Source organism: Podarcis tiliguerta (genome assembly GCF_965153285.1).
Source record: "Podarcis tiliguerta genome assembly, chromosome: 5".
Lineage (NCBI taxonomy): Eukaryota > Metazoa > Chordata > Lepidosauria > Squamata > Lacertidae > Podarcis > Podarcis tiliguerta.
In genome coordinates this window covers 95,245,824-95,534,181 of record NC_139538.1, presented here as the reverse complement: position 1 = coordinate 95,534,181, position 288,358 = coordinate 95,245,824, and the positions used below count along the sequence as shown (strand labels likewise).

Genomic DNA, 288,358 nt, shown 5'->3' with positions numbered 1-288,358 from the left:
GGGGTTGGACTAGATGACTTTCAACTCTAGAATTATATGATTCTATGATTAAGTACTTCCTTTCATCTGTCCTCCTGAGTCTTCTAACATTGAGCTTCAATGTTTTGTAGAATTTAACACCTCTGTCAGGTCCCATCTTACATGACTTTTCTCTGAAAAGCCCCAAATACCCACAAAGGAGTTGCACAATCATTTTGGTTGTCCTTTTCTGAACCTCTCCCAGATTTGCAGTATTAGCTATCTGATTATTTATTAAATTTGTATACCGCCCTTCATCCCAAGATTCCAGGGCAGTATAGCGCAAAACATTTTTAAAAGTAGCAGCAGCAAAACAGGGAGTGGCACTTGAAAACACATGTTTTTGGCAGACAATTCTCATGTTATATTGTTAGGCGTACACCTAAGATTATTTCTTATGATTAGCAAGGAAGCAAATAAATAAAAAATAAAAAACCCATCAGTTTGGGGAAAAGCCAGTTTCACTACACAATCCTCTCATTTAGCATTACTAGTAAGATAAATAAGTAGTATACAGCCAATCAATGGAAATGACTATACAGTTAAGGCCACAAGAGAATGAACTTACTGTCTATTGCTCAGTTGGTTAGAGCATTGGTGCTGACAACATAAAGGTTGCAGGTTAGATGTCTGTATGGGGCAGCTGCATACAGTGGTACCTCGGGTTACATACGCTTCAGGTTACAGACTCCGCTAATCCAGAAATAGTACCTTGGGTTAAGAACTTTGCTTCAGGATGAGAACAGAAATCATGCTCCGGCAGCGGAGCTGCAGCAGGAGGCCCCATTAGCTAAAGTGGTGCTTCAGGTTAAGAACAGTTTCAGGTTAAGAACGGACCTCCAGAACAAATTAAGTTCTTAACCCGAGGTACCACTGTATTCCTGCATTGCAGCGGGTTGGACTAGATGACCCCCAGGGTCCCTTCCAATTCTACAATTCTATGATTCTATGAGTACAAAGCTTGAAATAACATTGTTGGCAACAGATGGCAACCTGGCTTACAATCCCAGTGAAGGATTTTATAAATAATCATAACTTTAGAATAAATTTCTTATGCTCCAGCTACCAAGTTTTAAATTGAACATTTTTGCTCAAATTATAAACCATTTGCCCCTGAACCAAAGTTTTCTATGAAAACTAATTTTTTGATTGCTGACAGCTGTACTTCTGGCACCAAAGCAACCTGTCATGAACTGCAAAATCTTCCACTCGGCTCTCACTCCATACCTGTTCAGTGTTAATTACTTTGCCCTTCTTACTCTGACTTCTTTCTGCTTAGGAAAATGGTCTGCTACTTTACCCAAGTACAGTGATTAATTCTAAACTCTATCACTTGCATAAAGATATATTGATTTTCCATTCTGTCTGCTTTATGAGGCATAAAGCTGAATCTCTTTTGTACAACTTGCATTTATATTGCATCATTTCCAACACAACCTGAAACCAATTGGCTTTATTGTAATATGCAGCAGTGCAAAGAATTAATGCTTGCTTCTAATGTAGTCAGCACAACCTTCAAAAGATGCCTCTTTTCACTGCTGGCTACCTTTGCTGGTGCATTAACAGTAATAAAGGATAGAGCTTCTTAAACAGCTTGGGTGAAATATTTGCTAGTTTCACTTTCCTGAAAAGTGACACTGCAAGTTTGGAACTTTTATCTGCAAATGTGCATTTTTATTATTATTATTATTTTACTTCCCCCTCACCACATCACCACCAAAGACAGATTTTCAGAATTTGTATTTTGTATATTGTTACAAAAGTTGGGCACTGCCCCCACACTCTGCCGAGAGGGACCAAGATTACAGGAGGTCCCAGGCACTCATCTAGGGTTTCTGCTCCTTTGGAGAATTGAAGACACAGTGGAGACTGTCTGTGCTGGGCCTGGGGGTAACCCAAGTAACGTGGTCCAGGTCCGGTCTTGAATCTAAGGGTTCCGCTAGGAGTCAGTCCGACAGGGCCAAGGCAGGACACGAGGCAGAAAACCAGGCAAGGTCAGACACAGGATCACAGGCAGGTTCTGGCAAACAGCAATGTTGCTCCCGCAACCAGAGGCAGGGTCCAGCAGCCTTTTCTCTCTGTCGGGGTAACGGCTGGTCCTGATCCCCCAGTGACTCACCTCCCTGTCTTGCCCGAAGGCGAGCACTCCTCCTGCGAGTACTCAGGTCTCTCCTTCTCTCAGACCTCTGCAGCTTAGGAGACGTTGGTGGGTTACTAGACCCAGAGGCCGCCTCAGCCTCTCCTGACCCAACTGGTACTGTAAGTGATTGCCCAGCTGGAGACAACAAGGTCATCCCCGCATCTGGAGCCAGTACAGGCTCAGGCCCCTGACTCAGCCCAGCTGGTGTTGCTGCAGAGGAACCTGTGCAGACTGGGGCTCTTCAGAATCAGGCCCCAGACTAGGTTCAGCTGCCACCTGAGGCAAAGGATCCAGTGTGGACTGAGACTCCTCTGGCTCCAAGTCCGAGCCTGAGTCCCAGGCCATCACCCTGTTGTAGCTTTACAAAATATGATTTATTCACCAATTTTCACCTTCAGTCTGTATGGAGGGAGTCCTGATCTTACAGCATGGTCATCTCAAGAGGGGCTTGTTCCCCACAGCAGTGCAGCCCTGGAATCCAAGCGTGCCCAAGAAGGACCTCATTCTTTGTTCTTCTACTTCTTCTTCCCAGCACACCTTGCTAAAGATGCTCTTTTCCTGTCCCCTCACTCCCAGTTACCCTGGCAACCTCTGTCTGCCCAGACCCAAGATTCCTCTTAGATGGGCCATCAACACCTTTTTGTTATGTTCATGCCTCTATCCAAGGTGAAGCCCTGGCTTGGAAAGAAAGCTTAGCCTGGTCTCTTCACTTCAATACTCCAAAGAATCAAAATCTGATCATTTCCCATTTTCTAGCATTTAGTGGGGACATCCCCTCAATTCCTTCATCCAAGTCGTTTATAAAGACATTGAACAACAACGGTTCCAGGACAGAGCCCTGTAGCACTCCGTGTGGCCCTTTCTTCCCAGGAGGATGAGGAACCAAGGCACCCACCTAGCCCTGTCCCTGCTGACCCCCTGCTCCAGCCCTGTCTCGGCAAACTGCCATGATGCCAAGGGCAGGGGGAGGGCAGTTCTGTGCCTCTGCCCTCACCGCACTGCAGTCACAGCCAGGGGAACAAAATTAATGTCAAGTAGCATTGGAACTGCAAATATTTGGTGGGCTGTGAATTCCTGTTGCTAATTTTTGGCGATTTTTCTGTGTGCTAAATGTCCTATTTCTGAAGTGAGTATTGAATATTCAATGCAGCCCAGCTGTCTGTTAGATCATACAAAGCTCATAGAAATGTATAGCACAACCTTCTCCTTCAGGAATAAGATGTCCACTCCAGGCTGGTGAACACTTAGAGGAATTCCTTATGTGGAGATATTTGCCCAGTTCCTATGTTATTCTGGCAGCATGTGACTGCTAATGAGACCTCAACCCATCTTGTGCATCCCAACCCATCAATGAATACCATAAATCCATGCTATCCAATCTGAGAGTCCTGTGAGGGAAGTGTTACGAAAAAATCTAGGTGTGGAGCTGCTCAGTCACCCAGATCATCGGGCAGAGCCTGCGGGTCCCTGCGGAATAAAGAAGGAGTCCAGCCACCAACTGGAGCAAATAGCTGTAGATCAGTTTATTGCGCAACAGGTTCAAAGAGGAATTTTGAACCCTGAGGATGGGGTGACAAAGACTTTTAAAACTTTCCCACCGTATCCCAGAATACAGTTCGTACAGCGTCATTGCTACATCATTGCTACATCACTGACATGTCACAAAAGGGGAGGGGTAGATAGGCGTTAACCTTGGCAAACATGTCCAGACAAGTCATTGGTACAAGATTAGCATAAGCAGACTCAGGTATAAGATTAGCATGGACAAATATGTCTTAAGTACCCACCACCCAAAAGTACAATAGAAGTTCCTTTGCATGTCTGGAGCCTGAGGCAAGTCAGGTAATGAGATTTGGCTTCCTTTGGCTAACAATGAGCCCAGCAACTGTCACCTCTGGGAACTTCCTGGAGTCCTTTTTCAAGGGGAAAATAGCTTTGGAATAGAGGAAACTGGCAAAGGGGTTGATTTTATATTATTTTTAAAGCTAGGTAACTTCCCTGAGCTGTCAAGTTGAAAGGATACATTCAGGCATAATATTTGTAACATTTAACTTTAAAGATGTGCCCCGCTCCCCATAATTTCCGTAACAGAAGTAATGGATAAATTATATGTAAAGGTTCATCCTGTGTTTCCGTTTATAGGGAATGCCTTAGTGAATCTAATTCACATCTGCGTGTCTTGTTATGTATATCACAAGCTGTTTGAAACTACCAGCGCTGTAGGTGGCTTTCAAAACTAATAGTATCTGTTAGGAGTGCTACATCATTAGTCATCTTGCATGTGCTGAGCTCTGGGACACATTCCAGGTCTATTTTGTTGGAAATAAATTTGCAAGTCATCTTTCCCATTCAGCTGTGTGTGTGTGTGTGACATAGAAATTAATGTGCATTAGGTTTGACTTAGAAAAGCTCTACTTAGATTTCACGGCAATATGACAATAGCATCAGCGTCTCCCCCATTTATTTCTGACAGAAATATTGCTGCAAAGAGAATTTGTCTAAGTGCAGATAATCCAAATGTAAATTTCAAAATGCTTTTCTCTCTGTAGCTTTAGAGTCAATCCAATTGTATGCACTATTGAGTCATGAATATTTTTCCATAACCGGCATGTTAATAGGCTGTGGCATGTTGTTTTCTGTTCTGTCCTGGTTTTATACATATATTAAGAGTTGGTACTGATTTTGTGGGCACTCCAAATCACAAGGCAAATTAGGATGAATCAGGGAAGGTTCTCCTGTTTCCAGGTCAGATTGTGTCATTCGAAAGTTGTCTCAAGGCTGATCAGGGACTTTTTCAGTTTCTGATTGCCTCTGTGCCTTTGATTCTGAAAAAACACCCCCCCCCCAACCTCGGAGAGAGGCCAATTTGGTTGGGGAAGAACCCAGAAGCTGAGATCTAGTTTTCAGTCACAGTGAATGATTTCTCCTCCACTCACAGTGATTTGGGGAGAAAGATCAAAAACTGTGTAAATTTTTCACATGGATCTATGCCTTCATCTTTGCAAGTTAATGGAGAGATCATCACTGTATGCGCAGAGGTCTGTGGGGGTGGGGCATAGGCCAACTCTCATCAACAGGATTTGGGGTTGGAGGGGTGGCTTTTCCCCACTTCAGCCTTTCCTGGGGATCTCCCCCATCACACCACCCACTACCCTTCTAGGACTTCTATGGTACCTGGGACTCTTGGGTGTACCTGCAGCCCTACTGGGTCTACTCACAGCTGCGACCTCCTCCCACCACATGACATGTGCGCCACCCCTACCCCCCGAACTTGGGCGGTACCCAGTGCCTATGCCTTCCCTAGCCTGGTGCTGGTCAAATGTTTTGGACCACAACTCCCATCATTCCTGACTCCTGGCTATGCTAGCTAGGGGTAATGGGAGTTATAGTTCAAAATACCAGGCCGGTGATTTTAAACTGCCCTTAACATACCCCAAAGAAGGTTAGCTTAGCCCAAAAAACAGTTCGGCTTTCTGTTAAAATAATTTTTGATATCCCCTTGCTGGACTTTTTCTCTGGTGGTTGTGTTGGGAAGCAGGCAGCAGAGCAAAGCTGGTGGGATCCGAGGCCTAACCTCTGCTGCCTGCAAACTCTTTTGCATCTGTCCAGATGTGCCATAAACACCTTCTACCTGTGACAGGCTGAGATATCTTGCATGCATTTTTAAAGCAAAGATTATGTAATTCTATTACCTTCTAGAGGAGCATCTTGTTTTCATTTCTTTTTTCTGCTTCTTTTTTGAACATGGGACATAGCAGGAGGTAATCAGGTGCTACTTGTCATGCAGGTTTCACATTTCCATGTTTGTCAGTTCAAAATGCCACACTGAAATATTTAAGGCTCAACTTAGCAATGTTAAGCTCTGAAAAGAAAAGAAAAATCTGACTCTCCAGTTTCTTTCAATGCATGGTGATTTTTTTTGTAGTGATGTCTATTATAAAGTATAGAAAATGCAGTTTTTTAAATTTTGTAGGGGGAACTTCCCATCACGCCTACAACTCATACTCTCAAAAATAAAATGTGCCTTTTGAGACAAGACAGCTGGCTCCCGGGAAGAGTTCTTGGGACTCCCTCGCTCAAACTGCTCATCTGGCATTAACTTAGTTATCATTCAGTCCCAGATATTTGCCCAAGCATTTGGCGGCAACTGACTGAAACATGCTGGCATGTGCTCCTTTGCTGTGCTAGCATGGTGTTTGTTGCATTTTGCTCATGATGATGATGATGGTGTTGCAGGTTAAATATTTTATGCTAGACACTGTACCAAAATCAAAAGCCCATTAAAAGCACTGCTTGCTTGAAAGCTTGCAATCCAGTGAAACATGCATTCAAGAAACAGGAATGGGGAGAGAGGTGGGCACTTGCCCAGGGCAGAGGGGCAGCTTTCCCCATTGCCAGGTTTGAGTTGGCCTTTGGCACAGCGCCACCTACAGGCCTCTGCCAACCCTGGCCTGCCCCCCCCCTCAGCATGGCCGCTAGCCATTGCCATCTGGGGCCAGTGAAAGCACGACAGCTGGCAGTCTCTCCCCTCCGACGGCCCTGCTTTTGTGTGGCAGTGTGCAATCCGAGTAGTTGGCATTGGGCATTGTATTTCCACCTCCACCCCCCTTGAAACGTGGGTACATTATACATCAGTTTCTGCTGTTTTCAACCGGAGACTCTCATAATTTTGATCAAAGCACCTTGAGTTATATATCCAGTGCATATGTCAGTCACTGTCAGTGCCAGATTTACGTATAAGCTAAGGGCTCCACTCTCTTGGGGCTCCCAAAAAAATTTAAAGGAAAAAAAATGGATGTATATTTCCAAAATATAAGATAAAAAACAAATAAAATAAAACCTACAGCAACAGTGTTTTGTGTTGTGTGGGCTCCTATGATGTAAGTAATGGGCCCCCGCCTGCTAGTCTGCTCCCTAAAATATCTCTGGTTTGCTAATTTCCATATAGCATATATTCAACACAAAAAACAGTGGCAATTTGTTGTTGACAAAGGACAGCTGGACATATAAAGGGCCCCATTACCTTCAGTAGCTTAGGGCCTCATCACACCTAAATCCGGCCCTGGTCACTGTAGTATTTAGTTCCACTCAGGAACAACTCTGTGATCCCTATTTGTTAATAAACCTTTTGCATTTGGCCTGACCGGGCATCACACTTTCTATTGCGTTTCTAGGTTAATAAAAAATAAAAGGTTGAGTGGTCGACAACAACTACTTGAGCAGAATGACTGGAGGTGGCATTGAGAAAGATCAGGCTTTGTTCGTCTGACAAGTGCGTCTTCTTCCTTAAGAGGGCCATTACGAAAGGGAGCACATTTTGATCCTCTTTCAGAAACCACCTGCAAATTGGAGAGCAGAAAATGCACATGCCTGCTATCGCTTCTTGAAGCAAGGGGGGGGGGCTTTTTCTTACCCTCTTTCTCTATGTCACATTGTGAGGTGGTAAACAGCAAAGCCCGTTGCCACAGCAACCGAGCCATGGTCAATGAAAAGCTTTCGTTCCTGTTCTAAGGAAGTAGCAATTATGGTCCTCAGGTAACGGCAAGTGAGGAGCTCATTATAGTCAGCCCTTTTGCATTTCGCTTGAAGGGTGCAGCACGAAGCCACAAAACTAAATACAGTAAGTAGAATTTTTGTTTCCACTTGGAGATAGGAAAATAAGCCCCACTTTCCATGATGTGAGAAAAGGAGAAATGAAATGACAGGTATTGACAAAAGAAGCAATGGTTCTAACATCCCGTTCAAATTAGGTTTCTTTTCAAAGGGAGAGTATTTCTCCCTCTCTTCAGCTTTTGCAGGGCTGCAGCCTGGATGCAGGTCTGGGCTGGCACAAGGCGTTTTGCTGCCTGAGGCAGAGGTCAAGATGACACCCTCTCTCATTTCCAGACTGAAGAGGGGACACGGTCTTCCACTGCACCTGAGGGAAGGCAGGCTCCGTCCTCGCAGCATCCTGCTGTTGTTCTCTGCCACTTGATGCAGCCACTTCAGGTTGCCTCGTGTTATGGAAGGCCCTGACACAGCATGAGGCCTTTTAACTGGCCTGTTCTATAGATAACAGGAGCAAAATTCAAGCAGTGAATGGGGGATTTGAGAGTGAATAAAAAAGTATCGGTCCATACAGCAGTCACAACAACCACACAAAAACCAGTAATGGGTGACAACCTCCCATCTTGATTTCAGAGATGCTGGGTCTTCTGAAGCTGTCTTCCTGCCCACAAGTCTGCAGCTTCTCCTGAGAGAACGCAACCCTTGGCGTGGGGGAAAGAGACTCCCTTTCCCTGGTGCAGGTGCCAGTCATCCTCAGTAAGATGTCCAGGGCCAGAGTAACTTAGAAGGTGCATTGGCTACCCTTCCAGATTGTCCCTCTGTTTCCTAAAACCTGGCAGAGGACTCTGCTTAGCTTATGATGGATCTCTCAACTGGGTTGAGTTTCCAGTATTTCTTTTTTCTTTCTAAAGGAAGCAGTTTGTATTTCAAAGCCCTGGAAGAAGCACTTTTAATACAAACCACTTTCTGCAAAATGCTCCGGTGTTAGGAGCCTTTCCCCCTCTGCAGAGACTTCAAAGGGGCTCCCTGTAGCTACCGATGAGCTGCTAAGCCTCTTTGAAGATGTGTTCCCAGTGTGTTCACCTGGCTAGCATGGAAAGTGCATCCTCAAAGGAGGTGACAGTAGGTGTCAAATCACCTGATGTCAGGAGACTGGCGGGGGTGGGGGTGGTCCCATTCCCGGCCCTTGGTCTATGCTTCATAAGGTTTTTCTAGGATCTGATTTCTATGGATGTTAACCTCTGCTGCTTTATATGGATCTGCAATCCCCTTTGTTGACAGTCTGATGGTGAGATACAAATGAAGGAATTCTGCACGCCTGCTCCTCTTTCCTAAATGCTATGATGAGCAGAGCATGGGTAGGCAAACTAAGGCCCGGTGGCCGGATCTGGCCCAATCGCCTTCTAAATCCGGCCCACGGATGGTCCAGGAATCAGCATGTTTTTGCATGAGTAGAATGTGTCCTTTTATTTAAAACGCATCTCTGGTTATTTGTGGGGCATAGGAATTCCTCCTCTTCCTCTTCCTCTTCCTCCTCCTCCTCCTCCTCCTCCTTCTTTCAAAATATAGTCTGGCCCACCATAAAGTCTGAGGGACAGTGGACCGGCCCCCTGCTGAAAAATTTGCTGACCCCTGGAGCAGAGAGCACTAAGTGCCCCACATGGAAACTTAGGAAGGAGGTGAGGAATTGCAGCAGGAAGAGGGCAGGGGCCACAGATGGCTTGTCCCAACTTTAGTAGGAGTTCTGAACGTCTTTGTAAGGGACACTTTTATCAAAAATGTGTTTGTCACCATATCATGCCGCGTGATTGGTTTGCTTTACTGAGCAACAGCCCTTGTTATATTTACTTTCAGGTTTATCTGTGCCTGGACACCAGTAAGATTTTGGCTTTATCTGGCTGTGTAGATAGACCATCAACACCACTTCTCAGCCGAATTCCCAGTCTATCTGTCTCCCCACCTTTGCAGACTTAGACCTCCTGTAAATGTTTTCACTACATTTCCTTCAGAAGTCTAATCCCATTATTTTGGGATGCCACAACCTCCAGTCCACTCTCATTCTACCTCCTCCCCAGCCCCTAGAGCTGACTGTCTACTTGCAACTTTCACAGTGTTTATACTGGTATAAACTGCTGGTATAAGGCAAAATGAATTACAGTCTATCTTGAGCCCTAGGACTGACATTATAACCACAGGCCTGTCTCTCCTCACCCCTTGAAAACAAGGCTAATGATGCCCAAGTCATATGTCAAGGACTGACTTTTTAAAGACCAACCTTGCTGGTGTTTCATAATGCATGGAAGCCGATTCGCTAATGATTTATCATTTATTTTGTCAAGAATGTGACGTTTACTTCACAGGATAAGAGAAAGATTCCTTCTGTTTGCACTTCTGTTCCCAGACATATAACCTTCTCGCCCTTCTACCTTCCTGAAAAAGGGACCAGGACTGACAGAGATTGTTTTAGTTATGGCTCCAGAGAGCAAGTCTTGCTTGAAGCATGCATTCAAAACAAAGGAGAGTTTTCTATTTTGGGGGTAAAGTCTGCAGAATCTTTTGGCATAAGTACTGTTTAACACAAAGTTTAATTTTCTTTTCCCTGAAACATTTCTGTGCATGTGTCATCAGCTTTGATAACCCTGCCCCTGCCCCCTCCACCAGCACTGACTCTGCGATGACCATCAGGAGGGAAGTGGAGCAGCTGGGACATTGCAGGCACAGAGATGCTGCACTTTCCCTGCTGAAAGAACATGGCATTGAGGACAAATGAGAGCAGCTGAAATGGATGGGCAAATGTAAAGATGGCAACTTTAGGCAGGCTCAGAAAAACCCTGAGCTGCTTCCCAAATTGGGGGAAGTAGTTCAGTTTATTTCCAAGCTGGGGGTTGCAAATCCATCACCGCGAACTCCTCTGTCACCTTCAACTCATTGGTGTGAAAGATGCAACCTGTTCTGTGACTCACAGCTCAGTTGGATAGAGCGTGCTGCTGATAATACCGAGGCTGCAGGTTCGAGCTCCATATGGGAGACCTGCCTATTCCTGCATTTCAGGGGGTTGGACTAGATGATCCTCAGGGTCCCTCCCAACTCTTGAATTCTATGATTTTATGATTCATTATGACCACAGCAAGAGTCAGTGATGTTATCAAAATAGATTTTATCACATTTCTATCAAAGTTTATACTACATTTTTTTAGATTTGCCTTGAGACAATCTTTAAACCTCTTTTGTTTGACCACCAGCATTATGCTTTCCATTTTTAAGTTCGGAATAGAGTAGCTGCTTTGGAAGACGAGCATCAGGCATCCGCACAACATGACCAGTCCAACAAAGTTGATGTTGAAGAATCATTGCTTCGACACTGGTGATCTTTGCTTCTTCCAGTACACTGATATTAGTTTGCCTGTCTTCGCAAGTGAATTGTAAAATTTTTCTGAGACACCTTTGATGGAATCTTTCAAGGAGTTGGAGGTGGCGTTTATAAGTGGTCCATGTTTCACAAGCATATAGTAAAGTTGATAGTACAATAGCTTTGTAAACAAGCAGTTTGGTTTCCCTGCAAATGTCCCGCTCCTCAAACACTCTGCACTTCAACTGGGAGAAAGCCGCACTCGCAGAGCTCAAGCGATGCTGGATTTCTGCCTAGGTAAAAGAAGTGATTGACATTTTCCAACATTGCACAATTGAGTTGGATTTGTGGTGCTGCAGAGGGGTTATTTTGTACTTGTTGGTGAAGCTTTGGTTGTTTGCTTGTTAAGTGATAGGCCAAGCTTTTCGTAAGCTTCTGCAAAGATATTTAGGATGGTTTGGAGGTCATCCTCTGAGTGTTCGCGCACTATGTTGTCGTCAGCATACTGAAGCTCTATGACGGAAGTTACAGTAACCTTACTCTTTGCTTTCAGCCTGCTCAGATTGAAGAGCTTTCCATCTGTTTGATATATGATTTCTACTCCAGTGGGGAGTTTCCCTTTGACAAAGTGTAGGATCATAGAACACTATATGGAGAATGCAAGGGGTCTACGTTCAGTATGGGAGACAGATAGAAGCAAAAAAAATTAACAGCACTAAGTGGGATGGCATATGGAGGACCCCATCCTTAAAAACTATTCTATCTCGCCTTTAAGAAGCTTCTCTGAAGGTCATTCTCAAGTGGCACTGGACTCCGGTTCCTCTAGCCAAAATCAATAAATCTCTAACCCCCCCTTTGTTGGAGGGGCTGCGGGAACCTTGGGGCATATTTTTATGCTTGGTGGGAATGCAAAATTGGACTGGGATCTTCGATACTATCTCCAAAATTGTTAAACAACTTCTCTCGGCAAACCTTGCTTTCACTAAACCGATATTCCAATCCAGCATAAGGATTTAATTCATTTTCTATGGGTAGCTACACATCTAGTGATAGTGTATCAGTGGAATTCCCAGGTGGAGCTACCTCTTGAGATATGGTTTAATAATATTTGGGATATAGCTAGTTCAGAACAACTAACTGGGCTTAAAAGAGTTGCAAATGAGGTTATAAAGGAAAATACTTTTGATGAAACCTTGTCTCCCTTCTTTTCATACCTAAGGGGAAAATAAAGTAAAGCTCTCCCACCAGCTTCACAAGCCTGACTGTGGAGAACCTGTATGCCAGTGTTCTAAGACCATGTAAAATAAAATGGTTCTTTTCTCTGTGGAGACTGCATTGTATAATACAAAACAGAATATATATATAAAATATATATATAAAAAATATAAAAAATATAAAATATAAAAAATAAAAAATATAAAAAATTACAGAACAAAAGTTTAAAGCATTTTAAACCTTTTCCCAGTTAAATTGATTTTCCTTCCAAGGCACACAACACAGCTGGATTCCACCACTTTTATCTACCCAAAGGCAGGGCTGGGCCAAGAGCTTGGGCTTCCTGAGCTGCTTTCACCCCGTTTCTTGTTGCTTGTTCTCATCGTTCCAAAGGGAAATGGGAATCAACAGTGGGCACGTCTGTAGCTGGCTGATCACCTTCTCCACAAAAGGGGAAGCCACGCCTTTGACACTATGCCCTCCTGTTGTTGTTTAGTCGATTAGTTGTGTCCAACTCTTCGTGACCCCATGGACCAGAGCCCGCCAGGCACTTCAGTCTTCCACTGCTTCCCGCAGTTTGGTCAAACTCATGCTGGTAGCATGGAGAACACTGTCCAACCATCTTGTCCTCTGTCGTCCCCTTCTCCTTGTGCCCTCCATCTTTCCCAACATCAGGGTCTTTTCCAGGGAGTCTTCTCTTCTCATGAGGTGGCCAAAGTCTTGGAGCCTCAGCTTCACGATCTGTCCTTCCAGTGAGCACTCAGGGCTGATTTCCTTCAGAATGAATAGGTTTGATCTTTTTGCAGTCCATGGGACTCTCAAGAGTCTCCTCCAGTACCAGAATTCAAAAGCATCAATTCTCCAGCCTTCTTTGTGGTCCAGCTCTCACTTCCATATATCACTACTGGGAAAACCATAGCTTTAACTATACGGATCTTTGTCGTCAAGGTAATGTGTCTGCCTTTTGAGATGCTGTCTAGATTGCCCTCATGTACAGAGCAATTAACTACTTCTTGGCCCCACCCAGCTAACAATTCAGAAGCTTGCTGAGACAAATCTGCAACAGGGCAAACCATTTGTCAGAGTGATACAGGAAAACTGTACAGATGACCATCTTGCTACAAATAACTGCACTTAGATGTGTGGTAAAATCTTTCTTACCAGTTGGCAGGATCAGCCAAGGCATCCCAGCATTTGAGAGCTCATCCTCTGGTGATTTGGTTATCTATGCAGGCCCAGTCCACCAAATGTCCCGTGGAGAACTTAATCTGGAGTAGTTTCTTAGGATTCATGTGCCCAGTTTACCAAGTGACATCATGGTGGACCATTGCAAACTAATGCTTGGTAAGCAGTCATTCTACTGCCTAATGGCAAAATACAATCTGGGCACCACAGTTCAAGAAGGACACTGACAAACTGGAACGTGTCCAGAGGAGGGCAACCAAAATGGTCAAAGGCCTGGAAACGATGCCTTATGAGGAACGGCTAAGGGAGCTGGGCATGTTTAGCCTGGAGAAGAGGAGGTTAAGGGGTGATATGATAGCCATGTTCAAATATATGAAGGGATGCCACATAGAGGAGGGAGATAGGTTGTTTTCTGCTGCTCCAGAGAAGCGGACACGGAGCAATGGATCCAAGCTACAAGAAAGAAGATTCCACCTAAACATTAGGAAGAACTTCCTGACAGTAAGAGCTGTTTGACAGTGGAATTTGCTGCCAAGGAGTGTGGTGGAGTCTCCTTCTTTGGAGGTCTTTAAGCAGAGGCTTGACAACCATATGTCAGGAGTGCTCTGATGGTGTTTCCTGCTTGGCAGGGGGTTGGACTCGATGGGCCTTGTGGTCTCTTCCAACTCTTTGATTCTATGATTCTATGAATTCTAGACCTTCCCTGGCTTGCAGAGGTCTTCCATATTGTGAAAGACCACAAGTGCCCATGTCTTTGTGCAGCCACAAATATTTTAGTCAAGTCAAGTACTTTATTATGGTCGTAGACCAGCATAAGCAAAACAGCTAAATAAATAGCATAATAATATGAATCTAAGTGAATAATTATTAAATAAATAGGAGCAAGAACCGAACGTAGATTTAAACATATACATAGAATACTTAATTAAGCATAGATAATGGGTGAGTAAAAATTTATAAGAAAAATTAAAAGATTGGTTAACACAGCTATATGGGATGGGCTTCAGAAGTGCGGATCTAACAATAAGGGCCTTCAGTTTAGGACTGAATTGTAGCATAGACCATTCTTCGTCAAATATCTATCATGGCAGCGCAAAATCTGGCGACTGAATATGTGACTTCTGGGTTCTCATCCTGTAATAATAGGGAGATGTTGTGTTGTTCTGAACGCCCAGCAAACTTATATAAGATGGGTTGGATAAACCTAATTTGAATGTCTATATAATACTGGCAATGAAGAAGGGCACGCTCCGTGGTTTCCTGCTGCCCAGAGCCACATGGGCAGTCCCTCTCCTCGTAAGGTATCTTCCTACAATGGCCTTCCTGAGTTGTTGAAGGGAGGACCTGACAACTGGCCAAAGTGAACCATGTACTTTTGGGTTGTTGGGATGTCAAGGAAACTTTGCACAGCTGTTAACGGAAGCAAAAACGTGCCTTGTTCGGAATTGGCTGGTTGTGAAGCTCAGAGGAAAAGCCGACGGCTTTGGAGACAGAGAAGCAACCCTATACTTGTTTGTCATCTGTCAGGGCCCTAATATCAGTTTATGTATAGAATATGGTAATTAGAACTGTAATTCAGCTACTAACTTGCAAACATATGGATACAGCTGGCTCAGAAGCACCCAGGGTGCTAATTAAATACAAGGTTTTAAGCAATTACCATCCAATTCAGATGTTTTGGCAGTTAAAGTGCATATTATTCTTCCATTTCCTCTCTTATGCTATGCCTTGGGCCTTGCTACCCTTTGCATTTTCATTATGCAGTGAATATATTCTTTAGTTCACATTTTGTTTTATATTTGCATATACGGGGTCTATCTGTAAATTGTTTCATACTCATAAGTATTTGCTAAACAGACATAAAATTATGCATTTACTAGAACAGCCTCATTAACGACAAACTCCAAAATTTGGGATCCCCTTCAAACTGGTGCCAAAGTTTTGCAGCATTTTGCAGAGAAAACCCCACATTCTGCAGTACCCCACAAACTGAGTAATTGATATATTAAACCAAGATTTGTATTTAACACCCCCAAATCCAACATTGTCCGATTTACTCCAAACCAGAACCCAAATTTGGCAAAAGTTTTGCAGTGTTTTGCAACCAAAGTTTGACAATAGTTTTGCAGAAAACACACCAAGGAATACATCAAGCTGGGCTTCTAAGTTAATGCCAAAGTTCAAAGTTGTGAAATGGATGACTGGGGTTTTGGGTGATACCCGTGTCAACTGCTCAGTTTGTGGGGCACTGAAAAACACAGGGCTTTCTCTGCAAAAACAGCTGCAAAACCTTGGCACCAGTTTGGAGGGGATCCCAAATTTTGGGGTTCATAATGAAGCTCACTAGAACAGCTAACCTGATGAACTGATGCTGCTCATTTGGGCAAAGGATGTACTTAATAGCAATCTGCCTACATTTTGGACTTGTGTTTCAGAAACAGTGTGAATTGTAAACTGTGACTCTGTAGTTGCTACTCAACCTTGTTTCTATTTTCAAAAAATGCCCAAGCCATCTAACACTTAATTTTTTTAGAAATAATCAAATAATCAAAAGACAGCACCCTAAGCTATACAAAAGCATTCCTGGTCACAGCCACTACCTGAAGATCCTAAATTCTGGTTTTCATTCTTTAAACTGAGTGCTACCCCAACAGAAACAGACTGAAAGGCCTTCGGATAGTGCCACTTCACGTAACATATTTTAAAGCAGCCATACCAAGCCCAACCACACCGCCACAGAAATACACACACACACACACAGATTCTTGTATATCATTATGGTAGAGTTGTTAGGGAACTGGATCTGGCTGTTGGGCTAGATTCCAAAACCACTCAGCCCCCGTGGGCCAACTTCAGTGGGTGGGCAGGACTACTCATCTGTCAGTCACCAGGTGGCATAATGATGCCAGGTGATGGACACCCATGGTAATTAAAAGAAGGTTGCTGTACACACTTAGCAGTTGACGGGCAGTTACAGCAAGCTCCTTTGAAGTTGTGCTTTCAGCGAATGATCCTCTTTAATATGTATCATGTGCCCCACAACTAATGTCATATATCACATCAGGTGGGAGGGAGCAGTTGGCATTTGTAGGAAATGGCCTGGCAGGCCAAACTGTGACCTGTACTGGGCTTAATTAGACCTCTGGGCAGAAGCATTTAACAACCCCTCTTTATATAACAACTCCTCTAGACACAAAATCACAGGAGCATGTTTGGATCAATCACTGTGGAAACATGAGATGATGAAGTTCTAGATTGTTCTTTAGGATCATTTGAGTTGTACCATTGCCCCCATTTTGCCAAGTCCCACAAGTCTTTCATAACACAGTAGTTGCTAGGGGTGTGTATGGGCCTGAAGATTACCCTTGCATTTCACAAAATTCCTGTCTGTTTCTGAGTTGCTGTGTGCCATCTTCACTCCAATCTCCATTTCAGGTTCTGGCCTGCTCTGTATAAAATGAAAGTAAGTTGGTACTAATTTACTATAATGGGAAACCCCAAAACAGCTGCCACTTCCCCACATTTGATCAAAGTAGAATGAAATTTACTGACGCCGGAGCCGCTGTGGAGTGGCTCGTGTCTTCCAAATGGCAGATAAATTGAGCCAAGGGCTTTTTGTGGGGGAAGTAAAAGCATACCTTCCAACATTTCTCAGATGAAAATTGTTAAATTGTGGGTGAACATATCAGACGACACAGCGATTACTTTCAATCCCTTATTTGCATATGTGGACCTGAGTGAAAACCGTATCACCCTGCTGGCCCAGGGTGAGAACGTCAGTACATAACAAAAATAGGGGCATTTCTTACTCCCGCACAAATGACCCTCCTCAAACCCCCCCCCCCATTTTTTGTGGGGGGCCCCCCACCTGCAGAGCATTTCTACCACCACAGCACCAACAGAGCACAGCACACACAGCCTCCACATCCTGAGAACACCCCTTTTGAAAAAAACAACAACAACTATTCTTGCGAAGAAGAGGAGTATGTCCCCCATAGCTTAGCTCTTTTGCCTTGTTATTGGGCCCACACACATAACGGATACCAGGAGAAGGTTACTGCACTGTCCTGGCAGGGAGAGGTGACTCCCCCCCCCCCCCAAAAAAAAAGTACAGTCACTGAGATAAAAATCCCTTTGAAATTTATGACCACAGGCTCAAATGCTTGAACCAAAGGACCAGGACTGAGATTATCTTCGCTGAAAACGATATTTGGTTTAATTGATTGCATCCACACAAAGTTCCATATGGCTAAACTAATTCTTCCAAAGAGAAAAACATTCTCCCTAGGGGTTGCCCGGAACGCTGCATGAACGCTGCAGGAGCGAAGCTTCCTTGCACATCAGCACAAATCATAGATCAGGTACCACCTGAGAAGAGAAATCCCTGCCTCTATGAGGAATGTCTGTTCAGAAATTTAGTTATTTATTTATCTTATTGACTGGCCTCCAGGGGACCCAAGGCAATATATTACGGTTATCCACCTCACTACTTTGTCCTCAGAACAATTTGGTGAGGCAGGCCAGGTTGTGAGAGGGTGACTGGCCCAAACTCACAGGGTGAGTGCCATGGTTGAGTGGGGATTTGAGCAGAGCCCTAGCCCAAACAGTCTAACCATAACCATGGACTACCCCCCTTGTCATACGTACCTTTAAAAAAAAAAAAAGACAATTCCTTTTTTTAAAAAAACCCCTACCGTTCAATTTATAATCAAAACCTTTGTAATCACCTTTGTAATCAAAATATTTTCAATAATTACTGTAAATAGATTAATCTTTGAAACATTTCAGCCCTACAAATAATTGCGTTAATGCAACCAGGTCATTCATTTCACACCTGTCACTGTTTAGGCATATGCCTTCCATAACACTGGTGCTGATCAATAGTTGACTTGTTGCCTTCCCTGCCATCTTCCAGAAATACCCATTAAAAACCTGTGGGTGACACTAAAATTCTATGAGTCAGTCATATCCTGCTATAGGCAGCCAACTGGAAAATATATTCATTTCTTTGGTCTATTGCTCTTTTCATTCCCTATGTGTTTTAAAATGCAGATGGTGAAATCCAAAAGAAATAAGGAGAAAATTAGGAGGTACAAAACAGAAACGACATCTGCTCATGAGACATAATGTTGTTGTTGTTTTTGGCTGCAGTGAATCCCACAGTTCTCTGGGTTTTATTTCGTTTTTGTTTTTTGTTTTGCTTAACTATAGCCTTTCCACAGAATCGCATGGTCTGGTGTGAAGTTCATAGAAGTATAATTAGACATTTCAAGTTCCTGCTTCCCTTCACAGGAAGAACTTGATTTTCAGATCCTAACGTTCAGGAACATAAGAAGAGTCTTCTGAATCAGGCCAATGGCCCATCTAGTCCAGCATCCCATACCCTCCAACATGATGTGGCCCTAAACCAAGACACCACCTTCTGTGGCTGCACTCCCATGTGAATCACGTGACCCACAATAGATCACAGTCCCAGGAAAAGTGCTTTTTCGGGGCAAGAGAACATGGCGCCCAAAATGGCTGCCATGCTCTCACGAGAAAAAACATGATGGGTTGGTATCCTATTTTCACAGTGGCCAACCAGCAGCCGGCATGCAGCCTCTGACAGTGAAGATAGAATTTGAAGGGGGGAAACTGCAGCTCAGGGACAGAGCACCTGCTGTGCTTGCAAAGGGTCCAGCATCTCTGGCTAGGGCTGGGAGAGACTCCAGTCTGAAGTCCTAGAGAGCCACTTCTCGTCAGTGTGGACCAGCCTTTCTCAGCCACGGATCTCCAGATGTTGTTGGACTACAACTCCTATCATCCCTGACCACTGGTCCTGCTAGCTAGGAATGATAGCAGTTGTAGTCCAACAATATCTGGGGATCCGAGGCTGAGAAAAGCTGCTGTCGACAAGACTGAATGAGATGGACCAATGGCCCAATATAATATATGGCAACTGCTTATGCTCCAAGCTGCTTTAAAGGTCTAGCAAAGCATCAGCATTAATCCAGAGAAAGTTAGGCCTAGTAAATTTACACATCACTTAAGCCATATGCAGACATTCTTTAAATGTTTTGGGGGAGTAAGTTCGTACTAGGGGTGGATGAATCTGACAGTTTTCTTGGTTTCTCATTTTTCCAATCACAAAGAAAAAGAAAGGGGAAAAAGAGTTGGCGTGAAAAACTGTATGCATTCTCACGAAGAGTTCTCCTAATAGATGCATATCCCAAAGCAATTCCCCCTCTCCATACATTTTGGGGGTTGACGACATGCATCAAAAAATTTGGGGACGTGTCAATTTCAAAAGATAGTCTTTTGATTATCAGTATTTTTATTGTTTTAAAGAGCTGCATCAGTGGTGTAGCAGGTAGACAGTCTTTAAAGAAGGTATAAAATGCTGATTAAAACAGAAAAAAATATTCGGCGCAACCCTTCCTCTCTTTACCATGCACCAAAGGCGATATGATTGGACCATTAACTATGTTTCTTTCCAGCTGGAAGCTTTTTGAAGACTTATTTCTAATACATTTAATTATGAAAATCGAGCCCCGTTCTCACAGAACCAGGTTTTTAAACATGCATATGTGACAGCATCTGGAACTGTTAATTGAAGTGAGCGGTTGACAGCACTGAAGGAATGTTGCTGCAAACTGAATTGGATGAAATTTGAATAAGCAGATGGATTTTTTGCTGGAAACTTCTGCTGTGGGTTGGGAAAAGAGATTTCTGCTCGTGGGCAGACCAATTAGGGTAGAACTGGGCAGTTTGCTTGACTTGCAGCAGCTGCTGCAAATGACTGCTTTGTCCTCCACCTGTAAAACTCAGTCTCACTTTCTGCATCACCAGAAGCTACCAATGAAATGGAATCAGGACAGAGAAATGTATGGTCTGACGCAGTCACAGCACAACTGTTTTGGGGAAAGGGGTAAGAATTTGAGAAAGAAAAGACAAGACAGCTCCGTGTTAAGCGTAACATCTATTTCTGCCTTGTCTTTCTGACTAAGCTATTCCTCACAAATTATTTGGGCCTCTCTCTAGAATTACTTGATCAAATTTTCAGTTCCAATACTGGCTTAGACCTGCTTGTAATTTTCCTTGTCTGTGCAATTGTACAAATGCAGAATATTTTGCGAACAATGAAGATTTCCAAAAACTAATAACCTCTCAGAGAAAAACTATTGTGGGCCAGCACTGCAAATGTAAATGAATATGTTGACTGCTTTGTGAAAATAAATAGCTTTTCATGTGAAAACTATTTCACAACAGAGCAACATGACGTTGGCAGGAAAGAGTCATGGTAATTATGTCCCTAAAGATTAATTTCATCACTTTGACTTTTTTTTCAAAAAAGTATTCAGGACAAAAATATTTATCAAAGACTCTGAACACAGAATATGGGTGATCTCATTTATGCAAGTTGCAGTTCTTATTTGTTTCATAGTTTCCTCCATTGGAGATTAAGATAAGAGCTGAAATTTCCCTGGAGGTTCTATTTCATAAATTTGCCGGTATTTTGTAGTCCGTGCTTATTGGTTTGATAGATGACCTTGTTTGTCTGCAAATTAGTTATTTTAAATACATGTAATCTTTTCCAAATAATTACTGTTCAGGAGCCAACCTACAGTAGCTGAGCTAAGAATGAAATCCAAATAAAGTATGCATTTCTTGACACTCTTTCAGATTATGTTTATCCTCATTTTTATGTATTGCAGGCACGCATCCTTTTCAGTTCCTAATATAGTGTGAAAAAATAAGAATGCCATTGTAGTTCTTCCATAAATTGTTTCTTTATATTGCAATACTTAATGCAACTGAGGCGACAGAACGCTACTGCACAGAGGGTGGCGTCAGATGTGAAATGATCTAGTCTAGAGGCATGAATGACTCATAAAATGCTTACTGTCACCATACTTCTCTGCCAGTTGTGGCAGAGACAATGAATCTCTCTAGTGGAGATGCATATTTCTCCAGTTTTCAGAAGAAGCACAGCAGCATTTTAGACAACCGCCTATGGTTCTTAAGTATGATGGACTGAGACCTCAGTGATTTGTCTAAAAATATTATTCATCGTGTTAAATTTCTGCTTTCAATTGTTCTCCAATCTGGAGAAAACCTGGTTGTGTGGGAAACAGAGGTGTTCATGAGGATTACAAACAAAACTGTCATGATGCAAGTTTTTACCCGTCTGCAATATTCACTTCATGACTGTACAGAAACTGAGAGGAGCAAGCAATCTATTGCTCAGTTGTGACATTTGAAGGAGAGGAGAGAAGTCTGGAAATATTACTAATTTATTTTTCCAATTTATTACCCACCCTTGACCATAAGGACTTGGGGTGGGCTACAATTTAAAATGGGACGCGGGTGGTGCTGTGGTCTAAACCACTGAGCCTTGGGCTTGCCGATCAGAAGATCGGCGGTGCGAATGCCTGCAACGGGGTGAGCTCCCGTTGCTGGGTCCCAGCTCCTGCCAACCTAGCAGTTCGAAAGCACATCAGTGCAAGTAGATAAATAGGTACCGCTCCGGCGGGAAAGTAAGTGGCGTTTCCGTGCACTGCTCTGGTTTCACCAGAAGCGGCTTAGTCATGCTGGCCAAATGACCCGGAAAAACTGTCTGCGGACAAATCCCAGCTCCCTCGGCCAGTAAAGCGAGATGAACGCCGCAACCCCAGAGTCATTCGCGACTGGCCTTATCTGTCAGGTATCCTTTACCTTTACCTTTACAATTTAAAATACAATAATAAAACAATCTAAAACAAACTACAGACACAAGAATCAGGTGGGCCCCCAAAACACACGTCTCAGGTGCCAAAAAGCATATGACAGAAACTGCATAATGTAGATGCCACACTCACCTCTCTGGGGCTGCAACAGAGAGTGCCGTCTCCTGGGCATTTTTTTAAGGCTCAGCAGCATAGTGCCGTTTGCCTGTGGCTGGGGGTCTGCACAGGGGAACGGAGGGTGAACGGAGCCCGCTGCACCAGCTCAGCCCTTGCCACCAGTGCTGCCTGCCCACCTGCGCTGCGGGGAGCCTGGCTAGCTGACACAGCCTTTGGCAGGCAAATCACCCCAACACCTGTGGAGAGGAGCACCAGGCCCTACCAAACGGGTCATCCCTTGCCTGCCTGCACGCAGGGCCACCCCCACCCCCTGTTATCTCATAAAAATATGCTGAGAAACCATCTAAGGTTTCCATTTTCTGGTCATCCCCAACTGCTGGAGAATTCCAGCCAGGCCCTCCCCTCCTTTCTACATGCTTATAGGTTATAGAGTTTTGAGCACAAATGTGAATCCAAGCCAATCTATTTTAATGTTGTTGAATGGAGCAATGGGCTTGCCCTCCACTTTCAGCTCCCCTGGCTTAGCTTCTCTTCATTCGCCAACATAAACTAACAACAGAATTTTCCATTTAACATTAAGTGAACCAATTTTTCCCCAGAGTTTTCTGAAATAGTGGAGTCAAGCTGGGCCAAGCGTTCAGGCAGTCTCTGGGTGGATCTACACACAGGGGAAAAAACACACTATAAATAAGTCAGAAAATAAATAGTTATAACAAAATATTAAAAAGCTATGGAAAATCACAAAGAATTTTTCTTTGCTCTCCAGCACCATCTAGGTGTTGCATGTTTATAACGCATTCAAAATGCTGTTTTTTGAGTAATGTAGCTGAGTCCTTTGTCTCTCTCCTGCTATACTTCCCACAGAACAGTTGATGGTAGATGACCCTGAGGGAGGGGGAAAGCCCTGCTGAGGCAAGCTCTAGGGTGGTTTTTCTCTTTGCTCCTCTCTCTCCTGGAACCACATGCTTTCTTATACTCCTTCCACTTATAATCTGCTAGCATGATTCTACCACAGATCCTCAGTGTCTACCAGGCTCTGCTTCTGACCTGGCTGGTTCTGCAATGGTCATGCCCAGGAGCCCAGTATTTCTGATATGAAATAGGTCAATCACAGCCAGACCGCATCTCATTGGTTGCTATGGGGATGCCTATGAAAATGTCCTCCCTGCAATAAATAATCTTTCCCACAGGACTCTAGACTTTTGTGGATGCAGCCTACAGTAGAATTTTCTTTTTTTTTTTGCTGCTGCATCATACTGTTGACTCATGGTCCACACTTGTGTGTGTGCCACTGAGTACCCACAATTTGGGGCCCAAGTCGGCACCTCTGCTGCCTAAGTGCACAACCTTATATTTGTCCCTGTTGAAATCAGTTTGATAGTTGGGGCCCAATTCTCCAATTTGTTATGGTCATTTTGAATTCTGATTGTATCTTCTGCATTAGCTATCCCTCCCAGTTTAGTGTAATCTGCAAATTTTATGAGCATCCCCTCAATGCCTTCATCCAAGTCATTCATAAAGATGTTGAAGAACAACGGGCCCAGGACAGAACCCTGTGGCACCCCACTGGTCACTTTTTTCCAGGATGACAAGGAACTCTTTGCGTTCGGTCAGTCAACCAGCTACAAATCCACCTAACCGTTACCTTGTTCAACTTCGTTATAAGCCATCTTGTAAGATTTGTATAGTGGTGCCTCGCAAGACGAAAAGAATCCGTTCCGTGAGTCTCTTCGTCTAGCGGTTTTTTCGTCTTGCGAAGCAAGCCCATTAGCGGATTAGCACTATTAGCGGTTTAGCGGCTATTAGCGGCTATCAAAGGCTTAAGGGATTAGCGGATTAGCTGCTAAAAGGCTATTAGCAGCTTAGTGCCTTAGAAAAAGGGGGTGGGGAGCGAAAAAAAATTGCAGCAACTCGCAAGACATTTTCATCTTGCGAAGCAAGCCCATAGCAAATTCGTTTTGCGAAGCACCTCCAAAACGGGAAACCCTTTCGTCTAGCAGGTTTTCTGTCTTGCGAGGCATTCGTCTTGCGGGGCACCACTGTATTCTGAAAGGTGAGATGTAAGTTCTCGGAATATTAAAAAAATAAGAAACAGGGAGGCACAATGCCAGTCTAACCAGCAAAGTCAATTGAACAAATAGTACCCAACACATTCTGAGAATCTTCGTCAGGGGAAATTGTTCAATACCTAGATAAACACAAACTTGTACTTCATTTATAGCGGAGCTGTGTCATGCTTGGGTTGTGCTCAAGGCCCATCAGAATCAGTGATTCAATTTCAGTAGAACAATTTCCCCTGACAAAGGTATTCAAACGTATTGGGAGCAATTTATTAAATTACAATTGCACCTCATTGCCTTTGCCTGCTGCAATTTTCAGGAGCGTGGCACGCTCTGAAGCTTATTGGGGGTTTTTAGCTTACCTGTCAGAACACTGTTTTACAGGTCTGATGCAGGGAGATTGGAAATACTATTTGTTTATTTCTTAAATTTGTTCCCTACCTTTCCACCCAACAGTGCTCATTGGGTCTGGCTTGTAGGCATCTTGTTTGCTGCTCTGGGGCAGAAAAAAATCACAATTTGATTGGCCAACCTTTCCATTCTGTTGCACACAAGCAGCTTCCAGTAGCAGCCAGTCGGGTGGCACCAGCAGGGAGAAGGAGAACGGCAAGGCAGCAGGGAACGTGGCACGGTGCCACTGGCCTCTGCTGGCAGCTTCCTGCCCATGACTCTCAGGCCCCAAAGACCATGTGACTATCTTCTAGTGGGTGTATGGCAAGAGTAGGGGCTTTCAGACTCAGGAGCCAAATGTGGCCCTCCCTGTCTGTCTATATGGCCCTTGGAACTGAGCCCTCTGGCTGAAAAAGGTTCCCCACCCTGGTGTATGGCAGCCAGTTCCAGTGGGAACTGTATCATTTATGAGTTTAAATCTCCACACATTTACAATTGTTCCACGTGCAAGAAAACATGAGTATCTGTCAAGGCCTCTGTTAAAGTGATTGATTAGAAATCAGATGCTGGCATTTAAAATAATTTATGGGAGTGCTGAGCTCATTCCTTTTTTCCTTTCTTTTTCAAGAATGCAGCCTGGAAATTTGGAAAGCTTTGAAAACTTTGAGTCACTTGGGTGAGAGAGTGCTCGGTCTTCATTTAAATAAACTTGTTCCGCAATTATTCTTGTGATAGATTCCCTCTCAAAATGTTATTTGATACAAGAATCAAAACATACAGACGTTAAAGCATGCACTCCATATAAAAGCTACCTTTCTGTAAGATAAAGTACATTTAGAAGAGGCAAAATCCTTATATGGGGTTTAACATTGGTCATCATCTAACTCTTTATAAAGAAGAGTTCTTTATAAAAAGTACTACTCAGCTCAGTATTTCATTATCAGGTGCAAATGCAAGTGAAGATCCTGTCATTTTGAGTAATAAAAAACCCCATGTGCTCTATGTGGGGCTACCTTTGAAGGTGACCCGGAAACTACAACTAATCCAGAATGCGGCAGCTAGACTGGTGACTGGGAGCGGCCGCCAAGACCACATAACACCAGTCTTGAAAGACCTACGTTGGCTCCCAGTACATTTCCGAGCACAATTCAAAGTGTTGGTGCTGACCTTTAAAGCCCTAAACAGCCCCGGTCCAGTATATCTGAAGGAGTGTCTCCACCCCCATTGTTCTACCCGGACATTGAGGTCCAGTGCCGAGGGCCTTCTGGTGGTTCCCTCACTGCAAGAAGCCAAGTTACAGGGAACCAGGCAGAGGGTCTTCTTGGTAGTGGCACCTGCCTTGTGGAATGCCCTCCCATCAGATGTCAAAGAGAAAAATAACTACCAGACTTTTAGAAGACATCTGAAGGCAGCCCTGTTTAGGGACGCTTTTAATGTTTGATGTATTACAGTATTTTGAAGCCACCCAGAGTGGCTGGGGAAACCCAGCTAGATGGACGGGTATATATAAATAATAATAATAATTATTACATTTACTTTTGTCAGTTAACCAACATGGGGAAAATTGACAGAGGACAATTTCAAGGTGCCTAGTGCTCCCTTTGCCGAATGATATTATGAAAAACTGAATGCATCTCAGCTGCCTGGAGTTCTCTCTCCCACAGCATTATGACTGACTGCCCTTTGAAAAGTCAGCTGCTTGACATTACATCTCATTTTCACATAACAACGAAGCCATTTTCGTCACAGTAGGCCATATAAGCTCATAGACATCCCACTGGTTAATTTTATTCTCTGGCTCTATTAATGAGTTCTCTGTTTGAAGTTTGAAATCTTAGGTTTCACACAATTTAATTGTTTGTAGCAGCAAAGCAAAACTATACCTCTGGTGTTTACTGTGACCATAATCCTTTACTCCACCAAGTACAGAGAGCTGAAGCCTGGCTGATTTAAAATGTGGTTTGGGTCGTTCAGAAAGCTGCTTTCTGACAGATTCTATATCTATTCCCTGGCCAAATTTGTCTCCTCTTGCTACATGGGAAGCAATCGAGACGCAATAGCAGAGGCCCTCTTCTCCGTTCATGTGTCTCCCCAAGGATGTCTAAACTCTGGTGGCAGGTGGAGTAGGGTGTCTGTTTATTTTTTATATATATAATATTTTATTAAAATTTTCACAAAATAACAAAAAAAGAAAAAAAGAAAAAATACAAAAAATAAAAAGCAATTAAAAACACTTCAATCTTTCAAAACATATCTTACGTTTGCTTGTTTCTCGGACCTCCCCACACCTCCCCTCTTAGTATTCCAATTCAGTTTGTTTGTTCAGCAAATCCTTTCCCTCTTTACCTTTATCTTAGTCTTGATCTTAATATATTTTAGCTTTAACTTTCCATCTGTTAACATTCCATTTTTACATATTCTCTCATAACATTATTGCTAAAAAACCCTTAACCCCAATCCAACATCATTCTATCATTCATTAATTTTGCAATGTTTCTGTAGATAATCTTTAAATTTCTTCCAATCTTCTTTCACCAGCTCTTCTCCCTGGTCTCGGATTCTGCCAGTCATTTCTGCTAATTCCATATAGTCCATCACCTTCATCTGCCATTCTTCCAGAGTGGGTAGTTCTTGTGTCTTCCAATACTTCGCGATGAGTATTCTTGCTGCTGTTGTAGCATACATAAAGAAAGTTCTGTCTTTCTTTAACACCAATTGGCCAACCATGCCCAGGAGAAAGGCCTCTGGTTTCTTCTGGAAGGTATATTTAAATACCTTTTTCATTTCATTATATATCATCTCCCAGAAAGCCTTAATCCTTGGGCACGTCCACCAAAGTTGAAATAATGTACCTTCAGTTTCTTTACATTTCCAACATTTGTGGTGTCTGTTTAATAATGGAAGTCAAAGGAGGTGGGGAAAGAGTGCCAAACCCTCCCCCACCAAGCATCTCTGTCATGCAGGGGGAGTCAGTGTGTCTTGTCTCCCCCAACCATTCCCTGGGCTGCCTAGGGGTGAGGTGAATGTAGTCCATCCATATCAAAAGGGATACCACTTCTGACTCAAATTCTTCCCTGCTCCAGCCCATCTCTGATCTTGGAGCTGAACTGGACTGTGAGAAACAACCGTGGAGCCATTGAGTACAGTGAGGTAAGAAGGAAGGGCTCAGCTCCCACTCCCCAAGTGTCCTTTTTGATATTCAAGTGAGACACACATCCCCTATCACCAGTGGCGTAGCGTGGGTTGTCAGCACCCGGGGCAAGGCAAGTAATTTGCGCCCCCTAACCCAGGGCAAGGGAAGTAATTTGCACCCCCCCCCGCTGCACTGTCCCTCCCCCAGATAGTCCCTCGCTCTCTCTCTGCACCGCACCGCATGCCTGGCACCCCCCCTCCACAGTGGGCGGCGACCCGGCGGCTCGGATCGGATTCGCACAGCCAGCACTGCAGTGAGAGAGAGTGAGTGAGCCAGGTAGGGGCAGAGAGCTGCGAGTGCGAGCGTGCCCCCCCCAGATGTTGCGCCCGGTGCAGCCGGCCCCCCCAGCACCCCCCACGCTACGCCACTGCCTACGCCACTAATTTCTAGGGTGCTTTTCAGATGGCCCTTGCAAACCAGTTTGCAAAGGATTTAAAAAGTAGTGTGAAAATGTTTGAATAAATATATATTTAAAAACATGTTACAAGACATTCAATTAAACACAACACCGTGTGTGTGTGTGTGTGTGTGTGTGTGTGTGTAATCAATTAAAACAGTGCTTCACAAATCAGCATAAGCATTAACAACATGTCTCTGCCCTGTGGAGCATCTCCAGAAGCCCCAGCAGAGATAAGGTAGACAGGGGAGCAGCTTCTCTTACCCAGAGGAAACATTGAATGAGCTGGTTGTTGGATAGGAAGGGAACTTGCTGAGAAGAGAATTGTGTAAACTACGGCATGAGTGGAGTGGAGACGAAGAAGCCCCTTGTAATTGAGTCAGGGCATTTTGCGACAGTGCAGAAAGCGCTCGCAAGATTGCAGGGCATTGAAAGGAGTTGGAGGAAACAGTAAGAGCAGGAGTGGTTCATCTGGTGGGGCAGAGCTGCAACAATAGCCCCCTGGGAGGAGGCAGTTAGACTGGGACTGTGCTAAGCCAATCTGGTGGCCCTGCTGCTCTCCCCTCACAGGCCCAACTGCATTTCTGCCTCTCCACTCACCCGCCCAGGAAGTGGCAGGGGTCCAAAAGCTGTTGGAAGGTAGTGGAAGAGGATAAGTTGATTATGTGGTCAAGAGAGTGGACAGTGGGGAGAAAGGTGGCCTTCAGGAGACTAGAGAGAACATTGTATTTTAAAGTAGCTCTAAAACCTTTATCTACTCCCAATTCTTCAAGTTCACATAAACTTTCCCTCCTGTTTTTAAACAGAATCCGGAAATATATCAGCTGCACACTGCTAAATACATACTCAGAGTTGTGTGTTTTGGAGAATGCAGTGGCAGCTTTCCATTTCTGTGTAGAGCACAGTCCTGTTTTATCAACACTCTCCAGGCTCCCTTCATTCTCTGCTTGGTAAAGATAACCAATGGAGAAAATTTGGAAGCCTCCAATACGAAAGTGGGACACACATGGAGGAAAGAGATTATCAAACGATAGTGTATCTGAATTAAACTTCCTGAAAGAGGTCATCTAGTCTAGGCAGTAGGCTTGCAATAAGCAATTGCAATAAGCTATTGCTCTTCTTCCAGTTGCTCACATCAGAGAAATATTTGCCTCATTCTTTGCCTCATTCTTTCCCCACTGGTAGATAGCGCAGGGTGCCTCAGTATGTATTAGCACCTGTTTGGGGAAGTGAGACTAGAAGGAAAGGACGGTGGAATCAATTGCCTTTTTCTTAACCTGAGATTATGGCTTTGGACAAATCTCTCGAACTTTCTGTGGATTTGTTTTCCATAATAACACTTGCCAGCAATAATAAGCCAGTTACTCAGTACATCCCGGATTCTATATAGATTTGGATAGTTGTGTTCTATAGCAGCCAACATGTATTAAAGCAGCAGGCGTGATCATAAAATGTTCTCTCTGCATTCAGTCCCAACAAACCTTTTACTCTCCAGGGCTAAACTCTTGAAAAAGTTTTTGTAAGCTGACTGTATATGGCGATTGTTGGCTCCTTCTTAACATGATATCGCCAAGACAAGAAAGTTCTTCCTTCCCTTCACAATCTATCAAGCACTTAGGTGATGGGGGAAGAACCTCTAAGGCTCAATTTAATGGATATATGTACCCACTGAAAACAACAAATTAAATCATTTTTTTAAAAAAATAAACAAGAAGGGGCATTAGCCCCCATTGAGCAAGACGTTTGCTACTAGGATATCCAATAAACCTTAAATGATTGGGGAAAGACCTTTTCTATATAATACTTCTAGTAGATGACAATTTTATTTTCTTTAAAATATTTATAAGTTGCCTTTCCCTCAAAAATTACCTGCAAGGTGGTTTGTGCAAATAACTATATTAATAATAATAAGACCCATGTTTGAGTTAAAATATGTCACTGTATGTAGCTTAGCTGTTCTGTTAACTTGAGGGGGGAAAGTGAGAGAATGCAAACCTTGCTGGATGTAATTTGTATTATAAGCGCAAATGACTAGTCAGTGAAGCAATTTGCATCGTTACATATCTATGTGGAATAAATTTCACCTCCAGACAGTTTTTTTACCCCATGAATTTCAAAGGTATTCAGAAAGTGCAATAATCAGTATGTCTACATCAATCTGAGGTTACACATAATGACCAAGCCAAGAATACATAATTAAGGCAAAAGGTTAGCGCTTAAAAAGCCAAAAGCAAGGAACCGCTGATCTGATTTTTAGTTGTCAGCATAATAGTTTTATCTCTATGCCGGGACTATAGTACAATACAATAAAATGTAGCAGTGTACAACTCATCCCATAGGCAATTATTTTACCAGCTGTTACTGCTATGAACTTCATATTGATTATACAATGTATGAAAGTACATAATGCCTTTTGAGTTGCCTTCACGAAGCATGAATTATATAGATTTTTAGCTACTTTTTGGTATTTCCGTATCTTAGTATCACATCCCCATAAGAGGGTGTTCTATCACTTGCTGTATGGATTTAAGTCTTCCATAATGAGGATAGGAGTGCTTTGTGCTTGCCCTGCTTCAATTGTCTCACATTTTAACTCTCTTCAACTAAGTTTTAATATATTTTCGTTATCCATCATAATGACAGGCCGGATTGAAAAAGTGCTTTTCTTTGGAGAGTTACATAAATGTCTGCTGCGTGGTCCCATCGCTGCCACATTCTTGTGAAGCCTTCCCAAACTGGTGGTGCCCACCTGACATTTTGTTCTACACACCCATCATCCACTGGGATGCTGACTGGGGCTGATGGTATTAAACCTCGGAGGGCACCAGCTTGGGGGTGGCTGCTCAAGTGTTCAAGATACAGGACTAGAATTGCTCACATGAATGAATGAATGTGTTCTTCAGCTGCCCCCCAGCAAAGTGCAATAGATGGGCCCTTGCTAGGTTGACACCCTGGCTTTGAATTCTCTCCCTGATATCATTTTTAATGTCATTCTGGCACCAAATATCTTTTCATTTTCCCAGTCATTTTAGCTTGTATTAGCATCAAATCAGTCCATCCCCCCACCATTTATGCTGCTTATATTTATTTTATATGTTAATACAGTGGTGCCTCACAAGACGAAATTAATTCGTTCTGCGAGTCTCTTCGCCTAGTGGTTTTTTCGTCTTGCGAAGCAACCCTATTAGCGGCTTAGCAGATTAGCGCTATTAGCGGTTTAGCGGCTATTAGCGACTATTAAAGGCTTAGCGGCTTAGCGGATTAGCTGCTAAAAGGCTATTAGCGGTTTAGCAGCTTAGAAAAAGGGGGTGGGGAGCGGAAAAAAATCTCAAGACTCGCAATACATTTTCGTCTTGCGAAGCAAGCCCATAGGTAAATTCGTCCTGCGAAGCGCATCAAAAAACGGAAAACCCTTTCGTCTATCGGGTTTTCCGTCTTGCGAGGCATTCGTCTTGCGGGGCACCACTGTATGTATTTTATTTTATGTAATGAGTGGTGGTTAAGGTGCAACATGTTCCAGGAAGGGGTGTGGGTGTCTGCATCTCAAGATGTGGCCTTATCTATGCCAAAAGATGGGCAAAGTCACACCAAAGTGAAGTTTCAGGCTTCCATCTTGATTCGCAATGGCAGCCAGCATCCAAATGTTGTGAAAGATCACTGCCTTCTCCCACTGGGAACCGTCATACCAAGTTTGGTGATGAAATCTCAAGAGGCAGCTGAACCCACTGAGAACAAATGGACAGACAGACAATTTCCCCAAATATATAGTTGACATATTCCTAGGGAAATGGTGGTCAACTGTAAATATTCTCATGGCTTTGAACTAAATGAAACAGTGCGAGCCAAACTCTCAGGTTGTCTATGAAAGATAAACAGCCAGCGAGGTTCAGCCTTTGATCCTCCCAGTTGTTTAGCATACTTTACCAATCATGCGATAACCTATTATTTTATACTGAACAAATGCTGCATGTAAAGGAAATATTAACTCGTTTAATGCTATGTTGAAGCCTGTTTAAGGCTCCATCCTGAGACATCAAGGAAATGGGGACCACACCATCTCCCTGTGATGCTGTTCTTTGCTGTGGTGTGAGGCTACAAATGGGCAGAGAAGTCCTATGGCTTTAAGGACTTAAAAGGAAATAGCAGTCTGAATGTGGAATTCACTGCAGTGTGTTTCAAATAAAGGAGAGAGGAAGAAAGTTGCAGTAGAGCAAAGAAGGAAATATCCAGATAAGATATTAGCGTTTTAACGATACATATTTAAAGTGTTCCTGATAGATATTTGAAGGAAGGATGCAGGGATAGAATAAATCTCTCCAGCTGGAGCAGAAAGTGCTGAGAAATGAAGTTTTGTCCAGTATTTCTGCCTTTTGGTCTTGAAGCAGCACCTGCTAAAGAACTGCAAAGCCAAATGTGAAAAAGAGAGAAAAGTAGGTTAATCAAGCTGCCCCCGTGGTCTGAAGGGTTTCAGAAGCAGCTTTGCTGGCTGACCTAAACTTCCCTAAGTTTTTCATTTTAGTTGCCACGTGACAGCTGTGGCTGAATGAGGGTAATGTCCCAAATTTGCACTGAGGCATAAGACTTTAGTCAGAGTTTAACAAGACGAGAAGTACAGCTAAGGTTCCCACAGGATGAGTGGAGAACATTACATTAGGAGTGAGAAAACCACCTCACCCCCTGCCTCCAATTACAAGACCAGAACCACTATGGCCGCATCTTCGTTGCTTCTCCATGGACACTGGAGAAGATGCTCTAAGCCAGATTGATTTGTCCACCACCCAAACAAGCTTCCTGTCCTGGATCCTCATTTGCAACAGTAAAATGCTAAAGAATCTTCATGACAATTTTTCCAAACTAAATTTGCTCACTGCTTCAGGAATGTGGCGAACTAAATTTAACACTGGGGAAACGGGAAACTAAGAGACCTGGAAGCGACAGGCCATTGTGTCCCCAGTCGGCACCCTAGTTGTCTTTTAAATGGGTGGTTGTGAAGCTGCCTTTTTGTGTGAGCCCACCCCTGTCTCAAAGGCTGCCTTAGCCCCATGTTCAAGAGAGCAAGAGAATGTCCAATTTGCTATGCATTTTCCAAAGCCTGCTTCCCTTTCAAGAACAGTAAAGGTGTTTGCTTTCAATTTTGGATAGTTAATCACAAGCAGGTGCTGGAAAAAAACATCTAGGCTGAACAAATGGAAAATAGATAAGGCTGACTAATTATCGTCCTTTGTGTTCTGTAACCAAGGGGATTTCTGCTTATTTGCTTTTGATGATTTCTGACATCCGGCACTCTTGATCTAATACTACCTTGTCAGAAAACCAGGGTAGGTGGGGTTTTTTAAGTGGCTTGCTCCAGCAATAAAATGCTTTCTAAATAAATAAGCTCCGAGTCCTATATAAAATTGCTAATCAGCAACAAAATTTGTGTGGGATTAAAATGAAATAAAACTCAACTTGTTTAACTCTTGTCTAATCTGCCAGGAGGTGAGTTCAGGGTTTTGTTCCACTTCAAAAAGTGCCAACACCAATACCTCCTCAGCCAAATGCTTTGCATTGCTGTGCATAGAAATCAGTGCAGCTGTTAATCCAATCACCAATCGAAAAGCATCCAAATGTTGGGAATCTGAGCTTCGCCTATGCAACAAACTACAGTGCATGCAAAGAAGAAGAAGAAAAGACTCTTCTTATTTGGCATGCCATAAAATAACTTCTTAACTACCGTACTTATAGAAATGTGAACCCAGTTTAATGTTTGTAGTAGCTTTAGTGGATGCACTAGTCAGCAAAGCTGTGCAATAATAAAAATAGACTACTTTCCAGAACATTAACCCTTCTTTCACCTGTTTAGTTTACTTGTTTAATAAACACAGAGATCTCCTAAGCTGGTTCACAACTATATAAATAGTTATACAGAACAAAATAAAACATTCAATCCATTTCAAATGTTGACCAGTATTAAAAATCAGCATAAAAAAAATACTAGGGCTGCATGTACACCATACTTTTAAAGCACATCCTTTACCTTAAATAATTCTGGGCACTTTAGTTTACCCCACGTAGAATTATGGCTCCCAGTGACCTTAAGAAACCATATTATCCAGAATTCTTTGAGGGGGAAAGTGCTTTGAATGTGACTGAAAGGTAGTGTTTACAACCATAGCCCAACAAATTCAAAACTAGCCTTCACCAAGCTGGTGGCCTCAAGGTGTTTGGAGCTACAACCTCCATCAGGCCCAGCATATTAGCTGTAGTGTCATCATTAGCACCCAGCAACTTGGTGAAAAGATGAGCATTTAAGCCCCATTTAGAAATCCAGAGGGAGGTTGCTTGCATCATATCCCTTGGAATTGAATTCCCTAATTGAAGCACCACCTCCTAGAACGGGCATCTCTCCAGATGTTTTGGACTACAATTCCCATCCTCCCTGACCACTGGTCCTGTTAGCTAGGGATCATGGGAGTTGTAGGCCAAAACATCTGGAGGGCTGCAGGTTGGGGATGCCTGACCTAGAACCTATCTGTACCTATCTCCATTTCTTAGGGCCCCTTCACACATTTACACTTCTTGGGGTTGTAGAGCAGAAACCTATGAATCTCCAGTCAGACACAATTCCCATTTATTTCAGTGGTGCTTACTCCCAGGTAAGTAGATATAGAATAACAGCCTCCAGCATATGCCTCAGGCACTTAAGTGCAAACACGTGTATCACACAGGTACATGTGTCAGGGAGCATGGTAGCCTGCAGCCCCCTATTGGACAAGTGTACATTTACTGCAAGCCTCAGTGTGATTTGTGAAATACCCACGGAAACACTCTAGAAGTTGACAGAATGGAAGGCTGTTGGGAATTGGCTGTGATATAAATAAATGACAAACACACATTAAACTGCCTTGGCTTAGGTCTCCTGTAAGTCTTTCAGGGTGCATCTTATTACCTAGAAATGGCATAGCAGCTCCTCAAGGCAATAAAGGCCAGAGGAGTGTGAAATAGCCTTTATATTGCATTTTGATCCATTCCAGAATGAATACGTGCCTATTACTCACCTACCAGAATCGTGATGTTTAAAGGCCACCCTGCAGTAATGTGCCATTCAAGCCTAACCTTTCAGCTTTAATAAAAACAAAAATTAAACATGTAACATTTTCTTTAATTGCCACCTGCTATTATTCCATTTCAGATGGAGAGTCTTGTTTATTTCTTCATTAACCTCTCTGTGGGGACGCGGGTGGCGCTGTGGGTTAAACCACAGAGCCTAGGACTTGCTGGTCAGAAGGTCTGCAGTTCGAATCCCTGCGATGGGGTGAGCTCCCGTTGCTCGGTCCCTGCTCCTGCCAACCTAGCAGTTTGAAAGCATGTCAAAGTGCAAGTAGATAAATAGGTACCGCTCCAGCGGGAAGGTAAACGGCGTTTCCGTGCGCTGCTCTGGTTCACCAGAAGCGGCTTAGTCATGCTGGCCACATGACCCGGAAGCTGTACGCCAGCTCCCTCGGCCAATAAAGCGAGATGAGCGCTGCAACCCCAGAGTCGGTCACGACTGGACCTAATGGTCAGGGGTCCCTTTACCTTTACCTTACCCTCTCTGTGGGGCAGGGCTCTTGGGCTGTCCATGAGGGACACCTGAAAGCAGGGATAGAGGAATGCAGTGGTTCAGCAGGCAGAGCCTTTTTCTTCCTCTTTAGCTGGCATTCCTGCCCTAGTAATATTTTCTTCCGAGATCTATCCTATCAGCACATACCTGCATTTAGGCTGTTATATACCCTGTTACTCCACTACCAAGGCAAAATTCCTAAGGAAAAATAGTTGTGGAGTTTTCATGTAGTAAAGGAGCAAGATATGCCTTGGAATACAATCTCAGCTAAAGCAACTTGATCTTCCCACATCCCCATTAAAAGAAATTAGTTAGGTGTTGAAGGAAAAATTTGGTGTGGTTTAACACAACAATTGCTTCTTCTTGTTGCTGGCATTGCTGAATGCATTCCTTCCCGTTGTTGGCATGATTGAAACTGGCCATTTACGGACTCTTTTTCACTTTGCAACTGTGCAATAAGAAGTCCACTTCTTATTCTGTTTTTTATTTGTGCTATTTTATTTGTGCTACTGAGCGGTTTTTTGGGGGGGAGGGAAATCAAAAATAAATAGAGTTGTGATGTTGTAATGTATTTGATGGAGTGTGATGGAAGAAAAACTGGAATGCAACAGTTTGGTGGCAGAGAGGTTGCCAGAAAAATGGAACCACTGCAGTCTGATTTTGTGCTGGGAAGTGGAGCCAATTCAGCATGTGGTAACTTTCCAGGATCCAATTCCACAGTCTTTTTCTTCTGACCAGCCTTGCCAAGACATGACACATGGTTATAGGAGATCACTCATTATGTCCTCCATTTGACTTCTTCCATAGGAAGGGCTTTATAGTGCTTAAAAGGTAAAGGACCCCTGACAATTAAGTCCAGTCACGAACGACTCTGCGGTTGTGGCACTCATCTCGCTTTACTGGCCGACGTTTGTCCACAGACAGTTTTTCCAGGTCATGTAGCCAGCATGACTAAGCCGCTTCTGGCAAAACCAGAGCAGCGCACGGAAACACTGTTTATCTTCCCGCTGGAGCGGTACCTATTTATCTACTTGCACTTTTTGGCGTGCTTTCAAACTGCTAGGTTGGCAGGAGCAGGGGCTGAGCAACAGGGGCGTCACGGGGATTTGAACCGCCGGCCTTCCGATTGGCAAGCCCTAGGCTCAGTTGTTTTGACCACAGCACCACCCGTGCCCCTGAATTATAGTGCTTACTGACCATATAGATAGCGGGTGGGTTGTTTGGTTTCCTGGCACATTCCATTGTGTCTGGGTAGTCTCCTGTGGTTTGATACAATTTGTCACGTCCTCTTCTTCCGGTTTCAGACTCCTTGTCACTGGTGTTCCTCTCACCTCACATTGGTGACTTCTGATTGTGATTGGCTGTGTCTGAGGTTTAGGTTTTGATTTATTTGTGGATTAGTCAATCCATAGCTGTGATGGCCTGGGAATCTGATTCAGAGGCTGAACCGGAGGAATTCCAGCCTGCACAGGAGTCCCCGCCTCCAGGGCCGGTTGAGCCGGGGCAGGGCCTTGATTCTGAAGCGCCTGCACCTGTGCCGGATCCTCAGGAGCAGACACCAGATGAATCCACTCTGGCTCCGGAGGTGATTGAGGACCCATTGCCTACAGGTGCGCCTCTCCCAGCCCTGTCAGGGGAAGGTGAGGCTGCCTCTGGGTCCAGTAACCCTCCAGCCTCTCCTGAGCTGGAGAGGCTCAGGGCAGAGAGGCGGAGGGAACTGGTTTCTCCCAGGAGGAGTGCTCGCCTTAAGGCCAGGAGAGGCGGGTCACCTGTGGGCCGAGACCGCCCCTGGACTCAGAGAAGATAAAGGCCAGTCAGCCCGGTCCCAGGTTGCGGGAGCAACGTCGTTGGAAACCTGTTTCTGCCAGCACCCAGACCTGTTCTTCCAGAGTTCCCGACCTTGCCCGGCTCCTCGCTTTGGACCCCGCTTCGCCCTTGGTGGACAGTCTCCAGACCCTCGACCCAGGACTCTGACCACGCCTCACGGTAACCCCCCCCCCCCGGGACCATCACACCGTAGCTCTCTGTCCCTACCAAGAAAACTGAGTTGAGATCTGATCTCCTTTCTAGAGGCAATCAGAGCGTGGAACCAATAGTTCATTTACTGAGGGCAAAGCAGAAAATTTGCTGGCTCACTTTAGCAACTGCATCCCCAATGGTCCATGGACCACCAAATTACATTTTGATGAAATTGACAGCAAGAATGAAGATCTAAAAGAGCATGACAAGGAGCAGGCATAGGGAAGCACTTGAAACTTACTGAGCTGGGATGGCAGATTTCATTCCTCCCCCCAACCAATGACAAATGTGTACTACCTTGATACACTGCCTGGACAGTGATAAAGAGAAGGAGGGAGAGAGAGAGAGATGTTGACAAGGTCTCCTATAACTGCCAGTGTCTGCAATCTGAGCGAGTTGAAGTGGAAAGCAGCCATAAATAGCAAGAAAGATTTGTTAGGCTCTGCAAGATCTGAGCATTGATTCAGCCTTGATTGGGCTCCCTACCAATGTACTTTCGTCATTTATCTCAGGTTAAGCCATCACTCTTGTTACAGCATCTGTTCCTCATCTATTCATTTCAGAGAACACAACAGCATTTTCCATTTTGTCAGCTGCTCTTCTCGCCTTTTTGATTGCTTGAGACCTGAAGTTTGAGAGGCTGCTCTCCTATAAATTATCCCTAATTTGAAATGAATGTGCTCGCTTTGAGATTTGACGTGAGATAGGGCCTTGTACATTTCCTAAACTAAGCTAGGCTAGAGATGAAAGACAGAGTGACCTTGCAACAAGGTACAGGCAGGGCTGGAGAGCAAAAATAAAAACCAGGACTCTGACTGCAACTGTTTGTTTAATATTGGGTAAAAAGCTTTTATAAGGCGTAACAATGATTTCATATCAGACTCTAACTTCCTTGTGATATTTTATGCACCAGATTTTTCTACATAGATACATGTAAATAAAATTGAGAAGATTTCCTCAGGCCATCAAAAAGATACCTTCACCTGAAAACTGGGCTCACATTCCTTGGTCTTCTGACTGTCACTGCACAATAAAACAAAACACCTGTTGTCTGTAATAAAATACAAAGTGGAAAATTCCCTTCAAAGTACTCCTATGGGGAGGGATTCAGAAATTGTTGTTGTTAAGTTGTGGGTGAACATATCAGACGACACAGCGATTCTTCCAAAGCAGCTCTTTATTTGTAAGCTGGAACAGAACTGAACTGAAGGCCTCAGTCAGCCTGCTTATATAGAGCGCCAGTACCTTGTTACTGTAACAACTTTCTAAAACTATCCAATCACTGAACGTCACTTTCGATCCTTCATTTGCATAACTATCTACAGTATCCCCCTGCTGGCCCAGGGTGAGAACTTCAGTACATAACAGTTGTTTAAAAAAAAGCATTAGGAATTGGTTTCAAAATAAATATACCAATATAATAATGCCGTTATACAAATCTATGTCATGACAACGGTTGGAATACCAGGTACAGTTCTGGTAGTCACACCTCATGAAGGATATGGTAGAGGTTGAATAGGTTCAGAAAAGGGCCACCAAATTTTCAAGGAAATAGAGCAACTCTGCTAGGAAGAGAAACTACAACATTTGGGCCTTTGGGGTTTAGAGGGAAGGTGAGAAGAGGAGGCATGATAGAAGTTTGTGAAATGATGCGCATTCTCAGTGGAGAATGTGGAGAGATGGACTTTGGATTTTCAGCAGCACCCTGTGTGAGCCCAAAAATCAGCGCGTGCCCCACCTCTCACCTTCCATTCTCCTCAGTTCCCTACATCACAGCTGCAATGCCCTGCAGCGCCCCCTAGGCTTGGTACCCAGTGCAGCAGAGCTGGTTGTGCTGCCCTAAATCTGTCTCTGGAGAGACATTTTTCTTCATCGTTCGTAGTACCAGAACCTGAGGTTATCCAATGAAGCTGAATGAGGGAAGATTCAGGACAGACAAGAGGAATTACAAAAGAAATTAATGGCAAGGTAAATTATGGAAGGGGGATTTCAAGCTTCACAAATCTGCAGTTTCATCTGGAATGCTCCAGCTAGGGGATACTTCAACTGAGCCCTACAAAAAAACCTAGTTCTAGTTGTATCCTTTAATTAGTTTATTTTGAGACAATTCCCTCTGTTATAGATTGTCTCAAAATAAACTGGGTACAACTGCTGTGCAGCTCAACTCTATTTTATTTGCTTGAAAATATTGCAGAGCCCCCTCCTTTGAAACATTTGCAATGTAAAAGTGACCTTTATGAAATGTGGGGTTTTCAGCCTCCAAGACCTGAAGTGTGGCTGCAGTTCTAAATCGCTTAACCCAGAAACACCTGGACTGTTGTTCCAAGGAAGCAAGCATAGGATGGTGGTGAGTGGCTGTTCTAGGGATTGTGGCTGTGTTCTGGAGCCAAGCTGCACTCCCCGTGGGCCCAATATTTCACTGCACTCTGGTCCATCTGCGCAAGAGTCAAATCGCCCCTCCCTACTGCCACCTCAGCCATCTGTCTACATATTATGAAAGCTGCTTGGAGCAGAATAATACCAGCAGTTAAATAAGAGTAAATAACTTCCTTAAGCCTCTTAAAACTAAGAAATAGACCCAACCCCTCACCTTGTCAAAATCTTTGGGAAGCTAAACATTGCTGCACTCCACCCCAATCTCCGAGTGGTGCGAGGTTCCAGAAGCTTTACCCAGGGTTTGTGTTTTGTTTGTTTAGGAAATGAGGCACAGTGGAGGCTGTGTTGTCTTTGTGATATATGGCTTATTTACACACAAATGCAACCTGAACCTACAGTGGAGGGGTTCACAGCATTGACACCCCAAAAAGGTCTTGCAGCTGTGGATTCAAATCAGAAATCAGGCATCGTGCCCTGACCCTCTACCCAGCTTGCCGCCTTTACCAGACTGCAACCTTTTCCCTCCAGGTCATAGTCCAGCTAACTCTAAAGACTCTATTTCAAACTCTGCCTTTGTCTTCTAAGTAAAGCAGAGCTGGAAGAGGGGCTTCACCCACTTGCCATCTGGCACAGAGACCTGTTCCTTTGTTTTCCTAATGGTTCATCTCCCAGGTGATTACCTCATGAGGAAACCTGGCCTGGCTTATATTTCAACCCTTGCAGAATCCAGGGGTTCAGGGGGTTTGATTTAATTCAAAGACTTTACTGGATCCAACCTGCCGTTCAGGTTTTGAATCTGCAATTTAGTTTTGAATGGCATTTTACATCAAAATTTGAAACGTAAGCTGTTTAAAAGGAATGTTATCAAATATTACCTCTCAAAAGCTGACTTTGTTGGTTACTCCATACAGTCAAATGCTAATACTACTACATGTCACCTACCTGCCAATTGCCATTGTATGCCAATGGTTAAAATACAGTAAAATCAGCAAATAAATGCTAAGTACTATTAAAGGTCAACTGTGTTACATATTAAATATTGTCAAAAGATTTAAAAGACTGAAATAAACTATCCAATACAAACTGCAAACTCAAGAGCCTCTCTGCTGACCTCCAGTGCGCAAGGTGATGAGGCATGTGGGTAGCATCCTGACCCTCCTTCCATGTGTCTGGCTATATACATTTTGTGATTAGCAGCATAACTATGATTTGATTTCAAGAACTGTTTCAGTCAAGACTTTGTTCAGAGCACTAAGCTAAAGAGCCTTTTTTCCTGGCATCAGAAGTGTATGTTTTGAAAGAAAAGGTTGAGTAGCAACAAACGAATGCATGAAAAGTTGCAAGAGAACGGCCTGCATCTGAACTTTTAAGAATTCTTACCCCCACTGCACTCTCGCTGAAGTTATTTGAATTCCCTTTTGAAATTCATTTTGTTAGTTTTGGCCCAGTTCTCCAATCTGTTAAGGTCATCTGGAATCCTGAATCTATCTTCTGCAGCATTAGCTACAGCTTTCAGTTTGGTGTCATCTGCAAATTGGACAAGGATCCCCTCAATACCTTCTTCCAAGTCATTTATAAAGACATTGAACAACAACAGGCCCAGGACAGAACCCCCGGTCACTTTTTTCTAGGATGATAAAGAATCGTTAATGAGTACTCTTTGGGTTGTGCCAGTCAACCAGCTACAAATCTGGCTCAGCCAGCCCACATTTTATCAGCTTCTATGCCATAATATCATGGGGGACTTTGTCAAAAGCCTTACTGAAACAAGATACACTACATCCATAGCATTCCCCTGATTCACTGTAACTCTGCCCAAAAAAAGAAGGGAGATTTTTCTGGCTTGACTCATTTTTGAGAAACCCATGCTAGGTCTTAATAATCACAGCATCCTTTTCTAAGTTCTCACAGACTGACCATTTAATCTGTTCTAGGACCTTTCCGAAGATGGGGATAATGTTTGCTTTCCTCCAGTCTACAGGAGCCTCACCTACTCGTCAAGAATCCTCAACAATTATAGACAGAGGCACTGAGATTACATCTGCAAGCTGTTTTAGTACTCTTGGGTGCAGCTCACCAGTTCCTGGAGATCTGAATTCATATAAAGTTCCCTTAGCACCTCTTTCTTTGTCTTGGGTTGCAGCTCCCTCCTTGCATCATTTATTCTGTTATCACCAGGTTGGGCACTGCTTTCCTTTGGGGTGAAGACAGAGGCAAAGTAGGTGTTGAGCAGTTCCGTCTTCCCTCTGTCACCCAATAGCAATAGCATCTTCTCCACACAGAGAACCTACTATTTGCTTGTTCTCCCTCTTGCTTCAGACATAGCCAAAGAAACCCTTTTATTATTTTTAACTTTTCTTGCAAGCGTGAGTTGATTCTGAGCTTTAGTCCATCTGACTTTCTCCCTGCAACCATTGGCTACTCATGTATACTCTTCCTTTGTCATGTAAGCATAAGCCATGGAAACCCAGGCAATCAATCTTAAGACTCCTGGTTTAATGAAAATCAACATGAAATAAACAGAGTTCCTAAACAAACAGCAGGCTGCTGTCTCTGAAGCAATTAGTTTTATCCTACCTGCCTTTCTTTTACAATATATCAATTAGCTCAGCTACATAAACTCACAAACACCCCAGGATTTTTTTTAAAAAAACCTGGAGAACTCCATTTGAGGTCGCAAGATCCACAGGGGCAGCAAATCCTAATGTAGATCTTTCCTTGCCCCTTGTTCCTGATGTAGTTCCTCCCTTGCCCCCTTTTTTCCTGGTGTGCAGGGGGGTTGGGGGTCTACCTCAGGTACCAAAATGTTTTGGGCCTGTCTTGTCTTCTTATGTTCTTAGAGCAGGGTGGGATTTATTTATTTATTTTATAATATTTTTATTAATTTTCCATCAAGAAAAAATACATATCACACCACATTACAACTTTCACAGGTTTTCTCTTTTTTGGACTTCCTTCAGCCTCTCTGACAATCATCCGAATTTAACTTTTTTAATTACACGTTTCCTAAATTTGCTATTGCCTTTTGGCATACCCTTCCACATTTGTTTTTCTTTTTTACAATACTTCTCAAACTTTTACAGAGCTTCTTGAAATGCCACTAGCGTTATTCTCTCATCACTTATACATTCCAAACACTCGACAAACTTTCTCCAGTCCTCGATGAACTTTTGATCTCGTAGATATCTAATCTTCCCTGTCAGTTTATCAAGTTCTGCATAGTCCATCAGCTTCATTCTCCACTCCTCCAATGTTGGTAATTGTTCCTGTTTCCATTTCTGGGATTTAAATGTGAAGCTGGATTCTAAGGAGAAGGTGGGTTTAAAAGACGGAGTGACACGCTGGAACTGCCTCAACAGGAAGGAGTTCATTTGTCAGAAGTGGGACTCTGGGAATTGGTTGAGGCTTTGCCCCCATCTTCCTTCTAATCTCATAACTTTGAAATAAACTACTTAATAAAGCCAGCTGGAGGGGAAAGTACTCGTTATAAATTCATTGAGTAAAAGTGCCACTTCACTGAATCTGTGTCATGCATCCTTAGTCACTACGCTGGGTTATCCATGTCAGAGGTGTGAAATTCAGCAGTCAGTAACACCCTAGCAGAAGGTCACCCGCAGAACAGCTTTATCCATTTTGGATTCATTTATTGAGTTGCTGGCAACAGTAGCATCCAGGGATGGGAGCGCTTCAGGAACAAGCAAACAAAATATACCTTTTGTTTGTCCAAGGGGATTTAAATGGAACCAGAGCTTTGAGACCAGTGGTGGGAATGTGACAAAATAAATCATTCAACTTATATGGATAGAAAGAATTAAATGTGAAAGTATTTCTTTGGGGAATTAACACCAGCCACATTCCAAACAGCCACCTGCTGAAATAGTCACCATCTGTCAGCTGTGGGACTATCTATTGGTTGCTAAATGCTGAATATGATAGAAGAAGGCTGCTCAGATGAGCCCTGGAGGCATTTTGCATTAAGAGATGAAAATAACAGCAGCAGCAGCAGCAACTACTACTACTAAACTGGGAAATTTAATAGCAACATCTTTTATGTTTAACACATTACGTTCAACTATACCCAGCTATAAGATATAAGGCAAGAGGTCTTGTGATGAACATGGTAGCTGTGATGAACTAAGCCAGGCGGAAACATTTTCCATTTGGTTCTACATATGTCAAGTTACATGAATGGGCAACTGACAAAAAGTATTCGGTTTATATTTTAGACTGCAACCTTAAGTAGTGCAGGTGGGAACCTGAAGGTGGTTAAACCGCCTTGCCCCATGTCCAGCTGCACCAGCAAGGTAGAAGTGAGAGAAGAAGAATGTTCTGCAATCTTCCAACCATTTCCCAGCTTCAAAAACACTTTAAAAGCTTTTCTCCCCCATTGTTTCCAGGCATGACTAATCCAACACCTCCCGCCCAATTTGCAGGAGTGACAAGTAATTGGGGGGGGGGGGGACTTTTCCAACACGGGCAGTTTGATGGTGCTTGGGTCAGGGCATTGAAGGAAGTGGTGCTGCTAAAGAGGGAGGCTCTGACATCAGAGCTCACTTTCTGACATCAGAGCTGTCTCCAGTACAGTCGTACCTTGGTTTGCACACGTCTTGGTTTACATACGTCTTGGTTTGCATAAGTTTTGGATTACAAACATGTCAAACCCGGAAGTCCGTGTCCCGGTTTGCAAACTTTTTTTGGATTACAACCCTTTTTTTTGGATTATGAACAAATTTTTTGGGGAGGCCCCATTGGCAAAAGCGCACCTTGGGTTACAACCTGTTTTGGTTTACAAACGGACCTCCGGAACGGATTATGGTTGTAAACCACAGTACCACTGTACTGGAAGTGTAGATCTGATCCATCCTGGAGCCCTGGGAAACCACTCCAGAGACCACAGGCCTGTACCCATAATCGTTTAATTACCCAGTTATTTTGATACCCAGCAGGCATCCCCACTGAGGCACAGATATTGCTGGGGAAAGTTTGAGTTACCTGAACTCCCTCCATTGCCAATTTTTTGTTGCTCCACAGTTTGACAAGGCGTTGCAATCATTTCTATCCTAAGGGACAGTTGCACTTAAAAGATGGTGTATATAAATCCTAACAACAAATAATGTATTTGTTGGATGAGTGCTGCACCATCTTTTTTATTTTTGGAAACTGACCAAGCAACATAACACATAATGATGTATTACACAATGAGGAATAGCAGTTGTACTGGGAACACATTGGGCCACTGTGTGCACACAAATAATTTCAGAGGACTTTTTGGTAGTCTTCTTGTCTTCAGGTCTCCTTCTTTAGGGGGTGGGGTATAAAGTTGCCACCAAAACTTTTATTTATTAAACAGCTTAATTATTATTATTTTTAAATCCCTAAGTAGTGTCCAGTAAAACTCAAATGCACAATAAATCTGGCAGTATAAACAACTGGAAGCAACATCAAAGGGGGTAATATAAAGCACAAAACAGCAGGTCCAGCTTTGGCAGTCAGGCAAAGCCAGAAAAAGATGCCCAGAGCAGGTACCTGATGCTGCTTCCTTGTCACCAGATCCATCCTAAATAAAAGATGAGCTAGGGTGTTTCTCCTGAGACAAACATTTAAGGAATTTTTAGAGGAAGCAAAAAATATTTTTAAAAATTATAAAAATCCAATAAAAGTAGCAACATTTCCCACAGGGACTTCACATATTTGGAAGCTGTCTCCTTTTCCTCTGACACCTCATGTTGACAATTAATTAAAAATAGGATTTATGGACCCTCTTGTCCAAATGCAGTGTGGCTAACAGGCTTTCAGGACCATCATATTTACATTTACACATAATGCATTTATAAGCTATTTCATTGGTTTTAGCACGGAATAACAATATCCTTGAAATAAGAGGCATGGATAGCATAGTCTTTGTCCTATTAGGATAATAGAATTGTTTTCCTGCTGCCTAAATATGAGGCGACTTTAATTGGCATGTTTCCAGGAATAGCTGCAGACCTTGGTGTATTTTCCCAAGAGCGCGATCCATTTACACTGCAGAAACCTTTTCGGCTTGTTTGATTTCACTGCAACTAATTCTACTGTAAATTCATTGTAATATAAATATTGGTTTTTACCCTAATGCAGAAGAAATGGATGTGTCATTAAGTATAACTGAAATCCTGCAGGCTCTTCTCTAACAAAGCGGAACGAAATTAAAATTGATCCCACTTCTTGGTTTAAGGAACGTAATATTTCTTTGGTAGTGCGGGGGTGGGGATAAATTGGGACAGGAATCAAGGCTACTTGGCTTCAAATCTGTTGATGTTTTGATTCAATTAATGAATTTAATTTCAATTATTTATAATACATATTCACTAAGGTATAGCTAAGGGACGCGGGTGGCGCTGTGGGTTAAAGCCTCAGCACCTAGGACTTGCCGATCGAAAGGTCGGTGGTTCAAATCCCCATGGCGGGGTGCGCTCCCGTTGCTTGGTCCCAGCGCCTGCCAACCTAGCAGTTCGAAAGCACCTCCAGGTGCAAGTAGATAAATAGGGACTTCTTACCAGCGGGAAGGTAAACGGCATTCCGTGTGCTGCGCTGGCTCGCCAGATGCAGCTTGTCACGCTGGCCACGTGACCCGGAAGTGTCTGCGGACAGCGCTGGCTCTAGCGTGAGATGAGCGCACAACCCTAGAGTCTGGCAAGACTGGCCCGTACGGGCAGGGGTACCTTTACCTTTTACCTTTAAAGGTATAGCTACTCTCTACTCTCTTTTGCTAATGTGACTAGTCTGTTTAGGTCCCATATAATTACCCAAAATTAAGTATTGTTCCCAATTAATGTAGATGCTCTAGACACTGTATTGTTATAGACTTAGAGTGGTGTTATACCAGTTGAATTTGCACCCATTCCTGCGTGCGCGCACGCACACACACACACACACACGAAAATCACACACGAAAATCACACACGAAAATCCTTGGCTTTTGCAGTATAGTGAGGGAGCTTAGAATCTGATAACATCTTCCGAGTCATTTCCTCTCTCCCTCCTTCTCTCTTTGAATGAAGATTTTCTTATTTTCCAGAGTGATGTTACACGGCAAACATAACAGAAGATAGAAATAGGAGCAAGCATCATACAAATTCAGAAGATGAGATTACTTCAGAATTGCTTTCTTTCCCCGTTTCCTTTTCTTCTCCTCCCCCCACTACAGCTCCTTCAATGACAGCAAATGTGCCGGCAGCCGGGCCATCCATCTGGGGCCTTGTAGGTCTGTGTTGGAGAGCAGATGCCACACAGAAAATGGTGGTGAGTATTGAAGTGGGAATCTGGCCAAGGCTCTCCTGGTGTTCTTCGGAGTCTCGCTTTGAGCTAGCTCCTCTGCCCGCCTGTCTTTCTGCTGTGCTAGTCCAGGACCGCTTCGACCCCACATCCCCCAACAAGAAGAGGAGCTGCCTTGGGGGAAACAGACTCGATGGCAAACACTCTTCATGACTTGTGGGGCACTGGTAGAATTTGTACCTGCATATGCACATATGGTCCTGCCAACCTAGCAGTTCGAAAGCACATCAAAGTGCAAGTAGATAAATAGGTACCGCTCCTGCGGGAAGGTAAATGGCATTTCCATGCACTGCTCTGGTTTGCCAGAAGCAGCTTAGTCATGCTGGCCACATGACCTGGAAGCTGTACGCCGGCTCCCTCGGCCAATAAAGCGAGATGAGCGCCGCAACCCCAGAGTCGGCCACGACTGGACCTAATGGTCAGGGGTCCCTTTACCTTTTATGCACATATGGACAAAGAAATCAGATAAATGTCTACTTTCATACATTCATTTTTTTCCAACAAATGTATAAAATCATTAAGACAGAATAACTTTCAAACATAATCTGGAAAAACAACAACAAGAAACCTCACCCCATTTCAACCATCACCCTTTTATCCAATATATTCTAGAACGATCATAACATTCTTAAGAAGCACCTCTGAATCTCATGATATTAATCCAAATATAAATGCAGATTTTGAAGGATGAATTTAACCTTTCCACAAAAGCTGAACTTTCAACAGGAATGAGCTGGGAAAAGGAGGGCTTTTTTTAACCTTCATGATTAAATCTGAGAATGATGGATATACTGCAGCTCTGTCCTGAGATCCTCTTAATTGCACTTCAAATAAAGCCTGGTCGGTCCAGATATAATCTGGAGGATGAACTCTCTTCTAAAGCACTGCTACTTTATCACTTAGGAAAAGAAGACTGTGCCTTGTCAGTTAGCTTAGAATATAAACGTGGCACCTCTTTTTTTGTTTAATTTCCATTATGGAGATTGCTGTGGTGACACTGCAATCTATAAGGGTGTTGAGATGCCATTGGGAAGACATTTGGGTCAGGTGCGACTAGAACATCAGAACTGTAACTACAACTTATTACTGTTAAATTTTAATTTTATTACAATAATTTATATCCCACCTTTCACGATACGCATATTTTCAACGTGACTTATAGGTAGTGTCAGCATTGCCCTTGAGCCAGTGTCACCAACTGGACTCATCCACCTCAGCCCCGACTGGGCTAGGCGAGCTGGATAGTACTTCCAGAGACCACCTTCCTCACAGGAACAGGTCTAAGTGCTGTGGACTCACAACTCAGAGCTGTGAGCACCGCAAATCACTCCAACAAGAAGACAGTCGTTGTACAGCAGAGTACAGCAGAGCATAAATCACTCGGACGACGGCCCTGAAGAATATCTTCGTTTATTCACTAACAGCTACTGTACTATACAAACTATATACAAATGGAGATGCTGGACTGCACTGAGTCTTACAGCTGCTCTCTGCAGCGACCTTATCTACACAGAGATAACACTCAGTCTTTTTTCTCCCTGACTGACTCACTCACTGACTCTCTCACTGACCGACTCACTCACTGACCGACTCTCTCTCTCTCTCTCTCTCTCTCTCTCTCTCTCTCTCTCTCTCTGATGTGGTGCTGGAGCAGAATAAGTAGATATAAGAACACGCCTCCTCTCTGCAGAATCAGCAGACTGCTCAGGAGATTCTTGGGTATGGGAGGCGTGAAATCTCCTCATGTAGCATTAAATTACAAATTCTAAAAATGCAATAAATAATATTTAAAAGTCATCAGGATCGTTCCCATAAAGTGATTGATGGCAGCTTATCCTGGGGGCAGCGAGGGGAAAGTCCAGTTGGCTATTATCTGTGATTCCGAGATGTACAGTTTAGCACAACACAGCAAAAGAAGACCAATTCCAGGGGGAATTTCTGAAAAAACAAAAAAACGTGAACCACAGTATAGGCTTCGTTGATGCTGTAGAACAGCCTTTCCTAATCTTGGCACCTGTAATGTTATTGGACTACAACTCCCATCATCCCTAGCCAGCAGTACCAGTGATTAGGGATTATGGGAACTGAAGTGCAACAATATCTGGGGAGCCAAGGCTGCTGGAGTCTTCATTTTCAGTATCTGATTAAGAAGCTATTAAAAAGGCACGACTTTTGTTTGCTTATAGTGAGGCCTGTGGTAAGAATATCACTGCACACAGTACTAAAGAACAAATTAGGGCTGAGCAGTCATTTCATGCAAATCTTAGGATCCTGCCATTGTGGAGGAGGAATCAGTGGCCCCTCAGTTTCTGAAGCAGCATGGCAATGTTCGAAAGTGTTCCTGCGCTTCCATGTCAGAGCAGCTGTTGGGTGTTGAAATGGGGGAGGCTAATAACCAAGGGGCAGTGACCCCCAAGAAAGAGCACTCCAGATAAGCACCTGGAACAAGGTGCTGATTGGATAGCAGGGAAGCATAAATTGGGAGCGAGCACAGGGGGGGCGTGCAGGGCACCACTGTGTGCAGGAAAGGTCACGGAAAGATCCCAAACAAAGCCATTCTGAAATGTATTTAACTAGAGGGACATCATCACAATGAGAAAGGGTGAGCAAGCTGAGGTTCCAGCAAGCATAGGATACGTCTGACGTCTGTAGCTTCTGCATCCAGACTTCAAGGCTTGTGATAAATGTAAGAAGAGGTCCTACTTACGGCAAAGTGTAGGAGCCATTCAATGTGGGCAACAGTTCCTGCTGCTAATTGGCTTTCCCTGTTAATACCTTGAACAACAATAGAGTAAGTCTACTGGGGCTTCCAGCTTCCTTGAAATTATCCCAAGCTTCCTGGTTTATTGGCCTGACAGCATCCGCAGATATCGTTGGATCACGTGCTTGTCAGGTAGCCAGATCACAAGTATCTGCATTCTGCATGAAGTTAAATGCTGTTTGATTGTGAACATTGTTGATTTGCACAAATCACGCAAGGAGATCAGGGGCAGGGGGTGGGATGATGAGCAAACTCTTGGCTTGCATGTCCTGCATCTTCCAGGTTGGAGGGCCTATTCCTAGAGGAAACATAGAACTGTAGAGTTTGAAGGGAACCCGAGGGTCCTCTAGTCCACCCCCCTGCAGTGCTTGAACCCACAATCTTGAGATTAAGAGTTTCATGCTCTACTAGAGCTGTGCCCAAAGACGCCCCCCCCCCCGAATCCACAGCCTTAGCTCAGTAGCAGAGCGCATGCTTTGGAAGCAAAGGATCCCTGGTTTAAGCGAAAATGTATAAGACATGTAATAAGTGCTGGAAATGTAAAGAAAAAGAAGGTTCATTCTATCACATGTGGTGGGAATGTAAGAAAGTGAAAGGCTTCTGGGAAATGATATATAATGAGTTGAAAAAGTTTCTAAAATATACTTTTACAAAGAAGCCAGAGGTCTTTCTGTTAGGTATTCTAGGAAAGGAGATTAAGAGAAAGGATAGTAAGTTTTTCCAATATGCAGTGACGGCTGCAAGGGTGCTACTGGCACAAAAATGGAAACAACAGGAAATACCGACAATAGAAGACTGGAGATTGAAGTTGTTAGACTATGCTGAATTGGATAAGATGACTGGGAAGATTAGATATTTAAGAGACCAAAAGTTCACAGAGGACTGGGGAAAATTTGTTGAATATCTGGAGAGTATAAGTGAGGGTCAAATAACGCTAGAGGGTTTTAAAAGAGCACTGTGAAAACGTGAGAGGTATTGTTAAAAGGGAATAGAGGAAAAAGATTCAAGTAATGACAATATAAATAAAGGAAATGCGTAAATTAATAATGACTACGAAAGATTTATGGAAAAGCTGAAGGAAGTTCAAAAAGAAAGATTTGGAAAAATTTGAATGTGAAAACAATGTATGTTTTGTTTTGTTTTTGTTGTAAATTAATAAAAAAAAATTTTTTTTTAAAGGATCCCTGGTTTAGTCCCTGACATCTCCAGTAGGACTGAAGAGCCTTTTCCAGTTACTGTATACACTATTGAGCTAGCTAGGCCAGTGCTATAACTGGTTTGAGACACTTTCCTATGTCCAGCCACTAAATGGAGCTGTAGCCATGGACGTCGCAGTGTTCAACCCCACCCCTTCTCTCCCCCTTTCCCTTTCTTAGATTTTGTTCTCCCCCTGCCGCTGCCTTCTTCTATTTTACCCATGGGCTGCCTCGCCTCTTCTTTTGGGAGATGCTGGTGGCTGCAAGGCCAGACTACCTTAACAGTTTGCAATAAATGCTTAATTGACCTCAGGATCTGCTCCCTTTCACCCTGGCATGCACCCAGCTCCAGCCACTGGCTGCAGGCACCCTGAGTTGGAAACCAAAGACCAGCTTGGCATCCTGCAGTGCCCCCACCCCCATGTCCAGACTCAACAGACTGGGGGGGGGGGGCGGCGGGGCGGCACAGGGCTGTTTTCTTTCAGTGGTGGGGATAGAAGAGCTTTCAAGCTGTTGTCTTTTGAAATTAAATATTGTCTGTTGAAGAAGACAGGGTTGGCGGGCAGGCATAACTCCTTGTGCTGTGCATAAACAGAGCATTTCCCTCCATTGTGCTGAACTCTTCTTGACCCAAGAGGAAAAGACTTACCCCACCATCATTTTCATTAAAAACCCGCAGGGAAGCTGAGAAGACTGTAAACATCCTCTGCAATATAAACAGCAGTGCAGTTGACATGAAGGTTTTGCGCAAAAATGTTAATGTGCATCTTGTCTTTTAACAAGAAAGCAATTTTTAAAAACCCCAATTTTTTTCAAAGATGGGAGGTCCCTCACCCTGTGGCCATGTTGTTTATTTAGCTAACTCAGTCTTCATAGTGTCTATTATATACTAAGTCTTAGTAACTAGCATATTTCGGGGGGGGGGGCAGGAGGCAGAAGACAAGGGGCAACATGGTGCCAAACACAGTGCCGGGGTCCTCCACAAGGTGTCACTGCCCTGTGTGGGAGGTAATCCACTGGAACAGTCGAGTACAGCATTCTTTGTTTCGCTAGAGTGGACATGCAAGGGAATGTTTGGTCCAGCCAGTCAAACTTCCTGTTACACCTTGCTGGAGCATCCTTCCTTTGCATATTACCAGTAGGTGGTACCTCCAGACTGGATTATTGTAACTCGCTCTACGTGGGGCTGCCCTTGAGACTGACCCAGAAACTCCAGCGGGTGCAGAATGCTGCAGCGAGACTCCTTACGGGGTCTTCACTGTGAGAGCACATTCACCCGGTGCTATACCAGCTACACTGGCTCCCGGTGGAGTACAGGATCAGGTTTAAGGTGCTGGTTTTAACCTTTAAAGCCCTATACGGCCTAGGACACCTTGTACCTACGGGACCGCCTCTCCTGGTATGCCCCACAGAGAAACCTATGGTCTGCAAATAAAAACATCCTGAAGGTCCCAGGCCACAGAGAGGTTAGGCTGGCCCCAACCAGAGCCAGGGCTTTTTTGGCTGCGGCTCCAACCTGGTGGAACGCTCTGTCACAAGAGACTAGGGCCCTGCGGGACTTGACATCTTTCCGCAGGGCCTGCAAGACAGAGCTGTTCCACCAGGCCTTTGGCCAGGGCACAGCCTGACTCCCTCCCTTGGCAATCTTCGCGGAGCTCTGGCCCAATGGTTGCCAGTGGCTTGATTTGAATTAATTTTATAATGAATGATTTTAGAGTGTTGTTTGTGTTGTACTTTTGTACTGTTTTATTGTTGTTAGCCGCCCTGAGCCCGGCTTCGACTGGGGAGGGCGGGATATAAATAAAATTTATTATTATTATTATTATTATTATTATTATTAGGTAGGCGTGAGCTTTCCAGACCTGGTAAAAGGCCAAGTCATGCAGCCACCTCTTATACCTCTCAGCCAGCAGTCCCTGGGTTATCTCCCATATGGGGTAAACCTATTTGTACTTATTTGTAACATTAAGCCTAAAGCATGCCTTCAGGGATCACACTGTGCTCTGCCTGATCGTGGGTAAAACTACTTTCTGTTACTTATGAATAAGACTGTTGTATCTTTATTCTTTTAGGAGGGAATTAAGGGGTTGTGTTTCCTTTGGGAAATGAGGCACAACAGCGACGGTGGTGTCTTTGTGATATATGGTTTATTTACACATATATACAACCTGGTGTCTTTGTGATATATGGTTTATTTACACATATATACAACCTGAGCCTGGAATGGAGGGGGTCACAGCATTAACACCCCAAAAGTGTCCTGGTTCTCCCATAGCTGAGTGTTGGATTCATCTCCTGGCTGCTAGAGACTCCCCAAGATCCCTGATCCCTGATCCCTGCTTCCAAGTCAGTCTCCAACAGTCTCTTCTCCCAGGGCCTACTCATTCGATGCCTTATGACGAACGGCTAAGGGAGCTGGGCATGTTTAGCCTGGAGAAGAGGAGGTTAAGGGGTGATATGATAGCCATGTTCAAATATATAAAAGGATGTCACATAGAGGAGGGAGAAAGGTTGTTTTCTGCTGCTCCAGAGAAGCGGACACGGAGCAATGGATCCAAACGACAAGAAAGAAGATTCCACCTCAACATTAGGAAGAACTTCCTGACAGTAAGAGCTGTTCGACAGTGGAATTTGCTGCCAAGGAGTGTGGTGGAGTCTCCTTCTTTGGAGGTCTTTAAGCAGAGGCTTGACAACCATATGTCAGGAGTGCTCTGATGGTGTTTCCTGCTTGGCAGGGGGTTGGGCTCGATGGCCTTGTGGTCTCTTCCAACTCTATGATTCTATGATTCATTCATATCCAGCCACCCCTCCTCAGTATCCTGCCAGTCTCAGACAACAAGAGACCAGGGATTTTCTCAGCTGGGTGCAACATAAGCCATAGAAGGCTTCCTACCATATCAACCTGACCTGCCTGTATGTGCGGGAGAAGTTCTACTCATGGTGCCACCACTACAGGGGATTTTAGCAGTGGGGAAAGGACATTCTCTGTGGTTGTCGCCCACCTCTGGCATAGTCTCCTCTCTGAGATGCCTCTTGTACCATGTCATTAGCTTATTGTTAGCAGGTGAAGATGCACCTCCTTGGGAAGGGATGAAGCTTACTGATATGAGCCGCTCTGTCAGAACTCATGCATCTCCCTGTTTTAATGGATTATTAGTGCTGATTCTCCCGCCCACCTAGCAGTTCGAAAGCATGTCAAGTGCAAGTAGATAAATAGGTACCGCTCCGGCGGGAAGGTAAACGGCGTTTCCGTGCGCTGCTCTGGTTCGCCAGAAGCAGCTTAGTCATGCTGGCCACGTGACCCAGAAGCTGTCTGCGGACAAATGCTGGCTCCCTCGGCCTATAGAGCGAGATGAGCGCCGCAACCCCAGGGTTGTCCGTGACTGGACCCAATGGTCAGGGGTACCTTTGCCTTTACTAGTGCTGATTGTTCTGTTATTGGTTTCAATGGTTTAGTCTGCATCTATTTGATTTTAAAGTCATTGATATTGATTTTAATGATGCATGCGCTCTCATTTTCATGACATATATTCTTCCTCATGGTGAAGGGCGGGATATAAATATCACAAATGAATAAATAATGCATACACTGGATGGGGAGCAATCATTACCGGGATCACAGAAGGCAGGGAGGCAATGATTATTGCAATCCCCTGCTGTAGAACTGAGGAAACTCCTCGGAGGTTGTTCTTTGCATTGTGAGGAAACCCCACATTCACACCAATGGCTGCTGCAGTTGCTGCTGCTGTTGTTCTGCTTGTTCATATAACACTTCAAACTGACGTACTTAAATGGTGCAAAGTAAAATCAATGCATATAATGCAAAATGGGTTGAAATACTGGTTGCAGTTACAACATGCAGTGATGAGGTAAAAATACAAATGCAGTTAAGCCTTGATCAGGAAAGGCTTGGGTCAAGAAGAAAGTTTTAGCAGGTGCTGAAACATGCACATTTGATGCTTGCAATATATAGCCAGGGATAGAGTTCCATAAAGTGGGAGCTAGGCTCATTGCTGTATAACAGCCAGCAGACCTCCTACTGCACGTGCACCTCCAGCAAAGGTCCCCCGGCTGAGAAAAGCAGCTGAGCTGGGCAGGAAGGGAGGGTTGCTCAGATAACCAGGCCCTGAGCTATCAAAATGTGAACAGATATTAATTGCCATTGCTCTTCGGCTATTTACTATGGTCAGTTATGAAAGAACCATGACATCCTGACTACACAAGTGTTGTCAAAATCAGATATTATTTAATTGAGTAGTCAGAGAAGACCTGGAGAATATTCAGTATCAAAATTCAGAGCAGAATTCTAGATTGCAAATCTGCTGAAGTTTTAATGTCCACTTTCAGATTTCTTGAGGGAGGACATGGGACTCAGCTATACAGCGGCAAATAAAATGTTTTAAGTATGTTTGTAAAGTGCAATATACAATTGTGACACTAGACGGCGACAGTGAGCTATGGCAAATTCAATATATTTTTTTCAAAACATTTTTCACATGTGTGTAGATTCCACCATGGTTACCTTCCATGTTAGCAGCTACAGCAAGACATGCTAGTCTTCCTTTCCTGCCATTACTCCTGCTTATTGTAACTCTTCCTGCAAATGCATTCCAGATTGTTTTGGCTGGAATAAGAAAGGCGCCCATAGCACCACCAGCCACCCCAGCACATTCTTGCAATCCTATTATTTCTGTTGTGGCTCTTGATCTTCAGCAGTTTTTTCAGCGAAGGAGACGAACAAGCAATGGATTCCGTACGCTTGGAACTTGATGCCAAAAAATTGGAGAAGTTACAGAATTAGGCAACATATTAGTAAAACCCAAGCAACACCGAGCATAATGTAGAAATGAGGGAAGTCAAAGACTTCTGAAAAGATTGCTGAAATTTCTCCACCATACAATTTTTTGTCTGAGGGGAAAAAACCCATATTCATTTTGCATTTGACTTAGAATCATAGAATCATAGAGTTGGAGGAGACCACAAGGGCCATCGAGTCCAACCCCCTGCCAAGCAGGAAACACCATCAGAGCACTCCTGACATATGGTTGTCAAGCCTCTGCTTAAAGACCTCCAAAGAAGGAGACTCCACCACACTCCTTGGCAGCAAATTCCACTGTCAAACAGCTCTTACTGTCAGGAAGTTCTTCCTCATGTTTAGGTGGAATCTTCTTTCTTGTAGTTTGGATCCATTGCTCCGTGTCCGCTTCTCTGGAGCAGCAGAAAACAACCTTTCTCCCTCCTCTATGTGACATCCTTTTATATATTTGAACATGGCTATCATATCACCCCTTAACCTCCTCTTCTCCAGGCTAAACATGCCCAGCTCCCTTAGCCGTTCCTCATAAGGCATCATTTCCAGGCCTTTGACCATTTTGGTTGCCCTCCTCTGGACACGTTCCAGTTTGTCAATGTCCTCCTTGAACTGTGGTGCCCAGAACTGGACACAGTACTCCAGGTGAGGTCTGACCAGAGCAGAATAGTCAACGTTTTGGTGGCAACTCTGCTTACTGTTTTTTTCTGGCCCCAGTATTATGTTTTAATCTACTCCCTGACACATAGAAGTGGAGCAAATGACACTTCCCCACCAAAAAATGTTATCTCTCTGCCAGGAAGGCTGAAGTACTAAACAGAAGCAATACTGTATTTTAAAAGTTTGGTGTGCTCAGAATGTGCCATGCTTTACTTGCACAGACTGAGCATGCACCTCAGACAGATGCTTACTCAACTGCTTTTGAAACCTCTGGGGAAATTCTGAAGCCTCTGAGGAAACCTCTGTTTTCAACATTGCCTGTTGCACAGCGCAACGTGACATAAAAATATCCCAGAACTGAATGCCTTCTTCGACCCAGTTTCTATTTAAATAAAGACAATACCACAAAGAATACAAGAAACCAAACAACTGGCAGCCGTCCATACTGCAAAGGGAAATAAAGACTCGTTATATACTCTGGAGGAGTCCTTTATTAGGACTTGACAAAAATGGGTTACTAGCCTTGATTGTGAAAACACAGAAGACCAGGAGAGTGTGGGATTAGCATCCATCTTGCTGGTTCTTCTCATGAGGAAAGGCTGGAGGGGGAAGAAGAGCATGACAAATAAAATATTCCCAAATGCTTTCAGCACTCACTGGACAGAAATAATTCACAACAGAGCTCAGTTCAGCTCTGCGCAAGGAAGGGGAATTTATATTCAACAATTTTGATGCTTTGAAAAAGGCTCTTTAAGTATCTGTCGAGTTCAAAAAGACCATGTGCTAAATATAAACCTTTCAAGCAACCTAAGAAAAGGAGCAGCCAGAGACCTTGTAGACTAGAAAAAGATGCGGATTGGTATACGGAGAGCAGATTGTCACAACTGCTCTGTGCTATGAGGTAAAACCTGCGCTGCTAAATCCCCACTTGCTTTTGAATCTAAAGGTGGGATCCCAGCTGCCTCAAAAGGTTTTGTGGCTTTCGATAAATTTCAACCTTCCACTGTTTGGTTGATGAGGTGAAAAATAACTACAGAATATTTCATCTAGAGCTGGCTATGAAAGAACTGGCATTCGGTGGACCTGAAACTAACCAGAGCTGCAGTTTCTGAGCATGCATCTCACCCTACATGAAGAAGATCAGTAGCAGGCAAGCAACTGGAGCTACGTTACCTGTCTCCTCAGACCCATGAGCGGCAACAACCACCCATCTAACAGGTATTGTGTTTTATACTCATTCCTGCCTCCCAAAACATTTTTTTCTGGTTTTCTTCAGAAGAGATGTTCCACTGAAATCATGTGTAGGCAAACTAAGGCCTGGGAGCCAGATGTGGCCCAATTGCCTTCTCAATCCAGCCCGTGGACGGTCCGGGAATCAGCATGTTTTTACATGAGTAGAATGTATGCTTTTATTTAAAATGCATCTCTGGGTTATTTGTGGGGCATAGAAATTCATTAATTCCCCCCACCAAAAAAATATAATCCGGCCCCCCACAAGGTCTGACGGACAGTGGACCGGCCCCCTGCTGAAAAAGTTTGCTGATCCCTGACTTAAATCCAGAGGCAATGCTTCCTTCAGTGCTAGAGATAGTGCGCAACTGGTGCAGAATTAACAAAGCACAATAATTATAGATGAACGAGGAAGAAATCCTGGAGTTTCCAGTCAGGAATTTGTACTTTTCCAAAACTCTAAATGACAAATGATGCTTAATCTGTTTCTGAAACAGGTCTGGGCCAAAAAAGTTGTGGCATTACATGTATGCATGCATGTATTCATTTATATTGATTGTTACCCTGGGGGGGGGGTGTGACTGATAATGAGGCTTAAGTCTACCTGTGGCAGAGCGGGTCATCATAAATCAATTTGAAATGGCAAACATCCAAATGAAAGTGGATTGTTAAGCATTCAGAGCTCTTCAATGTGTTAAATAATGCTAACAAAAGTGCAACATTCCAGTGTGTTTATGTTCATTGACCAGAATACTGGGAACAAGCTAGGAGCAGGTTTACTTTTTACTGCACAATTTTATATAGCTTGCACATCTCTCCGTACCTCTAAGTCAGGCTTCCTCAACCTCGGCCCTCCAGATGTTTTTGGCCTACAACTCCCATGATCCCTAGCTAGCAGGACCAGTGGTCAGGGATGATGGGAATTGTAGTCTCAAAACATCTGGAGGGCTGAGGTTGAGGAAGCCTGCTCTAAGTCAATGAAGAGGCTAGGGATATATATATGGCTATATACATATGTGTGTGTGTGTGTGTGTGTGTGTGTGTGTGTGGAGATATATACAGGAGAATACATACATATTAGACACACACACCTTTTTTTAAAAAAAGATGAAAACTAGCAGATCAAGGAAAGGAACTGGAATATCATTGAAGAAAGCAGGCCTCTACTTTTTTAAAAAAAACTCCTCCAGGTCTTTGATCCAAAGTACACCTTTAAATTTTATAAAAAGGTCAAACTAGACATGCATGTTTGCATTGGGGGATGGGGGGGGGTAAGAACAAAATTGCATCAGCTGGGAGGGGTAACAAGGAATGAGATCCAAGAAGACGGAGGGAATATAACTTTTCTTCCCTCCAATGCTGTTGAAGAAAATACCTCTTCTGAAGTTTGTATGAGCTTTTAGGGGAAATTCCTCATTAGCACCAAAGGGGATTTGCTCCAAATGCAAATACTAGCTTCAATCTGCAGGAGAGTAAAGGGTTGCATTCTTCTTAATGCCTGCTTTGATCCTGTTAATTGTCACCTGATGCAGTATGTATTTTAGGAAAAATCTACATTTTAGATGCAAAGACACCTTTTAACATCACATCTAATTTGGCTCTAAATCAACACTGCCAGATGTTTTGTCCTTTTCTTTTTCTTGTAAAGTTTTCCATTAATAAATCAAGATATTCTGCCCTGTTTTCTTTCTTCCACATAAGGTTTCCATGAAAGGCTAGCTCAGGATCTGACCATTTTCTTTAATCATGCTCTCCCTCTTTGGTGTAACATGCACGTATAAATACACATGGCTAAGGCTGTGTTTACATAGTAGTAACTGCTGTTGATTTTCTTACAGCAAGTTTTTCTATTGAACTGAACATATTGTTTGAAATAGCGGCTGCATATTGGACTGATGACTTAGTGGAATTAATGGATAGACTTATACCTGGGAGATGTATTCATAGGTTCTTCTGCTCATGGACTCATTGTGTTGACTTGGACAAGCCCTTATCTATAAGCCTCAGGCCCCCACTTGTCAAGTTAGAATAACTGTGGCTCTCAAATGGCTCAATAAACTTCCTGTTATTGCTGTTGTGATAGGAGATAATGTGATAGGAATTTTATGGTATTAGATATATGGTAATGTTCATAACTGCACATACATAGATCAACACAGGAAGACCAACCTGGAACCATTTTGATTCCTAAACTGACCAAATCCTTTCTCTGCAAGATTAAACTGGAAAAGCCTCCCCATTGTCTCTTTCCTCACAAATCCTGTCTCGAGGATATGTCTGTTTGAATAAGGTGTGAGCCTGTGACCTGGTCCTGGAAATAAGTATTTTACCACTACAAAAGAATGGCCAGGCTCCCCAGGAAATCCAATCAACTAACTTGCCAGACGGGAGATAAACTGTGACAGGAGAAAAACAACATTTAAATTTCTGGGATGTATCTGAGGGGTGGTCTTAGGTTACACCCCTTCTGTGATGTATGCATAATGTTTCTGGGGGTGGTCTTGATCTAGAGAATGGGAATTTCAAAAGTCTTTATAAGCCCTTGCACGGCAATTTTGGGGGTCCTCTTCCTCTCCTGCGTGTGAAGGGAGTACCCTGTTGCAACAGATCAATAAAGATCAAGTTTACTAGCTGCTTTGCTTCTCAATATTCTCTGGTTGGCCTCTGTTATTTTCTCCTACCAATAGGGAACCTATGTAAGGACTCTATATGGGCTCTTGGATACCCCATAAGGGAAAAGAGCATATTTTTATTTACAACACTGTCTACCTGGGGCTGCAAAACAGGCTGTGTGGGGCAGCTGACCTGACAGGCTGATGGTGGGATGTGTTCATTTTGGTGGGCCCTAGGTTGTGTAGCTCAATTTATATGGTGCATTTAAGTTCAAATGTAATGTCACATGGAAAGTGGGACTTGGCACTGGGGGGTAACTGGGGCTATTAAGTTGTGGGTGAACATATCAGACGACACAGAGATTCTTCAAACAGCTCTTGTTTATTCACAGGCCAGAACAGAACTGAACTGAAGGGTTCAGTCAGCCGGCTTATATAGAGCTCCAGTACAACGTTACTGTAACAACTATCTAAAAGTACCCAATCACTGAACGTCACTTTCGATCCCTTATTTGCATAACTATCTACAGGGTGGCCCAGGGTGAGAACTTCAGTACATAACAGGGGCAGTGGGAAGTATTAGTGGGAAATGAACATATGAAGGTGGGACCATCTCAATGCATTTTCAATTTCATTTTCAATCCTAGATCTACCCTGTTCAGCATTCTGCTTCAAAACATGATCATCCGTTGCCTCCAAGGGACAAATTTATTTATTTTCCACTATCTTCATCAATCAGAGGTATACAGTCTCTGTACATAGGAGTATCATTTGGCTAATATCAATTGATAGACCCACCTTTCAGACAAGACAGCCATCACAGGAGCCAACGCCTGGGGGCTGAGGGGTCTTCACCCACCCAATAAAATATTTGAGGTGGCATGGCCATTTTCTGTGAGGTTTTTAATTCTATCTCATTGCTGCAGTCTATCTTCACTCTTTTATATTACAACCATAATACAATAATCTCTAATTATTTCTGTTGCTCATAGTTCAAATCCTGCTTGCCAATTCATCATATATTTTGGGTGAGGTTCTTGAGGCTGCAGCATACATAGTATTTCCTTTTCTAGTTTTGAAAAGGGATCATATGTTGCTGAATGGGGGGGGGGGATTTGCATGAACTATGGATCACCATATTCTAATAGGAATGGTCTTGGCTGATACACTTAAAAAGACCCTGCATTTCTCTAATGCCCTCAGCATTAATTACTCCCTAAATGGATTCTTAATCTAACCTTTAGGGGGATTTTTTTTTTTTTTAAGCAAGGATTAGTTTTGATCCCAAATTCCCTGTGAAAGGGGAGATCAGATGACTAAAGCACTTACAGAATCTAGGATTATTTCTCCTCTTGAAATATGAATACTGAATGTGTATTCCCCCCTCTCCCCTCTTGCAATGGGCCTTCTATCGATGGATTATGGGATGGCTGCATGAATTAATTGTAATATTTTTTTCCTAAAGCAGCCCCCCCTCCAAATATATTCATTGTGCTGTGTATTCTTGTTGTTTGTCCTCACTCTTCTTCTTTGTCCTCACTGCCGCCAGGCTCAGTTGCTCTCCCTGCCAGTTAATCCTGTTAGCAATGGCAAACCCTATTTGGCTTTGTTCATTAGTGACCGTGATATCATAGTGTTAGACCTAACACTGCTACAGTTATACAGAAGGATGCAGGTCATGAGATTCAGTAAGATTTAAATACTAGCATGGTAAATAAGGTGAAGGCCAGAGAAGGAGAAGAGGAAGAAGAGTATAGAAACAATAGAAAGTGTTCGCAAGCACTTAAAAGCCCCAATCCAGGAGACTGTATTTATGACATGAAATGAGGTAACTTAGCTCTAACTTCTAGGGCGCATTGAACCACTCCATTCAATTTCCTTTGGTTATAAACTGATTCTTCAGACGCTGATTTTGAGATGAATCAATCAGGAATGTTTATGCTAATGGAGCCGCTCTTTAAAGTCTGGTGGTGAAACTGTGTTTTGTTGTTGATGTTTTATATTTGCAAGTAAACCTGATATGCATTCTAAATTGATGGCACAAGTTCCTTGCATCATTAAGCTTCGTTACATTCTCTGATGACAACTGGCAAGCAGCAGCAGTTGCCAAGGATTGAATGGCAAACATATCAAATTACTTCTTTTTATATAGATGGTTAGCTAGACAGCTAGCTAGACAGATGGGAGAGCAGAGGTGACCATCACTGAAGATGAGCCACTGTCGGGCCAATTATGGAATCAAGCAGTTCGAAATGACTACCAGGGAGTCTTCCAGTGGTGTGACATGAACTTGGGGTGGCAGGAGAATAGCAAATGGCCCAAGCCAGCCATGTTACTTGTTTGTTGAGAGCTTGGAACTGATGCAAAGTGGAAGTACGCATCACTCATATGTCCTGTGATCACTCTCCCACATTTTATATGAAGCGTAGAGACTTAAATATTTTCCCCAGAAAGATCTACACTCTCTCCCACACTTTGGGATGTATGAGAACAATGCATATCACCCCCAGGGGAACAGGCACATATTCAGATTTTATTTTATTTTTAGAATCATGGGACAAGAATTGTGAGTCACTTGTGCTTGCATGTCACATCACATATTCGGTCTTCTGCAGCAGGGTTCAGCCTTAGCATCTATCTTCAATGTCAAGAAACAGTCTGCAGGCATGCAAAGTAAGAATGAATGAATGAATGAATGAATGAATGTAATCACAGAATCATAGAGTTGGAAGGGACCCCAATGGTCATCTAGTCCAACTCCCTGCAATGCAGGAATTTTAGCTAAAGCATCCATGACAGATGGCCACCCAACCTCTGCTTAAAAACCTCCAAGGAAGGCAGTCTACATCCTTCCAAAGGAGTCTGGTCCTCTGTCAAGCAGCTCTTACTGTCAGAAAGTTCTTCCTGATGTTTAGTCAGAATCTTCTGTTTTGTAAGTTTGAATCCATTGGTTGATGTCCTACCCTACTGGAACAGAAAAAAATAAGCTTGTTCCCTCTTCCATGTGAAAGCTCTTGAGACATAAGAGCCAACTCCTAGGGCCTGAGGTCAATAAAATATTTGAGGGGTCCAGGCCTCTCCAATGTTGATGGGCATTGCCATTCAACTGGTGTGTGCATCCTGTGTTATGTGGTTGATCATGCAGGGTGGGAATGTGACAGCTGCTTCGTGAAGTACACAGCAGGGTGCATTTCAACTGTTCACAGGACTCTGTATTTTCCAACTTGTTGTGGGACGTCCTATACATAACCTTCATTTGAAACTATTCATCTGAAACCTTTTCAAACTGAAACATGCACACATCCCTTTAAAATAATTTTCAAAATATGCTTTGTTGGTTTTGCTAGTAGAAGAGAAATTAATTAGCACTTAATGACCATGCAGCCATATAATGGCAGCTGGCTTCTGCAGGGAGGCAACCCACAACTTTCTTTGCTTGTAAAGAATGAATAGCTAGACAATGGTGCTGATTTAATTTTCGCATTCAATAATTGGTTTTCCTGAATTTGGTCTGGTGTGGTTGCTAGAAGCAGGGGCCCTTTTCAAATTATACATCTATGATGACTTTCAGATGTTTTTCTTGTTCTTCAGGACAATGAAATATAGAAGGCTCTGTTTCACTAAGTGAAATTCTTTCTTTGCCTGCTTTGTGGCTAAAAAAGTGGGATTTTTTAAATCTTCATTTGGACAAAACTTTCACTGGGTTTTTTTTTCTTTAAAAGGGCTCCATTGGCTAGTCCCCATGAAGTTGTCAACATAGCTCCCATCCCAAAGCCTTACAGACAGAAGAACATAGGCAGCATACCAGATGAGAGGAAAAACTAAGAACGAACAAATAGGAAACAGTCAAGCAAATCAAGCAGGATTCAGGGCAAGAGCAAGACAGAGTAAAAATCTGCCCGGATGGCGATTTCACCCTTGAAATCCCGGGCATGTCCGGGGAAATCCAGACATATGGCAACCCTAGTATATATGAAGTATATATACTCTTTAGCAGCTCTGAGTCCCCTGGAATCAAAAGGCTATATAAAACCACATTCATTGCTGCAGGCTCCCACAACAGTCGTGGCAACAAAGGAGTTGGGTGAAGGACATTGTCATCTCCCAAGTGACTCTTGATCAGACCTACTTGGAATGGCACCTTCCTCCATGCCAGGGAAGAAGGGGTCAGGGAAGAGCTACAGGGAGGAGCGAGGTGGGAAGAAAGACTGACCTTGGGATCTGCTGCCCCAATGGACGCTGCCGCCTGAGGTGGTTGCCTCACCTTCCCTTACTGTTGGCCTCATCTTCAATCTGAAATAAGTGTGTCATTGTCACTTAGTGTGCTCCTGGCTGGGTTATAAACTAAAGCTGCAGACATCACACAAGGCAATTGCCTCTGGCAGTTTGTTAATTTAGCATGAGAGTCATTCGGCTGCTTCCCCCCTTTTCTCACCTCTGTATTAACTCATACTAAGAGAGCTGATTTGTCATGAAGGAGCTTTGGGGTTTGACTTCTTGTACTCAGTGCTGTTACTGTAGATCAGGCTTCCTCAACCTCAGCCCTCCAGATGTTTTGAGACACAATTCCCATCATCCCTGACCACTGGTCCTGCTAGCTAGGGATCATGGGAGTTGTAAGCCAAAAACATCTGAAGGACCAAAGTTAAGGAAGCCTGCTGTAGATTTTACCTAGTTCCAGGGGTGCCAGCACAATTTCCTGGGCCCAATGCTTTGAGCCCTCTGCCCCACCTGCCAAAGGGGGCACAAGTGTGTATTAATGGCTTTGTGGCATATGCAGATTTATGCCCCCCTTTGTGTGGACCTTGACAACTAAATACAGTGGTTGACAGACAGAAGGTATGTTCAGGTGTGAATGGGTGCTGGGGCACCCTCCCAAATTTTTAAGTGTCTGTATCAGAATATTCTTGACAGAGGGCTGTATCCAGTTCTACCTCTGTGATAAGTTCATGATAAACATGTATTACTTTCTTAGGTATACTAAATAAACATTAGAAATGTAGTTTAAACAATGTAATGCTTAGAAAAGCTTAGGGAGGAAGCAGGGCGAGTGTACACACCATAGGTACACACAACACCTTTATCAAACCACCTTCAACTCACCGAAGAGGAAAGGACTACCATCTTCCCCTAATGTGTTGTTAAAACATATGAATATAAAAACCCATGGGGGGGGGAATGAAAACAAAAACAAAAGGAGCAAACAAATGCCACTAGCTTCTTTTGCTGTGCATAAAGCAATTTGCGGGCACTAAGGAAAAAAGAAGCATTTTGCTCCTCTTGTATGTTGTAGTTATGCTGACCATCACTACAAAGGAGCAGGTGGAGGTGGGCGGGCTCTTTTGCAGACAGGCTATTCTCTCTCTCTTCCTATCTATTTCCTACCTGACACCTGAGCTGTATAATCAAAGGACATTAGATTTGCTCTAATTAATTCTTCTATTCTTTGCCGATTCAGAGGTAAGAGACCTGGTGAATAATTGCAGGTAATGAAACTCTGAGCTGAACTAAATGCTAAGCTTAAAGTAACGATAAAAAGTGAACTAAAAGAGGCTACAATTAAACATCTCGAAACACTGTTGAGTCATACTGGTTTCTGACCATTTTCTTTATTTAATCTCCAAGGCGCACAAAATCCGGAAAGACTGATGCCTCCAAAAACTGGATGTGCTGCAGTTCTCAAGTCCCTTGCCAACTAACCCACCCACCCACATAGCCCTGCCAGATTTGCTTTTCTCCTTCCACTTGTCCCACGCTGGCTTCTTCCATGAAAGCCCCTGTCAGGAATAATGGAACCTGCCAAGTAGGCTAAAATGCTAGAAGAATTGAGACATTCTATGTGTGGCAAAGAAAAGGGGTGGCCTGGCAGGAAGGAGGAGAACAATGTAATGTTCTTACCTGACAGTAAGAGCTGTTTGACAGTGAATTTGCTGCCAAGGAGTGTGGTGGAGTCTCCTTCTTTGGAGGTCTTTAAGCAGAGGCTTGACAACCATAAGTCAGGAGTGCTCTGATGGTGTTTCCTGCTTGGCAGGGGGTTGGACTCGGTGGCCCTTGTGGTCTCTTCCAACTCTTCTATGATTCTATGATTCTAGGTCCTTTGTGGTCGCTGAAGAGACTTCATCAGGTGCAACTTTTTTTTCCACTCCCCCCACCTGCAGCTCAGGGGACAGGGCTGTTCAGTAGATTTAACAATGTTCTACAGTATATCAAAGTCAGGTTCTGTTTGCTTGAAGAGAATGAAAGTGACCAAGAGTTAGTTTTAAAAGAGAGGGGGAGAGGCATTAAACAAATGGCAAAGATTGGGGGTTTATTTTTTTACAGAATGCTAAGGGAAAGTTTATGAATACCAACGAGAATACACCAAAATTGTAAGGAAGGAACAACACAGGAATCTCCAGGAATAATTTAGATGAGGGTTTCTCTGTAAAGGGATTACACCAACTCTGCCTTTTGAGATTTAAATGCCAGCATTTGGCACATGAGAATAGTTTTGAGATAAATTCGTAAAACCAGAATACATTTAAAATGTAAAACGGATAAAATAGGATTAAATGGAGATTGATAGATTGGGGAGGTAGGAAAGACAGAGACTGCTTTACTCCCCACCCCTCTGAATATAAACAAGATTATGACAATGGAGGTAGTCTATCAGTTTTCAAGCTCACAAGATGCATTTAGTTTCCACAGCCCACTTTCAGAATAATTTATTTAATACAAGCTGGGGACAAGGTTTCTGGCTCTTTCAGCCACACACCTGAATTCACATAACTGCTGCTGCACCCCACAAACACCTACCTGCATTCACCCGCCAAATAATACTCCTACTCCCTTGTGTGGTCCAATCCTTCCCTTGTTCATTTATCTTAAAGTAGTTCTATCCATTATATTTGCTGCCTGTTTGCTTCCTTTAATATCGGCTCCCTTTGAGGTCTGTCTGGCAATTGGGCCTGAAATGGGTGATAGTGATTATATAAAATCTCCATACAGGCTCTGACCTGAGCTGCTTCAACTGATCCAAAGCTGACCCAGCCTACTGACCCTTCTCTGGTCCTCCCAGTAGAGAAGAGGAAAAGCAAACTACTATTTTTTATTGTGTTTGTTCCTTCAATTTACTGTGCCTCCCTTTCCCTCCAAAGAGGAAGCCCAGAGCAGCTGTCAACCCACACCACACACACACACACACACACACACACACACACACTTAAAAGGCAAACAGTGTGAAAATTATCCCACAATAAAAATGGTACCATGAACCTATAAACTTTCGGTTCACTGCCTAAGAAAACACCAATTCAGTGAGCAATACATTCATACAGTAATTCCTGTTTCCTAGATCTCTGTTGTGCTGAGTTTTACTGACCTAGAATCAGATGCAAGTTGCATAGGGGTGGTTAGCCTGTAGCCCTCCAGATGTTGTCTGCTCTTTATCACCCCCAGCAACTTAGCAATGGTCAAGGATGATGGGTGTTGTAGTCAAACAACATTTGGCAGGTAACTGGTTCTCCATTCCACTATAAAACATTGACATGGCTCATATTCTATTGAGGGTGGACTAGAGGCTCTTAGTGTAACCCGGAACCCGTTTCGATAAATGAATATAGAAATGATTCCTGAAATACAGGGAATTCTAAAATATATTACTTCACTTTACTGAAAGCTGCTAGAAAAAACCCCAACATTTTACTTTATGTGATTGTTTAGAATATTAAATCTAAATATTGGAAGCAAAAAAAAAAAGAAAAAGATTTTCCAATACTCAAAAACTGGTTGGCAACACTTTGGGATTTAGCCACTAAACATAAATTAACAAGCGATATTTGGACTGTGGTAAACTTGCCCCCAGCCGCTCGCTCCTCCCTCACCTGTCTTTGCTCTCCGGCCAGATCAGGTTTCTTGAGCAGGGGTGGTAGGCACACCTACGTTTTACAGAAACAGGACCAAATAGAACCGGTAAAGCTGCCACCACTCCCTTTATCCTGGGGAACCCAGAGCCACAACCCAGGGAGAAGGCTGCGCCCCGTTGTTGCTGGTTACCCCCACTCCACAAGTTGTATCCACAGACTTGCAGACAGAAATTCTACGGTAGGGCACAACCAAGCGTAAGGCTAGGAATTAGCTTTCCCCCCGGAAAGGCACACAAACTAAAACAGTTTCTTTCTTAAAATTTATTTTTTAAAGAACATAAGAAAACATGCTAAAATAGCAGGCACATCTTTAGTAAGTTACAAGTAAGAAAACAAGAACATTGTGAAATCTAACTGACTTACATACTCACGACTAAGACACAGATAGAATAGTTAGAGTCCTTTCAATGTTTCGCATTCAGAGGCTTCCACAATTCTCCATCACAAAGGACGAAAGGACGGCTACTTAGTTGGAACATCAGCAGCCCGGCAATTTGCGGATTGCAGAGCACGCTTTCTCAGCCATTTCCAGGGTCTTTTATCCCCAATTTACACGTGGTGTCGGAACCCCCGAAACCAATCATAACTCTTGATTATTTTTAAATTCGCCAATGACCGGCTTGCGGGCTAATCAATCTAACTTCTGGCAGCTGGACCCATTAAGAGCCCAGAGCCTAAATCAAAGGAGTTTCCTCCCTTTCCGTGGAGCCTATGCAGATGCACATTCCCAGGCAATCAAGGACAGATAACATCACTGAGGGAACGCACATAACTTCGGACCCAGGTGTCAAACCTTCCATTAAATCAGGGGTTTCCTTTCCCATAATAAACCTTTCCCACCCTGGATGCCTGTTAGTCTGGGTTAAAGGGACAAAACTTATTTCCCATGGTTCTTGTGGCTTGTTGGTTACCCACAAGGCCTCACTCTCGTTGCTTGACCAAGGAACAGCTACTAAACAAACACTAACTTTACTACATGGACAAGGAATCAACAGCAAAGATCAATATTTTCAAAAGAAGATAGAAATCATTTTGGAAGTATTGGTATAAAAGACAATGGGTGGAATTCAAATCAGGGCGAAGTGTGCAGTTCTGGGAACATCCGCCCCACCCCCTAAGAGTGGAAGAGGGAACAGCTTTTGTATGCTGGTGGGATTCATTGCACAGGCTCCCCCCCCCCACCCAGTACAACTTTTTAGTTAAATATGGCCTATAGATTCCTGAAGTTAATGATTTCCATTTACTGCAATTATTAAGTATTTATTAGTATTGTAATACTTTGATTGTAATACTTTGTAATCTTTTAAACCTGGATTCTCTATTATTATTATTTGAGGATATATATATATATTTTCAATACAAATTTCAAATGACTTTCCATCACTGAGCTAACATTATTCTGTCTCTTTTTGCTGGTTTATTATCTGATGCACTTCTTGTCAGCTGCATATTTCTGGCTTTTAATTAAAAATGCAATGATTTTTTAAAAATGACCTTTACTTTTCAATAAATATGGCCCTATCAGAACACATTAACATTAAAATGGAATTAATTTTGAGGAACCTTTTGACAAGGACATTTCCCATTCCCACTTCCTGCATTCTTTCACTGCTTCAAAATTCACTGAGGATGATTCACAGTGTCGTAAGGAGCCTTTGAAGGTCAGCTTTCTGTACATGGTGAGATGAAATTTCTATACCAGCACCCAAAAAAAGTAAGATAGGCACTTTGTAAATGTCTGCCTGTCGTAAAATAGAGATTGGGTATCTAAGTCTGTAATTCTCCTATGAAACTATAGATCGTACAGACGAGCAGCTGTGGCTGCCCCCAAAATGAACACAAATCCAGAAGAGAATGTGAGGTAAAAGTATTTAATTATTTGTAGAGTTGTTGAATAATTCAACATGGGTGACCTGAATAGGAGTTTTAAGGACTTTGGCTTATCCATGAGCCGGAGCGGGAGTCCTAGGGAGCTTTTAGGTGACATTCTAGAAAGTAGAGAGGAAAAAGCTAGAGCTAGAATTCTACTTTCATTTACCAAATATCTACACATATTTGCCACTCGCGGTAACATTATCAGTGCTGGATTTACATATAAGCTAAACAAGCTATAGCTTTTTAAAGAAAAAAAAACCCCTGGATGTACATTTCCAAAATATAAGATAAAAAAACAAATAAAATAAAACCTACATACAGCAACAGTGACAAATGGCTTTAGATACCTATTAGGTCCATAAATTACCATATAGCATATCTTCAACACAAAAAACAGTGACAATTTGTTGTTGACAAAGGACAGCTGGACATATAAAGGCCCCATTACCTTCAGTAGCTTCGGGCCTCATCACACCTAAATCTGGCCCTCAACGCTATGTATGCAACATTGTACTAGACGGCTGTGCAGTGGCGTAGCGTGGGGGGTGCAGGGGGGGCCGGCCGCACCGGGCGCAACATCTGGGGGGGGCGCACTCGCACTCGCAGCTCTCTGCCCCTACCTGGCTCACTCTCTCTCTCTCACTGCAGTGCTGGCTGTGCGAATCCGATCCGAGCTGCTGGGTCGCCGGCCACTGTGGAGGGGAGGGTGCCAGGCATGCGGTGCGGTGCGGAGAGAGAGCGAGGGACTATCTGGGGGAGGGACAGTGCAGCGGGGGGGGGGCGCAAATTACTTGCCTTGTCCCGGGTTAGGGGGCGCAAATTACTTTGCCTTGCCCCGGGTGCTGACAACCCACGCTACGCCACTGCGGCTGTGTCCTTTCAAGATCTCCATCATCTACACTCTCCCTCTTGGATCTGGATGTCCTCTTTTGAAATTGTATTAGAATCATAGACTCATCGAATGATAGAGCTGGACGGCACCACAAGGGTCTTAGAGTTGAACCCCCAGCAATGCAGGAATCTTTTGCCCAATGTGGGGCTTGAACAGAGGACCCAGAGATTAAGAGTCTCGAGATCCACTGACTGAATTTATGTTGGATTGGAAGTAACACATTTCTAATAGATGTATTACTCACAGATACTTTTTATACATGTTATATTTTCACATGAGGAAATCACTCTGTGGGATGGATTTTTTCCTTTTCAGCCGATCCAGGTGAGGCTGTGGAAATGTTGAACCGGTGTCTGGGATCAGTAATAGGATGGAGTTTTTTAAGCTGCTGGTGCTAGAGTTTCATTATGCCCACTTTTTAGAGATAACCGATTTCTTTTCCTGAAGAAATCTTACCACTGTCAATGTATCTGAGTGAATGCCCCTGTTGCTGCCAATCTTTAGCAGATTAGCATACATGAATATTTCATTATATTATATTGTATATTATCACATGTTATGCATTTCTTATACAGAATTTCCAGCTCCCCAGCATTGTTAGCATTCTCTTGGGCTCTTTGAGATGTGCTATGCAAATTCAAATTCCAGTAACTTTAGGGCTATACTGCAACTTTTCTGTCATGGAAGAAACTGTTGTTGTCTTTGGCTTTTCAGTTTCTACGGCAGGCAAACCTTCCTATAGAATCAAGTTTGCTTCTTGGCAAGGTGAGGCTCACTCTCAGAGACAAGAGCAGTACTCACAGCCTTGGGGCATTTGAAAAGCTATGGATACATTTATTAATATTTGTTCATATAAACAAACAATGGCTTAATATCTTGGTTTATTTGGAAGCCATTAACCATGGTTTTCTGGTTCACACATAACAGGCAGCTATGTTTAACTGCAGTCTGCTGAGCTGTTTCCCCATTCATGTGAAAAGGAGGAGTGAAGTCGCCTTTAAGTAAAGACATGATCATCCACATGTGGTTGGTGTCTTACCCAGAGTCCCTTAGTCTAAGTTCTTCCCCAACGTATCATGTTAAATAATACAGGCACAGCATTTAGCTGAAATAATCTATCAAATGTATACCCTACCCTTAATCCAAGAAAGCTGGGGCAGGCTACATGGAGCCATCCCATTGTATCTTCACAAAACCCTGTGGAAAACCAAAAGTTGAGGGGAGAAATGAGGTTCAAAGCTGAACAGGGAATCACACTCAGGTTTTTCTGTCAAGGATGTACTGAATTGAAAGGCCATTCCACACATTATGTGGCATAGACTGTGACCTTGGGAGTGTTTTGATCATTGGCACATCTAATTTCTCACATAGAACTCAGAGAGAATCGCTGAGAACTACATCTCAGTGTAGACCCCTATTAAAACCCCTACTTTGGATTCAATTTCTTAATCACTGAGGAGTATCACAAAGAGACAAACCACTGGAACATTTCAATATATGATTACCGGTACATATGTTGGAGGTGCACATGACTTTTAAGGCCCCATCTACACAATTCCCAGTTCTCTTGGGAGAGGGATCTCCTATCAACTATCCTCAACACAACTCTCAGCACCCTTAACAAACTATGGTTCCTAGTATTAACTTGTGGAAGCCATGACTTTTTAAAGTGGTATGATGCAGTTTCAAATGTACAGTGAACATGGGGCCCAAGTCTCACCTGTTAAAAATGCCTTAAGCCAAGTGCACATCAGACATTTATGCTGAGAACAGTGCTAAGAGTTCTATATGATCCAGACCTGCTTGTTGGGTAAGGTTACTGTTCTATTCTGGTCAATGCAGAGCTAATTTTAAAAAGCCAAATAAGCAACCAACCACAATGTGACTGAAACATCACCACATAATAATAATAATAATAATAATAATAATAATAATAATAATAATAATTTATTATTTGTACCCCGCCCATCTGGCTGGGTTTCCCCGGCCACTCTGGGCAGCTTCCAACGAAGATGAAAAATACACTAAAATGTCACATATTAAAAACTTCCCTGATGTCTTCTGAATGTCTGGTAGTTGTTTATCGCTTTGACATCTGATGGGAGGGCGTTCCACAGGGCGGGTGCCATTACCGAGAAGGCCCTCTGCCTGGTTCCCTGTAACTTGGCCTCTCGCAATGAGGGAACCGCCAGAAGGCCCTCGGAGCTGGACCTCAGTGTCCGGGCAGAACGATGGGGGGTGAAGACGCTCCTTCAGATATACTGGACCGAGGCCGTTTAGGGCTTTAAAGGTCAGCACCAACACTTTGAATGCAATCCCAGTCTTCCCAGTCATGGATAAATTGAAAATACTGTTATAGATTTAGGGAGGAGGACTCCCCCAAACCCTAGAAATGAACAAATGATAGGATTTATGATGATTTGGGATGTGAAGGGAGAAATACAAACTGCAGAGGAATTCCTGGGCAAACCTGTGCAAATGACTTGGCCAAGCCTGGGCCATTGAGAAACAAGACAGGGCCATTGGCATGCAACAGAACTGTCCTCCCTGCTTGCCCTGAGGTGTGAACAGAGACTGCAGATTTGGAAGGTTGCCAGGGTAACTGGGTGTTTGAGGTGACAGGAAAAGGGAGTTTGGTAGCAAATGGTTCTGGGAAGGAGGAGGAGGAGGAAGGGCTGGGGTCCATGTTGGGCAGGCTAGCTGGAGGCTGGCTGGGAGAGATGCCTTGGAATCCAAAGCTGCTCTGCTGCAGCATACAAGCCCCTCTTGAAATGACAGAGGGCCATATTTCTTAAAGCTACGACAGTTTCCGCTGTGTCTCAATTCTCCAAAGGAGCGCAGCCATCGGGTGAGTGGCTGGAACCTCATGGGCTCTCGCCACTTCTTGGCAGAGAGAGAGGGAGGCACCCAACTTTTGTAACAAGACAATTATTCCAGATTCCTCATGAGAAGCAATGAATCCTAGTTTGCTGCCTTACAGGACTTAAGAGCTGCATCCTTCAGACATCAAACATTGATACTCCTAGAAGCCATATAATCCAGTAGTTATTTTAGGATCACTGCTCAATATTTTGTATTTTATTTTCTAAAAGTTAACTAACTACAATTTGAAGAATTATATTAATATGAAGGTGAAAAAGTCAGGTCTGTGTCTTTAGTAATCTACATTTATATAAGGTTTTTCTGTATGTTCCTACTGCTATCTAAAGAGCTACTTTCTCTTTAGGAGTTCATGGCAATCTTTTTTATGTCTCTGTAGTTTGCTGTTCCTCTAAGTAAGTGGCATTTCACAAACACAGATAAAATAACATGATGCAAATCACATAGTTTTAAATGGCAGCATTAGGATACTAATTAGGCAGAGTCAATGGAGGACTATCTTAGTTTTCTAAGGATGCAAGATTCATTTGGATATTTGTCAAAGCAAACAAACGATCCAATTTGATATGTGAACACATAAAACCACATAAAGGCACAGTCATTCATTCCATCTCTAGGACTGCAAAGGGCGGAAATTAATTGGCCACTTATTTTTCTTCTCCTTTTGCTATTTCAGTCCTATTCGCCTTCCTATTCGAGACAACTTTGTCTGCTTCAAATTAAGGGCCTTTGTTGTTGTTGTAATGATCTCTACTTACTAGGTCAACTGTGAGGTGGCTGCTTTTATTTTCATCTTCAAAGTTTTCATTGGGATAGTCCCTTCTTAATATGACTGGAATGTGAAGGATTGAAGGGGTGTTTTTGGTTTCCTGTTCACCTAACTGAAGATCTGGTAAATTTATGCATGTAAAATAAATGTCAAATGAGCTTGAATATCCTGGCAACACTAAAAGCCAGATCCCAACATTCCATCAAACTCTCCAACACCCTTGAATTCTGTGGGACAAAATAAACCAGACAGGCTAAATGTTTCTGGCTTGGAGGTGGTTAAAAATAGATATGCAGGCTTTTACCAGTGAATTAATCAAGTATGATTCATCTACTAGGTATAATTTTAATAGACTGAAGCTCCTTTTAATTGGGAGTGGTTTCAAAAAGTGAATATTTTGGTTCTGGTGTGTTATAGGGTATAAAAAAGAAAACATAAAAGATCAGATTTTCTTCTGAGAATTGGTTGTTGTTCATTTAATTGTAAGTAATTGAACATTCCCTACAATATATCATATATTGAAGTGGTTCACAATAAAACATTAAAAAACACAACAAATACAGGAAAATGAGTTTGTTTGGGTTTTTTTGCCAGATTTTGCCTAAAGCAGAATTTAAGCAGGCTTTAGGCAAAGTGGGGAAGAAGCAGATTTGATAACGACAATCATAAAAATAATACTTAGCCACTTGTAAAAAACACCTGCTGCTTCATCAGGTTTCCTGAGGAGCTGTAAAAATGTTCACCAATTTCAAGTAAGTGCAGCAAATGTTGCCCTCGCTTTGGGTTACTGATATTGTCACATAGTTAAATGTGATCAGTTATGTGATACTGTGTGATGGGTACCAGATGGGTATGGCATAAATACCATTATTATTATTATTATACCTACATTCTTCTCTGGGAAAAGACCTTATTCAAGAAAATAGTGCTGAATCCACAAATTAGTGAAAAAACAAAGTAGCTGTAAAAAGGTGGCAACGGCATTCAGAAGGGTAAGTAAGGCAGTTTCATCAAATCTCCTTCTACTAGATTTTACGTGCCATAAGAGGCAGGGACTGAGTGGGCACATAGTGAGCCTCACAGCTGCAAGGTCCTCAGGCTGCACCAACAGATACTGATCCCACAGGGTCTAACTAGTTAGATCTCATTTGTCTGAGATGGATGGAAACGTTCCAGATTTTGCAGAGTTCCTTTCTGATATTTTGGGCTGCACAAGCTACTTGTTTGGTGAGGATACCAAAAGTCTATCTAAGCCAATAAAGCACCTTTAATGTTCTTTCATAGGCTGATTTTGTTATATGTGATACTTTTGCTTCAGTTATATTTTTGGAGGCTGAAGTGTCTGAATTTCTGTTAAGTAGTTAAAACCTAACTATTTGGATTAGGCAGCATAGTCTGCTATAAGTTTGTTGTTCAGTTTCTGTGTGATTCACCTTGAGGCTCCAAGTGGTCAACATACTTGAATGCAAAACCTAAGGTTTGTCCTGTGTCAGAAAGAAGCCCCACCCCAAAGGAATTTCCATCCAGCAGCAACAGACACATCCTCAAGTTGAGTTGAAATGGAGCCCACAGCATGAGTGTGATCTGAATCTGGAATATATACTGGAAAAGAAAACAGAGAGCATCGTGCCAGATTTCTCCTCTATTTCTAAGGAGCTGATGGATGCCAGACACAAAGGAAGGTTTAACAGTTATGTTCCATGTCGACCCGCCCTTCTGGGTTAGAAAGTTGGGGCATAGAATACCTTCTTCGTGACTGAGAAACCACTTATTGGATGAATCCACTGGCATGTCTTGTTACATGAAACAGTGTCTATTTCTTTTATAAGGCAGTTAAAGTAAACTTTTTCCCCCTTTCAGCATTCATGGGTAGCCAAGATTTGAACTGGGAATCTTATGGTCTGCCTACTGACTCCCTTATGGTGAGCCACTTAAAGCTGTTGGGTAAGGAAAGAGTGCTTCAGGTCCCAGCATGGCTGCACCCTCAGAAAGCCCACGGATCCCTAACCTGACCTCATAGTAAGTGCCGCATCATCATGTTTGGGAAGCAGTCTGGTTGTAGGTCTGTTTGGCTCATAACTGCTTTTATTTACCTGTCCACCAGCTCACCTTCCTGCAGACTGTTGCCTTTGGAGTTTGAATCTAGTTAGCAGATGACTTTTCTCCCTACCTTCTATCTTTTCTCCTCCCTACTCCTTGATTCCTACAACCAGCTTCTTTCCCCCCACAATGTGGCAAGCCTATGCCTTCTGCCTGCTAATGCATCCTTCACTCTCTCATTCTCTCTCATTCTCTCTCATTCATTCTCATTCTCATTCTCTCTCTCTCTCTCTCTCCCTCCCTCCCTCTCTCTCACACACACACCTTTGTAGTGATTTAGCAGCAGCTGGTTTGCATCTTTCCATCTGTTTCCTATTCAGTCTGAGTGAGCCTGTTTGGTTTTTATGGAGAGAGGTTATTTCTGTTGCTGGCACTCCAAAGGTGGTAATCAGATAATCAAAATGCATTTGATTGCATTGCAAATGCACAAATCATTGTGTTGAAGAAAGAGTTTTGCATTTATTCAGTTGCTGCCTATCCATCGTTCTTCTCTGTGTCATATACTGTAGCCAAGTTAAAGCAACAGCTTATAAAATCCTTGACTTTCATTTTAAAAAGCACATTCCTCCCTTTAGTGCATTGGAGATTAGAAGCCAGACTCACAAGCTGTACGCTGGCTCCCATCACCACCACTATAACTGTCCATTATTTATTGGCATCAGCACAGAGTGCATAGCAAACAAAATGGCATACAAACATATGAAGCTACTTCAATATGTTCAACTGTTTTTGGACTACAATGCCCATCATCCCTGAAAACTGGTTCTGCTAGCTAGGGATGATGGGAATTGTCATCCAAAAACATCTGGAGACCTAAGTTTGAGAAAGCACAAGACAGAACATAGCCATTACATAAAGGTAAAGGTACCCCTGACTATTAGGTACAGTCATGGATGACTCTGGGGTTGCGGTGGTCATCTCGCTTTACTGGCCGAGGGAGCCGGCGTTTGTCCACAGACAGCTTCCAGGTCATGTGGCCAGCATGACTAAGAAACCAGAGCAGCACACAGAAACACTGTTTACCTTCCTGCCGGAGCAGTGCCTATTTATCTACTTGCACTTTGACGTGCTTTCTAACTGCTAGGTGGGCAGGAGCAGGGACTGAGCAACGGGAACTCACCCCGTTGCAGGGATTTAAACAGCTGACCTTCTGATCGGCAAGCCCTAGGCTCAGTGGTTTAGGCCACAGCACCACCTGCTTCCCTATTACATATAGTAGATCATTCTCCATGAATTGCTCTAAAACCCTTTTAGAGCCATCTGAGTTGGCATCCGTCACCATATATCAAGGCAGTGAAGTCCATCATTAGTTAGTCTGTTGATGGGCATTATCCTTCAACAGGCTGTCAACTAGCTATGCATTGTGTGAAGAAGATGGAGCAAGCTTGTTTTCTCCTGATACAGAGAGTAGGACCCAAACCAATGGAATCAAGTTACAAGAAAGGAGATTCAGACTACACAACTGGAAGAAGACCTTTCTGAGACCATGAGCTGTTCGGCAGTGGGACGGTCTCCCTTGGGAGGTGGTGTACTCTCCTTCCTTGGAGGGTTTTAAGCAGAGGTTGGACGGCCATCTGCCATGGATTCCTGCATTGCAGGGGGTTGAATCCTTAGGGTACCTTCCAACTCTGCAATTCTAAGATTCTAAGAATAACAACAATAATAATAAATATTTGCAGGAAAGCCATATGCTATTACAACAATGCATAAAACTATCAGCAATCAAATGTTGGTTAAATTTAAGACACCTGGGAAAATTTTAAAAAAGGAAAAGGTTTAAGATGTGACGCTGCACCATATTTAATTCTGAAAAAGAGGGAGATGGAAAAACTTCTGTGATGCAGAGAGAGCAGCGGTGGAGGAATGGAATATGTAAACTTTCCTATGTGGTTACAGATTTGAGGGGCATTACAGCAGCACAGGGACCATGCAGCATTGTTTTGTGCATTAACAAGATGAAGAAGAAAAAGAAGAATTGTTGGATAGATATAGTTGGCATTATTTTATTTCTACTTCACAACTTCGTTTTCAAGCTTTCATTTTTGCAGACTGTCAGATCTAATCATCGATGTATTTAATGGAATAAATTTGATTGATTGGTGTGTTTTACCTCCTTTATTAAGCTTTTTATGCTTCAGGGGAGCCATAAATTCAGCTTCACCAGCTAGTCAAGACAGATTTACAGCTGTGATTCAACCACTGCTAGAGTAGCAAAGATACCAAGACACACCTGTGCATTGAAATTGTATATATAGTACCATCAATCTTCAGGGCAATTCACAGAGTAACCATCAAAAGATTGCCCCTACCTTGAGGCGCTTACACTTTAAAATTTGCCCCAGGGAAGAAGATGAAGGGTGATTTGTGTGCAACTCAGTCTCAAAAGCTTAATTGCTGTAAGAGATAAGTAACCTCTAATCCAAAAGAATGGAAAAGCTGCATTTTGAGGAGACTTGAGATAATGAGAACCTGTATTAGTTGCAGCTTTCATAATGTTCAATAAAAATGAAATTCAAAGATAAATTCTCTCAGATATTACATGTACAGACTATAAAACAATCAGTTAAAGGGATGAATGAACCCATCAGTGTTGATATGAGCTTTTGGGATTGAAGATCGGACCATGTACTGTATGAGCTAATATTCAACAGTTATGGGAATGCAGCAGAACCCATGCTGAATGATACTGCTTTATACTGCGAAGAGAAATAACTTCTTCTTCTTCTTCTTCTTCTTCTTCTTCTTCTTCTTCTTCTGGCATTTAGACTGAATCTTCACCAAGCTAGAAACTGAGGGAATAAGACAAGTGTTGAGAAAGCAATACAAACAAACGAAAAACCTTTAAAGCCTGATATTAAGATGGTTGATTAGGACATGTTGAATTTTTCAACCTTCAAATTCCAGAAATGAGTGGTGCTAAAAAGTTGTAACATGACTTCGAAATTCGAAATATATTTTGGCTAATTTAATATTTTTGCTTGATAAGTAAAGCATGTGTAAAATTGCATAGAAATAATTAACAATGATTGCCAAGTACTTGCAGTTATATTATATACTAATATTATGATAATTATTTAGCATTACCTGACATTTTCCAAAGGTAAAATTAAAATTCTTTTGTTTTCCAAAAGCAGTTTATGTGCATCTTCATCAAATGCAAACAAGCTAAATATTGTCAAGTCACAAAAGTAATAGCAGATTTGAATTCCTCACACCCAAAAGACCCCTCACTGAAGAAATTTGCAAAAGTTAAGTTCCACCCCCTAGAATAGCACACCCTAATGGTTGATAGTTGCCAAAGTTAATGTGGCTGAATTGAGAAAGAGAGAAACCTCTCATTTGAAGATGTTCAAATAAGCCCTCCTGCACATTAAAAGTATATGTGAGCAGTGGCGTAGCGTGGGTTGTCAGCACCCGGGGCAAAGCAAGTAATTTGCGCCCTCTAACCCATGGATTTTAGCACTCAATTTTAGCATGCCTGGCACACACACCCCTTCACAGTGGGCGGCGACCCGGCGGCTCCGATCGGATTCGCACAGCCAGCACTGCAGTGAGAGGGAGTGAGTGAGCCAGGTAGGGACAGAGAGCTGCGAGTGCGCCCCCCAGATGTTGCGCCCGGTGTGGCTGCCCCCCCCCCGCACCCCCCACGCTACGCCACTGTATGTGAGGGATTCAAGGCGTTCAACAGAGTCACCTGCATTTGGGGACTCTTATTGGGAGCATGACTGTCAATCTTGAGCAATTCTTCAAAATTTACCACTCCACCACTAATTATTGTAACTCTGAAACTTGAAAGAAAGCTTCCAGCACGACATCCATTCATTTCAGTAATTCTTTTGCTGGTGGGATTGGAGGGGTGGCTGTGGAGTGTTGACGGGAAAATTACAGTTTAACAAGCAGGTCTTGAACTGCTCTTGAGTGGTTCTGCTGCTGTGCGGTTGGAAGATCCCAGAAGGTGGTACAGGTATATATATATTTTAAAAACAAATGGAAATCAATTATATTTAAATACAGCACAGTTTAAAATCGTAGCCAATGATAGCTTTAATCTGCTGCCTCACACCACCTCCTGTTCTGAAAAGAATACAAATCTATGTTTAATTCTGTGATTACAGAAGTTTGTTTAAAGGAGGAGTCTATTTAACTGTGAACAAAGTCAGCCCTTTCAAGCACAAGGAACTGTTGTTTACATTTTCCAGGTGCTTCACATATCAGAGTTCAGAATTAGTAGCCTAGAAAACCAAAGCATGTTCTGCAATTTCGACGGTTTTGAGGACGTAATGAAATGGAGGAAATTACAATGCTCTCTTTTAAGTTCCAGAAACTTTAATGGCTTTTTCCACTTGATAAAGCTGACATGTAAATGTGTATAATAACTGAGAAAAGCAAGTAGAAAAGAAAGATGCTTCATTTTCATAAAGCCATTAGCTATCTAAACTAGCAGTTTTGGTCCATAAGTTCACTTTCAGCAATAGCTAAACGTATTCCTCTATGTCGACTCAAACTTCAATATGTAAAGTACTGCTAGACTTGAATCCAGAGTCTCTAGGCTGCCTATAGCAGCTGCATAGCTTGCCAGATAAGGGAGAGATTTCTGGCCTGCTCTTTACTGTTCTTCAGCACCGTTACTACAGATGGGAAACAGGTGATATTGGAGCTACCAGCTCAGCAGAATTGAACTGGCTGAGGTCCAGCTGGTCATATAAAGCTGCTGTTTCTGGCTTTGTTCCTCAATCACAGCTTGAACTACTCCGGACACAACGAAGTGTTGAGGATTAACGCTGTGTGTCTATACATGTCCATTGACTGCCACTTTGTTTTGTGGGCCAGTTCAAGGTGCTCATGTTCAAAGTTCCACCACCCTCAGAGGATGGTGGCATTTTCTGTGGCAGCCCCTAAGGTGTGGAACTCCTTGTTATGATCTGCAGTTTCTGACTCACACTTGCATGCTTGAAAGGGTTAACCTGATCTCAAGTTACCAGTGTGGGTAGCAGCCCTTGCCCCCCACCCCACCCCCATTTTTCTTTTCTCTTTGTGCTTTTTGGAACAAGCAAAGAGGGAGCCTGTAGCTTGGCTCCCAACTCAGCAAATGCTGCATGTGCGTGGAGAATCTCTCTAAAAGGAGATTTTATAGCTTGCGTTTTTGCTAACCCAAAAATTGCATTATCCTTTTCGTAAGGAAACAAAGTACTTTCCGTTGTTTGGAACATTTCTCTTGTCTCCAGCAGAGATTTGTTTTTGGAACATTTCTCTTGTCTCCAGCAGATGGAGACTTGTTTGCTGTAACTTCTGGAAGCTCTGTGAGTAAAGCATTGGCAAAGCTAAGTGTGATTTGTTCTAGCCTAAGTATTTTTGTGGAGAATATTTGTTTAAAGGTGGATGAGGGCAGATGCAAAGTTTTAATATGCTTTGAGCAATCACCATTTTGCTTAACTCTGCTATTTAAGAGTAGGAATCTCTCTTCCAAACCTCTCTTCAACACTACCTCAACCACAGAGGTGTGTCTGGCAAGTTCATTATATACTTTTTAAAAAATCAGTGCTGAAAAGATACCTGTGATATATTTTCAAGACCCATCCTTTTTGTGATAGCATTTTTTTTGGTAATTGTTTTAGATTATTTTAACCTTTTATTTTAAATTGTTCTGACCCATCCTGGGACCTCAGGATGAGGGGCATTATCATTATGGAGATTTCTTATTTTCTTTCTAATAGTTGTTGTTAATGCTGCAAATTCCAGTTTCTTGCTGCCTAGACTCTACAGCAAATCAGTTCAGAAAACATGGTGTTAAACACACACACACACACACACACACACACAAACACTGTTGGCAGCTGTTGCTCCTCCTGCTGCCCAGTCAAAGGGAACCCTTTCTGCTGCCCAGGTTAACTGCCAACTTCTGGCTCTTTGGCTTCAGCTCTTGTGAAGGACTACTGCTGGAGTCTTCCTCACCCCTTGAAAATCTTTATAGTTTCTGCTTTCTGCGATTTGTGCTTCTGGGCACTGGCTCCTTACTACCTAAAAGCGGTGCCATTTTTTTTCCAGAAAAAGGGTGCTGCTACTCACCATAAAGTACCTTTCTTGGCTGGCACTTCAGCTGCTGCCGGGTGGACCACGCTGCAGTAGCAGCAGGCAAGTTCAGTGGCGGCCCAGCACTTTCCTGCGGCTGTGCTGCCACAGGAAAAGGATGGGGAGGAAGTGCTGCCACCTGGGCAAGAGAGAAAAGGTGTGCCCCCTCACACACTCACTTTAGATGCCAAAATGGGAGTGGGGAGGTACAGCATTCCATTGAGTACTGCCAAAAAAGAGAACTGCCTAAGGGATCCCTTTCCTCCACTTCTCAACTCCCTCCTGGCGCTTTGCTGCTTCGCCAGGCAGTGGCTACTCTCTGCTCCAGACTTGCATCTTCTTTCTTCTGAATTTCTTCTTAAGAAACCCTGCCCCCATATTCTCAATTCAGAATCCTCCTATGAATCACCCGGTTCTGACTGGAATCCCAAAAACACATTGACCTATAAACTATGGGCAGTAAGTGATGGCGTGGTGGGGCTGACATGCTCACCTGACCTCCCAACAGGCTGCTTACCGAGAGTGAGATGGGCGAGGTCAATGCGGTGCAAACACACCTGCTGAGCAAATGTGGCCTTCCTGCTGGTGCACTTTCACCTTGCTGCCCTCCCTGCCAACCCAAGCACCTCAGCCTTACCGCACAGTATGATCAATTACATTTGAACGGAAGGTCCACCGTACCGCTTTGAGGGTTGTTTTGTTGTTGGTTTTTTTGGTCTTTTTTTAACAAGCAGCATAGAGGTTTTATCTGTCATGGATGCTTTAGTGGGTTGGACTCACTGACCCTTGGTGCCTTCCAGTTCTACGATTCTATGCTTCTATGACCTTTCTGATTCTACCGGCTCATATAAAAGCTGATTTCTGCTGAAACCTCAAAAGTTACATAGCCACCTCCTTAGCAATGGTATCAGCACAATTGCGGACCCTTATTCGGGCTGCTTCAGTGAGTCAGCTTTTTCTATTTATTTCCTATCCCATTGACTCTGAAGTCAGATTGTGATCTAGCAAATTTGGGGAAGGACCCATCTGTCACCTTGAGTAACCCCAGGTCAGGTCTACTGGTTGGATTCCACCTATTTGCTGAAATCGGTTCTTATTTCACATTGTAAAATTGATATTTTGCACGGTTTAAAGTGGGGAATGCAATGAACATGAATGAATGCTTCCATTATAATGAGCTGCAGGTGGTGTTTGCTTGTCAAAGCTAAGTATGTCCTGCAAATGGGGAAGTGTGTGTTTAGAATTGTTGGCCTGATAAAACTGAAGCTGAAACGAGGCCATATATTATTTTCCGTTTGGCGCATGCAACTTTGGCTAAGGCTAAGGGAGATCCTGACACAGATTTGGGCACAATGTTTTAAGTGTTTCTGCAGTATTCCAAAAACTCCAACTTCTAAATTTATTCCACACAGAGAAATTCTGCACACAGGGCAGTGCTGTCATCCCATAAACAGTAAATCATTTTTATAGAGGGGGAAATGTCAGAGACTTTGAGTCTACAGCTACAGCTTTGGATGGATTTAGAACCAACTATCACCAAGCCAAGAGAAACATCTAGTGTCCTACTGCTTTCATTTTACAGAAGGGTTGTGTCAAAGCCGTAGGAACTACTTATATCACAAGAATCATAGAATCACAGAATTGTAGAGTCGAAAGGAACTCCAAGGATTGTCTACTCTAACCCTCTCCTAGAGAGCAATCTCAGCTAAAGTATCCATGACAGATGGCCATCTAACCTTGGCTTTAAAAGCTCTGATGAAGGGGAATCCACCACGTTTGGAGGGAGACCATTGCACTGTTGAATGGCTCTTAATATCAGGAAGTTCCGACTGATATTAAGTTAGAATCTCCTTTCTTGTAACTTGAAGCCACTGAGCAGAGAATACTTAAACTGAAGTCCAGTCACTGTAGTACATCCTGGTGGAGGTGTTTTCAGATGAAATGGGGGGGGGGGTTCCACATGTTTAAAGTGTTCCATTAATAAGTACCGGTACCTAACTGGTAAAGATCAAAGCGAAGAAGTGGGAGGTGCTGGGTGTGGCAGGGCTATGTGCATCCCCCAAGGTTGCCGACCTCTGTTTCTGGTTAGCAGCCAAGTGAATGGAGGCGCTTTAAAAACATGCTATTGTTTTTCTGCATTGTTGCAGACTGAAATATCGTGGTAAAAGTTTCTGTCCACTATCAAGTCACAAGCTGGCATTTCTTGAATTGCAGCTTGATCCTTCACTGTGGGACGTGGGTGGCGCTGTGGGTAAAACCTCAGCGCCTAGGACTTGCCGATCGCATGGTCGGTGGTTCGAATCCCCGCGGCGGGGTGCGCTCCCGTCGTTCGGTCCCAGCGCCTGCCAACCTAGCAGTTCGAAAGCACTCTTAAGTGCAAGTAGATAAATAGGGACCGCTTACCAGCGGGAAGGTAAACGGCGTTCCGTGTGCTGCGCTGGCTCGCCAGATGCAGCTTGTCACGCTGGCCACGTGACCCGGAAGTGTCTGCGGACAGCGCTGGCTCCCGGCCTATAGAGTGAGATGAGCGCACAACCCTAGAGTCTGGCAAGACTGGCCCGAACGGGCAGGGGTACCTTTACCTTTTACCTTCACTGTCTGTTGTTGCTTTTTGAGTTGGGGTGAAGTCTGGGTGTGACATGCCCCCAAACCTTACACTTTGCAAGTGAATGTAAGCTCCTCTCAGGCCAACCTACTTCGCAGGATGGCTATGAGGCTAAAATGCTGCTCTAAGACTCTCTGGCAGACACAAATGCTGCTAATATTCTGAGTAATCTGTTTGCTAGGAGAACTGCAGCTCATCAGATTATAGGACTGATCAGCAGAAGGCCCTTTAATGGCTTTTCCAAATAGCCTTTTGCTGAAACAAGACTTTTCTTTCTTAATTGGAAGGTTCATGCAAGTTGTGGGAGAAAGAAATCCCAAAATTAGTATTTTCCAGCAGTGCACTAATGAAGCCTCTGACATGCCTGATTTAAAACCAATCTACTTTTGCTTTATGCATTTGTTCATTCAGGTCAAAATTAAAGTACTTCTTTAAAGAAGACGTCTCTGTTTAAAACATGACGCAGCTGCTGTGTTTTGATAAACTGATAATATTATCTCTGCTTTTGACTTTGCTTCTAGCTCTTGGTAGCATCAGTGGCTGAATTGCAAGGTACCTTGTGTGTAAAGACTTTTGCAATGAATGTCCACATGGTCTCCTTGCATCTCAATGGCCAATGTTAACTATTTAAATCAGAGAGAGAGAGAGAGTTCTCTGAGTCATAGAAAGTTATTGGGCAGCCTTTTACTTGTTCCTTTTCCTTGTGTGGAGAAAGAATTGGAGACCTGTGAGGCCAGAGAGCTGAGCACAGAAGGAGCAGGCAGGGATGTGCATGTGCACAAAGACTCCTGCATTTCAGGGGCTTGGACTCGATAACCCTCTTGGTCCCTTTCCAACTCTACAATTTTATAATCGGTGCCGCAAAAGCAGCCACACAGCAGTGCAGTTGCCCAAGGCTGCATCTCAACAGACTCAGGCTTCTTTTTCTTTCTCTGGACAGATGAAAATACAGTGGTACCTCGGGTTACATACGCTTCAGGTTACATACACTTCAGGTTACAGACTCCGCTAACCCAGAAATAGTGCTTCAGGTTAAGAAGTTTGCTTCAGGATGAGAACAGAAATCGTGCAGTGGGAGCCCCATTAGCTAAAGTGATGCTTCAGGTTAAGAACAGTTTCAGGTTAGGAATTGACCTCTGGAACGAATTAAGTACTTAACCCGAGGTACTACTGTAGTCACATTGCTTCTTTCAGTCCTCCCTGATATTTCACCCAAATTCTCATGTCTGGTGCGATTGGAGAAAGGCTAGCAAGCATCTTCAGCTCCTGAGCTATACAAAAGTTCACAGTTAATGTTACTGAATAGTGCTATTACTGTCAATTAAATCTCTAGTCTCCTTCCTTCCTTCCTTCCTTCCTTCCTTCCTTCCTTCCTCCCTTCATCATTTCCAAAAATGCAGAACTCTCACTATTTATGAGATGCTGTCAGTGTTGGTCCTTTCGCAAGCCTGCAAAACTGTCTGATGGTCCCCTGCAATTAATTGTGACTTATTTTTCCTCAGAGCTCTTCCCATTGAAGTGCTTTGTTTTCTTTCAGCAGAGAGACTTAATGGCATTTATGAGCTTCTCCATTTGCAGCCTTTGTAATTGGTTTGTTTACCCATATTGGCAACCTAATATTTTTCATATAGTAGGCAGTTTAATTCAGATGTAGTCTTTGAGATTATGGGGTTTTTATCTAACAAGAGGTTTTAAGTGCCGCTTCTCTAATGAGCAGTGTACCTTCCTGTCATTACTTGGCATCTGAAGTAAGTGCAATTACTTTTCCATTTATGGTTCTTCAGATATCCTCTGACCTTTATTCCACCCCATCCCCCCTTAGTTGTGGATTGTCCTATTTTTCCTACTCTATGAAATCTTCGAAGCTAACAAGGGGGGCGGGGGTGCTTTGCATGTAGGTGTGAACCTATGTAATGTCCACGTGCTGAAACAATGCATAAACTGAACACACCACTATTCTTTGAAATTTGCACTTCTCTGGATTTGGAATTAAGTTCTCCAGCCGAAAGTTGTGTACAATAATGCAGGCCTTGGTCTGGCAAGTTCTTCTCTGCCTTTCATCTGTGGGAATGTTCAGGGATGCAGGAGAGGATATATTGACTGCTTATATCCTTATCCAACTTGTGCTAACAAGTTCCCAAAATATCAGCAGAGTAAGACATTCCGCTTTATTTAAGTTCGCAACGGTAATGTGTGCTCAGGTTCGCTAGAACCTCTATAATAATCAATCTACTGGTAATTTCCCCTTTGTTCCCTCTTAAAATAGAAGACACGACACAGTCCTTTACAAAACTATAAAAAGAGTTTACTCACATTCTGTTCACAATCGGATCCCAGAAGGCAGACAGCTTAATAAAGTAATATACATTTAGAATCTATCTTATAAGAAGATAGTCCCTTTGTCCTCTCTTGGCTGGGAGCCAAGAGGGCATCTTTAGCAGATGTTGCTTCTTCGAAGGAAGAGAAGAGAGAGAGAGATGGCTGCCCCTGCCTTGTGCTTTTGTCATTACCTGCACAGGTGAGGCCACACCCACCTCTAGTCACATGCAGAGGAAGTCTGTCCCAGGAAGTTTACCTGCTGGCTGGACAAACATCCCTCCCCATGTCTAAACATGTACACTCTAGGAATGTTGTAATTGACTGCTCCTGTGTTTCACATCCCACATCATCTTCACAACAACCCTGTGAGGTAGGTTAGGCTGAGCGACTGTGACTGGCCCGAGGCCACCCACTGAGCTCCATGGCTGGGTGGAGATTCGAACCCTGGTCTCCCAGGTTCTAGTCCAGCCTTCCAACCACTACACCACACTCTCAATTATTAGTGAAAATAACATAATACTTGGGAAGTTGTCTGCAATTATATTATGGAGAAAGAGTTTTATTTGTTTATTTTATTTAGCATTATCAGTGTACTTCTTCAGCATCAATGTCTCTAAGCAGTTAACAGAAAAACAGAAAACATATATTAAAAATACCAATGAAATTGGATGTTACAAACAAGTTGACGTAAAAAATATCAGAATATAAGTAAAACCAGCAGTTTTAAAACTATGAACAATGAAGGGTTATTACTTTTTAAAATGCATTACAGTTTTACACATAGGTTTGCCTAAACAAAAATGGTTTTAGGAGGTTCCAAATGCAACACAACGAAGGCACCTGCTTAATAGGAATGGGAAGGGAATTCCAGAGTCGGGGTGCTGCCACAGTGAAGGATCAATTCCTTGAATGTATGGAACAAATTTTATGTGGCACCTGGCAAAGCACCAGTTCTGCAGATTGAAGCCGTCAAGTGGGCTTATATGGGGTAAAATGATCCCAATTGCAAGCTATTAAGGGCTTTATATACTAATAGCAACTCCTTGAATTTGGTCTGGTAGCAAATCGGCAGCCAGTACAGAGCTCTGAGCAGGGGTGTCATATGCAAACAGGGTCTCACTCCTATCAGCTATACAGAAAATCTGTGCTAACTGCAGTTTCCAGACCAAGCACAAGGGAAGCCCTACATAGAGCTCCCTGTAGTAATCAAGTTGAGAAGTGACCAACAACAGAACTGCTGGTCCAGGAAGCTGTCAGACCAGTTCCTCTTATCTTTAAATTTGTGTATGACTAATTCTTGAGAAGGGATGCGGGTGGCGCTGTGGTCTAAATAACAGAGCCTAGGGCTTGCTGATCTGAAGGTCGCGGTTCGAATCCCCGCAATGGTGTGAGCTCCCTTTGCTCAGTCCCTGCTCCTGCCAACCTAGCAGTTCAAAAGCATGTCAAAGTGCAAGTAGATAAATAAGTACTGCTCCGGCGGGAAGGTAAACGGTGTTTCCGTGCACTGCTCTGGTTCATCAGAAGCGGCTTAGTCATGTTGGCCACATGACCCAGAAGCTGTCTGCAGACAAACACCGGCTCCCTCGGCCTATAGAGCAGCATGAGCGCGCAACCCCAGGGTTGAACGAGACTGGACCTAATGGTCAGGGGTACCTTTACCTTTAATGCTTGAGGAACCATATTGGTGAATATAAGATGTCAAAGAAAGCACAATTTTGCCTGTATGTTATGGCCATGGATAGGCAAACTAAGGCCCGGGGGCTGGATACGGCCCAATCGCCTTCTCAGTCCGGCCCACAGACGATCCAGGAATCAGCATGTAGAATGTGTCCATTCATTTAAAATGCATCTCTGGATTATTTATGGGGCCTGCCTGGTGTTTTTGCATGAGTAGAATGTGTGCTTTTATTTAAAACGCATCTCTGGATTATTTGTGAGGCATAGGAATCCGTTCTCCCCCCCCCCCCAATATAGATAGATAGATGGATAGATGGATAGATGGATAGATGGATAGATGGATAGATGGATAGATGGATAGATAGATAGATAGATAGATAGATAGATAGATGATAGAGATAGATGATAGATAGATAGAGATAGTAGATAGATACTAGATATAGATAGATAGATAGATAGATAGATAGATAGATAGATAGATAGATAGTCCGGACCCCCACAAGGTCTGAGGGACAGTGGACTGGCCCCCTGCTGAAAAAGTTTGCTGACCCCTGGTTATGGCTAATGTGGGGGGGGGGGGAGAGAGAGAGAAGAGACAGAGACAGGATTCTGCTTCCAGGATCTGCAGTTGATGTTACACACCTCGCTGATCCTGGCCCTGACACCCAATTGGTCAGCAAAGTCAGTCTGTCGGTGAGAGTCTCTACATGTTTAGCTGTGTGCTATATAAACTTCGATGTGATTGTGGACGCCAACAGCGCAGGCTTTCCAGTCATCTGGAGGTCTACCCACAAACAGATGAACATGTGGATTTGAGGACACAACAAGGAAGCACGTTCCTCCTGCCACTCTATGCTTCATCTTCAATAAATCCCCACAAACCAATGCGTGAGGAGAGTATGTGACATATAGCACGCACCATGTATGGTAGCAGTCATTGGAATAGACCTCCTGGGGAGATCCAGTCTAGACATGCAACATGTGTGTATTTTAAGCTTGGGTGCTGTGGGAATCCATCTGGTGAGCTCAAAGCTGAGGCGAAATTTTAACCAAGTCCTGCCAGGTCCAAGTTCAACACTCTTGCTCTGTTCGAGGGAACACTGAGTGAAGCCAAAGACAGCAGACCTGCTTCTCCAGCCCATTACAGGCATTTGGTTCTGTGGCTGCATGTGTGATTTCTGTAGCGTGTTCAGTGGAGAAACCATATCAAGTAATTCAGCATCAGAGAACTTAATTACTCTAACCAGCACTCCTGTAAATCAGCTACTTGATGGAGAAGGGGAATTAAACACTCTAGCCTGTCTTCCTGTCTACTAAATTAGGTTAGAGAATCATGTGAATATGTGATTGTTCACCTGGCTGGAGATAAGCATGCAAAAGCTGGCTTTCAGGTGCATCTGCCTCTGTTGTGGATTGCGGCATTAGATTTTACTACAGTGGTACCTCGGGTTACATACGCTTCAGGTTACAGACTCCGCTAATCCTGAAATAGTGCTTCAGGTTAAGAACTTTGCTTCAGGATGAGAACAGAAATTGTGCTCCGGCGGCGCAGCGGCAGCAGGAGGCCCCATTAGCTAAAGTACCTCAGGTTAAGAACAGTTTCAGATTAAGAACGGATCTCCAGAATGAATTAAGTACTGTTATGTACTGGAGTTCTCACCCTGGGCCAGCAGGGGGATACTACAGATAGTTATGCAAATAAGGGATCGAAAGTGACGTTCAGTGATTGGATAGTTTTAGAAAGTTGTAACAATTATGTGTACTGAAGCTCTATATAAGCAGGCTGACTGAGCCCTTCAGCTCAGTTCTGTTCTGGCCTCTGAATAAAGAAGAGCTGTTTGAAGAATCACCATGTCATCTGATATGTTCACCCACAACTTAACAAGTACTTAACCCGAGGTACCGCTGTAGTTTCAAATACCAGCTTCATTAACTAGGAACCACAAAATTTTGGATCCCCTCCAAACCTGCACCAAAGCTTTGTAGTCATTTTGTAGGGTTTTGTAGTGTGAACCTCACATTTTGTAGTGCCTCACAAACTGAGTATTTGATATATTAAAACCAGGGTTCATAGTTAATACCCAGAAATCCAACAACGTCCAATGCACTCCAATCTGGTCCCAAAGTTTTGTAGTCGTTTTGCAGGATTTGGTAGCACAGATATCACATTTTGTAGCGCCCCACAAACTGAGTAATTGTTACTCAAACCAGGGGTCATGGGTATCACTCAGAAATCCAACAGGAAGCTCACAGTGGGCCCACTGTAAAGCCTTCCCTGGGGCAATTGGTCAGCTGGCCACTGTTGGAAAGATCATAGAATCATAGAATCATAGAGTTGGAAGAGACCACAAGGGCCATCGAGTCCAACCCCCTGCCAAGCAGGAAACACCATCAGAGCACTCCTGACATATGGTTGTCAAGCCTCTGCTTAAAGACCTCCAAAGAAGGAGACTCCACCACACTCCTTGGCAGCAAATTCCACTGTCGGACAGCTCTTACTGTCAGGAAGTTCTTCCTAATGTTTAGGTGGAATCTTCTTTCTTGTAGTTTGGATGAGTGGGACTGGACTGTTGTTCCTGAATGTATGTTTATGGGTGTATTAAGTTCTTTTCTCATGACATTTTGTGTTTGGGAAATATCTTTCATTTAACTTTTATGCAAGTAATATCAGATATGTATTAAAAACCTATGTTAAAATTATAACTACAAACCAAAGATTAGTGCTCTCATATAAAAATGTTTGGGTGCATATCTTTGCTAGATATATAAACAGCAATATACCCTCTTGGGAGCATCTTGTATGGTTCTTTTTTTAAAAGATTTTATTTCAGAAAAAAGAAAAAAGATAGAAAGAGGCCATACAATGCATGCCATGAAACTGAAAGTTAAGGTTAGGTAAAATATTAGTTAACATAGGGCACATAAAAGCATAAATAAAAAAAAGTCCATATCCATATTAAATAATTGAGGCTGTAGCCCTGCACACACACACTTACCTGAGAGTAAGTACCATTGAATTCAATAGGGATTACTACTGAGTAGAGATCCATAAGACTGCACTGTTAAATAGCTTATATGAAATATAAAATCAGTTACAAATGTTATTAGTAAACTATATTAAGCAGTTTCAAGCAAAGGAAGAAACCATATACTGTAGAAATCAAATATAATCTCGGATTAGGGTTATATAATATTAAGTGTATGATAATTATATATATCTAAAATATATCTATTTATAAAATATGGAATTGGTTTCATGAGTACCTATACAATTTATAAGCTAAGTCCATATTGTAAATAAATAAATTAATACAAATTGTCAGGACTTCCCATATCTTTGGCTACTTGAATTTGATTCATTACTTTCCTAGTTGCAAATAAGTCCCAGATTTTCATACTGTTGGGATTTAGCAGGCAGTAGGGAACAATTCCAGTTGAAAACCAAAGCCATTTCTACATCTATGAGTAATTCCAGAGTAGTTCTTTAGGCATAACTTTTGCGAGAAGTAATGGAAATGTACCTTGAACTTTAGCAAAATAGTTTTATAAAAAGGTAATCATTTCAATCTATCACTAAGGAATGTACAGAGGAGCAAGAGAGTGTGCTGCGACGATCACCACTGAGGATGATATTATTTATACACTTGAAAGGTTGGTCTGAGTAAAGTATTATAGACATCGAGTTAAGAACTCTTAATAATACATAGTGAACCAGACTGGAAAAGGTCAAGTAAATAGTCATAACCGGCAGTACATAAAAACATTAAAACCAGATGTTTCCCTTGTGCTTAAGGACTGCTACTTTATTATGTGTTGTTGCCTTGTAATATTTTAGAAACAATTTGCTTTGGGTTTTATAGTTAATGCACTGCAGATGTGCTGAAACTGAGCGTGCAGACTAGGGGCTGGACCAGTCAGAGGCATTTATCTGTTTTCACTCTAGCATTTGTCATCTCATATGGAACAGTGGAGTGATTCTAGATATATTAAGCACCTATACATAGTGTGATCCAGAGGGATGCCATTTCAGATCTTGCTTGCGCACAGGAAGAGGCGATGAGCCTGTCAAGTATGTCCCACACAAGATTGCATGGCCATCATGACCACAGATAGAACCGGTTGTCTGTAGGGCAGGTTGCTTCAGCTCAGCCATGCATCACAAGGCAAACTCTACCATCAGTTTGATGTTTTGTTCATGTTGGGAAGGGAATGGCTTGAGAGGAGACAATATCGAGACTTCTCTTGTCAGATCGTTGCCTGGTGAGATCTGCAGAGCCAGCAGTTTGCATGAACTGGCTGAAGGACTCAGCGGCCATATGCCCTTGGGGCTTTTTCAGCTAGATCTGCCAGCCCATCTGTGAAACTCTGGTCTCCATGGGAAATTGTTACTCTGAGACATCCTTCCTTACTGAATAGACTCTGAATTGATCCGTAGTATAACTGGAAAATGTGTTCAAGGAAGCAGGAGGGATGACACCTAGAGTGTAATTGGAGACAAACTTGTGACAAATCTGACAGAACACAAGGTTGAGCTCATTTTAAAGCCTTTTCTGTGGTGACGGTGGCAAAGCATCCTTACTTTTTCACCATTGTGTGCACTGCATGTAATGACTGCTCAGTTCTGGGCACATTTGGACCTTTATCAATCCAGTCTCAAGCCCAGTTAGTTATGGGGCATAAATTGCATTGGTCGTATGAATGGATGACCTTCACTGGGAGAGGAAAGGGGAGACTATGGCTAAATTAGTGCTTGTGATGAGCAATATCAGTACAACAATCCTTCTACTGCACACAGAATAGGGGGTCCTGCTTTGCCTGGCATGGAGTTTGGTGGTGTTGGAGAATAACTGTTTTTCTCTTTGGTAGTTCGTCTGCTGGGTTCCTCAGGGATTAATCTTATCTCCCAAATGCTCTTTAACATCTACATGAAGTTACTGGTGGAGATCATGAAAGATTCAGATGTGACATGAATTCTGCTGTGGCACTTGTATCCTTTTCCTGAAGAATAAGGTTCTGGCTATCATGATATATAGCATCATAAGCTCAGTCTGGATTACTGTAATGCATTGCATGTAGGTTTACTTTTTAAAGCTGTTTGAAAAGTGGAGCAGGTGCAAAATTCAGCTTCAAGGCTCCTCCTATGAACTGCTCAAAAGGACCACAGAACATCAATTTTGAAAGATCCACACTGCCTGCTTGTTTTGGGGTACAATTTAAAGTAAGAGTTTTAAATGGTCTGGGACTAAGCTATCTAAAGGAATGTCTCCCCTGTAGCCCTTTGATGACTTCACAACACATGTAACTGTTGTGTCTAAGCGTTACAAGGGAGGATTTGGCATAGGAATGCGGCGAACAGACTTGCCAAAGGAATCTCCAGGGCTTTGCAGATAAGAAATTGAATCGATGTTTTCAGAATGCAGTGGCACTTCAAGAGAAAAGAAAAATATTATATTGGTTTTGTGCAGGCAGATCATATATTGAAATCTCCAGAGAGGTTTTGTTCCATTGCCCCTTATTTATATACACAGTGGCAGCTTAAATTATGTGTCTTGAGAAAATGATTTATGAGATGAGACTAGAGGAATGAAACTATTTTTGCTTTAACACAACATAATGTGAAGATGATGCTACTCAGCATATTGAGCCAAGGATGGGAAATATAGACATATTGGGGGGGGGGGTTCCTACTTAGTAGAACAGAGTTAATATTAAGAGAATAACCATGCACTCATGGAAAAAGGGCTTCATTTCATAATACTCACTGCCTCAAATACATTTGCAAAGGAGACACAAGTCACTGGCTTTATTTGACAAACACAGCCATTATGTCTAAATCATTTTCACATTAAATTCTAGCAAGCAAGTACTCTAATCCCAGCTTTATAATTCATTTGCTTTGCGGTGTGTCAATGCATCTAACAAAGGGATGAATGCATTGCTAATAGTTAGAGTACCCAGCAATCAGATCAGTGTATACTTCTTTTCTCCACAGTGGATACAGGGTAGTTGTTTCACAGTCATCACAGAGTGCTGTAAGCTAATGCCAGAAACAACAGTCCTTTCCCAATAAGTGCGAGCAGTTTTTGAACAACTAACTCCAGGCTATGAGACTCTCCCCACATGCATGTAGGTCACACTCTTTATATGAAGAATGGTGAACAATTCTCTTGGGTTGCTTATACATTACCAGCTTAAAATTCAGCGAGTTTGTTCATTTTCACCGCATTTCAAACTGCATTGCCACACTGTTGCACACATCAGCATGGTCTTTAAGTCACCCACTGTATTTCTACACAAGAGGCTCTAGCACAGGCAAGGATGTTTGGATGTTTTTATCCAGTGAACAGTCCTCAATTTGGATTGAAGCTGTTTTGGGGCAGAAACACATCAAAATTCAATGTTTCAGAAGAAAGTGCAGGGTAGCCGTGGATTACAGCTAACAATGTGTATCCTGCTTCCCAAAGAAGCAGTGGGAGCGTACTGAATGCAGAGTAAACAGGAGTGTGTACACAGCCTTTATTTAGAACAAACTCAAACACACACTGGGCATGAGAAAAGCCCACCAGAAATCTGGGTCCTCGGTTACCCTGGTAGCAGCCACAGCTACTGAGCTTTGTGTAAACCTGGACCAGAACTGCTCCAGACTCTGGCAAACTGGAGCATGCATAAAACATGAACTGAATCTCTAACACTGCAGTCACTTGATTCCCCCCCCCCCCCACCACCACCTTGGGCTGGCTTTTCCATTCAGCTTCATGATCAACAGCAACTGATCAAATGGTACTAGCTATTGCACAGAGTTCAACAGCATTATTAGCTGAGCCCATCAAAGGCTGGGCCTGAACCTGTGTGGTGTTTGGTACTTGGTTTACAATTGGTTCAGGGAAAGTAACTCCCAAGTTCATCCTTCTGAACTTATTGTGTGACTCATTGCTCACTTGGTGGATCATTATGATGTCAGGTGGTTGACTGCCTAACCCACATTTCACATTTAGCTGGCAATCGAGCCCACTGGGCTGAAAAGGAGCCCCATCCTTGGAGCAGGATGGACCAATGGTCTCCTTGAAGGCAATTTCCTCTGCTCCTGTTAACAGCTAAACATACATAGGAACATGATGCCCAAAGGTAGCTAAGGGAGAGATTGTTTTAGCACCAAAAAGTAACACAAAGCACAGCAAAACTAAGCATATATAGTAGATACAATATATTAGTGGTGGTATCACAGTAGGTAGTAATAACAGATTTCTTAAATCATTGCAAAGAGGAACAATGAGTCTTAAAATATATTATTACAAAGATGAGAAAAGGATTATAATTGCAGAGAGCATGTTTGAAAAGAAAAAAAAATGAATTCTGAAGATGATTATAGCAAAAGTAAACATAATTTCCATTATTATTCCACCACATCTCTGTATAATTTAGGGTAGAACCAGCATGGAGTTACTGTGTGGTAAAAGCACGAGTGTGTTATTACCTTTGGTATTTGAGAATGAGCTTAAAAATAGCACTGAAAGATTTAACAGGTGTGTGTATTTACTTTAGCAGAAATGGGTCTTGTGTTTAGGAACCCTATATAGAAATTATTATACAGCATTTTTATGTTAACATGGATTAACTGCAGCTTCTAGACAACTTCAAAGGCAGCCCCACATAGATTGCATTGCAGTAATCAGGCACTGAGATTACTGATGGCCAGATTATCCCTGTCCAGGAATAGCCATAGCTGGCATACCAGCTGAAATGGCAGAAGGCACAACTATGCAATGGCAGAGGTGGTTTTAGTGTAGCTTGACTGGTTTGCCCACACTGGGCACCACAGCAATGCTGTAGAATGGAGCATGAGAATCGGGGCACTGAATTATAGTGTTACACAGGGTGCTGCTGAAATTTGAGAGCCCAAAGTTGAGAGTGACTGGAGGGCCCAATGCAGCTCAATGCAGCTGCAGCAGGGAGGAGCCCTGGAGCGCCCTCTGAAAGGGCTGGCATGGCCTGCTGTGACGGCCTCTGTGGGGCCACTCTCCACCTTACATCTGGCACTTAGGCCCGGTCCAGTCACAGGCGGCAGCCGTGGCAGTGGAAGCAAGGGGCAGAGGCCGTGGCGCCGGAACACGCATGTCACGGCGTGATGACATCACATTGAGACATCATTATGGCACGGCACATGCCGACATTGGGCACCCACAGTTTGGGGCCGATGTCAGTGCCCTGAATGGGAGGGAAGGGGTTTGTCCTGAAATGCCGGCATGTTTAAAGGTGTGTTCAGTGTAGAAGAGCCCAAGCACAGGTGTCTGTGGGGATGTTTTTGGGATGGGTGGGCAAAGTAAAACACTGAAAGTGGGGAGCAGGCTAGTTTCTCACAAAAAAAGAGACAATGGTTGTGTGTACATTTTGCCCGATAAGCCAGGTTGTACAAATGCTAAAAATTCAATCTTTCTTTTTTTAAAAATGAAGGTGAGCAGTAGGGATTTCCGATTCATCTGCAGGGAGAGGCAGATTCTCATGCTCCTGCTGGTTCTTAATTATGAAGACATTGGGGCAAAAACTACGAGCAGCCTAACTGGTCCCAGTGTACGAATGAACGATGAGCACGAAGAGTTCATTTGTTTCTTCAGTTTAAAATTCATTTTTAGCTCAGATGAAGGCCCTTCTGCTTTTTGCTTAATCTGAAAATCCAAGGGGATGAAGGGGAGAATAGATCTCATTTGTTACTGCCATGATATGTCGTGTTCGGCATGAATTTTGCAGAGGACCCTGTAACCCTATCAGAACACTGTGTAGCTGCTTAGCCGAGAGTGCCAAGGTAACCGATCTTACTCTAATTTCTCACAAGTAGCTGTTTCTCAGGACCAAAGCAGACCACACACAGTCCCTACGTGTGGGTGTGTATTCAAATTCCCTGTGAAGCAAATAAAAAGCCAGGATGAAACAACTAGCAAAATAACAGTGACAAACATCATTATCTAGCCAGGTGCCTCAAAGAACTCCCAGAATGAAATGGTTTATGTAGGCTTTAAAAAGTCAGGAGGGATTGTCTACTTTTGACATATTTCTTATATCATATATCTTATACTGTGCTGGGGTGGAACTCAAAGTGGGTGTAGAGACACACCCCAATAATTTTGGCAGGCATAGGAGAGATGCTACAAAAAAATGTATATTTGCCTAAAGTACTTTTCTGAGTTTTCTGGAACTAGCCTGAAAGCAAAAATGGGCTATAGGTTTTGTTGTGGTAGACAATCCTGTTGACCTGTCAGGCCTCCATAGACAGAGAATGGCCCCACTACCAAACAAGTCATGTTCCTTGCAACTATCACCCTATTTTCAGACATGGCAGGTGCTTGGAACATGAAAATTCCTGAAGATCTCAGATTCTGAGGACTGCAGAAATTCATAGGGGGCCTTAGGGTTCTTACTTATAGCAGTGATCCCAGAGCCCCGTGTTCTTCAAGACCAGCAGAGTTAAGTCGTCGCTTGAGTAGCAGACAGACCTGACACTCCAGCAAGAGAACCTAACGATGTGTAGAAATAAGACACAATTTTAACAGAACAGACACAGCTGTCTACGAAGTCTGCCAGGGAGCCAGATGCCAGAGCTGCAAGAGAATTTTGCCCAGCCCTAGGGTGCCAGATTATTTCTCACGGGAGGAAAAGGGGCTGATAAAATGCTCTTGTGAAAAGGGAAATCTACCAAATGCAGGTCCTTAATTAACAGTGTAACAAGCTAAGCTCCATTTAGGCAACCTGCAGCATATCAACCAGAATGTAAAACAATTAATTATTAGCAGCCAGCTCAGCTACATGTATTTATCCACAGTGCTGCTAATTAAATAGCCAAAGTTCCTTTTGCAGCTCATTTAAATGTAATTATTGGTCATGACATCTCACATCAATTCAGGCAAAAATGGCCCAGAAATGAAACCACTGTTCTAATGTGCTTGATATTAGCACCAGAATGGTTGAAAATCTCTGGCTGCTGAGGACCAGATTCATGTAATGCCTATTTCGTACTCTCATAAGCATGTTGGCTGACAAGCATTTTCATTACTGTTATATCTGGGACCACTCTTAAAGGTGACCCAGAAGCTTCAGTTGCTGCAGAATTCAACAGCCAAAATTTTGATTGGTACAGCCAGGCATATTAATATTACATCAATTTTAAAAGTTATTTAAGTTATTATTATTATCAATTACATTTGTATTCCACCCTTCACCCATTGATCTCAGGGCAGTTCACATAAAAATACAAGATAAAAGCACAAAATACATAATAAAAACAAGAACAAGATGAAACCAATGACCCCCCCTGCTCCTACTCCCACACCGCCACAAACACATTTAAAAGGACACAGGATGCCAAAGGTCAGCCTAAGGTCTGGCTTTGCTTCTGGACCTTATTTGAGGGACTGGCATTTACCTTTGAGACCCTAGATGCATTGGGTCCTGAAAATCTGAGGCAACACCTCTTCTTCTACCAACCCACCTACACTTTAATTATTATGTGTTAAATTTATATTGTGTGCCTTCCCCCAAAGGAAGCAGCAAAGATGCCAAAACGAAAGCAATACAGTTAAAACTAGCGACCACCTACACTCTCAATAATAATTTCATACCCGTCAACTGTCCCAATTTGAGCAGGACATCCCACAATTACATAAGCCATCCCGACTTCTGGTTGGAACTCGGGGTGTATTGTTTTGGCTCCCCCAAGAGCACACCCCCAAATGCACGTTTTAGGGGGCCTTGCTCTCATATGAGTCATGTCACTCGCACTGGAGTATGGCCCCCATAAATGTGTGTCCTGATTTCCCTGTGTGCCATGTTGGAGGGTATGTAATTTCAGAGTCATAATCAGAAGTTCTGCACTTGTGGATCCTGCCCTGGCACACCTTGTGGGTGTCCCTGCACCTTCGGGCGCTGGGTTGGAGACCCCTGGGGTCTCTTATGCACCCTCTGCCACTTCTGGCATTCAGCCACCCAGTGGCTCTTAGCTGCAGGATACTCTCAAAGGCCTTTCCCCAGCCAATCATGTCAAATTTGGGTAGAATTCTCCCCTCTCATCAGGCCGCAACTATGGTCCAAGGGGATAAAGTCAGGATGTACTCAGACGACCAGTTAGAACGTGCCAGTTGACAGTCACCTGCGTCCGTCTATAACAAAAGCTCTTTTAGTAAAATTGCAATTAAATGGACCTGCAGCTGTCCCGCCGATGACGTGCCTCTCCACAGGTCTCAGCCGAAAGAGCAACATTTTACATACACAAATCCCTTTACACTGAACAGTGTGGATTCCCCTGCGCATTCCTTTGAAATAAAGATTTACCTGAGAAATAAAACAAAAATATACCTCTCCACAGTGCCTCAGAGATGCACTATTTAATAACAAAGGAAAGAGCTTTTTCAGCAGAGGGATAGTGGCTGTGGGGTGCCTACATCACAATCCTTTGGGAAACTGACAAAAATGTTCTTACTAATCCAGCATTTCAATTCATTGTGAAATCAAATTGGAAAAGGATTTCCTTCCCTGTGGTGTCATTGTATTTGTGCTGTGATACAACTGATTGCATACCTCTCAAACAGGGTGAGGGGGGTATATAAATGTTTTAAATAAATGTGTAAGTAGTGTTCACAGGTGAAAATCTACTTCTAGAGTATTATTATTTTATTATTAATTTGATTTATATTGTGTCTGCCAGGTATAATGTATACCAGGTATGATTCTGGCCTTCAGCAGCCAAAGATGGCAACTAATGTGGGGCTGCTGTACTCTGCAGTATCAACATTCTTCTCCCTCATTGGTCAACCAGAAACCTATGAAAGAGCACAGCCAGAATTCTGCTATTCCCAGTAAATGGTCTTCAGAGGTATTTCCATTTTCATTTGGGTAGTAGTAAAGCCATTGATACAGTGGCGTAGCGTGGGTTGTCAGCACCCGGGGCAAGGAAAGTGATTTGCGCCCCCCCCCCTGCACTGTCCCTCCCCCAGATAGTCCCTTGCTCTCTCTCCGCACCGCACCGCACGCCTGGCACCCTCCCCTCCACAGTGGGCAGCGACCCGGCGGCTCGGATCGGATTCGCACAGCCAGCACTGCAGTGAGAGAGAGTGAGTGAGCCAGGTAGGGGCAGAGAGCTGCAAGTGCGAGCGGCCCCCCCTGCACCCCCCACGCTACGCCACTGCATTGATATCCTCCATGAAATGGTTTGAGCCAAAAACTCAATCCAGACCCTGTAAGTGTCCCTGTATTCCAGGGTTGTCCCTGATTTAGAGAATCCGCCCTGGTTTCTGATTTGATCCTGGAATGTCCCACTTTTCCTTAGAAAATCGCTATTTTCATTGGAGAAATGTTGGGGGTATGGAGTTATCCAACCCCTTAGCCATCTGAAGGCAATCCTGTAAAGGGAATGAATTTTTTTGAAATGTTTAATGTTTTATTATGTTTTTATATATGTTGGAAGCTGCCCAGAGTGGCTGGGGCAATCCAGTAAGATGTGTGGGGTATAAACAGTAAAATTATCATTATGAAATGGGACGTCCCTATTTTCATTGGAGAAATGTTAGAGGGGATGTCAATCCTGTGTGCTCTGGCATTTTGAAGGCAAAATGACTAGGCCTAGGGAGGCTTGATTTCTAGAAAAAGAGATGTTTAATCCCAAATCTGTCTGGCAACAGCCTCTGATCTAGAAGTCCTTTTACAATGATGTCTAGGGACTCTCAGAAGCTAAGCAATTCTGAGGAAAATTACTCTGTCCTGACCAGCCTTATAGCTCAGTCATTTGAGCATGAGACCTTTAATCTCAGGGTTGTGGATTTGAGTCCCACATTGGGCAAAAGATTCCTGCATTGCAGTGGGCTGGACTAGATGACCCTTGTGGTCTCTTCCAACTCTACAATTCTCTGACTCTATGACTCAGGTATATGTTCATTGTTTCTTATTTTGGATTAAGGCTGGGTCCTGACACTGAGCCCTGGTAGAAATTAAATGCTGTAAGGGCATAGTAGCAGACGTGGAATTAGGGGAGCACCACAACAATGACAAACAACGGAAGGCAAAAGGAGGGGGGCACCAAATTTTGGCATCACACAGGGTGCCATTGAAATTTCAAAACCCACAGCCTACCACTGATAGTAGCTCTGGAAGAGGCTGACTCCTTTGCAAACATTCATATGGGCCAGGCTTCCTCAACCTTGGCCCTCCAGATGTTTTTGGCCTACAACTCCCATGATCCCTAGCTAGCATGACCCGTGGTCAGGGATGATGGGAATTGTAGTTTCAAAACATCTGGAGGGCTGGGGTTGAGGAAGCCTGATAATAGGCCTTTCATACATATTGAAGCTGTGCATGTGAATGCACAGCTGTGTTTGGCAATATCTACTAGAAATGGTTATCTGGCAAGGCCCCTTGTGCTGGTTCCTGTAATTTTGATTCTTGTTTTATTAACTTAGGTCTTCTCCACCATGTCTATGTGTGTTTCTAACACATTCTATGTCCACTTCTCACATCTAATGAACTGGCAGCTGATTATTAATGTTTGAGCCACAAAATATCCAAGTGTTTTGTTACATTCGAAGTTCACTTTAGTCACATAAAGTGATGAAACCCACTCAAATGAATGAAGTATGCCATGATATTCACATTATAACAGAAATATCTAAGTGTTCTGGACATTCAAAAATGCCTGTCCATAGACCATTAGTTCAGAAATGTACTCTTGGGTATTATTCTCCCTGGGAGGTGTTTGAATTTGTCCAATGACAAAAGTAGTCATCCATCTTTATGACATGAATAAGCAACTTCAGAATTTGTTATCAGAGTTCCAGAACAATGTTTCAGATGTCCTTATTTCTTAACCCGTATACTGATATTTAATTTACTACTGCATTCAGCAAAATTTTAATGACATTCAGGGATAGAGATTAATGTACTCCCCCCTTGATGCATAACCATCTAAACATTGTGCACATGCTCACTAATATTCAATTTTTCTGCAGCAGTACCATATGAGTTCCATTTGTTTGACTATGGAAAGCCTATTTAAAAATAAATTGCCATATTCTGCTTTAAAATAGCATCTATTGGTACATTTGGTTTGTTTGTTTTTCCATGGTGGAAGCATAACCAATCGGACCAGAAAACTACAAAGTTTTACCATCATCCAGAAACTTTCACCAGAGTCAAGTTGCCATACCTCTGGGATATAGCCAGCAATTGGCCATTGGAAACTGGAGGCCAGTCTCCCTTCAGTAGAAGTACGGACTTGGCAAAGAACTCTTGACTTCTGGCTCCATCTAAACTCACCCCCCCCCCCCAGTTTACTATCCCTAGTACTTCAAGACTCCCATAAAAGTGCCTGGCTTAAAACTGTCTATCAAAAACTCCACTCTTGTGGCCTATCCCCAGAACACCTACTCACTATGGGCCCCACTAAAGCAAACAGTCTAATTGTTCGACGTCTAAGAGATATCGAGCATCAGAACAACCTGGCCACTATAAGGAAATTCTTCCAAAAGATCCTATCTGAGAAATGTCTTTGCCCCTGTGGTGATGGTAGCACTGAAACAGCGGCACACGTCCTCCTGTCTTGCACTCTCTACAAAGACCTGAGGAATGAGATCATCACCCAACTCGTACTAACCATCCCAGGGCACTCAACCACTGCCACAATGTCCTTTCTTCTATCAGATCAAAATGAGCAGATAACAGCAAAGGGGCAATCAGAATAAGGGCCACTAACTGACGGCTGATTCAGGACTTTAAATTTTGCTCTTATATCAAATTTCCTTTTCTGCGTATACTGTAATGTTTTACTGTTGCTGTAGCCATTGGCTAATGCGAATAAAGTTTTATCTATCAACCCTGTGAGGTAGGGTGGCCTAAGAGGCTGTTACTGGCCCAAGGTCACCCAGTGAGCTTCATGGCCAAGTGGCAATTTGAACCCTGGTCTACTGGATCTTAGTCCAGCCTCTTGATCACTACCCCCTGCTGGCTCTCTTTTCCTCAAGCTTTTATTTATATGGCAATAAAGCACATGGGCTCGATCCTGGCAGCCAGGCCTGGACCTGGGCATCATAACAGTGTATAGCACCACAGAGGGAGGTTTCAAGAAAATGTTTTTGTCTGCCTCTGGAATGTCCTGATAAAGCTATGCTGCTCCTACTGCTTTAGGAGTAATCACTTCATCTTGTCCTCCTTGCGCACAATTAGTGACTGTATTTGCCAGCTCAGCTCTTACTGCCCCTTTAAATCATTTTCTTGGAGATTCTGCAAGCTATTGAATGAAGATGGGGACATTTATTCAGCCATGCCCGTCATGTAGCTGTTTAATAATCTGCTATCTTTATACCAAAGTGATAACAGTTCTGTTTTCCCTTCCACTATGAACGAGTGTATGTGTTCCTTTTTACATATTATGCTAAACAGATCATTGATAGCGGGATTCAATAACTGTAAGTATTTGTTCATGTTTTCTTATAATAGTTCGCTGAATGAATGTGGCTTATTAGGAGGGGATGTTTCTAGGCAGCGCTGAGGAAAGTTCAATTCAGTAATGGATAGAAATAAGCGAGTAACATCCCACACACAACATTATAATGGAATTTTACCCTGGTGTGCTTCTAAATTATTTCAGCAAAGATCTCAGATGATTCAATCAGTCCCGGCATGTCTGATCTTACCAACTCCAATGTTTTATATGCATACAGATGTCTATGTTGTTGTTGTTTAGTCATGTCCGACTCTTCGTGATCCCATGGACCAGAGCACACCAGGCCCTCCTGTCTTCCACTGCCTCCCGCAGTTTGGTCAAACTCATGTTTGTAGCTTCGAGAACACTGTCCCACCATCTCGTCCTCTGTCGTCCCCTTCTCCTTGTGCCCTCCATCTTTCCCAACATCAGGGTCTTTTCCAGGGAGTCTTCTCTTCTCATGAGGTGGCCAAAGTACTGGAGCCTCAGCTTCAGGATCTGTCCTTCCAGTGAGCACTCAGGGCTGATTTCCTTAAGAATGGATAGGTTTGATCTTCTTGCAGTCCATGGGACTCTCAAGAGTCTCCTCCAGCACCATAATTCAAAAGCATCAGTTCTTCGGCGATCAGCCTTCTTTATGGTCCAGCTCTCACTTCCATACATCCCTACTGGGAAAACCATGGCTTTAACTATACGGACCTTTGTTGGCAAGGTGCTGTCTCTGCTTTGGAGCAGGAACCAGCAAGCCACTCCAGTATCCCTGCCAAGAAAACTCCATGGACAAAGACAACAGATGTCTATAGTATTACTATTTATATTTGAAAATTGCCACAAGAAACCCTAAATATCTGCTAGACCGCCTTCTTCCCCATCACTCTGCCCAGCCACTGAGATCATCATCACCTTAGGGCCAAACGAGCGTTAGTCACTTCTTAAGTCCTCTCCTAAGCATGGCAGGAGGCAGGTCAGGCAGAGGATGACAGAGGCCTGAACCAGGTTGAGAGCCCAGTACAAAGTTTTCAACCCTTCTCCCTCCAACACACTGCAGGCTCAAAACAGATTGCCTCGCATGACATGGAGAAAGGATTCTCTTCCTCTCTCATAACACTAGCATTCACGTACATGCAACAAAGCTGAATGCTAGAAGATTCAGGACAGATAAAACAAATTACTTTCCCATGCAGTGCATAATTAAACTATGGCCCTCACACCCACAGGAGGCAGTGATGGTCGCCAGCTTGGATGGTTTTGAAAGAGGGGTGGACACGTTCATGGAGGAGAGGACTCTCAATGGCTCCCAGCCACAATGGCTCTGCTTTGCTTCCACGGTCAGAGACAGTGATGCTTCTGAATACCAGCTACTGGAGATCGCAGGAGCGCAGATCCTGCTTGTGAGTTTCCAACAGGCATCTGACTGGCCACTGTGGGAACAGGCTGTTGGATTAGATGGGCCATTGGCATGATCCAGGAGGCTCTTCCTATATTCTTACGATTAACCTAGGTGCATTAATTTCAATCAGTCTGCTCTGAGTAGGTCTTAGTTGGATACATCCCTTTATAGGCTCAGATTTATAAATGATGAAATGGAAAATACCGAAAATTGCCAGTTACTAGTAAAACATGCTCAAGTATGCTGTATAATATTTAATGACATGCTCTTTCTTAGGCTGATAGTGAATTTTATTACACAAATTCACTTGCTAAGAGCGAATTGGAGCTGTGAGTTATCTAGCTCTTGTTACTAGAGATGGTAACAACTTTCCTGGCTTCCTTCTCATCAATTGTTTCACAGGCATTGTCAGTGGCTCACATAATTTAAGGAGCAAATATGCTTACCAGCTGAGATTCATGTGGCAATAAATTTCCCATGCATTAATTCTGATTCACACTCAGCCAGGCAGGAAGTGATGAAAGTTAAGTAAGAGAGAAAGAGTTATCTTTCTTAGGAAATGTTAAGTGGATTTCATTGAACTGTACTGGAAATGTATGTCTGTTCTCATAAGGAAGCACTCTAAAAATATATTTAGCAGTAAATGAGTCATTGTCTCTCATGAGAATCAAACTGAAGGCCCTCTGGGGTCTCTAGCCCCAAAAGTATATTCAAAAGATCATCTGAAAGCCAGTGTGGAATATCAGCCAATCTTTGTCCTAGAAGACCTGGTCTCAATCCCAACTTTTTTCTGTACTTTGAAAAAGCGCAGTGCTTCTTGATCTCAGTTTCCCACCTGCAAAATGGAGGGCACACTGAACTATTTCAAAACGTTTTATTGCAATGATAAATAAGATACAGACTGATTTGCACATTTAAATGTAGTATAAAGTCCTAGTGAAGGCAGAATTTGATGTTGCAGGATACATGGCGCCTCTGTTGCTCTGCAACTTTCCCAGATCTCCTATTAATGTCTCGAGTAACATAACATGTGACATGAAGTCATCATGACAGCCACCTTCAAATATCTCAAGGGCTTTCACATGGAAGATGGAGCAAGCTTGTGTTCTCCTGCACCAGAGGGCAGGCCCAGAACCAATGGATCCAAGTTACAAGAAAGGAGATTCCGACTGAACCTCAGGAAGAACTTTCTGATGGTGAGAGCTGGTTGACGGTGGAATAGACTTCCCTTGGGAGGTGGTGGACTCTTCTTCCTTGGAGGTTTTGAAGCAGGGGCTGGATGGCCATCTGTCATGGCTGCTTAGCAGGGGGTTAGGCTAGATGACCCTCAGGATCCCTTCTACAGTTCTATGATTCTATGATTCCATGCTGTTGTTGCAGATACTAATATTGTGCAGTTTGAATTGACTGGATGCATAAAAACTGACTCCTTTTGGAATGAAGCGTTGTCCAGACCAGTTAGATGGTTTAAAGCTTTATTTGCAGAACTTCCTTCAAAACAGAACAAAAAAATTCACAGATTCCATATAAGATATTGTGCTGTCCAGCACAGGCTCAGCATCTTAGAAATAAAAGATAATTCCAAATAGACCTAGAAGCAGAGGTCTCTGTCTCCTTAGAGCCTCCATTTTGCCTGGAACTGTTGTCGCCTTCAGAAGACTCTTTTACATGTCTTTACTTCAACAGAGCCTGAGAAGGAAGACTCAGCCACCACCCTTCCAAGATGGCAAATTTGTAATTCAATACCTTTCATGTAATTCAATACCTCTCATGTAATTCAATACCTCTCATTGGGACGCGGGTGGCGCTGTGGGTAAAACCTCAGCGCCTAGGACTTGCTGATGGCATGATCAGCGGTTCAAATCCCCGTGACGGGGTGCGCTCCTGTCGTTCGGTCCCAGCGCCTGCCAACCTAGCAGTTCGAAAGCACCCCCGGGTGCAAGTAGATAAATAGGGACCGCTTACTAGCGGGAAGGTAAACGGCGTTCCGTGTGCTGCGCTGGCTCTCCAGATGCAGCTTGTCACGCTGGCCACATGACCCGGAAGTGTCTGCGGACAGCGCTGGCTCCCAGCCTATAGAGTGAGATGAGCGCACAACCCTAGAGTCTGGCAAGACTGGCCCGTACGGGCAGGGGTACCTTTACCTTTACCTCTCATGTGCTCCACCACATCAGAGCTACTGGAAAACAATAACAATAGTTAATTATCAACCCATCTAGGCAGCTCAGAGAGCTCTTCTTGATACATTCCAGTGGAATTTTCCAGTGTTAAACCTTTCAGCAATACACACAGGCAATTTCCATTCCAGTGTCAATTAAACAATTATACTTAACAGCTGTGTGTTGCCCTCTCCCAGTGACAGAGTGAAGAATACGAAAGCAGGGCATTGCACAGAGTCATGCCATGCCATGTATTGTGTTAACAAACAAGCAAAAAAGAGGCAGAGGAGAGCTTCCTGTCTCTCATAATTTTGGCTCTGTTGGCGCAGATCACTGTTGAGCAGAGCCAGATTTAGGTTTGACGAGGCCCTAAGCTACTGAAGGTAACGGGCCCCTTTATATGTCCAGCTGTCCTTTGTCAACAACAAATTGTCGCTGTTTTTTGTGTTGAATATATGCTATATGGTAATTTATGGACCTAATAGGTATCTAAAGCCATTTTAATTGTTTTTTATTTTATATTTTGGAAATGCACATCCATATTTTTTCCTTTAAATTTTTTGGAGGCCCCCAAGAGAGTGGGGCCCTAAGATACAGCTTGTTTAGCTTATATGTAAATCCAGCGCTGCTGTTGAGATTTGGCAATGGGGACCTGATTTGGTCTGCTGCCTATCTAGAAACCTTTCTCTACTTTCTAAACAGGAAACATCAGGGCAATGATGTCTCAAGACAAACCTGATTTCAAATCTTAGGTTTTTCAACTAATGCAATTCACCTCTGGACCCGTGGCTGAAGAAACTATGTGCAATCCCTATATAGGAACACTAAACATAAGGATGGCATTCAACTAAATTTTACTCAGAGTAAACCCATTGAAACTAATGGATTTCCATAGGGAAATGAAACTGCAGCATGAGGAATGGCCAGACTGCCCAGCTGAGCTGTTTAATGGAGGGGGGAGGCACTGTGAAGGGGGTGGGGCTTGGGGTGAGTTGTGGGGGATGGGAGAGGAGGTGGGTGAGATGTAAAAAGGGGGGTTGGTCTAGTGTAGGAGAAGCGAGGTTGGCGAGCAGGCATGGCAGACCCTAGCAATTTTATATTACTAACTTGATTAATCAACCCTTCAACGCAAAGGGTGTTATATGAATATTGGCAATAAAATAAAACTTGCCAAACAACATTATTAAAGCAATATAAAGAATAATTGGCAAACAAACAAACAAAAAACCCAGGAAATGTTTAGATCAATGGAACTGCTTGGCATGGGAATCACCAGAGATGTAATAAGGGAGACGAATGCTTCCATCTAGACAAGCAGCCCATCCCAACTCAGGGGAGAATTCATTTATTTCCTTCACAAATCTAACATGCAGGATAAAACTTGCCCTTTGCATCGAAAATTGCTTTTCCTGTTCTGTGCTGCCCCCTCCCCCGGGTGCTGTTTTTTCTGATGCCACCACTCCAGGGGAAGTGTGTTTAATGCATTCTCAGGGGCTCCCCTCCCCTGCTGCTTTGGACTGAAAAACCAACCAAGCGTTGCTGATCTGCTCACAGATGCTATACCCCTCAAAAATTGTCGAACACCAATAGCAACAAAGAGGGTTTAACACACAAAACCTGCTCCAACAACATCTAGCAGTAACAACAGCAAGAAAAAAGAAATCCTATTTTGAAATTCAGCTATATTTGCAAAGTGCCTGTGGCAAGCCTGGTGGAAAAGGTATCTTCATGTCATCTTGGCGTGCCTTATTGCATAAACAGGGGTGTGCAGAAGTAGACAGATTTGGTACTGAATAACTCAAAGGGTATAGGTTTGCCAAAGTTTTTCCAATCGTGAGTTCTGTACATGTTTCATGTGAATATCTTTCGCTAAGTTTTCGTGACTTGGTGCATCGTTCAGTGGCAGAATCACACAGCAGGTCCCAAGTACAGCCTTGCTCCCCCCTCTGTCTGGCGGCCAAACTGTATGATCCAGCAACCAATGCGATACCACCACCCCTACACACACACACACACACACACACACATCGCTGTTATTGGGACGATAACGATAACTCACTCTGCTGAAAATGACTCCAAGTTGCTTGCAAATGCCGTAGAAATAGTAAAACCAATTGCAGCAAACCCAATCAATTAAAAACCTAACAAATGAATCTATACATATAAAAGATGGGTCTAGCAGTTCCTCTCCACGTCAAAAGAGGCCACAGATACCTCACAACTCTTCAAGTACAGCTTCCACAGCCCAAGACACTGAGGAGAGGTGCCAGGTCCTGATCTGAATACTTCTCCCCGACCCCAACCTTTCCAGCTGCTTTTTGCCAAGAAATAAATGCCCAGTTCTAGGATATAAAAACTGTGAACATAGGGTGTAGTTTGGCCCTGAGACTTTAGAGCAGAGCTGGGTAGTGATGATGGAAAAATTCAGTGCAGTTTGTCTATGGAGGCCAACCTACCTATCTGCATTTCCTGGAACAATACACAAATTTAAACACAGCCGTCCTTTCAAACTCACACTCCTCTGAATTTTGCAGTGTGTGCCTTAAAATGCTTTTGTTCGTGAAAATAACATATAAAAATGCATTGTAGCTGGAAGAATTTTCTTTGCAAAAGTGTTTAAATGCTCTGGGTAGCTCCCAACCAAATATTAAAAACCACACCCACCAACCTTAAATAACCACTCCCACCAGTTTATCACTTGCCGTTGTGTGACATCAACTGTGCTTTCCACACCGTCCAGTTTGTGCTTGCTGTGGCTGTGCAGAAGCCGTTTCTGCAACCCTCCTTCAACTTAATTCAAGCGAAAGATCTTGAGTGCCTTAGAATTACGGCTTAGAAAGCCATTGCCAGTCAGGGTGTATAATTCCACACTAGATGAGTCAGGAGAATGGGCTTCTCCAGTAAACCTTTCCACATGCTCAATGAATGTAGGACATGTGGCAGAACGCAAGACAACAAGTAGCTGTTCCTGCTCCCAATCACTGCCCAGGGATACAGACTACCCATGGTTGTGTGTCGAGGTCCCCAATCCACCCCCCAAAATAACTCACAATGGACACGTAATTTTTTGTTTAAGATTTTTGGCATGATTTTGGCCACAACTTTATTCAAATACAAACCGTGAGTGGTTGTTTAGGCATTGGTTAAGACTATCTGTCCCCCCGCCTGGGGACAGAACTTACTTCCGGGCACCACCGAAAGACAGTGCGGGGGAAAGCAAATCGGGGAGAAATGGAGCTGAGTCACAGACCCTCAACTCTCACCCGCCTGCTCCCCGAAGACTTGCCGGCCCTAGTCCCATTCCAGGGATTGGACGAAAAGATGGCAAGCCCCAGGATTCCTTTAACGGAATTCCCTTTCCACAGCAACCATGGAGGGGCAGGCACAGCCTATCCTAACCCCTCCTCCACCAATTTATAACCAATGCCTAACCGCAACCTTACAAGTTGTGACGATTTGCTACGCAGTAGGCAAAAACCAAATGGCCCAGCCAATCAGCCAGATGGACAAAATTCCTACCAGGCCCCTGCCCCAACGGCAGACGACCCCATGACAGGCATAGCAAGGTCAATGCAACAAACCCTTACTCTAGGGCGGGTGGGCGGGTGATCCGTTGCACGCAGCAAAAGAGAAAGTACAAGGCTGCGTGCAGAGTATTTAAACCTTTTACCCCTCCCACCAAAATTGCAACATAACTTTTTCCCCAGCAACTCAGCAATCCAATCACTGCCCCCTGGCCATCTTGGAGAACTTACCCGGCAACAAAGGGGGTGGCTCAGTAGACCCCACCGCAACACGTGCTCTCCCTGAAGGAGAACACGCTTTGCAGGACTGCCATTTCTGCTATTCCTGACCCTTGGGCATGATGTTTGGGGCTAATGGGAGTTAGACCAACCACACCTGGAGAGCCACGGGTTCCACATCCCACTCTACACATCCATGGAATGAACAGTGCCAACATGTGTACATCATCGCTGTCTTTCCAGATGAATGCATGGGTGTTATTCACTTATTCACTAAATGCACAGAAACTGGATTAGTATAAAAGGTAAAGGACCCCTGACAGTTAAGTCCAGTCGCGAATGACTCTGGGGTTGCGGCGCTCATCTCGCTTTACTGGCCGAGGGAGCCGACTTTTGTCCACAGACAGTTTTTCCGGGTCATGTGGCTAGCATGACTAAGTCGCTTCTGGTGAAACCAGAGCAGCACACAAAAACACCGTTTGCCTTCCCGCCGGAGCGGTACCTATTTATCTATCTACTTGCACTTTTTGGCATGCTTTCGAACTGCTAGGTGGGCAGGAGCTGGGACAGAGCAATGGGAGCTCACCCCGTCATGGGGATTCGAACTGCCGACCTTCCGATCGGCAAGCCCAAGAGGCTCAGTAGTTTAGACCACAGCGCCACCCACGATTAGTATAAGGCAGCTCCAAATGTTCATAGTTGATTGGCAACAGTGACATGGTGTGTATTTCTATTGTGTGGGTGGGGATGCAAGAGATCTGGTAAATTTAGAATCGGGTTGTGGTCTTGTCAGCCTTCCCTCAACCCTCATCTCTGCTTTACCTCTTTTATTCTGTTTACTAGATTTTAGCCCCTCGTTATGCTTGCTTTATTAGTGTGCCATTACTGTACATGGCATTTTGTAAGTAAGCAAAGGAAGAAGTCCTTGCCTTGAGAAGCTTACAATCTAACTTTGAAGCTGAGGTGGTGAGAACATCTCTCCTTTTTTGTCCACAGACATGGTCATGTTTTTGCTTTTTCTCCTTGTACAGAATTCCTTTCCCTCTTCATGATGATTTTAAAAATTTTGCTTATTACTTCTAAATCCATGGACTTTATTTCTCTTTTTAAATTACTCCTCCCAGAGCTCTGTGTTCTTCTGATACCAATCTGTTAGTTAGACCAAAGATCACATCAGTTGCCTCACACCACTCTCCCTTTCCTTTGGCAGCACCTTATCTTTGGAACTCATTGCCTCTAGAAATTTGCATGATTCAGTCTTCCCCACTCTTTAAGAAGTGCCTGTGATGATATCTGTTTTCTCCAAACGGCTAAGATTTTAACCAGTTGTTGCTCCTCTTCCATTGTTTGGTCTTCTCTGGGACAAGTTAGGTGTCAAGAGCCATTTTATGCTTTCATGTCCTAAATGCCTTGGGAAGATGCCCTGTCAGAACCTGGCCTGGCCTGGAGCTCAGCTGCAGAGTTTCACTCCTGTAGCAGCCCTGCCCCATCATTCCTGCAGGGCTGTTGTGATTGGCTGCTTTGAGACATGAGACAGTTTCTGGGATAGAGAGGCAAGCTCTTCTCCTCAGGCAAGCAAAACAATATCTTAAGTACATCTGAAACACACAGCTCAGATTCCTCGCTCATACCTCTATGGGTCTGGTAAAGGGCAAGAGACAGTGAGTCAGAAGTCTGGTGGAATCTCAGTCCAAAAAATTAAATAGTTTGAATGTGTTTTGAAAGTCCTTCTGGATCAATTGCAGCTCTGAGATGTTGTTGCAATTTCTTCTCCTTTTTTCAGCTGTTAAAGCTAGTTCAAGCAAGATAATGGTTACCAGCTTGCTGCAGGCTTATATTCTTATAAGCAATGCCAGCCGGGTATTTCCTGAGATCCAAGCCTTCACTTAATGCTTCTTAAAATGTTTGCATAAGTTTTTATAGAGTAACTGCAGAGGTGTGGTATTCCGTGCTTACATACCTAGCGGACAAAGTCTAGGGCTCAGCAAGATTTGTGCTCTTCTTGTTCCACATCTGAAGGTGTTTGTTCCCCCTCGCTGCTTCCGGCTAATGGTATAGGAAATGGGTAGCGTGGAAAGAAAATTCATTATTCCTCATACTGATAAGTTGATAATCCGTGGCAAACAAACCCAGTTTCGCTGCCATGTAGTACATGAAGAGAAATGTAGAAAAATCTGCAATGGCCCATTTTTCAAACTGTTCCTCTTCCTCTGCCTATACAATCAGATATTTAACAGGTGAAACCTTTTCTGGCACAGCAGTAAAATGATGGCGAAAGTTTCATGAGATCTATATGCCTGACTGCTCTAGAAGGAAGGGCATCAAAGCCAGTTGAAAAAGTTGGCCACCGAAGAATGATCATTCTACACTTCCCCCCAAGTAGACACATCCACCCAGAATGCTAATTTATGTTGATATAGTTATATGCACATAACTACAGCTTGCCTGATCAGTCATAGTTCTACCAACAGGGTGGTGAACCTTTGATTTAGAAAAATAGTGTTGGTGGAGCAAGAAGGAAGGCAGGTCAGGGGAATCCAAGTCTTGTTGGGAACCAAGACTGGAAGAGCCTGTTACAGGTAGGAAGCCGTGTTGGTCTGCCGTAGTCGAAACAAAATTTTAAAAAATCCTTCCAGTAGCACCTTGGAGACCAACTAAGTTTGTGATTGGTATGAGCTTTCGTGTGCATTGTGTGATTGACTCAATTGTGTGATTGACTCAATGGGTACCCAACATAGTCAATCACCCATCTCCTACTACCCTCCTGAGAAAAGCCCCACCCCACCCTCCCACTATATATAAGGGTCTGGTGACTTCTGTTTCAGTGTATCTGCATGCACACGAAAGCTTATATACCAAGAACAAACTTAGTTGGTCTCTAAGGTGCTACTGGACAATTTTTATTTTTTTTTAATATATTTCGACAGGTATCCTTAGAAATTTGTATTTGTCCAAATTTTGTGATGCAGTTCTCCAACCAAACAATGTGTACAAAAATGGGTATACTGGGGAAAACTATGCTTAAAAATGCAGATGTCAATGAAAACAGGTTATGAAATTGCATTTTATTAGGGAAATTACACTTTTTTGCATGTTTTTCAGTATGGTTTGAAAAAATGAAAAACTGGAGAACTTCCTGACAGTAAGAGCTGTTCGGCAGTGGAATTTGCTGCCAAGTAGTGTGGTGGAGTCTCCTTCTTTGGAGGTCTTTAAGCAGAGGCTTGACAACCATATGTCAGGAGTGCTCTGATGGTGTTTCCTGCTTGGCAGGGGGGTGGACTCAATGGCCCTTGTGGTCTCTTCCAACTCTATGATTCTATGATTCTATGAAATAAACAAATGGGTTCTTCCCTTGTCAGAAGACATAGTTTACTGGAATATCAAGCTCTAATACCTGCTACTTAACAGTTTTTAGTGGTCAGATCAGTCAAGCACTGGCCAGCTGGGCTGGCAACCTATTTGCCATGAGTTTGCTGTACTTTCTTATGAGCCATGCAAAATTGCCTGTACTCTGTTTGACCAGCTAGCATAGCCGTTTTACAGTCACTGGAATGTTTCCACAAATGCCTGTAATCCTTAGCAAGCTTTTTATAGTTGATACTCAATACTGCTTTGCTGTGACAACCTGTATTTGTTTTGGGTGTCGGGTGTGTGTGTGTGCAAACCACCAGTTGTGTAGAATGCAACAGATGAAGCAGGAATTGTAGTACAATATATGTCAAAGGAGAAAAAACGGAAAAAGAATTCCATGCCATTTTATTCTATGGCATTTTAGTAACAGACAAAGCAATTGCATGCTAATGAACTTATATTCCAAACACAACAGGAACACCAGCTGCTTAAATGTCAGACTTTTTATCCACTGGGTGTTTTCTTATGGATTTAGCCAGTCAATGAAAAAAACCAACCAAACAAACCTTGCTTAATGAACTGTGTGTGGACCCCTGAAGGAGCTCAAGCAGGAGGCAGCTTCAGAGGCAGTCTTTTCACAAGGTCAGGCTGCTTCTCTCTAAAGAGAGCATGTCAGAGATTGAAGGTGTTCTTCTCCTAATATATATGCATTTCCCCTAATATCATGCACTTTAAAACATTACTTCCACTAATATACATATTTTTGTGTCTACTGTTGCCTAATCATTAGGATCTAATATAGGTTTCTCAGTGTGCATATCTTCTTTCTTCTTCTTTGTTGGCGATCACTCGTAGCCGAGTAAGATTGTCTTCCATAAACACAGGTTTAACAACTGTGGATTTGCCAAGCGTGCCTTCCTCTTAGCACGTTTCTCCCTTGCGTTCAGGGCAGATTTTTGTTTACAACAGTTCTGAGTTCGAGTGCCTTCAAAGTCCATGACACCTTTAGTAAAGGCTGTTCTCCAAGGGGAGCACTCGCAGGCCAGTGTTTCCCAGTTGTCAGTGTTTATACTACATTTTTTTAGATTTGCCTTGAGACAGTCTTTAAACCTCTTTTGTTGACCACCGGCATTACACTTTCCATTTTTAACTTCGGAATAGAGTAGTTGCTTTGGAAGACGATCATCAGGCATCCGCACAACATGACCAGTCCAGCGAAGTTGATGTTGAAGAATCATTGCTTCAACACTGCTTCATCCAGTACACTGATATTAGTTTGCCTGTCTTCCCAAGTGATGTGTAAGATTTTTCGGGGACACCGTTGATGGAGTCTTTCGAGAAGTTGGAGATGGCATTTGTAAGTGGTCCATGTTTCACAAGCATACAGTAAGGTTGGTAGTACAATAGCTTTGTAAACAAGCATTTTGGTTTCCCTGCAAATGTCCCAGTCCTCAAACACTCTGCACTTCAGTCAGGAGAAAGCCGCACTCACAGAGCTCAGGCGATGCTGGATTTCGGCATCAATGTTGACTCTTTTGGAAAGATAACTGCCTAGGTAGGAGAGGTGATGGACATTTTCCAACGTTACACCATTGAGTTGGATTCGTGGCACTGCACAGGGGTTATTTTGTACTTGTTGGTGCAGCACTTTGGTTTTTTGGTGTTGAGCATATATTAATTGGAGAACAATATCACAAGATTCAGAGAAGTGCAAGTTTTGAATAATAGCCCTGCTTCAGTTCATGCATTGGTTCAGGAATCGTGTTAATCAAAATTATATGTTAGAGATCGATATACTTTCTTATTTAAAAAAAGCAAATAATGTTCTGCCCTTGCGCCAATGAGAGTTCTGTCTGTTGTGGCACACCCGCCTGTGCCCCATGATTTAGTGTTAAAGTGGTGGGCATGCATCACATATAAAGCCATTGGTCTCTTATATCATGACTGGCAGAAGTTCTACAAGGCTTCAGGCAGAGATCTTTCTCCTACCTTCATTCTTACAAAACAGAAAGAAAAACCCTCAACTTAAGTTGCTAAGGATTAATCCTGAGACCTTCTGCATGCAAAGTATGCGCAGTGATCTATGGCTCTTCCTCTGCAAAGAGTTTCTGAAAACCTCAACCACCCCTTTTCCTTCTGTTTTAATCATCCACAGTGTGAAAGGGTAGATATGGGGCCATTAAAAGAGCAGTCACACATCCAGATGGTCTTATTTCCATCTTTACCACTTGGCTAGAGTGTAACCAATACCTATTTCTCACTGAGATGGTAGACCTGTGCCTGGGCTATATACAACGTAAGAGAGTATTGGGGGAGGGCACATGACAGAATGGTCTTCTAAATTTAAAGTAGAAAAATCCTAGAGAAATTGTCTAGATGCTTCTACCTGATCTGTATTTTTTCCTATGTAGCTTTGAGGGGGCTTTTACTTATTTTTGCAATAGAGTTTTCTTTGGTGAGGTGCACCCCCATTTGTAGTTGAAGGGCCACAACTCAGACACAGGTTCACTACCTCAGGAAAACTAGGCCAAGGAAAGAGTATTAAATATGAGTCACATTGTAATTTCATGAGGCATTCTGAAATAGTCTGCAGCATCAAACTGGCACTGTGGCAATGAATTTTCATGGCACTCCTGTTGTTGGTATCTTTGTGAAGAGGAGGAGGGGGGAGGAGGAGGAGCAGGAGGAGCAGGAAGAAACAACAACCAAACAAGGAAAATAAAAATTTTAAAATATTTGCTGGAGAAAAAGTCACTATTGAAGTAAATTTTCACCTTCTTTTTTTACATCCCACATTTGAAGGGAAACTAGTAAATGTCCAAGATGCAAAAAGAGATAAAACTTATATGCATTATAGACGAGATCAAACATTGATTTTCCAAGGGTTCTGATGCAAAACACAGAGGATAAAGTCATGTCTTTATTAGGCCAAATCAATAACAAGGCATATAAAGATACGAGAAAGGAGTTATATTGTTATTTTACCATCATTTGACTTTTTATAGCAGAAAAGGCAGTTTGCAATATACTAAAAACCAAGCCAAGGCATAACACCATGAATGTTGATTCCCCCAGTTAATGGTGCACATTAGTAGAAAATTCTCTCTCTCTCTCTCTCTCTCTCTCTCTCTCACACACACACACACACACACACACACACACTAAAAGAGTTCCTTGAGGTGTGGGGCCCATTATTCTCTTATGTTTGAATTGTTTGGGGCCTATGGATACAACACTGCGCTCCGAAATTAAATGTTCACATTCTAGAAACTAGAAGCCAAACTAGTTTGGCCACAGCGGAAACCCCTGAAGGGGGCCAACTCTGCCCCACCACCCAGACCCCTACTGGCTGTGCCCTAGAGCAGCATGGGAGCAATTGCAAGATGGCACAGCCCACATTACTCCAGGTGACATATGAACTGGCTTCATTTCTAGCTCTGTGGGGAAATTGTTGGGATGGCTGAATCTAATTCCAAACTGAGCCATGGGGAGTTCTGGAAAAGCGATGGAGATGGCAGGGCTTGGCAGATGCTTAGTTATGCCCTATAGTTAATCTGATTTAATGTGAAGATAGATGGAAGAATTTGAGAAGGGAGCCATAGGCCTCATGGACTACGAAGTTTTTATCTGATTCTTCTGAAAGGCAGGAAAGCTACTACACAAAGCACTTGAGTCTTCCCAGACCCTCTTGGAACACCAGAGACAGGACAATAGGGGTTTCAGTTCATAAAACACTTTGCTGTCTTTTGAGCTGAAAAGTTCTAAAATGGGTGGAAGAACAGTATTAATAATGCAACATTTGATTTTTCTATTATTGATTTTGTCACAAAATTATGCTTTCAATATTTCATGACAATGTGAAGTACAAGACACCAACTTCTATGCAGAAGGAGGTTTGTTATAGATGCTCTTTAAAAAATAAATGGAAAGTGCAGTTATTCTGTTCATTTATATCTCACCTTTCCTCCCAGGTGGGGTGCCTTGGCCTCCCCCTCCCCGTTGTATCTTCACAACGTCCCTGTGGGTTAGGTTAGACAGTGACTGAGCAGAGGACTGAGTTGGATTTGAACCAGCTGACATTTCTGAAAAGTCTTCAGAAACCGCTCCACCGATGCTGCATGGCAGCTGTAATGGGATGAAAGGTTGGTCTGTGTGATCTCTCAAGGATTCTCAAACCTGGATGTAAAAAAGAGACTGCTAGAGAGAGTCAAACTGGGTGGACAAGTTTAGCCTGGTCACTGTCCTTTGGTCAAGTTCATTGGCTCTAGTGGGGCTCAATGGCCAATCTCCCCATAACTAATAAAATGGCCAAAGTCTCTTTCTGAAAGGAGCATGTCTTGCTTCCACCAGCTTCTGTGGGGAATGATGCCATGCAGCTGCTTGAGAAAAAGCCATGAGCGTGTTTAGGATGAGTTTAGTCTTGGACTGGAAGAGACACACAAACTTGCTCTTTGCAAAAATCCTATTGTCCTGCTGGCCCCCTAGAAATCTGATGGGGAGCAGTGAATGGAAGACTAAATTTAAAATCTTCACTTATTCTCAACAAAATTTATATGTGTAAATACAACAAAACAGCACAATAACACCAGTAAACCTCCAGTGACCTCATTCCACAGAAACAGAGTCTCGATGCAGATGGAAGGCCTGGGATTCTAACTAGCGATGGACACTTCTCATTCCTCTGTGCTTTCTCCCCCACCAAATCTTCAGTGTGCTACATTTTTTAATTAAAAAGTCCTCACGAAATTTTGTAAGGATTTTAATGCACATTTTCCCTAGCATAGACATTTTTGCAAGCAATTTTCTCTGATAGAATGCATTTTTGTACACACACCCAAAAGGTATACACATTTTTTTGCTAGGAAAACTGCACCACTGAATTCAGAAAGGTGTGAATTCCCAAGGAGAGCTGTGTTTCAGTTAGCATACTGTTTCAAGAAGCACAAATTAGGTAGATCAACATTAAAATGCAAACAGAACTGACTTCCTCCCCCGTACCTATGTGTAGCATAGTAATTGAATACATGTTCACCCTTCATAAACAGGGATATGTTTGTTTTGCTTTTAACCTGTAAAAGCAGGAGTGTTTCAGGGATGAGGAGCAGCTCCAGTATTCAGTCGTGGGATAGCTCAGTTGGTAGAGCATGAGAGTCTCAATATCAGGGTCATGGGTTTAAGCTCCTGCTTTGCAGGGGGTTGGACTAGATGACCCTCATGGTGCCTTCCAACTCTACAATTCTATGATTCTATGAATGCTAGGTAAGGGACGCAGGTGGCGCTGTGGGTTAAACAACAAAGCCTAGGGCTTGTCAATCAGAAGGTGGTTCGAATCCCCATGACGGGGTGAGCTCCCGTTGCTCGGTCCCTGCTCCTGCCAACCTGGCAGTTTGAAAGCACGTCAAAGTGCAAGTAGATAAATAGGTACCGCTCTGGCGGGAAGGTAAACGGTGTTTCCATGCGCTGCTCTGGTTCACCAGAAGCGGCTTAGTCATGCTGGCCACATGACCCGGAAGCTGTACGCCGGCTCCCTCGGCCAGTAAAGCGAGATGAGCGCCGCAACCCCAGAGTCGGCCACGACTGGACCTAATGGTCAGGGGTCCCTTTACCTTTACCTATGAATGCTAGCCAACAGCCACCTGCAACAGCTTCTGCTCATGACGGCTCAGCCTTCTGAAAAGAGGTATTGTATTTCCCCAGTTCAGTATGTGCAAATCCGGCAAAAGCAGCTTAATGGAAGGGAACAGGTACAATAGATGCAGATATACATACAGTGCTCCTTCCACCTTTGCCATTCTGGCAACATAGCATGGCATGTGTTTTCATCTGCAGTCATCCTTTCCCCCCAGATTCATGGGGCTTCGGGATGCCTCCCTGATCCTTTATCTGCAGCAGCTGAGGATACAGGGCATTGCCCTGCAAATCTGCCAGCAAGCTGCTTGAAGGGAGAAAAGGTGAAAGAACTGAAGTTCTCCTGGAGGTGAAACATTCATCAAAGGGTATTTCAGTGCAAATCAAGACAGCCTGCTCCTTGCAGGAAGGAGTTTGTAGGGTGAGAACTGTTAATAGGAAGCTCTAACAATAGATGGTTCCCAGTGGTTCAAGTGTTCTAATTGGGGAGGTTTGGATTTAATTTTCACACAGTGTGATCGGGCTCATATCACTGAACCGGCATCTTCTCCCTGAAAGCATAAACAAACATGCCTGCCTCTCAGAAGACTTCAGGCGCAATGACAAAGTTGCCTTTGAGTCACCTAGAATAGTAGGGAATGATATTTAATTACACACAGCCTAGTCTGATTAGCAGGGGTGAACAGAGCTCCTACTGAGGTTTGATTAAATTTCAGGAGATTGTAAGCCACTAAGCAACAGGGAAATATAAGTTAGGAATGGGCAGAATGGCGGAGCATGTAATTTTAAAACCCACAAGTTCTTTTTGCTGTTTTGCCCTCCAAATTCAACTTTTTGAATTTGTTGTTGTCATTAGACGGTTTTCTACAGCAATTGGAGATGTGAAAAGTCCTCCTGTGGCACTTTCCTGATTTTGATGGGATCTCGTTTACAGGCTCAGGCTTCATGATAGACAGCATCCGCAAAACATTTCAATTCTGTTGTTCCTCTCCTCTTGTTGTATCTGTGGATCTTGGTGGTCACTCGCTCCGTTCACAGAGAGAGACACCACAGGACAAGTGCCATTTGCCTTGTGCCTCAGGCTCATGCCTCAGGCGGACATGGAGCTTCTGTTACCTGAGAGAGGCAAGACATACACCGCCTTCAGGAACAGCCTCAATTAACCTTTGTCAGCCCTCCCTCGTTCAGCTCCACCCCAGAATATCTTTTTGCTTCCCTGAACATCTCTGTGCTGGCTGTGCCTAAGCAGGACTCTACAATTTTGCCTTGTTGTTGTTGTTGTTTAGTCGTTTAGTCGTGTCCGCCTGTTCGTGACCCTCTGGACCAGAGCACGCCAGGCACTTCTGTCTTCTACTGCCTCCCGCAGTTTGGTCAGACTCATGTTTGTAGCTTCGAAGACACTATCCAACCATCTCGTCCTCTGTCGTCCCCTTCTCCTTGTGCCCTCCATCTTTCCCAACATCAGGGTCTTTTCCAGGGAATCTTCTCTTCTCATGAGGTGGCCAAAGTATTGGAGCCTCAGCTTCAGGATCTGTCCTTCCAGTGAGCACTCAGGGCTGATTTCCTTCAGAATGGATAGGTTTGATCTTCTTGCAGTCCATGGGACTCTCAAGAGTCTCCTCCAGCACCATAATTCAAAAGCATCAATTCTTCGGCGATCAGCCTTTTTTATGGTCCAGCTCTCACTTTCATGCATCACTACTGGGAAAACCATAGCTTTAACTATACGGACCTTTGTTGGCAAGCTTTTTAAGATGCTGTCTAGGTTTGTCATTGCTTTTCTCCCAAGAAGCAGGCGTCTTTTAATTTCGTGGCTGCTGTCACCATCTGCAGTGATCATGGAGCCCAAGAAAGTAAAATCTCTCACTGCCTCCATTTCCTCCCCTTCTATTTGCCAGGAGGTGATGGGACCAGTGGCCATGATCTTCGTTTTTTTGATGTTGAGCTTCAGACCATATTTTGCGCTCTCCTTACAGTTCACTTAATGTGGAATCAGGTTGTGATGTCTGAGAACTTCCCTGGGTGAGGGTCTCTTCTGATATTACTTCCTCTTCTGAAAAGAGACACTGCAACATAGCAAGTGAGCCATAAGTAGTGTCTGCAGAAGTCTTCCATGTCAGTTTCACCTAACTATGCAGAAAATCTGGTGCCCTTTCATAGATCCACCCAATGAGGTTGGATGGGCATCTGTCATGGATGCTTCAGCGAAGATTCCTACATTGCAGGAAGTTGGACTAGATGACTTTTGAGGTCCTTTTTAACTCTACAATTCTATTATTCCATAATGACACTGCTGTCAAGTTTTTACACCCAACACCACTTGGGTTGGGCCTTACTGCACAGTTGTGTGTGTGAGGAGAGGTGCAGCAACTGGATAGCAGGCACTCATGTGATGAACCCATGAAAAAGCAACTTCGGTGCAGCTGCTGTAATGTCTGCAACACAGCCTCAACTTGAAGCTAAAGCCAGGAAAAATCTGACTCTTTCCCCCCAAACAGAGAAACTCCAAAACTCCGATACCAAAAACACATTTATGGAATGGTCCTGCATTCACTGTTCGTGAACAGGAAGTGAAGCAGATGCAAGCAAAGTCGTCAGATGTAGTGATCTACGAGCTGTTACTTTGAAGGAAATTCACAATATGTGAAGTACGGATCTGATGTAGTATTGTGGCTAGCAGACAAAGGTGTGTATTAGCAAGTCCTCCACTGGAATCTCCCTTTCGCCATGACCTTGCCATAACTACAGTATGGGGAATAATAAACATCGTCCGCATTAAAAGGCTGCTGAAAGGATCACAGCATTCAGAGATACAGACATTCGCAAATGTCGTTATAAATGCTACATATTAAGCAGTCCTCATCATACCAAAGGAAATGAAATTGTTCCAAATGAAATTCTGTCTGGACTAGTCTTGTGACACAAAGCAGCGACTGCATCAAGGCACACATAATAATCTACATGAAGGAAAGCCTTCTATGCAGGAAATAAAACCCACAAAGATTTCTCAGATCATTCTAGAATGTAAATACTGTTTGGAAACTGAAACTCTTTCCCTTCGCCCTTTTGTTCATCTGCACTAGAAAGTAGAAATATGTATTCTGAGTGCATAATATGGAGTGTGATGCTGTCTGAGAGATTCCCACGTCGTCCACCCACTCATTTTCTCACCAAGGGGCAGCGAAAGATGGAAATAACTCTCACTCCCACATACACAATGTACGTGAGCTCCTGGGCAATTTATTTATGATTAATAATATTTTATATGTAAAAAAAAACTTGTGGGAAATGGAACAGGCAAACCCAATCCACACCCAGGTAAACTGAAGCCCATGTGGTTTATAGACCAATAATTCTACTGGAGCCCAATAAAAGTGAATCAACATACACAAAAAGACACTTCAACTGCAGGGAGCTATGGAAAGATTCAGGTACATTTGGGGAAGAAATGTGAGATCAGAATTAGTTTCTGAGTTAGAGAGAGATTCTGTGTCCAAGCAATCCAAATTCTGTCCCAGGAAAAGCAGGATTTTGTTACCTGTATAAAAGGATGGAAATGGAGCAAATTTGCATAGTTTTCCCCAGCAATTTCTGTTCTGCTGCTGCTCATAGGTGGGACACTAAGGAGCCCACAGCTTTGTTTTAACCAATGAAAATCTTACCTGGTCACCTATTCGGCTTCAGCAACTGCTCCCCCAAGCCTAGCATCAGCATCCAGCTTGGTGGGATACGAAGGGCACCACCTACCACAGCTGCCCTTTAAAAAACAAATGTTTACATATCTTTTTTTATAGACTGATACTGTGAAAAGAATTGCTGAGCCATGCAGCTGTAGCTGCCACAGTTTCCATTACCTGTGGGCCCTACCCCAAATGTGTGCTTCATCATCTTCACCATGAAGATGTTGGCAGCTGCCTCACCTGGTAATTCCTCAGTCCAGGTGGTAAAGAGAAGTGCCAGGTCGTTGGAGCTGCACTGGTTTCTGTGTTTGCTCCTTTCCCTCTATTGCCCATGGCTGCCCATCCCCTCTGCCCTCTGGGCTAACTAATGACAGATTGCTGAGGGCCTACTCAAATCTGGTACTCAAATCTGGTAGGGTGGTCACTCACACATCACCCAAAAAGCGAAAATGCAGCACCAAAACGAAGATAAGGGAGGTTGGCATAACATTTGCACATGCTGGTTTATATGTATACGTGTAAATGATAGGTGGAATTAAGTAGGTATACACACAGAGAACTAGGTGCACAACTGGACTTTTTCCTCCTTTCTGTTCCCCTAAACCTGTTCCGGGGGTTACTCCAACCTTACAAAGCAAGTTCAGAGCATGCAGGGGGAGGAGAGGGAAGCCCTGTCACACAAGTGGACCCTGCTCCATGCTTGCAACAACTTAGTTGAATCCTGCCCTTAGAAATCATTAAAAAGGTAAAGGTAAAGGACCCCTGACAGTTAAGTCCAGTCACAGACAACTCTGGGGTTGTGGCGCTCATCTCATTTTACAGGCTGAGGGAGCTGGCATTTGTCTGCAGACAGTTTTTCTGGGTCATGTGGCCAGCATGATTAAGCCACTTCTGGTGCAACAGAACATCGAAACCAAGGCAGCACATGGAAACGCTGTCTACCTTTCCACTGGAGTGGTACCTATTTATCTACTTGCACTGGTGTACTTTTGAACTGCTAGGTTGGCAGGAGCTGGGACCGAGCAACAGGAGCTCACCCCGTCACGGGGATTTGAACCGCCAACCTTCTGATCAGCAAGTCCAAGAGACTCAGTGGTTTAGAACACAGCGCCACCCGCGTCCCATTAGAAATCATTACAATAATTTAAATAGAGGACTTCCGGCTGCTGCGGAAAGGAATGTCGGTGTGCTAAGTGTCGGCTGCGACACGGAGCTGGCAAAAAGGCTTTTGAGGGCAGCGCCAGAGCTCAGCGCACCCCCAAAAAACCCCCACAGGAGTGTGGGGACCCAAGGGTTCCTGCAGAGCGAAATTTCTCACCCCCGGGCCCCCCCAGTGCCTGTTTAGCACACGGGAGGAAAGGGGGAGAGGCTTGAGGATGCTTCAAGGCACCATTGCGGCCCCTGCCAAAGCTACATTCCAACACCCAAGAAGCAGCAAACCTTCCTAATTAGAGGTAAATGCCAATAAAACAATTTAAAGGCACAATTAGACCATAAAGGGAACAATTTGGGATATTGGGAGACAAGGTTAGCAACTTGGAGTCAAAAGTGGATAAATTAGAAAAATTAAGAGAGGAGGTCACAGAAGTAAGGGAGGAACAAAAAGGGATGCTAGGATTGGTGCAAGGGGTTCAAGAGAAACAGAATGATTTGGAGGATCAGTTTCTACTTTTGCAGCTACGAGAAGAGGCCAGGACGATCAGGACCAGCGGTTTACCAGACTCTGACTCTGAGCCAGTCCTAGAGACATAGGTGACACAGATAATCTCAGAGTGGATGGGGGAAAGTACAGATTGGCTGGACGGTTCAGTTGAAAGCTGTTTCAGAATTAAATCGTTTCAGAGCAGAGAACGGAATCGTCCAGGAGACATTTTATTAACATTAGTGACAAAAAAAGTGAAGGACGCAATCCTTCAGAATAGCTTTGAAAATGATCTCGTGGTTGCTGGACAGAAAGTAGACATCTTCAGAGAAATTCCTCTGAAATTGAGATTAATAAGAACAAAATACCAGTTTTTGACAACGGCTCTTAGGAGAGCCGACATCGGATACGAATGGGAATTCCCTGAGGGTATCTCTTTTACATACATGAAGAGGAGATATAAGCTGACATCAGAATTTCAGGCGAGAGAATTCCTGGATAAAAATGGGAGAGACTTGGACCCCAAACAAGACAGGGGAGACCCCAGATCTGAGCAAAAGAAAGCTTTGGAACAACTTGCACTGGAAGAGGCGGCATCAGGGAAAACAGATATTGTAACTGACTCTGGAAATGGCCAATCTTAAATTACTGAGCTGGAATGTTAACGGTTTGAATTCTGGAGCCAGGCGACACCGGATTGAACCTGTAATAGCAAAACAGAAATTGGATATAATTTGTCTCCAAGAGACACATATTGCAAAAAAGCATAAAAGGGTCTTAATTAACAAAAAAGTAGGTATGGACTTCATCTCATCAGATAATACAAAAAAGAGAGGAGTTGTTTTTTATATTAATCCTGCACTTGAACCCAAATTGATTCAGAAGGACGAAAAAGGCAAAATTTTAATAATACAAATTAAAATCCAGGGAGAGAAAGTGATATTGGTTGGTATTTATGCCCCTAATGATAAAAAAGCAACTTTTTTCAGGAAACTAGAAACAGAACTACTTGAATTTGCAGATCAAAAGATTATTTTAATGGGAGACTTACCGTAAATGGAGTTCCAACTTTAGACAAAGACAGATCAGCCAGGAAAAAAGAGACCAAAGAAGGTAAATTGCCAAAAACCTTTTTTGACATGACTCAAAATTTAAAGCTGATAGATATCTGGAGAGTGAGACACATATTTGATAGAGAGTATACTTCTTACAGCCATGTACATGACAGCAGTTCGAGAATAGACTCTATATGGATCTCCAAAGAATTGGAAACAAGAGTCAAAAGAATTGAAATCAATCTCAGAAACTTTTCAGACCATAATTCCCTGACTATGGAATTACAAAAAGAAAACGAAATCTATTTTAGATGGAGATTAAATGATGATTTATTAGATGATCACAAATTTGTTGAAAAAGCAAAAAAGACCTTGATGGATTACTTTGAAATAAATAGTCAAGGGCTAATAAAGTTACAGACGGTCTGGGATGCAAGCAAGGCTGTACTGAGAGGACTCTTTATACAACAAAATTCATTTAAAAGGAAATTGAGAGAGAAAAAGGAAAAAGAAATATTGGCGGAAATTATGAAAAAGGAGAAACAGCTGCCAAACAAAGCAAACAAAGAGGCAGTAAAACAGGCAATCAAAACATTACAAACCCAATACTCAATGATTATAAAGGAGGAAATCAGCTGGAAAATAAAAAGAGTAAAACAAAAATATTTTGAGCATGCAAATAAACTGGGGAAGTTGTTAGCCTGGCAGCTGAATAAAAGTGAACAAAGGAACTCCATAAATAAAATTAACATAAATGGCAGAATTACAGATAAGCTGAAGGAAATACAAGAAGGGTTTGTTAAATATTTTTCTGAGTTGTATAGACAAGGGAAAGAAAAAACATTTAAGATAGAAGAGTACATCAGAAATAGCAATATGCCATATTTAAAAGAAGAACAAAGGAACATCCTTAACTCCCAGATAACAATGCAAGAAATACTTGATGCAATAAAAAGCTCTAAAAATGGCAAGTCTCCAGGCCCGGATGGCTTTACGGCAAAATATTATAAGATATTAAATGAACAACTGGTGAACCCATTGAAAGATGTCATGAATGAAATACTGAACACAGCCGAAATCCCAGAAACATGGAAACAGGCCTATATAACAGTAATTCCAAAACAAGACGCAGATTTGCTGCAAATTAAAAACTATAGGCCTATTTCCTTGTTAAATAATGATTAAAAATTGTTTGCAAATATCCTAGCTAACAGATTTTAAAAAATATTAAATGAATATATACATCAAGACCAAGCTGGGTTCCTACCAGGAAGACAAATGAAGGAGAATATAAGGAATATTTTGAATATAATAGAATATTTGGAGGCTAAAAATGAAAAGAAAGTGGCAATGATGTTTATAGACTCTGAAAAAGCCTTCGACAATGTTTCTTGGAAGTTCATGATAAAGTTGTTAGAACAAATCAGAAGTGGTCCCAAGTTTTTAAAAGCAATAGCAGCAATCTATTCAGAACAAAAAGCTAAACTAATTATAAATCAGGTGATAACGGATGATTGTAAGATCCAAAAAGGAACAAGACAAGGATGCCCATTATCACCATTATTGTTTATTCTGGTCTTGGAAGTACTTGCCAAAAACATAAGAGCAAATAAAGAGATTACAGGTGTAAAAGCTGGGGAAAATGAATTCAAGTTAAAAGCGTATGCAGATGACTTAGTGATAACAGTGGAAGAACCTAAAACTTCACTCCCTAAAGTAATAGAAAAAATTCAGATTTTTGGGGAAGTGGCAGGATTTAAGCTAAATAGGAATAAAACTAAATTATTAGTTAAAAACATGAAGGAAGAAGAAAGAACCGAATTAGAACGAAATATTGAGATTGAAGTCCATAAAAAGGTTAAATATTTAGGGATTTGGTTAACATCAAGAAATAACTATGAAAAAAATTGGCTTGAGGTAAAAAGAAATTTAGAAATATGGAGCAGAATGAATCTCTCAATGTTAGGAAAAATATCAGCTATTAAAATGAATGTGTTGCCTAAAATGCTATTTCTTTTTCAATCAATACCAGTCATCCTGAAAGATGAATGCTTTAAACAATGGCAGAAAGAGATTCTAAGATTTATCTGGGGGGGGGGGAGGCCAAGGCTAAAACATAAAATACTTACAGATGTAAAAGATAGAGGCGGGTTTGCCCTCCCAGACCTTAAATTGTATTAAGAATCTGCTTGTTTGGTATGGATCAGGGACTGGATGAGATTGGACAAGCAAGAGGCATTAGAACTAGAAGGACATGACAACAGATTTGGCTGGCATGCATACTTAGGGTACGGGAAAGGGAAGATTCATAGAAGCTTTTACAACCATATAATCAGGAAATCATTAATGAGAGTATGGGAGAGATATAAAGACTTATTGGAACAAAAGACTCCGTGGTGGGTTTCACCACATGAAGCACTTGGAAAACCACTTGGAAAGAAAGGAAAATGGCTCACATATGCTGATTTATTAAAGGAACATGATGGGAAATAGAAATTAAGAGATTATGATGAGATCAAAGACCACTTTCAGAGTTGGTTGCATTATCGACAATTACATGAAACATATAAAGAAGACTGTAAGAAAGGATTTAGTTATACCAGATCTAGGTTTCAAACGGAAGTGATTGAAGGGAAACTGAAATTACTGAAGGCTGCATATAGCATACTATTAGAATGGGAGATGAAAGATGAAGAGGTGAAATCAGTTATGATTAAATGGGCACAAGATGTAGGTCACAATATTATGATGGAGGATTGGGTTAAATTATGGAAAACTGACTTAAAATTTACAGATTGTTCACTATTGAAGGAGAACTACATGAAGATGATGTACAGATGGTACACAACACCAGTGCAGTTAGGGGAAATGTACAAAACTAGTTCAAATATATGTTGGAAGTGTAAGGAAAAGGAGGGGACATTTTATCATATGTGGTGGGAGTGTAAAGTAATAAAAAAATTATGGGAAATGATACACAATGAACTGAAGAAAATGTTCCATTTAACATTTGTTAAAAAACCCGAGGCATTTTTGTTGGGGATTGTAGGGAAAGACCTGCCAAAAAAGTTGAAAAACATCTTCATGTATGTGACAACGGCCGCGAGAGTTCTGGTAGCACAAGGATGGAAGACTGAATGAATGAATGAATAAAACTTTATTTGCATAGCCAACAGGCCATAGCATCGAAGGACAAGCACCAACAGAAGTACATTACAAATATAGTTAAAATCTTGTGACCTATTAAAACCCTAGGTAAATTAATAATCTCAGTACTTAAAACTTAGCAGAAGTAATAAAATAATAGTAATAAAACATAATGATAATAATCATAAAAACCCAGGTGAGGAATCCGGGTGACCACACTGATATCATTCAGATACCAGCTCTCAATCTCATTGCTCTCTCGATAAATTTGGCAACCTTCTCTGTTGTCGAGCTGTTCTGATCGGCTAGAAGTGAGCACAATTTGGCTTCGCAAGAGCGGCCGGGGATGGCAGATAGGAGCGGCGTGATGGTCTCGTCCCTGAGATCTTTATATAGGGAGCAAGACAAGAGAACGTGTGACGCCGTCTCTACATAGCCAGCTCCACAGGGGCAGAGCCGGTTCTCAAATGGAATTTTTTGATATCTACCTTCAAGAACAGCTGACGGTAACATATTTAGTCTGGCCAGTGTAAAGGCCCGTCTAAGTTTTGGAATGGTTAGGGTAGACAAATAAGTTGCCCGAAAATCAAAATGGGAGGGGGGCAGATAAGCGTACCAAGCACTAAATTTCTTAATATAGGCCAGATTATTCTGCTGCTCAATATCCTTCAAGCGCTGTTCGATAATGGTTTTTGCCTTGGGGAGACCCACTTTCAGGAGATGCTGTGCTTGTAGGCCACATGTAAGTAGTTTTTGATGCACTACTTTGGACCACCGACTTCTATGAGCGTCTCGTGCTACTAGAGGTAATAGTCCGGATGGGTTTAAATTTAAACGAAGCCAATAGTTGAATGTTCTTATCCAGGTCCGGGTCTCGACGGAGAGGAGGCCGGTCTCCAGCCGTAGGGCCGCATTTGGTACGCATGATGGAATGGCTAGAATCTGTCTTAGGAATTTAGACTGGACCGTTTCGAGTGTGCGGCAATGATTTCCCGTCCAGATTTGGGCCCCGTAGTGGAAGACTGAAGAAACCCCAACTAAAGAATCATGGCAAGAAAAATTGATGGACTATGCAGAACTGGCAAAATTGACACATAAGCTACGAAATAAGCATAACTGTGACTTTAAGGATGAATAGGAACCTTTCACAAAGTATTTGAAGATGCAACAAAGTGAATTGGACTCTTTGGCAGGTTTTGAATAAACATCCACAATTTTTTTTTACTGATAATAATCAGCTAAACAGTTTGAGGATCTATACAACTCTGTAACATGCAGAAAATAGCATTATTGGAGAAACCAAAGACTGGAACTGAGGGAAGTCAGGGGGTGGGGTGGGGGGATGGGTTCTGGGGGTGGGGGGAATGGGGGGAATAAGGATATGTTTTTGGAAAATATGTTTTGTTATAACTTTGCATAAATAATAATAATAATAATAATAATAATAATAATAATAATAATTTAAATAGAAATACAATACTGTGAATTTGGTGTCGTGTGCGCTCAGGTCTGATCTCCAGATGGTAACTGTTGGTGGACAGCTTCAGGTATGGTTTCCATATGTCCGGGGAAAACTGGACATGTTCTCTTTGGGGGGGGGGGCAACATGTCCATCCAGGAGGATTTTTACGTTTAAAAGAAAATGTCTGGATTTGTCAAGCTTGGGCTTGGGCTGCTCTACATGCTGTGATTGCTGCCAGTCTGAGCTGGGGAAAGAGGCTCGTATGCCAGCTTCACCATTTCCTTCATTTGGTGCAAGTATTTTATATCCAGTATAAACAGGATACAAATTTTTGTACCTACCTGCACACACACGCGGGTGGCGCTGTGGGTAAAACCTCAGCGCCTAGGACTTGCCGATCACATGGTTGGCGGTTCGATCCCCGCGGCAGGGTGAGCTCCTGTCGCTCGGTCCCAGCGCCTGCCAACCTAGCATTTCGAAAGCACCCCTAAGTGCAAATAGATAAATAGGTACCGCTTTATAGCGGGAAGGTAAACGGCGTTTCTGTGTGCTGCTCTGGTACCGGTTTGCCAGAGCAGCTTCGTCATGCTGGCCACGTGACCCGGAAGTGTCTGCGGACAGCACTGGCTCCCGGCCTCTAGAGTGAGATGAGCGCACAACCCTAGAGTCTGTCAAGACTGGCCTGTACGGGCAGGGGTACCTTTACCTTTACACACACACAAATCTTCATACAAAGATTACCATGATAAAGGACAAAAGTGGTAAGGACCTAACAGAAGCAGAAAATATCAAGAAGAGGTGGCAAGAATACACAGAGGAATTACAGTGGTGCCTCGCAAGACGAAAAGAATCCGTTCCGCGAGTCTCTTCGTCTTGCGGTTTTTTCGTCTTGCGAAGCAAGCCCATTGGCGGATTAGCGCTATTAGCGCTATTGACAGTTTAAGGGCTAAAAACGACTTTTTAAGGCTTAAGGGATTAGCGGTTTTGCTGCTAAAATGCTTTTAGCAGCTTAGCGCTTCAGAAAAAGGGGTTTTGGAGCGAAAAAAACCCTCAAAATTTTTCGTCAATTTTCGTCTTGCGAAGCAAGCCCATAGGGAAATTCGTCTTGCAAAGCGCCTCTGCAAACAGAAAACCCTTTCGTCTTGTGGGTTTTCCGTCTTGCGAGGCATTCGTCTTGCGGGGCACCACTGTATACCAGAAAGATATGGATGTCTCGTACACCCCAGGTAGTGTGGTTGCTGACCTTGAGCCAGACATCCTGGAGAGTGAAGTCAAATGGGCCTTAGAAAGCACTGCTAATAACAAGGCCAGTGGAAGTGATGGTATTCCAGCTGAACTACTTAAAATTTTAAAAGATGATGCTGTTAAGGTGCTACACTCAATATGCCAGCAAGTTTGGAAAACTCAGCAGTGGCCAGAGGGATTGGAGAAGATCAGTCTACATCCCAATCCCAAAGAAGGGCAGTGCTAAAGAATGCTCCAACTACCGCACAATTGCACTCATTTCACACGCCAGCAAGGTTATACTTAAAATTCTTCAAGGAAGGCTCAAGCAGTATGTGGACTGAGAACTCCCAGAAGTGCAAGATGGATTTAGAAGAGGCAGAGGAACCAGAGACCAAATTGCAAACATGCGCTGGATTATGGAGAAAGCTAGAGAGTTCCAGAAAGACATCTACTTCTGCTTCATTGACTATGCAAAAGTCTTTGACTGTGTTGACCAAAGCAAACTATGGCAAGTTCTTAAATAAATGGGAGTGCCTGATCACCTCATTTGTCTCCTGTGCAATCTCTATGTGGGACAAGAAGCTACAGTTAGAACTGGATATGGGACAACTAATTGGTTCAAAATTGGGAAAGGAGTACGACAAGGCTGTATATTGTCTCCCTGCTTATTTAACTTATATGCAGAATTCATCATGCAAAAGACTGGGCTGGATGAATCCCAAGACGGAATTAAGATTGCCGGAAGAAATATCAACAACCTCAGATATGCAGATGACACAACTTTGATGGCAGAAAGTGAGGAGGAATTAAAGAACCTTTTAATGAGGGTGAAAGAGGAGAGCGCAAAATATGGTCTGAAGCTCAACATAAAAAAAACGAAGGTGGGCCCATCACCTCCTGGCAAATAGAAGGGGAAGAAATGGAGGCAGCAAGAGATTTTCTTGGGCTCCATGATCACTGCAGATGATGACAGCAGCCACGAAATTAAAAGACGCCTGCTTCTTGGGAGAAAAGCAATGACAAACCTAGACAGCATCTTAAAAAGCTTGCCAACAAAGGTCCTTATAGTTAAAGCTATGGTTTTCCCAGTAGTGATGTATGGAAGTGAGAGTTGGACCATAAAGAAGGCTGATTGCCGAAGAATTGATGCTTTTGAACTGTGGTGCTGGAGGAGACTCTTGAGAGTCCCATGGACTGCAAGAAGATCAAACCTCTCCATTCTTAAGGAAATCAGCCCTGAGTGCTCACTGGAAGGACAGATCCTGAAGCTGAGACTCCAGTACTTTGGCCACCTCATGAGAAGAGAAGATTCCCTGGAAAAGGCCCTGATGTTGGAAAAGATGGAGGGCACAAAGAGAAGGGGACAACAGAGGATGAGATGGTTGGACAGTGTTCTCAAAGCTACCAGCATGAGTCTGACCAAACTGTGGGAGGCCGTGGAAGACAGGAGTGCCTGGTGTGCTCTGGTCCATGGGGTCACGAAGAGTCGGACACGACTAAACAACAACAACACACACACAACCAAGGTCCCTGTTTCCGAAAAGGACAGGGGGCATCTGATCTCTCCACTACTTTTAATTGTTCTCCAAGACCTGAAGGAGAGGGAAAAGGGGAAATAGGACATTCCGGAATCAGAAAGTGGGGTGGCATTAACACGCCTAACTTCTTCCATAGCCACAGCACCCTTGGACTTAACGAGATTCCAACCATAGATCTCAAATTTTGCTCTTTGAGTCTCTCTCCAGCCTGCTGTTTGCTATCTCCACTGCATAATGCTCACCATACTTTTCTGTGTATAAGGCTATGTTTTTTTCTTTAAAAATCATGCTAAGAAGTGGGGGTCATCTTATACATGGGTAGTGCATAGGGTGGATATTTGATTGGTTGCTGCCAAGGCTGTCAGTGGCTATTGCGCGTGTTATTGGTTGCTGTGTCAATGGGTGGTGTTGATTGGCTTACACTCTGGCAGTTGGGTGAGTGATTGGCCGGCGATGGGACAGACAGGAGGCGGATTTAGTGACACGTGCAAGAGCGATTTTTGGCAATCCCCCCCTACAAAAAAGCTCAACAACTCTGTGCCATCTCCCCCTGTTTTCTTAAATTTGAGTCCCCCAAAATAGGGGTCATCTTATAGATGGAAAAGTACGGTAACTTCAATCCTAAATTACCCTATAATACTGGCATTGTCTTTTAAACTAACTGTCAGTAGATGGAGGGAGACCACTCATTTGCAAATGAAAATTTCCCTTGATCCATTATGTTGTCTTAATGGTTCATCCCCAGGCCATCCACCTCAAAGGGAAATTAGCTTTTAACACTTCTTGATTACCTAGGATTAAAGGGTTGTCTGACACACATCCTAATGTACACGGATCTTGATTAGATTCTAACTCATGGGAATCTGACACACAGTTTTAACACATGAGCCTTAACACGAAGCCTGATCCAGAATTTAAGGTGCCTTGTACCCACCAACTCATAACAATACATTGGAGGTGCCTGCTTGATTTCATTGGGTGGGGAAATGTGTTTTTTAATCTTTCTGGACAAAAGCTGAACATCTGAGAAAGGGACCTAGCATTTGAGGCTGAGTCAGAGCCTTGCTCCATCTTGCCCAGTCTTGTGCATTCTGCTTAGCAGTGGCTCAAATACCTGAAATCCTTTCATGAGAAGAAGCGCAAAGGATCTGTGATGAAGTCTGTGACTGTGGCCTCACAAAACCTGACTGACCTGCACCATATTTGTGGCCTTCATTCGGTGTTCAAAAATCAGAATGGGTTGCGCTAAAAAGTTAATCTGAAATGTAAAGAATGAATCAAGGTTCTTTCTGTGGCTTGTGAAAGCAAGCAAGTGTGCGATTTAAGGGTTATTACCATTTTAATCTTGCAAGCCTTTGAAATAGTAAAGGACATTAGCATCTCTGGATCCAAGTTATCCCATCGTGCTATATTACGCAAAGATTTAGGGCTCTTGCTTTCTTGCTTGCTTTTATGGTTGCTGCGTGGCAGAATGCTGTGAATAAAATGAGCATAGAAGCATTTTCTCCCCCTTCTTGTTAAAAACAAACAACCCTGCGGTCTTAGCAAAAGGGAGAGGAACTTCATGAATAATTCAGCGGCTCATGTTTACGCAAAACTTTAAGAAATGCGAATCAGAACTCAGAATGTAGCCCAGCGTTTCCAAGATTGCTCCCACCTACACATTCTGCGCAGAAAGAAGCCTGTAGGTCAAAAACTGCAGGCAGCCCATAGGGAGATGAGCAACGCAAACCTGTGTTTTTCTTTCTGACTGCTAGCCTGGAAACTTAGAAGGTGAGCTTAAAATGAGACTGGAATCAAATGTGGGATTCTGATAAAGGTTTTCAGCAGGGTTGGCATTGGACCTATCAAAGAAGGGGGCAGGGGGGAATCCATAATGCAAAACCCATGCTTGGTCGGTTGTCCAGTGAATAATAGCTTGGTGTTTAAAGCTTAACGAGATTAATATAGTAACCAAGAAAACAGAGAAGTATGTGTAACTTGTGAACCTGTTTTAGCTTCAGAAAAAAGATCCAGAATGGACTTCCCCTTGCAAATTAATTTGGCTCCCTCTGAAGCTGAACCATAATTCAAACAAGATTTGGAACTGTCAGAGGCAGGCCATTTAAATGTGATCAAGCTTGACCCAAAGGACAGCATTATTCGGATCTCTGTAAATCCTACCAGGTGGTTGGCAGAATAAATTTACTTTTCGGCAATGCATAATTATGGGGTTGGGTAGAGTTTGGATTGAAATGCTTGCCAATTGTCAGCTATTATCAGCTGAACATGCTTTCTTTGAACACCATCCAATATGGACAAATGGACCATATATTCCAGAATTCCATGCATCTAGAGTGGCCTGCCTTGTTTCCCAGACCTGCTAGAGTCAAGGTTACTGGTGTGTCCATCACCTGCTTTGCAACTCATGTTCTGCCCTTTCCAAGTGCTGTAACGACAGGCATTTCTCATCAGGAACAAGGATATCGGGTTCAGGAACTGCAGGCACTAGCAGTTCTAGTGGCACAAGTCAATGGAGTCCCACCAAGCCCATTAAATGTGGGAGGAAGGGGCCTCTCGAGTGATGTGGCACAGGGCTTTGGAAAAGTTCTGGGAGGAACTCCAGCCTACTGCCAAAACTGAGGTGCCAATCCTTCGACCAGCTACCATAGCTATGCAATGGAATGTTGTTTTTTAAGTGTGCATTTACTTGCTTAGAGTAGATAATAAGATGATAAAAAGGTAAAGGTACCCCTGCCCATACGGGTCAGTCGTGTCCGACTCTAGGGTTGTGCGCCCATCTCACTTAAGAGGCCAGGGGCCAGCGCTGTCCAGAGACACTTCCGGGTCACGTGGCCAGTGTGACATCGCTGCTCTGGAGAGCCTGCACCAGCGCAGCACACGGAAACGCCGTTTACCTTCCCGCTATAAAGCGGTACCTATTTATCTACTTGCACTTAAGGGTGCTTTCGAACTGCTAGGTGGGCAGGAGCTGGGACCGAAAGACGGGAGCTCACCCCGCCGCGGGGATTTGAACCGCTGACCATGCGATCAGCAAGCCCTAGGCACTGAGGTTTTACCACAGCGCCACCCACGTCCCAGCTAATAAGATGATAGGAAACTACAAACGGCACTGTGTTGTTTTTTTTGTAATAAGATGATAGGAAACTACAAAAAAACACAGTACCGTTCAACTGAATTATAGCACAATTTTAACCACCTTAAACCAAACGCATGATATCCAAAAATTAGGATGATTAAATAACATTGTTGACAAATAATCGACTGATTGACTAATTAATCAATAGTATATGTCTTTTGAGTGTTCAAAGGGTTCGTACATCCTGTACATAATACTTAATCCTTGCAACAACCCTGTAAGGTAGGTTATTATTATTACCCCATAGGTAGGGTCAGGTAAGGGGTAAAGGGGACCCCTGACCATTAGGTCCAGTCATGGCCGACCCTGGGGTTGCGGCGCTCATCTCGCTTTATTGGCTGAGGGAGCCGGTGTACAGCTTCCGGGTCATGTGGCCAGCATGACTAAGCCCCTTCTGGCGAACCAGAGCAGCGCACGGAAAAGCCGTTTACCTTCCCGCTGGAGCGGTACCTATTTATCTACTTGCACTTTGATGTGCTTCCAAACTGCTAGGTTGGCAGGAGAGGTAGGGTCAGACCAACCCTCAAACAAGGCGAGGCAACTGCGTCAAGTGGCAGGATCCACAGGGGCAGCAGATCTGGTCTCCAAATAATGCCTTGCCCGCTGCTGCTGCTTCCATGTGTTGCTTGGAGGCCAGTTCTGCTGCCTGCTTGTCTGTTCCTCACCCCCTGGCATCTCTGCAATGATCTCTTGGCAAATAGGAGGCACTGCTGTCATGGGCGTAGCCAGGGGGGCAGCTACCCTCCCCCAAAATCAAGCAAATGAACAAAAATACCTAACTAAAAGTAGAAATTGTTGACAGATTTTGACAGATTTTGAGCACCTGGGGTCAAAAGTCGCTAATTAAAAACAACGGTTTTCATTTCATTCTGAATCTGCTAGCCAGAGCCCGGATTCATTGAAAAAAATCTAATAGCCTTAAAATAATCTTAATTTGGGTGTGGGTGTGTCAATGGTTAAAGTTTGCGCTCACTGATTAAAATTGGTCCACGCTAAAGAATTGCTTAAAGTTTTAATCTGGCGATTAAAGTTTGCAAATCCATTACTGTTTCTTTGTCTTGCTTGAGGGAGTAGGTTACATTCTCTGAGGACTGTGGAAGGGTTAATACTAAAAATCAGCTCCCAGGCGTTGCTAAGCAACCGTGAACTGCCCTCTGGATCACTTACCAGCCAATGGCGATTTGTTCCGCTGATGTCATTTTGCTACCTTAATATCTATGCAGAAGAACTGTGTGGGTGGAGTTCTGTGAAAATCTACCTGAACTGCTTTTAATTAGTATCATCTAATAAAATTAATTCCTTTTCCTCCTCCAATTTAGCTCCAAAGCTTAATAACTTCAATGGAAGACTTAACAAAGCAAACTGTTGATAGTCATTCAAAATTATTTGTCCCTTCACAATATTTGGATGCTACACTCAGATTGAACAGTTATTATATATATATATATATATATATATATATATATATATATATGCACGTAAGATTTATATCCAGACTGTCTTCAGGAACAAGAATCCTTTGGGAATAAATACCCATTTCAGCCTGGAAACATTATAGTTACAATAATGGCTGGCAGCCTTATTCCCATGAAACTCTCACAGGGTTAAGGATCTTTACAAGTAAAGTTGATTCTGGTGAAACAGCATTAACTTGGAGCATAACGTCATTTATCTGGAAGCCTCAGGGAAAGGCGTAATGTTTTTGAAAAAGGTTCCTTTTCACACAGGGATAAATGGAGCAGCTTGAATTACCGCGTGAAGGGCTGAATCAATTTTTTGTAGGGTTTAGGTTTTTCTGCAAACATTTGGGATGGGGAGAGGGGGGTCTCATGGGGGGGGGAATCCCCCATTTTTTCATACCATTTTTGGTTCCTCTGCACAGCAATTGTTCCCATCTGTAAATGTTCCTTTGCCACACACCGCACACCCCGGGTTGTTGTTTAATTGAATGAACCTCTTCTCAGCCAGTCAGGGGTCACGAAGTGAACATGAAGGTATCAATAAGCTATATAGTCAATCAAACCCACTTAGTTTATTTATTTATTTGGCTTCTATATGGATCTTACCAGAAGAGGAGTGCTCAACACTGGCATACAGAAAAACCACCTGGAACCAATAGTTGCTCTAGCCATGCAAAAATTAAACATCAAACACTCACACACGTACATATAAATGCCTATCATTTTGGAATGTAATAATTAATACATCAAAAGAATCAGAGGCTAGAAATGTTCTAAAGGTGCGCATTCTCACTTTAATATTCTCTTTCTTAGCTTTTCAGGTGTAAAAGGAAATGAAGAATGGCAACTTTGCACCTGTCCTTTGACCTGATGTGAATCACTGCTTAGATTTTCAGCAGACAATGGGACAATACGGCCATCTTGAACATGGCTTGATGATGCACATAAGAGACAGGTATTTGCCCTCTGCATAATATACCATTTCATTTGCATATACTGCTTTTTTTTTACATAGGTAGATAAATGCAATGTAATGTGGTATATAGTGTTTGGGAAACAACAAGTATCAATGTTGTCCTTCTGCAAACCCCTGCCTAAAAAACCAAAGAATCACAGAATTGTAGAGTTGGAAGGCACACCAAAGCTCATCTATTCCAACCCCCGGCAATGCAGGAATCTCAACTATAGCATCCGTGACAGATGGCCACCCAACCTCTGCTTAAAAACCTACAAGGAAGGAGAGTCCACCACCTTCCGAGGGAGACTGTTCCACTGTCAAACAGTTCTTACCGCCGCCAGAAAGATCTTCCTGATGTTTAGTTGGAATCTCTTTTATTGTAGCTTGAATCCATTGGTTTGGGTCTTATGCCCAGGAGCAGGAGAAAACAAGCTTGCTGCATGTAATAGCCCTTGAGATATTTGAAAACGGCTATCATATGTTCTCTTTTACAGGTTAAATATACCCAACACCCTCAACCGTTCCTCATGAGGCCTGGTTTACAGACCCTTGATCATCTTTGTTGCCCTCCTTTGCACACGTTCCAGCTTATCAACATCCTTCTTAAACTGTGGCGCTCAGAATTGGACACAGTATTCCGGGTGTGGTCTGACCAAGGCAGAATAGAGTGGGACTAGGACATCCCTTCAACTGGACACTGTAATCCCTCCCTCCCTCCCTCCCTCTCATAGAGAGGAGCAAAGGGCACTTGTATGACCAGTGCTTTTTTTCTTAAAAAATGTTTAGAGGTACTCTCATTTTCCTACTCATATTGAAATACTGCCCCTCGATGAGGCCAAACTTAGATTCACAAAATGTTTAGGGGTGTGCGTACCCCTGCGTACCCCCAGGAAAAAAAGCACTGTGTATGACGCTGCTAAATGATGGTGGAGTAACAGATAATAATAATAATAATAATAATAATAATAATAATAATAATAATAATAATAAATTCCCCGCCTATCTGCCTGGGTTTCCCAAGCCACTCTGGGCAGCTTCCAGTATATCTAAAAACATAATAAAATATCAAACATTAAAAACTACCCGATACAGGGCTGCCTTCAGATGTCTTCTAAAAGCCTTACTTTGTGTCTCATGCAAAGACACACTGTTCTGCCATCCCTGTTCTGGAAAGCTTTAAAAGATTGAAGGTTCATTCTTATACGAGCAAAAATAATAATAATCTATGATTATCCTGTATTATGTAATTATTGTCTCAAGGGTATCATTAGATGACTAATGGAAGGTTTTGATCACTTGTTTTATACTGTATCAATAGAAATAGTGAAAATTGCTATTTCTCCTCAAAATATTGTAAAACTGGTTGTCAATCCAAGGGTGTGATAGTCCACAAACATTGTACTGTTTCCCCAGATTTGGCTGGCTTCCCCATTCTCTAAGATTTGGCTACATGAATGGAACTTTGTTCTTTCCCAGTTTACACATCCTTGTTGTAGCTCAGACATGTCCAACAGGTAGATCACGATCTACTGGTAGATATTGGGGTGTTTCTGGGAGATTCTAGTAGATCTCTGGCCCCTCAGTGATCTTGTTTCATAGAAAGAAAAAGCTCAAAAACTTTAACTTCCTAAAAAAAGCTCAAAAACTTTGGCTATCAAAAAAAAAGGCTATCCAAAAAAATTGCTCCATCCAACGACAATGGGTAGATCACTGCCAGTCTTTTTATACTGTGAGTAGAACGCAGTCTATAGGGATTTGGTCGTCCCTGTTGTAGCTTATCCAAATATCTAATCACAGTCTTGCAGGGGGCTTCCTGGTCCAAGGAAAGCCCTCCATACAGACACAGGATTCTCCTCGGCTCCATTGGGCCGGAATCTGTGAATGTCTCCTGAGCCAGATGGTTTATATAAGTATAGACGTGTTCATTTCCTGTTTACTAAAAGGGCATTTGGAGCTGATGGCTTGTGCTGAGACTCAAAGGAACAACCCCTTGCTCTTTACAGGAGTTATTTTACAACCCTCTCTTTTAAAACCAATGACCTGTTACTGGAGGAGATGGGGCTATTAGCCATGAGAAGCTCACTATGACCTCCATATTCAGAGGAAGAATGTGCCTGAGTTTCAAATGCTGGAATTAAACCACAGATAACTTTCCTAGGACCATCCAGTTGGATACTAGGGCTGGGCAATATATCAATATATCGTCCAAAACTTGTTTGAAGCCCAGATCATGGTCTTGGTTTCATAATTTTTGACCTGGCAATATAGCACAAATTATGATGTGTGTGAGGCCTGAGTGATGCCTGGCTTTTAACATTGTGATATATCACCAGGTAAACACTGTGATATACTGATATATCACGATGTCTGAAATAAGGATGTAACTATGTAGAGGTGAACAGGGCAATGTCCTGGTGTGACTTAGGGGGTCTAAAATGTATACATTTTTACTTACCTTAACATATTGCTACAACTGTTGTTTTATACTTCAGAGCAACAGAGCAGAAGGAATCCTGAGAGAAACGATGACTGGCTTCACAGTTTTTCCCACATTGCGAGTTTTTACATAGAACACACACACACAATGTATCACAGAAAATATAGCATTTGGGGGAGAGGGGTGCGCCCCTCTGAGATGCTAGTTTTCCATCCACATGGTGTGCGTTTTGATTTCAGGAGAATAATTCAAATGTCCAAGACAGGAGAAGCTGTACCACTTCATTCTACTGCTTGTAGACGGTGTTTTTAGTTGTAAGCAAAGTATCTTATTTTTTTTTACTGAAACTCCAGTGCCGTTCTGTTGTTTTAATGCTTTCAGAGCAACAGCTATTACAGGATCCCTTCTACACTCTCCTGAGTCATTGTTTTAATACATATTCTGATATGAAAGTTCAGACACCTATTGAATCACAAACACCAGTTTTTGCAACAGTTATGTGTTTGCTTCCAATTTTCCATTCGGAAACAACTTCAGCTGACTTTTGTTCAGTTCTAAGCAAATTTCTGTGTTGCTTTTTTGCTCTTGCTTCATGCCTAGATTTTAAAGAATTTATTAAAAAGGAAAAGGAATAAAAAAAGGATTAGACCAGTGGTAGCCAAACATTTTTGCAATATTGTCTCAAGTGACTCATTCCAGGGTGTGGAACGATGCCACTATATTGTATACTATGCGGATATGGTGATGAAGAAGTTATTGTACGGTGAAGGGAGATTCAAATATTCTATTGTAAACATGGAGGGGAGTGGAATTGGTAAAGGATTAATTGTGTGAAGAGATAAACCATCAGTTCATATTGACAAGCTGGAACGTGTGCAGAGGAGGGCAACCAAGATGATCAAGGGTCTGGAAAGCCTTATGAGGAATGGTTGAAGGAGCTGGGTATGTTTAGCCTGGAACAGAGGAGACAGGGAGGAGATAAGATAACCACCTTCAAATATCTAAAGGGCTAGATAAATCATATTTCAATAATCAACTGAAGGATGTTTCATGATGTAATGGTTCTAGGGGTTGCTCGTGCGTAAGCTTGTCCCAACATCTGGCTGGGTTGCCTGAGTGAACCTTTCCTGTCTGGGCAGCCACTCGCCCGTGACCGTCTCAATCGCTGGCAGAATCTGTCAGTGGGTGTTTCTTAAACTTCTTCCAGCAAAGAAGTTCTTTGACGCCCAGTCTTCGCCTACTCTCCCTGCGCGGAAGCCTTCTGCGCAAGGAGGGCATGGGCAGCGGAGGACCCCTTCTCTCCCGCTGGTCCCTGGCAAGGAGTCATGGGATCGCCTCGCCAATTCCCCCATCTCCCCCCTTCTCCACTGGAGCTACGCTGATTCTCTCCCCCAGAAGATGGGCTGCCCCTCCCACTCCCGGGACGCTCTCTGGGATCCCTTCGGAGCTTGCTCTCTCCCTCGGACACTGATGGCAGTTCCCTGACACATGACTAGATATTCCGTTTGACAGGCAGATATCCGAGAACCCAGAGGAAGAGGCATCAGTATTCAAGTCAAAGTCTCTACTACAATTCCAAAGCAATTTAAGCAATTCCTACCTGTTAATGAAAATATCTATCATTGTTTTGAATGCCAAAAAGCACCTGTTCCAATCTGCAAGTGCAGTGGGAGGACAGTATACCCTGCTGTTGGAAGGCCATCTGTCACGGATGCTTTAGCTGAGAGTCCTGAATAGCAGGGGTTGGACTAAATGACCTTTGGGGTCCCTTCCAACTCTACAATTCTATGATCCTATGATTCTGTGCTGAGAAGACAATACTTAGCAGCAGATTAAGGGCTGTTGGCATCTCCTTTGCTCTATGCTCTACCATGCCACATTGCTTAAATATTTCCAGGCCAAATTAATTAGAATTTGTTGCATAGCATACCTAACATGGTTTGAATCTGTCACAAGCAACAGTTTCTTTCCATTTATTTCATCAGTAGCCCTGACTTTTTCTCCTTGCTCATTGCTGTGAATTTTGTCCAAGATTTTCTAAGTGCAGTCCTTGTTTAGCGTTTTAAACCGCAGTAGTGTGCTCATTAATTAACGAAACATGTAAAAGTACCCCAGCCTTTCAGCTGTGCTCAGACATGAACTAAGCCAACAGCAAAATTAACAAATAATAGGGATGCAGAAAGCCGGTCCCTTTATTTTTATACTGTTTTCTGCTTTTCTGACTCATTGTCTTGGATAGCATTGCTTTCAGAAACCACACAGCTGTAAATACAATGTACTTCAGCATCTGCATTTAATGTGCATGCGGCCAATTGCTTTCATTATGAGACAAATTCCTATGCACATTTCCACTTTACAGACTGTCTTCAAATTGTTATTTTTGCTTTTGGTTTTGGTGGGCATAAATTGGGTGCCTACCAGAATGCAGAGAAGCCAGGAAGCACCTGTGGATATACATAACTTTACAGTAAGGCTGGATCTAGACGCATCAAAGAAGCGTTTTCAGTTTAAAGCGTTGTAAATTTAAACAAGGAAAACAGGTAGAGAAAAATAGGACTCCACATCTCTGTCTGGTGGCACAATGTTATATTGCACATACAACACATATAAATCACTTTTTCTTTACCAGTCTAGCTGAGTCCCAGGTCTGCAACTTACACAGGGTTTACATTCATTCCAGGAATCGTGCCTATTGTCCAAACTGCATATATTCAAAACACATTGAGTGCAATTGGGTGGCATTGCCCAAGTCGTTCCCTCTGGATGCCCGCCTCCCATATACAGGATTAGGACTGAGGCACCAAGTTAGGGAAATGGATAATGGCACATGAAATCCTAGATAGCACAAAAATTGTTGGCGTACATCTCAGACAAAAGTCACTGGCGTAATTCCACAAATGAGCATTTGAAGCTGAAAGTGCCAACCAGTGCTGTCCTAATTTGACATCCTGTTAGAGCAAAGACTACATGATTTTTTAAACTCAAGTAAAGCTAAACACATATCTGCGTATGCAATGTTGGACAAGCTTTCCATTCTACTAATTCAGCCAAGACTGGAAAGACATTTCCTGTCTGTTATCCACACAGCAGATCTTGCCCATTGCTTGAACTTATGAGTCTTCAGAGCCTGCCGTAAATCACAATAGTTGCTGCCAAGAAAATCAATATGTGTTTTAGCAGCAGCTTTTTGAAATCTGTTTGTACTCTTGGCCATGGTGGAGCAACACAAGGAAGCAATACTTTGTGAGGAGGACCCCCTACTGCTCTGCAGAAGATGAAGTTAGCAAATAAACACTACTCCCCAGAGCATCACTTTTGAGTATCTCTTAAGGTTTTTTCTTTTCTTAACTTGGCTTGCCAAAAAGGCAGGGAAGCACACAGAAGGAAGAACTATGAGTTTCAGCTGCAGCACTTAAAACCAGCCAACCACATTTCCAAATGTAGGCCTGCAGATATGTATCACACACACCCTTACATAAATAGAATCTCGTGGAAAGGATGCTAGCAAGCACCACTCTTCTTACAGAATAATACTGCCCAAACAGCAACTAATTAAACAGTCTTTTCTTGCTTATAAATAGTAAATAAAATCAGAGAGCCCTTGTGGTGTAGTGGGGCAGAGTGAACTTGGAGAAGCTTGGCTAGCACCTACACTTGGCAGAGTCAGGTAACTGATGAGGCCTGCAAAGAGAGTCCATTGTCGCTCTGTTCATGCGTTGTGTTGTCTGGGTAGAGTGTCCTCCTAAACAAGGGCAGCTGCTACCATAATGAAAGGAAGCAGTGGGGAAAGGCAGAATTCTGTGTTTGTTTCATTTCAGGAAGGGGTTCCACTAATATTCAAATCAGGCAGCACGAAACTTCAGTTGCAGTAAACTCTTATTTCAGATTGCATCCACTTACACTGAGGGATTAAGACTTCCTTACGCAATAGATTTTCACAAAAACAGCCAACCCTTTTCTGTTCCACTGAATTTTTAGATGCACCCAAAAAGTATATTTGGGGGCCAAAACAAACAAGATAGGTAAGGGGGGAATACTAGACAGAAATGTCTAATATTTTTCTTGATTTTGGTGCTCCATGCCTAATTTAAACAATTGGGCCAAATGGTCTAGATTTTATTAGCACTTAGAAAAGCCACATTACCTGCCATCCATATCAGTTGGAAATCTATTCACTGCAAATTGCTTAGGTAAAGAGAAATTCATATTCCACACACAAAATCCAACCTTCAAAATGAATTCTCCTTGAACTTCCTACACAAACAAACAATCCCCACCCACTTATCTGTGCTGCTTCTGAGTATTTTACTGGGTTTGGGGTGTCGCCTGTGACACAACATGCCTCCAGACTGTCTTGTGGGGACTCTGATTGAGGGATTCATGTTCCTAGCAGTATTTTAAGTTTGTGCAATTCAAGCATGACAAATGCAATAAATACATGAATAAGAGTTGTTGAGATTTGGAAAGTGAAGGGGAAATGCATTGAAAAGTGTGGGGTAAACGAATGATTAATGGAAAGATGTGCAAACACCCTGCAAGCAAATCAAAAGGAATGTTCATTGTTGTATAAGTGCCCCACACAAAAAAAGGAACAAATGTTCAATAAATACTGGCCATAGGCTAACCACTGTTTAAGCTTTATGCAAGCAAATAAGGATGAATACTCAATAAACAGGACATTTGGAGGAGCCCAGAGATAGTCTAAACTCTTGCTACTGTCATTAAAAAAATAAGTTTTATTGGAAGCCATGTCAAGCCTTGAAGAAACGGTGTATCCATTTTTTAAATGACTGACTAAAATAAATATTCTGCACACATACAGGATTGGTTATGGAACCAAAACATCCAAATAAATCACCCTGTACTCTTTGGATACAAAAGTGATAGGTAAGGCAGTATAAATCAAAACAGAAAATACTTTTTAATTTAAAATAATTTTTAATAAAAACAAGGTTACTTGACTTCCTGAACACATGGCACACAGTAAGTATCTTTTTCACAAATGTGGTATGTTTTTATTATTCAGTTGAATATTTCCGTGACTTCATTGCCCACATAATCATGCTGAAAGGATGTAAATCTTTACTGTCCAACCCACAAATTACACTGGAATACTTGGGCTCGACCCGGTTTGGTGGCTTCTGGATGAACATCTTCCACTCCATCTGCTGCATCCATAATGAGCAGGCAGAGGGAGAACAGAAGACCCTCCTCAAAGAAAGGAGTGGAGGTGCTCTTCTCTTGTGGCTCTTTTTAGAACACCATTGAGCCACTGGCTCATCTTTACAGGCCAGGTGATCTTTAAAACGAGGAGGCAGCTGGACCAACTCTCTCGCCTTTGCTCTCTTAAGATATGCATATCCACTGTTTGGCTATTCTTTAACTTTAAAGTTCTGCTTGATACCAGTGAGACCTATGTGGGTAGTGCTGTTGCATCAAAGGGGATGAGAGCCCAGTGCACCAGCTCTGAAGGTACACAAATTATGAGGTGAATCAGGGTGATTCTGAGAAGGTCCTCACATTTCTGAGTTGGACCACACCATTAGAGAGGCATCTCAAGGCAGGGCAGGGACTCCCTAAGCCACTAGCAGCCATTGAGATGGCACTGGTGGAAGACCACTGCTCCAATCTGAAGCTCCCACCGCCATGCACTGCTCCAGGCCAAGCTCCTTGCGCATCCTCTCTCCCTCTTGGTAACCACCAAGGACCCATTGTGTTGGGAAGCCAGGAGAGCAATGGTGGTCAAAGCCACACTACCTCAGAGCTTTTATTGACAACAAACCCCCAAATTTGGGATCCCCTCTAAACTGGTGCCAAAGTTTTTCACTCATTTTGTGCCATTTTGTACCTCAAACCCCACATTTTGGGGTTTTTTAAATGATTCCTTAAATGATTTTATTTTTTAAAAATTTTGCATTTTCAATTTTACAATATAAAAACAGAATAATAAATAAATATAAAATCCCCTTTGAATTTCCTCCCCCACCCCCTTTGTGGATCTTCATCTAATGATTTTCCCCTCTGCATTTCTTCTGTAGCTATATATATATATATATATATATATATATATATATATATATATCCTTTATCACTCCATAGTTCAAATTTTTGCTACAAGTTTTATGTCAATGCTGCCAATGTGTGTGTTTACAGTAATTTTTAAAATAAATTATAAACTTTCTCCATTCGTTATTAAAGTCGGTCTCTTCCTGGTTTCTAATTCTTCCTGTAAGTTTTGACATCCCTGCATAGTTCATCAGTTTTATCTGCCACTCTTCCTTGGTCAGAGTTGTGCCATCTTTCCATCTCTCAGCTAACAGCATCCGTGCAGCCGTGGTTGCATATGTGAATAACTTTGTCTGGTCCTTCGGGATCTCTGGACCTAAAATACTTAAAAGAAAAGCTTCTGGTTTCAGCATTTTTAAAAATTCATTATATTTCGTTGTACCTCAAACCACATGTTTTATACCACTCCCCAAACTGAATAATTGATACATCAAACTGGTGTTTGTAGCTAACACCCAAATATCAAACATTGTCTTATTCAGTCCAAACTGCTGCCAAACTTTTGGAATAGTTTTGCATGGTTTTGTACCACAAACCCTGTGTTTTGTACTGCCCCCCTCAAACTGAGTAACTGATACTAAAAACCTGTAAGAAAAATACTTCATTAAGGAAATTCTCCCCCCTACCCAGGATGCTTCCCCACTGGTGAATTAGGAAGCCACAGTATTGTATCCAAGTTTTAATTTCTCATGAATGCACAAGGGATTTTTATCAGTCACTGCCATAAGCAGTTAAAAGGATTTGGTTTACGTGAAGCCCCAACACAAAGATAAATCTGTCCAGCTGAAAAACATTGTGGGAAAGAGATCTGTTTACATCAGGGTTGTTGTTTTTTGTCATTTGTTTTTGGTCTGATGGGATCCATGGAGACTGAATAAACATAAGCAACTGCAGAACTTGCTTCAAATTCTGGGTTCAAAAACCGCTTGACCCAGCTTTGCAAAGTTTATTGCTCTACAGTGGAGAAATCCCTTGGTGACACAAGGTTTTCTTACTCAGCATGTTTCTTCTACAAAAAGCACTATCCTCTTGTTATCATTTAGGAATCAACTGCAAGGAATCCTTTCAATTAAATTTTAAAGGGGAAAGAAACACTAGTCTTTATTATCATACAGTCACCTACAGAAGAAAACATCGTGGCATGGATTAGTATTTTGGCTTTGCTCAACCTCTCTCTCCCTGCCCTGCCTCTTTCTACATACCCCCAACCTTCCTCCATAAAAGGGATTAATGTGAAGCCCCAACTGAGAGATTATTTGAATGAATTACACATCAGATTAAGGGAAATCTTGTTTATTTATAGCAGCATCAAAATAAAACCTTCACTGATTAAAGACGGAAAGTCCATTCCTCTTCCCTGAAAATAAAGAATCAAATTCTTGGTTTCGCATGAGACAAGCTCCACACAGCTGCAACCGAAGGACTTCACGAGGCTTCATCATGCCATGTTTGCTCTCAACCCCCATCCTAAATCAGTGGACTGACATGTCTGTCAGTCTCCCGAGTAGAGAGACAAGAAGCATCACAGGTAGAAGGTGTGTGATTGTTCCCCTCCCCCGAGAAATGGTATGATCATTTTCTGTAGTACACACACATGCACACAAGCATTTTATGCTATTAAATTGCACCCTACATTGCACAGATGAAATGTGGACCCTTGTTCTTATTTGCGACACTCCCACTCAGAGAAAACCCATAAAGACAGAGAGAATGTTTTTTATGTGGTTTGTAGCACAGTTCCCATCTTAAAGGATTTCAGGTAACAGAGCTGAGAAATCAGAAGAGAGAATATTAGGCTTCATGAATCAGTGGCCTTTCCCTCCATAAGACAGCCTCTTATGTTCAGAATAGCCATATTTTCACATCAGGAATTACTGCCCAAGCAGATGCCCTGACTAATACTGTCACATATTACCAAAAAGAAGAGCCAGTGTGGTGTAGTTGGTTAAGAGCGGTAGTCTCGTAATCTGATGAAACGGGTTCACGTCTCCGCTCCTCCACATGCAGCTGCTGGGTGACCTTGGGCCAGTCACACTTCTTTGAAGTCTCTCAGCCCCACTCACCTCGCAGAGTGTTTGTTGGGGGGGAGGAAGGGAAAGGAGAATGTTAGCCGCTTTGAGACTCCTTACGGTAGTGATAAAGCGGGATATCAAATCCTCCTCCAAAACTCCATGGTTCTCGAACGCCTTGGTACTCGTACATTTTGGCTCCCGGATGCCGAAAACCCAGAAGTAAATGTTCCCGTTTTTGAATGTTTTTCAGAAGCCGAATGTCCGAAGTGGCTTCCGCTTGAGTGGAGGAAGCTCCTGCAGCCAATCGGAAGCTGCACCTTGGTTTTTGAACGGTTTCGGGAGTCGAACGGATTTCCGGAACGGATTATGTTTGAGAACCAAGGTACAACTGTAGTGTAAATAAATTCAACTAACCCAGTATGCTTGGCAAACCACCACAAGGTCTCCCACTAGCACAATGAGGATTTCACCCTTCCTTGCACCCCCCAATTCCAACCTGGCAGGTCAGAGGAAGCCCCAGAAAAGTGAGAGGAGAGGGGAGGCACCATGCCATCTATCAAGCAGAAATGTTTGTGCTGGTGGAACAATCAGGAGAGTGAGATGTTTAATTGCTCCCAATTTAATTTTTCTAAGAAATTAGGGATGTTTAACTTTTGCACGCCACCCCAATCTCTGAGTGATGTGAGATTCCATGGTTTCCTCAGGCTCCATGTTTCCTTTTGGAATGAGACACAGCGGAGACTGTGGTGTCTTTAGGATACGTGGTTTATCTACGAATATTTGCACCCTGAGCCTGAGGTGGAGCCTCTTTCCTTTTCCCCTCTTAATCACCCAGGTTACGACTTTATTCCAAAATTTAGATCCAGAGATTAGAGGGGGCACACAGTTTCGCACCCCAGACTCACAATATTATGCTTTATCTCACAGTTGACTTGGTTGTCTTTATTATAGAATTGCTTCACTATTTCTCTACCTATTCTAACAAAGTTTTGGGTGAGCTATGATTTCCAAAACATACACCATCTGCTTTGCACTACTTCTGACAGTGGTATAAAGCCATGGTATATATCAACCAGGGAAGGCTGCCAATATAGGAGATGGAAAACTCTGGTCCCAAACCTCTGATGCCTTGTGTGATATCTTCAGGAGAAGAAAAGGCTAGGGAGTAAACATTTCACAAATCTGGAGTGGAATCCCGAAGGTGACTGGATGGCGTTCTATATGCCTGCAGCCAAGCTGGTGCCAAACATCTTGCTCTGTTTTCCTTTGGACCCCATCAGCCAGGCTGATTGTCTTATTGCCTGGGCAGCCCAGGACCTCCATACACCCTGCTCAAGCTTGTGCCTCAGGGAGGTTACTTTTGTGCTGCTGGAGGTGCACTCCATTGTCTCTTGAGACAGACAGATGCTAAGAACCAGTAGCTGGAAGTCAGCCAATGTGTTATGGATCCATTACCCCCTGTGATTCTCAGAGCTACAGGGCCCTCGGCAGCATTCCTCCCCCTGTCAATAAATGACCTGTAGTTGGAGAAAGGAGTAAAGATACACCCAGATTTCATGGAAGCTCCAGGTCTGACTGTATACTACCAGCTGTAAAATTCACACTGTGGTTGGCAAATGATGACATCCTTACTTTTTACCATGTGTGTTGCCTGCAAAGAGGCAGTTATAGAAATGGAGCTCAATTACAGGTTGTTGTTTTGCACATCCACAAAGTGTTACCTCTTTTCTCCACTTATTTTTCACCATGCCAAAATCATAAATTACTTCCGTCATCACCCTCTCCAGCAAAGACCCCACCAATTGCCTTGGGCAGATAATCTCTTGCAGAAGTCGCAGCTGCCCTCAAAGGCTGCAGCCGTGAACTGAGCCAAATGTGCTGGGCTGTGGCCATCTTTTAGATGTCCGCCTAGAGAGAACTGCTGTTTCTCCTTGAAACTGATATGTGTAGTCTGGCTTTCAGCTACAAGGCTTGGCCTCTGAGTCATTTCCTTGACTTTTTTATTATTGGAATGCCTTTGTTGGCATTCCTTCAAGGCCCTGTGGTGGGCGCCCTGTCCAAACCACCTGAGTTTGGGCTTCTCTTCATTCACAGTCAGCAGTTTGGCCCTTAATTCACTGCAGACAGTGGGGCTTCTGAACTGGTTGCGTCTTTTATACACCTTGTCTGTGTGCAGTTTACATGGTGGAAACCCCCTCTCTCAAAGAATGGCTGGCACTGGTTAGCTGGGTTATTTACCTGTCACAAACATTCTGGAATTCAGGAGTTCCACTGACAGATCAGTTGTGACCCCTGATAAGGACAGGACAAGCAGAAGGAAAGCAGGAATGGAAGCAGGGGCTTCCAAAAAGGAACAGGCAAGAGTAGGCTTCGCAATTATAGAATATCTGCTATCACCTGGAACTATATTTTTAATATACATATAGTAATGTATGAGCCTGGGGAATGGATTAAAGTTCTTTTGAGTGACTCTTCAGATGGACTGTTTCTAAGGTTTGCTGTGCAAAGCTCTTATCCATGGATAGCTGGAGCAATGCATTTCAAACTCAATGGTTTTGTCCCCATTTGGGGGCAAAATAAACTGAACACTCACTTCCTATTAGAATTGCAAGCAGATTCCTCCTGTTTTCCATTCTCAGTGTCCTGCTAATTGATGATGATGTGGAGTTCTTATCTCCAGGTCCCTTCCAGCTCTACAATGCTACGATTCTGTATGAGGATGACACCTTCAGCACCTCAGAAGGAAAGAGGTTTTAATAGGATTTACTCTTTTTCTTTGACAATATGTAAAAGGTAAAGGGACCCCTGACCATTAGGTCCAGTCATGACCGACTCTGGGGTTGCAGCGCTCATCTCACTTTACTGGCCGAGGGAGCCAGCATACAGCTTCCGGGTCATGTGGCCAGCAGGACTAAGCCGCTTCTGGCGACCAAGAGCAGTGCATGGAAACGCTCTATTAGCTCTATTTGCACCACAAAACAATGAAGTGCAGGCATGCTATCATAGTGTTTTAAACTCATAAAAATGAAAGATGGAGCTGCTTGTTCAAAGTTGATGGTACATATTCATTTTATACATCCAGTGTACAGAGTTGTTCATATTCTGCAAAAAACTACAATTCTGTGTTTCTTAGCACTGAATTCTCTAATGTAGTACAATGTCTACAGTTCTGACAGTCATGCCTTTTCAGTGCTTCTACACTTTCCAAGAGAGAGAAAAAATCTAGTCCTTGTAAAATACTACAAAATATGTCTCTTCAGGGCTGGCTAGCTGACATGAGGATAACTTGAGCATACAGCATTTTACATTACGGTAGCTAAGATTTGTTCATTTTGGAGGCTGCAATGCTAGACACATTTGTGAAAGCATAAAAGGAAAAGGTAAAGGTACTCTTGACTGTTGCAGACGACTCTGGGGCTGCACTCTCATCTTGCTTTATTGGCCGAGGGAGCCGGCGTACAGCTTCTGGGTCATGTGGCCAGCATGACTAAGCCACTTCTGGCAAACCAGAGCAGTGCACGGAAACGCCGTTTACCTTCCCGCCAGAGCGATACCTATTTATCTACTTGCACTTGATGTGCTTTTGAACTGCTAGGTTGGCAGGAGTTGGGAGCAATGAGAGCTCATCCCTTCGCAGGGATTTGAACTGCCACCCTTGTGAAAGCATAAGTGTTATTAATTTCAGGGACACTTACTGCTGAGTGAACATGCTTAGGATCACAGCTGCACATGTGGTTTTTTGAATGAGAGAAAGAAAGAGATAACAATGTGTAAACGGCCTGCTAATAGCTTGAAAACCAGCAGGAGGCTGGTAAAAGCTTCTTAGAGGGATTTCTGTTAATTGACATTTGCTGTGAATTAGTAGTACTGAATAACAGTTCATTTGGAATTTATGTTCCTTTATTGGTTCACAAGTGTTGAGCAGTAAAAGCCCATGGGTGGGTCATCTATCTGTAAGCAGTGGGAATTAGTAGTTACACAGAACACTTTTCTGGATTCTCTGCTCTGAAATAAGCAGACTTAATATTGCTCTGCTTTCAGCAGCTGGCCATTGCAAAGCAGAGGGGGAACTAATGGTTTGCAGGGCTGGCTTTATGCTTTTGAATACAGCAGATTACATTATTAAGCAGAGCCAGCCTCATTTAGATGTAGCACCATTCCCCACCAGGGTAATAGAATGAATCATCATATGTTCACCCAAAGTGCCTACAGAGATTCCCCATGTTTGGAGAAGGATAAACAGAGCATGCATTTCTCGATAAATGCTTATTGGTCACTTTCTGACCCAGCAAACATGTAACCCCAAGCCAAGGCTACGCACAAAAAGAGCAAACTTGTGGGTTCCTAGAGAGAAAATCCTGGCTGTTCTTCCTCCTTTCTGCTACCATGCAGTGGTGTTGTGCGAGCTGCTGGCACCCAGGTTGGGGCAAGTGTTGCGTCCCGTCCCCCCGTGAACTGAGCAGCTGGGGTGGAGGCACATGCTGGGGGGAGGGCATTTCCCCCTCGGGGTGCTTTCCCACCGTCCTCTTCCTCTCTCCTCAGTGGGCGGTGATGGCACCCTCCCCCCCCCCTCGGCCGGGCTGGGCTGTACATGGGTGGCAATGGTGAGCCACCAGGGTGGCAGGCACCCGCGCTGGGAGAGCTGGGGGCTGCCCTTGCACACCCCGCTGTTGCCTGCCGGCCATGGCCCCCTGCTGTTGGCAGAGCCAGTGCCAGGAGCGCCAAGTGGAGGCGCCACTGCTCCGCCCACAGCAATCCCAGCTCGGCTTCCTCCGCAGCCTCCTCCTCCCTGACCCAGGTCTCAGCCACTGCTCCCATGCTGAGTAAGAGATTCTTGCACTGCACAGATGAGTCCCGTCCATCTCTACAGTTCTGTGATTCTGAAAGCCAAAACAAATACTGAAAATAAGTAACTAAAAATGAAAAAAGGTGGGCAAGTGTTTTTAGCCATGTATTGCAGATGATTACACCATAAATGTAAAGGGTCATTTCTAGCCACCATGAAAAAGCAGTGGCACAGACACTCTCCTGGGGCAGCGTGCCCCAAACGCCTTTTTCTAAGGAAAGACCCCCTTTCACAGAGCAAGGCAGAGAGGAGGGGGAGTTGTGTCCAAACGAAACTCTTGAAAGGAGAAGAGAGCAGTGGATCCGGTCACCTCAGGTAGCATCCTGTCTTGTGCCAACTGTGATGTAAGGGTAAAAAATTAGACACAGCTTCTCAGAGCATCCTAGCACCTAGCTGGAGTGAGAGCAGTTGTGAGGAAGAGAGCAGGATCCATTCTGAGCTCCGGCCTTTCTGCATTTTTGTCTTCATTCATGTTACATTGCAACAAGAAGGTATCCGGTAACAAGAATCTTGATTATACAAAAAAATCATTTCCCATTTTCCTGTGTCCTTTCTAATTGTCTATTTCCAGGTCTTGCATGAAATAGGCATTTAAACTGAGATATTTAAATATTCCTAAGGTTGCCAACTTTTTTTACTGGGCCCTGCACCTGTGTATATATTGGCAGGTGAAAATGTTTATCACCAGCGCTTTACCTATTGACTTCCATAGTTCAAGCTGCTGTTAAGCACAGAGCAGTTCAGGTTCTTTTTTTCTGATTAACTGGCAACTTAAATGCCCTTGTGGCATTTACCTCTCACATGATGCTCTCCTGGCTCTTTTATTAAACAGGACTGATATTTATTCCCATCTGCCCTAGTGTTTCTGTTTGCAGCAACAATGTTTGGACTTAGGTGGATAAAACTACAAATTATCTGGTAACATTTATACCCCACCCTAGCCTATGGACTCAGAGTAGCTTGCTGCAATTTCATTTCGTTTTATATTAACCTGCCCCTAAGCAAAGGCTGCTGGCTCCCAGCGTTGACACCAGAAACTGCTGCCTGCGTCATTCTGCTCCTAGGAGATGCTATTCAGAGGACGCGTCTTTGCCGTATCCTCAGAACAAATGCTTTTCACATTTGCTAGGTTTGCTTCAGGCACTAATTGAGGCCTGTTTGGTCATATGGTGCCACAGACAAAAATCCAGGCTCTCCTCCTCTACCATAGTAACGTAGCCTTGATTAGCAATTTGTTTTCTCTCAGCCAGGTTGATACAGGCAAGAACGTGGCTCGCCCTGCAACAGGCATTACTTCCCTTAGAAACATGGCTTTTTATGTTTTAGGGGAAACCCTGAAGTTCCTCAGAAGCTTGCATAAGGGTTAAATGAGAAAACTGATAATGCTAGGAAAGCTTTTCAGAAAGACAGATTATTCAGCCCGCTTACCCTCCCTGCCCTGCCTTATGGAGATACAGGGGTTGGGGGTTCCTTCCTGGGCACATTCTCAGTTTATACAGGACAATGGTGATACCCTGAGCCCCACATGATCTGAATTTGCTAGAGTCCCGGGGTAAGAACCTGGGGGTTCCACAGCTGATGACACGACTTTCTGAAGACTGCATGTTTGAAAAGCACTCCTAGAGTGTACCATCTTCTGCTCTGATCCCCCTTACACCTTTTAAAATTTTGCCTTAACATCTGGCCTGAAGCAATTTTCTAACGAACGAAAAAGCTTACAGGCTACTTTGTGATATTTCATTGCTCCTGAAAAGAAAACAAAAGAAAAAGCTACCACTTTTCCTGCATCAACTTTTAATGGGGGATCAGAGTTTGTAAGGAGTTCTGTGCAAACTACAGTATTACTACAACTTATTTGATTGCCATGCCACTTTTCATCAAGAATCATCTAAGCAGCTGACAATATTTTTTTTGAAAAAAGAATCAAATAGATTCACCAAAACAAATGACACCAGCCACGGTGAAGCGGAAGATAGTCCTGTAACCTGGTAAGGTAAGGTGGTAAAGAGAGAACAATTAAGCTCAGAGTCGGGGCAGCCTCAGGTGCCTCCCTGAATCTCCTGCTCCTTCTGACAGGGTGCTTGTGATTTGAAAAGGAGGTGGGCTTCTCCCTGCCCTTCTTTAATTTGAACACCTAGGCCATGACATACAAAGGCTGCCAATATAATACCATCCATATGCAAAATCAAAGCCAAACTTAGAGTGCAAGGACAGGGAAGTGCCAACTTCAGGTACCCACTCAGCCATGAAACTCAGTCACTCTTTGTCAGGCAAACCTTGTTCAGAAGACTGTTGCCAGAATATAAAGGGAGTATGCCAGTGGTGGCCCTCCAGGTGTTGCTGAACTACAACTCCTATCAGCGCCAGCCAGCATGGCCAGTGGACAAAGAGGAAGATGAAGAGAATTGTAGTTCAGCCATCTTGAGGGTCACAGGTTCTCCCCCCCCCCCAATATATGCTGCCTTGAGCTCCTTGGAGGAAATGGGGGGGGGGGGATATACAGCAAGGGAAACAAGTCTTGAAAACAAGAGTTCTATGCTGTAAATGTAAGGCTTCTAAAATGGGATTTATCCTGGTGATTTAGCAAAAAAATTTAAAAACATTCTTTTAAAAGGAATGACTTCATCTGAAGTATTTACAATTAGCCTTTTTTAAAAAAAAACACACCCCAGGGTAATATTAGGGGGAGGGGGGAGAGAATGACACCCCATGTCAAGGCTTGCTATGACACTGTAAAGTGTCTGGAACCATTGTTGTTGTAATTAAGTGAACGAAGAGCTTATCCTTTTTTCAAAACCCACATGGAAACTCAAGTCCTGTCTTCCTGTTTCAGTTGGCCTCCATATTGTTTCTTTGGCAAGTACAATTATAATTAACTTTGCAAACCAGGCCATAAAACAGGCAATATAATTTATGTATATCTGTCTGTCTATCCATCCATCCATCTATCCATCCATCTGAAGTGTGACATCATGTCTTATGAGAACTGTTTTCAAGGAAGTAATCAGATGTAGCCTAATTCTAAGGGACACAAAGAAAGCAAATGCTACCCAATGGCCATTGGAATGCACTGGTTCCCTCAGAATTTTACTAAGTTCTTTAACACAAACCATCTGCTCTGACTCCATTGCTTTCAAATTTTCAAGTGAAGATGCCCAGAACTTCAGCCAATGCAATGGAATCCCTCTGTGCCGCCCCGGGCAGAGGTAGCCCACGCTACGCCACTGAATCCCTTGGTGCTTTGACTGTAGCCTTTCTCTCTCTCTCCAGTGCTCTTTTGCCTAGGAGAGGATTCTATGAAACAGCAAATTTCGACGCACACCTGCTTGGGAACGAGTCTGTGACTGCAGGGCTTTTGCAACAGCCCAGAAAACCAGAGGCCACTGGAAAGCCCAACATGAGTTCGGTGGGACTTACTACCTAGAAGAAGCAATGCTTGCCAGTAGACGGCGCGTCCCATTGAAGGCAGTGGGGCTTGCTCGCGAGTAAACAGGCTGGGAGCGCAGCCCGATCCTGCCCGCGCTTCCTCAGCAACGGATCGCGCGGGGTTCCGCCGGGCGGATTCCCCACCCGGTGACGCCGCCCGCTGCTTGGCGCCCCGTTGAGTTCAGCTCCTTCGACCTCGCCCCGCCGACCCCTGCCGGAGAGGAGCTGCTCGTGCCTCGCCAGCCCTGCGCAGGGCGCGCGGCGCGGCTGCGCCCCCTCCGCCGCTTCTTAAGCGCGCCGGCGGGGTCGACCTGCGAGCAGGCGCCAGCGAGCCCGCCCGCCTGCCTGCTCTTCGCCGCCGCCGCCCGCCTCCCTCCCTCCCTCCCCGGAGCCGGAGCCGGAGCCCAGCCCGGCGGAGGAGCGGGCAAGAAGCGCAGCCTTCGCCCGGCCAGGATGTGGGGCGCTCCCTGATCCGCGCCCCGGGAAGGCGGCAAGCCAGGAAGGAGGGCGCCCGGCGCTGCCCCGGGCGATGGCGCTCTCGCCTCCAGCCCTTTCCCCGCGGGGAGCTGCTCGCCTGGCAGGTGAGTGAGGCGCCCCTTCGCGACCCCGGCTCCCTCTTCCCTTCCTCCCCGTCCCCGAGGCACCGGGAAGCTGCTCTCCGGAGCTCGCTTCCGAGCGAAAGGAGCCGATCGAGTCGCTTCTCCAAAGGGGTCTCCGGAGCCTCGGCGACCGCGCTTCCAGCCACGCGGCCAACTTCGGGCGCTGCCGTCCCAGCCTCGGGCGCGGAGGCGGGGGCGCAGTGGGTACCGCGCGGTGACCGAGCTGCTCCGGGCGCCGTGGGCTCCGATGCCCCGTCGAGAGCGCAGCTCTCCCTCCGAAGCTAGCGATCGTGGGCATACCTTTCACTTCTCGGCGCACTTGGGCGGGTTTACTCGAATGTAAAGTCTGGCTTGAGACCCGAATGGACTCGCTCCGGGGCAAGCGCGCAGAGCGGTGCCGCCTCCTCCGAGGAAGCCGATTGACCTCGATGGGACTCGCTTCCAAGGAAGGATCAGGCTGGAAACGAGTCCGTTATTCCTGTACCGCCAGCAGCGCGAGGGGGGTCTTCCAAGCGTCACCTGTTCAGGTAATCCAATACAAACGTTCCCCAAACGGGCGCCCACGGCGCGATTCTCGTTTTGCGTGGCTCTACGTCCCTTGACCACGCTCCGGTTCCCGGTGAGTTTGCTGCTTTGGTTGGCAAACGGAAGCAACTGAATCCAACTTAACTCCGCGCAAGGAAGGCTCGCCTCTTTCTGGCCTGCGGTTCTGGATCGCTCGCGCGTCTATTCTTTAAAACAACAAGAACACTCCGGGCGCAGGGAGATCCTGGGCGCAGGTCCCGTGCGTTCCTATGCGTGCGCCACCGCTCGCTGGGGAGACGGGACTTCGGGATTCCGAGGGCGGGAAGCGAGCGCCCCAGGCTCCACCCGAAGCAGGTTGCACCCGAGAGGAGCGCGGGGTCCCCCTCGAGACCAGGCCGGCTCCGGTCCCCCCGTCCAGGATCGAGGACGTTCCGTGGGCTGCTTAGCGCTTGCGCGGTTTCGCTGTTCGACGCGAGGGCGAAGTTTCGCTGGCCAGAAGGCGGCACACTCGGGTGGGGTGGGGGGGCACAAGTCGGAGGACAGAGAGGGCGCGCAGCTGGACTAGCGGGCGAAAAGGGAGGCAGCCTCTTTGGAAACTGGGCTGCCCCTAAGGCAGGGCCTGCCTGCCCATTAGGTAAGGTGGAACAACTGCTTCAGGAGGCAGGATCCACGGGGCCAGAGGATCACCATGTAGATCTTTATTTTATCCTTGTTCCTGATGTAGGTCTTCCAGTGGCGTAGTGTGGGGGGTGCAGGGGGGGCCGGCCGCACCGGGCGCAACATCTGGGGGTTAGGTTTAGGGGGCGCAAATCCACGGGTTAGGGGGCGCAAATTACTTGCCTTGCCCCGGGTGCTGACAACCCACGCTACGCCACTGAGGTCTTCAGTCACCCCTTCTTCCCTAGCAGGGAGGGTGGTGCCGTTTCGGGTTCCACCTCGGGTAGCAAACTGTCTTGGGACAGCCCTGTCCTTAGTCAGAAATTTTGTTTGGGCAGACAGTTTGTGGGGCAGGGTACAACAGCCTGAACCCAGACACAAGCAGCAGTCATCCTCCCCCTGTGGCCTCCCAGATGGCTTGCCCTACAACTCCCATCAGCCCCACCAGCTGGGGCCACAGGGGGGAGGAAAGCTGGGCATTGGGGGTTGAAGTTATTTGAATTGTGCGAAACATCTGTGCATCTTGAATCCACTTCAAAGTAAAGATTGGAAATAAATGTTCTCTGTGCAACTGAGGAAGAGAGGAGGATTTGGGGATCACGGCTGCAAATGGCAAGGTTTGCCTTTGTGCTCATTGGTCCACCTCTTAGCTGGGCAGTTGGATAACGGCCTGCCTGCCTGCCTGCCTTTCCTTTGAAGTAAAAAGGCTAGGTAGGATCCTGGGAGCTTGGGCACTGTGGACTTCTCCCAGGGTAATATCAGGTAGACCGGGCTTTGCCAGCCTGGTACCCGGCAGGTGTTTCAGACCTCACAAATGTGGGAGCTGAGACTGGTAGAAGCTGTAGTCCAAATTATGCCAGGGTTGGCGAAGGCTGGAGGAAATGATGTTTTTTACAGTGAGGTGGCTTTCCTGATCACTAGTTGACATCAATATAACTCTCCATTATATATATGCACTGGCTTCTCTCCGTTTATAAAATAATACAACACTTCTGAGAGAGATGGCTGGGGTGTTTTGTTTGTTGTTTAATCCCAGTCAAACAATTTCCCCTGGTTTGTTGAGTAGAAAGATCCTGGGACATTTTATTTTAATCATTTCATGTATTTGTTTTCTCTAAGAGAGCACCTCTGGCTTCCGGGGGAAGTGCTGGTGGAGAGGTGGAAGAGAAACAGTATATAAGAGATGGGAAAAGGAGCTCAAAAAGTAGACGAGATGGGGGAGATCCACATTCAGCACCCTGGCATCATAAATCCCTTAAATATTCCCTTCCATGGCTAATAGGGTTTTTTGTGGGGGGGACTTGGATGGGGGAGCTGACTTGGATCAGGGCAGTGTTGTATAGGGGAGGGTGTACTGCAGCTCTGACACAAATGGTCCTGACCTCACAGGACTCCCCCCAGCCAAGGAAAAAGATTCTTCTAAGGTGCCACATCACATCTAATTGGATTCACAGCTGTATGGGGAGGTGAGTCATATGAGAACAGGAAGATGGGTAACTTTCACTCTCAGTGGAGAAGGTTAGGCTGAAATATCATGGCTACCCAGACTGCCTTCCAAAATACGATGATCATGAAGTAAGCCACATTGAACATAGTGAGACTTGAGTCAGATTAAACGTGCATAGGATTGTTCTTCTGTTCATGCTCCCGACTCAGCGGGTTTTTGAATATTCCAATTCCAGGATTCTCTCTACCTGATGGCTGGCATGCTGTGGTCCTCTAGCCAGCTTTCTTAACTGGGATATTGCTACCAGATACCAGTCTCTCCCTCCCTCCTGGAGGACTCTGTGGAATATACCTCACTTAACCTTGCAGACTGCAGTGCATTCAAAACTGAGATAGCAAATTTGCTGGCTCATTGTTGGATGTAAAATTTCTTGGTGGCTTCACCTGATGGCCAGTTTCAATAAGACTTGGATTTAAAAATGCTTTGATTTCAGTGTTTATGGAACCAGATCTGTCTTTGTTGTCGCCTCTGATTAGATTTGGTGGAGGTTTTTGTTTGTGAGTTGTGAGGGCTACACCATTTGATTAGAGTAGGGATACGGAGAGTTCAACCCTTGTTTCCATGCCTTGACCGCAATCTACCTTCAAGCTGCTGTTAATTCTGCTGCATAAAACAGTGAGGCTAATAGTAACTTCAGTGGGATGATTGAAAAGTATGGCAGAAGAATTGAACATCTGATAAAAGAGAGTTTTTCTCCACCTGTTTCTTCCTCCAGGGCATTGCTTCCAGATCTGCCTATTGAGCATTTATTCTGATGTGTTTGCAGCAAGGTTGTACGGTGTTGTATCAAACAATTGCTATACCACACTTTCCAGAGGATTTCCCTTTGCTTTCCTTACTGCAAAAAATTCCTGTCCCTTTTTAGAAGTAGGTTTGTTGTGCAAGAGTGAACAAATCTACTTTAATTACACAACCTCAATATGATTGCATCCCACTTGCAAACTGGCAACAATCTGGAAGTGGCCTAAGTTTAAAACAGGGAAGAAAATGTCAAGGAGAACAGAATATATATTTCGCCACATTTTGCCTGTTTTGGTCCTAAAACAGATTTTGGCAGCATTGCCACAATCAGAAATAGACAAAGAGTGTCTCTTTTCTCTTCTTCTGTTAGAAAGAACCACTGACTAGAAAACAAGGCACTAGAGAAGATTTGTTCTGTATTTCTGGACATCGGTTTTTCAGCTGTCCTAGGAAACTTCTGGTGTCAGCTTACCTGAATCATTCTTGGGTGTGGGGAGAGCATGCAGCTGAAGAAACTAAAAAAGAAGGAAGTGAGCCAGGTATGTCGCTGTATTATTATTATTATTATTATTATTATTATTATTATTCTAGGGGAAAGGTTAGCATTCTTGTTTGCAATGTTTAAAACATTTTTTTTTGACTGCTCCTTGTACATTTGTGTTATGAGTCAATGTTTGCCGTTTTTAATCACTGGTTTCTTGGAGAGCTCATTAGTGGAAACTTGTTTCCATGACGATGTGACCCCTAAGATTGTTCTGGTTATCATTCTGGCTAGGCTCAGTATTCATAGTTGCACAGAAGAATGGGGGACCATTATTATCCTGCTTAAAAGCAAATGTCCCTTCCTCTCTCTGACACACCTCCTGTGTATCTTTTTTCCCTTCCATTTGTGTAGAGAGAAGAAAGGTGAGGGTGAGCTTGCCAGCACTGTGCATACATTTCAATCTGTGTGGGTGAAATGAAGATGTGTTTGGCTGTTTAGTGATCTTGCACAAAGTTGAGAAGAGAGATTGAAAAACTTCTTGTCTGTTTGCCATTTGCTCTGGCGTGCACCTTGGAGTAGGGATGGTGAAAGTGAAGGGGTAGACTAGGACACCTATGGATTTGCACCTGAGTCTACCTGGAGGGCACTGTGGGGCACTATTTGGGCTAGGCAGGGTGGGGAAGGGGCTTCTCCAGCACTAGCAGAAAGGAGAGGGGGACATCAGATAATTGGGCAAAACATCGCTTGTAGATGGTGGCAATGCAGGTTAACTGAATTGGGCGTGGGGAGGCCCGAATGCTATTAAAGCACTTAAATGGACACCTTTGATTTTTGCCCGACTTTGCAGTGTGTCTCTGAAGAATTGTGCATGCACACGAAAGCTCATACCAATAACAAACTTAGTTGGTCTCTAAGGTGCTACCGGAAGGAATTTTTTTATTTTGCAGTTGAATGACAGAGTGAATTTGTGAGTTGAGCAACAGTGTGGATGTGTGGAACAGGGTGGATTTGCAACCAAGGAAAAGAACGCATTTGCTCGTATCTCTCAATTCCTGGTGGGGATTCAGACAAGCATCTTCTCTCAGTGTCCATTCTGACATGGAAGGCCTAGTTAGAATAGGCTCTAGATTCTCAGCAGAAAAACTTATTTGTTTTGTTTCTATTTCCATTTCCTCCAAAGCAGGCCAAGTGGCTCACATGGTTACTCTCCCACCCTGCTTCCCCATTTCACCCTCGCACCAAGACTGTGAGGAAGGTTAGGCTGAGAGAAGGCGACTGACCCAAGATTACCCATTGAACTTTGTGGCTGAGTAGGTCCCATGGTCTTCCAGGTCCTAGTCTGACCACGCAGTGGCGTAGCGTGGGTTGTCAGCACCCGGGGCAAGGCAAGTAATTTGCACCCCCTAACCCGTGGATTTGCGCCCCCTAACCCTAACCCCCAGATGTTGCGCCCGGTGTGGCTGGCCCCCCCTGCACCCCCACGCTACGCCACTGTTACCACTACACCACACTGGCTTAAGAATAGCCTTGCTGGATCAGCCAAGATTAATCTTTCCAGCAGAGGTCAGCCACTTGCCTCTGGAAGGCCACCAGCAGCTCATGAAGAGGGATGGCCATTGCCTGCAGTTGGCTTTTAGGCTTAAAATGAACAGGGTGGGGTTCTGTTTCGTTATCATGACTGGCAGCTTATCTTCAGTGATCCTTCCTTCAGTGTTCTGTATAACACCTAGGATATCACTGACAGCTAAATGTATAATGAGGTAGAAATTAGGGTTGCCTTTTCCTTTCCTGATGTTGCTGCTGTGGCTTTATCATAGAAGCTTGACGCACATGCATTCTGTGGGTGTAAGTTTCCTCTACAAATCTCTCTGCCAGGAAAAGCTTTACACATTTGATTTTGATAGCACACTGATGTTAAACACAAAGGAGGAGGAGGAGGAGAAAAATGTAGTAACCCAATGTAGGTAAAGGATAAAGAGACCCCTGACCATTATGTACTTAAGTGTAAAAACCATTCATGTCCAGTCTGGTTCTACAAGGGGGTGGGACTAAGTCTGCTCCATCCCATTTCCATGTGGATCCAGTGTTTACATGGAGGCAGCTGTGTTTTTGCTGTACAGTTTCCTCTGACAGTTGCAGAACATCGCCAAGTCCCATTGCTTCTGGGGTGACTTGCTCCTCTGCTCTGTTCAAAACACATGGCTTCAAGAAACCACCTGGGTAGCTAGAAGACTTCCCTGGAGATTCTAAAAGGAAATTTAGAAACAAAAGTGCCGCCCTGAGACTCCATCATAAGGAAATCCACTTGACTGTGGATTCAGAACTCCTTTCCGATCCTAGTCATGATCTGCCCAGATAGGATCAGCTGGGTCTACATTAAAGTTACGGTATTCCTTCCTCATCCCTATTAATAAATGAGAGCAGTAGGCCTTGGGTTTAAAAATTACTCTTCCAGTAAACTCAAGTTCATGCAAACACGCAGTGAAGGCAATATGTCAGTTCCCGGGGTGAACTGTGAGGCTTGAATTTCTGCAACATGGCTTACCAAACGACAGTGGAGAGTTCAGAATGGGACTGAGTGGATGCATAGTGAACTGAGATTGGTGTACTTGACAACTCATTTCTAGCACTTTCACGTGCAAATCTCTCTTGGACCCCTTGAGTCTGTGGCTATAGTTGCAATAATCGGAGGACTGATGCAAGTTAAACTAAACATCCATCTAAGTTCAAAAAAATTCCTTGCTGCTGAACAGATTTCATAGCTTGCCTGCCCACACACCTTTGTTGTTGATGGTGTATTGTGGCTCTGAAGACCCCTCCCCCCAATCCCACCCATTTCTCTTCTGGTAAATGGCCTGATTCCGATGTAACATTATACCATGGTTTTCTTTCGTTTATTTAAAAAAATCTTCATTCATAAATGATTTAGCAGTATATGCAGACCTGGCCCAGCATCTTTGTTGGAAAAATAAGCCATGGTTTGTTGTTGTCTTTCTGATCGTAGCCATGCTGTAGTTTCATGTGTGAACCTGGACTATGAAAGTTTCATTGCCGTATTGGGGAAGGGAGTATGGCATGACATAGGTGAGTCTCATGCAAACTCTACCTTGGCTTGTATTTAAAATCGGTTTTAAAAAGTACTCCCCTCTGCTTTTGGTCATGCATGTTCATAGAACATTCATACATTTGCAAGTGATCTGTGAAAATGCTCTTAGACAACCACTTTGCATGAATATAAAATGTTTGTGGTTTGTCCGGCAGTCAACCTCTTTCCACTCCAAAACAGTCTAAGTTTATTGTCCTTGAGTGGCTTGAGAGTTGCTTTAGTGAAGCTTAAAGTAATGGCACTGAAGAAAATATATATTTTGGATTTCTAAATGGAACAAATTTGCTAATGAAATCATTAGACAAGTGAGCATAAAGGCTTGTTGTTTGCACAGAATTACTTCTCAGAACATAATTGCATTCCGATATAAAAGCAATTAAAATGTTAATTTACATCACAAAAGATATTTGGCTTTCAGGTAGGAGCAAAAGAAAAACCTTCCTTCTTGCAAAGCCTGGAAGAAAAATGCTTTAAATCCTGCTAGTGTGGTGTGTCTGTGGTTGCTTAGCGGGGGAGGGGGTTGTTGGTTGGCCATGCCACATTATTCATTTGCACACCTTTCTGTTATGTGATGTCCCCACCTTAAGCCCCAGGTGTGCTTTGGTCAGCTGGCAGGAAAGTTTCATTAGCTAATTAAGTAGTGAGTGAAGACCTGGGCATGGCCAGGGGCCAGAGGGATGGGTAATAAATTAACACCCGGAGCCTGTGAACATCTCAGCTGGCTTTTCCTGGGAAAATGTATGCTAATTAAGGAAAGATTTGATGTGGAATTTAGGCATAGCATCTCTTTTTCTAGCTCTTTCTGTGTTTTCGCAGCAGCCTGCAAGAGAGAAGGCACGAAAAAGTGCCTTGTCCTCCAAAGTACTCTAGGAATCTGGAGTTCATTAGGACCCAAAGACTCTTCTTCATCAGGAGCACTACTCTTTTACAGATGTCCACTTGAATAATTTTAGGGATAAAAGAAACCCATATTATGTAACAAATGTAATCTAAAAATGGTTTACAAATGACACAAACACAGAGCAAAGGCTGCAATCCTAACCCCACTTACGCAAGAGTAAGTGCCATTGAATTCTGCCTTCTGAGTAGACATGTTTAGGACTGCCCTGTACATTCTAGCTTAGGTTGCAATCGTAGGCACATTTACCTGGGAGTAAACACTACTTCAAATAGAAGGAAGAAACTTCTGGATGTAAATGCTTTGAATGTTCTTGTTAATACTGTTTTTTTCTTTGAAGTTTGTTCCTTTCTATAGGTTTCTTGTTGTTTAGAATCACAATGATTTGAGGTGTGTAGGTTGTTGTTGTTTTTTAAAGTTCCTTCACTGAAATTATTCAGATGCATATATAGAATTTCATTTTTCATAGTGCTCCATTATTCCCTAAAAAGGTGCTGGGCCAAATAAAACACACTTTTCATGTGCACCTGGCTTAGAAGCTGCTTCTTTCATTATTTCCTTAATAGCACCCTTGGCATATAGACATTTTTAGGTGAATAAAGGTAAAGGTACCCCTGCCCGTACGGGCCAGTCTTGACAGACTCTAGGGTTGTGCGCCCATCTCACTCAAGAGGCCGGGGGCCAGCGCTGTCCGCAGACACTTCCGGGTCACATGGCCAGCGTGACAAGCTGCATCTGGCGAGCCAGCGCAGCACACGGAACGCCGTTTACCTTCCCACTAGTAAGCGGTCCCTATTTATCTACTTGCGCCCAGGGGTACTTTCGAACTGCTAGGTTGGCAGGCACTGGGACCGAACGACGGGAGTGCACCCCGCCGCGGGGATTCGAACCACTGACCTTTCGATCGGCAAGCCCTAGGCGCTGAGGCTTTTACCCACAGTGCCACCCGCGTCCCTTTTTTTATAGGGACATGGGTGGCGCTGTGGTCTAAACCACCGAGCCTTCGGCTTGCCAATCAAAAGGTCGGCAGTTCGAATCCCCGCAACAGGGTGAGCTTCTGTTTTTCAGTCCCTGCTCCTGCCAACCTAGCAGTTCAAAAGCACATCAAAGTGCAAGTAGATAAATAGGTACCACTCCAGCGGGAAGGTAAACGGCGTTTCCATGTGCTGCTCTGGTTTCGCCAGAAGTGGCTTAGTCCTGCTGGCCACATGGTTTCTCTTCAGATCGTATAAATCTTTCGCCTTTTACCTTTACTTTTCTCATTATGTGTCACATCAGGAGCTTTTGCTGGTTTTGTATAAGTCTTATGCAAAGGAATAGGAAGGGGCCAGTAAAATTGGTGCCACAATGCAAACTCAGTCTCTAAGGCAGACTTTCCAAACTGTGTTCCATTCAGATTATCTGCAGTGAGCCTCTCATTTATGGCAGGAGATGGCATATCTAAATATTTCTGTTTCCAGTGTGGTGTAATTCTTTTTTTAAAAAACTTGTGTTATAAACTAGCTTTGGGAAATGACCATACTCTCTGCAGCAAGTATTTGGCTCTGGCACCTGCAACACTCTTGAGAAGCAGAGTAGTTCCCGCCCCTCCCCCTTCTCTCCCCACTAAATCTTTTTCCTTTCCTTTCTTTTTTTGCTGGTGTTGCAAGAGGAAAGACCCATTTGTCCAACTGAACTAGAACTGTCAATACCACAAACATAATGTATTACTTCAAAAATGCCTTGGGGGCATGCTGTAATCTTCCCTCAAAGCTCATTCATCCTCTCAAATGAGATCCAAAACGCAATGAATCCGTACAGGATTATGCAAGTTTCTAATAAAGTGCTGATCTTTGCTAGCATCTTGCATTGGCCCATTTCAAACAGGAAACTATGGCTTACCTCCGTATATATGAACCTCGGGCTCAAACACTCTGACTCTCCCTACATCAAAGGAGGAGATTGAAAGCTTCCACTTTAAAAAACTCACCATGGTTCACCATGACATCTGAACTCTGAGCCCTATCGCCTGTTTCAACCAAAGTTAGTGAGAACAATCTAGCATCAAACCATGGCTTCAGATCCTGGCTTGTTCTCAAACCATAGTTTAAACATGCCAGAAGTCAACAGGATCAGAATTTGGTTTGAAATCTAAAATGATTGCCTCCAGCCTTCTCTGGCCCAGGAGAGGAGGAACATGCAAGGAACACCTGCTACTTATTCAGAAGGTCCCAAGTTGAGTCCCTGGCATCACCAGATAGGGCTGGTAGGACCCTTGCCAGAAATACTTGAGATCTGCTGCCAATTAATGTAGTCAGTGCCGAGTTAGATGGACTAATGGCTTGGCACGGTATAGAGCAGCTATCTAGGATCTCTGACCTTTAGCATGAAGGTTGGGTCTCTTGAGAGGGGGAGCCCAAGAATCTCTGGAGGGTATCCAATTGGGTATCCCTGCCTTACTGCATTTGCTTTCCTTCCACCCCCTTTTGGAGGAAGAATAAATTCCCCCCAAAAAAAATTGCAATAGGGGAGGGGAAGCCAAATGTTCAAGTGATGAGTGGTGAGCTTTTTCTGCTCACAGAGATCATCCTTGTACACCCTCCGCGAGGTCTCTTCAGAAGGCACTCCAGGAAGGCTCACCACGTGAAGACCTATTCTCAGGCCTTCTAACTCTTAATTTTATCTCTGCTATGTTACATTGCTTTTAGCTGTTAGGTGTTTTTATGTTAAAAAATAATTACGCTTGTTGTGCATTTTATTCTATAATTTATTGATTTATTTGTAAAGCACTCAGAAATATTTTATTATTTTATTTATTATATAAATAAACAATGCTTTCCAAACTTTTTTTTAATATAAAAAGAAATATTTAAAACAGGTTCAATACATTTCAATCAAGGTGGTGGGTGCATGAAATAAACCATAATTTAAAAGGGAGGGAGGAAATCCTGATTATTCATCAAATGCCCTGCCTTATCACAAGCAAAGCCCACTCGAACAATTCTTTTTCATCAGCATTCTCCAATTTAACGGTTGATAAAAGAACGATGCAAAGAGTAAACAAAATATGTTTATTTATAAGAGCGTACACTCATAATTGTCCTAATGAATTCACTGGAAAGGGCTCTCAAGTTGGCCAATGCTGCTGGAAGTTCTGGTTCTGCCACTTCCTGGGTGTCATAGCTGTGCCAGTGCGGGGTGTGGTTAGAGTTTCAGACTGGGATGCTCATATTGCTGCTCAGCTATTTTTAAACATATTATTTATAAAATTTCTATGCCGCCCTTCATCCAAGAATCACAAAACAGGTTGCAATATAGAAAAGGAAAAATACACTCCATAGTACAGTGGTACCTCGGGTTACAGGCTCTTCAGGTTACAGACGCTTCAGGTTACAGACTCCTCTAACCTGGAAGTAGTACCTTCGGTTAAGAACTTTACCTCAGGGTGAGAACAGAAATTGTGCTGTAGCAGGAGGCCCCATTAGCTAAAGTGGTGCTTCAGGTTAAGAACAGTTTCAGGTTAAGAACGGACCTCTGGAACTAATTAAGTTCTTAACCCGAGGTACCACTGTAAAGCACAAAGACACACACATACACACACCGTTTAAATGGCCATAGATTGTTTAATTAGCCAAGGCCCGGAAGAAAAGGTGCCGGGTGAGCCTCCCTGGGGGGAGCCTTCCACAAGTGGGGAGCCAGCACAGAAAAGGCCCGTTCTCAATCTGCCACACTCCAGACCTCTCATGGAGGGGGCACATGAAGATCAAACGATGATTGCAGGGGCTGGTTGGGTTGATGTAGCGTGAGAGCTATGAAAGTCCTTGAGTGACCTTGGGCCTGTCCGTCTCACAGCCCAGCCTACCTCACAGGGTTGCTGTGAGGATGAAATGGGGAGGAAGAGAGCCATGTTCCCCACCTTGAGCTCTTTGGAGAAAAGGTGGGATAGCAGTGCAATAAATGAAGTGAATCATCAGACCCTGGAGGAGTTGGGTTTCCTGGTGTAGCTGAGGTTCTCCCAGGGCTCTTTCAGATGGCCTTGCTCTTACCAACACAGCAAGAGTGTAGGTCATGCCCCAAACTATTATATATCATTAAAACAGAGGTATAGGAGTCTGCTGAATTGCCATCTGCAGACTTTTCATAAAAAAACACAACTCCAAATCTCTTTCTCTCTTGCGCACACCTCCATCGTTGTACAAACCTGTTACGAGACGGAGCAGTTGCTATTATTTAGTCTTTCTGCTTTTCTGATGAGTGATAAATAGGGTCGTCTTGACTGAACGTATCAGAGTCTGGCTCCACATTACTCTCATCTCATCCAAAATAGCCGTGTGCAAGACAGACTCCACTGAGAATTCTGAAAGCTTTTCCAGAGGCAGTCAGAGTTGTTTATTCCCACTTATCTTCCCTCTCCTTTAACACCTAATTTTCCCTACTCCTCCCCCTACCAGCCCCTAGAGAAAATTAGCTGCTAAAGGGGATGGAAGATGAGCAGAAATAAACAGCTCCGCTTGTTCTAGGAGAACAGAATTCTTTATTAGTCCAAACCTTGCTTGCCTGTGTGGCAAGGTTCTTAAATCACTTGCTTATTCGCTTTGGGCTGCTTCATAAGTTAGCTCCTTAAAATGTTGTTGTATGCCTAAAATGTGAAAACACCTGTTTGGAAATGTGTATGATATAAGTGACATTATTGATACTGCAGCCTTTCTCAATTTTGGGTCTCCAGATGTTGGACTACAACTCTCATCATCCCTGACCACTGGTCCTGCTAGTTAGGGATGATGGGAGTTTATGACATTGATTTTTAATAATGGCTCATCTAATAATGCCAGCTGTTTTGTCGCCCCCGCCAACAATATCAGGGGACCCAAGGTTGAGAAAGGATAGTTTACAAGTTAGATTGACAACTGTCCCCTGGCTGCACTCCAGTGTAACATGTGAGATGGCTCTTTAAGGCAAATGTAACATCATTACTGCAATGTAGAAATGTTTTTCTAGTCATTTTCCAGCAATTAGTCTCTTCGTTTCCAATGCTTTCCAAAATATTCAGGAAGGTATTAAATCTGAATTTCCTACTGCCTCTCATCTTTCTCTGCTAACTTCCACTTCTAAAAAACAAAACAAAAAACCACCCCATCCTTTTGTCTTTCAAATTCCTCTGACAATTTGCTGAAGCCTTGGGCAAAATCAAGAACAAATTCTGGTGCTGAATTGCAAATTGCATGCAATTGCATGTAATTTCCCACAAACTTTTATTAAAATAAAGAACCGCTATGGGAGGCTACCACTTCACTCTGTAATGTTGTGTAACATATTTTCTGTGATCTTTACGTAGAAGATTACACACTTCTGATTAAATTTTAAAGATGAAAGTATTTCCAGATTGCCTTGCTGTGACTCGGTCCAACAAGTTCTATCTTGTGTTGGAAACACTGAGTCAGTGTTGGTTTTTAAATCTGTATGAAAGCCAGAGACAGGTTAGATGCTGCCTAAATTAAATTGCCTGGTTATTAGAAACAAAGCAAATGCAATCAAGAAAGCCATCTGTTGTATCTGATTTGCTATAATCCCTTTTTACAGTGTAAATGTTATTGATGTTTTTAATCTAAATGTGATATCGCTATTGGCAACAACAGGGACACCATACAGCCACAGAATTCCGTGGCCCCTTGCTCCCTTCCGCACAATGTGTTCAGCATTTGTGTTGGAAATACAAGGAACTACAGATGCTCACCCCCCCCACCCCCCCACCCCTGTATTAGGATATCCAGTCCAATCCAGCTAAGGCCATACCTGTGTAAAAGCAGAATTCTGCATCCCTGTCCATACCTCAATCAGGCATTGGGTGTGTAAACAGGTGCTCTGTATGGTTGTTATCCGATCACCCTGAGTGCTTTTCGGCTCATTTTGCTGCCAGTCATATGAATGCATGTCTAGTTCAACAAAGGTGCCACTGGATAGGTGGTTTTTGTACTGAACAAAAACCTGCTGAACCTTTCCTATGAAGCCAGCAGTGAGTCTTTTTTGTAGGGGTGGGGGCTTCTGCTCAAACCCCAAACAACTCTACTGCATTCAAGAATCTGGAGTAAGGTGTTACCAAATACGCTCTATTTTTTGCTATCATCTAAGCCAGATGAGACTCCACTGATGCTGAAATCAGTGTCTAGACTCAACAATGGACTGCCTAAGAGCTTATTAACTGAAGCTGAATACTTGAAGGTGGAAGTAGTCGGTTTCTGGGTCTATGAAATTGAAGTTCCTCCTACTCTGTTCTCCCAAAAGGGCAGCTATACATTTTCAGGGTACTCCTATCATAACACAGTTTCCAACTCTCCATTAATGTGGGAAAAGACCATGGAGAGGATAACTTTGGTCAGAAAGCAGATTTGTCTGTGATGTCCCTGCCTTCTTTGGAGTTCCAGCAATAGATGCCTGTGCTTCTCCAGCCTGAAGAATTCACATTGGCTTTCTCAGACTCCCTCTCAGAATTCACAGCTAAATGCTGGTCTCTCCCACATGGCCAAAGTCAGCTGCACCTAAAACAGGCTGGGTCTCTTTCAGGGTAGAGGTTCCACTTGTTAGGGATGGGGCTAGTGGCTTAGAGGAATCGCACCTGGAGGTCTACATGCAGCTCAGTGCTTGTGGGTAATATTCTTCTGTCTTCTCTGACTGGCAGGTCACTTGGAGCTATCCAGGGCACTGTTTTGCCCAACTTTGCTTTTGATCTTTGTTTTGCTTGGTTGACCTCAGTAGGATCTGATCTTGGCTTTGTCTGACCATACTCACTGGAGTCCAGCCTTGGCTTGTTTGACCTTACTCTGCTGAAACCTAATCTCTGCTTGATTGACTTTGCTATAAGATTCCGAAGGAGGATTAGTGGTTTGTGACCCTTTGTCTTTCTGGATTCTGTGGTTGGCACATGTTGCCATTTTGGTTAGAACCCAGCCCTTGCATTCTGCCTAGGACAGAACAATTCCTTGATCCAGCAATGTCATTTGAGACCCAAATAGTCTTAGTGTGGTGAGAGCCAGTGTGGTGTAGTGGTTAAGAGCGGTAGTCACGTAATCTGGGGAACCGGGTTCGCGTCTCCGCTCCTCCACACGCAGCTGCTGGGTGACCTTGGGCTAGTCACACTTCTTTGAAGTCTCTCAGCCCCACTCACCTCACAGGGTGTTTGTTGTGGGGGAGGAAAGGAAAGGAGAATGTTATCCGCTTTGAGACTCCTGAAGGGGAGTGAAAGGCGGGATATCAAATCCAAACTCTTCTTCTTCTTCTTCTTAGTGGCCTGGAGGGCCTTTAGCCAGGTGTGACTGTTCCTACATTGATGCATGCTCTGGTTAACCTCTCTCAGGTGGATTACTGTGATGTGTTTTTTGTGGGGCTGCTCCAGTGGGTGGAAAGTTCAGCTGCTATAATTTTGATGGGTATAGCTTGACTTGATATTATTCCTCTTTTGAAAGATCTGTTTTGTCTGCCTGTTTGATTCTGAGCACAGCTTTAGGTGCCGGTGCTTGACAATTAAAGCTCTAGATGGCTTGGGGCCCAAATACCCGAGGGAAGTGTGTCTTCTCATACCAGCCTGTCTTGTGTCTTACGAGCTTCTGCAGAAGCCCTGCTCCAAGCACCCTCTTAATAGCAGTCCTTTTCTGTGTTGCTACCCTGACCTTTTGAAACTTGCTCCTCCATGGAGGCACATCTGGAATTGACCAAGGCATTTTGGATTTTAGCTGCTTTTTGAAACTTTGTCCTGCCGGATCAGACCAAATACTCAGGTAGTCCAGTATCCTGCTTTCACAGTGCTCAGCCTACCTGAGTATAGCAGCACTCTTACACTTCTAATTCCCAGCAAATGGTATTCTAAGGCAAACTGCCTCTCACTCTGCAGGTGGAACATAGTCCTTGTGGCTAGCAGCCATTGACAGCATTATCATCATCATCATCATCATCATATCATCATCATCATTAGCCAACATGAATGTGCCTACACCTCTTCTAAAGCCATCCAAATTGGTGCCCATCAGTGCTTCCTGTAAGAGTAAATTTCATAGTTTAACATCTTGTCTTATCCCATGACTACTAAGTTTAAGATTTTTTAAAATACAGAGTTATTTTATCAAAAGTTTTTTGGAAGTTCATGTTGTCTGTCTATATGCTTGTTGACATTCTCAAAGAACTCTCAAAGCTTTGTGAGAAGCCATGCCTATTCTGTCCCCCCCACCCCCTGCAGTTTGGGGCTTTTTATTTGTATCTTGTGTGTTGGTTTTAAGTTCAATTTATATGTTAAGCAGATTAGTTTGTTTTGTACACCACCCTGAAATCTTTTGATGAACACCTGGAATGCCTTTGGTGCAAGAGATCTTTTTTTAAAAAGTGTTTCTCCTCATTTTCACAAGGGTAGTGGATGGATTAGGATGGATTACCTCTGGAGGTTGATTGATCTACATGCTGGGCCTTAGAGGATTGTTTTGGGGGGGGGGAGCTTCGGGAGGTGGAATAAAAGTAGCAGTTTCTGAGGCAGTTTTTAGATAGGGATTAGGATAGGGTTTAGTTTGGGAGATAGGGCTTGATTTGAGATGAGAGATAGGGATTAGGATAGGGTTTGAGGGAGGATTGGTTCTGATTTGAGTTGAACATCTGCTCTGAGGAGACTATAGAAAGAGGAAAGAGCTTTGCATCTTAGATAGGAAGACCAGGCTGAGTGTCTAAGGAAAGTGGACAGACCAGAGTTACCTGGAGGGCTGCGTCTGAACCAGGAGAGGGAGAACCTGTGCGAAGACAGACTCCCTGGGTGTGTTATACTAATTCAAATACAGTGGTACCTCGGGTTACATACGCTTCAGGTTACATACACTTCAGGTTACAGACTCCGCTAACCCAGAAATAGTGCTTCAGGTTAAGAACTTTGCTTCAGGATGAGAACAGAAATCGTGCTCTGGCAGCGCGGCGGCAGCAGGAGGCCCCATTAGCTAAAGTGGTGCTTCAGGTTAAGAACAGTTTCAGGTTAAGTACAGACCTCCCGAACGAATTAAGTACTTAACCTGAGGTACCACTGTACCTCAGGAGTGGGATTGTTAAGAGAGTGGGTAACTGATGGAAAGTGCCCCTCGCTCATAAACCAAAGTATTAAGCCGTGAAGGAAGCTGTGCTGTGTCTAAAGTATTTAACTGTCACACCTGACACAACTAAGTAAAGGAATGAGAGTGAAGTAAGAGAAACCAAGAGAGTGAAGTAACAGAAACCAAGTTAAGCATTTTACCACCTATTCTAGAAACCTGGGCATCTACCTGAAGCATAAGGTAAAGGTAAAGGTACCCCTGCCCATATGGGCCAGTCTTGACAGACTCTAGGGTTGTGCGCCCATCTCACTCAAGAGGCTGGGGGCCAGCGCTGTCCGGAGACACTTCCGGGTCACGTGGCCAGCGTGACAAGCTGCATCTGGCGAGCCAGAGCTGCACACGGAAACGCTGTTTACCTTCCCGCCAGTAAGCGGTCCCTATTTATCTACTTGCACCCGAGAGTGCTTTCGAACTGCTAGGTTGGCAGGCGCTGGGACCGAACAATGGGAGCGCACCCTGCCGCGGGGATTCGAACCGCCGACCTTTCGATCGGCAAGCCCTAGGCGCTGAGGCTTTAACCCACAGCGCCACCTGCGTCCCATACCTGAAGCATACTGGCTGATTTTTTAGCAAGTGAAGTTTAAGAAAAGCTTTGACATTTTTATATTTAGTTTAAGTAATAAGTTAACTTCTACAGAAAGAACGCACCTCCTGACCCAACTTTTGTTTCACCAACCTCTTTTTGTAAATAAAAGTTTTCTTGTTTGCTCAACTCCTGCCTGACACCCCCAAATTGAAGTTTCCCTCACACAAGACCTCCGCAAGATAGCTTGGGGTAAATTGTAGAAATTCATTTTATTGGCGTACCATGCAGTGGGTCTGCTATATTCAATTGGGGGCGATTAGTGGGCTGAGTCTCTACAGAAGACAATTTGGGTGTAGACACAGAAGCTCCTAGAGTACCTTTTGCGGCTGAGTGGAAATTCCTTCTCGGTATGTTAGGCTTGGCTGGTAAGGCAGGTCTGGGAACGAGGGCCAGAGGGCAAGTGGAAGAAGCCCTATAATGAATTTGACCAAACATGACGCAGAGGCCTATGTCAGTGGTCACAGAGATTATTCCTCTGCATCATCATCTTGGCCATGCAGGCTCTTCCTTCAGCAGACTCTCTGAGTGGTGAAATAACTGCTTTAGCCTTATCCTCATAGTTTTGGGTTTTTGACTCCCCTGCCCCCAAATTAGAAGAATACTGCAGCCATTTTAGGAAGTGCTTTGTAGGTAAAATTCCTTACAACCGTACTGATTTGGGGTGCTAAATTGGGATACCAAATCCTCAGTGGTCCAGACCCTCTTAATCTTGCCTACATCCGATGAACTTCAGCTATTGACACTAGACGAGGCAGACAAATGTGCTTGGGATTGTTCATCCTCAATCTGCCCAATCGTTATTTATCATGACTGATAAAGGTTTGCCCGGGGAGTTTATTGAGTGGACTACTGCTAGTTATCTGTGAATTTGAGAAGGAGGGAGGGAGAGCAATACCAAGACTTTGAAAGAACCCCATGTTGATCCTTTGTGCTGTTACGTATAAGAGCAAGGAAAGGCCACTGCACAAAACAAGTTGAAATAGGTCTAAACTGCTTGGTTCTTTCTATGCTCTGACCCAGTATATAAGGAAGGGTCAGTGGCGTAGCGTGGGGGGTGCAGGGGGGGCCGGCCGCACCGGGCGCAACATCTGGGGGTTAGGGTTAGGGGGCGCAAATCCACGGGTTAGGGGGCGCAAATTACTTGCCTTGCCCTGGGTGCTGACAACCCATGCTACGCCACTGGGAAGGGTACATATATTATGGTATCATTTCTGTTCTTGCAACAAACTTCTGGTCATCTGAGAAATGATGACTTTCTTTCAGTCTGCCTTACATGTCATTACTAATGAGAGAGCACTGAAGAATGACTGAAAGTAATCAGCTGTAACCATTCTCCTGCAGCCTAAATTTGAAAAAAAATATCTTTCTTTATACTAATGCAGTCATTCAGCTTGAATTAAGCCTCTATGTGTGTGTTTTGCATTAAGGCTTTTATTGCACTTGATTTCATTATTTGTTCCCTTTTCATGGCTGAAACATATTAATCAGCAGCTTGGCTGTTTCTGTTCCTTTTCTTGTTAACTTTCTACCTCTGCGTTTCAATCAATTGATGTTATTTATGCTACAAACCACCATGAGAACTTCAGATCAAGGGTGGTATGCAAATTTAATGATTAATAAGTAATAATGACATTTCCCCCCTCATTTGTGGTTTGCCACAATATTTAACCTTCCTACAATTATAAAAATCACTTGACTAATCTAATATTAAGGCCAAATGGGCTACAGTTATGTCACATGTGTGTAAATGAGGAGTATTTGATGCTGACTCTAATGTAGTAAAAAAATATGATAACTGTGTTAAGGCTGTTTGCAGCCTAAGTAGCACAGAAGGATCTTGTGTCTCAAGGACCTGCAGTATAACAACCTCATCAAGGCTCAACATATATTTTATTATATAAAAATAATAATACATGTGACTCAGGATCTCAGTAGCTGAAGGACCACTGCTTCTGACATGAACCAGCCCTGACCCTGCCATCTTCATCAAAGGACCTTCTCTGTGTGCCAGGGGAGTGGTGGAGGTTGGCTGCATAAGAATGAGCTTTTCAATGATAGCTCCCTGTCTGTGAAACACGCCTTGTGCCACCATTGTCAGGTTTTAGGTGCCAGGCTGAGCCATTTTTATTTACCCAGGCTTTTGATGTTGAAGCCAGTCTCCACTGTAGCGCTAAGCTTTAAGAGGGTGGGGAATAACTTTTCCTCCGTGTTGAGTAGCTGGGTGAACATTTTAAGGAATCTTTACATGATTACTTGGTGGTGACCAGAACCAGGAAGGCTTCTATTCATGGTCTGAATGTAATTGCAGGGTCTTGTGCTACTTTGTGTGTGCACTGAGTCTAAGAAATTTATTGTCGAACTTCCTGACAGTAAGAGCTGTTCGACAGTGGAATTTGCTACCAAGGAGTGTGGTGGAGTCTCCTTCTTTGGAGGTCTTTAAGCAGAGGCTTGACAACCATATGTCAGGAGTGCTCTGATGGTGTTTACTGCTTGGCAGGGGGTTGGACTCGATGGCCCTTGTGGTCTCTTCCAGCTCTATGATTCTATGATTCTATGAAATTGACATGAGAGCTGCTGCTATAGAGATCTAATTGTTGCCTTCTAACACTCTTGCACTGTGTTCCTTTGCTGTTCTTGGTGGAATGTAGTATCTCTTGCTCCCCGCCCCCCTTTTTAAAGTCAGGTTGTGCTGCTACCATGTGGTGTTAACCAAACAATTTGGTGTCCTAGACTGAGATTTTGCAATCTAGCATAGCAATTAACCTTAGAATGGTACCTTGGGTTACAGACGCTTCAGGTTACAGTCGCTTCAGGTTACAGACTCTGCTAAGCCAGAAATAATACCTCAGGTTAAGAACTTTGCTTCAGGATGAGAACAGAAATCGTGCTCCAGTGATGCGGCGGCAGCGGGAGGCCCCATTAGCTAAAGTGGTACCTCAGGACCTTAAGTTCTTAACCCGAGGTACCACTGTATTAGGAACTGCTAGTAGACACTCTCAGCTCTTCAGGAGTTCCCTGGAAGTTCCACCCTTTGGTTCCTTGAGGCAGGAATTTCCCTCACCACCACAACAACAATTTATTACTTATAACCCACCCATCTGACTGGGTTGCCCCAGCCACTCTGGGTGGCTCCCAATAGAATATAAAAAACACAGTGAAAAGTCAAACACTAAAAGTAGTAAACATATGCTGATTCACAGGAGCCCAGTTGAGATTGAGTCCGAATTACATTTTCAGACATCTAGCATATTGATCCATTTTTCAGAATATTCCCAAAGCAGAGGCACCAGGATTTGCTTGTCCCTCCTTTTAGACCTCCAAATCAGCAGTCTTGTGCTTGGTACATTTCTTGTCGTAGTGCTGCTGAGTTACGTGTGTGTGTGTGTGTGTGTTTTAAAAAAACACCAACCCAAGTTTTCATTAACGCTCTTGTTCTCTTTTGTAAAGAACGTCATTCTCTAGAGGTTAGAATTTATTGCGCTTTTCACATGTGTGCTGACATTTTTGCGATGGCTTTGCAGTATGTTTATATTGTGGTGTGGTTTATGAAAGAGAGAAAGCCAATATTGTGTTTGATATTGAAGAGCAGCATGGTAAATTCACATCACAGATTACGGTATATGTAGGGTTTTGGTTCAGAAGCACCACTCTATGTAATGCTGCTGGCAGTAGCAGTATCACAATGTAAGCTATGCAGTACCAAGAAAGACAGTCCCCTTAATTTTGCACATTCTGTACCTGATGAGAAACTTAATTTCATGTTGGGAGCAAAATGTTTAATTCAAATGGCCCAATAGGCACGTGTCTCCACTTCAGACAATGCCCGAATCCAGAATCTATGTGGGCTGCTTCAGAATGATTTGGAGTCCGTCCAATGCAAAGCAGGGCTTCCCTGAAACCAGACTGCTCCAAAAGTTTCTGCTCTTCAGAAGACTTAGAACATTCACAGAGCTGGTTTCAGTCTGTCTGTTTAGAAATAGTTAACATTTCACCTCCAAGCTCTTCGTTAAAAAAAAAAACACACAGTGGAAAAGGAAGACTATGGTGGTTGTCTTGTGACTGACAGCTCTAGCTTCCAGCCAGGAACTAACCACGGCTGTATCTTTTTTTGCTTCCAAACAGCGCTTTTGGCAGACCCTTCTGAATACCTTGCTTGTATAACCGGCTGTTGGGGAAAGTGGCCGGGGGTTGCAAGTTCTTCTTGATGTTCATTTAGTATTGAAATATTAAGAGAAAACATAATGTTCGCATAATTCAGCAAATGTAGTTGGGAAATGGGCTCAATGGTGAATGTCTACAAATGTGTCACCAACATGAAAAGCTTGGAAAGTTCTGCCCTATAGTAAGGAACTTGTCTTAGAGAATGGTTCAAGAGTTCATGACTTTTAAAGCTGAGCAGGTCAAGGCCCAGGTGGGTGATAGCTTGAGAGCTGCATGTAAGCTGCTATAATGATCTGGCTATAAGTGCAATGCATAAAATTGGCAAGATATAACATATTATTAAAACATTAAAAATGTTACACTTTCTCCTGAATATCCTATGGTGTTGGTAGTTCCATAAATGTGCTTTGCTACAGGCACTGTCTTGATCACCTTGCATTAGAAATATTCACTGACTTTCAGCCATATACCCTGAATTTTAAAGGTAAAGGTAAAGGTACCCCTGCCCGTACGGGCCAGTCTTGAAAGACTCTAGGGTTGTGCGCCCATCTCACTCAAGAGGCCAAGGGCCAGCGCTGTCCGAAGACACTTCCGGGTCACGTGGCCAGCGTGACATCGCTGCTCTGGCGAGCCAGAGCCGCACACGGAAACGCCGTTTACCTTCCCGCTAGTAAGCGGTCCCTATTTATCTACTTGCACCCAGGGGTGCTTTCGAACTGCTAGGTTGGCAGGCGCTGGGACCGAACAGCGGGTGCGCACCCCGCCACGGGGATTCGAACCGCCAACCTTTCGATCGGCAAGCCCTAGGCACTGAGGCTTTAACCCACAGCGCCACCTGCGTCCCAACCCTGAATTTTAGAAACTACATAATTTGGCAGGCAAGAAGAAAGGAAGGTTAAAATTATGTTTCGCATATTGGTTGGCATGACCTTCCTGCCACTTGAGTTTCCACACTGATATTGACTATTTTTAGGAATAATAATATCCCATGTTGGCTAATTCACAGATGAATACATATTCAGAGCTTAGTCGGTCTGCTTGAGCTAGAGGCTCTGGCTGTTTTCATGAGCAATGAGCACTGCCTGGATTTCTGAATGACCCTGTTTCATTCATGCAGTGAGCAGCAAATATCCAGTAAGGGAAATCTTTTTTGTGCATCAGTAGTTCTTGCCTGGATGTTCTCAGCTGTTTTGTTCTTTGGGGAGCATGAATTGTTGTGTTCTATAATTGTCAAGAGGATGTGGCAAGGGGGAAAAAGAAAATTGCAGATGTTCCAGTTTGGATTACTTCTTGACTTCCTTGTAAAGGAGTTTATTAGCTCTCCAAAAGTCATTCAGCCTTGTGTCTTTGTCGGAGCACAGTTCATAAGAGTTTTCATTTGAAGTGGTCCCTTGTAATAAGGTTTTAAGACAGAGAAGTTGATGCAGACATTCTGCCACTTTTCATAAAGGCAACAGCAATAGTAATATAAAAACCGTTAGCAGAGAACAGCTTCTTTGTGGCTATCCTGGGAGTCTTGGAGTTGGACCTCACTCATAACTGAAGATCTCTACTAACTTATGATAGCTCTGTCAATTTAGTTTCCTTCAAAGTCAGAGCTTTAGTAGTTTATAAAAACCATTCCAAATCCTATTGTTTTTCCTCTTTCAAGCTGATACACCTTGTTCAAGTGAGACTCAACTTTATTTATTTGCATTTATTTTATTTAAAATATTTTGGCTCCTCCATCCAAAATGGCTTAGATTCAAAACGGAAGGCAAAATAGCACAGAATTTAAAACATTATAACAACTTAACATTACATTTTTTCTCTTTTTTAAAATATGATTTTGTTAAAGCTTTTTCATAATACAATAAGATAAAAGAGACTAATCTGAATAAAAACCAAAACAGAGAGAGAAAGGGAAAAGGAAAAGAGAACACAAAGGGTCTCAAAGGGTATTTCTTAACCCTTGTCCCACACAGAAAGTGGTGAGGCCTTCCAGCTCTCACCTGGGAGCTTTCCTTTCTTCTACCAGCCTCTCATTCTAGGTTCCAATTCTTTTCCAGAACCGGAGGGAACATGGGAGTTCCATAGCCATGGGTCCTCCTACTCTTAGTCACCTTAACTGACCAAGAGGGTGGGCGCATCAGAAGAACCTGTGGAGCACATCTTAAGGTGCAGGCAGGGTGATATGTTTGACCCAAACTGTTTATAAACACTTCATTTATATGAGTGACATAATTCATTTATTGAATTATGAATTAATTCCAGTGAATTAATGATTCATTGGGAACTGGACAGGAGCTGGGTAGCATTATGGCTTGGGCAGGCAAAAGAGTCTAAAGTCCCAAAAATGTGAGGGGGTTGTACAAGCTCATTCAACCTTCTGTCACCAGCATTCTCTTTATTCCCTCCCTGCATTTTCCCCTTCTGCCTGTCAACTTTGAGAGAGCTCGTCCTCCTCACTAACTTTTCCCTTTGTATAGTTTTAGGTTCTGTTGGAAAGTTCTAATCTGTCATTACATGGAACTTCTGCCTTGTCTTGCTTGACAAAAGGATGCAGGTTTTAATTCGTAGTGTCTGCTCCCCTGGTGGCATGCAGTAATTAGTTTTTTGTTCTGGAATCGGAGGTGGGAAATTGAAGTCAAGCTAGGAGCTTATTAATTGAAGTCAAAACTTTGCCTGCTATGCATGTAAGTCAGGGTTGCCACACACAAAGCCTAGCAAGGAGGTTATCTGGCCGGTTGGGGTGTGCAACTGGAGTGCTCCTTGGCCTGCATGGACCATCTTCAAGGCTAGGAACAGCAGACCCTTAGGCAGAGCTGATTCGCCAGGAGCTGCTACTTCTTGCAGCAGCAAAGACTGTTCCTTTTCCATTTTGAGGAGTGTTTAGGAATATGGAGCAAAGTGGGTTGCATTAGAATGGAGTGCACAGTTTGCCAGCATTTTCCTGGAAAGGGTTGTAAACGCCCTCTAGCTCTCTGGTGATATTGGAGAGCAGAACTGTCCCTACATGTAAAATATTTGGAAGGTGAGCAGTGCCATTTGGGGAGAAGGCAGCTTGGGGTTCTCAAATATTCATAATCTAAAGCTAAGTGCTGAAACTGGGCGGGGAGGGGCAGAGATTGGTGGTTCAGGAGAGCAGTGGAGGGATTTGGGGAGGCAAGATAGCACCTTGGAATTTGACCTTACAAGTATGCTAGATTTTTGCTAACTTGGTCCAACCACTTCATCTGAATCCAGGCTGGCACCTTGGACCTTGGATGGCTTGGGTGACAGTTTGGCTTTCCAACGCATTTCATGTTAACGCCTAGATGTAAGCCATGCACAGTTTTCTAGATGTAGTTATCCTTTTCTAGAAGCATTTTATAATTTTGCTATTTAATAATATTCATTTCTATAATCATTAAGATATGTGAGACCTTTGGTGATTTTAATGTATTACCTAGCACAAAACTTTGACATCGGTTTGGAGGGGATACCAAATTTGGGAGTTAATATTTAAACACAGCCTTGTATATAATGTGAGCTGTGGCAGGACCCCACAAAACAGTGGTACCTCTGGTCACTAACTTAATTCGTTCCAGAGGTCTGTTCTTAACCTGAGGTACCACTTCAGCTAATGGGGCCTCCTGCTGCCACCGTACTGCCGCTGCACGATTTCTGTTCTCATCCTGAGGTAAAGTTCTTAACCCGAGGTACTGCGTCTGGGTTAGCGGAGTCTGTAACCTGAGGTACCACTGTATTGGGAATGGACAGATGCCTTGCATTGCTCCTGGTACTGTGGCCACATTCCTGTTTCACTACTGCTGTGATCTGTTTACATGGGCCAGTATTAATATCATGCCATTAATTCTAATCCAGTGGTGACAGTATTGAAAAACGATGACATAACAAAAGGCCAAGGGCTATAACAAACTCAGCTGCAAATGATCTGGCAAATGTGGCAGAGAATACAGCTGTGTCTGTTTTCATAGATGAAACATTTCAATTCAAGCTATGTTGTGATGAACATAACTCATACTTGATTTACAACCAAGGTTGTTGTTCATGTATGTCTTATTGTCTATTGACTGGATGAGCTGTAATATTCTCCAGAGTAGATTTTATTGGCATGTGTAGCAGATCCCACTGCTCTGGCTACCAGTTGTTGCAGATCCCACCTACGTATGCTCTAAATATAGCCACCATGTGTTATGAGGGTAAACTTATATCCTTGAAGACTCAGGCAGGAGTTGAACCAATAAAGAAAGTTTTATTTTACAGAATGAAGTGTCAGGAGATAATGTTCTTTCAGGAAACTGTTAACTTATTAATAATTATACTTAATCTAGTGGATGATACCGGCTTCTAAACAAGGTAATAAATGCACAGCTTCTTTTAAATGTCAGCTGCTTTAATTCAGTTTTTACTCCTCAGTTAGATGTTACAGGTTTCTAGACTAGATGGTAAATGCTCAGTTTATTTCCACTTCTTTCACTTCAGTTCCTTAACTTAGTTGTTGTGCAGGTGTTACAGCTTAATACTTTGGTTCTTAAACACGGAGGTGGTACTTTCTGTCCATTTCCCAGCCTTTGATCAGTCGTACTCCTGAGATACCTCTGGCAGTATAACAGACCCAGGAGATCCCCACGCACCCCTTTTTTCCTGGTTTGGGAGTCTTCTCTTTCTGGAAGATTTCTCCCCTCCTGACGGGAAGGAGACCCAAGGAGACTTTATCCTCACAGCTTCTCCTTCTCCTGGCTCCAACTCAGCCCTCCGGTTAACTCCTGTCTGAATGCTCTCCCAAGACACTCAACACAGTCTTCCTATCTAAGCTCAGAGACTCCTTTCTCTAGCTGTAGATATTTGCCCCAGGGTGGATGTTACACGCAGAGACCAGGACCAACCTTCTCTCTCTCTCTTTAACCATCTCCCTCTCTGAATCCTCTCTCAGAAACAGCTCCTTTTATTCTCCTTCCCAAAGTGCTGGCTCCACCCACCCCTGTCTGTCTAGGTAGCCAATCAGAGAGAGGCTGCATTCCAGCTGCATAAAAGTCAGACTTTTCGACACCCACATCTGTCTCTCCTTCACATAGTCAATCCAGAAGCCTTGTCACACTTGGAGGGTACATCAAGGCCCTACAAGAACATGGGGCAGGGCCAGGGAAGGGTGTGGCGTAGGGAGAATTCTCAGGGTTGGAGGGCCACATTTGGCTCCCCATCCCTGGTTTCAGGAAATGAGCCAACTTCAGGTTGTGAAATAGAAACACTAACCAGAGTTTTCAGTTCAGACAAAACAAGTCACCACAGTTAGTTGAAAAAGGAAGCGAAAAATATCCAGTCTACTCTTCACCCCCATGGCAGCGGCAGACTGGGGGGGGGGGGGAGTTCAAGACTCACCCTGGCTCATTCCTTCAGCAATTTAGATTTATGTCTGAGCAAAGTCATTTATCTTCATTAAGGCTCAATTCTAACATTACAGGAATGGTGTGGTTTTCTCTTTTCCTCGTGGCTCCATTCTATGCTACTTCGTGTAATTTAATACTATAGTATCTGGTTTTAGTTGTGCTGGTGGTTTGTTCCACTTGATCCCACACCTCTCATGTTTTTGCTGTGTATTCTCCATCAGCTCATAAAGTGACTATGTCAGTGGAGAGGATTATTTTCAAACTATTCTGAGGTGCCTATTCTGAGGAATAGCCTCCTTCAGTCATTCTTCCGTAGAAGCACTGCCTAGTTTGAAAAGGATCCCTTCTACACTTTGACATATTTCGCTTCATGAGTCAATGGAGAATACAGCGGGCCACCTGTCAGTCTGCATTTTGCCATCTGCCTAAGACCTTTTAGCTTACTAACTTTGAATGCAACTGCTTCTTCATCTTCTTTTGGAAACCAGTATCTGTTTTTGTTCCTGTTGTTTTTATAATGTCACCCACCTGGCAGATTGTGTGCCACTTGGACCAATTTTGTTTTAGAAAAGTGCGGCATGAGTTGGCCTTAACACAGTCACCACTAGGAACCGAGGCTTCCAAGCAGACCCCTATCAGGCACTTTGAGCAGTTCAAACAGTTCAGAACACTTGATATACTGTACATGAATATGCAAATAATATTCTGTTTGAGCATCACTTACATTCGATTTCCTACCTGCAAGTACATTAAAAAAAGAAAACTCCAGGTGATTGCCTCCCGGTACACCTGGTTTGTCTCTGGCGGCAATGCCTGAAACCCTTATATATATTGTACTAGTAAGCATTTCATTAAACTAATGAATGATATCATGGGCTATGAATATATAGACCTTATGATCATTCTGTGATCTGAAAGGAAAGATGAAGAGATATGATCTCAAGGTCACATACTCCATCTTGTGTGCATTTTCAGACTGAATTTTGCAGTCAGCAGTAAGGAGGGAATATTTTCATGTTTAAGGTTACCATTAAAAAAGCTGCCAGATAACTGACTAATTATAAAAGGTCACAGATGAATACCAATTGGATGGTAAATTTAAGAAAAAATTGCCCTAGCTTATTAATTTTGGGGAAAACAGTTTAATGAGAATCTTCAGCCATATTACTTGTTTTCTCTGCAGTAAACTTTGCTGCCAAGGCCACTAAGCTCTCTTGTTGCTCTGATCATGGGGTGTCCCCCATCAAATCCATGCACTAATAGATTGGTTGTGCTTTAGAAATAAATGCCGTAGTAATAGTTGGCAAAAATAAAACTCTCCAGTCCTCCTCTCTGGTTGTCTTTGGTTGCCTTACTTTGGCCCTCATGCCTACACTGAGCACACAGCTCCCAAAATGTTGAATCTCTCCCATCACTTTGATCATCTAGATCAAGGGAAGTAATAGTGCCACTGTATTCTGCTCTGGTCAGACCTCACCTGGAGTACTGTGTCCAGTTCTGGGCACCACAGTTCAAGAAGGACACTGACAAACTGGAACGTGTCCAGAGGAGGGCAACCAAAATGGTCAAAGGCCTGGAAACGATGCCTTATGAGGAACGGCTAAGGGAGCTGGGCATGTTTAGCCTGGAGAAGAGGAGGTTAAGGGGTGATATGATAGCCATGTTCAAATATATAAAAGGATGTCACATAGAGGAGGGAGAAAGGTTGTTTCCTGCTGCTCCAGAGAAGCGGACACGGAGCAATGGATCCAAACTACAAGAAAGAAGATTCCACCTAAACATTAGGAAAAACTTCCTGACAGTAAGAGCTTTTCGACAGTGGAATTTGCTGCCAAGGAGTGTGGTGGAGTCTCCTTCTTTGGAGGTCTTTAAGCAGAGGCTTGACAACCATATGTCAGGAGTGCTCTGATGGTGTTTCCTGCTTGGCAGGGGGTTGGACTCGATGGCCTTTGTGGTCTCTTTCAACTCTATGATTCTATGATTCTATGTGGCGCCCTTTCCTTAAACAACTACATTGGTTTTCTGTTTGCTCCCAGATCCCAACACACTTTACTGTTTAACCTCAAAGCCCACCATGTCCTTGCCCCCATATCTCCCCATTGCATTTGCTTGTCCAGCTCCCACTCTCAGCTGGCCAAATGCCTCCTATTCCCTACAGTGCCTTAGCTATTCCCCTTGCCACTCCTTTGTACAGCCATACCTCAGGTTACAGATGTTTCGGGTTGTGCGATTTCGGGTTGAGCACCACACCAAACCTGGAAGTACCGGAACAGGTTAGTTCCGGGTTTCAGCATATGTGCAGAAGCACTAAATCATGCTTTGCATATGCACAGAATTGCAACCCGCGCGTGCGCAGATGCGGCAGGTTACGAACATGCTTCCTGCACAGATCACGTTCGCAACCCAAGCGTCCCCTCTACTTGGAACCTCCTAGCAGAACAACTTTGTGATGTCAGAGCAATATTAAACATTAGGAAGAACTTCCTGACAGTAAGAGCTGTTCGACAGTGGGATTTGCTGCCAAGGAGTGTGGTGGAGTCTCCTTCTTTGGAGGTCTTTAAGCAGAGGCTTGACAACCATATGTCAGGAGTGCTCTGATAGTGTTTCCTGCTTGGCAGGGGGTTGGACTCGATGGCCCTTGTGGTCTCTTCCAACTCTATGTTTCTATGATTCTATGATTTAGCAGAACTGTGTTTTTTAGACCTGCAGATGTATGTTTATTTATATAAAAAAATTCTATACAGTGGTACCTCAGTTAAGAATTAAATTTGTTATGGAGGTCCGTTCTTAACCTGAAACTGTTCTTAACCTGAGGTACCACTTTAGCTAATGGGGCCGCTGCGCCGCCACGCGACTTGTGTTCTCATCCTGAAGCAAGGTTCTTAACCCCAGGTATTATTTCTGGGTTAGCAGAGTCTGTAACCTGAAGCATCTGTAACCCGAGGTACCGCTGTATACCACCATATCGTAAGAAATATCAAAGTGGTTATCCATCTATCTATCTACAAAATAGCTACAAAAATTAAAATCAGAGGCCAACAACTAACACAAAAATTGTCCAGTAGCACCTAAGAGACAAACTAAGTTTGTTCTTGGTATGAGCTTTTGTGTGCATGCACACTTCTTCAGATACACTGAAACAGAAGTCACCAGACCTTTATATATAGTGAAAGGGTGGGGAGAGGTATTTCTCAGAAAGGTGGTGGGAATGGGTGATTGGCTGATAGGTGTTGACGACTGCAATTGGTCTTACAGGAAAAAGCAAGCGATGAGATGGCCATTAACCATTTGCTGTTGAGTTATGCGTTGTTTTCCTTTTATTTCATCTTAGGACATTTGTGACCCAAAAATCTGCGATGTAATTTTTACTGAAGATGCCAAGATGGACTTTGAGTATATGAAGAATTCTGAGTCCTCAGTTTGGTATGTTAAAATTAAATCTATAAAAAGGCTGCATTTCTGTAGGAATTAACTTCTTTTCCTGCTAGACACACATTTACTCAGCTTAGATTTCAAACTATGCTCACAGAATAATGTATCAGGAACTTTTTAATGTTTGTTTTTTCGTTGTGCTTTTATTAGGTTGGAAGCCACCCAGAGTGGCTGGGGCAACCCAGTCAGACGGGTGGCGTTGAAATAATATTTTTTTATTATTACTATTGTTATTATTATTACTATTATTTCACCAGTAAATTTTTTAATAGGTCTGACTGGTAAAAAATTTAAATAGGTCAACAAATGATTGTCTGTGTATACAAATTGTCTTCAGTTTGGCCTAATGTGCACAACATTCTGTAATTAATACAATTCACCAAGGATAGATTTCTTTGTTCGTTTCAGAGTTTTCTAGAAGTCTAGTCAGAAGATTTTAAATTTAAATGGTTGCTGGCCAATTTGGACAAGTTTGTTATCTGAAGAGTAACTTGATATGAACATGGTATATTAACATGTTTATATGAATACGTTTGGGTCATATTCCAAAATTGTTTGTACATAATCAGAAATGTTTTCTTCAACAATGCTGCACATGATTTTTATATATGCTGTTGATTTTACAAGACAGATCCCTGTATCCTGGAACATGATTGTCAGGACAATGATATTGTAAATGCCTGACATGACTGATGTTTTCAAAGAAAACAAAAATGGTTTTGAAAAGTAACAGTAAATACGAGAAATGGTGTCATAAGACTTTTTAAAAATAACACTTACAAACGAGCCAATATAAATGATGAAGAAATTCAATCATTTACCAAGAGCACGCAGGCTTCAGATTTACTAATAAATATCAGAATCTTCTGGCAGTTCCTTGTGCCCTCCTAAAAATTTTAAGATGCTTGGTAAACATCAAATTTGGGTGACTTTCTGCCCTATCGTTTTCTGATGAATGACTTTTTTAAACGAATGTCTGAAATGTAGCAGATATGTGAAAAACCTATCCACTACTTGGAATATACCAATGAATCTTGGCAATCAGGTTTAGAAAAAAATGAAAAAAATATGGTGGTATCTTAAAACACTTAACAAAGTTTAATGCAGAGAAGCTTTCATACCCCAAAACCCATTTAGCCAGATGCATCAAGTGTACACCTCAGTGCATAAATTTGTGTATATGTGTGCATATGAGCATGCACACACCCTTTTATTTTTTATGCTCAGACTACCCTTACATGGACTTTTGTGATTCTTTCCTCAGGATGCGTCTAGGAAGGATACATTAATGCAGTGGCGAAGCTGCATGCTCCAGCACTGGGGGTGGAGAGCAGGAGGGGGTGTGGCTGGCGCGCATCCCAGGGGCGTGGCACGTCACCCAGGATGGCATGGCGTGTGTCCTGGGGGCGTGGCATGCCACCTGTGGGGTGTGGCGTCCATCCTGGGGGTGTGGTGTGCTGCCCGTGGGGACGTGGTGCGTGGTGGGGGGTGTCAGGGGGTGGCCGCGATGGTACCCCCCCTCCCCAATGGTGCCGAGACGGTGTGCTCCCCCTGCCCCCCCTTTCCTCCGCCAGTGCATTGATGGGGGTTTCTTTTAACCCCTTTCCTTCCTGCTGTTTTCCAGCCCAAAAAAATAAGTCCAGAGAAAATGGGCAAATCAGATTTTAGTGACAATAAATTCCTGGCCATGCAGTTTCTAGTTCCTGAGTAAACACAGAGTTGGAATATCTGCAAAGGAACACACTAGGGATGCAGGCAGAGCTAACTGTGCAAAGCACATGCCCCTCTCCCCTTCAATACAGGTGTTTAGTCGGAAAGCCAAGTATAGATTGTACATACCGTAGATCCTAATGCGCCTATAATGAATGATGGAAGGGAAAAGGGGGTGAGCATTGACCCACACGCTAGTCGTTTTCTCACCATAACATGAATAAATGGCATTTCATTTTGTTCTTTAGGAACTGGACTAAAAGTTTGCCTCTTGTTCATTCAGTTCCCTGTTGTATTCATGCTGTCTTTAAATCATGGCTGCTTGTTCATAGATGTAGCTAACAAGGAGGCCGAACTTATGTAACTAGAGTTGTACCAGTGCTTCCACAGACAGCTAACACAAACTAGCTAATAGGGATTTTTTTTATTCCAGTGTTCTTCAGCCTCAACAGCTGAAACTGATGACTGATTGATGTTCCTATTTGCTCTAATAGCCATCACATTCTGCGTGGCTTAAAGGCTACAAGCCAAGTTCTATAATACTGAAACAAAACAAAGTTGTGTAATGCTGAAACTGCAAGTGGAAACCAACTGTGTGGTGCTATATACTTTCATACCCTTTCCCACAAAAAATAATATGGATTTATATTGCTCAAATCTTGTACTTTGTTGTTCCAATAAAGAACAAACAGAATCCATTTTTCAGAAACGTATTATTTTGCTGCCTACCTCTTCTTACCCTGGTAATAGTTACCAATTTCATCAAAGAAGCCATATCCCAAATGCTGGTCAACTATAAATCAGTAGAAAGTGAAAGAGCATTTTCTCAATTTTGGTATATTGCCATTTTAGCCTCAACCTGTACATGAACTGTTAAGTTGTGGGCGAACATAGCAGACGACACAGTGATTTTTTCAAACAGCTCTTCTTTATTCAGATGTCAGAACAGAACTAAACTGAGGAGCTCAGTCAGCCTGCTTATATAGAGCTCCAGAACAGATGTAACTGTTGCCATTTTCTAAAACTATCCAATCACTGAACGTCACTTTTCGATCCTTCATTTGCATACAAAACTATCCAATCACTGAACGTCACTTTTCGATCCTTCATTTGCATAACTATCTACAATATCCCCCTGCTGGCCCAGGGTGAGAACTTCAGTACATAACATGAACTATCAGTTCAAAATCATCATTTAATACTGTACACTTAAGATGGCAAATCTACATTGCAAGGGGATCTCTGGGGAGATCGTGACCCATAATATTTTATTTCTGTCAGTGCGGTTTCTCAAAATGTCTTAATCTATAGACAAGCCCATATAATATGAAATGTATTTGTTCCAGCTGCCTTGCATCTCCAGTACTGACCACTAAGCCTTGGACAGATCTTGTTTAATCTGGCTGGTATCAAATACCACCTATCTAATATTGTAGAAATGTTTCTTTGAGATTCCCAAACCATGTGCATTTATCCAGTGATACATATCAAATTCCTATTTCACTTAATAGTTTCCAGATGGTCCTAAATTTGCTATTATTTTATAAATCAGGAGTTATGCGCTATGCAGTTGGTTAGCAGTTGAAATTAATATTTCAAAACTTGTGTGATTCCTTAATGAAACGTGAAGCCTTAGTAATCTATTTGTAATATGCCCTTTTGGAAATATTGAAGAAAGAGCAGCTGCTCTTGACCCAGGATCCTGTTTCACCTGATAAAACATCTTTACCAATCCTTCCTTTATTATTATCCCAATTTGAGCCTTCCATGTCTCTCCTTAAAGCTTCGTGTCACCCAATAAGACTTTCTTATCACATTCAGCATTGTAGTAAATTGTAAGTGGTGATAAACCCAGGCTTTTGCCAGTAGCAGGAAAAAAATCTGCTGATAGATAATTTTGCTCTGTATCTGGTAAAAAGAGTTTTTAACCCGTATTTTAGGTGCCCAAGCATGGCTGTGTTGTAATACTGTTTGATATTCAGGAATGCCAGCCATCTATTTTTAATTGCTGATGAAGTATGTTAGATATAATTCTGGATTAATCAATTAATCATTCAGTCTAAGGAGACTTTTAACAATAGAAACGAAATACATTGTACTATGCTTATTTTAATAACTGAGTTTCTTCCTTTCTGAGAAAGTGTTGAATTTTCCAGACTGGACAGATCCTCTTTTACCCTTTGTCTCCTTTCATCAGGTTAGAGTCATTAAACTCCTGAGTTATCCAAATCCCAACGTATCTAGCTGAGATTTTCTTCCATGGAATTAGATGTCTTTGGCAATGTCATACTTAAGATTCTTCTGCATATGATACTCCAGTTATTCTGATGTTTGGAAATGAATTTTGTACCCAGAGATCTGGCCAAATTCATCTGAGAGTTTCATGACCTTTGCAAATGATCCCTCTGGCAATATTATATACATCCTACCCACAACCCAGTTATATATATATATAAATGTTCTTAATGGCTGTAATGAAATCTCCAGTAATAATGGCAATGACAGGCGTTTCTGCTAGGAGCCTAGAGTCATAGCTTCAAAGATTCATATTTTACTCATAAAGGTTGTCGGATTGGTGTAAATCATTTTAATAGGCAAGAGAATGACTTGGGGTTATTGAAAGCACCTGAGAGAGATGGAGCAATTAGAAGTGCGCCAGCCCCACTACTTTGAATGAGTTCAGAAATAGGCTGAGCTGTTTCCCTCCAAGATGTGGTTATTTCTAACTCAGTTCAAATTTGGCCTGCCCCCTAATCTGCAATGCCTACTTTTTTCTTCACACCCAAATGTCCACAGAGGGAGCAGCATCTCCCTCCTGTCCCCACCTCCCCACCTGTCCTGGCATGCCACAATGCAGAGCTCTTTGCCACAACAAACTTCCCATTATTCTCTGAAGGGTTTGGATGATGTTGCCACATGTATACCCCATCTTTTCCTCCAAGGAGCTTTAAGGTGTCAAACATGGCTTTCTCTTCCCTGCTTTATTCGTGCAGCCGCCCTGAAAGGCTGAGAGTCAGTGGCTGGTCCAAGGTCGGCCCGTGAGTTTTGTGGCTGGCTGCAAGTGTCCACTCCTAATCTGCCTCTTGGTCACCTAGTCCATGAATGTCCAACTGGTCAATTGGGATCAACTGGTTGATCCCCAAGAGGTTTTGGTAGATCACGGTTGATCACTGGCTCCTTTTCCTTTGCGGTTGCAAATGAGCATCCAGTCCCACCCCTCGCCTCGTCCTCCATTTGCACATGAACGCTAGGACGGAAGACAGAGTTTTTGTTGTGATGCTGACTGTTTCCTTAAGCGATCTTTCTGTGAGCGAGTTTTCCCCTGTAAAAAAGTTCAAACCTGACCCCCCCCCCCGAAAAAGGGGTAGATCACTGCCAGTTTTTCATTCTGTGAGTAGATCACAGTCTCTTGGGAGTTGGATGTCCCTGACCTAGTCCATTGGTATTCCTGGGGGTAATGTGGGGTTAGAACTGGGAGCGGCAGCAGAATTTGGGTGGTGTGGGTGGTTCCCCTCCCCCAGGGTGCTGAGTCAAGGGGGTGCATATTATTATTATTATTATTATTATTATTATTATTATTAATACAGGTACCTACTGAGAAGATTCCTAACAAGGCAACTGCACCAAAAGGAATTATTGTGAAAATAAGAAATTTTTAGGAGGAGGTGTCAAATTTTGTCCTTACTCAGGGTGCCATATTACCAAAGTCTGCTCCTGCTGGGAGGTCCAAGTTTCAAATCTGGCCTTGGTTGCAAAATGAGTAGCCAGCTGCTATTTTCTCCGTTATAGCCCACCCCCACCCCCCCAATATGTACTAAGCTACATACCTTGCAAAACATTTGTGGGAATTACTGAACTAACAGCCATTTACTTGAAATGCATTATATAAATATTTGGGTTTTATTATAATAATAAATTCAATATTGTTAATGCATAGGCTGCTGTACAGCAGGAGCAAAAAACAAAAGGTCCACTAAGGTTATAATCCAAAGTTTCAGTATGTGCTGGGTTCAGGGAGATAGAAAGGATGTTTGGGATTTAATTTTTGTTATTAAGGGAGGAACAAGAGAACAAAGGCAGTTTCCCCCACCCCCTTCATTTTCAGAGTACTAAATGTCCAATTTTATGTTTTGGTGTATACATTTAATTTCATTATATGTCATGGTGAGGGATGGAAACAGTTTGAATCTCAAGGAGCCAGTCCAACGTCTTTTGGAGCCTGTGAGGAGCAAAATGTTTGGACCTGCTCTGGTGTGAAGAAAGAGAAAGGGACAGAGAGGGAGGTGGAAGTTCTGTGAAAATTAAAAATCTGGAAAAGAAAAGGCAGGAAAGAGAAGGCTGGGAAGTACTAAGATAAGAGAATGGAATGGAAAAGGAAGAAGCTCAAAGGAAACAGAGAAATGGGGAGAAGGTTGTAGCTCAGTTGTAAAGCATCTGCTCTACAGGCAGAAAGTTCCTAGAAAGTTGAGTCCCCAGAATCCTCAGGTATAGCTTGGGAAACTCCTGTCTGAAACCCCGAAGAGCTGTTGCCAGTCAGGGTAAACAACACTGAATTAGCAGGACCCAATGGTCTGACTCTGCATAAGGAAGCTTCCTATATAGTGTTAACATAGCCCAGTTGCCCAAGTCTGGGCAGCCTTATTTGCATAGTATGCAAATCAAGATGATCTCTTTGCTGCATTGCCCAGTTGATGTGTGCCTTCTTCCTGGCAGCTAGCACCACCGATTGGCCAGGAATCAAGGGAACACATTTTTACCTGACCGCTTGTAGCCTGAAATGCCTAGGTTGGTTCCCAACACGATGAGATAACTGGGACCATGAAGTTCTTTGCACCAACAATTGGGAATTATCTGAACACACTACTGCAGACCACAGTGCAGATAGAATATATTAGGTCAGACCATAGCCTCCTCTAACTGGGATCATTGCCAACAGCATGATGATGATAATGATAATGATAAATATTTATTATATTTATACCTTGCCAATCTGGTTGGGTTTCCCCAGCCACTCTGGGTGGCTCACAGCATATATCAAAACACTCTAAAACATCAAACATTAAAAACTTCCCAATACAGGGCTGCCTTCAGATGTCTTCTAAAAGTCAGATAGTTGTTTATTTCCTTGACATCTGATGGGAGGGCATTCCACAGGGAGGGTGCCACTACCGAGAAGGCCCTCTGCCTGGTTCCCTGTAACCTCACTTCTCGCAGTGAGGGAACTGCCAGAAGACCCTCGGAGCTCGATCTCAGTGTCCAGGCTGAATGAGGGGGGTGGAGATGCTCCTTTAGGTATGCTGGGCCATAGATATACTTCTGTTCCACCTTGCTGTTCCTGAATGTGCTCTTTAAAGATTCCCTATCAAATTTATACATAGCAGCTGAGCATGTTCAGTAGCATTTAAGTGTGCAAACCTTACATGTGTGAAAGTTGTTGCAGAATTGTGCCTTGGAGTCTCATCATGCATTGCAGTTTGAAGAAAGCATTAAAAACATATATTTTTTTAGTTAAATGAATGCACACATGCAAATCACTGATGACACTTAACTCTGAAATATCATTTTGTTAAGCAGGTAATTCTCAAACGGATTGATGAAAACAAAACGATGACAAGTTGTGGTCTACAATCCTTAAATACGCTGATGGTTGTTTTCTCCTTGCTTTTGCCAGCAGGTAAGCCTTGTATTTTATTTGGCTTGGGTTTTTATTTAAATTCTAGAAGAATGCTTTCATTTAGTTTTCTGCAGCAGAAACGGCTTAAAGAACCAGTCCAAGAGTTTTGCAGAGATAAGGATATCTGCTAAATATTGGGTAGTGTTCAGTGGTATTCAACTCAGAGTAGACCCACTGAAGTTAATGGATACGACTTACTTACATTCATTAATTTCAGTGGTTTATTAAGCAGGATTCAGAAGAACTAAAAATCAGTAGGATTTTGTTAAATATAGCCTGCTATTTTTGTACACCAGTCAAGCTATACTATAGTCAGACTTATTTCACTTGGTCATGAATGCGAATGGAAAAGTGTCATTAAGTTTAGTCTCATCCAGATAAGCACCAGATGTGCTGGGGAATCTAATTTGTGTCCAGATGTGTATTGGCACAGAATATACCCACAGATCTTCCTTCCTCAATCTAAAATGGAGTTTTGTTTTGTTTTGCATGCATTTTATGTTTAGTATTTTGACATTGTCCAAAACTGAGCAGTCAAGTGGTCTGTGAAACTATGCAATTCTACCAATGAACTGTTTATAGCATTTCCAACATAGAAACCTTAATTTCATCAGCTGCCTATCTCTTCTTCCTTAAGTTCTTCCCTTTGCCATTTGACATCATAGTTCTATATAACCTGATGGCACTTAAAGCAAATATGGTCTCTATCCTGTTGGCTGTGGAGTCGTTTGCAGAGTACGGTCCTTGAGTGGGCATGGGAAGAATAAAGATGACAGATAGAACTTCTTTTCTAACCCCATCACTCCATGAGAAGTTGTAGCAGTGGTTCTGAGGAAATCTGGAGCAGGTTGAGATTGACAGGGGTCAATCCCAGGTCTGCTAATATTCCTTTCTGGAAGACTTTAAAAAATACATATTTATCATGAGGACTTCTGATGTTAAATCCAACTTCTTAGAATATCTGAGCTGCAAATTAACCAAGTAACTAATTAATTTGGACCCAACTGACAACAGGCACCAACTGCACAAGCATGTAACCCTACCCTCTCCTGTATCAGTAGCACAACGAGCAAAGCCATCTCTGGAGCTCAGAAACTGCTGCCCACTTCTAATGCCCTGTCTTCCAGGGCTGCTGAGACTCTTCAGAGCAGTTACAGCTGTTCTCAGTGAAACAGTAGGACAACATAGGCCTACAGCTCCTCAGCTGGGGTGGTGACTACTCCACCATCTACAGCAGCAATGCTGACCATTGTGTAGTCATGTTCTCTCCCATCCACTTAATATTAATCCAGATATCTGTAGAATCACAGCAGTAGAAAACAATTGTTCTTTTGATGGAGATATAAAAGACTGGAATTACTTTCCCAAAAATGTTCTAGTTCTTTCTTTTCAAAAGAAGACTAACTGCCAAATGAAATCTGCCTGAGCGGGGGGGGGGGGGGAATGCCATTGGATGTTCATATTTTTTTTATTTTACAAATCTTATCTGAGATCTGGAAAATAGTGATATTTTGCATCTGTCCTTTTTCTAATAGTTTGGAAACTGCTTTATAGGAATCTAATGATGCCATCTGTTATATGAGCACAGCAAATATTTGGCGCCTGTTAGCCATTAGTCTTTACTTTTGCAATGAAATCTGCATTCTCCTCCCCTCGTGTTCTCTTCGTAGCAAAAAAAAGTAAAATTGTACATCATGTTGCCCAAGGTTTTACTAATTTAGGATGTAGTCCTAACAGTGGCGTAGCGTGGGTTGTCAGCACCCGGGGCAAGGCAAGTAATTTGTGTCCCCCCCCCGCTGCACTGTCCCTCCCCCAGATAGTCCCTCGCTCTCTCTCCGCACCGCACCGCACGCCTGGCACCCCCCCCCCTCCACAGTGGGCGGCGACCCGGCAGCTCGGATTGGATTCGCACAGCCAGCACTGCAGTGAGAGAGAGTGAGTGAGCCAGGTAGGGGCAGAGAGCTCCGAGTGTGAGCGCCCCCCCTCCAGATGTTGCGCCCGGTGTGGCCGGCCCCCCCTGCACCCCCCACGCTACACCACTGAGTCCTAACACCTGGCCAGCACCAACAGGACTTGATGGAGTGGCATAGCCAGTGCAGCATCTACAACCCAGTGCTCACACCAACTAGGGCAGAAACTGGGGCAGTAGGGAGAGGAGAAATGCCCCTTCACTGCATCAACGCCCAGGCTGGTACAGTGGGAGACCCAGACTGGACCTGTTGCTGTTAGATGATGGCAGCAGGGTCATCCCCATCTCTCTTCCTCCCTTCAGATGCTTTGTTTGAAAGTGAGAGTTTCCAAGGCATGCTCTGGTTCATGGACTCACGAAAAGTCAGACATGACTAAGACGGCTAAACAACAACTGCAAGGGGTGTGTGCAGTTTCACCCACAGTCTGGGCAGGCACATTGGGGCACTTCTCACTGTCAGAGCTCCCCTGTTGATGGCAGACCTTCCCTGCCGGTAGAAGCTGCTGTAGCCAGGCATGGCTGAAAAGAAGGGCAGGTTCCCTCCACCCAAATCCCCTCCAGCATGTCAGGTTGGGGGCTGAATTGCTTTGTGTGTTTTTAAAACACTGCTAGCAGTATTCTGTTCATATTTCATATTTTTTTCCTTGTTGCATGCAGTAGTCATATTTCCTGTTTCTTTCTTTCTTTGTTTTATTTTTAATTGTTACCACATGTAAAGCTATTTAGAGCTTCCTTTGAGCTATATTTCAAACTAGAGTACAAGAAGTGCTGGAGTTTAATAGCAAAATATGTATAGAATCAGCCTCTCTGAAAAGTTCATTCCTGTTTCCATGGCTGGGCAGAGAGGTGCAGCGCCTGGTCCTTTCCAAATTTTCATTTTCTGAATATGTTGCAGAGAAGCTCTCCCATCCAAGTGTGAGTGTTCCATTCTCAGCTGATTGCGTGGTGTGCATCTTTTGCCAGGACCATTTGACTTTTGTACCCAAGGTCAAAAACTACATTGTGAATCAGTAGTTAATTTCCATCTATAAATAGTTAGGTCTTGTGAGGTCAAAACATGTGCATTCTGTCTTTGATGTATACCTGAAATGAGGTGGCCAGGTGAAAAAAAGGACAGGTCCCCAGGACCTTCAATAGTGGAGTTTTATCTTGCACAAGTAACCTGCTTCACCCTAAAAAATTGGCCTCTTTGTTAAATGGAAAGTGGTGGAGAAATACACTGGAAGGTGTGGGGTGACAATTGTTTGACACAACATCATAAAAACTTCCCCACAAACATGGTGCAAAGAAACCAGGATAAATGTTCCATAAACAGGTCATCTGGAAGCAACCTTGGTATGCTTTGATTTTTAAAAGCAATTTCTAACTGCAGGGACTAATCCTGGGGCTCCAAGTAAATTAAGGATTGTTTTGATTTCTGGAATATCACTGACGTACATTTTGCTTTTTATGTAAGACCATTAGCTGTAAACAATGGGGGCTATCCAACTAAATCATAAAGTAAACGTATGGAAATCAATGGACTGGAGTTATTTAAGGGTATGATTCCACCAGAGTTAACCACTTTGTCCCATGGATATCAAAGGGGAAATAAAGTATAGGGCTGTATCTCTCACATGAAAAATCAATGGCATTTCAAAGAGTTTAAACTTTGTTTGGATTCTATCCTAACTACGGAAGTTCAGCTTTCAACTTATTCGTTCCTTAACATTTAACTAACTTGTGACTTTGTAACAAGCATACATCAGGCATCTGCTGAATTGGTGAATAGTTTTTATATTGCAGAATCTATTGTTTTTCTTTTGCAATTTGAGTTAGAAAGAAAATTGCTATTTGCCTTACAGCTCTGTCCACACATTTTCGAGTCTGTGAGCCATATACAGACTACAAAGGCCGCTCCCATTTTGGATTCCACTGTCCACGTCTTTCTGACAATAAATCCTACATCTTTTGCTGTCACCATAACAACACCGTGTTTAAATACTGCTGTAATGAGACGGAGTTTCAGACTGTTATGCAGATGAACCTAACAGGGAATGCAGATGGATATATGCACAAGTAAGTAAATAAGCTGCAGTGCTTTCCCTCTTCCCCCTCTCCCCCAAATGTATCCTGGTGTAATCAAAATTGTACTGCAGAAAACAGAAATGTGTTTCCATAACTCAAAAAAAAGTTGGCAAAGATGAGAAGAACACTGGAGAGGGAAATGGCCTTTCTGCACAGCACAAATGTTTCACAGGACTAGTTGTTATTTTAAATTTGTGCATGATTTGCATATTAATTACCTGCAATCACTTGCACTTAAACAGCAAGGTGCATTTGATTGTGTGTCTGTGGAGTGTAATCTGCCCCCAGAATCCCTTTTTATATCTTAATTTTAACTCTGTGGCCTGTTTTATTGCCTCAATCCCATAACTCTCTTTATTTTTGAAAAATGCCTTTCTAAGAATAATTTTTGAAGAAGTATCAAGATCAAAAAGAAATATTAGACAAATTTCGAAAGCAAGTTTGCATTTGAGCCAGAACTCCCCAGGACTTAGTTAGCCCCAAATCTTCTTTTTAGTGCCAAGGGCAAGAGAAAGAGGTAGTAATAGTGGCCTGGACTGGAAATCACACTTTGCCTAGGAGAGCTGGCTCGCTCTGTCTCCCCTCTGCTTCTCCAGCACAGCAGTGATGAGGAGCTTGGAAGTGTCTGCTTCTATTTTTAACTAACCACAGATTGTCATTTCATCCAAACTGTTTTGCCCCTTCCCCTTTCCTCCTCTGGCACGCTACAAGGAAAAAGATTGGGAGAATCCACTTCCATTTTCAACTTGGCTTCTTTCAACAAGCCATAGTTAAATTAAAGCAGAATTTGCCCCAGTTCAGGCAAAATGATGATCTGTGTGGTTGGTTTAAAGTGGAAGTGAAGGCTGTGCCAGAGGAGGAAAAGGGAAGGAGGCGCTGAGACCGAAGTCTTGTTCACATTACACATGTTGTATTCAAACTCAGGTCCTGGTGCCACTGAGCACGTACAAATTGTTTTCCCCTTACCACTAAATAACTGGAAGCAGCCCACATGCTCTCCATTTCACCTCACTTGAAAAGCAGGACCCGCAGTAGAGCTGGACCAGGAGGTGTCTGGCAAAACCAGTTGAAAAGTCCTCTTACCTGGCAAGTGATAGATGTCTGAAGGCTGTATGAATCAGCTGAAGGCTTCAATCTGCTTGACCTCTTGTGTTTGTGTGATCATGGTATTTCAAGTGCTTACTTTGATGACAAGAGGTTCTCTGTTCAAATCCCAGAAAAGCATGTGTCACTGGAGGAAACATGGTGCGCCTTTTTTTTAAAAAAAAGAAGAAGAGGCACAACTCAGTTTTTCTTGGGTAGCAAGACTGGGAAAGGCCACTACTACTCAGAGTTGTTGGTGTTGCCAGTGTTTTTTCATAGAAAAGGGGGGGGGGGTTCTCACCATGAAGCTTTTGTTGACAATCGCCCTTTCAGCCTCAGCTGCATCTCCAGTTTACAATACCAGCAGTGGGCTACACTGCAGGGTTCTCTTTAAGCCATTTGTATTTAGCACCCTAATTTGCAGCACGGATGTGGTAACTGTACTATGTATTGCATTAGGGTGTCAATTTTTAATGCTTAAAAACTTGTTGCTTAAAAAAAAAACATTTTCCATGAAATAAGACCTGAGGTAGAAACAACATGAACTCCTCCTTTTTCCGGGGAGGGGAGGTCAGTGTGGATACACTGTCTCCCAATCACAACTATGCTGAAATCCTGAATTCCTCTCCATTGTTGTTTTCCTAATGGCAGCTGCTGCTTGGCCCCCCAGGAGAGGGGGTGGGAGGGGGGAATGGCATCAAAAGCCCCGTCTCTAGATGATGGAATCATCACTCTGCTTTTAAAATATAATGTCTATATTGGGGAGAGCTTTCTTTGCCTGCCTGCCTAGTGAATGTGACTGTCACCAAGGGTGTGGTTATGCCTCTTTCCCTCCCCATTTTTGAAAAAATCTTTGCTTATATGGAACTTGAGTTCACTGCAAAGGGCAGCGCTGGTGAGATCTCAGTCACCCCCATCTTAATTTGAGAGGGAAAGAGGGGATCCTTTGTTTAATGACTGAGGAAGCAGGATCTAGACCTGGTGGGCAGGGCCACATCCTTATCTACACCACCCTCTAGATACCAAATTTGACAGGTGGGAAAGGTGGCCCATCTGTCAATCACCTGACAACACAATGTTTCATGCATGCAGTTTGAAATCTTAAACTGTGGACAAAGACATGGTGCTTTCTGTTAGCCCTGCTGACCAGCTTGTTGGCAGTGCTTGCAGTCTTTACCTGCTCCACACCTGGAATCACATAGGACATCCGGTGTGGGGAAGGTGGGTGTGGCTTGGTCATAATTAAGTCCACAGGCCCGAGATTCCCCAACTCTTCTCAAAAAACCTTTATGGCGCCAATGGACAAGTTGCCCTTGGCAGAACAATGGATGTGGGATGGCTTCTCTGGAAAGTCTTGCTCTTTAAGCATTCAACCTCTGTCTTGTTGTCCGTGTCACCGAGAGAATGTGAAGTGCTGAAGCAGAGGTAGCCAACATGCCGTTCAAAACATCTGGAGGGAGCCAACTCCCATCTTCATGGGCAAATGGGAGTTGTAGCCCACAACATCTGCAGGGCATCGCATAGGCTGTCTCTGTGTGTTGTATATGCTAGGGCTGAGCTGAAATGAGGCTGTGTGTGTGTTAATTTTACATTGCATATTTGTATATTTTTGTTAGAAATAGTACTTTCATGCAGAGGGAGGACAGGGACAATTTGATTGCAAGGTATTGTCTTGTAGCTAAATCTGATTGGCTGCATGCTGCCATGACATCACCCAACTGGCTTCATGACTCCTCATTGTTTGTATCACACAGTCAGTGGACCCATCTTTTAATTCATTTTTAAATGCACTAAATCTTTGGGAGGGAGGGAGTAGGAAAGCAGGAGCAAAATGGTGTGAAAATGCAAAGTTTTTGGAGAGAGTTTCGAAGAACATGTTATCAGCTGTACCAAAAAGTTTTGGCTCTGCAAATGCTGCTCAGTCTTAATCCAATAATACATTCTAACTTTTTTTTAATTATTGCAGACATGATGTGCATTATCACTGCTAGCTTATTTTCCAACTGTAATTAACTTCATTCTAAACTGAACTGAAGGAAGAGGTCCTTTTGCTGTTAGATCAAACTGTCTGTGCTTCATTAAGCATAATTTATACCTCAGGTGTTCCAGCTAAACATCCACAGTAATTGCTATGCCCTAGGCAACTAGGCTTGTCCTTCTCATCATGCAGGAGAAGGCTCTAAAGCAGGCAGTGTAGCTAGTGGTAATTTTAGACCCTGGACTTAACAGTCCTGGAGTGGCTTTGAATGGGAAGACCCCATTTGTGTCTTCCACAGCCATTCCACGCACTGCAACTGCTTCAGCATCCCTGATACGTTAGAGCTAAGAACAAAGGAAAAACTGTTTGCCAACCTTTTTAAGGAACAGATGCTCTGAGCACGTGCAGTTTAAGAACTTACTTAAATCATAGCACCATCCTGACTACAGGAATAAAACAAGTTTTCTTCTGCCGTCCCGATGCTAAAGATATTTATTAGGGAATAAGCACCATTTTATTGTAAGAAAGGTTAAGGAAATGATGATATCACCTGATTTCCATTGCTGGAAACACTGCTGGAAAAAGAAGGGAGGCATGTGCCTCTTAATCTCAGGGCACATGAGTCACGTTGGACTGAAGATTCCTGAATTGCACGGGGTTGGACTAGATGACCTTTATGGTCCCTTCCAACTCTGCAATTTCCAGATAAGGCTTAATTAAGACACACTTCAGTGCCATATACCCCAAAAGGATTTATTTTAGTCTGTGAAAGGATAAGCATTTATTTCCATTGGAGGAACCAAGACTGCCTTTCTGAGTTGCTGTTCTGAATTTGCCTCCTGAGTAGAAAGCAGCCAGCCCAAGTAAGTTGTGCTGGTAACATGGAGCAATTAACTACTAGTATAAAGTCTCCTGCCATTTATTGGGTGCTGCAGGGCCTCCCTATCACAGACACAAATGCTTAATTCTCTTTTAAGTGTGGCTTAAAGGCACTTTAACTTTGACATGGACACACCCTGGTGGTTTGGTCACATGAATCTAGCCAGAGAAGTTATTGCAGGTGAATTCCCTTAGCTAATGGCTGACATCCTGCTTTGATTGTATTGCTCTAGATTTTCCCTACCTTTTAAATATGAGAAGAAGCCTTTCCCTAGTTCATAAGTTTCATGCGGTGATAAATTCATTACTACATGCACATTCTTAGAATCTAATGTGAGTAGTGACCATCAAAGCACCTTAGCAGCAAATTGAATTCATTCCACTTCCTGCCTTTTTAAAACATTTTATTTTGCTTTAAAGTTCTTTTAGGAATTAATGCTATAAAACTTTGATGAATTATTCATCTGAATTCCTTGCGAGCTTTGCACTTCGGCACATTGTGACTTTTTCTCTCTCGTTCAGCTGTGCCATTTAAAATATTAAGCTGCCTGAGCCCTGTCTTACTCCCTCATTGGAAACAAGGCATCACTTTTTATTTTCTTGTTTTAATAAACAGCATCTTCAGTATTACTGGGACTGAGGTGTACTCCAACAGCACTGAGAGGGAGTATATTCCCCCTATCCGTGCATTTTGTGAAGCAGTTGAGGCAGAGGTCAAGTCCCTCCACAGCCCCTGGGAACTTCGGGATAAGGTCAAGGAAGGAAGCCTTTTTATTGCAGTCAGAAATCAGTGGGAGCTATGGAAGATGAAAACTAAGTGGCTTTAGCGCAGGGGGCCCAATAAGTCCACAGAAACCCATTTCCTAACTCGCCAAACCCCTTTTCACCCTGGGCAGCCTTTACAGGCCCCAGTGCTCAGAAGAATTTCACTTTAATGCTGTGATAGTACAATAAAGTGGTGTCTGATGATCACTCCATTACTTGACCTGCCAGATCGTCCTAAAAGACAGTGCTTAATGGAATAAGGAACAAGTATATCCACTTTGCCTTAGGATTTAAACAAAACATTTGGGGGGGGGGCACGGTTATGTCTGGCTTTTCATTTTTAGCTTGTTGGAAGCAGATGTTATTTTAAAGGAACAGATGGAGATCCCACATACGGCCAACTTAATAAGCTACCATTTTAAAACACTATTCATTTTTCACTAAATGATTTTTAATGAACAAAAATGAGTGCCTTAAAAAGTATGTGTATGGGTAAACAGATGATGCTGATCTAATATTTGTGCCATTGAATTCTGGTTAGGCTGTCAAGTGCCATGACTTTTAGCAAGGTAAGGAAGGAATAAAACCTCTTGTCTGAGACGGGTTCCTGCCTGTCCTTCTTCCTAAACACTTGGGATCCACATTGGTTCACTGTGTAGAAGTTTCGTGAGTGGCTTGCCCTTGATAACACTCTGTTTTTTCCCTTTTTTTCTGAGTAGCAATGGCTCATGAATCCAAAAAAGAGTGATTTCATCAGCATCGCTAACAGTTCAGTCATTTTTCTTCCATCACTAATAGCTTTTTCTTAATTTCTTTTGCTCTTTTTAGCAGTGTAAGTATGTAACTGTTCCCAGTGAAAAGCAGCATTATTTTGGTGGTTGCATTTAGCACAGTGTCTGTGAACTACTGGCCTAATTTTTTTAGAGGGGTAGCTATGTTTGTGCCATAATAAGCCTGTTAGTCTTTGAAATCCCACCAGATATGTTTGCTCTGCACACACACCCTTTTTTTGAGAGCCAGTGTGGTGTAGTGGTTAAGAGCGGTGGACTTGTAATCTGGAGAACTGGGTTCGCGTCTCCGCTCCTCCCCATTCAGCTGCTGGGTGACCTTGGGCCAGTCACCCTTCTCTGAAGTCTCTCAGCCCCACTCACCTCACAGAGTGTTTGTTGTGGGGGAGGAAGGGAAAGGAGAATGTTAGCCGCTTTGAGACTCCTTCATAAAGCGGGATATCAAATCCAAACACTGCTTCTTCTTGCTTTTTTCTTGTTCAAAATTTTATATTTTATAACAAACTTATTCTATGGCTGACAAATCACATATTCCAATATGCACTAAAATTACGGTTTATATCACCATCCACTAAAATAGTAGCTTTAATGTAATGCAGTGCAAATATAAAATACAGTGCTAGAAACCTATATCATATATTTAGAAGTTCTATGTTGCAAATTAATTAGTCGGTTAAGACAGCAGTGAAAAAGCCTTAAATAGTTCTAATTAATGTTCTATTTTCATGTGCTTAATAAGAATGAACCATAAATTTCCAGGTTTTTTCATTTTTTTTGTCCACCTGCCCCACCATCAATTTTGTCATGGTCCCAAAAACCCAAATAGGTATGATTAAACCATACCTATTCTTTTGGACTTACAGAAGCATACCATTTAGGTTCTATCAATATTTTGGTAGCAGTTAACAAAACTCCAACTAAATTTGGACATTTTGGTTTCACATCTTCTTTAAGATATAAACTAGAGTTCATTTGAATGTAGTATCCAATTATTTCTTGTATATCTGCAATAACTATTGAAAACCTCATAATCTTTTCACACCTCCACCAAAACATAATTTGCGACTTTCTCCCCACGTTTTCAGCATGTTCCATTAACATCTAGATGTATCTTTGCTGAATGTTGTGGGATTTGATGCCAGCTCTGTGACATCTTATGGAAGTTTTCTATTACAAGAAGTGATAAAGTTACCATGGTGATAAATATTTATTTCCACAACTTGTCAAAGACATTCCCCCCCCTAATCTTTGTCTTAACCTCTTCCTTGTTCTAATCCAGCTAAGTATTTCTCCAGCAGGCAGCTTAAAATGCTGTAACGCTCATGTCCCACACCAGAGCCCAGAGCATTAACTGGTACTTCTGTCTCCTGACTCATCAGCTGTGAAGCTGGACATGCCCGGCTTAACCATCAGTTTATGGCCCAACAGACCCTGGGGGTTTCTCCAATTCCTTTCTCTTTTCTATATAATCAAAGAGTAGACTTTGACAAGCAAATATCAGCTGAAATGTATTCTTTGCAGTGTAAAGCATGCATAATAAACCACTTCAGGCTGAAACCTACTTTATGTTGACACGGCCTTATTCTGTTCTGAAACAGGACCAGTGCTATGCAGCTTGCTAGGTGAGAATTGAACCATTGTATTTGAAAGAGATGAAATCATTTAAAGGTCTGTAGAAAATTTGCTCAAAGAGGTTTTTCTTGTCCTTTAATTTTCCTACTTACTGCAGTAATAAAATTTACATATAAAATGCTTTCCTCTCCCTGTTGTTTAATTCCAATGGTAATTTGTGGCACCTAAATGTAATTTGTGTGACATCCTGAACAGCAAAGGATTTTGGGCAGCGTAGAAATGAACCAGGCTGGGAGCAAAATGACATAATGCAATGAGTGGGATGGAGGTATTTGACCAAAGCAGAACTATGGAATAAAAATACTTAGTTTCCAGAAAAGTACACTGGCTCCAGCCCCAACCAGACACACAACACACTTGATATCCTTTTCATTAACACCCACTGAGGGACACTTTCAACATTGGGTTTTGGAAGCAATCCCTTAAATTAGTGCTTATGGAGGCCTCTGCAACCTGAAAGCAAGACCAGAAGGAGTAATTCAGTGCTATCCGTGTTATTCTTAGAACTGAACCACACAATCAGCAGAATCATGTGTTGCGTTTCTTACAGAACTGAGCAGTTGCATGCTTGAATGTCTCAAAAATAATAAAATCAACCAAAATTTTAAAAAAACAAACCAGTGCAAATTAGGTGTCAAGGAAAAAGTTTTCCCTGCCACCCTTGTTTTCTGTAGTCTTCAATGGAAATGGCTGTTTTTAAGTGGGGGGCAGCATTTCAACACACAACTTCCCAACCTGCAGACTGAAGTTGGTTACAGTCCAGCAAAAACCTGTTGAGGTTATAATTTGGCTTTTGAAGCAGCCATGTCTTGGAGTGACTTTGAGCCACAATCTGGTACAGTGGTACCTTGGTTTGCAAACAGTCTGGTTTGCATATATTTTGGATTCCAAACATGTCAAACCCGGAAGTGTGTGTCCCGGTTTGCAAACTTTTTTGGGATTACAACCCATTTTTTATTTTTTTTAGATTATGAACAATTTTGGGGGGCCCCATTGGCGAAAGCGCACCTTGGGTTACAATCTGTTTTGGTTTACAAACGGACCTCCGGAACGGATTATGGTTGTAAACCACGGTACCACTGTACTTAGACTAGGTAAAGAAAATAGGTAGCACTGTGTGAACATTGGGAGTCCCCGTGTAACCAGCTTTGAGCTTTTTAAAGGGAGAGAGAGGTATAACCATACATTCTGGCTGACAGAAAATACTTGTATGCATTTTAAAATATTAAGTGGCTGTCTGGAGTGGCAAATAGTCATGGCTCATTATTAACCTTTGCTTTGTCTCTTTTTGCAGTAATTACAGTGCATTGTTAGGCGTCTGGATCTATGGGTTTTTTGTGGTGGTTTTGCTGGTACTGGACCTTTTGTATTATTCCTCAATGAACTACGATATTTGCAAACTGTACCTGGCAAGATGGGGAATCGAGGGGAAATGGATGAAACCGGAAGCAAGCCGGTGGATTAAACCTGCTCAGGACCCAAGACAAGTACAGGCTCCGACTCAGCCTACGCCTCAAACCCTGCAGGCAGCACATGCATTAAAAGCAGAAGCTTTAAATCCGCCACTGATGTCTTTTCCCAGTTCAACTGCCTGGTAAGTTTTGAAGGCTATGGTGCCTATTTTTTTAACCCTCTTTTTGTACTGTAATGTTTTCAGTTGGCAGCTATCAAGTGTATCATTCATGACAAGGAGAGCAGGGTGATTTTGTTAATACTTTCGATGCCTGTACAATATAGAGAATATAGGCCCACCATCATCGCCTGAACTAAGCCAGATCTGTGGACGCTTCAGGAACAGGCAGTAGAGTCCAGGGATGGAGGTGACTGTACCATTTCAGATGAGAAATACTATTATTGAATGATTCCCCATTCTGTGCTGGCTTGTGAGCTGTAAGTGTCCACACGGATACATGAAGAATCTGTAAAAACTGGAGGGCAAAGCCAGGCACATAGCTTCCTATTCCATTCCACGTTATCTGTTTGCTGTGGAAAGAGCCACATGCAGTCATGGAATACCCATCATTTATTTTGCATGCATAGGTCCCTTTTCATACACATGGCAGGAGACTGAGTTCAAGGCTGCACCTCACCTTATGGGCCACAGATGCACCAAGGCTATGACTTGAGCCATCCATCCCATGGTGAAAAAACATGGAGGAACCTGACTGGGTCATGTGAGACCCATGCTGGCAGTATTCCTTATTGGAGATAAAAGGGAGATATGGCTGTCATCCTGAAACCTTGGTCTGGCCAGCAATGTTTGCACAACAAGGTAGAGCTCTGCTGCATGAGCTTATCAAACCCAGTAACTTTTAATATATGAACTGCCATCTTAACATATGAATTGCATTCCAACTATGGTAAAGATTCGTCAAATATTCTGTGTCTCTATCAAAGGGTCAGTGATATATTTCTAGAAAAGGAGGTGCTGGAACTCACCATGAACACCTCCCTTGTTCTATCAGAATGGCAATGGTGCCCACCTGAGTGGGGCCGGAACTAAGTTCCTGTGAGTTCCCTCTGAAAAATAGCCCTGCAAAGGGTTATAACGGCAACCCAGTTCTGCCACTTCTGGGCTCAGCCTGCAAGAAAAAATAGTTCTTTCAGTGCTTTGCAAAATCCAAGATAAGTGGGATATTCTGTCTAATTGACTTGGACATGTTAAAGGCTCAGAGAACTACTCTCGGGAAATCCTATCCATATATTACAAAATATTATAAAGTCTTTAGTAGCTGGAGCTTCTTCCTATAGTATGACTGTCATTTCATACCTTTTAAGTGATTATCTAGCTTGAAATAATGTTGATAGTTTCCCCACTGTCATATGTTTTGTCTGAGATGTGTACGTGTTAATGTGATGTGATGTGTATCACATGTGTTGCATTTTTCTATGAAACTTTGTGCACTTGGTCTGGGGTTCCCTCTTTTGCTGATTGTACTGGAATTAGTTAATAGAAATGGTTTTTGTAGTGAGTAGCAAGGAAGAACCAGCTTTTGTATATTTTCGGTTGCTAAGCCCTGCATTTCTACTTTGTGAGTAGAGATTTCCAGCTTCAAAAGCACATCATAGTCTTACAAGTTGAAATGTGATGTTCCACACTAGAGAGAGGCCATGGGTCATTCCTATAAAAGAGGTCTGGTTAAACTTGTGACTTCCCCAATTAAAGGGTTTGTGATTGCACTGTTTTAATGAGAAGTGCATGAGCGAGAGCTACTAAATACACCAGCCCATGACAATAAGTAATATTTTAAGTGGCCTTGTGGTTTTCAAGTGTTGGAAGGAATGAGGATTGTAATTATATGAGGCGCTGCTTCCCAGGATGGCTATGCAGAAATCTGCTTCCAGGCTTTTTCTTTTCTGTTTCCCCACCCCCATCACCTTGTAATGAAGGCAACCCATTCTATCACAGTTTTGGCAGAGTTCTCATTCCTTGCCAGCTAATGAGCCTAAGTTCATTATTCCTCATCCTACTCATTATCAAAGTGGAGAGGGAAACTTGCAAAGTTTGTTCTTCAGAAATTAGAGTAAGGGGACCCCTAGTGGTGAAGTATAGCTCACTTTCTCTCTCCCCCCCCCCATTTATTTACATATAGTTTTCTGCTTTCTCCTGAAAACTGCAGCATGACAACAAATATTCTAATAAAAATATACTATAGAGTATAAGTTACAGGGTACAAGAAAATGCAGATATGCATTATTTCTGTTCCCAGTGTGAAAGCTGTGTATGGATAGGTATGTCTAACACGCAGCAATCCTTGGTACGTGTGAATAATTCCGCCTGACATATGGTTATTTCCAGAAAAGTATGTTGATCTGAACTGTGAATTGCTATAGTGTTCAAAACAATGAAAGAAATAAGAGTCATGGAGACAACGGAGGGAGTCTGCTCCAAGCGTAGGCTGCATAGACAAAGTTTCCGTTGGATTTACAAGTGGCTTCAGTCACCCATGAGATATGCAGAAATGAGCCACTTGATATCAGAAGAATTCTCCAGGGTTTGAACTTGGAACACAAAGAAAGAATTCACAGGAAATGGTGGTGTGGGAGATGCTACTGCAAATTAAGGTTATTCTGTGCAGCCTTTGCATGGACTATTGAGGGAAATGCATTGGCTTCTGGAGAAGGAGGAGAATAATGAAAGACAGAGAAAGAGGGAGCTTTTCCAATATTTATTCAAAATAAAATTGGGGAACCTGTACATGAAGCTTACAGTAAGGGAGTGGATACTTCATAGTGTAGCTGGGAAACCTCAGGGAGTAGAACATGGGAATCTTAATCTCTGGCTTTTGGCTTTGAGCCCCATGATAGGCAAAAGATTCCTGCATGTCAGAGGGTTGGACTAGATGACATTTGTGGTCCCTTCCAACTCTGCAATTTTGTGATTCTATCATTTACCACAGAAATAATGAAGAACCTAAGTTGACCACAATACACTGGTTCTGATGGACACATAACATTAAACCATGATTTGCATAAACCTTAATTAATAAACCACAGTTTAGTGTTACATGTGAACCCATCCTAGTACTGCAACTATGGTTTATTAAGTATAGTTTGTTGGAAAAAACAAGCCATGGTTTGTTGTTGGCTTACTGATCTTGACAATGGTTGAATCTTGTTACGTGTGAATCCAGACAGTCCCTAACTATGGTTTAAGTGTAGTTTGTTTTCTTTGCCTCATCAAAGTCACCTCAGACAATGCCAGACAAATGATGAGCTGTAACCAGCTTTGTTCCTGCTCTACTGCTTGTTGTGTGTTTGGGAGAGACAAACCACAACACGAACTATATCTTTGCTCTGCGTAGCATGACAGCAGCATGGCCAAGTCCTCCAGCTGCAGTCTTCACTCCAGGAACCTGCCTGCTTCCTCCAAGCTGAATTCCCTGCTCCCACTCCTGCTACACTTGCATGGCCCAGTCAGTTGAGTTTATAGGGAGAAGGGGATTGGATGGTTCTGGCCTGGGTAAGCAAAAGAGTGATGGGTGACTTTAGATGTTGGAACAGATCATAAAATACATTGCATTATTTCTGCTTTGGGGGAGAGGAGCTTGGCATGTTTTCCAAGCTGTTCCAGTTCATGCCTGGGGAAATCACCCCTTTCTAATTTCATGCAATTTCAATAAGCTTATTTTCATTTTCATTTTGATTAGAGGAGAATCTAAATAGGACCCTTTGTTCTGAGATGCTCTGTTGTGTTTGCTCTAAACCAGAGCCAATCTGAAATAGATCAATAGCTCTTGTTCTTACAGTGGCCTAAATGGAAACTCCAGGTCCAAATTGCCCTAACTTTGCAAATGTTCAGAATCTATATCTAGGGACATGTGAGTCTGGTCTAGGACCATAATAAATTCAATTCACTATATCTAGGGACTAGAGCTGCCTATCTGGAAAACAAAGAAGGCAATTTGAATCTTGCTGTTGAACTGAAAAATGTTAGATTAATGAAGTGTGACCCAACCTGTGTAAGAACTTTTCAGCCCACACGTCTGAAATCTGCCTCTGTTTTCCTCATTATGTGTCATTACAGTTTCCACAAGATGTGGCTGTGTGCTTCACATGAAGTTCTGAAGTGTTGCACGATGTACTTGTTTATGGTTTAATTGACTTCTCTTTCTGTTTGAGGACTGAGCTTCTCACGATAACCTCTGCAGAAAGCGGGGCATGTGCATATGGACACATGAAGCGGCCATATACTGAGCCATGCCATTGGCTCTTCTAGTCCAGTACAGCCTGTTTTGACTGCCAGTATCTCTCTGTGGCCTCAGGCAAAGTTCTTTCTAAGCTCTGGTTCTGGAAATCCCTTTAATGACAAAGTGTTGAGCCCACCATGCGCTCTGCCACTGAGTAATGGGCCCTCAACCCTAGGAGCAGCTGCTGGGTCTTTGGGATATTTTGTTTGGTGAAATGGATGAGTTCCACTCCATCAGGCTACTTTTTAAAGTTCATCCTCTCTGTAACATGTGAATCAGCCAATAGTGTGTCATCAAGTCACCACATAGTGCCAAAAAACAGAACTTCAACTGGGGATGTGCATTGAGAGACCAGCTTGGTTTTTTTTTTTTAGTCTTATGGGGAAAAATAAGTGAGATGCAATCTGGAATAGAGGTGAGGGGATACATGAATATGGTCTCCAAATATCTGAAGAACTGTGATGCATAGGATGCAGCAAACTAGTTTCCTTTTGTTCCAAGCAACAGGACTATAACCTATGAGTGTCAGTTGTAAGGAAGCTGATTTTGCAAAAATATGAAGAAGCATTCAATAATAAGAGCTATTAGGCATTGGTGCAGTCTGATTGGGAATGCAGTCTCCTTTATGTTCTATCACTTTCTGCTGTTTGTTGCTGTTGTTTTAATTTGATTTTACAACACTTTTGGATGTCCTTGAAGGTCAAAAACTGGCATATGAATTTTAAAGCAAATGAATAAATCTATGCAACATTTTGTTTTGTACTAGACCTAAACTTATTTTATCACTTTGAGAACACAAAATGCATTGGCTTGCATTCATCCCAATTGAAATCAATGGGAGTTAATTAGACATAACTAACTCTTCACATCGATTTCACTGGGGCCTAAGTGTGACTAATAGTTTGATTCTCAGTGCCTGGAACCACCAGAGGCCAGCAGAGAAAATGTGATTTTCCTGAAAAATTGAAAAGCTGCCCGTCCGTCCTGGGGGCGGGAGCCCTGACTCTGCTCCCTCTAGCCCTCACTGGCAGACATTCTTCAGGGAACTGCACAAAGATGCTCAGCAGCCTTGGTAATGTGCAAGCCCTCCCTACACTCACTCGCTTGTGATGGGGGGGGAACGCCTGCTGTCTTGATTTGAACCGGAGCAAACCATAGTTTTAGTTTTCCGTTGCAACTTAGCTATTTTGTGTCAATGCTGGAAGGTTTAAAAATTAAGCATGTGTTCCGAATGCTGCAGTCTGTCCACATCTTGAATACTGAAGGTGACTCCCAGAGAGAGAGAGAGCTTGCTTTTTCGTTGCAATTTCACTCGAGGCAAATGTTTGTTATTGCCAGTGCTTTTTTTCTTTAAAAAAAATGTTTAGGGGTACTCTCATTTTCCTACTCATATTGAAATCCTGCCACTCAATGAGGCCAGACTTAGATTCACAAAATGTTTAGTGGTATGCGTCCCCCTGCGTCGCTCCATAAAAAAGCACTGGCTATTTCTTTTGAAATGGTTTCTTTTCAGATACGGCCTGGGCAGGGCAGGGCAGGGGGTAGGGACCCCTTTTCAGTCCAAGGGCTGCATTTGCTTATGGGGAACCTTCCACTTGCCTTGTGCCCACGGTGGGCAAGGCCAGAGACCAAAGTGGACAGGGCAATAAATATGACTCTCACCTTTCCGATAGTAAGGCTGTATTCCAGCCACACGGAAGCCAGAGGTTTCCACATAAACACACATCTCACCATCCAAGCAAGCAAGAGGCATTATTACCCCGGTTCAAGGATGCATTCCTGCCAGGCAGAAGCACTGAAGCTGGGTGTGTGCCTGGGCTCTCTGCCCAACACGCGGCTAATAAATGTAGTAAATGTATTCAATGCCCTTCAATGGATGATGTCCCAAAAGTATTGTGGTGGTGGGTGTTCTAACGTAAAGAATTCAGTAGCAACCAGCAAACAAACAGAACAGTATGTCTAGACTGAATCAACAGTTTCGAAGGTGAATCTTTGTCAGCTGATGATGAAATTAAATATGTTACATACAATGAAACAAAAATAATACTGAGCAACCTGCATGTAAATAATGAATAAATAATAAATGAGGAATACATACCAAATAATTACCGTATTTTTTGCTCTATAAGACTCACTTTTTCTCTCCTAAAAAGTATGGGGAAATGTGTGTGCGTCTTATGGAGTGAATGCAGGCTGCACAGCTATCCCAGAAGCCAGAACAGCAAGAGGGATTGCTGCTTTCACTGCGCAGCTATCCCTCTTGCTGTTCTGGCTTCTGAGATTCAGAATATTTTTTTCTTGTTTTCCTCCTCCAAAAACTAGGTGCGTCTTGTGGTCTGGTGCGTCTTATAGAGCGAAAAATACGGTATTGTTGTCATTCATTGTATGTAACATATTTAATTTCATCATCAGCTGATGAAGATTGACCTTCAAAACAGATGATTCAATCCGGACATCCTGCCTGCGATGTGGTGTTCCCAGCAATTCATTACGCTGACTACTTCTTGGTTATGGACTGATACATACACACAGAGAGACATATATATATATATATATATATATGTTGATGACTTGTAAATTTTGGATGACATTCTAACCACGAACAATAATACATTTACTAAATTTATTAGCCACGTGTTGCGGCTGTATTGGAGCAGATTATTCTGTATTGGAACACAGGGGTTTGTTTTTGGCCCCTTAATACAGGGCAGAGAGGTGACTTTTGCCCTTGACCAACCCAGGTTTTGCTCTGGCCTTGCTCATCGCTGCCCCAACCTCCAAAAGGTTGCCTATGAGGGACTGCAGTCCTTAGACACAAAAGCCCCCCCCCCCCCGCTCCATACCAAGTCAAGGCAAAATAGGCTCTCAATTATTCCCATCTTGGTAGTTGAGAGTGCAGGGCGGCAGCGGCAGGGAGGGAGGGAGGGGGTTATTTTCAAACCTTTGTCTCAAGCGTGATGTTTTCTTATTAGTCTTTAAGAGAGCATTTGTATAAGTAGAAATGCATGCTGTTACATTGTTAACCATCATTTTTCTGTTTTTGTTCTTATTTGCCTTCTGAAGCATTAAACGGGGATCCTATGTTAGGATCAGGTGAGTGTATCCCACACAGTTGAAACAGTTGTAATCACAGCTGTGATGGGACAACACCCCACCCCACCCCATACCTGGCTTGCCCCATGTTTCCTCTCCCAGCTCTTCCCTTTTCCCTCTAAAAATCTCTGGCAGTTGACATTGACAATTGCCTTCATGTGATCCTCTTGTTCTCCCCTCCTAGTAAGTAGCGCTGCAGTCCTAACCCCACTTACCAGGAACTAAGCCCCATTGAATCATAGAATAGAATCCTAGAGTTGGAAGAGACCACAAGGGCCATCAAGTCCAACCCCCTGCCAAGCAGGAAACACCATCAGAGCACTCCTGACATATGGTTGTCAAGCCTCTGCTTAAAGACCTCCAAAGAAGGAGACTCCACCACACTCCTTGGCAGCAAATTCCACTGTCGAACAGCTCTTACTGCCAGGAAGTTCTTCCTAATGTTTAGGTGGAATCTTCTTTCTTGTAGTTTGGATCCATTGCTCCGTGTCCGTTTCTCTGGAGCAGCAGAAAACAACCTTTCTCCCTCCTCTATGTGACATCCTTTTATATATTTGAACATGGCTATCATATCACCCCTTAACCTCCCCTTCTCCAGGCTAAACATGCCCATCATTAGACTCCCTTCTGAGAAGACACTGTTTAAATTGTGCTGTTAGACATGGCAAGTTTCAGTAACCTTTATAAAATAAAATAAAAATCAGGGACAGAGTTTCTGTTCACCCCATTGATGCCATTGCTCAGGTTCTCGTTGACTTTAGTAGAGTAAAAATGTCTCACAGAAGCAAGAGTTTTCTTTTTTCCTTGAACATGTCGCAAGGCATGATTGAGCCATGATTAAGCACTTTTTACTTATAATTATTTCAGTGGCAGATATTTAAACACATGGTTCATTTTCCCATTGAAACCAACACGACTGCAAAGTGCTGGGCTGGATTTTGACCCTAGTTAAGGACAATAATGGCATTTCCTGCATTGCTCCTGAACCAAAGGACCAGGGAAGAGGAAAGCAGCCGTGAGCTGCTCTCCAGAGGCTCAGAGGCTCATGCAGTCTTGCTAAGCTAAATTTGGTATAGTGTGTTGGGCGACAAATTATTTCAAGAGGAGATGCTACTTCTAAGTTGAAAAATCAGTACTTCTGTATTATACTTGTCAGCTTATACAGTGGTACCTCAAGTTACAAATGCCTCAGGTTACAAACTCCACTAACCTGGAAGCATTACCTTGAGTTGAGAACTTTGCCCCAGGATGAGAACGGAAATTGTGTGCCGGTGGCGCAGCAGCAGCAAGAGGCCCCATTAGTGAAAGCACGCTTCTAGTTAAGAACAGTTTCAGGTTAAGAATGGACCTCCCGAACAAATTAAGTTCATAACTAGAGGTGCCACTGTAGTCTGATTTGGGGAAGAACTGAATTCATACTTAACTAGTGGCAGGCACTGATTGCAAAATATTCTGGGGAATCTGAACCATGCCATGTCACAAACCTATGACCAACTTATTGTATAAACAAATCATTCTCCATGCTCAACCATTTCAAAGGTCAGTGCTTTTAGTTTTTTCAGTCTTACTACTTTACATAGTCTCTGATTATGGATCTGCTCTGGTTAGTCTCAACAGCAATAAAGCCTTCTCTGTGCAAATATTAAAAACAGCTCATTCATCACTGACTACAGTTTTCAGGGCAGGGCACCGCAGCAGTTCTTTCCATACTCGGATTAAAAGAACATACAGATTTCCTCGAAATCATTGCTGGAATTGTAAAAGCATGCTAAATCTCCATGAGTACCGTAATGGAGGTTTTACAGTAATGGGATTTTATTTTCCTTTGAGCTGCCGGCTTCCTTGCCATGGTACAAAAGGCTTTTGAGATCCCCCTTAAGAGACTGTTCTTATATGATGCCTGCGGTGCTGGGGTGACACGGAAAGCCCCAGACGATGTGAGAGGTTTGCCTCTTCCCCACAGCAGATTCAGTCCATGAGAAAATGGGTGTTGGCAGACCAGGCTGTGTGTACCACATGACCTACCCTTCACCTCCCAAGACGCCAACTGCCCTCAGATGCAACGAAGGGTGCTGTCTGGTGCTGAAGTAAGAGTCAACTGCTGGTCCAGTCAGCTTTTGTGCATGGAATAGGATGGGGCGCCAAATGTCATTTGCCCCAGGCAGCAACATCTCTTGGAATGTGAGAGCTTAAATTTCCATTTCAAAAGCAGATGGCCATGCTATTTCCCACCACCAGGCTGGCACATCCACAGAAAATGAGTCAAAGGGGACCTTTTCCATCCCTTTCTCAGAGTGTGTGCCACCTATGGAACTTTAGTAATGGGCAGAGCAATCCAAACCTCCAGTCCACTGGAGTGGTTGGCATTGGATGGAGCAGAGGAGGTCCTCCACCCAGCACTGCCAGTCTCCACCAGACTCTGCCATCTTGGTAGCTCCACCATCAGGGAAGCCCAATGATGAGGAGCACACCATATACCCACCAAAAGGGCAGGTGGGTGGAAGCTACCATTGGTGTCGTCCCCACCAGCAGTAGTCAGAGGATGCCCTCCAAAGAGGGCAAGTGACAGCACTGGGCCTGATCTGGGCCTCTGCTGCACTAGTTTGGGAGCTGCTGGTGGTGTAGGAACATTTTTTTCCTGCCTCCACCTTCCACGCTGGCCAGCATGTGGCAAGGCTGTGGGTGTGGTGTTGGCTGTGCCACTCCATCAATTCCCATCACTGCTGGCCAGGGTTAGGATTGCACCCTATGTCCTGGATTACACATTTCCCTGTGTGTGAGCATCAGTCCCTCTTACACATACACACCCCATAATGTGGGACTTACCAGATTAATCAGACCAACAGCACATTAATCAGGCCCTCCATCTCATTGGTAGCTCATGTCAGGAGGTGAATAGGGCAATTTGTTACATGATGACTCTGCTTAGCTGATGCCCCTGATGAATGTCACCAGTTGCCCAAATGTCAGATTAGGGCAGAAACTGTTGGAATCATTCTAGTAAAATAATTTCCTACACGCATGCTGTTGTGACTTAATTTGCACAGCCTCATTTCTTTCTTGTGTCAGGCCATATCCTTGAAAGTCTAACAGCATTTTCACACATGAAAGCACCTCTGAGCCTCTCTTGTCCTATTTATTTTAATATCTGATTGCTGTAAATGTGGAAGGCAGGCATTTGTAACGTGAATGATTCTCTGGTGATGTGGATTCTATTCACATTACAACTCAATTGAAGCAAGAGGCACTTTAAGTCTCAGTTATGGAAACACCTGCTTAGTCTTCCATTCCGTCCTCTGTAAATATGAAATAGTTGCTTTAAAAGCATTGACAAGCTTCTCTTACTTTTCCTCTCCTAAAGCAATATATGGAAAAGCAAAGGTGTTTGAAATTGTTGAAGCTTTTTGGTTGTGGCAGCCCACTTTAGTTATTTGTTTGCAGAAAAGATGTCTATGTATAGTCAAAATATTATTACAGCCAGAGGAGTCTGGGATCTGTCATACATTCTTGGCTGCTCTCTAGCAGACCGAGTTTTATGGAAGAAGAGGGAAGGCTAATTAAGTTCAGCAACCATAACTTTGACTTTGATGCAGCACCATGATTCTAGCAGTAAGTAAATTCACTCACTAATTACAGAATTTCTTTCTCTTTAGTCTGGAAACCATCTGAGTGTTGTGTGATCTGAATCGAGATTCTGTTAGATATGCGTCCACAATATTCACAAAACGCCGTCACTCTTGGCACCAGTGTGGGATCCATGACTGAATAAGAGGCAGCTCTTTTGCTCTGCTCCATGGTGGTTTCCCGGGTCATCGGCAAGATCTTGAGCTCAACAAATCTTACCAGCTGTTGAAATCTAAGGGGAGATTATTTATTGAAGAGAATTAAGCCAGAAATGTACCCATTTGGGAGACTCTAATTGGCTAGCATTTTAACTGAAAAGTCTACAGGCACCTCCAACAGGTGTTTCATTGTAGATGTTCACTGCCACGTTTTCTTAACACAATAATAGAGCATTGGTGGTAGATTTATTTTGCCATACTTTTCTGTGATGAATCCCCAATGCTACTATGTTATTGCAGTCCTGAGTGGCTATGGTAGAACAAAAGAGGACAAAAATTAAACCAGAACATTTGTGGTATAAAAGTTGTGCAGTTTCAGCAGGAAGTTTTGGGACTGAAAATGAAGCAGCGTGACTACTAGGGAGGTGCAATAAATCACCATTTCAATACCGGTATTGAAATAACATCAGGATAAGTGTTTCAACAAGGCAATATACCGTTGAACAAAAGGAGGTGGAGACTTAACAGCTTCCCTGGGAGTAGCTCAGAATACTTTACAGGTACTTTGCAAGTACCGTATTTTTTGCTCTATAAGACTCACTTTTTCCCTCCTAAAAAGTAAGGGGGGGTGCGTCTTATGGAGCGAATGCAGGCTGCGCAGCTATCCCAGAAGCCAGAACAGCAAGAGGGATTGGTGCTTTCACTGCGCAGCGATCCCTCTTGCTGTTCTGGCTTCTGAGATTCAGAATATTTTTTTTCTTGTTTTCCTCCTCCAAAAACTAGATGCGTCTTGTGGTCTGGTGTGTCTTATAGAGCGAAAAATATGGTAATTTGCAGGCACTGGTGTATCCAGCTTTGCTTGCTCTCTCCCTTCTCTCTCCTAACCAATAAGAAATGATGATAAGCCCTCACACAAACTGGCAAACTCTTTCAGCTTCATCATCATCTAACTATGCAGATCCTAACAATCCAGGAGGGACCCCCCACGGCTAGACAATCAAGATGCAGCCAAAGTGAAGAAAGAAGTAAACAAAGAACTAGAAAGCTCTTCTAAGCTCTTCTTTCTTTCCTCGCCCCACTGGTGAAAAAAAGAGGGGGAAGAGTTTTTGTTTTTATTTTCTGGTGGTGTTTATGTTGTTGGTTCCCCCTAAATAGCTTTCCTCCATATCAGAAAGATTTATTTAAAAACTATTTAATGGAGACTACCTTTTTGCTTGCTTGCTTGCCCTCCCTCCTTCCCTTTGATAAAAAGGGAGAGTTTGGTGGGATGAGGGCTTGGGGGGGCTTCTGTGGGGGGGGGAGATGGAGGAGAGAAGATTTAGCTGGCTGCCATATGGCTGAAATGGGAGGTTGGGTACTGTGCGAGAATGACGGGGAGGATGTTCTTCGGTAAGCAGTGCAAGCAAATGCATATCTGCTCACAAGCAAGCCCTACTGAATTCAATGAGGCTTACTCCCAGGAAAGTAGAAGTAAGTTTAGTTTAGACCTCTTGAGTGGGGAAGCAGATGCAACCTGACTAGTAAATCACTTAAAGTACTCTTAAATTAGTTGAAAATATATTAAATGTATTATATGGAATTTTATTTAATATTTTTATTAAATCTACTACTTCCTTACATTTTAAGACCCTCCAGTGCTGCGGGGAGGCCCAGCAAGGCCCTCTGCCACCATATATATACATTGTGATCTGATATCGTGATACTTAGCTGTTGATATAGTGTGGTGCTGAAAATCAGTTATCGGCCAGCCCTAGTGACTACCCCTTTAACTTTTGCAATTGCAAAAATATTGAAACCAGGATCACGTGAGACTGCCCTGGAGAGCATAATGAGCACAACATCATTATGAATGTGCCATCAAAAGGATGCCTGGAGGGGTCTTGAGTACAACTTTCTATTTACAGGGCCTTGTTTGCTGCTCTGCTTTCCCCAGGAGCTTTCAGGATAAAGCAAATGCTGACAGAGCAAATTAGGTATTGCAAATGGGGGCGAGAGGCTGCTAAATGCCCAGCAGAGTGTACTGTGTTTACTGGCAGATTCCTCTTGATGCGTTGTGCTTTCGGTAAGATGGAGAAGGAGGAGGAGGAAGCTGGCCAGTTCACAAAGTCTGCTATTTCAAGAAATCTTTCGCACATTTTACTTTTTGTTAGGGAGGAGCTGGGGAGGCAAACAATCTGGCCCCACACCGATAAAAATAGAGAGAATTCTGTAATACCCATATGCTCATTTTACCCATTTACATTGCACATAAATAAATTTGAAATGTTCTTTTTGTTTTGTTACTTTGTGTTCGTTTGCTCCGTGCAGAAGAACAGCAGCAGTTCCTTCTGCTAAGATGGCTCATTAATCTTAAAAAAGTGTTGAGTTAGATAAGATAAACATTAAAAGATTATCAAATGACACCTTACTCCTTTCAACCTGTTGTTCCCAGAATACCCATAAATTGGGCTGGGGTCTATGTCTCTCTTCGTGTGCATATGGGGGGGGGGATTCATGCTATGAATATCATCAGTTCTTTTGATCATTTGTGCCCCTCTGAATTGTTTCCTCTTCTTTTTCTTTAAAAATGCTATCACTGTGCATTTGGTTTTGGTTTAAGTCAGGCATGGCCAAACTTGGCTCTCCAGCTGCTTTGGGACTACGATTCCCATCATCCCTGACCACTGGACCACTTCGCTGGGGATGATGGGAGTTGTAGTCCCAAAACAGCTGGATGGCCGAGTTTGCCTATGCCTGGTTTAAGTTCTTTGTCATCAGTATTCACAAGAGCCACCATGCATGTGATCAGAGTATGAGCCATGCAGTAAGAACTTCATTGTGGCCATAAGAGGCACAAACGCAACTTCTTGCGTGCCAGAATGAGCCCACCTAACACCTCAGGCCGAAATGCAATCTTTTTGAATATCATCTGAGACAGAATGTTTTTCAGTGGAGTCTGTGCATGTGCAAAGGCTCAGGTGAATCCGAATTAAGGATGGGCAGGCAGAAGGCTGCTCACTCAAAAAGTGAATGGGACCCCTCATTGAGTAGCCCAATCAAACACTGAAACCTCTCAAGGCAGAAGCTCCAGAGAATACTTGGAGTGCCCAGTCCTTCCTTCCCCAGGGGAAAAAGCTTTCCTTGGGCGCCTGGCAGGGCAGCAGCACACAGCTCCTCTTCTTAAGCTACCATTTCATTTACAACCTGGGACCATGGGGGTTCAACAACACCCCCAGCAGGAGAATGCCAGTGTCATTTTCCACCAGGGATTTATGGAAGTTTACAACTATAATAATAATAATAATAATAATAATAATAATAATAATAATTAATAACAGGGATGCCTTCAGATGTCTTCTGAATGTCAGGTAGTTGTTTATCGCTTTGACATCTGATGGGAGGGCGTTCCACAGGGCGGGCGCCACTACCGAGAAGGCCCTCTGCCTGGTTCCCTGTAACTTGGCTTCTCGCAGTGAGGGAACCGCCAGAAGGCCCTCGGAGCTGGACCTCAGTGTCCGGGCAGAACGATGGGGGTGGAGACGCTCCTTCAGATATACTGGACCGAGGCCGTTTAGGGCTTTAAAGGTCAGCACCAACACTTTGAATTGTGCTCGGAAACGTACTGGGAGCCAATGTAGGTCTTTCAAGACTGGTGTTATATGGTCTCGGCGGCCGCTCCCAGTCACCAGTCTAGCTGCCGCATTCTGGATTAATTGCAGTTTCTGGGTCACCTTCAAAGGTAGCCCCACGTAGAGCGCATTGCAGTAGTCCAAGCGAGAGATAACCAGAGCATGCACCACTCTGGCAAGACAGTCTATGGGCAGGTAGGGTCTCAGCCTGCGTACCAGATGGAGCTGGTAGATAGCTGCCATGGACACAGAATTAACCTGCGCCTCCATGGACAGCTGTGAGTCCAAAATGACTCCCATGCTGCGCACCTGGTCCTTCAGTTACCCCATTCAGGACCAGGGGATCCTCCACCCCTGCCCACCTCCTGTCACCCAAAACAGTACTTCTGTCTTGTCAGGATTCAACCTCAATCTGTTAGCCGCCAGTTGGTAGAAGACACTGCAGTATTGATACATTAGCAGCATTTTATTCAAAAATGTGAGGGGAGGGAAGAGTCCGACTGGGACCCACCACCAGCTCACCCTTCCTGGCCTCTAAGAAACTTTTACCGCTTGGAGAGAAGGCCAGACTGAGGAGAGGGACTTCAGGAGAACCTGGTAGGCAGACTCCCTGAGTTGGCCGTGTCACCTGCCTCAGTTCCTCTCGCAGAAGGCAGCCTAATCCGAGTCTTGCCTAGCAGGGTCCATTGCTGAAATGAGAGAGAACATGTTTTGCATGCAAAAGTTCTCTGGTCCAATCCCTGGCATTTTCAGTTTAACAGGATCTCGGGTAACAGGTCTGGAAACAGCATATATCTCAAGCTGGAGGCTTCAGTGAGCTGCCGGCCAGCAAACCTGAAAGTACAGAGCTTAGACGTCCTGAAGATTTGACTTAAAAGGAGACAGCATTGTAGGTTTTGCAAGGTGATACATAGGAAGTATGTACGCGGGACGTGGGTGGCGCTGTGGGTTAAAGCCTCAGTGCTTAGGGCTTGCTGATCGAAAGGTCGGCAGTTCGAATCCCCACAGCAGGGTGCGCTCCCGCTGTTCGGTCCCAGCGCCTGCCAACCTAGCAGTTCGAAAGCACCCCTGGGTGCAAGTAGATAAATAGGGACCGCTTACTAGTGGGAAGGTAAAGCGGCGTTTCCGTGTGCGGCTCTGGCTCGCCAGAGCAGTGATGTCACACTGGCCACGTGACCCGGAAGTGTCTTCGGACAGCGCTGGCCCTTGGCCTCTTTGAGTGAGATGGGGGCACAACCCTAGAGTCTGTCAAGACTGGTCCGTACGGGCAGGGGTACCTTTACCTTTTTTACATAGGAAGAAAGCAATACTGTCTCTATTAAATACATAAGCAATATAGAGCCAGTCAAAATATCCTTTAAGGGGGTGTAAATGGTGCTCTAGAGCTCCAAGCCAGTAGCCCCTTTGCCTGGATACATGATTATTTTATTACTTTTTTTTTTATCGCTGTCATCAGTCCTGATCGCAGCTTGTGTCAATCATACATAATTCTGGCAACTTGGATTTGGGTGTTCACAACAGAGACTGAAGAGCATATCAGAGGTTCATCGTTTTGCAGAAATCCTATTATTAACCTGAGGCTAATCACTTCTCTGATTATGATTACAAATTGGTTCCCATCTTCTGAGGTGACAGTTTAATTTATTTTTACTCTCACTCTGCTGTGTTCATTTGCATTGGTGACATTACCCCAAAGCCCTCTGGATGGCTTAATTAAAAATGATTTTTGTGAAAGAAAGAAAGGCATATGGATCAGATTTCCAGGTTATATTGAAGGAGATGGGAATAGAAACCTGTTTTGCAATCACTGTCTACTAGCAAGTGTCAGAAACATTGCAAAAATATGTCACTGCTTGCTTATTCTGCTTTCGTTCTCATTCAAAAGCACTATGGGCATATACAGAAGCAACCATGAAATGGAAAGACCTACAGATGATTCTACATTAATCTAGGCTACCGAATGGAATGTTCATCTTGAACCTATGAAAGATCTGTTTTCAAATCTCAACTCAATCCAGAGTTGTTTGATGATAACTTTGGACAAACCATTGTTTTGGCTCCCAGGTCCCATCTGTGAAATGGGAATAATAATTCACATGCTTGATAATATAATTGTAAGGCCCTTTAGGATACCAAAAACACTAGAACGTGGGCAATAATCCAATGCACTTTCAACATAAAGAGTTCTCCTGGTTCCCACAGACCATATTGCAGCCACAGGCACATTACCTTCCTGTACTGTAGGGTTCCTTCCTGCAGTGATACCACCAGCAAAAGAAATTGCCTCTCCCCAAAAGCACCCCAACCTCCCCCTTGCATTCGGTCCAACTGATAGGGACTATCAATCCTATACCACTTTCCCCGAAGTAAGCCGCACTGAACTCAGCTGACTTACTTGAGTAGTGACATGGATAGGATTGCACTGTTAGCTAAGTGATAGCAATTGGGGGTGGAATCATTCTTCTCAGGAGAGGCCTACCTGGCTCCATTGCTGGAGGATGGGGCAAAAGAGGAGATTTTGTTTCACAAAGGACTCATTTATGAAGGCGGCTTGTTAAGAACATTGCTTTCAATATGAGTCTGTGCTGCTACCGTTGTTTTATTTAGTTTTACAGGCAATTCCCCATTTATTCAGGGGGTACGTTCTGAGGCACTGCACATTTAAGTGAAATTGTGTATATTGGGAACACCATTGAAAAAGCTGGCAAACACTCTCTAAGCCTCTGGAAACCCTTGGAAAGCCCTTTAAAAAAACCCAAAATTCACCAAACTCCACCAGAATCGCTCCCTCCAAACTCTCCACAGGCCTCAAAGGCTCAATAGGCTCCCGGGATTGTTTTTGCACCATTTTTGCTGTTTTCATGCTTTTTAGGGCCATTTTTGCTCCTTTTCATGCCACTTCTGGATTTGTGGCGATGCACACATGCATTGAACATGCATAAATGGGGAGTTGCCTGTATTTTGCTTTTACTTCTTTGACCATGATTTCTGTTCTAATTGATGTTTTATATAGTATTGTGTATTGTTTTGTTTTTAACTGTAAGCCATTTTACGTACCTGGTAGAAAACTGGGCTAGAAATCTGAGACATGAATTAAAAAAATGATGCTTGTGATCAGCTGTGTGGCATTTCTTGCACAAGGAACTGGATCTTATGGTGTATTTAGCGGGACTCTCATTCCCCCCCACCTCCCCCCCCCCCACCAACAGACCCTTACATGGGAGCATTGTGGGTTCAAGCCCCACATTGGGCGGAAAGATTCCTTTCCATCCCTACAAAGACATCTGATCAGAAAGATCCACTCTGAGCCTAACCATCTGAAAACACAGACTGGGGCTTATATAAATTATGGCCTCTATTTAGGGTTCTATGGAAACAGAAGTTCTTTGTCAAGAGAACCTGAATACTGTAGCTTGTAATATATTTCACAAATGAAACACAGTTGTATGAATCTTCTTTTGAATACTTGACCCTGGAAATGTTACTATTTTAAACATTTCTTTATGAATTTGCTAAGTCTTTGGGAAGTGCTAAGTCTTTGGGAAGCCCTTCTCGCCAACCACCATCCCTTTCCAAGTCTTTAGCTGTTGAGCATACGTTTTCAGTCGTATCTTTACCACAAGGCCTTGAAACTTGCATTTTTTTCTCATCGAAAGCTGACGCGTTCTGAAAACTAAATTCTGTATTTTCTCTGTCCTCTTCTGGAATGATGGCACCCAACCACACAGCCCTGTCAGTAGACAAGAATGATCTGTCTGTTATTTTCCCCATGCAAGTGTAATTATCCAGTCAATTGCAGCCCTAAATTCAATTGCTCAAACGATGGCAGATGCATGTTAGCCAATTACAGGTTCTCTTTTCGCATTTATAAGAGCTCGTGTACTCAGACTATGCAAGGCTAATAATATTCAGATCCTGAACTTTATTTGAAAGGAAGTTGCCCTCTCAGGTAAGCAGCAACACACCAGCCTTGGGAGGGCAGTTACCACCCAACCCCCACCACCCCCTCGCTGTGTGGGCAGGGCCCAGAAGAGTGCCTTTGCCACTGTGGCTAGAAATTATCGTTTAAATAAAATGTTTCAGGTTACTTTATAAACTTAAAACTTTTTAACTATTTTAAAATACTTTCTAGCTGCTGTGGCAAAACAACAACAGCACAGACCCCCAGGGCGCCTCACCCAGAATGCTTCACTCTTAGGAAGCCACACACACCCCGCCTCAGAGCAAGGCATGGGGATGGAGTGAGCATTTTGGAGAGCCCCACAAGAGCTGCTGGGTTTGATGGGCCAGCAAGGCAAGCAAGCCACCCCACCACCAGGCGGGATGGAGTGAGCATTTTGGAGAGCCCCACAAGAGCTGCTGGGTTTGATGGGCCAGCAAGGCAAGCAAGCCACCCCACCACCAGGCAGTCATCCCAATTTGCCCAATGTGGTAGTTTTCAAACTTTTTTCCTCTGGGCCACATTTGCAGAATAGAAATTTGCTCATGCCAAACCAAATATTTTATTGCGAAGAAAACACAACTAGGATTGTCTCCGGTATCATTTGATGTTCTTGCTCTCATTTTGAAAAGATATCTTTCCATATTTTGTAAATAAATAAAAATATTTTGATAGTATACTACACTGAATAGCCAGCAGCACTGTTAGAAGTGTGAGCCAGCGAGCTTGGAGGGAAGAAAGACAGAGAGAGTGGGAAAGAATTGCAGGAGGAGGAAAAGGGAGTGGGGAGCAGAGGAAGGATGGATGGTCCAACGGAGGGAGAGTGGAGAGGCAGTGCACAGCAGACCCAACCCTGATGGTCATGGAGGATCTCACTGGTGGCATGTGAAAGGCGAGGATAAGCAAACTTTTTCACACGGTCTCTCCCAGCTTCAGAGGCACCGATACAGTTCCTTGCCAAGGGCGAAAAAATGCCTAGGTGCACCTCTGTTCTCCCTCACTTCATTTAAACTAAAAGCAGCTGCACAGGGAAGGAATGGTGAAATTCTTTTCCTCTGTATCATTTTTGTACTGAAAACACCCATTGCAGCTGTTTTTTCCCTCCTAAAGCTGCTATTAGTGGGGCAGGGGGACTGGAGGGAGGCAATTTTCAGCAGAAAAACAGCACAGGGGAAAGGGTTAAACCCTCCTATCTGCCCCAGTCAAAATCCACAGGGTGTGGGTGGAAGATTCTGTTTATGAGAGCGAGCAAGACAGAGACAGAAGCACAGAGAGACAGGGAGCAATGGAAAGAAAGGGAATCCAATTCATGGAATTCAAAGACACATTTTATCCCCCAGGTGTATTTTGACCTGTGTCTCTCCACCTCCCTCACATTTTCTGATGCACCTGAACATCTGATGTTCTGCTACAATAAATCTGGCAACCATTTAAAAGCAGTTGCCTTGTGTTTTGTTTGGTTGTTTTAATTTGATAGCAAATCTGGAAATCAGCCCAGCAGTCTTCTAAAGCAGGCTGCAACAACAGAATTTCAAAAGGGGAACATTAGTCATTCTGTACTTTGCTCTCAAAAGGCTCTTCAAAGATGACTAGATTGGTTAATTTCAGCTTCACGTTGCATTTGAAAAGGTGAAGCAGAAGCTGATGGTCGCTCAATTTAAATTTGTAAATGCAAGTGAAACAGACAGGCAGCCTCCTCATCCTGTGAAGACTCTGCTTCTGAAGAGTGTGGTTGCGCTGCTCCCCTCAGCCAGCCGGCCCCATCATCCCTAACCTTTGGCTATGCTGGCAGGTGTGTGAGTTCCAATTCCAAGATTTGGAAAAGACCTGAACACTAATGGCTTTATATATGCATTTCAAAATATTGTTTTCATTTCTTCCCCTTCATTTGTGCTGAAAGTTGGATTCTAAAGGCAGAAACCGGTCTAGGTCCCCCCCATCCTAGATTATTTTACAAAGCATCATGTACATTGATGATGCTGTAAATATCATTGATAATTGCTCCTTTCCAGCTTCAGCTTTTTCCTACCTTCAGCCTTATTTACATGGGTGGTTATCAGTCACAGCCAACAAAAGTTGGTTAAATCACTGTAAATAATATACAGTGAAGGCCTCAGTTCTCCTTGCATACTGTCATGCTTGTGTTGGTTGGAACAGTACCTTGGAATGTAGAGATGTTTTGGCTATGATTCTGATGGAATAAGTTTGGCTAAGGGTTTTGATTACTATTTTATTATTTTTATTATAATTTCTGTGGCTCTTTTTTCAGGGTTATTTACAGCTAGCCCACAATAGTCATGAAGGTGCTGCATCCATTATATAAACAAAGTCCCTCAGTTTGGTCCAGTTCTCCAACCTGAGAGCTGTTCAGTTAGGCAGCTTTTTCCCAAAATTCAGAGTTAGAAAAGCTAACATTTGTAAATAACATTATAATAAAAAAAGTTGTAGTCCAAGAACAGCTGGGGACCCAAGGTTGAAGAACACTGAAGATGGACTATTACTTCTTCAAACTGGCAGGCCATCAAGGTGCCTCCTACTGTCTTGTGTGTGGTTGGTACTGGTTTGGCTACATAAGGGTAAACACTCAGAAAATGAGTTTGCTGTCGGTGTATACAATTTCACACAGCGCATTTGAAGGAATTGTAGGTTTGATATAGAAGCAGTGTCAAGTGAAACTGCTGGGGTAGCTGGCGGTAGTTTTCCTTGACTAACATTTAAGCCTGGTTTTGATACCTGCCTGCCTTAATGAGCATACCAAGTAAGAGTCCAAAAGAAGGCCTTTTTGCACACCCATGCCTGACAGCATGCTCTCTTAAAGCCTCTAGTATTTTGTGAGCACACTCTGTTCTGGTTTAATTGGTTTCTCAGTGCGAACTCAATATCTGGCATAAAAGCACTCCAAAAATGCTAAAAGAACACCTGTTTTAACAGGTTCTTTTTGATGAACACATTTTGAAAATCTGTAATAATCCTCATTGCTAAGCAGGACCAGTGGATAATTATTTGTTTTAGTTTAATAACATCCCGAGGTCTCCTATGACAGAAAACCCTATTTACTAAACACGATGTCAACACATTATTTGCCTCAAGAGCTGACATCCTGTCCCATCAAAGACTTATGCCTCACTTAGATTAGAAATCTTTCTGGGCTGCACCACCTTCCACTGCATGTTCACATCAATGAATGCCCCTCCGTACTAATATTAATAAATTCTCCTTATAAAAGCTAGACATTGGGGTCAAGGGTTCTAGTCAAGACCTCTCTCTGACATGTTCATTTTCAACGTGGAAGGTTTGTGGGGGTTAATACAGTCAAGTGAGCACATACCTGTAATTTGATGCAATACAATCCAGGCACAAGTTTATACAGAGTCAAACCACTGGGCCACCCAGCTGAGGGTTGGCCACACTCGCTGGCAGCCGCCTTCCAGACATTCCCAGCCCCATCGGAAGATGCTGGGTATTGAATCTCATTCCTTCTGCACGCAAAGCTGATGCTCTACGGTGAGCTGCATCCTGTTCCCACTTCGAATTGTGGTTGTGTGATCCCTTGGTCTTCAGGATTTGCACATAGGCCACCAGAGAAAGCAACATGGGCCCATAATAATTTGGTACAGGGACCCCTGACTGTTAGGTCCAGTCGCGGACGACTCTGGGGTTGCGCGCTCATCTCGCTTTACTGGCCAAGCCCAAAGCAAGCTCTGCTTTCTCTTGGGCTGAACCAAGGGTCAAAAATGAATGCAAATGATAGGTTGATTACATTGATCAGCTTTTAAGCATGTTTGCGAAATGCTCAGAAACTTCCTGGAGGCACTTCCCCCAGCGGTTGTGATAACAGGAGGAGTCACTGCAGTCATCTTGCTGACTCAACATTATTGCTATCATTAGAACAGTTCAAGCCATTATTTGCGCCAAAATTCATTGCTGTAAAAGGATTATGAACAAGAAGCTTGCAAAATTTCCCACTAGTGGAATTTGCCATTGAGGACAGAACTAAATATTGAGTGTCCCTTTGATCTCTCATCCTCATGCTGTGCACACCAAGTAAAGCAGTGCGTGATGTCACCATGCTTTGGATCTCTCTGTCCCTGGCAGCCAGTGATATGGGGGAAACATGGTACATTAAAGCACATCACACATGCTGTGGGATTCATTATGAGTGAAATATGGAAAAGCAACACAGAACGTCCAGTTCCTTTCATCAAGCTAACATGGTGGCCACTGTGTTCCCAGTGTGTATATCTGTCTTATTGAAGAGCCAAGCATAATCAGTGTTCAAGAAAGCTCTTAGAATACGTGACAATTGTTGCATTCCTAAGCATAGTTAGTAGGCACTAGTAACCTCTACAGAATGCAATGGTTCTTGCTCTTGAGAAAGCGTGTTGGGGATTGCACCATGTATCTCATTAAAGCCAATGAGAGCCACGTTAGTTGTGACTAATTTGTTCCACTGGTTTACACAGGACTCTTTGGTGCCTAACATTAGCTAGGTTTCGACCATTGTCGACCATACATCAGGAATATATGGCGAATATTCAAGATCAGAACCCCATTCTTCATGGTTAGCAAGGCCAGGGAAACGTGCTTTGAAGGCCAGTCTAGAGAACCATTTGTTGACTTTCTTCACCGCCACAGAGCTGCACTTGTAGTGAGTCAGAAGGGTAAGAGGAGCTATGCTAGATGAGTATAAAACTATGCATGTGTAGAGAAAGTGGATAGAGATAACGCTAGAACTCAGGGACATCCGGTGAAGCTGAAATGTTAGGACATCCAGAAGAATGTACTTCTGCACACATCTCATAGTTAAAACTGTGGAATTTGCTCCGACAAGAGGCAGTGATGCCCACCACCTTGGAAGGCCTTAAAAGAGGAGAGTGCAACTGTGCTTGGGTCCTGCTTTCAGGCTTCCCATAGGCACTTGCGAGAATAGGGTGCTGGTCATTACTCTGATCTGTCTGGCTCTTCTTAGATTGACCAGGGTATCAAATTCCCTGTAGTTAACAATTGCAGTAGCAGGAGAACACACACACACACACACACACACATCCTCGAATTAGGCTGCTGAGTTGAAGACATCTTGGATTAGCCAGTGAGTGTATGAGAGCATTGTGGGCTCAGCTTCATTCTGGTACTAAGAAAAGAAAATGTGAAGTTCAGATTATGGTCAGAGTCACCCTGCTTTTTAATTGCCTTTTGCCCCTGGCTCTGGTTGGTAGGTCTTTTGGTTCCAGTAAAAAAACCAAGTAGATCCGACAAGCAAGGCGTCTGCTCACCCCCATCGTAAACTCTGCCTGCTTCTTCAGGGTGCTGAGCCCCTGCCTGATCCTCACTCCCAAAAGCCAATCATTTTGATGGGACCTGAATAATCTATCCCACATCGAGGGGATGTGATTGATAGGTCCTATAAAATCATTTATATTTCTACAGCAAAACATCTTCCCTGTCAACAGAATGCTAAACTCATTGCCGGCCTATACTGTCTAAGAAATGGGGGGGGGGGGGGAGAGCTCTTATTTCCAAACTGTAATGACTTCAGACAAATGATAAGCTTCCTGGATTTACTAGTCTCCTAGTATTCATTTCCCATTTCATTTCCCTTCAATCTTGCTACACTTTCATATTTTCAATCTGTAGCAGACGTTTGTCCTCTGGTTTTGTATTTCAGGTGAAGAAAACAATTATTTTGCTCCCTATCTCACCTTCTAAAATGTCATTATGTTAGAACAGGAGCTGGCAACCTTTATGCCCATGAGCTGTTTGGAAGGCTGGGAGGGGTGCAGTTTACAAGACAGGACACATAGTTATTCCCTTGATTTTATCCTTGCTACAAGGTAGATTAGGTTAAGACAGGGGTCTGCAACCTGCGGCTCCGGAGCCGCATGTGGCTTTTTTACACCTTTGCCGCGGCTCCGGGGCGAATACTAACGAGGGGAGGAGGCGCATTGTGCGCCCCAACACTCCCCACTGTGGCGGGCGCTGTACTGGCTGTGACGTCGCATGGGGGCGGTGCGTGCGTTAGTCATGCACCGTCCCGACGTCACCTTCCCGCCCACCCACCTGCTACATTGTAAAGGGCATGTACGCTGGTCACTGCATTGAAAGGGGGCATGTACGCTGGTCACTGTTTTGAAGGGGAGTGAAGAACGCACACACAAAAAGGTAACTTGTTAATTTAACGTTTATTTCTATGAGGAGAAGTAATTCTGCGGGGTCAAACAAAGAAATAATAAAAAAGTGAAAAAAAAAGTTATTTTTATAATGACGAGTTTTGCGGCTCCCAGTTTTTTTTTCTTTGGAAACGGGTCCAAGTGGCTCTTTTTGTCTTAAAGGTTGCAGACCCCTGGGTTAAGAGATAGTGACTGGCCCAGGCTCGCCCAGTGACATTCATGGTCGAGTGGCAATTGGAACCCTAACTGGCACAGCACAATGGCTCTCCTCCCCCTTAACAATCTTTAGTCAGAGGTCATCTTTAGCTGGACAGGCCTGAAGAGCCATGGAGCTGTCCACGATATGGTGCTGAAAGCTGGCCACTGGGACTCGGGGTTTCACAGCAACATCAATTACTGTACAGTACAATGGCGCTGTGGCTTAAACCACAGAGCCTAGGACTTGCTGATCAGAAGGTCTGTGGTTCGAATCCCTGCGACGGGGTGAGCTCCCGTTGCTTGGTCCCTGCTCCTGCCAACCTAGCAGTTCAAAAGTACGTCAAAGTGCAAGCAGATAAATAGGTACCACTCCTGCGGGAAGGTAAACGGCGTTTCCGTGTGCTGCTCTGGTTCGCCAGAAGCGGCTTAGTCATGCTGGCCACATGACCCAGAAGCTGTACGCCGGCTCCCTTGGCCAATAAAGCGAGATGAGCGCCGAAAACCCAGAGTTGGCCACGACTGGACCTAATGGTCAGGGATCCCTTTACCTTTACCTTTACAATGCATACTGTATGAGAACACAAACTGGGTAGTTGCTTCAGTTCTGTCTCGTACTAAATCTGAATTTTGGGAGAGCCATCTGTTATGTTTTATTTTCAATTTGTTTTATTGTGTTTGCTTTTTGCAATAATATTTACTTAGTTTTGCAATATGAATTAAGCTGAATGTGTTATTGTAGTTTTGCTACATCCATTTTTTTTTTTTAAATAATTTTTATTAACAGGCCAATCATATCACATTGTTCAAATCACATTAATTCCAGATTATACAGCCAAATTTTAAATTTTTTGGGGGGGTACCCATATATCAAGCTCCGCACGAGTCCAAATTCCAGATGACTCCAGACATCACTTATTTGCTGCTTTTGTTCGACAGTTCCATCCGGTTCGATTCGGATAGACGTTTATTACCTTCTTTCTCTTCTTGTTGTTATCATTTATTCCTTTCTTTGCGATCTCTGATAATTTTCACAAACAGATTGAAAGATTTGGTGTCACTGTGTGGGTTTTGTAGTCTTCCAAACTCATATTATTCAGGAACAGCCTCTGTTAGATACTTCCATAAACAAAATTAATCTTCGGTCTGTCCATTATTATTCCTCAGGCTGGCCCGGTAAATCAAATAAATTAATTAGGGGGCTCTGTCAGGTCAAACTTGCATTCCAGCATTCCTCCTCCTCGCACCTCCTGATACTCCTCCCCCTCATCTTCTTCTCCGGCCGGCCTGTCTTGGCGAGACGCCATTTCTTTTTAACTGCGTCATAGAAATTCCTCCTTCTCACCGTTTGATCTTCTCTTGTTGTATTGTATTTCCTCCCACACAAATCTTAAAGTTCTGTTTATGAATTGTTAGAACGTGACGATCTTATTTCTTCCTGGGGTGGAGGGTATTATTATCACATCATGCAAGGGAAATCGGAAAGGTTTTTCCCTCCACCCCCCCTTCATTCCAGCCATACATTCTCTTGGTAGTAATTCGGCAAAAGATTTACTTATCCATCCGTCACTCCCGGTCACAGAGATCCATTAGTCAGCAGTCCTATCGTCGAGTTTCACTTGATATATGTGCTCCAGCCTTCCAAATCTATTATTCTCCAATTAGCTCCAATTATAATTCCAAGCTGAAGCAACCAGCACGCGCTGATTGGAATCGGCGTCGGGAAGATCTGATTCCACCGAGGGCTTGTGCCAAGTGTTCCGCACCCCCATCTCTCAAATCAGGGGGTGCACTGTGAACACCGCTGGCAGGGGAGTCCCCCCCATCCCCTTGGGGGGGCCAGGAAGGCTGCCTACTTCCCATAGCAGCCCCTTAATACCTCGTATGGGTCAGAGAGATGTTATTGTCGGCCATCTTCCAACGCGCCACCTAGTGGCCTGTAGTTTTGCTACATCCATAGCACCTTTTGTCTGGCTGAGTTTATTGCTACTTAAACATTTTACTTGGGTGGGGTGTTGCGAGAACAAGTAGAACAGGGGAGGTAAATGCCCCATGCTAAGGCTCTGTCTTCTGCAGCCCAATCCTCTGTGTATTTATGCAGAAGTAATTCCTGCTGAGTTTAATGTGCTTTGTTTCCATGTAAATATGGATAGAACTGCACCTTCAGAGGATGTAGCACCATTTATTTGTCCTCGGATTTTCAGCACTGCGAAGTGCTGAAATAATTCAACAAATGTTTCCGCACCAAGAGAATAATATAAACAGCTGTTAGTGTTACCAAAATGCCATAAAGTGTCACTTTCAGGTGACAACAGTTGTGACTTGCAGATCTTGTTATGCACCAAGCTGAACAAAATCCAAGAGCCCTGTGCTGCCCACCATTTTTGCATTCCCAGCAGGCAGCAAGCATAAGTTTATTAAGATCATGGTGATCTGTGCCTGTACAGCTGTACAAACAGTAGAGTTCTGGTGTAATTAACTTTATGGCTGAGTGCATGTCAGTATATCAACTACAATTTGCACAGGGAGGAGCACAGTAGGTGTATATTCAGTAATGGGAACTGTAGTTCCAGAATTCAATTTTGTTAGTGTGTCTAGGCACGTGGAAAAGATACATTTTGAAATATGCTTTGGAAAAAATCTGAGTTTTGGGTTTTGTTCTGTTTTTTCTCTTAAGCATTTTGGATGTAAATTATGCTGGCAATGATGTGTTTGCTATATATGTATATATTTTCCAGAAAAATATTTTGATGTGCCTCAAGATGGGAGAGGTAAGATTACAGTCCAAGAAGAGCAGCAACTTCAGTCCCAGAAGGGGGAAGAAATCTGAGTGAATGATGAAGGGAAATGGCCCAACCAAGAGATGGCGTGTAGTCTACTAGCCTGGAGAGAACCATCACTGCCTCAAGTGGGTGAAAAGGAGAAATGGCTGTGAGAAAATAGCATGCAAGCAATACCTGTGAAGAACTTTGCTTCTTGGGGAGAGACAAAGCTATTGCGGGGGATGCTTATTGAAGTGAAAAACAAGTTGCTGTAGTGGAAATCCAAGCTGAGGGTAGGCATAGACTACAGTATGAACCTTTGGTAGATATGCTTTATTTGCCTCCCCCATCCATTAAATTGGTATTTGAGCCAACTCTTAAGCGTCAAAATAATGAATGTGGCTTTTTTCCAAAGTTCTCTAGTGAGTGTTGTCACAATATGGTAGATATAGTTCAGTTTGAATTATTTTCTCTTATCCCCGCCCCCCCCACATGAGCCCTTTTTCGGAGCCAGAAGAAACGACAGCAGTCGTTTTAGATTATGTAATCTTACCATTTTTCTCCATGACAAGATGTCAAGCATCAATGTCATGTTCCTGAGCACACCAAGTGGCCTCTATTGCCTGTTCAGATGAGGAATTAAGGGGAAGGCACAACCTCTTCCTTCTTGACCCCAAGTGGGGGGAAGAGAGTCTAAGACAAATAGCACCACTTGTAATAATTTAAAGCAATAAAATAGTTGTTGCCCTCTGATAAATGAGGTTCATAGTCCAATTCCTTTGTTTTTAAGGTACTATTTGCCCTTTAACTGGCCTTAGGAATTACCTCCCCCTCGGAAACTTGATGACAGCCTTCCAAACCAGGACAGCCGAGATGCTCTTCTAAGGAGTGTGGCAATGGTCAGATATTGTGCATTCTGAAGCATCTTGCATGTTTAATGGAAGGGGATATAATGTGAAGCTACGGCAATGTTTTATAGGTCATTCTTACAAAACTCCATTAGGCACCATGACTTAACGTACAGCAAAGCACACACTGTTGCTGGTTGACAATTCAGTATCAGGAAAACACTCTCTGTTTGCTCAATTATTATTATTAGGTCTTCTCTGGAGATGCCTTTTCAAAAGGAAAGCATTTCACTTTGTGCTTTTATATTTGGTTGTTTCCCTGCAGAAAGAAGGAGGAGGTTGCATAACCAGCGATCGCACACACAACTGGAAAAGTCCATAAACATTATCTTTGTAATATTGGTTAGTCCAGGATACAATATTTAGAAAACTGCCTTATGCTTCATCAGAATAGTGGTCTATCTAGTACGGCATATCAAGCTCCATGCAAGAGCATATCCAGCTTAGCTACCCAACAGCCTTTAACTGGAGACCAGAGGCTAGCAGCCTAAGATTTGGCTGACTATTTCCAGTCAATTTCTGATTCCTCACCTCTGCCGCTCCTAGCCACGTTGACTGTTCCTCTCTGCCTTTTTCCGCTCATAAGCACCTCCTTCTGGCATTCCCCTAGACCACTCCCTCTCCAAGCCCCATCCTTAATTCCCACTTCCCCATAGCTATGGCCCATACTACATCTGTTCCACATTTCCAATGCCTTTCTGCCAACCTAGTATTCAGGCAGCTCAGCCAATCACTGCAGTACAGGGATTGAACCCAGAACCTTATACATGCAGTGTATGCTGTCAGTTGCTCAACTAGTCCAACCCAAGCGCCATGGGGGCCTCTTCCAAATACAGCAAGAACATCAAAGAGTGAGCTGGTTCCTGGTTTTTCTCTTGACAGGACGTCTCCTAGGGAAGCATATGATACAACAAGAGAGCACAGCTTCTCCAGCTTTCCTAGGGGCACCACGTCTGCTGTTGCCCTAGACATGTAGCAGCTCAGACATGAGCCACGTTCCCTCACAGTCAGCCAACTCTTAAGGGGGCCTGAGTTTGCAGGTCCTTGGTACAGCCTGTCAGACTGGATGTTTTATTTCCACAGCCATCGATGTAGCGTTCTGGTGGATAGAGTTGACAAAGGTTTTCAAATCACCACTGCCTCTGAGCTTTCTAGAAAGGGTTTCCCCCAATATATCTGAAGGTGTGGGATAAGAATGGAAGACGCAATCTCAAAAAGGCATTCATATTTTAAGCATTAGGATAAGCAGCATTGTGTAGTCAAGACCAAAATTTACTTGGGGGGGATTCTGTGGCCAGGTTTGCCTTGATATTCTGTTTATCTTCTTTGCTGTGAAGATGATATACCTCTGGTTTTGGAGCAAACCTACTCCTTCCACTTCTCATCCCATCAGAAATCCTGTCTACTCACTATAATCCTGTGCAGAGGAGAATAAACATGTATACCTTTAACTGATGGGTAGAAGAGGGGGTTTTGTCATGCAGACGTGACAGCTGATGGGAGTTGTGGTCCAAAACACCCAGAGGGCAGAAGGTTGGCAAAGGTTGTGTTAGAAGGTCAGATACCCTGCTGTTCTTTGCCCTCGGATTCTGAGGGAAGGAGCAGTTCTGCATTCTTCATAACCACAACAGCCGCTTAGCCTTTCAAGGGATCTGTCACAACGTGCATAGTAATTAACACAGCAAAGCATCCCATTGCTATACAGAAGGGCAGCCCTGAGCTACATGCAATCTACCAGAACAAATTCAGCCATGTATTATCGATAATTCCCTCTTGACCCCACATTTGTAGACCCAGACACCAAAACATAGGGTCTATCAAGCCTCTGGTGGGATACAATACAGTGGTACCTCGGGATGTGAACGGGATCTGTTCCGGAGCCCCGTTCGCATCCCGAACGGAATGCAAGACGCACATACGCAGGTCGCATTTCGCCGCTTCCGTGCATGGGCATGACGTCATTTTGACCGTCTGCGCATGCACGAGAGGCGAAACCCAGAAGTAACACGCTCCGTTACTTCCAGGTCGCCGTGGAGCACAACCCGAAAGTGTTCAACCTGAAGCATATTTATCCCGAGGTATGAGTGTACAGTGTTGTTGGGATGCAAATTCTGCTGGCATTGATGGGCACAAAGTTACCATTTGTCAGTTAATGCTTCTTCAGAATTCAGGTTAGAACATATTCTCTTTTTGAATTGATTTAGGTGTTGCCCACTCCAAAGCAGTCTTCTTGTATTCATTCTCCTGGAACACGTCAAATTGAGCAAAGTAGTTGGCTGTACTTTGCTCTAGCAGGCTGTGTAGCTGCAGTTGCCGGCAACTGGTCCCACATGAGCACAGTAGCCTTAGATGCAGATGTGCATCCTCTTTCACATCCAAGGACACGTTCAGCCAGTTCTTACAGTGAGCGACCACAGTGAAGGTGCACTGCTGACTTAAACTGGGTCTCTGAACTATCCTTGTTAAGCAACATATATTCTCCAATAAACTCCCAAGTCGCCACTTTTCATTTGGAGCAGCATTAGAATGGAACCACTAAGAGAGTAAAACACAGAAAATGCCACTCCAAGCTTCTATACACTGGGTTAAAACCATTCTCCACTGGGATTGTCGCCCCCGTGCCAAATTTCACAAGCCGCCTACCTCCCCAGCCATGTTGTGCTGCGTGGATCAGGCACTTCCTTGCCCCCACTGCACATCGTTGGCAACTGTGGTCGGGGCCGAGGACACTTATGGCTGAGAAGATATGCTTGAAAACACACGGGTTATAACTGCTGAAATCTCAAAAGCCGGAGGATTGGCTGAATAAGACTGTTTGAGGTGGTGGGCTTCAGGACTCTGCCAAGGTTATTACCACATCCCAGGTCTAGGAAAACCATAACCCAGTATGTGAAATGGAATAAATGATATAAAGTATTCAGGAGATTGTATAATTTGTGCAGGTCACAGAATTGGAATTGCCTGGGTGCATATTTTAAATGTTTTTTTTTATATATAGTATGAGTTCACACAGATATAAGAATGAAGCCTAACCAGACTATAAAGAGAGAAAAAGATTAAGATTTCATTCACCAGGCAATATTACATTTCAATTTAAGCAGTGTTTTCAGCAAATATAATTTACCTGACAGATTTACATTGAACCAAGTTTCTTTCTGTACATATTCATTCATCTGGATTTCTTCCAAACTAATCCTAAACTGTACATGGAGTTTTGTTTTGTTTTTTATAAAAAAATATCTACTTTCATTGTGATGTTGAAATTGTCACAGAGATCTTTGTAAAAAGCTTGTGTTTCTGAAGGAATTTGTATTAGATAATGGTTTGTGTGACTCACTGTATTTTGTAAAGGGTTTATTTCCCTTTGGGAATTGTGTGTTTCTAATGAGCAGTTTTATGCTTCTAGTTTGTGAACGTTGTAAATGAAATGTGTTTTCTGACCCTCCATAAGGAATAGATTGATATTTGATAGATACTAACTGGTTGAGATTTTCATATTGCCTAAAATATTTGCATATGTTGATAAAAACCATATTGTAATAGAACAGTTTGCCAATGTTCAGTGATAATAAAACAAAAAAGCTCTTTATTTTAGCTGAATGTTGGATCTGACTGAGACTAACAGTTAACCTGGCCTTAAATTCAGTGTTGTATTTCCATAAGTGGATCATCATCCCACATCATTTGCTGTTTGTAATGTTTCAGAGTAACCATCAATAAAAAAAATATATCCAAAGCTCCAATGTAACATGGGACTCGAAATCCAAATTTCAGAGGACAGCTACAATAGATCCACTTCCGGGCACGTGTTTGTGGTTCACATTTCAGTAGATCTACTCCATAGAGATACCTAGTTAGTTAGAATCCTCTTGTTATATGATGGTGTTTCCTGCTTGGCAGGGAGTTGGACTCGATGGTCCTTGTGGTCTATTCCAACTCTATGATTCTATGAATTGTTGATTTATTCACTGACTCTAACTCACCGATTTCAAGGGAAGTGTTTTGAAAACTGAACAGCTGAAGTGTAGATTGTAAACTAATTGCCTGCCTCCCTCCCTCTAATATGTAAAAAAAAAGAAAAGCCAGAAAGATGTGATCAAGTTTAATGATAAGCAAGAGAATAAAAAACCTCTTGCATAATCAACATCAATACTATACACCATACAAAGACTGGTGCTTTGAATAAAGGGGACTTAGGTGCACTTCTAAGTGCTAATTCTCACATGCTGGAGATATAAATTCCATTGGCATCCATGAGATGTCATACAAACAAATGAGGAAGTAAAACTGGCCTCCAGCGCTTATGTTGAAGGATTGTTTTTCCATATCTAGTATTTAAACTCCTGTGCAGAGAAAACTGTGCAGAGATTTCACCTTGTCTTCTGCTTCATAGGCTAGTTTCCTGGGTTCAGAGAGGTTTGCTTTTTTCCCCACAGGGAAGCAATTCCACCATGTGAGCCCCTCACAGGCGCTCTGAAATAAACCCTTCAGTTTAAAAATAATGTAACTAAAGGGGGGGGGGGAGAGAACTCTAAATCAAAAGTTATTCTTAATCAGATTTTAATTTTTTTTAAAAAAAATGCATCATCGCCGCCTTAAATAACTGCATTGGTTTGAACCAATGAGTCAACAGCTAAGCGCTAAGATCTAGCAAACATCTCATGGTGTTACTGAAAAGCAGCAGCAAGCAGTCTCTGAGGAGTTCTTGAGTGGAGGAAAAATCATCCTGGGTTTCATCCCTAGAGCAAAACATAGCAACTAGAGACAGCAACCTCTGTCTTCAGAAATAAAAGTTTTTTAAATCTCTGAAGAGACCAAACGCCAGGGGGATTCTTGCAGACATCAAATGGTTACTTGATTTGAATAGAGATATCCTTGTTTAAAAGGTCTAAGATTTGGCTGTTTGGTTGGATCAGAAGAAACCTCAGAAAGGTCACAGCTCAGTGGTACAGCATCTGCTCTGCATGAAGAGGGTCCCAGGTTTAATCCTGCCATCTCCAGCTTTGGTTGGAAACACACCTGCCCGCCTTCTATGCTGCCTTTTATGTTCCTACCCAACCAAGTCCAGCACTCTGTTCCAAACAGCAACCAGCCAGATGCGATTGGTGGAGATGACTGTCCTCCGATGTTTGTCCCAAACATCTGGTACTCATTCACAGATCATTCAGTGTCTTTGTCCATAGCCATGGGAGTAAAAGCATAGCAAACCTAACCTCCATGAACTTCTCAAAGCCATACAAGTGTCAGGGACTGTACTGAAGAGGAATGGTGTGGATCGCCTCCCCCCTTTCTGAACCTTCCCAGGAAGAGGAGAACAGTATAGATTTAGAACAGTGGTTTGCAGAAGGTCATAGTTCAGAGGCTGCAGAGGGGAGAAGATGGAAAATATTGGGGGAGCAGCAGGAAGAAGAAGCACCAGGGGAGAGACAGCTGACACTCAGTGTCTTTGGAAAGCATTCCTCACCCCCCCCCCCCTTCTCCCAGGACCCAGTGTGCATTAAGAGTAATAGAACAGACAGCTCAGAGGCAGAAAGCACAGATCAGCCGGTGCAGGAGTGATGTAGAATGGAGATTGGGGGGGGGGGGTTACTTGGAGCAATACCATTATCTGAGAGTCAGTATCATGTTTGCTTGCTTGCTTGCCACCCATCTGACTCAGTTTACCCCAGCCACTCTGCGAGGCTTCCAACAAATTAAACACAGTCACACATCAAACATTAAAAACCTACCTATACAGGGCTGCCTTCAGATGTCTTGTAAAAGTTGAATAGTTCTTTATCTCCGTGACATCTGACAGGAGGTTGTTCTACAGGGAGGGTGCCACTACTGAGAAGACCCTCTGCCTGGTTCCCTGTAATCTCACTTCTCGCAGTGAGGGAACCGCCAGAAGGCCCTCAGAGAAGGACCTCAGTGTCTGGACTGACCAATGGGGGTGGAGACACTCCTTCAAATATACTGGGTGGAAGCCATTTAGGGCTTTAAAGGTCAGCACCAACACATTGAATTATGCGCAGAAACATACTGGGAGCCAATGTAGATGTTTCAGGACCAGTGCTATACATACATGCCAATTTTAGTTTGGACATCATGCATCAGATGAGGTGACCATGGCCATAATACCTATGTTAGTTTTTGGTAAAGACTCGTTGTTAAAGAATTTAGCATAATGAACTTAGGGGTTTCAAACATTAGAAATACAGGGGAAATAAAAATATTTTTTTTACCTAGCATCACATATTAAGATTAAGAATAGAGTATTGATATTTAATCAGCAACAATTAACCCTCACTGGAGAAATAGCTCTTGTGACAAAGCATCTATAGCTGAACAGAAGTAGGTGAAACTCCTGCAAGAGAGCATCAGGAACTCAAATCAAGCAAAAAACGAATCACATGGCTGAAGAATGTCCTTACTTCCTACAGTGTTTAACATCAATCACAGCCCAACTTAATATTCCCTGCATATGGTGGAGCACAGGGCTAACACAGTGACATCAGAGCAGGGCTTGACTTTGACCAGTTTCTGGCCTTTTGTCCACTTGACAATCTTTCCTAAGAACTAAGCACAACACAGGAGAGTGTTCCAAGGGCTCAAAATCAAAGATCTTGAAGAACGTGGATGTGTCTCTTCCTTTTGAAATGATCAAAGGTAACTAGAGAGCTGTGAAACAGATTGATCCATGGGGAAGATTGTCATACATGCCATCATTTTCAACACAATGCAGTCTTTCTAGTCTTCAAAATCTCTCAAGAAAATGAGTTTCACTAATCCATGGCAATAACATGCCTATTCAAAGATATGATTCTTGCCAACCCTTGGTGTGGCTATAATCATGCCTGGAGTCATAGATCCAGAACCAGTGGGAAGACATGACTATTTCAGATTAAGGAGCCAGTGAGCCACTAAACAAGCAGTACATCATGTTGTAAATGGACTGTACCACTTCACACTGCGGGTATGGTATTGTATGTGTTAATGCTCCACATATGACCCCCCCCCTCCCAAAAAATCCATATAAATAGAAAACTAGCATGTCAGGGAGAAGACTAGACCAGAATTATTTCTCTATCTCCTAACTTTCTATGTAGAGGAAATTATGCTGAAGCGTCCAGCTGTCTGATCCCTCACCTGCAATACAGTCCAGGAACAATTTCACCCCATGTTCCAAGTTCATATAAACCCAACCTCATGCAGCCATATTCCACAGAGAGAAAGCAGTTGGTACTCTGAGCAACAGCATATAGAGTGCAATAACCCAACGCCTGGAGTTGTGTGGATGGAATTTGTAGTGGTAAACTGATGCCAAAGATGGACTATTACAAAGTCCAGGAGTAGAAAAGAAGGTGGTTTTGCTCCCTGCTTTGATTTCAGTCCTTTAATTGCAAGGGCACCTGTTGATGTGCAGTGGGAGAAGAAAGAGCTGCAGGAGGCAGGATGAAAGGTGAGGTGGAGGTGGCCTTGTGCTCTTCTGCAGATTTCAAATGCTGGGGAAGCAGGCTGGGAGCTGCCAGAAACAAAGACTCTGAAGAGGAAAATATTTTCAAACTTCGGATAGGAGAAAGAGGACTGAAACTGACACGGGGACAAACAGAAGAAGACGCCTTCACCCCGGTATGGCTCCCCTTTATCACATACACAGCCCAACAAGACAATGACAAGAATCCACCAACAGCATGCAAATCAATATGGCTAACCTGATCCAAAACACCCACCCACCTCACTCACACACGAAAACAAAGATCACCACAGCCAATCACAAGCAAACAATCACACCCTAGGCCAACCCCAACCTCTCTCACCACCAAAGGAACACAAGTGAACAACACAAGCAACGCTGACACCAAACTCTACATACATTAAACATAATAGAAACACCGCCACCCGACCCCACCCCCATCCATCTTCCCTCTCTCCACCCCCCCTTTCTTTTTCCTTTTTTTTTCTTTTTCTTCTCCCCCTAATGCCTCAACAAATGAAATGAATTTGTAAAAATGTTACATGAAAAAAAAAATACGAGGCATTACACTTACTTCTGTAAAACAAGAAAATCCTTAATAAAATATCAAGATGGGGGGGGGGAGAAATGGGTGAGGGGAGCCACATGGAAGATGCAGTGGATGTGATTTCTTTTTCTGACAAACTGAGTGAGACACAGCTGAACAAAGACAAACCCATTTCTCTGGAATAAAAAATATCAGCAGGGGGCTGCTGAACAGAACCATTTTACCTTGGATGGATTATATAGAGAGATTCTACATGTATTGTGATCTAGACACAAACTGCTCCCTAGAGCTTGAGGGATTTATTTTACCATCACAAAATAGAAAATTATGCTAACAAAGAACAATGTGAAGGGGAAGAGGAAATTTGGCTTCTTGTGCTATCTTGCTATAGTTTTGAGAAAAGTGACTATTGCTGCATCATTTTGCTTAATCTAAGAGAGCTGATGTGCAGAAACATTGCACACTCGCCTTTTCCCCAAGCAGAGAGAAGTTCCAGGGATGGTGCTGATTCAGGGATCATGTCTTTCAGAAGGAGAGATCTCTGGAGACTTACAACATTTTCAGATATTTTCTTTACCATTATATAACCATCAGAAGAGGCAAACAGCTTAAGCCTTTCCAATCAGAAATCTCCTTATTATCAGATCCCCTGAGAGAGACAGCCAGCAGCCAAATAGGTTCATGAAGGTTTCTCTCTCTCCTTCTCAAAACACCAGCTTTGTTTTCATTCCTTCTCAGGCACACATGGCAACTTTACATTCTTCCTTCGGGGGGGGGGGGAGCTTGCTTTCTCCAAAATGGGTCACAGGAGAGTGCCCAACTTTTTCCTAACCCATCTCAGCATTTGGAGGGAAAGGGCAGGGTGGTTGAAATGGTGGAGGATGGAAAACTGGAGAGAGAGAGAGAGAGAGAGAGAGAGAGAGAGAGAAGCAGGGAGCAAGTTATACCCTTCCTTAGAATCATAGAATAGAATCATAGAATCATAGAGTTGGAAGAGACCACAAGGGCCATTGAGTCCAACCCCCTGCCAAGCAGGAAACACCATCAGAGCACTCCTGACATATGGTTGTCAAGCCTCTGCTTAAAGACCTCCAAAGAAGGAGACTCCACCACACTCCTTGGCAGCAAATTCCACTGTCAAACATCTCTTACTGTCAGGAAGTTCTTCCTAATGTTTAGGTGGAATCTTCTTTCTGTAGTCTGAGAACCAGGTTTAAAAATGCAATGGTTCTCCTAAATAGACAGAATGAGAAGTCTTTTGTGAGCTGCAAGAAGTGGTAGAATCCACATTCTACCCAAAGTATCTCTAGCTCAGTCTGCACTTCTTCTCTGAATCTCCAACCTACAGATATTACATTAAATTAATTATGGAAGTAATATGCACAAGTGTAAAGAATTTCTTCACTTCTACATTGTAAATGAATTAATTTCTAAGTACAGTGAGAAACCCAAAGTTCATAATATTAATGGAACTGATACTTTTGGCATATATGAAAGCAATAATCAGAGGAAATTTCCTTAACTTGTAGTTTTATTTTGTTTTTAAATATTTATTAGAGGTTTAGAAATTACAGAAAAAAGAAAAAGAAAGAAGAAGAAACAATATGAATATAACAAAACATACATTACAGTTACAATAAAAAAACAATACAAAAAATGAAAAAATGAAAGAAAAAAAAACACATTAAACACACACATCCAATATTCCATATCTTTACCTTTCATTAACTTGTTTCATCGACCTCCTCACACCACCCTTTTTTGTATTCTATTTCAATTAACTATTTCAGCAAATTCTTTCCATCTTACTCAATTTTTGTTCTGTAATTTATCTTAACAGTCTAACCTTAAATTTTTCATTTTATCCCGTTATCAATCCACTTTTACTTAAGTCTTTATTACATTTCTGCTAAAACCATATAACTTCATTCCAGCATCCTTCTAACATTCATTAATTTTACAATGTTTTTGTAGATAGGCTTTAAATTTACCTTGTAGTTTTTACAACCTGTAGTGCACTTTCAGCCCATCAATAGTAAGTTCTTCAACCCCTGTGGCAGTTACTGCAGAAGGAATATGTATTTCACTTGTGCGTCTGATTATTTGACACAGCCTTCACAATGTCTCAGTTGGAAATACTATGAGCTACGAGTAAAACACACACACACACACACACACACGAGGTTCCAAAATGCAGAAAGCCGCAGATGAATTCAGAAGAATGAACACATAGTTTCTTTTTTTAGGCAAATCTGGAAATGCTGAACCAGTCACTAGTTTAAACTTGCACAACTTGTGACACACCGAAGCTCGCCAACTACATATTTTGCCTGTGTTTTTGAGGTTCCCAGCAGGATGCAAAAATAGAAAATCTATCAGTCCCCTTTAGTCCCCTGCTGGGCTGCTATGAATGGCTGGTGCCCTGCATTCAGTTTGGGAGGGGGCAATCTGCAATCTGGGCAGGCCTGAAAGTGGGGAAGAAAAACCAATTGATGATGTATTTTCCACTTATAACTGCCTAAAGCCAGTATGGAGCCCACTTGCATGTCATTCTGTTGCTCCTAATTTGACAAAAGTCAGCAATGAACTCATTTCACCCCCAGAGGCTAAAATTCTTTGATAAGGATGCAAACTAACAAAAAACAAAAAACCAAGGGAAAGCTAGGAAATTATAGGGCCCCCTAATGATAGTTAGGGACGCGGGTGGCGCTGTGGGTAAAAGCCTCAGCGCCTAGGGCTTGCCGATCAAAAGGTCGGCGGTTTGAATCCCTGCGGCGGGGTGCGCTCCCGTTGTTCGGTCCCAGCGCCTGCCAACCTAGCAGTTCGAAAGCACTCCCGGGTGCAAGTAGATAAATAGGGACCGCTTACTAGCGGGAAGGTAAACGGCGTTTCCGTGTGCGGCTCTGGCTCGCCAGAGCAGCGATGTCACGCTGGCCACGTGACCCGGAAGTGTCTCCGGACAGCGCTGGCCCCCGGCCTCTTGAGTGAGATGGGCGCACAACCCTAGAGTCTGTCAAGACTGGCCCGTACGGGCAGGGGTACCTTTACCTTTAATGATAGTTACAGGAAAACTAATGGAAAGAATTAAAGACAGTTAATTAAGCACCTGCCCTCCAGATATTTGTGGGACTACAACTCCCATCATCCTCCCATGTGGTAATGGGAGTTGGAGTCTAACAATATCTTGAAGGCACTGTACTGCCCACCAGGATCTGAAGGAAAAAGCCATTCTGGGAGCCAGAGTACCCATACTTTGAGGAAGAATCAGCATGGCTTCGGCAAAGCCTTGCCAATTTGGGGAAGTTTTTGAGAGAGTCGGCTAACACGTTAATAGAAGTGACCCAGTAGACATTGTATACGCAGAGTCCCAAAAAGCTTTTGCAAAGTCTCTCGAGAGGGGCTCCTAAGTCTCTTAGGTCATGGCTTATGAGGGCAGGTAGTTGGTTAAAGAGCAGCAAGCAGGAATAAATGCACAGTTCTTCTCTCAGGGAAAGCAGCAGGGTGCACCAAAGATCCGTAGTGGAGCTGATACTTTTTAACTTACTCATAAATCATGTAGAGTCAAGGATAAGCAAGGAGATGACAGAGTAGTTTGGAAGTGACAAAATTATTTAAGGTTTGTTGTTTTTTTACTGTTTCGTCACTTGTTGTTGGCTGCCCTGGGTTCCCATGGAAGGACAGGATATGAATTAAACAAAGAAATAATAGAATTATGCATAAAATTACTGATGAAATTACGTTGAGAAAGTGTTAAGAATATACAATGTATGTGATGCCTGTGACTATGGGCTTATCCACACCTTCCTCCTGTCTCTCTGCTCTCCCCGCCCCCCCCCCCAAGGAAAACCACACTTTAGCTCTCAATTGGAGCAAACTGCAATTCAAGTTTTCTCCAGATTGACAATCGCTCAAATTTTGCTCCAGTTTAGCTCCAATTTAGCACTAAATTTTCCATGCGAAACAAGCAGGGCAAGGGGTAAATGGCTCTGACGCCTGCCTAGAAAGTGCAGATCAAGAGGAAAGGCACTTGGATCCATGCTTTCTAGGCTCAGGAAAGTGGAAATGTGGCTTGTACATGGCCCTATATCTATGTACAAACACCCAGTTTGTGTGACCTGGCCTCTCCTTTCCCAGTATGGAAGAACCAGAGCGGTCTTTTCCATCGGGCTTACTGGCGTGTTGTGCCAGGGTGCTGGCCTCTCAGGGTCTCCCCAGCGAGTGGGGGAGCTGAGCAGCTTTGCCAGCGGCCTCCCCTTTCCCTGTACACCCGCCAGGTGTGCCCTGTCAACCATATGGCTGGCAGGTGGTCAGCTTTCTTCCCAAGCCTCCGTGGGAGGACAGCGATCCCCACAGAGGCTTGGGGAAAGGTTGACAACTATGGGAAATGGGGGGGGTGCCGGAGGGATCTTTGTACCAGATATGCTTAAGACGGCCCTGGGAAGAACTATATGAATCTGGCATAAATATGTACAGTTATGTGTAGATCTATTTGTGTACACAGCACTGGCACCACATGCTACCTCGGATACAGAGCATGGGTGCGTGTGCACATACCCAAATCGCTCTGCTTGAACCAGCCTCCATGACATGAAAAGCAAAGGCTAGCAGAACTATATTCCAGTAGACATGTGTGTCCCAGATTTAAGTCTTTTTATCTCTCTCTTAATGTTGCTCTTAGCTTTCAGAGACCCACATTTCCCCCCTAGAAATCATCACCACCACACCGGCTCACATTCCTTTGCCTTTCAAGAAGGGGCAAAGATCACCCAAAATGTTGAGCTCATTGTTCCATCATGCCATGAGTGGGACTTATTGTCCACTTCACTAATCTTTCTTATGGGACGAACCTGGATTGCTCGCAAGACACAGTGTTGTTTAGCAAAGGAAAGAGAGATATGGCCCTCCGCTTGTCACCACGGACTCTTGGGCTTGCCGATTGGAAGATCGGCAGTTTGAATCCCCGTGACGGAGTGAGCTCCCATTGCTCCATCCCAGCTCCTGCCAACCTAGCAGTTCAAAAGCAGACCAGGGCAAGTAGATAAATAGGTACCGGTGTGGTGGGAAGATAAACAGCATTTCCATGCACTCTGGCACTCGTCATGATGTTCCGTTGCACCAGAAGCAGTTTAGCCATTTTCCATTAAAAAAAACAGAATATATATCATAAAAAATAAAAATACAATTGTTGAAGTTGAAATTGTAAAACAAATAAAAAATTATTTACAGAATAAAGAAGTGGTTTAGTCATGCTGGCCACATGACCAGGAAAGCTGTCTGTGTACAAACGCCGGCTCCCTTGACCTGAAAGCGAGATGAGTGTTGCACCCCATAGTCGCCTTTGACTGGACTTAACTGTCCAGGGGTTATTTACCTTACACGAACTCAGCACAATCAAGCCCAAAGGGAAACACTTTAGATCCATGTGATTAAAAGAGCTGAAACAAATTCAAAATTTGGCAAATGTTCCATTATTGCAATTTAGCTTGTGAAAATTGACAACAGAATTCAGTCTCTCCCAGATTTTTCAGTTGAAGAAAAGCAGGCCCAAAGTCCTCCAAATGCTGAGAATTACAGGTCCCATCATCCCTGACCGTTGGTCCTGGAGGCAGCGACTGATGACAAGTGGGGTCCAGCAACATCTAGGGAGCCATAGGTTCCTCATGCCTGCTCTACTCATGTGTAAAGTTTTGTTAAACATTTTCCAAATGCCACTGAAAATGAGCTGCAAGCGTATCTGCTTACACTACACTTCCCCCACGTAAAATAAATATTACGCCAAACAGCCTACTTTGTTGACTTCTCACTTGTTTGGTTTTATGATCCTGCTGCCATTGTAAACAGGACCATAAGTGGGGAAAGTGGGGTGAAGTTTATCCGTTCTTTTCTGCCCACTGCTTGAAAGGTTTTTCTTCACAGACCCAGACTGATAATACTTGGCAAAAGTTCACCCAAATCAACTGAAAAGCAGGCAAGTGGTTGGCTTTCTCCAGGAATATAAATTCACATCAGAAAAAGCCCTTTGATTCCAACACCACGCTACATTCAGAAAATCCAATTTATCTTTCCAGATGGTGGGTGTTTTCCCCAATATCTTTCTGGACCTGAGTGGGTGAACTCTCGCTTTATTACCCTGCAGAGAACTGGCATTCTGCATATCAGTAATCAGTAAAAGAAGCAAAAATGGCTTTAAAAAATGTTTTTTTGGGGGAAAGAAAATCTACAGAAAGAACCCCCTCAGGAAGGCAGAAGGGCAAGGCTAAATACTCCTGCACATTAATTAGCACTATCACAACATTTGATAATTAATTGTACTTTCTCCATGATAAATGTTACTGAGACTGAAAACACAGTTCAAAGAGGATTACTAGTATCTCATAAGATGCCACATCTCAGTAGCATCTGACCAACTAAAGCTCCAAAGCACAACTCAACATTTACTTAAAAAAATAAGTTTTCAATGGGACTTGCTCCATGTTAGGTGTGCATAAAAGTGGAGCCTCAGGGATAATTAGCAAATGCAAATTTTAATATTTTAAGGGAATGTTTGCATATTTATTGAGGCCACAGAGCATCTCCTGTGCTCCTGTCCTAAGAGTATGAACAACAAAGCAGCAAACAAATCTTTCCTAACATCTATCAGAATTTATTTAAACTAGAGTTTATCAGTTAATCTGACTCTTTTCTTACCTTAATCAAGACCATGAATTTCTTTCCCATTGCTGGTACTGCAAAAGTGAGGAAAGTTGTATCAGATCACCCATTATAAATGATGAGCAGAGTCATACCTGGTATACATTTGAGCCTTGCCTAGAAATATCCCAAGTCCACTTCTGCCTTCGCCTTCCAGGCCTTTTGTTCGTTTTTGCCCATATTGCTTACAATATGCCTACTTTTGTTAAATTTGCAATTATGTAAATCTTTTCATGTTGCAGCCTCATTGAGCATAGTTTTGACTGCGGAAAGGCAGCATACAAATTAATTGATGATATGTAACTGACAACCCAGGACAACTCTTCCTGCATCTCAATGAAGAATCATCTAGACCTCAAAAGTGTGTGCCACAATAAATCTGCTGGCATTTGTGTTGCCTCAAGACTCTCTTTGTTGTTTCATCTAACGGTGAGGAAAACTAAGCTGTTGTTTATTAAGTGACCTTACATGTCCTTCAATAGCTCATAAAGACAGTGAAACTACAACTAATACAATGCAGCAGTTAGACTGGAGACTGGGAACAGCTGCCGGGCTCATATAACCCCAGTCCTAAAGGATATTCACTGGCTCCCAGTACATTTCTGAACACTGTTCAAAGTGTTGGTGCCGACCTTTAAAGCCCTAAATGGCCTTGACCCAGTATACCTGAAGGAGCGTCTTCACCCCCATCATCCAGCCTCGACACTGAGGTCCAGCACCAAGCATCTTCTGGCAGTTCCCTCACTGCAATAAGTGAGGTTGCAGGGAACCAGGCAGAGGGCCTTCTCGGTCGTGGTGACCTCCCTGTGGAACGCCCTCCCATCAAATGTCAAGGAGGTAAAGAATTACACAAATTTTAGAAGACATCTGAAGGCAGCCCTATATTGGGAAGTTTTTAATGTTTATGTTTTACTATGTAAGCTGCCCAGAGTGGCTGGAGAAACCCAGCCAGATGGATGGGGTATAAATAATAAAATTGTTGTTGTTGTTGTCGTTATCAGGCTGAGGGTGGGAGGAGGTGCTAGGCTGCTCTAATGTGCCCATGGGCACACAGTAACAATTTCAAGGGGGGTGGGTTGTATGCAAGGCAGATGTATGCAAGGCAGACCTAAGCTACCTTTAGGTTCTGGGAGTAGCACATTTATTTCAGTTTAAACAATGAGAATGATGGAAGATGGTTATTCAACTGTAAATTATTTGTCCTGGCTTTTCGTATTTGTTTTTTATGTCTTCAGGCTGTTCCAAACATTATATATATATATATATATATATATATATATATATTAGGTTTGATACATAAATAGAAAATATATGCACAATGCATCTGCTGTGTGTGATGAAGTGTGAGTCCCACACAAGTAGCAGACTTACAGTATTCAAGTCAATGTACATGAAAAGCATCCAGCAAATGGAGAAGGAAGCGCAGGAGACCAGAGACTCATCCAAGGCAGCCTCTGAATTTAGGTGTCACTAACTTGTGCCAGTATTTCCATTTTATGTTTTAATAATGCTTTGATGCCAACATAACACTGGAGACGGCCATGAAAGAAACATCCTGTTCTTAAAGGTTAAATCCTGAGAGGGCAAAAGATAAGCATTAGTGAGACTCAACAGTGTTCCCGCAAGGAATCACGAGCCCAGCTTAACAGATATGTGATGCAGATGGCATCTGATTCATGCCAGGCAAATGCCAGATTCACCATCCAAGAGAATCACTAAATTTTGATCCCCAGACAAATTTCCAAGGCATCCAACTTAATTAAGTTCACTAACTCAAGCAATCTTTGCTTTATGGTGCCATTAAGGGCCTCAGATCTGTTCATTCCACTCACATAGCACAACACAACAGGGATAACAAAGAAAGATCAAACAGGAAAATAAGCAAGAACAGGAAAAAATGCAGTATGAAGCATCGGCGGCAAACATTTGCAGCCACTCACGATCAAAGGAATAAAGAATAAAGACAGTTCCCTTCATCTGAAAGAGAGCATTTTCAACATACAACCATGTCCTATATCCTGCTGTGTTTAGGCAGGACAGAAAAGACTGCATGGAAGATGGCACAGTGGAGCTTGGGAGTCACCTCTTTCATTGTATCTGAATGCCATAGGCAAACGCTTCTGCCAGGCTCAGTGCACCCGGCCACCCACTTGGAATGCAATGTAAGGAGAGAGAGAAACAACTCCAGGAGCTAGTCTTGTCCAGGGAAGATCAGCAAGCAAAGATTTACAAGTGCAAGAATCCCAAAGCTTTAGGAATTCTGCTTCAGCCTTTTGAAAACCATGGTTCTGAAAGATTGGCCTTGGAGAGAACGTCCCATGGAGGCTCCTCTCCTCGTCTCTTTCTCTCAGAGCAGCAAACAATGCTGAGTTAGCAGGACATGATGTTGGGCTCATCCGGAGCTCACCCAGACTTCCTTTTTGTGCCACATTTCCCAGGCACAGATCGGCACTTTAAAGCTCTGTGTCCGAGTGCTGCTGTCCATGTCCTGGCGCTTTCCCACATTTTACTGCTGATTCGGAGCGAATCACGATCTGCAGAAAACCTGTTTGCTCCAATTCATCAGTAAAATGCAGGATTTTCCAGGGGAAGCACTGGGACAAAAAAAGAAAAAACACTACTTGAACATGGAGTTCTAAAGCCCAGACCTGTGCATAGAAACACGACACAGAAGGAAGTCCGGGGGCTTCGCCATACTTACCTTTAGGCCCACTCTTTCCAGGCATGGTCTGTGTTTAAAAGCTCTGTGTCCAAGCATTTTGTGTGCGTGTGTGTCTTTGCCCTGGCACTTTCCCCATGAAAAGCCACTCTTTGGTGCCCAATCAGAGCAAACATCCATTTGAGTTTTCTGTGGATTGCCATTTGCTCCAATTCAACTTTAAAGAACAGGTTTTCATGGGGAAAGCTCCAGAGCAAAAAGAGGGGTGCTCCGACACAGAGCTTTAAAGCACAGACCATGCCTGGAAAAAGCGGAGGAAGGGGAAGTGTGGATGAGCCCGGGATGAGCCGATTGTTACATCACATATTTCTTTTGCTACATGTTGCAGAAGAGAAAGGAAACACAGTGGTTAGTGGCAGCTGTTCCTCTGGTCCTCTCTTACAGCACATGGAGAAAGTGCTCTATAAGGTAAAAGGCTAACCCCAGACACCACCTTTTGCTGTAAAGCAGGTGGACATGACTTGAAGTCGGCTACTTTAACTGCCCCCCTCTGGCTGCTTTCCCCCTCCAACACCTCCCCTAACCCAACGAAGGAACCTAGAACTATTTGCTCCATTGAGTAAGGAAAAGTAGTTGAGAGGAGTGCAAGGGAAAATGGCAGGTGGGAAGAGGGTTAAGCACAGCTATCCCATTGGCTGATGGTCAGTCAAGACCTATAAAGCCCTATACATAAAGCCCCTTGCACACCAAGGAAGGATTAAACTGAGAGCACATGCACTGTTATTGCTATCTAAACCTGAAACCCATTGACGGGCCATGGGGATTAAAGGAATGTAAAAAAAGAAAGACAGAAATTAGACCTCACAAGCTGAACGTCAGCCTGCCGGACAGCATGGATCTGTGCCTTAATGAAAGCCACGATCTGACCACATAAGTCAGCAAAACCTGCTTCAAATTTTTATTCTCAGGGTTGATTATTTTCATATTACAGCCTCCTTTTTTCTTTTAAAAAAATTCTTTTAAGTGGACCACCCTTGGGTTAAAGAAATGGATGCAATATGAGAAAGAGAGAATGATTCCTCTGAGAATAACCTGCCCTTCTCCTCACCTGCAACCTCTCCAATAAAAGCCCACGAAACAGTCAATAAATAAATGTCAGCGTCACCTTTTCAAACAAAGGCTTGCCAAGACAAAAAGCCAAAACCATTCTGCTTTTGAATGAGCACAGATCATCAATCCCACCCGCAATGAAGCCTCTTTCCCAATGTGTCACTGAGGGAATCAAGATAAATATCATTAAATACCACCATCCTTTTTCCTCATGGCAAGCCCCAGAGACATAAGAGACGTCCATTCAGAATTAATCTGCTGTGTGGAGTAAGAAGCAGCAGGAGCTCTGAGAAAGGAGATTCAATAGCAACGCCAGGGATGGGGGACACCTGGCTGCCTCAAGCACAGTCAGGACAAGGAGATGAAAAGGGTACCCATTGCCCTTCAAATCCAGCATCTTGTTTGCAAAACTGGGCAACCAAATGCCTTAGAATAGAATCATAGAATCATAGAGTTGGAAGAGACCGCAAGGGCCATCGAGTCCAACCCCCTGCCAAGCAGGAAACACCATCAGAGCACTCCTGACATATGGTTGTCAAGCCTCTGCTTAAAGACCTCCAAAGAAGGAGACTCCACCACACTCCTTGGCAGCAAATTCCACTGTCAAACAGCTCTTACTGTCAGGAAGTTCTTCCTAATGTTTAGGTGGAATCTTCTTTCTTGTAAGAAAGGAGTCCAAGGCAAGGCATGAAGGCAACACACACACAACCCTCTCCTGCTGCTTGTCTGCCCCGTGCAGTGTCCAGAGGGGATCAAGCCTCTGACTAGGAAGCTTCCCGTTAGCTGTCCGGGGTCGTGGCTCTCTTTAAAAAGGCATCTAAGCCGGCAGCCATGCTGGGGAAGTGAATTCCAGGAATTCATTATCCTTGGTATGAATGAGCCTTTCCTTTTGCCCAGTATGAGCATATCATTCATCCATTTCATTTGATGAGCCTAAAACACTATTATTAAAGAGCATGTAATATACACCCATATGGGACACGGGTGGCGCTGCGGGTAAAACCTCAGCGCCTAGGACTTGCCGATCGCATGGTCAGCAGTTCGAATCCCCGCGGCAGGGTGAGCTCCCGTCTTTCGGTCCCAGCTCCTGCCCACCTAGCAGTTCGAAAGCACTCTCGGGTGCAAGTAGATAAATAGGTACCGCTTTATAGCGGGAAGGTAAACGGCGTTTCCGTGTGCTGCGCTGGTGCTGGCTCGCCAGAGCGGCTTCGTCACGCTGGCCACGTGACCCGGAAGTGTCTCCGGACAGCACTGGCTCCCGGCCTCTTAAGTGAGATGGGCGCACAACCCTAGAGTCGGACACGACTGGCCCGTACGGGCAGGGGTACCTTTACCTTTAATATAAACCCATAAGGACAGTAATTAAAATATTGTTTTATTCTGCAGTGCTGTTCAACCCCTCTTTCTCCCTCTGAAATAATTAAGCATGTTTTCAAAAGGATACAATAAAATGTCAGCAATCTGCTTGCTCAGAGGCTTACAAAGCAACCCTAACCATGTCTGCCCCGAAGTCCTGTTGAATTCAGTGGGACTTACTCTCAGGCAAGTAGGGTTAGGATGGCAGCCTTGGTGGGGCAGTAGATTAGGCACAATAACCCCATTACAATTATAATTCCTCATTGCACATATATGCCAACAACCTATGAATGGCTGGATCTGTCCATTTCAGTTTCTTTTAGCAAGCAGCTCAAACCTCTTTACACACCAAGCTTCTCAGCTAGACTAAGGGAGAGCAAAGGCTTGGTTTCCTGGTCTTTCCTAAGGTGAGCTAAACCTGGCATATTAATATGCATATTAAGTATACTTAAGCATGTTGCTTCGATGAGGATGGCTACACCCAGTGGCATAGCGTGGGTTGTCAGCACCTGGGGCAAGGAAAGTAATTTGCACCCCCTAACCCGGGGCAAGGCAAGTAATTTACACCCCCCCGCTGCACTGTCCCTCCCCCAGATAGTCCCTTGCTCTCTCTCCGCACCGCACCGCACACCTGGCACCCCCCCCCCCACAGTGGGCGGCGACCCGGCGGCTCGGATCGGATTCGCACAGCCAGCACTGCAGTGAGAGAGAGAGTGAGTGAGCCAGGTAGGGGCAGAGAGCTGCGAGTGTGAGCGCCCCCCCCCAGATGTTGCGCCCGGTGCGGCTGGCCCCCCCTGCACCACCCACGCTACGCCACTGGCTACACCACATTTTCATGATTAAAATGAGCCACAGAGGCTGGCTTAGAAGGAACAACCGTTGCTTACCAGTGTGCTGCTCCCAGCTACAGTATATACAAAACTGAAACTAGTTAATTCTTCTTAGCTTCCATTCCCCCTCCCTGGTACAAGCATTTCTCAATTACTTTGGTTCCTGCTCACATTGCAATCCTTGTACTGGCTGCGATGAACTGGTGGGCTTCATTTGTTACTCTAGCACGGGGGGGGCGGGGGACCTGAGGCTTTCCAGACATAGCTGGACTCCAACTTCTACCATCGCCACCCAGCATGGCCAGGGTTCAGGGCAATGGATTCCTCCCCCTTGCTTCAGTTGTGCAAAAGCTGCCCCAGAGATGCTCCTTCCTGTGCTTTGTGCCTTCCCAGGTTTCTAGAGGCCTGATGCAAAGGTTTCTGGCCCTTGAATGGGGCACACGCCAGCCAGATGCAAAAAAGGGCAGAGCTCCTGCAGCAATTTTAATAGCTACCGTATTTTTTCACTCTATAAGATGCACCAGAGTAACAGCAGCGAGAATATTGTTAGCCCAGAAATGGAAATAAGAAGAACTGCCAACACTGGAAGAATGGAGAATGAAAATGATGGACTTTGCAGAATTGGATAGAATGACAGGAAGAATTAGGAATCGACGAGATCAGAGATTTATTGAAGAATGGGAAAAATTCTCAGAATATATGCATAATTTAAGTGAAAAACAAATACCGCTTGTAACGTTTAGCGAAGCTTTGTAAAAAAGAAAGTTAAAATTATGGACTGAAAGCAGATTTAATTTAAGAAGTAGATAAGAACTAAGAAATATGTGGAAAATTGAGAAGGGAAGGAGTACCAGCCAAGTTGAGGGAAGTCAAAAAATGAGAGAATGGTTTTATAAATTGTTTGAATTGTATTAATTTGTCTTATTTGTAAACTGAATAAAAAATTATATTAAAAAAAAAAAAAAAGATGCACCAGACCATAAGACGCACCTAGTTTTTGGAGGAGGAAAACAAGAAAAAAAAATATTCTGAATCCCAGAAGCCAGAACAGCAAGAGCCAGAACAGCAAAAGCAGTGATCCCTCTTGCTGTTCTGGCTTCTGGGATAGCTGCGCAGCCTGCATGCGCTCCATAAGACACACACAGAGTTCCCCTTACTTTTTAGGAGGGAAAAAGTGCGTCTTACAGAGCGAAAAATACGGTATATAAATGGTGGGATTCCAGCATGAACTTGGAAGATGTCAACAGTTATAGGCTGTAGGAGGAGATCTGGGGGACCAAATGGGAAGGTGGGACAGAACACCTGCACGGGTTATGTAGAAGTGGGAAGTTCAGCAAAAGATGCTAAATTTCTCACTCTCCACATTGACCTCCATGCATTATGTAAGGCGACAAGATGAAAACGGGAGAGAACTATTTGGGTAGAAGTTGAAATGTTGACAGTTTGCTGTGTGGGGGTGAGAACAGCTTCACCTGATGAAATTCCCTTTTCTGCCCAACTAGTAAGGAAGGAGACTTGCCCCCTATTGTTACATGCCAAGTTGCCACAATAACTTCTTTTACACAGCTGTTAAAAGGTATGGGAATCCTGAGGTCCTTTTTATCATCTCACACCTAACAAATCTCAACTGCATCAAGTTAGCCTTTCCTCCTTTTACCATGCACATTAAGGTCCACCACCTCTCACTTTAGACATGCAAGTCCCTTTAAAATAATATGAAATAAAATTATTATTAGATAACAGAATGAAGTACCTTGGCATCACAACTGCAGCCTGTCCCCAGATTCAGAAAGCAGAGGCTTCTTTCCAGGGCAGGGAGCTTTCCCCACCCCACCAATTCTCGCTGTTTGTAATAAAATGAACTTTCATTGTTTAACCCTTCACAGTTTATTGCTTCTGGTGGAACCACCTGGTGCCAATAGTGGCATAGCAGCTAAGACAAATGACAAACTAATTTTGCTTGGTGGTTAAGAGACTACAGATAGGTGTGAACTCAAAGGTGTCTTTCATTTAATGCACCAGGACCATCCACAGGCAGTAGTGATGGGCTGATACTTTTCAGGATTGCAACAGGGAAAATTAACCCTTTCCTCTACCGTTGAGGAACGCCCCTCCTCTGCTCTTTGAGATGGAATAAATTTTCTCAGTGGCACCAGACAAGACCTACTCGCCTTTGCCCCATCACTTTATTTGCATAGCAGTAAAACATGCCACCTGTCATTGTGTATCAAGTTTCCATTTAAAGTTATGCTAGACCACCCCCACCCCCACCCCCACCAAAAAATATCCTCCCTCTCATTTTCACAATTCATCTCTATCAAAAAGGGGATGAGGAATTCATTGGGCGTGAGGAGTTTGCCATTAAGACAAGGCAGCAGAGTGTTTGGAGTTATTTTCTCCCCCCCCCCCCACAGCCTTGCTACCTGGCAGCGTGGCACAAAGCAGCTTGCAGGTGTCCTTCAGTTCTATAAAATGCAATGCTATGTTTATGGTGGACGTCGTATTGTTCCCAATGAGGCATTTTATATGACTGAAGAATGCTGCTGATTTGAATGGGGAGACAAGGAACTTTACAGCTAAGGTGGCCTGGTATAAGAGAGGACAGAAGCTCTGTTCCTTTAATGGCTGTGTAGAAGTGCAGGTTTCAGCAGGTCTGCCCTGCCATACAAAATGCACCTGAAGAAATTCCTCCTCACCTGTTTAAAGTGTATGAACATAGTCCTCTTTTTCACTCAGCCACCCTGTTTTTAACCTTTCTCTGCCTTGTCTTGATGGCAAATCCCTTATTGAAAATGATGCTGATTTTGTAATCGGCCCGAAAGCGCTGCCCTCGTTTTGCCCTTTCCAACTTGGAGCAGGGAGATCTGAGTTTGTGTCCCAGTGGCCTTGGGCCAGTGGCTCCGTCTCAGCCTAACAAACCTCACAGGACAGTTGTGAGGATAAAGCAGAGGTAGAGCAAGAATCAGGTGCGTGGCCTCAGGTTCCTTGGAGGAAAGCTGTGAGAGAAACACAACAAACACAGCTGACAACTTGCATATTCAATGCCCATTTCCCTCATTTGTATTCATGCCTCTCATCATCCTATTTGGGAGGTGAAAATTCACTTTGAGAGGTGTTGGATTGTTTTACTGAATATTCACAGCAATTTATTTGCAGAAGAGTAGGTTCCCTCTGGCTTTTACCTTATTCAGGGTTGATCAACGGCAATTGCAGTTCCTCCAAGGTCATGCCATTCAGAAGTTTGCTATTCCACTGTTGTCTGCACAACATGCACTCCAACAGGCAATGAAAAGGGGCTGTGCCATTCACCTCCTAGGAGCTGAGGCTACTGGTTTCAATCTATAGCCATTGAGGCAGTTGCCCGTCTTTTGTTTTGAGAGAAACTTGGAGGGGAGGGGAGACAGGGCAATAATTGCTTCAGGTCATGGACAGCAGGTCAGACAACTAAGCACAGGTGAGGCCGGGCTCCTGCTGTAGGTGACAAAGTTGCCCACCAACCAGATAAAAATACTTGGGCTGCTCCTGTGCCTTCAGCACCACCCTCATGTTCAGGAATTCTTCAGTGATTTTTTGATATTATAAAAATAATCTGATGGTCTGCAGATCAGGTTGCTGAAATGGAGCACGAGCTGGTAAAAAGGTGGCAGTCTTCTTAGGCAAATCCCAAGGAACTCGAAGGCTGCAACCCAAGCATCTCAGCTTTGCATTTAACAAGGCACATCCACCAGGATAGGTCGCCGTCTTACGCCTGCATCTTGCCAAGTCCCATCCATTGGTAGGCAGAGGGGGGCGAGTTGAAATCCAGCTTGATTCAGCATCTGGGGAAGAGAAATGGGTCAAAAATATTGGTAACTGCATATCATTTATTTATTTATTTATTTATCTATCTATCACCGACCCTTCACCCTAAGGTCCTAATAAAACATAATACTAAAAACAATTTAAAACAACAAAGCTATTGTGGCTTCTGCAATTAATACCATCAAATACCCACCAAAATAAAACAAGGAGATAAAAAAGAAAATTGAGAGGTGGGGGAACACGTGGAATTTCATCATGTGTGCTCCTCAAACCCCTACTCCTGCCGCTTTTGAGCCCATCCCTCAAACAAACCTTGAAATGATAATAGCCATTATTCCATTTTGCTTCCAGGCGAATCTGCACATACAGTTGTCTTGCCAAGCTTATTTCTGCAAGCTGTTTACAGCTGAAGGACAATGGCTACAGGAGCCAGCCTCAACGGAGGGAAGGTCTCTCGACAGCATCTTTAACAGTTATAATAGAGGTTTGCTTTCAGCAGCAAGCAACAGGTGTTGAAATCCCCTCTCCTACACCACCATTAATAGTGCCGAAGCCCTGTCTGTCCTCTCTTGCAGCTGGCCTCCTTAACTGGCAACAGTGGCCTGTCATTAAGAGCAGGAAGAACTCACAGGTGCTTGAAGACTGCACAATAAGATAGGGTTACTGAGACAATAGTCATGGGTTCCCTTTTGCTTTGTTGTTGTTTTTTAAATAATATTTATTAGAAGTTTAATAGTTACAGGAAAAAAGGGGAAAAACAATAAAAAATTTAACAAACAATACATCAAAAATAGAAAGAAAAAACAGTACATCAAAACAACAAGAAAAAACAAAAACATTTAAAAACACATCCAAATTCCATGTCTTTATCTTTCATTTACTTGTTTCCTCGACTTCCTCACACCTCCCTTTTTTGTATTCTAGTTCAAATTAGCTAATTCAGCAAATCCTTTCCCTCTTTCTCAATTTTTTGTTCTGTAATTTATCTTACTCTAAATTTTCCACCTTAACCCATTAACAATCAGTTTTTGCTTAATTCTTTATAACATTTCTGCTAAAACCATATAACTTCATTCCAGTATTTTTCTAACATTCATTAATTTTGCAATATTTCTGTAAATATATTTTATATTTTTTCCAATCCTTTTGCTTTGGAATACAATATATTTCCTTGTTCAGCTGTTGGCAAACTTGGGAGTTTGGGCTTTCTAATCCAAAGAAAACAAAGGTTCTATCAGGGCGGGGCAGCCCATTTTGCCACCTGAGGTGAAACAGGAAGATGCTGCCCCGTGGTTGCCATGCCAACGCCAACGTCTTCCTTGTCTGGGTTGCCTGGCAGCACCAGTGAAGCAGTCATAGCAATGGCAGGTTCCGGCAAGATCTCGTGAGATCTCCATGGGCTCTTTCCAGATCTTGTCAGCAGCTGCCACTGCTGCCACTTCTCCACCAGCTGCAGGGGCAGCAACGTGCGCAGGGCACCTCCCTGGGCACTGCCTCTTGGGGTTTTGCCAACCCCATAGCCTGCCTCAGGGACGTGTTGGCCCTGCGTCCTATTCATGCATTTATGTGCTACTCTCATGTGCAGGCATGAGCAGGGCCATATTTCTGTCCCCAGTGTTATACCACCTCCACCCCAATCTTTGATTGCTGGGGTATCTGAGAAAAGAATAATTCACCGAAAGGGTCTCAATGGGGATGCATCACTGGGAGGAATTGCAAAAAGTGCGGGACTGCTCCCACTTCTACATGAGTGCCCTATATATGGATAAACTCAAGAATGGGGCAAAATGTCATAGAATCATAGAATAGAATCATAGAATCATAGAGTTGGAAGAGACCACAAGGGCCATCGAGTCCAACCCCCTGCCAAGCAGGAAACACCATCAGAGCACTCCTGACATATGGTTGTCAAGCCTCTGCTTAAAGACCTCCAAAGAAGGAGACTCCACCACACTCCGTGGCAGCAAATTCCACTGTCAAACAGCTCTTACTGTCAGGAAGTTCTTCCTAATGTTGAGGTGGAATCTTCTTTCTTGTAGTTTGGATCCATTGCTCCGCGTCCGCTTCTCTGGAGCAGCAGAAAACAACCTTTCTCCCTCCTCTATGTGACATCCTTTTATATATTTGAACATGGCTATCATATCACCCCTTAACCTCCTCTTCTCCAGACTAAACATGCCCAGCTCCCTTAGCCGTTCCTCATAAGGCATCATTTCCAGGCCTTTGACCATTTTGGTTGCCCTCCTCTGGACACGTTCCAGTTTGTCAGTGTCCTTCTTGAACTGTGGTGCCAGAACTGGACACAGTACTCCAGGTGAGGTCTGACCAGAGCAGAATACAGTGGCACTATTACTTCCCTTGATCTAGATGCTATACTCCTATTGATGCAGCCCAGAATTGCATTGGCTTTTTTAGCTGCCGCGTCACACTGTTGGCTCATGTTAAGTTTGTGGTCAACCAAGACTCCTAGATCCTTTTCACATGTACTGCTCTCAAGCCAGGTGTCACCCTATATGAGTGCCCTATATATGGATAAACTCAAGAATGGGGCAAAATGTCAAACCTTTCTTTTTGTTTGGCTTGGGGGGGGGATTAGGCTATATTATGTGTTGTAGTGATACCACACCTCACTGTAAGATGCTCAAACTCAGGACGAAAGGGAGAAGCATGATCAACTGCTGCCCGGAAACCTACGTCCCCACTGTAGAAGAACTTGTGGATCCAGAGTCGGCCTCTACAGACATTGTTAAGACCATGTTCATGGAAGACAATCTTACTTGGCTACAAGTGATCACCAAAGAAGTAAGAAGATGATACCTTGCTCAGAGCTGAATGGAATATATTTTCCATGTGTGGAGTTTTGTTTTTGTTTTGTTGGGTTGTGGCTACACCAGTTATGATTGACATGTGCAAAGGAGCCCAATGTGGTATTAAAGGGAAACAGTTTTGTATATGGCCAAGAAAATCTGATTGGCTTTGAAAGCAACCCTTCAAGGCAGAGTCATTTGACAGTAGCAAATGAATTATGAGCATGACATGCCAGTGAACTGGGCGCAGCGACAGCAGGTCACCCAGGTGAGAGGACTTTGTGCCCCAGGATCAAAAAATAGAAGGCGGGGAGAAGGGGAAAGCACTATTATAGATGCTGGCAAGCCGAGGAATGTGGCTTTAGAGAGATAACAACAGCCTTGGAAGCCACGAGGCGCTGGCCGCAGTTGGGAAGTGGTGCATTATTTTGCTAGGAAAACTCAAATGCCAATGGTCTTGAAAGAAAGAAAGAAATCACTGCCTGATTTACAAAATTACCATCTTAATATAAAGTGCAACATATCCCCAGAAGAGGCTAAGAGATTTCAAGTAGCGGGAGGGGGTGGGATGAAGACCACTTGCTTTGATGGAGGAAGAAATGTATAATTATTGTCACTTCTTCTCTTTCTGCTTGTTCCAGATCAGGGGTCAGCAACCTTTTTCAGCCGTGGGCCAGTCCACCGTCCCTCAGACCATGTGGTGGGCTGGACTATATTTAGAAAAAAAATATGAAGGAATTATTAAAGTAAGGTAAAGGTAAAGGTACCCCTGCCCGTACAGGCCAGTCTTGACAGACTCTAGGGTTGTGCGCCCATCTCACTCAAGAGGCCAGGGGCCAGCGCTGTCCGGAGACACTTCCGGGTCACGTGGCCAGGAAACGCCGTTTATCTTCCCGCCAGTAAGCGGTCCCTATTTATCTACTTGCACCCAGGAGTGCTTTCGAACTGCTAGGTTGGCAGGCACTGGGACCAAACAACGGGAGCGCACCCCGCCACAGGGATTCGAACCTCCGACCTTTCGATCGGCAAGCCCTAGGAGCTGAGGCTTTTACCCACAGCGCCACCCGCATCCTGAAGGAATTATTATGCCCCACAAATAACCTAGCTGCCTTTTTCTACAAGGTGTTGAAATGTCAGACTTTATTGTTAATGAATTTTTGTAAATCACATATAGAGTTGTTTAGTTTGTGATTTCTCTCTGTGTGTTCCTTGGGCATGGTATTTCACCCAGAGAGCAACAATGGAACTGGAACCCTGGGTGGTGAGGGAAATCTGCGGCTGGGAAGACCCCTCTCTACAGCTTCTCCATCCACTTTGAAAAGTGCTGCCCCTGGTAATTTCCAGCTGTTCATCTGTGACACAAGTCTCCAGACACAGGTCTCTGCTCTGCATCCAGGTCCCAGCCTGGATGAGAATATATCAGAGAAAGAAGGGCACATCAGTGGCGTAGCGTGGGTTGTCAGCACCCGGGGCAAGGCAAGTAATTTGCGCCCCCCCCCCCGCTGCACTGTCCCTCCCCCAGATAGTCCCTCTCTCTCTCTCCGCACCGCACTGCACCGCACGCCTGGCACCCCCCCCTCCACAGTGGGCGGCAACCCGGCGGCTCGGATCAGATTCGCACAGCCAGCACTGCAGTGAGAGAGAGTGAGTGAGCCAGGTAGGGGCAGAGAGCTGTGAGTGCAAGCGCGCGCCCCCAGATGTTGCGCCCGGTGCGGCCGGGCCCCCCTGCACCCCCCACGCTACGCCACTGAGGCACATTAATGCAACATATAAAATATACACATTTTGAATACCCACATTTGACATAGAATGACGCACATGAAGGAACCATGTTCCAAATCAGTCAGGTGGCCCTAGGAATCAGTCCATGAAAACTATTTTCCAAGCTATTCGTCTCCCATGACAGCCCAATCTTCCATGTTTTACTTCCCTTGACCTTGAGCCACTATACAAGAAAATGTAAGTGACCCAAGTCATTACACTGCAGCCTCAGCCTGGTGACTGAGAGCTAAAATCCCCAAGAGGAAGATGCCACAAAACTCTAATGAATAGTTTATCCCCTCATTACACTTGGAAAAGCCAAAGGATTATAAAGCCGCAAAGCTGAGGAACCAGCATTCACGTTTTACAAGTATCTGGGTAAATCTCCTTTGTAACTAGATCTGCATATTATCCTATTAACAGAAGTAACTGGAATTTAATAATTTAATGGAAATTGTAAACGTAACGCAAAGGGACAATGTATAGAATGACAGTGTCATTGAGTCTCCTGCTGCAAGATTCACCATGAGACAAAATTTAATATAGTAAAGCTTCCTCCACAAAACTGAAGCCCTCATTGCAAAACAATTGTGGAGATGGTAATACTCTTACAAGGGTGTAGGAAAGAATGTGCCAATTTGCCAGACATAGCCAGTATTCGGCCCTCGCAAATAGCATCCGGGAGGAAATCGCTGAAGTGTCTGAGAAAATCCCATGTTAGAAGTGTTGTTCAGCAACTTGGCAACCCTACCCTAAACCTCATTACGTTGTAAGTTTATGAAGTACTGTTATCATAATTTTATATTCATGGAGCATGTAACTATTATGTAACTGCCAAACACTGGCTGGATGCAGAGAGTGGTGGGATGTACCAGCCAGGGAACCCCTTAGGGGAAGAAGGCTGAGAGCCAGGGGACTGGAGGGAGGAGGAGGAGGAGTGGTCAGAGGGAGAAGAGGGAGCAGACTGTGAGGAGGAGCTGTCAGAAGCTGGAGAGGCAACAGTGAGCAGGAAGAGTCGTTGGCAGAGTGCAGTTCAGACTCTGAGGCTGAAGCAGAGAAGGGTCAAGAGGCAGAGTGGAAACAGGCTGCTGAAGAGTCCAGGGAGTCTCCCCCTCCTGCTGCGACCAGCTCCCCCCCCCCCCCGTGGCCTCCAAAAACACACAGAGAAATGAAAAGAACAGAACAGAGATTAGTCATGCACAGACACAGTTTGAGAATGCATAGGGGAAACCCAGGCGAGGAGGAACTTAGACAGGGATGGGAAGGCAGGGACCTTCAGTCTTCAAAACTGTGCCATCAGGACAAGACCTCCTAAGAATAGTTACTGAGACCACCAGGTCTGAGCTGTGGTTGTTTCCTGGAATAAAGATTTAACTTCACTGACCTCGGGTGATTTATTGTTTTTTGTTGCTGATCTACGCCTGACTCAAGCCCTAACAGTGACATAACATTGCAATGTAACATAAACCAACTCCTAGGTTCTTTCTAGTAATACACTATCCACTATATGTATTGTTGATGGGTTAAATTGCTTTAGGGTGTTTCATGGGCATATACATAATGCCAGCAACCATTTTGCGCATGCCCAATTGATGTGCAACTGCTGATCCACTTGGACCCAGAAGAGGGCAGAAAGGGGGTGGAACAGGGGTGGGGAATAATGAGGGGTAGAATGGGGCATAACAGCGCAGGCTTTTGAGTGCTCCACTAGCGTACATGTGGGAACCAAGAACAGAACCCCCATGCAAAATGGTCACTGTCTGTATATATATTCCTGTATACATAAAAATGTAAGGTGTCATTACACTCTGCAGTAGGCTTGGCCGCCAATGGGCAGCCACACCAACTGCAGCATGAGGAATGGCAGGCAGGCCCAGGAAAGCTGTTGAACAGGAGGGGGGGGGGGTCCTTCAAACAGTGGTTTATAGCAAGCCACTGTGTGGAGCGAGCGTGCACACACACACACACACCACCTCTGTTAAATATGCTGGCAGCAAGGTTTCATTGGAGAAAAGCAAATACATTTATTTCTCCTGAGTTTGTAATTCCTACATGTGTTACTTTAAACCACTAGAAGGCACTATTTGTGTAGGTATCTAGCCAGCATTTGTTTGTAGCTCTCTGTCTAAGTTAAATCTACCCCTAAAAGCTGAGCCATTTTGTTTCTTGTTCTTTCCCAACTCTCTCTCTCTCTCATCTCCACACATTGTGTAAATAGTTCCTGCATGAATAAACTCCATAAAGTGTAAGTGATTGTTCCAATCTAATTCATCTAAGCTAACAGTTTTCACAGAGGGGAGGCTCATGTGGGAATTAGAATGCAGTTACCTTCCAAATCCAATGTGTATCAGAGAGGGTCTATCATTCCATCTATCCAAGTATTGGCTGGTTGGAGGGGAAGGGAGAGAAAGAGAAAGAGAAAGAGAAAGAGAAAGAGAAAGCACCAGGATCCCTTCCTTCTCTGGACCTTTGTACCATCAGATTACTTGCTCCCTCTAAGGAGTCTGTCCCACAGTTTGAAAATCACTGACATATTAATATGAGTAAGCAGGCCAGTAAGCAGTCTAGTAAAAGCAATCTGTGGAATAGTAACTTTTGGTAGATATATTTGTGAAGATATGAGGGAACATACATGTTCACTGCATGAAAAACGATGAGTTAAAAACACAGTGGAGTGACATATGCCATGTTAAAAAATGAACATGTGAATCCAGCAACCGACTTGGGAAGATATAAGCAAAACCTCCTAATGGTGTTAGAATAAAGGCTTTTGCTTTGGCGACAAATAAAGGTTTTATCTGAACACAGAAAGCTTTTCTGTGATGTCACTGGAAGACAAAAGCTCTACATAATCTTCACAAAACAGATGGGAAGGTTTGCCGTGGAAAACAACCCTGGGTTAAAAGGAAAGACGAAAAAGAGACAGCCATTGCCAATTTAAAGATCAGCTGATTTTTAGATGAGATTAGAAGAGGCAGAAGAGCTTAGAGCAGTGACAATTCCAGCCAGGGCAATGAGAGAAGTCTTTTCAACTTCTTTTATGTTTCAAACAAGATTGAAAAGCCAGTTATGTCTGATCTCATTATAACAAGCTGGCGAAGACAGCGGGATTGTCAGATGAAAGAGCTGCCGTCCCAGAGACGAAAGATACAATGAGATAGAGAATCTCTCTCTTTCAATGAAAAAGTATGTGCCCTTGCATGCACTTCCTATCTCACTGCATTGTGAAGAGCGCCATTGACCCGAATATCCCCCGGTGGCTGGGGAATGGAGGAGGCAAAATAAAGGGCTGTGGACAGTGAGGGGAGGTTGTGCATTCCCACAGATGCACATGAGAGAGGGAGGAACAGCATCAGTGCCCCCTTGAGCAAGTGGTGCTGCATTCCCCAGGATGGCCGTGGTGAGATCAGGAGAGCTTCAGGTGGGCAGCTATGTGCACACCTGCAGAATGCTGTAGCCAACCTAAAGGTCTCCTGACATTGTGTCTGCCCCTACCCTCCCTGTCAAAGAGTAAGCTGGCAGTAAATCACACCATTCAAGTGGGAGTTAACTCGTTATTACCTTCATTGGCTTCATTGACTGTCAGCTCTAATGAGCACAACTTCCCAGGCATTTCCCTTTGACCACACATTGTTGTCCCACCAGCACTCCACGGGCTCTGAGCCGTCTTCCCTGGTTCCCCAGCTAGTTCTTCCCACCATTCCTCTGCATCCAACCAGTCCATGCCACTACCCCCTTTCTGGTGAACATGGAACCACCTGCCACTGGAGTACACCAAATCTACATGCACTGGGCCCCAGCAACAGCAGAGCAGCAGGAGCACTGTGACTTGGCAGAAAGCACTTACAAGGGACAGAGGCAATGTGATAGACTCCTTGATGTTCATCTCCCCACCCTTCCAGGCTAAGGGGGTCCAGAAAGGGCATCTTCCCAAAAGTTCCCCAAATCCTGGAGTCATCCCTGAAAGTACAGGTCATGGGGGGGGCGTGAAAGGAACACCCATGTGAGCACATGATCTTAATGTTCATATTTTCCATTTTCAGAGAAGAAGAGATCTACAAATATTTTAACTTATGCGGGATGTTTTTTAAAAAAACAAAAACAAACCAAGATTAAAGTCTATAAACTCCTCTCCTTGAAAATCATGTTTAATTATAGATTTCTAGTTTAATATCAAGAAAATCAAACAGTAGGATGAAACAATTTACAACTTTTGTACACTATGCTCCCATTTCACTTATGTCTTACATTTAAAACAATGGAAACTCAACAAGATTATATTACAAAGTGAAGAAAGATAAATAATTCAAAGATTCCAGTTGTAAACTGGTTACCACACAGGGTGCTAAGAATAGTTATTGGAAGAGTTTTTGAAGAAATAAACTGTGCTGGGGAAAAATAAAGAATAAGGCAAGAGGAGCAACTGATTCTTCGAATAAGAAAGAAGCCGAAGCTGGAAGACGCCTTGGCTCAAAGACCACAAGAGAAGCTGACTGGACAACAGCTAGCGATTAAGAGATCAAACAAGACAGCTAAATCTTATAATTTATTGAAGCAGAGGCTTCAGGCTTTGGCAATAAGCCACATCAATTGTTATTATCATTAAAACAAAAGAATATATTAATCCCTCCAATAGAAAATCATGCCAAGGTAGCAGAAAGCATTGTCAAAGAGTTTCTATCTCATTACAGATATTTATTTATTTATTTACTTATTAAATCGCACACTTCTGACAATCCAAATATAGGAGCAATTGAAAGGCATTTCATTATCTATGCCTAAATTTGCTCATGGGGATATTTAAAACCCTAGATGAAATGAATTAAGTTTTAAAGGAGACAAAAAATAAATAAATCTTCAGGCATACACATTAAATAATTGTAAGGTAGGACAGTATTGCCCTGATATTTCAGTTGAAGGGTTTGCCTAAGGCAAATTTGTGGAAGAGGCCACAATCCAGGGTCTGGCTGCTTTGTACCACAGCCTCAACGTTACTGTAGTGCACCAGATATTATATGTTCCAATGTTACAGAAAACTCGCGCTGCAGTGAGGGGGGGATAGAGCCTTCTCTGTGGTGTCCCCTATTGTGGAACGCCCTTTCCCCACAAGTATCATCTATCTATCTATCATCTATCTATCATCTATCTATCTATCTATCTATCTATCTATCTATCTATCTATCTATCTATCATCTATCTATCTATCATCTATCATCTATCATCTATCTATCTATCTATCTATCTATCTATCTATCTATCTATCTATCTATCTATCCAGGCAACTTAAGTTGGTTGTTGTTCAACCTGCTCTCTTGTTTTTAGCTGTATCTGTTACTTTTGAATGATGTGTTTCTTATTTTATTGTGCATTTCATAATTTATGTTCTTTTTGCCACCCTGGTACCCGCGCAGATGAACAGTTGGCCTATAAATATTTAAACCAATACATCACTTCCTGCGATCCCCTAGACAGGCGTGCAGCCCTGGGGGTCATCACTGTTTGGTTGCTTTTCTTTGGGCTAGTCTGGTTCCTTCCAACTAGTTATTCCGGCCAATTGAACAGAAGCTGAAAGAAATACTGAGGCCCTAATGACCACTGTAAGTTTGATTTCACATGAACTGGCATCTTCTGAGAATGTGCCAAGGATAACCCTTGCTGAAATGCTACAAACTTGCCTTTTGATACTGGTGCAATTTCCCTGGACTGCAAACTGAGTAGATGCCAACAATGTGATTGGCAATCCCCCTGAATCATGAAAGGCAAACAAGCTTTCTTTTGGTCTATGATTTCCAGGGGAAATTAATTGCATGGGCTCTCTACGGATGACCACACACACACACAATTCTGTACCAAGCTAACATCAGTTTTGCAGTATTTTTTAACAGCCATGTGGAACATTAACAAACTGAATGGCGAGCCTGTTCCTATCTTCCAGGAGTGGACAGTATGGTGGTGCAACACCTGGCCTCCCTGCAGCTGGAGAAAGCCTCTGATATGAAGAAGGGGCACTTTCATCCTCCTTCCTCTTTATATTCTGCCACTGCCAAAAGTCGAGCCGGCAGATCTGCGTCCGCACTGAATCATTGCTCCTCTCCAAGAGGGGAGGACTCACCTGGACTTCTCCACTCCCTTATCCATCCCTGTGAGTTTGATGCACATCACCATACCTCTGTGCCAACCCTGACAGCTATCTCCCTATCAATGCGATTTCATTGTAGCCTAGTTCATGAATTCACCTGCATTTCACCATTTCATCAAGTTGGGGAATTCATAAGGGTTTGGTTACCGACTCTGCCAAAAACTCCTCTATCTCTTGGGCAATCTCTACTTGCCACCCACTGTTGGGAGCGAGTCAGCAGTAAATCACACTGCGCAAGTTGGAGTTAACTCTTTGCAGTGGTACCTCTGGTTGCGAACGGGGTCTGTTCCGGAGGCCCGTTCGCAACATGAAAAGCCCACAACCTGAAACGTCATATCAGTGTAGGTGTGCAGCACGATTTGGTGCTTCTGTGCATGCGCGAGTAGCGAAACCCGGAAGTAACCTTTTCCGGTACTTCCTGGTCGCCGCAGGACACAACCAGAAAAAACGTAACATGAAGCAAATGTAACATGAGGTATGACACTATTAGCAAAAACACTCACTAAGCCCTGTTCCCCCTTCAGCTTCCAACACCTCCGCTTCTTAGTGTCCCAGCACCCAGGGCCAGATTTAGATGAAGAGAGGCCCTAGGCTACTGCACTTGTGAGGCCCCTCCCAACCCCCCACCCTCACGACTAGAAGAAAATGGAAGGGTGTTATCAACAAAATTGAATGGAGATGGGTATTTAGAATTCTGCAATTCACAATTTCTCCTCTAAAGGACATCAGAAAACTTCATCAAAATTTGTTTACAAACTTGCACTCAATTACAGGTCTGATTTCTGAAGGGCTTTGCTGACCTTGTGAAAATGACCTAGCACACGGATTTATATCTCTAAGATTCTGCAGATTTTGGCTGTGAACTAGGGCCCCACAAAAAAAAATCCAAGTTGGGCCCTAGAGTTTCAAATTGGGCCCCACTGGCTGGCCCTGAGTCTCATAGTTGCTGGGTCTGAGTTGCCCTGCCCTCGCATGAAGTCTTGGGTTTGCAATTTTGGGACAGGGGAGATTGCCCGCTGTTTAGGGCTGGGGAGCTGGGGAGGCCCCCTAGAGGCCCTAGGCTTCAGCCTACTTAGCCTATACATAAATCCGGCACTGCCAGCACCACTCCCCGGGCTCTAAGCCTTCTTTGATTGGTGGTTGCCTCTCTGGTTCCTCTCACCATTTGCCTGTGTCCAACCAGTCCATGACACCCACTAAACGTTGTTAATGAACATAATGCTGGCAAATAAATTAAAGCGGGGAAATCATCATATAATTTTCAGTCACAACACTGGACCAAATAAAGCATTACCTTCCTCATCACCAGTAAAAAGTATTTGGGGGGCAATGGGGTGATTTTATTGCTGTAAATACATTCCATTTATCTCCACTGTTGCTCCACCAACACCTGCAATTTATCACTTGTATTTCTCAGGTGCTTGACAGGTGGGAACAATTCATGAGGGAAATTTTAATGTCTCTCCTGCTGAAGATTTCACATTGTATGTGCAAATCCTACTTGCCCTTCAGCCTGTCGGGCTGCTCTCCCAGCCATAAGCAATTCCACAGCTCTCAAGAGCACCATCTAGAATTGTGCATGCATATAAATAAGAGGATAAGAAAAGCTGCACTCAGCAAATCCCTCAAGCCTGCATTATCTGTTAATTCTTGCTTTTCTCATTGGACAATACAAAAATGTAATTTAGGAGGTCCATTTATCTCTCCATTATAAAGGGAGTCTCAAGACATCAATCTGATGCCTTTTTGTTCCTGAGAATATGAGCGAGTAGTCATTGCGAGATGGAATAAAGATGAGGCAACCAGATGTCGAAGGCTGAATAAGTCATGTTGGCAGGGCGGGGGGAATTCAGAGAGGACCAACAAAATTATTTAAAGATGTGGAGGTGCTCAATATGGTGGACTGGGTATGAGAGTCATTTCCAGAATTATCAATTAGCATTTAATGCACATAGCAGAAGGTCAAAAAAACATTTTTTTTCAGCTGACTGAACATGAAAACCATACACAAATATATATCCATGCTGCACAAAATTCCCAAATCTAATGAATGTTAACATTTGCCTGTGAGCACCAAGAATTCCAAGCAAATATTGTGAATGGCCAAGATCTCAGAGGTCCTCCTCTTTCCCTCTCTCCATAGGGATCCACTATGGATCTATGGGGTCTTCTGCTTTGTCCCATACTGTCAATAAGTGACCTCACCAAATCCCAAGGCTTTCTAATACCATCTGTCCGCTCATGATGTATTCATCCCTTCATTTCTACTCCAGGACTTTTTCTCTCCCCTGATCCCACAACTCCCATTGCCAGCCTGATAGCCTGCTTAAATATTTCATTGACGTTTCAAACTCAATATTCCCAATACCATACATTGTTCCTTCTCAAAAATATCCATTGACAAGGTTCATCCCACTGAATGAATGAAACATTGAAAGAATAGAGTTGGCATAATCTTTTACTCCTCTCTCTCCTTTGCTTTCCTTAGGAGGAACATCGCCTGGCTATTGTTTTCTTGATTTCTTGATTTAATATGCTGTAAACTGCTTTGAGGTTGTTATTAAAAATATAAAGTGGTATAGAAATTTTAAAAATAAATAAATAAAAATATTCATTCCACCACCAAGTCATGTCACTTCTTTTATAACATTGCAAATTTATAGCCTTGCCTTGGTAGTCTCCCCAGAAGAATAAAGGGTCTACCCTACAGCACACACAAAAAGTGGCAGATTTCTCCCCCTCCTTTTTTTTTTTTACAGTCCTCCCCCTCACATTTTACCAGAAACCTCATCCCAACATGTCTGGAGGACCACAGGGGTTTCTACACTTTAGTGTTACATCACTATTACATCAGTGCTTCCTGCAAAGAACTGAGTTATGGAAGGTGCCTGTAGCCTGAAATATTTAGGTTACAGCATTTATATGGTGCCTTTTGCATCTTGGCAGGCCCCACCATGACAAAATGTAAACTTAAAAACCATAGAATACAGAAACTGCACTTGAGGAGCAGTCCTAGGCATGTTTACTCAGAAATCCTTGTGTCCCCAGTAAATTTATTTAGGACTGTAGTCTAAAAAGCAGAGAACAATATAAAAAGGTGGTGTTTAGCTGTTTTATTCAGAGTAGACCTAACTTAGGTGTGTTCATTAATTTTAATGGGTCGAACTCTGAGTAAAGCATAATTGACTACCACCCAAAGAAACCAGATAACACAGCAAGTGAAATCCAAATAAAACAGCCGGTGAAGGAAGCAAATATTCAGGAAACTATTATCACTCAAGATAACCCAGACTCCTGGAGTATTTAAGGGATGTCAACTCCATTTGAAACATTCACTTTGGTAAAGACTGATGTGACCCTACAAACAAGATTTGCCTTTGAAGATAAGAAGTGGCTTTGGAAATGTCACTGCCCCTCAGTTTAACATCCTATCTCCTAGGATCGTTGTGACATTAAGAAGGCTGGAGGAAAATATAACAAATAAAGAATCTGCCCTATTAAACATATTTAGTACTACAGTGGTACCTCGCAAGACGAATGCCTCGCAAGACGAAAAACTCGCAAGACAAAAGAGTTTTTCGTTTTTTTTAGTAGCTTCGCAAGATGAATTTCCCTATGGGCATGCTTCGCAAGACAAAAACGTCTTGCACCTTTTTAAAAAAACCGTCAATGCATTCCTATGGGAAACCGTCAATGCACAGTGGTGCTTCGCAAGACGAAAAAATTCACAAGACGAAAAAACTTGCAGAACGAATTAATTTCGTCTTGCGAGGCACCACTGTAGTTTCAAACCTTTCTTATCTTAGCTTCAACTTAAAAAAAAATGTCTTGAATGCACTTGTCTATAAAGCGGGCCTGGAGGGAGATCTAGAACTGAAGCCAATACAGTTACATTAGTACAAAACTTATACAACAAGGTCCATGATGCAATGATTCTCTCTAGGAGGTTAAATCCAACACTTGCAGGTGGGACATCAGCAAGCTGGCGGAAATACTTAATTTCTAAATTAATTCTATAGGGGAAGAGAGCACAACTTCTAAACTGGCTTGATACTTAATTTCTAAATTAATTCTATAGGGGAAGAGAGCACAACTTCTAAGCTGGCTTGATACTTAATTTTTAAATTAATTCTATAGGGGAAGAGAGCACAACTTCTAAGCTGGCTTGATACTTAATTTCTAAATTAGGTATCAAGCCAGCTTAGAAGTTGTGCTCTCTTCCCCTATAGGCCTTCCCACTAAAGACCAACTCATGTGTTGCCATAGTAACATGGCAGCTGCCAAAAAATACTTCCACATTTTCATATCTCTGTATTGCAGCAGTAGTGCATGTTAATCCTCAGGGTCAAACTAGACGACACGTGAATATGCATTTCTTCTTTTTCCTTGGAAAATAAAAGCAACGAGGATCTGAACTGTGGTGGGCATCCTCCTACCCAGTCACGGTCCCAGTTAAAATCTCCTCTTCGCTCCCTTTGAAAAAAAGGCTTCCATGGACGTGAATGGAAAGAGGGCAAAGAGCAGCTTCCAGGGGAGAGCCTTCACTGGCACCTTTCTTTTGGTGGGCAGAGATAACCCTTCAACTACACACCATGGTTCGGATCCTAATTGCCTCCTTGTTTTTAAAGCAGAAACAAAACACACTGAATGCATGCCCACATATAGTATATAAGCTAGTTTGCCATCTGACTGTAGAGCTGGAACTTGATGAGAACCCCATGAATCGTCTAGTCCAGCCCCCTGCAAAGCAGGAGTCACAGCGAAAGAATCTGAATGGTGTCCCTCAATTGCTGGATCATAGGCTGTTCCCAAGTTTTCTCTCCATACAAGGAGCCCCCTGGAAGGCTGCACCACATGGAACCCTCAGCAGGCAGAAATGGCTTTTCAACTGTAGACATGACCCTGTCTATGAACTGGGCTCAGTCCCAGCCATTGTAATCACACTGGGGAAAGGGACTTAGCAGACTCTGTTGCAATAGATGGTTGGGTGCTTCCGTCAGACATGTTCTTTGCACATTAGAATATTACTGCTGTTGTGGGAGGGAATCTGCAACTTTGGGGAAGAAGGTCTGCAACACTCAACAGCTGAGAAGACAGGCGTGTCTTTGTATTTATAAAACGGCTTTCTCATGGATTGCTGCTTTATTACATTTTGCACATCTGCTGCTGTCAGCTGCGCTTACTGCCTCTGCAATAGCCTGTGCTGCTCTGGCAATCAGAGGCCGGCTATGTTAGGAAACTGGCCATAACAGCCCTTTTCTGAAAACTGAAGAATATCAGAGAACACAATGGATCTGGTTGTGGTATTATAAAACATCTTTAAATTCTAGTAAATTTACCATCATTTAACCAGGACGGCTGCAGAGCAGAGAGCTGGGGAAAGTGACCTCTAATTCACATTTCCACACAATAACAAAAAGATTTTAAAGCATCTCCAAAATAGGAACAGTGGTTTGCCAGAGGCAGGCAGGTACCAGGAAAAAATGGGAAGGACAGCGACTGATGGAACATATGCGTTGCATGCAGAAGATCCCAGGTTCAAGCCCTATAAAAGCCAAGTCTTTTCTTTTTTTAAGAGGGGAGAGGATTTTTGGTAACATAGCTAAGGAAGGCCCATTTTGACCTCTCAGAGTAGACCAGGGGTGGGAACCCCGTGGCCTTCGCCAGCCTGGTGATCTCCAGCACTTTTGAACAGTCAGCACAACCTGATGGTGGTGGTGGTACTGATGGGAACTGTAGTCCAAAACCACAGGTGAGCACCGAGTTGTTCTAGCATATGTTTATTGGGCTGGAGCTTCCATCATTCCCATCCAGCACGACCACTGGACAGAGATGATGGAAGCTGCAGTCTAAACTCAGATTAAAGCCTAATGTTTGTGAAGAATTCTCCTTTACATGTGACTGTGATAGGCTGGCAGCAGAAGAGGCTCCACTCCAGGAAGGATTACACACGTTGTTTTTCATCTTGACACCAGCTCTGCCTCCCACCCTTTTAAGCACCTTGCCTTCCCCTTGGTTGATTAGGCATGCTCACTGTGAACGGCTTTCCCAGTTGGCTCCTTTATTAGTCTCAGCATGTCAGGATAACAGGAGCACAGCGGGGAACAAAGAAGCAGGCTTATAAGAGCTTAGCACCGAGTCAGGCACCTTTCAGAGCTCCAGAGCAAAACAAAACTGTTCTATAGTACCATCTAGTGACCAGAAAAGGTGCATATTGATAAGTCAGCTTTTAGACCGCATTGCCATTTCCTTTTGCACTAACATCATCACAGATGAAAACAACAAAGTTATATCTACATTGCAAACCTCACATTGGTGCTATAAGAGTTTAACTGTGATGCCTTCCTCCAAAGAATACTGGGAACTTAATTTTGGTGAGAAATCAGTTATCTTGAGCTCATTTTGTGGTACTACTATTCCCATGGTCCCAAGTGAATGTGAAGTCTGTTATGTAAGATATGCCGAAGATGCTTGTAGCACTTTACATCCATTGTCACCCAAACCTCCTTCATGAGATGCACAGCTTAAAAAAGACTTTTGGCAGATTTTGCCCTTAGACAGATTGAATGGCATAGCGTTTTATATGAGATCTCATGCAACCCCTGATAAACTTCAGGGTGCTTTGGAGATGGGCAGCCCGCTAGCGGAGGAAGAGGGGTGCGGGGGGAGTGCACCACCCCCGGCAGCGCGATCCTGGTGGGGTGCCATCGCAGCTGCCCCCCTGCCCACGCTGGGCGTCATGCCCCTGCAGGCAGTGTGCCACGCCCCCAGGACACACATCAGCCACACCCCCACCTGCTCTCCACCACTGGGGCAACCAGTGGGCCATAGCTTTCAAACCAATGTTATCTATTTCTATTCCATGTGTGTTTCCTGGAGCAGATGGGTCCTTGAGAGCCTCCACACAGGCACTGACCCAACTCAGAACCTGTTTAGCTTCAGTAGGTTTGTTGGTGCCTTCAAATGAGGCATTGTGATTTTTTTCTCTCCTCTGTACCCCACAAATTTGAACATAAACCATAAGTTACTTTTTCCATTGACTTCCTGTCCTCCCCTTCCACATATGAAAAATGTTCCTTCTGTCAGTTTACATTTCCAATGCATACTTTACTTAGTTTTACATATTTTGGCTAGCTTATTTGGTGTTTAAAAACCATCTATAAATCATCTTCTTGTTTCCCCACTGTTGGAACCAGTGCTGCTACTTACTTATTGTAAAGGTAAAGGTAAAGGTAAAGGTAAAGGACCCCTGACAGTTAAGTCCTGTCGCAAACAACTCTGCGGTTGTGGCGCTCATCTCGCTTTACTGGATGAGGGAGCCGATTTTTGTCCGCAGACAGTTTTTCCGGGTCTTTCGCCAGCATGACTAAGCCGCTTCTGGGGCAATGGAACACTGAAACCAGAGCAGCGCACGAAAATGCCGTTTACTTTCCCACCGGAGCGGTACCTATTTATCTACTTGCACTTTGGCGTGCTTTCAAACTGCTAGGTTGGCAGGAGCAGGGACCAAGCAATGGGTCTACTTACTGTAGTATATGGTATTTAGGAGAGGAGAGTTAGCATTTGAACCGTGTGTCAGGAATATCCCTGGATCAAATCTCACCTCAGCAGTGATCCCTTTAGCTCAGGAGTGGAGAACCCTTCTTTGCCTCCAGATATTGCAGTTCTGTAACATCTGGGGGGTCCACAGTTTCCCCAATCTTCTCTAGGTAAGCCACATTCTCTCAGCCTCAAACCCCCACCTCAGCTACAATATGTTGGCAATGCTTTCTTAGATGATTGTTTTAAGGATTATTGAGATTATATATGTCTTTGAACTATACAACAGAATGAACATGAACATGCATTTTCAGACCAAAGAAAGATGTGCATTCCCAGGCACAATTTAGCCAGATACTAACTTTCTGTACATGGGACGCGGGTGGCACTGCGGGTTAAACCATAGAGCCAAGGGCTTGCTGATCAGAAGGTCAGCGGTTCTTATCCCCGTGATGGGGTGAGCTCCCGTTGTTCGGTCCCTGCTCCTGCCAACCTAGCAGTTCGAAAGCATGTCAAAGTGCAAGTAGATCAATAGGTACCACTCCAGTGGAAAGGTAAATGGCGTTTCCGTGCGCTGCTCTGTGGTTCGCCAAAAGTGGCTTAGTCATGCTGGCCACATGACCCAGAAGCTGTACGCCAACTCCCTCGGCCAATAAAGCGAGATGAGCGCCACAACCCCAGAGTCGGCCACGACTGGACCTAATGGTCCTTTACCTTTACTAACTTTCTGTACAGTTCAGCTGTAGTTTTAAAATAACTTCTAAAACTCAGATCTTTAAGGAAAAGTTTATTGCATATTCCTCTGACACAGAAAAGTGTCACAGAATGGTGGGCTGAGTGTAACATTTTATGGGCAAGCAGGCCCAACACAACTCAGTCACACTCTCCCCCATAGACAAATGTGCATAGAAACAAAGAAGTTCTTATGAAGGCATCGCTGAAGAGGCTTGGCTTTGGATTCTCAGCTGTCAAGGCACTGAGCAAAAGGAGATTATAGCCCTGTTCAGGCATTCAGTGGCATTGTGTGAGAATGGAGGGTGGGGATTTGGTTCAGTTTGCACCTTAAATTTGAATCTGAAATGATACGATAATTGAAACACAGGGAAGTTTCAAAATTCACACTTCAATTTTGTGATGCAGCCCCCCCCCCAAAAAAATTGCAGATATTGGGGCAAGGGATATTCAATAGTGAATATATTGGTGAAAACAACATACAAAAATGCATCCCATTAGGATAAATCGCTCGTAAAAATGTGTTGCATTAGTCAAAATTGCATACAAAAATGTGTTCACCACAAGGAATTCACACAAAATTACATACTGGCCGATTCTGACACTGATTTCTTGTTTACGAGAATTGCTGCAGAAATGTAGAGAACTGAATTCAAGATTGGAAAAATGAGAAACGGAGAGAACCCAAACTGACAGGTCCGTCCATCCCGAGCACTGCAGAGTTCCAACTGTGCAAGGATTTAACACCTACATGTAGCCACTGGGAGCGGGCATTAGCTTTGACGCAAGCACTGGCGGAGGAAGAGGGGTGCAGGGGCAGAGCACCGCCCCTGGCAGCGTGATCCCGGTGCGGTGCCATCGCAGCTCCCCCCCCCCCCGTGCGCGCTGGGCACCACGCCCCTGGGACATGCATCAGCCCTGTCCCCGCCTGCTCTCTGCCCCAAGTGCCGGAGCATGAAGCTCCACTACTGGAGGCAAGGGGTCATCAGTATGCTGGGGTTATTCAACTTTATTTCTCTGTGAAGCAGGGATGGCTGGGAAGGCCCTGAACGAAATGGTGGGCTGGATGAGAATAAACTCAGTCTAAATCCTGGCAAGATGGATGCTCCGGTGATTCCGGCAAGTCGGTTAGTTGCCAGCCCTGGATACAGCTGCACTCTCCCTGCAGAGTTTGGGGTTGCTCCTAGGTCCAGCTCTGCCACCAGAGGCACAGGGGTCACAGGGGCTAGGAGTGCCTTTTACCAACCTTTATTGGTAAGGGACACGGGTGGCGCTGTGGGTAAAAGCCTCAGCGCCTAGGGCTTGCAGATCGAAAGGTCGGCGGTTCAAATCCCTGCGGCGGGGTGAGCTCCCGTCATTCGGTCCCAGCTCTTGCCTACCTAGCAGTTCGAAAGCACCCCTAAGTGCAAGTAGATAAATAGGGACCGCTTACCAGCGGGAAGGTAAACGGCGTTTCCGTGTGCGGCTCTGGCTCGCCAGACGCAGCTTGTCACGCTGGCCACGTGACCCGGAAGTGTCTCCGGACAGCGCTGGCCCTCGGCCTCTTAAGTGAGATGGGCGAACAACCCTAGAGTCGGACATGACTGGCCCGTACAGGCAGGGGTACCTTTACCTTTTTATTGGTAAGACAGCTACAGCTGTTCCAGGATCAGGATAGCCTGAGCACCCTCTGCATGCATTGGTAACCTCATGGTTGGTGCTATGTGGGGCTACCCTTGAGGTTGGTCCAGAGGCTACAGCTGGTGCAGAATGCAGTAGCTGGGCTGCTTCTGGGGGCAAACTGCTGCCAGCATGCAGCACCTTGCGTGCAGCATTTGCACCGGATCTGCTACCAGGTCAAGTTCAAGGTCTTGGAACTAACACAGAAGACACAGCTCAGGACCATGTTACCAGATATACTCAGGTCACTGTGGTCTGCAGCAGAGCCATCTTTCCCATTCGTGTTAGTGGTTCATTGCGCCAGGGCGCCGGCCTCTCAGGGGCGCCCCAGCAAGTGGGGGAGCTGCGCAGCTTTGCCGACAGCCTCCCATTTCCCTGCAAGCCCACCAGCTGCACCCAGTCAACTATATGGCTGCCTTCCCAGGCTGCCTTCTCTGGCGCCCCAACGCCAGAGAGCAGGTCCGCCAGCACGTTTTCCTGCTTGATCGGAGCGGTGGGGGAGGCAGAGGACATTTTCCACTGCCCCCTCCCTTGTTTTGGAGTTGCCGGGGGTGCGCCAGAGGGATCTTTGCACCACGGCGCCAGATATGCTTAAGACGGCCCTGGTCTGTGGGATAACTCCTCCTGCAAGAACCAAAGGTCTCAGAAGCCTGCTCCACAGTAACAGCATGGCAGCTTGCCTTGTGGAATAGCATTCCTCTCAAGCTACACTCAATATCTGCACTTTCCAGACACAACTGAAGGCATTTCTGTCCTGACAAGCTTTCCCAGCCAGATGAATGGGTCTCTGCCATGGGTGTCTATTCTGTATACAAATATCCTGTCGCATAAAGAAAAGCCTGCAGTTGCAGTCAGCCGGGGAAGTGGCCCAGCAAGAATAAATGTCTGTTGCCACTGAGCAGAAACATCAACGCCCTTTCCTTGACTGGCCAGCAGTGCCCTGCACCGACTGCTAACATTTTTGGCTCCGGCTTCTTACAAGCAACCTCAAATCAAGATGTCACATGTAGTCTAAACTAATGTATTTTTAAACAAACGCCCTTGTGGCCTTGAAATATCAGCTGGCCAAATCCAATTTTGAGTTCATCATTATTCACAAGTGTCGCTGAATAGAAGTGATTACTTATATTGCCAAGTATGTCCTTGCAGTTAGGCAAGTAGATTTCATCCCAAGAGCATCAAATATGCTATTGTTGAATGTTTAGAGCAGCCGAAAGATCTTCTGCTTAATGCATATTGGAAAAATATCAGGTCTCTCTGATGCAACCCTGAGAACAAAGCACATTTTCCTGACTGTAAAATTTCCTTAGGCTTAAAGTGTTTCAATTCCATATTTTTATTATTAAAGTTAGAATAAATTACTCAAACATATTAAAATGCCCTTGTTGCATTCACTGCTGCTTCTCAAAAAGAGAAAATCTGTCAACAGTACATTTCATACAGTTCAGCTTAATTTTTGTCATAATGTTTAAGGGTTATCACTGCCTTTTGTTGTTGTTTCCCCCCAAATTTTTGCTTTTGCGGAAGTATTTTTAGTAACTTGATGTGTGCTAGATTTAGCGAACAAACTTGCCAGGGCGCTCTGTTCTTTTCCCAGCTGCAGTCAAGCAAAACCTGTTGCACCGTCTGTTCAGTGTGAAGTGGAAGACATCAGCCAGAACTGAAGTCTAAACTCCTGGTGTGCTGTTGGCCTGGTCTGTTCTTTTCTTAATTTTAGCAATCTTGGGAGAAAAGTAGGAGTCAAGAGATTTATCAAAATACACATACCTCAGCAATCTCGTTAGAAATGTCAGTAAACTAAAGCAGGCAGCCTAATTCCTTTTGGTAGATCTTTTAAAAAACATTATTATTGTTATTGTTGTTGTTGTTGTTGTAGCCTTATTGGAGTTCACCAATTGGGTCTGTTGTAGCCTTATTGGAGTTCACCGGACGAGAGGAAGGAAGTCAAATGACACCGAGGTTGGTTCAAAGAAAGAGTTTATTCTGCACCAAACACGGTTTTTAAAAGGTGAAGATCTTCCAGGAACGAATGAATGAATGAATGAATGAATGAATGAATATACCGTATTTTTCCGTGTATAAGACTAAGTTTTTTATTTAAAATTAATGTTAAAAAGTGGGGGTTGTCTTATACACAGGGGCAATCTCCCCATACGGGGGGGGGGGTGTACCAAAAATATACCAAAAAATACAGTATGTACATCCCACTGAAATGGCTGTTTTAAGCCTAAAAATTGAAACAGGAAAATGCTTGGCAATAAACCCAAGACACATTATTTTATTTAATACTTTTCCTATATCATTTTTGCATGGTTACCTCTTTGGAAGATTGAACCCAAGGGCTTCAAAATCAGCGCTGCCACCTAAGCAGCTCTTCTCAACTGTCTGATCAAGCTCTAGACACAACAAATCCTCAGCTCTAAATGTCAGCAATCAAAGAGGCTCAGGATGCCGAGATTTTCCATTAAGGCACAGACAGTGAATCTGATTAAAGGTCAAATGCATAGACTAAAGGAAATCAAACTGGCTGTAAAGTAAGAGAATTTTCTAACTCTTTGTTTGCCACACAAATATTCACAATACAGGAACACAGCCTTATACCAAGTGAGACCATTGGTCCATCTCAAAGGTAAAAAGGTAAAGGACCCCTGGACTGGTCAAAGGCGACTATGGAGCGTGGCGCTCATCTCACTTTGGGCCAAGGGAACCGGCGTTTGTCCACAGCTTTCCAGGTCATGTATGTGGCAAGCATGACCAATGCTGGATTTACATATAAGCTAAACAAGCTATAGCTTAGGACCCCACTGTCTTGGGCCCCCCGAAAAAAAATAAAGGAAAAAAGCAACTGGATGTACATTTCCAAAATATGATAAAAAACAAATAAAATAAAACCTACATACAGTGCTTTGTGTTGTGTAGGCTGCTATGATGTAAGCAATGGCCCCCGCCTGCTAGCCTGCTCCCTAAAATATCACTGGTTTGCTCATTTCTATATATATGTCTCAAGATAAATTATCAGCCTCATGTGCATAGAAAGTGACAAGCTACACAGTTTATCATTTCTTGATATCATCAGTGATTTTGCTTTGGCAAAGGCAAGGAAAGTATTGTAATTTAGATTTAGATGTTTAATTTAGATTTAGATGTAATTTAGATGTTTGTGTGCTGTTTGTATACACAGTATACAATAAATCATGATAAAATTATACAGTTGAATGGGTTTTGGGTAGATGCATTAATATAATTAGTCCTGTTAAATAATTTTTTGATGTACAGGCATGTATAGTATTAGAAATACCGTCTTTTACACTCACTAATTGTAACAGGGTACAAAGGTCTGCTATCCCAATGAACAGTGTAGACTACTATTGTGATACTGATATTATATTAAAAATGCATTGTATTAACTACAATTGCACTGTATAGGTTATAACACTTAATTTCATGTTAATAAAGCTATTTATAATTATTAGTAGTTTACATCATATATTTACACCTATTATTATTTCATGTTATAGCAAATTTCTAGAGACTAGATTATGAGTCTTTGTAAATTTTGTTTTCTAAAGGAACTTTTGTTATTGCCAAATGCCAATGTGTTTGCATTACTAAGTTTGTTATGAATAATAA

The 288,358-nt window shown here is 43.4% G+C and overlaps 1 protein-coding gene and 2 long non-coding RNA genes across 13 annotated transcripts; 2 read left to right on the top strand and 1 right to left on the bottom strand.

Moving 5' to 3' along the window:
- The first annotated feature begins 7,703 nt into the window (after positions 1-7,703).
- LOC310677775 lies at positions 7,704-21,055 on the top strand. Its single transcript, XR_014511437.1, has 3 exons — positions 7,704-7,778; positions 18,747-18,894; positions 20,283-21,055. It is a non-coding gene; the product is annotated as an uncharacterized lncRNA (long non-coding RNA).
- Positions 21,056-57,640: 36,585 nt separating this feature from the next.
- SHISAL1 (shisa like 1) lies at positions 57,641-243,378 on the top strand (the record flags this gene model as incomplete). Of its 11 annotated transcripts, XM_083440961.1 has the most annotated exons (9): positions 57,912-57,935; positions 58,085-58,252; positions 120,038-120,208; positions 140,858-140,999; positions 190,852-190,943; positions 198,237-198,336; positions 202,150-202,363; positions 210,792-211,091; positions 221,934-222,622. In XM_083440961.1, exons 6-9 carry the CDS (start codon positions 198,270-198,272, stop codon positions 221,947-221,949), a joined length of 597 nt encoding a protein of 198 aa, XP_083297087.1. In that variant the 5' UTR covers positions 57,912-57,935; positions 58,085-58,252; positions 120,038-120,208; positions 140,858-140,999; positions 190,852-190,943; positions 198,237-198,269. The 11 variants fall into 11 exon arrangements, with proteins under 11 accessions (XP_083297090.1, XP_083297087.1, XP_083297085.1 ...); XM_083440964.1 differs by lacking the exon at positions 120,038-120,208 and adding an exon at positions 218,251-218,280 and having other exon boundaries at positions 57,641-58,252; positions 221,934-222,493; XM_083440959.1 differs by lacking the exons at positions 57,912-57,935; positions 58,085-58,252; positions 120,038-120,208; positions 140,858-140,999 and adding exons at positions 160,110-160,370; positions 164,189-164,357; positions 218,251-218,280 and having other exon boundaries at positions 221,934-222,493.
- A 20,032-nt stretch (positions 243,379-263,410) lies between these two features.
- LOC310677785 lies at positions 263,411-286,627 on the bottom strand. Its single transcript, XR_014511446.1, has 2 exons — positions 286,496-286,627; positions 263,411-264,108 (listed from the first exon to the last, which is right to left on the bottom strand). It is a non-coding gene; the product is annotated as an uncharacterized lncRNA (long non-coding RNA).
- Positions 286,628-288,358: the final 1,731 nt, after the last annotated feature.